Genomic DNA, 256,293 nt, shown 5'->3' with positions numbered 1-256,293 from the left:
CTCGGAGAGATATTAATTGTGTAACAATGCATTGACCAATCATATTACACTAACGTCTTTTAATTTTTTTTGGGTCATGTATATTGTTACATTTAATTTTTTTTTCACGTATATTGTTACATTTACATCAAAGATTATGACACGTGGACGATTATCAATATCCTATCCTCATTTGATATTTATTCAGCCAATACATCATTTCTCTAATGCGTCATCTTCTGTCGGACGATATCTCAACTCTAGTGGCGATCATCTAAATATAAAATAAACTTAGACACATTCTAATGTAGTATTATGGGTTATGAATTTAACTTAATAAAGTTTAAGATTTACCTTAGAGATTTCAATAGGACAAGAAACATCCCTCGTTCTCATCTAATTTTTCATTTATATCGCTCGGCTCCCCACCGCTGACATTTGTTTCAGGGGAACGGATCTGCAACAGCGAAGATGTTGAGCAGCTCCTCTCCCCCTCAGCCGCTTCAAACAGGAGTGAGTAAGATGCGCTCTCTCGCTCTCTCTCATCTGTTCTTCATCGTTTCCCTGTGGTTGCTTGTTCTGGATCTTGGGTTTTAGCGCTGGATCTGATTTCTTGTCCGCCGGATCGGGTCCAGTTCTCATGGTTCGTTGTGATTCCTCTTTTCCTCTTAGGGATGTGATTGCGATTCGTGGGTTAGGACGGCTTCCTAAATTTTAGCGTCGAATGAAACCAATTTGCAGTTTTTTGCTTTCGAACTACTCGCTTCTTGCTTCAATGGATTCGGAAGCAGCAGGGTCGGATGTTTGGTAGATTTATGCTCATTTGATAAGCCCTAAGCAAGAAGAGGAGGTTGCACGTGTATTTCTTTGATTAACACCAAGGGTTCAATGAAAACGATAAGTATATATGGTTCATTTCAGATTCAGTATCCGCAAATGTTGGCCTAATTTTTTTAATCTGTGGCGTTCTAGCTTGAATCCTTGACTTAAATGGGAAAATACAAACGAGAAGAGACATTTTCTTTTCTTGTACATGTGTGTGTGAGCATGGCCTGTAGGTGTTTCAGGAAGAGATGATGGTTAAAGAAAGTGAAGCAGAAGATAGTAACAAGAGAGGGATAATAGGAACAGACATTGACTAATACTGTGAAATGCTCAAATTTTTTGTTCACTAAGAAACGAACAAGAGCATTTATTCGTTTTCATTATTGCACTTCCTAAAGCAATTGTTGATAGTTCTTCATTGGTTGCTCTTGGTTAATATTATCATTGAAATGTTCTCAGTTATTGAAGATTGCCTTTTGCACATCTATTTTACATTTTGAGATGTCATAAATTTATATCTGCTACATTTTCTAAATGCAGGGCAGCAGCTTTTATGCAGGATTCACCCGATTGTGCAAAGGCCTTGCTGTGGTTCTAGTTGGAGGATATGTTTTGCTCCAAATCTTTCCTTCAATTCTCCCTTATGTAGTCCTTATTCCCTCAAGGTATCAAATGGAGTTTTTTGATAGCTTATTATGCAGTAAAATCACCTATATGCTACATTTGATTATATATATATATATTTATTTATATATATATTTATATATATAATACTACAATTCTTATTCAGAATATCTGTTTAATTTTTGACACTTTTTTCTGAGACTGTGAAATCCATCTTTCTTCCCAGGAGAGGGCAAATTTTCTTTTTCTTATCTCAAAAGTCATCCTTGATGCTTTGTCCTAAATTTAGATTAGTGGGTACATTTAATTGATGTTAAAGGAAAACATTTGGTGGGTGTTTGGTGGTCGAAATTATGATAGTTTAGCCATTACCCTTGGGTTATAACATATACTTCTCTAGTGCTGTTGTTAGGGAAGGAGGGAGAAGCACTATCGTTAGTGGTTCCATCCTTTGACATTTGGCATCTTTAATTCTTTATTACTAGAAAAAAAAATAGAAAGGAGAAACGAGAGAAAGAGGATGAGGATATGGATATAAGATAATTGTTTATGCTGAACACATAAAGGTAGTATCTTAGAGGATATCATGGATGCCAAAGTTTAGTTAGGCACTAATTTTCCCACTTGTTACCACATGAAGAATATTATTTTGTAATATAATATTTAAAAGAATTTGTAACAAAAAATATTTATGTGAGAAAGGAAAAATAATAATTTCGAGAGAGTCCTGTGGAATTTGAGACTAATCATGAATAGCATGACATATGTCTACTTAAGAGATTAAGGACTACTGTTTTGCTCTGTCATTTTCTCTCCCAATATTCTTTCCTTTTTGTTTTGCTGGTCGTGGATGACGAATACTGTGACAAAGATGGCAGACGACGATTATGATGATTACTTTGAGTAATAAATAAAATAGTAGTAGGATCTTCTCTGATTCACAAACATAAGTCTCCAAGGGCCAGACACTCTTTCAGCAGCTCACCTGCCGAGGTCAAAGTTGGTTTTTCTTTGCATATTCAGTAACAGGTCTACATTAAAGTCAAAACTGCATTTTTGGTGTACGTCAGCCACACCTTACTTTTCTCCATCTTTTCATACTGACAAATTTATTGAGATTCAAGCTTTTTAAAGAGATCAACAATATAAAATTGAGGTTAACAATGGTAATCTTCATCAAATTGACAAGTCTGTATTGAGGTGAAAATCTTATCTTGCATTATTGGTGTACCAGTTATTTCCATCTTTTTATAACAAAATAATGGGAACAAAACACAACCATTCTGATGGACAACACAACCATTCTGATGGATGAAAGTCCTTTTCAGTATTTGATGAGTGTTATGTGCAGTTCATATGGAAGCCATCTCTTTATTTTCTTTTATATGCTGGAGTTGTAGTTTTTTTACTTTTATTCAACAGAGGCACTTTAACATCATCGTTGTCTGTTAATCCTTGATCCAAAATTTTCATTTTTACGAAACAGAATATTTTCTACTAATTGCTGATCCAACTAGCTTATGTAATAATGCTTATGATAATGCTTTTGTAGGACAATTCCATTTGCATGGAACCTTATCACCGCTGGTTATGTTGAGCAATCAATTTTAGGGGTATTCTTTGTCATCTTTTGTTCTTTTGCAATGTGTATAATTGAAATATATTATCAACATCATAAATTCTGTTTTTGAGCATGTTTATTTTCTCTTGCATCAGTCTTTTGGCAATGTTCTTTTAAGAATAGAAAGAGTAAACAAGAGTATGATGATTGTATTTAATGCTAAATTCATGGCCTATAATTTATATTTGATGCTCATCCTAGTGTTGCTTGCATCTGTCAGAGATCAGGGCCTACTTTCTAGAGCATTTTTTGCAACTGAGTTAAGCCATAAAAATTACAGTTAATGCATCTTGGTAGGCAAGTCACCTCTCTGTCAAAGCAGTAAAATCATATGATGGGACAAAGTCAGCTAATGATTATAATTGTTTAATGTGTATTCGTACTAGGCAGTGGTCGGCAAGGAAGCTAGCTGACTGCAGTCACACCATGCTGACACTTGCATGGAATGACATGCAAATTACTAACAAATTAAATGTGCATTGTAAGAAGAAACTGAGAACTATTTGATTTCTCATGACAGAAGATTTTCTCATCACAGACATGTTCTAGACATGTTCTAAAACAAAAGGATCTCAAATGATCTTGAGAAATCTAGCATCAAGGTTCGAAAGAAAGGTAATAAAATTCTGATGGGCCTTAGAATTCTGGTTAGATCATGAGTAGCTAAAAGAAGTTCAAATTATAAATTAAAAAATGAAAGTGATAGATGCTATGTTAGAAAAATATACATTTTCAGAAGTCTAAAACCTTAAAAATTATGTTTGTGATTTATATAATTGAATGTAATTTAGAAAAACCATTGGATCTGTTGGCTCCAATTTGTTAGAGATTAATCATTGCATGTACTTAAAACTTCCTAAACCTTAAATTTTTTTCCCTCTTCCCCTTTTTTTTTCCCTTTTCCTTCTCTCTTCTCACTGCGTCTATGATTAGCTAATGCGAGTGATAACATCTTAACAAGCAGCACTGTCCATTTAGAAGTTAGTATCTTTTCTTCCTGTTCCTATTCATCCTATGGTCTTTGTTAGGTAGTAATTATAGATTACCCCCTATAATTAACTATGATTAGCATCCCGGTTCCTATACTTTAAAAAGTAGCATTGGGGTCTATACACTTACGAAGGTAAAACATCTAACCCCAATTCTCTTTATATCGTTAATTTCTTCGACGGAAAAAAATTGCATGTGTTATCATGTGAAAAAAAAACTATGAATGGAAAGGATAAAAATGTAATTTCAATCTTTAAAATTATTAATTTTATATAAACTTTATCGATTTCCTCTTCTCCTCCTTTTTCCAAACTGCTCGCCCGCAGCCTGCCACACCTTCCTGCTTGCTCATCGCAACTGTCGCTCATCGCTTACTGCTCGCCAACCGCACTTGCTCACTTGCCTCTCGCCCGTCGCACCTGCTCGCTAATCGCTTACCTACCGCACTTACTCGCTCGCCGCTCTGCCACCTCTCGCCCACCGCACTTGCTCACCTGCCGCTCGCTTGCCCGCGGCGGGCGAGCGACAGGTGAGTAGGTACGACAAGTGAGCAAGTGCGGCGGGCGAGCGATGGGCGAGCGAGTGTGGCGGGCCAGCAACGGGCATGTGGGTGCGGCGGGTGAGCAGGTGCGACAGGCGAGCAACGAGCAAGCAGGAAGGCACGACAGACTGCGAGCGAGTAGGAAGGCAGACGAGCAGTTTGGAAAGATAATGAAATTATGTTTTATCCTTTTCATTCGTATTTTTTTTATACGTGTGATTTTTTTCATCGACGAAGTTAATGACGTAAGAAGAATTGAGGTTAAATGTTTCACCTTCGTAAGTGTAGGGACCCCAATGCTACTTTTTAAAGTGTGTAATTGAGATGCTAATCATAGTTAACTATAGGGGATAACATGTAATTAACCCCCTTTGCTAGTGACAGTCAGATTTGGCTTTTCTTTTCCTCTCTATTGTGTCACTTTTTCCTTTCACAATTGCTGGTCTCAATTGGCCAATTTTAGTCTGTTCTTTTCAATTCATTGCCAATCGATCGATAATATGGAGGAATCAATCTGATTAAGCTTAGCTGAGCCAAGAAAGAAAGAAACTAGGTGAAAATGTCAGCATTAGACAAACATCAGCAAAGCACCCGGATGATAGAAGAATTAGGTGAAAATGCCATATTTCAAATTTCCCCACCATTGGTGAGATTTGTTGGCTAGGTAATTTGACAATGTGAAAGGGGTATGATGATGTTGGATAGGGAATTTGGACATATCAAAGGGACTGGTATGTGAGGAAGTTAAGTAAAAATTATTTGACAAAATCTAGTAGACTGACAATCATTTTCTGAAAATTTGGTTTCTGGTCAAGAACTTATACTAGCTCATGACATTGTCCTCATTTTTGTTAGAAGTGGTGGACTAGATAATGGATATGAAAATGAAAAGTGGAAGACATTGGAGGGTTAGTGATGATAGTTATTTTTAGAACAGTAGTCTTGAGTATCATAGTTTTAAATCTTGATCCAGTTTCTGCAAAGTGGAAGCAATTGAAGGCTTAATGATGCTAGTTGTCTCTAAACAAGAGTCTTGAGTATTATCATTACTTTTTTAAGTCTTGTACCAGAACCAAAATCTATTTTTCCATTAAATAAGTATCATATCAGTGTGTACCAACATGTAGTTCCTGGTTTTATTAAAATAAATAAAAAATGAATACCCAGTGGTACCTAACTTAGCGAATTGTTATTCATTCGCGGTCAAACATGTAAATATCAGGTGTTATGGACTATCCTGGTTGTGTTTTATGATCATGAGTATTATTTCATCTAAAATATGACTATTGGATTCTTATGGTTCTAATTTTCATGTAACTTTATTGTCTCAATGAGTATAATTTATTGATGGATATTAGGAAAGTCTTTTAAGCTTGATTTTTCTTTGTTTGTCTAAAACCTTCTGAAACATGTAGCTTGTAAGTACTAATCACATGTTTATCCTTATTGGGTATTCGGGGAATTCTGGATTGAATATTCAAATATTCGAAATCTTTTTAAAATCTCTCTCTTTGGCTGTTAGTTTATTAAATCTTCTCATGGTTATCTTTGAGAAGGAGCGTTTTACACACTCAAGCTTGTCATGAAACAAAGCATGCCATGCCAAGAATGTATGGGCATGTGGCATTTTTTCTGTCAGAGACGCGACATATGATTAGGCTAATTTTTTGGTCAAATTGGCCTATCGCAGTCACTATAGGGTTGTGCTACATGTATGGGATTGTATAATGAGGTGCCACTACTCTGCTGTGACATGGTATAACAATCCAGCCCTTACACATTTTTTAGCATATTTTTGTTTCTATTTCCATGTGATATATCTTATCATTGAACACATGTTAAGTGTACTTTAGTAATTCTGCTGAGGATTTCTTGTTGATAATCCATCTACATCTTATATTTATTTCTTTTAGATGCGTTGTTGAAATTCCTTAGTACAGAGTTCAAAAGGGAAACAATAGCCTTGTCTGTATGAACTTGTGTAAATTATTACTAGTAATTTGGAAAGGTGTTACAGCTCTTGAGAGGTTGAGTTAAGGCATTTTCTTTTTATTTTAAGGATAGGTAAAGCTTATCCAAATTCATTTTAAGTCCACTCCAGGAAAGTCGATGGGTCAGTACATATTGATATATATATATATATATATATATATATATATTTCATTTCTAGGATACACTCTCAATTACTCATTTCATAATACCAAAGAAATTCAGTAAAAATGTATACTGTGTTCAAAATAATAACCAAAATGAGTTAATATTTATCACACTTTGGTCAACTGCATATGTGGACTAACGTTGGATATTGGTTTTATTCACAAGGTCTCATTATTGCAGCATGTGTTTTCTATATGGAATATACTTTAATATGGCTAATGTTGTATTCACAGGTGGCAATCAGCACAGTTGGTCTTCTTTTATTTGGGAGGTGGCTGGAGCCATTGTGGGGTTCTAAGGAGTTCTTAAAGTTCATCATAGTGGTGAATTTATTAACTTCGATTTGCGTCTTTGTAACTGCTATTGCTCTGTACTATATTACAAGACAGGAAAGCTATCTGTAAGCCTCACCTCTCTAAAGGTCCAGTTTTATCTATTTTGGCAGCATATTGTACATCAACAAATATTTTCTTTCCCTCCAGATTTAGTTATTGGGTGAACTTTCGATAAATTAAAACAATGTGAGTTATGATCGTGTGGTAAGTTTGATTGTTGCAGTTCATGCACTATAAGCTGTCAAATGATAACAGTCATTTTTAGCAAGGTGTTCATGGCAGGATAATATTTGCTATAACCGCACACATAGAGCTATAAATGGACATGTAAATCTAATAGCTCTACCAATATATGGTTGATATCTTAATTCAATCTTGATCAAGTTGGGCTTCCTACATGGACAAAAATCATTCTGCTTCAGCATTCATCAAAGTTCTATGTCAAATTCTGATAGGCATTGATGATTAACATAGTCTTGTGCCTTAGAACATATGCCACTACTTAATTTCATTATAATTATGAACATTGTACCCTTTTCATTTTCCCTATCCACATACTTGTTCCACAGATATACAGCATTTTCTGGCTTCCATGGGATCCTTTCAGGATTTCTTGTAGGCTTGAAGCAAATTCTACCAGATCAGGAGCTCAGTCTTTTTATTTTAAAGATCAAAGCAAAGGTATACATTTGTAATTTTCAGGGTTTGGTATATATGCATTTTCATTGTCCCAGGGATTTACTAACACATTAGTTATTACTTCTTATTCCCATGCTTCTCAGTGGATGCCAACTCTCGTTGCATTGATCTCAGTTGCCACAAGCTTCTTCACAATGGATTCTGTGTCTTACCTTCCAACTGTATTATTTGGCATATATATGAGTTGGATATACTTGCGTTACTTTCAAAGGCGACCAGAAACAAGTCTCAAGGGAGATCCAAGTGATGATTTCTCATTTTCAAGCTTCTTCCCTGAATTCTTGTGGTAACATTTATGCTCCATTGGTATATCTTTGAATTCTATCCATTAGATGTACTCTAAGTATCCTATTTGTACTGAATTTGCAGGCCAGTATTGGACCCCATTGCTTTATTATTTCATTGGGTTTTTTGTGGAAGAATATCTGATAGCTCTGCTGATACAAGAGGTGGCACATTAGATGGATCTCCAATGCCCGGTTCTGATTCAATTGACGCGATCAGAAGAAGGTGTGTTTATTTGTTGGTGTTATCAGAATATCTTCTTCTCTGCTTTATTTTCTGATGCCATCCTCCCGAGTACATAATCAAATCCTGAAGACTTTAGAATATTTGGTTTTATTGTCTCACAGCTGCTATCTAGAGTCATATTGGTGATTTTTTTTTGTTTTCTTTGATTTATCTTCCAGTAAACTGCCTGAGACCTTCTAGTTGTACCACCACTATTGTACCACCACTATTGTAGTTCCATACAACTCACTGCTATTTCCTTGGGCTGATGAAGTGACATTGTATCTAACTGATACAAGTCATGATGCACCATGAGAATCACAATGACTGTCTGTTAGAATAAACTTAAGAGGTAGCCAAAAACAGAACCTTAATGAGATCCAACCAGTAATTTCTCTGTTTCTGGCTTCTGCCCTGATTTCTATATGTTGGAAATGTGGACAATTTATTCCTAATACTGCTGGGTTGTTTCTGAACCTTCAAGTGCCAACTGGTGTAATCTGCATATGCAAGTAGATAGATGCCATGGTCTTAGTCTCCATTTATAACCAAGGTAATCAAACGTGCGATATGAGAGAAAAAAAAAAACCTGCAATATGTATGGCAAACAAATGCAGTCATATTAAAAGTCTCTCATGACATCAACAAGGTGCAACCACCCAAACATTTTCAAATCATGGGGCTGAAAACAGTCAATAATGTTGTGCTTTCTTGTGTGCTCTTATTTTGTTTTATTTTACTCTTCAGATCAAGATTTACTGTGGCTCTTGATTCATCTCGTTTTCCTTTTAATGATAAGAGTTGTTTGATAACATGAACATATCACTTTGGTATGATACTGTTTCTCTTTTTTTGTCTTATTATTCTTTTGTCATCCCTTTATTGCCTTCTTCCTAGTCATGTTAATTATAGATCTTATAGTTTGTGCCATTATCTAATCCTTCCTAACTTTATCCTCCTACACATCATTTAGAAACCATGGATGTGCCAAGAAGACGTTCAGGAAGCGTAATTGCACCAAGAAAAGTTGATAAGCTATTGAGAATCTTGTTGGTCTGAAATCTGTATAGTGAAGAATTCAGGTCCCAAGGAGAGAAGAAAAATTTTAAAAAATAAAGGGGAAAAGGATAATCACCCAGTTAAATTATTGGAAGAATACAAGAATTTTAGGCCAGGCAGAACAGCAAGTTTTCTTCAGACATAGATTGAGAGCAAATTCTGAGGCTAGCACTGATTATTAGATGATCAACATTTATGTTTTTTGTTCCTTATTAATCTTCTATCAGGTTTGATTTTAAGAATTCATAATGATTTTATTTGTCCATAAACTGTCACATAAGTCTTATATTTTACATAGCTCCTATTTGCTAAAACTTTCATCCTGTAGTGCGTGACATATTTATTAAGATAAAATATATTTGATACACACTTCAAAAATAAAATAAAATAACAACAAATTATAAACATCTCACAAATATGTGTATGGATAATGTGTAAACATAAATAGACATAAAAATATTATCGTTGACTTTCAAACTGCAGTGGTTCTTCTAGTATCAACAAATTGATCATTGAAGGAGTTGATGATAGTACAGTTCTGCAAAATTTCTTTTAGTGAGAAATAAATAAGTACTTCTCAGCGACTCTGTTATACAGTCATAGATGACCAACTAAATTTGTAAAGTTCTCTTTAAGAGTATGTACTTCCTGTTAATAGCTGATCAAAGTCAAATATTCAATTCAGTCATTGTGGTATGCAACGAATGTGGGGTTCTAGTCCTTCCAGCTGGAAACTAAATATTGGGGCAAAAAAAAAAAAATCAACAATGAGCTCCATGGAGCATGATGTATACATTATTAAAAAAATTAGAAACAAAATGTTCATTATCCAACACAAAATAAATCATGCAAAAATCGTTTCTACGGTAAAACATGCTCTAGGACACTTCAAGCCAAATCCAACCTTTTTTATATTGATCAAGACAATCTTAGATGCATGTGTGTTGAATTCCATCATATTCTAGGTCAAGATTTGCATGGTAAGATTTCATAGGATGGTGATTTGGCAGGACGGTATTTACTGGTCTAATAGCCTATCAGTATGTGGACCAAGATAAATCAAGCAATACGTGCAGGGCTCGGTACAAGACTTGTATCGCTTGGTAAAGCGGTCACACAGACACACACTTTGCTACATGTTGTAAATGTCAAATCTAGCATGGTTTCTGATATTGGGAAGAAATACCTATGGTGTGTTGATAAATACCTATAATATGTTGACTGGTGCAGCGTCCACTGCTAGCTTGGTTGTCCTTGACTATTTGTTGCAGTTATCAGGTTTAGCATTTTTTTGTGTGTGTCAGATGAACAATGTCTTTCATGCATGATGATGCTACTAACCCAAGTTTTGCTGCATGAAACAGGGTTGTATGGTGTATCAAACGATGCATGTAATTGATGACATAGATACTTAATGGATTTGTTCATGGTACGCATCAGAACATTGTCACCGTAGATACTAATTCAGTGACCTGAGTCTGCTACAGAGAACGGGGAGCAAGGGCACTGGAACAAAGACTAGCAGCTGAGAAACTATCCGCGACGGGGAAATTAGAAGGGACATCACATGAAGGTGCTGCAGAAAATGTTTGAGTTCCCTCTACAGTTCTTTAAAGTACAAATCTGCTGTTACATGTCTCTGAAGTAAGAGGATAAATCCTTTCAACAACTTTTCCGGCAGCTACTGATGCAGTGGAAACCGGGTTAAAACACTTGGGACCTTACCGAATCACGGTTTATTTCATATCATGATGTGTGAATACACGCAAGTGTACCATTTGGGGAGAGTAATCTTGGATGAGTGAGCTACTTGTTCTTCTCATCATTCAAGAGGAAAGGTTGATTGCCATGAGAAAGCTTGGGTTACTACTTTGGTTTTTATACCCTTCTTCATGATGGGCAATTTTATCAGTCTTTATTCATGATAGCCACTAATGTTATCACGTTGCCTCAGATCATTAAAGATGCTTTGCTGAGTCAATCCTGATAAGACATCAGGCTCAAATGCACTCCTTGGTTGAACTCGCTCATGCATGTGGAAATATATTTCACTGTAGTTCAATTATTATAGATGCTCTCTCTTTCCATCTCTATTTATCTATCCGTTCATCTTTCTATACATACATACATAGATGAGGAGGATTATTAAAAGAAAAAGAATTAGAATAAGAGGGCATATCTGAAGATAATAAAATAGAAAAGATATAAATAAAATCACTATACTTTTCGGTTCATAATCGTTGAAGAGATGTTTTTGGTTGATGCTTGTTGCAAAGTCTTATCTATCCTTATGATGAGGAGGGGTAGGTTAGAAAAACATCATCTTATTTGATCATCTACAAGTCTAGTCGATGGCAAACGAATAATTAAAATAATACAATTTATTTTTATTTGTTATTGTCGTTGTTGTTTTACGGCACCTACGAGGAGTCCATCGTGAAAATTAAGCTTCATCAATATAAGATGGAAATAGAGGGACTTCGTTAAGTCCTAAACAAGAAAGAATCTAAAAAGAATTGATGAAATTAATCATGATTTCTTACTTAGATTAGGATATAAATAATCGAAATTATCAATTAGATTTTTTTTAATAAAAAAATTAATAGTTCTTGACTTTCGAATATTAAACATATGATTTTATAATAAAAACTACATTAATTATGGATAGAGATGTGTGGGTGAGTTGACAGCATGAATGCTTAATGGAAATTGCATTTATGATTTAGACATAAAGGCATGTGGTGTGGCATTGCAATGCCTTCTTCCTCTCTTGTTTAGCCAAAAACAAATGTGTGGCTTCTGAAACTTAGCTAGCGCAGATCCAGAATCCAGAAGAAGCCATATATAAACAAGAAGATTAAGATATCATAGTCAACCGATTGCACCAACTAACAGCACAAAACACTTCATGTGCTCATTCATCATCCCTGATCACCGTTGACTTCTTCCTTGTTTAGCCAAATAAAGAGGAAAGAGAAGAGCCTTGAGTAGCCTCCTGGCCACCTTCACTTGTGTTCCTCACCTCATGTCTCGTTGACCAGTTTATATCCACTTCGCTTGCCCGATGTCTTTACTCGTTGGCAAGTGCATGAACCTGAGAGACTGAAGAAGGCATCCATCGATGTCCATCAACTCGAAAGCCACGAGCACCGTGCCCGTCAAGCATAATGCTCTACTGATGACAATAACCATGCCACCTTCTCTCCCACTCGCTCATCATTGGGGTCGTCGAATCAACTGTTGGTGGGACGCCACTGTCTGTTCTCTCCTGCGTATGATTGGGTGGTGGTTGGAGATACGTAGCAGTTTGTAGTAGTTCATGGCATGCATGTGTCCTGATAAGCCACGGGTTCTCTGTCTGCTTGTCTTCTTCAAGCGCTTCTCCTTCATGTAAACCCTTCGCCCCCCGCCATCCATGTGAGACCACCGACTAACCATAACGATGGCCCCAAGCACTTCAATACCAACACTCGCATGCCGCTGTAACCCTAATCCGGACGCTACCCGATCTGAGTAAAAGAATGCAGATGCCGATCCATCTCCGTACCGGATCTGCACATGCTTCCAGGGGTCAAACTGGATCGATCCGGCATGGCTTGTGAAGAAAGATGCTCGCTGAAGGAGCTCTACAACTATTAGTTTCTTAAGCAAGGGATCGCCATACGCCATGTGGGAGCTGTCCGGGTTATCCTTCATGTGCATGCCTCCCCCAAGTGTTCGACGAAACCATGTTCCCTTTGCCTGCTGGTATTAAAGCCTGATGAGTCGACGCACAGTAGAGATGCCGCTGGCAATCATACTTCTCACATGCAACTCATGTAGGGTGTTGTTCATCACGAACTGAGATGAGTTCTTCTGAGAAACTATGTTAGGTTACTCATACAAATAATTGATGCTGTTCTTCTTGGCAGTACCATTGCTGATTCTTAGCTTATGGCTTCAACCTCAATAGTAAACAAGTCTTGATAGACTGACTATATACAAGAGGACAAGAGTCCAGTCATGGCCACAACTGATGAGAGTAGCATGTGGATCTTAATCATTAGACTGACTAGATATTAGAATATGACCTGGACAAAGGTCAGATTGAGATTACATACCAATTGTTTCTACCTGCAGGATTGCACTGTTCTGGATCTCATCATAAAGAATTGAGAGTTCAAATGAATGAGGGGATTGATTGATCTGCCAAATGCGATCTGATAACCTGATTAATTTACCTTCTTTCTGGGGGGATCTTGATGCAGAAGCCAGTTGACCTGATCATGCTCAAGAACAAGAGATGCTTATCATATATATATAGTCACTCTAAATCATCCAAGAATTAGAAACAAGGCATCAGTTTAGGGAAAAGAGCTTTTAGGTGGATCGGAATGCACGCCATTCGTGGATAGATAAATCATAGCCCTACTTTGACTGTGTTTGCTGCTTCCACACTCAATAGATAGATAGTATTTGAAGGATTCTTGATAGGACTGGGAACAGCATTCAAGAGTTTGATTGATCTGGACCTGAAAGAACAGCATATATGTCTCTCCAAGTATTTAAAATCCAGATTAATTACATTTAGATTCAAGTGAAAGAAGGATATAAATTTAGAGTCCTGATTTAACAGTTAACTAAAAGTACTTAATGGAGATTAACTGCACTGATATATATATCCGAAACACAATATGACTTTGCAGGAGGAAAGAAGAATACATATTAATTCTTTGAGTGATCCAATTTGACCAGTATGTCTCAAAATGCTCTTAAAAATAGGTGGTGAGCAGTCTTAATGAATTCATGCTCGAGAAGAAAATTATATATTGACTGTTGTTTCTGTGTTATCCAAATAGCAACCATCAAATCTTGTCATTGTATGAAGAAGGCTCATCTTCTTGTCGAACAGAGTTGATGTGGTAGGCTTGTTTGATCGACTGATGACACAAAACTAAGAATTGGCTCGCTTTGCTCACCCACAGTTCTACTGAAACCTCCACATCTTCCAATGGATTCCCAGCCATATTAGTTACCTCTTCTTATCATGTTTCTGCCCTTGTTGTCCTTTGTGAGCGATCAATCATTGCTCGATCCAAGTCTATCTGAAAGTTTTTCTTCATTTTTTTTGTTCCAGTGGCAATCAATCAGAGATGTCCTTTTCCTTTCTGCTGAAGAATTATTGGCACATTGTCACAAATATCAGTTGCTGCCTGAGACAAGACTGAGGGCAGGTCCCTCATTAATTGCTGCATTAGTTCTTTCCCTGTTTCAATGTCCAAAAAAGAATCTAATCATGTTCACCTTTGTAGAGTGAGAATATTTAATTCTTGCATTCTGAAGATTTTCTTTCTTATTATAATCCATAGTCTAATGTAATGGCAGTGTAAGACTTATGCCATACATAAGTTTGTGTAAGGAAGCCAACACAAAAGCAAATTAGTAAGTCAACTGTGTTAGGTGGATTAGAAGAACTAATGCAACACAAGATTGTTATTATCTTCAGAATTTTTTCCTTAAGATTGGATGCTAAGGAGGAGGCTATTTGTGTTCATATTGTTTAGCTAAATAATGTATTTATTTACATAAGAAAAATAATTCATTGATGATAGTAAAATAGATATATTTTGCTACTATTACTTATTATGTGACTAGAGAGGAGAGGTGAAACTATGTCATTAGCTTTTGAATAATATTTATCGATTCTGTTTAGAGTCCCCGAGAGATTCTGGATTTAACTCTATAAATAGTTATGTAATCATTTTTCTTGGGAGACAATGAAATATTATTATGAAATCTTTTGACAAATCCTAGGAGATCGATCCCCTCGAAGCGATGAAGGATGTCGATCCCTGGAAGCGACGAAGGATGTCGATCCCTTCAAAGTGATCATCTTTTTTTTTTCATTCTTTCTTTGACGATAAGGCTCTAGGGTCTTATCATAGATATGCATGCCATCGTCGATAAGTAGATGATTGATTCATTAGCCTAATTAAGCTTAGATTACCGATTGAAATATTTAAGCTCAACATAATAATAGTAATAAATTCATCCGATGTTACAAAATCAACGGACTCTTTCTTTCGCATCCCCTCGGATTCGTCACCCGCAAGAGGATACATCTGCGACAAAGCACATGGGGCCCGTGGGGGCCATCACGAGCGGCGGTCGGTGCCTGAGGCCCGCCACGCGGTGGGTCCCACGACCGGGTCTGTGAGAGAGACAAACCGGTGAGTTACGTTACTGCGAGTAGCCCCCCATGTGGGCCCGTCTCCTCGTCGTCTCTCACCGCTCGCTTCATTTGAATTCGAACTCTAATTTATTTTAAATATTTATCTTTTTTTATTTTAAATATGTGTTATATTTAATTAAAATGATTTTTTTATTCAAGCTATATATATATATATATTTTATATTTTATATACAGTAAAGAAATAAAAATTACTATTTAATTTATGGTTAAAAAATTAATTTTGTTGTTACAAAGAGAAGCGGTGAATGCAGATTTTGATCAAATAACTCGTCAGACAAAAACTTGACACTAAATCAAGTGATAGAATTTGTAGGTGTCTTTTCAAGATTCAAAGACATTCTACTATTTTCTTATTTTATAGATTCTTTTAGACTCTATGAAGTTACACTTTGGCTAACTCTATTGCAAGGGGCCCTCACGATTTAAATATAATTATAACTAAATTTATTATATTTATAAATTATCAGTTATGTTAGTTAGCACATTTAAAATAATAATAAAAATATAAATTAAGATTTCAAATGCTTAACTTTTGGTAAATGAGTATGGCATTGTTTTAGGTATAAAATATGTTAGATGAGGTCATGAATATTCAATCATGAATGTTGATATACAATTCACTATTTTTAGAGTAGAATCATAAAAATTTGTATTGGTTGATTTCCCATAGCAAAGCTCCCCTCAACTCTTATCTCTAAATATAGGTCTCTTATCTCATGATGTTAATCTTTTAGAGGTTGTATGAGTTGCATGGAAATGTAAGAGAGATCGTTCTCTGAAGGCTTTTTTAGCTTTTAAGGGAGAAGAGGAGGAAGTAAGAAAGCAGCATCCATAGCTTGATCAAAGATGACATGTCTTGTTGTTTCTGGAAAGGATGAAAGAGAGTGAGAGTGTTCTGGGTGCAGTAGGGGATCTCCTATCCAAGTTCTCAGGTTTCATGGTGGAAATGAGAGCATCATTAGCTAAAGCAAGTGCTCTAACATTGGACTCTGGATGGCTGAAAGCATCGGTTGTCATGTTTGCAACCACCACCACCACCACCACCACCAAACATTGGAAGAAACCTACGAAGTGGGCCTGCTGTATTGCAAGCAACCTTGGGTGTGAATCAGCCATATGCCCGTAGGGGCAATCAGTAGGAGCACTACTTGGTGGATATGCCCCCGTCGTTGACCTTGCATGGCGAAAATTTTGACCCAGGCAGCTGTGGCTCACTGTCTTCTCCACCATGGCGGTCATATGGACGTACCTCAGAGTGGGATGACATTTTCTTTCCGTGTTGACACGTAAAGGACGAAGAACCGGATCGAAGTCGCAGAGTAGATAAAGACGAACGGGGGAAAAGATAACGATGACAACAACGGTGAGAGGAGGGATACAGAACAGTGTTGACTTTTGGGATCCATGCACGAAGCCACAGTGGGAGAGGTGATGCGGTAGGACTTAATTACTGCTGCAGTGATGATGATGGCAAGTACTTTGGGAGGAGCGTTGGACTTTACTCTGCCTTCTGCGGTGTAAATCTCCGTAGATATCTGAGCTGCCTCCGTTTGTCTCCGGGCTCTGTCTGTGAGAGGCGGAGATGTGAAGCGGGTGACGAGAGTGTTGCCATCGTTTATGGGTAATATTTTAGTCTGCCGCTGCTGCTGCTGCTGCTGCTGATGGTGATGATGATGATGATAAGGTGCTTCTAATAAATAGGATATAGGGATCCGCAAGAGAGGTCCAAAAGAGAAAGTGAGAGAAGGAGACGAAGCCAATAAGAGACACAAGGAGGAAGCAAAGTGGAGGGGAGAGCGATGCCAAGGGGAGGGTGGCGGAGAGCCTTCTGCACGTCGGTGCGTCGAGATCCAGAAGTCACGGTGGCGACGAGGATGGAGGTTGGGGAGAAGCAACAGCGCACGCCTAGTGTCAGTCCTGGCCCCAGCCCCAGGAGCTGCGCCAAGCGGGGCTTCTTCTCCGGCAGCAACCCTTCGACGCCGAGGCTGGCGCTGGCAGCGGGCCTCCGGTGCCAGACCAAGTCGAAGTCCCCGGACTACCCGAACCTGCAATGTGACACGCCCACGTCTGCTGTTAGCGCAACCGCCGCCGCCGCCGCCACCGCCAACAGCACTCCGAGGAGTCGGAGCCCCGCTCTGTTTCGTCGGAAGGCGTTCTCCACACCTTCGTCTCCGAGATCCCCCTCAAGATTCGCCCTCTTCAAGCACCTCTCCCGGGTATGCATGCCCTGCCCCCCAAAAGCATGCACCTTTGCATCATCTTTCTGCAAACCTTGAATCCCTTCTTCGAATTTTCTGTCTTTCGTCGTCGATTCTTGGTTTCCTTTTACGAGATCCGATGACACAAGAGTTGCGTGGCTCTTGATTTGACCAGTTCTTTCTCCTCTCGGTGGCCGGATCTCATCAGAATCCCAGCTTTTGGCTGCGGGCTTTGATTGAAGAATGATATGGAATGCGTCGAATGCTTTCCCCGTCTTTTCCGGTCATTTCAGTTGCTTTTTAGCTTTTCGACTTTTTACTGATCGAAGCATGCGTTGTCCTTCTTTGACTCGTTGTCGTCCTCGTCCAAGATCACTGTTTGTTCTCATCGTGGTGATGGCGGTGGAATTGCAGAGTCGGTGCCGGTTATGTTCGCAGATCCTGAAGGCGAGCCAGGAGACGCCGGTCTTCACGGCGGAGTGCTCTCACGCCTTCCACTTCCCCTGCATCGCCGCCCACGTCAGGGGCCACGGCAGCCTCGCATGCCCCGTCTGCTCCGCCGCCTGGCGCCAGGCGCCCTTCCTCTCCGCCCTCCACCGCCGCGAGGAAGATGCAGCAGCCATCGAGCAGGGGACGGCGAGAGAGACGGAGAACCGGAACCCCAACAGGAGAACTACCAGCGGCGGCAGCCGGAACGCTAGCAAGGGCGGTGAACGGCAGCTGGGGGAAAACAGAAAGGCGGCTGTTGCTAAGGTGTACGACGACGACGAGCCGCTGCTTCTTGTGCCCAAGCCCAACCAGGGAGGAGGCGTGCGTTTCAATCCTATACCAGAAGCTACAAACGAGGACAAGGATGAGGATGAGTATGGCGAAGGCGAGGATGAGTTCCATGGGCTTCTTGCGACCCCTCGCTCGCGATCTCCTGGCCTCCGTGCTGACGGAGGAGTCCCTTGTCGGCCGACACCGAGGTCCACAGCGAGTGGCGTCCAGGTGAGCGTGATGCCGCAGGCGGCGCTGCTCTCCGAGGGGCGGAGGCACCGGAACTACGTGGTGGCGCTCAAGGTGAAAGCCCCGCCGATTCGATCCTCTGCTCCTCTCCTCGATCCTGCGCCGGGCCGTGCCCCGATCGATCTGGTGACAGTGCTGGACGTGAGCCAAGGCATGACAGGGGAGAAGCTCCAGATGCTGAAGCGCGCGATACGGCTGGTGGTCTCTTCCTTGGGCCCCGCGGACCGGCTCTCCATGGTGGCATTCTCGGCCTCTGCCGGTGCCAAGAGATTACTCCCTCTCCGCCAGATGTCGAAGCAGGGCCAGCGTGCCGCCCGTCAGATCGTGGAAAGGCTCGTCGTAGTGGGCGGCGCCGCCAAGGCAGGTGGCGCCAGCGTCGGCGACGCCCTCAGGAAGGCCACCAAGGTTCTCGAAGACCGCAGGGAGCGCAACCCGGTGGCCACCATCATGCTCCTATCGGACGGCAGGCAGCCGCAGCAAACGTCTGACCCAGTGAAGAAGGACAACGACAACAACAGCGACCACCACGATCACAAACCCCTTCGCTCACCGCGCGGTACCGGCGGTGGTGATATCCGGCGCCACGCGCTGTCAACGACGACCACCGCCGCGGCCACTACACGCTTCGCGCATCTGGAGATCCCCGTCGAAGATGCTGGATTCGTAGGAGCAGCGGAGCGATCGCCCATGAAACAGGAAGACGCCTTTATCAAGTGCGTGGGCGGCCTGGTGTCTGTGGTCATGCAGGACGTCCGGCTCCAACTTGAGTTCCCGTCCGGCGAGATCTCCGCCGTCTACCCATGCGGCGGCGGCAGTGGCTGCGGCGACGTGGCCATCGGGGGAGAAAACTCTGTTCTCTGGCTGGGGGACCTCTACGCAGAGGAGGAGAGAGAGGTTCTGGTGGAGCTGAGGGCGCCGGTGGCGGCGACCGGGCCACAGAGCGGTCATCACCACTTGTCAGTGAAGTGCAACTACAGGGATCCGGCCACCCAAGAGCTGGCGTTCGGAGCGGAGCAGATCCTTATCTTACCCCTCCTGCAGTACGACCGCGAGCCCGGCTCCTCTTGCCGCTCGACGACCGCCCTGCGGCTACGGAACATCTTCGTCGCAACCCGTGCGGTGGCCGAGTCGCGGCGCCTAGGCGACCTCTCGGATTTCGCGACGGCGCACCACCTGCTCTCCTCTGCCCGCGCGTTGCTTCTGCAGTCCGCTTCCGACGCCCACGGACACCACCTCGTCCAGAACCTGGACGCGGAGCTCGCCGACCTCCAGCGGCGGCGACGGTGCCTGACGCAGCACCAGCTCCATCATGATGAGCAGCAGGAGGAGCACCTCTCGCCGTCCGGGAGGACGAGCCGGCGGGAAGGTCCAGCAGAGGTGCGAGGGGAGCCGCTGACGCCCACTTCGGCTTGGCGCGCCGCCGAGCAGCTGGCCAAGGTGGCCATAATGCGGAAGTCCCTGAGCCGTGTTAGCGATCTGCACGGGTTCGAGAACGCCCGGTTCTAAGAAAAAGACCGGACCAAACCGACTCGAATCCTATAAATAAATCTTTCTTGTTTCTTTCATTGTGAACATTATTCTCAAAGAAAAAACAAAAAGAATTCCTCACTATACTTCAATCCAGCAATAAAAATTAGTGGAAATTTTGATTATCCGTAAATAATAAATGTTAAAAGAATATTACTGAAATAAATTAATTAGGAGAATTTAATTATGGGTGGTTGACCAAAGAAGCTAAATTGTATCCTCTGTAGTTTAATTTGAGGTCATCTCTCAAATCAAAATTGGCCAATTTGAACCTCTAGAATTGAAGGTTCTTTTGGCTAATAAGATTTGAAGTGTCAGTGGTCTTAGATTCCTTGAATGAGCCAAAAAAACAAGAGAAACCGTTGATATTTAAAGATTGAAGCAGTGTCATCACTTGGATCTTTCATATGGATTTGCCTGGAAAGCAACCCAGAAGCTGAACCGAAATCACTTACTCTCTTTGGCTTGGTTCCCCATGAACAGCTTTAGAAGTAGTTGTTGAAAGAGTAAATGGAACCTTCATGGAGCTGGCCAAGCTTGTTAACACTATCAATAAACGAAAAATTATTGCCTAAAATGCGTAAGACTAAGGTAATCATAGTACTAGTATCCAAAATGCTTAAGACAAAATTCATTTACTTATATTGAAAACCATACCAAATCATAATCAATGTTAGACTCAAGCTTAGCTAGGGAGTTCCCAATGTAAAATAGTTAATCACACAAGTTGAGCTAGTTTCCAGTGTTCACAGTCAGTCATTAAATTGGTACTGTTCATGTGACATAATCAGCAATATCATAAACTCAAAAGAGTACATGTACAGACACGAAAACAAACCCATAAACATCATATGTTTTATTTATTTTTAATGACACATCTAAAACTCTTACATATATCCTGGAATCGTTAAATAACTAGTTGCCAACTGAATGAAATACGTTCATTCAACCTCATCATCTTGTGCTGCTACAGAGAAACTGTGGTGGCAAACATGGAACAGTATCCCCCAGGGAAAAAAAATCCTATCATGCTGTGTGAATACTTGGGAAATCAAAAAGTCCTCGAGTATTTTTTGATTTCATATAATATTGAGGATATGGAAACCAAGTCCTTGTTTAAGGCAGAACCACCAGGAATTTTCTTCACACTCTCTGAGAGCCTTGTATAGTATAGGAGTAGCTGTGTCAATGCTGCTTTCAGGATCTCCATTCCACACAAAAAGTTGCTGAAGGAAGTAATAACATCTTTGTGCATCAGTTCAATTGCAGCCTTCCACCTGTTGGCAAAATCCTTGACCAATGGATCAACATCAGCAACACTGGGCTTCCCAGCACCGGTACTCGTGTCTTCAGCTAATATAAGCATCATTAAAATAAAGAATTTAGAGATTGTAAGGGAATTCGTTGTATTTGGAATTTAAAATTTTATCTCCCAACTCACAAGCATTAGTCTTGACAAATCTGATAAGGTCACCAAAGTGCTCTAGAAGCAATTCTTCCTGTACACAGTCAACCAAATATCTCAGACTCATAAAAACTTCAGCACCTACATGTACCTAGTTTCACAAGTGTCGACAACAAATGCTCAAATTATGTTTCATTTAATAATCATATTATGCTAATTCGTCTTAGCACAACTGGAAATGTAAATTCCCAAGAAAAAGCTTCTGAACTATTGTCCTGTTTCAGTAAACAACATAAACTTTGTATCAGGACTTTGTATATTTACCACATATACTCCTATGTTGCTCTTTAACAGTTCCTCAAAGTGCTCTTGCAATTTCCCTCCTCCGGTACCTGCTTCCTGCACATCAATTTTACCAAAACCATCAAGAAGGCACATGGACCATAACCAATTATATGATAGCTGATTAATAACATGGATAAGAAACCATAACCAAATATTATGCCTGACCTTCAATATAGCAATTGTCATATCATAGTTGTTTATAAGAAATACTGTCTGTAACTTGGGCTTCACAACTGCTTTAGCCAATTTAACAAGCAAGTCATCAACAGCCATCCGAAGTCGCTCAAGGTTTAGATCAAGCTACAGTAACAAGCAAAAACAGTTGGTAATGGTTCAGATGAATAATGCCAGTGAGCAAAGCAGATTCTAAGCAACATGTTTTAATGCATACAAGAATCTTGTGTTAATATGCTCAGTGACACATTGCATTCAGCATTGAAAGATGAGGCAAGTGGTGTTCATAATTTTCACAACAGAATGGTACCAGTGTGTAGTTCAGCTGACCTGTCCATCACCATATTCAACATTGAGGTGCACAAGGGATGCTGTGAATTCAGCATAGCGTCTCATAACATAGTGAGGATGAACATCATCCTCCCATAAAGCCTTTATATTGGCGTTGCGTAAGCTGTTCAGATGCATGTCAAATACCATCTTGAAACGAGGCCATAGTGAAATGTTCACCTGTTCATATTGCAGGAAAGAATCAATTGTTCTAGAATCACAATTATGCTCCACAATTATTTTAGACGAAACACAACAAAACAGAATATGATCATTGACTAAACCAAAAAAAAAATCTACAAGTATTCTACACAGCAGAGGGAGTCCATGACCACAAGGTCAATTAGATAGGAATCATCTTTCATCCCTTTTGATGGATATGCAACACTTCTCTTCTATTTAACAAAATAAAAAAATCGATTTAAGGCAATTGATAATGGTTCCTAAGAATCAGTGGTCACAGGCTGGTTAGAGCTCTTTTATATTTAAAGGAAATCCACAAAAGACCCATCAACTGAATGAAAACTGACATGATTTAACTAACATTCATCAGGCTCGTCTCCAATCAATTTAAAAAATGAAACTGAGAATCTACCATAATAAATACACTGATTTAACTCAATCTAAAACCAGAATTATAGCGATCATGATCATATCTCAATCAAGGCTAAATTCTGTAAACCTTAGCCAAAAGAGTACAAATTATATGGCAAGAGCTCAGTTTCCTTAAGATGACTTAAGAAGTTAATCTTCTTTATTGTGCCTTAACCTATCTGCTACCAGTCTCCTTCAGGATACTATATATTATATCTCAACATTCTTACCCACTAAACACCATATTCTCATATATTTAAAGAGGCTTATATAATTTTTATCAATAACTTCCCAGATATGTCTGTTTTGCATTAACAATGGATGAAAATAAAATCTCAAGGGGGGGCCTTAGAAGAGCACAAAGTAAAAGTTCAATTAATGAATAAATAAATGAACACAAGATGGTTCAATAAAAATTAAAGGACCTTGTAGTCAGACCTTGTCTAAGTATGAGTCCAGACATGGAATCCGTCGCCTAAACATGATCAACTGCAAGGACAATCTATTGTAAGTAAAATTATGAAAAAAAAATAGATGATGTGAATTATACAGAGAGATAAAAAGCAGAAGCTAGTATAATTATCCATCCGATCCAAAAATCAAATCACCAGTTTTGCAGGAAAGAAGCACCAAGATCTAATTATGACTTAAGATAAAAAATATCATGTGGTTTATCTACGTCAATATAAAATAATTTTCTGCATGGTACAAAAAGTAAAATTAAACCCAAAAAATTCAACATGCCTGAGTGAAATTGGACCCTCTAGAACTTTGATTAACATTTCAGAAATTATATTGTAGAAGAACAGATCTCTAGTGCATACAGCAGACCTTTAAATAGAACACAAAACAATGACGTTCCACCCAAAAATCATTCATCTGATAAAAAAGAATTCATGCATGCCAGTCAATATACACTATTAGTCCCTGTAAAATAGGCCAACGTACAAGTTAATCCCTACACAAAAGTTTTTGGTCAAAATTGTTCCTGTACATTAATTTCCTTTACACCAATGGTCCAGTATTAGTAAGACCAACCCAACTAGCATACAAAATCAAATCAGAATAAGTTACAACATTCAGTGCTAATATGGCTAGACACCTACCCCATTGACTTGCCATATCAGCCCCATCTTTTTCCTCTTTGTTTTCTCATCTCTACTCCATCCTAACCGCTCCTCCATCAATCGACCACTTCTCCCACCTATCCTTCCACCTTGTCTGCCTTCCCACCACCAAGTGGTAGCGATGTTGGTGTAGAGAACGGCAAAATAGAAGGCTAGGAGAAACCAGATAGGAAGGAGGTGGAAGGGAAGGCAGTGGAGAGGGAAAGGAGTAGGAATGGCAGCATGTCGGGTTTTTGCAAGTAACTGTCTACCAAATCTGCTTAAACCAGGTTTGAGTACCCCCCCTATTTGGGTTCGGCATGGGCATCAGCCAGAAAATTTGCCCGTATCTAAATAGTTTGTTTCATGTTCAAATAGGGTGAAAGTCACAAATAGCCTACCAATGCAATTGTCAGGTTTGTGTTCATGCAAAATTCAAGTTACCACTACTCGTAGCATAAGATAACTCATACACACCTAAAGAATCTTCTGCCAATTATTTTGGGAGAAAAAAAAGACTAGTGACAAGTTGGATGCCTTCCTATGCATGACGAAGGCCAAAAATATACTTAGCAAAAAGATATCTCATGTAAAACATATAATAATACCTGGTGTTGGTGTATGATGCGAATCATAAGCATCAAACCAATTGCATCATAATAGTTTGGAAGTATTGTGTTGAAATGTTCATCTATCACTTGAAATGGCCCTGAAGAGAAAAAAGGGAAAAAATGCTTCATTGTTTTATTCTTTTTGGTAAGCAATTATTGGAAACAAGAAAAATATGCACACACACATGCACACATGCATTTAGTCAGACATATATACACGTCAGAATCCTCACAAAATAACTATGTTGTAGCTTATATCATAGATTCAATTTTGAAAAATAAATGGAACATCTTAACAACCTGTTATGTGTAACTCATTCAATTACTTTGATTATGGTAGGTCAAAAATGGCTGACCAAGAAAAGTAATCATATATTTATTCTGAAAATAAATGAAGAATATTTTGTGCTTAAATTGTGCAGCTCAGTAGCTCCTGGCCCTTGACCTTTGCTAGTATTAATTAAGTTAAAAACTCGTCCAAAATCCAATGTGAACTATTCTATGCTTCTAAACAAATGAAAGTATATATATCTTTACTAAAACTACATATCATTATAATAGATAAGCTCCTAGGGATGTGACACATTTGTTAATATTATTATTTTCAACTACAGGAAATACAGTATCTCTACATACGCATTCTTTATTAGCTTTTCATCTTTCTCCTCCATCCCCACTTTGCTTTCTTGCATAATTTTTTTAGTAAATTTAACACACTTCTCCTTCAAGTTCAATTACCCTTCTTTCACTTCCACATCTGGTACTTCTTTTCAGGGTTTCTAAAATCGAACCGTACTACCCGGTACGGGCGGTATGTACCAGTCCACCAGCAGACAGGTATGCGGACCGCCCACTACCGGACGGTATTATTGATATAGCCCCATATCGGACGATACGGGGTTGTACCGGGTAGTAACGGTTGAAATTTCGATAGTTACCGCCCAATGTAGGTCAGTAACAGTCGAAATCGATCATCACCATCTATAACAATGCTCCAACACAGAAACTTGCTTCCTTTTCTTTGTCGTTTTCACAAGCGAGGGAGAGAGAGGAGAACAAGCGACAAATTGAGCATGATGTGGAGAAGGAAGAGTCGAGAATGAAGAGGCTTCCGAAGCTCTGTGCCACTCATGCCATTTCCCATACGTCGCCCCAGGAGGCATGACGCTTATCCGTCGTCTCGACCACCTTCCACACCATCGCGACCTCTAACACCATCTGGGACCGCTTCCTACCCGCCGCTTGAAGAAGCCCTCATGGAAGAAGAAACTGCCTCCCTTCGACCTCGACTCCTCCGCTTCTGGTCTCGTCACAACCCTCGTCATAGCAACACCGTCGGACGATGGAATTCGACCCGACACCACCTTTGTAAATTGCCTCGTTTCGGTGACCGAGGATGGCTATTCATCGTCACTCATTTCTACTGAGACGAATAGTAAGAGGTTAAAGACAATGTTGGGTTTGTAATGATGTCGATTTTGGGTCGTGGGATCAATTTCTAGTTTTTAGATATTTTCGAAGGGTTTTATGCCCTTTTTTAGATATACCGCTTGGTACCTCGTACCATACCATACCAAACAAAGCTCAGTATATCGGTACGATACGAGATTAAAAACCTTGCTTCTTTTCTAGACTCCACCCTATAGCAGTATATCTTTGCTCTTTGCCTTTTGATTTCAATTCTTTCTGTTCCATTCTTACTTGCTTCTTTTTTTTCAAATTCCTTAATCATGTTAATAAGATCAGCGTTTAAAGTAGAAGCACCGGGCCCATTTACTCATTGATGACACACAAATTGGTTCTGATTATTGTAGAATACAAGGTTCTAAATCTTGGTCGGGTGCTGATTTTAGTAATCTACTGGACCAGCATGGTACCAGAGTATCAAGTAGTATATTACCTCGTATCAGCCAAGTAAAATATTAAAATCATGGTTTTAAATACTATTTCGTAAAGTGGATACCAATCAGTACTTATCAGTGCAATCATATAACCTGATACCCATGTATTGAATTATTTAATATTTTCTTCAATTGGTACTAGGCAACATAGGTAGGTATACTGCCCAGGATGCTGGAAAAGGCATGAAATTCAGCATCGACACCATAAAATTCATCAACTCCAAGGCTTTAGAATTTTGTAGATGAAATTAGATACAAACCAGCACATGAATCAGCAATTTTCAGGAACCAGCCCAGTTCAGTCCTTATTTTTGTCGGGTTATCACATTACCTCTCTCTCTCTCACACACACACACACATACACATCTCTCTTTCTCTCACATCTCTTTCATGCCACCTTCCTTTCCCCGCGGTGCCCATCATGCACTGCCATGGACTGGGTACTCTTATTCTCCTCCACTTTTTTTTCTTGTCCAGCTCTTTTCTTTCTCCTCTTTCTCCTCCACCTACTTAGTACCATGGCATCTCTGCATTCTTGATCTATTTCATGTTGCCACCCCTCCCTTGTGGTGCTTATCGCTCACCACCATAGGCTGGGTACTCCACTTTTTCTTCCTCATCTCCTCCTCTTCCTCCTCCAACCCTCCCCCTACTTGGTAACTGGTTGTTATAGATAAAAAGCAACTAGATACCTGAGATTTTAACCTTGTTATACATGGACCCATATATTACAAAACTGGTTGTTATAGATAAAAAGTTACTAGTTATGGAATATGCTACATATTTAATTCACAAATATATTATATATACCAAGATCAAATACTGTACCGATATTTACAAGTCTAAACAAGGACTGATCTCGGACCATATGGTCCAGTAACAGTTGGTATTTAATGTTTTAATCAAGGTTTTAAATGATAAATCTTAACCCATGAGCCAATGTCCCTCAAAGAAATAAATGCAAAGATAATAGGTAAAGAAGGTATAAAATTGAAATTACAAAAGATACATCACCAACTGCATGTGAAGAATCTAATTTGAAAGATCATGTTCTAATCCTACCTAACAGTGAGTAATGAACTATGTGCAATCATAAGAACACCATGAAGTACCTGCAAAGATTTCATGGAATATAGATTCTTCTCCAAAGAAGTTATCACAGAAGAGGTACCTAAAACAACACAGAAATGCATTATGCCGAAAGTGTTGACTTTATCTACATAACATACAGAAGAAAGCATAGCATCGTTACTCTGAAGTGGCAGTGTCCATCAAAAGCTTGTGCAAACTCCTAAAAAGAACTTCATATGGATATTTCACAGAGTTAGCTTCAGCTATATGTGGGATCAATGCAGGCTGATCAATTTCCTGAGCAGTGCAAGGAAGACGTCACAGACCCAAATTCAAGCAAAAAAATAATGTCTTTATGACATACACCACAATAAACAGCATTAGGAATTTAGACAAATTCTGGTATAAAATTGCACTTCTACAAATTTTCTGAAAGAGATTCTCTAGAAACAGATCACAGGATAATGGGAAATAATAGACTGATCATACTGTACTGGACTTCCAGCTTGCCGGGATGTTGTTTTAACTCCTCACAAAATATACATTAAAAGTAAAGTAAACACATTCACTCAGATAGAAAAGAAAAACATTTCCAACAAACAATGAAAAGATACGACGAAGAGTTTTACAAATAGAATGATTTCAAACTAGAAGTGAACAAGGAAAAGAGAAAATAGAATAAATAATATAAAATATACAATAACATAGCAATAATTAACCAATTTTAATAAAAATCAAATATAATTGACACACTACGTGCCAGTATTTATGGACTTGGACCTAACTTTGATGCAGAGTACAGCATTATCAACAAAATTCACAGAAACTTGAGAGAAAATGGGCAAAAGCTTTTATCCAACTTGGTTATCCAGATTGGCAATGTAATAATTTATTGATTTTGTAATCTGCTGAGAAGATAAACTTAATATTCTTAAGATACTTAAAAGAGATTTTTTTAGATCTTTAATTTGTTTCATGCTTGGTCAGTTCCTGACAACAAACTTTCTCTTTGATCACCAACCATACTTGGTATTTCATTACATACAAGTTGGTTATCTCATCAATGAGTTAAGGGATCACTTTGTCAGGTAACGGTTAGGATCTGGAAACATAAATGGTGCTCGATACAATTAGAATGAAACAAGATATATATTGTGCTTAATGAACCTTTACAAATCTAGTGATTACCAAGATCTATCAAAGGAATCAATGGAGCAAGACAGATGTGAAAGTGTGTTTCTCTCTATTTCTGATCATTACATATAGTAACCAAGATTGTAGTCAGCTAGAAAACATAAGATATGGAAACAATAACTGGAGCTCCAATATCACATGAGCAACTTACATGTCTGGAACAACAGTATCTAAAGAGAGACTAAAAGCAGATAGAAATATAAGTGAAAAGCACTAACACCAGTAAGAGAGACTGGGGGACCATTTGCATTCCAAAGTGTCATGGTAGAAGCTAAATGAATAATGATTAGCATATAACAATTCCACATTGTGGTAGTGAATAACAGTAAAGACTTCAATGAATTAGGTAGTTTTAGACTAAAAGAACATACTGTAGAACAATGGGCAATTTATTTATTTAAGATATTTTGTGGAGATACTTCAGAATCAAATATCTCAGCAATTTCTAAACATGAAAAATCTAATATATTATGTGTGATTGTGTTCTACAGTGAAGAACGTCATTGTTGATAACTACCTTCAGTATATTTATTCTTTCACCTAAAGCAAAAACAGCAGAACGGTACTTCAAAGGTTCTCTTCCTCGTAAGAGAAAACCTGTGCTCCTAGTTTCAACGCCAATTAAGTCTGTGGCAGTTGCAATGTCCAGCTGCAGTTTCTCCAGTGCTTGAATATATGCACGAAAATGAACACTTAAGACCTGCGAGAACAAATCAAAGAAAATATAAAAAAATTAATCTTCTATAGTGAATTAGTCATGACTTTAACATGACAGAACTGGCCAGATCCTTAGATGGGCATCTGTTGCACCTAAACAAAACATACTAATGATAAATGCTTATTGTAACAAAATTTTAGAAAAATGTGGTCATTTAACACATTATAATCAATATTAAAGATTTGGCACAACCTGTTATGGAAACATGTTCCAATTCCTAGTGTAATAAAAAAGGGCCGCCTAGTGCCTAAGGCCCATGCCAATGCAGGGCCTAGGAAGGATCAATCAAAGAGGCTATCTGTCAATTTCATATATAATAAATGATTAAAAAGACCAACCTGATGAATCTAAGATATGATCCAAAATAGTTACTAAGAATGATAGATGCTATTAAAAATTGACACAGGCAGAATAGCACATCAAAATTACCTTATTCATTGTATCAACATATGCTGCACGAACTTCAGTGTATATCTCTTTACCATGTTCTTTAAGAAAGAGAATCACATACCTATAATTACAAAACCAAACATGTGTGATTAAATATACAAACTGAAATGTCACAGTTAAAAACTATTAAAAACATTTAGATCAAATGCCCAAAATTGATAACATTAAAATTTTCTATTTAAATAGCCTGTTCTAGGATCTATTAGATTCTAAGAAATAGTTTGAAGATGTGAACACCACAATGCTGATAATCACTGGAATAATGCCAACAATAGATGCAATGTGTCTCAGTCATGGACTCAAATCTCGATTGTAACACTTGGCACAATCAAGTATTTACTAGTCCGATTGTCAATCAATACATGGACTCGACAATCTTGCAAAAATACTAGTAGTAACAGTTACAGGAGTACTTCAAATGCACATACAAAATATTAAGGCATAAATCATAAGTCAAAACTACAAACATATAGCAAAAACTTGAAGCCTTGTATACAATGATAAATTGTTTTACATATATTGAGCACATTCATATAAGTGTAGATCATGAATCTAAAATGTTATGGATGACTTAACATGTGTCAGTAAGTATTCAAATAGTGTAAGCATCTAATAATATGACAGTAAGCATTTTGAATTGAGGCAGAAGTCAAACAAAACATCAAAGTAGACATTTAAAATTAAGTTTGTATAAATAAGAGCTCCATACAAGGAAGTTGAAGACCGAGAGAGGTTGAACTTACACACCGACCATAAGAAAATGAATAATTTATTGGAGAAAAAGGAAAAGGCAATCCTGTGATTTAGTTTCAAAAGGCCAATTTAACATCAAAAAAGTTTTAAAACATCACATATCTGCCAGAAGAAATTAATTGAACTTTGGAAATTATTTCCAAATTACAGGGGCATTTTCTCAATCAATCTGCAAATACGAAGGGATTTTTCTGATCACGCAATTAGCCATACAAAGTGCTATATAAAAATTTCCATAACAATGACAAATATATTTCCATCTGTTGGCACTAAAAAACATATGTTCACAGTTAATCCAAGACCAAGCAAATAAATCAATCAATAACCTCATTAAGGAAGAAAATTAGTAAAACCTTAAGGCACTCGATAATTGAAAATATAGCAAAGATTAACCAAATCAACAATTACATTGCTAAACCATGAATCCACCTGTAATGACTGAAATGGAAAACATTTGTGTATAAGAGATTTGGCAACATAAATGATAAACAAGCTATACACCAAGAGAAAAGGTGTTGACCAAGAGTTCAGATATGCACCAAACCAAATAAGAACTATTTAAGAGTGTCATATAATCTGAAAATATATAGATATTCATCAGTGTGCATAAAAGAGCGAACTAGTACCATCCACAAACACAACTTACTTATATTTAAGAAGAACACTCTGTTGTAGAATCTGAATATTTGTCTTTGGCTTTCTCAAGGCATTGAACTTCTGGGTAATGAATTCAAATACCTTCAAGAATAAGGTTAACACAACTTAAGATCCTACATGGACAATAGTTATAATACAAAATAATTAACCCTGAGATTATGAAATAAATTCCCTATGGAAAATCAAATAAACATATCTATAACTAACTATTCTGGACTGTGCCGAAATGCAAAACCATCTAACTATATACTCATGTTTTCCAAAATGTATACCTTCTCTCAAAGATACATTTCTTACGGCATCAAAATAATAAGACATTGGCCCATTAAGCAAGCATGTGATTTTATGAATCATGTCTTATGCTGCAATCTCTATATGCATTAGTATGCCAGTGTGCTTAATGATGTAGTTGATCGACTTCATTGGCACATATAAGATTTAGCTATAACTGCTTAATTGCAGGATAGGTTAGAAAGGAAATCTGCATGATAGGAAAGCCATTTACAACTCAAGCAAAGAGAAGAATTTATGTAAATTGTGCCACCAGATAACTGGAGAGAAATTTCAATCGAAACAGGTGGATTAACCAGCTTATAAAAGATTACAAACTGACAAGAGAAAGAAGATGCTAATGGGAAGAGGCAAATCTCAAACAAAAGAAAACTCAGCTGTATCATGACAAATTGTTAGAATAAGATTATGTAATTACCTAAACAGATGCCTTGCTGCTTAATTTTCCAGTATTAAAATGATCGGAAGGCTAGATTATTTTCCTTAAATGAAATTATTTTCCTCCCTGGTGCTTCTCTGAAATCAGTCATCTTACTTCTAGCCAAGGTTCATCCTACCACGGCATACCACCTGGTACGAGTGGTATATACCAGTTTGATAGGAGACCAGTATGGAATGTACATACCAGTTTGTCAGTATGTCCAACCGTATCATGTGTTAGTACATCGGTATGATTCGATACATACCATACTGATGGCTAGTTGGTACACCAATATGGACTGTAAGACGAACCATGTTCCTAACAAATCAATCAATGCAAGAATATAGCTGATCCTAACACCGCACCAAACTGTGTTTCCTAGTGCACAATGAATAAAGAGGACCAGGAAGCAATGTTATCATAATTAATAGGTAAATGTATCAAGAAAAGAGAACAGGAAACTTTTTTTCTTGAAGCAACCAAAAGAAAATTAATGTTATAAGCATGGTAATGCAGTCAAACTAGTACACTCCATTGGAACATCCAGTCTACCTTAAGATCATTGTAATTTTCAAGAAGGCTAAGCAAGCATACAATAACAACCTAAGAACCACCATTTAGCATGAACTATGATAATTTCAGTTTCATAAACCAACATGCTTAACATCACAGTTTGTAAGAGGATAGAGATCGGTTATGAACAAACAAGTGGGATAAGAATGGGTCGAACTGGATCAACAAGATTGGATCAGACAAAAGGCTTAAAAATAAATAGATACATCACAAATATAAAAGAAAAAGAAAAATATAGAAAAATGTAAAGTAAATTATGAAACATAAAAATATTACACATTAAAAGATTATTTTACCTTCATATCTCATAATTGAGATATAAAATATTAAAAATATGAAATACATATTCATACCATCTTAAATGATTCTTTTTCATTTTATCCTCTATCGAAGCTAGACCTAATTGCTCACGGATTATCTTTATTAGTATCTCTGCATGTCCACATCAATATTCTCATTTCAATTGAAAAATAATGAAGGAAAATAAATAAAAATAACTATGTTATATTTATTAAATGAAATTAATCTTAAAATGTAATTATATTGTTGTCATAAATAACTATATATGTCATATGAAAGATCCAAAACTTATCCATTTGCAGTTTAAAGATAGAAAATAACATACTATGATCTCAATGCTATTCTAATCTCCATGCAGGTTAACTGTGAGGTAATGCGACCACAAATTGAAGAACTTTTTATGAAATAGAGCACAACTTTGGAATTAATTTGAAATCTTATGACATGCCCTTATATGTGATTCTTCCTCTTTCCATTACATGCTAACAAATAATAAGCACTGCAACAATGATACGAGACAACAAATGGGATAGTTGTAACCTTGTAACAAATAGCAAATGCATTAGTGTTAGATTCATGGTTTGTATTACCGGTCCATACAAGTATACCGACCAACTGTTGATACGGTACTTATCGAGTTGTACCAAGCGTACCGACACATGGTATGCTGAGATGTACCGATATACCACCCATACCGATCCTCTATCGGACCGGTACATACCGCCCATACCAAGCGGTATGCTTCGGTACATCAAACCTTGGTTCGATTAATGCCAAATAAAAATGCTGAAGTATTAGTATGTCCTATTTAACAGTCATGGTCAGGTTTTTTTTTTTTCTTTCCTCCATCTAGACCTCACTCCTCTTCTCCTTACCCTCCTGCTTATCCCCTCATATTTTTCTTTCTTTCAGGCTGCCTTCTATCTGTTTCTAACAAATTTTAACTAAGGCTAAGAAATTAACCAACATCAGACCACCAATATTAATTGACCATATTATATTGAAATTTGAAACGAATTAGTACCAAGGACAACGCTTGTTATTTCACAGCACTTGTTATTCCACTGACCAAAATTGTTTGCTAACCAAATCCAATTGTTAGCGACGTTTAATGATGTTACAAACCAAATGACCGACTAACCAATTAGTTTTAAGGAGCATTAATACCCAGTGTCTACTGTACCGAAGCGTACCGGCCATACCGGGCGGTACGTACCGGTCCGCCAGGTACTCGGTACGTGGACCGCCCTGTACCGCTACAGTGCTACAGTACTACACTCCGGTACGGTACGGTATGGCGGACCTTGTTAATACCTGCCTGGCACAAAATGCTTAAGCCCTGTTTTCGACACACAAGTTCACATATGTGGTCCATAAAATGCTTAAGCCCAGGTACATGTGGTCCTTCATAAACCATTTAAACGAATGTGAGAATATCAAATCCTGGAGAACATAGTCAAGACTTAAAATACAACCTAGACTCCTCTCTCCTCGTCTAGTGGTCCATGTGAACAGAAATGGACAGCCTCAGACTGCTGTATTACCTAATCCTCAATGAGGCTACACTATTCGCATGAGTAAAACCTTATCTTAAGTGTCGCCCTAACACATGAAGCTTAAGCCAAAAAGGAGTACATAGAGTGGTTCTCACAAAATTTCCATGACTCAACTGGCTTACTATTCCACAAAGCAAGCTAGCCTAAGCACATAGCCTGAATCAGAAAACATCACCTCATGCCAACCGCCCATATCAATCAGAGGCCGGTTGCAATCCATGTGTCAGTGCATCAGTACATACTGGTGTTCTAAAAAGGACCAAAAATTATTAAAAAAAATCCTATTTTAGGTTTTCTGTATTAGGCAACTCAAGGCTAATACACATATCAATAATCTTTTCCTTCTAATATAGAAATAATAGAATATCATACAGCACACTTCTGCATGCACTAACATTTAGAATCTCCAGCTTAATCTCAAAAAAGGGTTCGCTTGTTTCTGGCAAAGCATAAAAGTAGAAAGAGGTTTTTATTTAAATTTAATTGAAACAATATTGTTGGTTAATGGTGTTCACCAGAAACACCAAACCAAAGCTGGCGGAAACATTTATAGCAACAAGACTGCAAAATGAGAACTAATGTATTTATTCTTTACACTTCTACAGATATTTTAGAATATTAACTATTGGGCATCATAAGTCCTGCTTAATTTCTCATTCTACAAGGCTCACATGCTAAATCCACTGAAGTCGTTTGCATAAACAAATTAAGAGTGTGAACTTGTCTTTATTTTTTGACAGTTATCCACTTCACCTTCTCATTTAAGATTAAATGGATGTCAACACCAATCATCAATATGATAAAACTTGTTTAACCAATAAAAATAATCTTGAACCCCTGTCTATCTGTTTTATTTCACTAAGAGTGATCGTTTTACAGTTTTAGTTACTCAGACAAACTAAAAAATCAACAATTTAGGTTTCCTATACTGGAAACAGTAACCATAATGGAATATTATCAGCCCGGTATTTAGTAATCACTATATAATGTATATCTTGATAGTTGATAATAATAATAATAATAATAATAATAATAATAATAATAAGATGTAATGTGTTAGTACCAGCCTACCAGTGTACAATCAAACCAGCATGGAATTTAGTATGGTAAATGTATTGCAGTATATTCCATTTCACATAAACTAGTTATCAAACTACAATCAGCGATTTAAAAAGGTGCTCGGGCGCTCGCCTAGGCGCTCGGACGAGGCGAGGCAAGGCCCGAGTGCCTCGCTAAACTTCCAAGCGGCACGCTTCAAAGAGGCGCCGCCTGGGCGCTCGCCTGAGCCCAAGTGCTAGGCGCTTCGGGCGAGCACCTGGGTTAAACCAGGCGATCGAACCAGAATTTTAGGTCTGGTTCGGTCTCCGATGGTTAGTTGGTTCAATCGAACCAACTAAAACCGATATCAGCTGTTGCTGCCAAACCCTAACCCTTATTGCCGCTGCCGCTCCCGATCCCGCTGCTCGCAACCGCTGCCGCTGTCGCCGCTCGCCACTCCTGCCTCCTGCTGCTCGCCGCTCCTGCTCCCGCTCCCGCTGCCTCCTTACACTCCCGTTGTCGCTGCCTCTGCCTCTGCCTCCTTACACTCCCGCTCCCGCTGTCGCTTCCTCTTTTCTTAGTCAACACCCTCTTACACTCTTCCTTCTTCTCCATCTGTATACTGTTAACAGTATACAGTATACTGTTAACCAGGGTCTGTCGTACCGAACCGTACCGCCCGGTACGGGCGGTACATACCGGTCCGATAGGTTGTCGGTACGCGGACCGCCTGTTACCGGTCCGAGTGCACTGTAGCACTATAGCAGTGCACTGTAGCACTGTAGCAGTGCTACAGTACTCTGCACACCTGGGTGTACCGCTCGGTATACCGTACCGTACCGGTACCGAGCCCAAGTCGAAATACCGGTACGGTACAGTATTGCGAACCTTGCTGTTAACAGTATACTAATAATAGTATTTGTATTTATTAGGTTAATAATATATTATTTTGATTTTAATACTGTTAATTTTCTTAATTTAATAGAATATTTTTATTCAAAATTTTAAATAATTATATTTATTAATTATATTATATATTTTTATATTTTAGCGCCTCGCTTCGCTCGGGCGAGCCCCTAGCGGCTCGGCCGTTTTTGGACCTTAGCGTCTTTTGGCGCCTAGCGCTTTTTAAATCACTGACTACAATACAACTGCAACTTCTATAAGTAGTCTCGACTGTGCAAAAATTTGCTGAAAAGGGTAGAAGATGCTAGCTGATCAACTTGAGCGAAAAAAAACCCTAAAGGATGCCTTAAACATCCGGGAGATCTGCCATTTAAAAGAAAAGTTCATGATGACAAAGTACAAAAGCATGTAAATGAATTAACATCAATCTGTACAAACCTTTGCAACAACTTTTTGCCTTAACCTTTCCAGTTCAGGCTGAATATCCTTTAGAGCTTTAGATCCTTTGACCATAGAATCAACTTCAATGAACTTCAGTTTTCTGCTTAGTAATTCAAGGGTCCTTAAATATTCATCATTAACCTGCGCCAGTTATTGAAAACAAAGTTATTCAAATGCATAGGCAGACTTAGGAGATAACCCCTAAAAACACTTAGGCAGATAGCCTACGCACACATGTGGGCACCTAAATTTTCCAACATAAAATATATCATGTGCAATCATTTTGCATTTATTTTATAACAGAAATCACATTGATAAAGCTTCGTAACATCCATTGTTTCACATTGGAAATATCAAATATAATCCTAAGACAAAAAGGTTTTCAATGTGATGTCCCTTCTACAGGTGTTCTAATGGAAGATAAAATACAGTTCACTATGCTCCAGCAAGTGCACAGGTTTTTAATGACATCATACTTATAATATTTTTTTTTATCTTTTATTACTTACATTTAGAAAAAAATTCAACCAACAATCCTTAAGGCCCCGGAAACTTTAAATATTCCATCATCCATGTATCTTCATGGAAACTGGTCCTCTTCTGAAGAAAGAGAAAATTCTGTATTTGCTACTCCACATGATTCTGAACCTTCCCCTATACCTCTCCCTTTATCTTCTTCGGAAACTGGTCCTCTTCTCAAGAAAGAGAAAATTCTGTATTTGCCAGTCCACATGATTCTGAACCTTCCCCTATACCTCTCCCTTTATGTTCTTCCTTTCCTAAATTTTTTGGTTCCTTCCTCTATCTCAATCCACTTGTCCCTTTATCTTCCTCCTTTATTTCACTTCAATTTCATTATGAAACAAAGAAAATGAGCTTTTGCTTATCCTCATACCTCCTGACGTGTCATTTACCAGTTTATACTGTCAATATAAATATCTCCACCTTCACAATTAGTCCTATGTCAGTGCTAAATTATTAGATATTTTGAAACTCAATCATACCAAAGAACAAAATTATTTGTTTATTATTAGTAAGATAGGTTTGTGACCCATTCGCACTTGAGCCCCATCTACTCTTTAACTGGTTTGATTTCAACCTTAAGAAAATAAAATTCACCTTTGTCAAGCTGGATTCAACTCAAATCTAAATCTACAGTTTAGAACTATGCTTCAACAGGAAGTTCTTTGAAATACATTCATGCCCATTACTATTTTGCAAACAGAACTGCCAAAAATAGTCCCTACTATGAATCAGCCAGTAGCACCCTATTACAGAGAATAATGTTGAAGTGCCTTAGTACCCTTTATACAAGCCAAAATTATAAACCTAAAAGAAAATCTAAATCAAGCTTTTGACAACCCAATTTGACTTTATGAAATTCAATTAGTTTTAGATTGTGCTCTACTTGAAATTTTGAATAAAAAATTATTTCAAACTAAACTCAAAATATCAATTTGATTAAAATTATTTTAAATATGAAAAACAATGGCAGCCTCATATGAACACATAAATTGGTGTACCATGTGGTATGCACTACAGTGATAAACTATATCAACTTTTGATGACAATTCTAATCTCTATGCTACATAATACCAAGAAAAAATATCAAAAGCTACATTTAAATCCATATATGTTATACATGCAGGTGATCTATAAAACTATTTTAGTTGTAACTGTCCAAATAAATGACAGTTTTGATTTTTGAAGAATATCAAGGACTTAGGAACATCAAGAATTCAAAATCAGGCTTCCAAAATACATGCCAGGAAGGAAGAGTTTAAACCCAAAACAGCAACAACAGCCCCACTTTATATATTTAGCACTTAATAGTTATCCCACAAAACCCTGATCAAAGACCAGGTTTGACCTAGTCAATACATAAGCTTTGAATGGATTGATAATATACCCCTTGGTATCAACCAAATTTTGAAACCATTATATTATATATATATATATATATATATATATATATATATATATATATATATATATATGTATGTATAAAAGTCAAACAACCATGTTAATTTTGCAGTATAAATAATTGAATTATCTATCATGGACAGAAGTTCATGTTAGAACAAACAGAACTTACAATAAAATAAACATTTTTGCCAGATTCTAAATATCGTACCATACCGGTGTACCGATCAGCTGTCGATACGATACGTACCGAGTTGTACCGAGCATACTGACACACGATACACTAAGGTGTACGGATGTATCACCCGTATCGGTCCTCTATCGGATGGGTACATACCGCCCGTACCGAGCGATATAGTACGGTATTGCAAACCATGCTTTTTTGCAACGTGCAATTTCACAAATTATATGTGATAACAAAAGCCAACCGATTAGGGATGATAACAAAAGCTAAGAAAAACACTTAATAACCTCTCCATCAATCACAATGTCAACCATCCTTGGGGGAACAATAATGTCTTCCACGAATTTTGCCAGTTTAGATTCTGCACCCTGTAAGACAATACCATATGAACATACCTTAGAAGCAACAATTAGCAAATGCATGACAGATACATAGTTCAGTATTAGCAAACTGAATCTGAGTTTAGCATTCATGATAAAAAAGCATCTTGTTGCAAGAATTAGAAGCTTCTGGTAATTTGACAAAAAAAAATTACTACCTAACTAGACATTCGAAAGCTGATGATATATCCAATTTTGACGATGCAACTAGAAATTTGGGACTGTTTAGTATTAGTTTACACTTAAAAATAACACCTGTATGGAGATTAAGTAAATTGTAATTACAAAAGTAGATTAAACAGCTCAAAATAAACTCAACTACTCTTTTAACAAGAAGATATAATTATAAATATGATACCTTCTGAAGAGCATGACATAGATAAATTCTTAACTTATGACCCAATAAATGAAACAGCTCATTCATCAAAGGTTAAAAAAAGCAAGGCAAAAAAGTTATGTAATGGAGAACTTCAAATGAGAAGTTTTCATTCACTGACAATGGGATCTTGCCTAATAGATCAGATTAGTACTGAGCTCTACCTATTAGATCATCCAACAAATGTTTAGGTTACATATTATGGAAATCAGCTAATGCCCAAAGTACAGGAACACATGCCTGTAGTTGTGTGTCAAAGTAAGAATTGTCTTCCAATCAGGTAACACTATTTTCATCAATAAAAACTTAAGTAGTTGAGCCTGATTCAAGAATAAGTAATTCTGGAACTGAAAAGGAACTCCACAACAAATGATATGAACTGAAGAGTAACTGTTGAAGGCTTGCATAAGTGTTCCTTTCACATAGACAAAAACGAACTCTACCACATTCAACATCAACATAGATGCTTCTTAAACAAAGGGAAAAGGCAACTAATTCAGAAAGTAGTATGTTTTTTGTTAAAGTTGCGAGACAATGTTCATATCTTGACTCAGATATGAGAACAAGTTTTCAAATATCAATACATATAACAACAAGGACAAGCTAGTTTTACTTTGGGAACTACTTGACCAATGTGATAAGCTGAATTATTATGATGGCTACAAATCAATAGAAAAGTACCTTGTTTGAAAACTATTTTACCTTTCGGTTTTTCAGCTTCAGACCCATGTCCATCGATTTCTCCTGGAGACTTTTTATTTCTGAACTTATTGAACCAATTTCTGACTACCACAAATAAAGTCAATTTTATGGTCTAAATGATAGGAATAAATTTTAAATTAATATCAAATTAAATACCAAACAAACAAGATTTAGAAAGAATTAGTAGAGGTGTTTCTGCTCCCAAACATGGAGGACAACATGTTGCCCAAGGAATAGAGCAAGCTAGGCGACAACACAACTATACATATTGTAGACAAATAAGATCCACTGAACAACAATTTTGTGATAAAAAAGAATTCCATATGATGAAAAACATCTTCCAAGATGAATGCTTTCTTTAATCGTACGTAACAATGTGTTATTTTAAAGACCAGCTTCAACCAATATGATAATATCCATCAACACACAAGTGACACAAGAGATTGATATGTTGTCAAATCTGTGATCACTAAGAATAAGATTTCTTCATGTCATTTCTTAAAAGTTAAAAATTACAGTGGTATAACTATAACCAAAAAAAGTTGTGTTCACAAGAAATACTCACATCACAAGTTGCTAGATCCAGGCTCTCAGTAAAAAGAATGAGGCCTACACAAAACAAGTGCAACACTATATAGTATATACAGGGATTAAAGTTTTGACAGCACCGGTTTAGACTAGTATTTAAAAATCTGATGACCAGTAGGTGAGGTGGACCCAACAATTTCACTAGGTGCAATTCGAGACAAGGCTTAGATACTGGACAATAAGCATATCAGTGTTGTACCAGTCAGTAAGCATATCCCACCCTTTTTCCCTTCTTGTCACTCAATGACTCTTCTATCCCTTCTTTGACTCACTTTAACCTCTCAATCTCACTTTCAAGTTTCAAATATTCATCTTTCTCAGATTTAATTACAAGCAAATCAAGCTTCTTTGCTACTTTGCTACTACCTCATTTGTATTTAATGACTATTGCTACTTTACTTCATAAATGACAGACAGTATATCAGACTCAGGGTGAATGAAGCACCATGCGCATGGCCTTCATAGTTCAAATCTTAATCTACAACAGTCATATTGAAGAACTAAAGTGACCTCTCATTTTCATACGATGATCCTTTTGGTGGTAGTAGCTATTTATAAAATAGGAAATGTATATTTTAAATTAATAACTTGTTTATGTATTCTTTCAATTATATCATTGTGATACATGAATCATGTGTCCTCTATAGCAATTTTACAAGTTCGTTACACAAGTTTTCTTTACATATAATTTACAATAGAAACTATATTTCAATTAATTATTAAGCAAAAAATAAATAATAAGATTTTTATTAGTTTTAATATTTTTGGAACTGATCTAGCTGGTACAAACCAGTCCGGGCTCATACCAACCCATCCTGACAAGTGATAGGTCAGATGGTGCACTGGAAGAGGGAGGAGGTGCACTGGCGCAGATGGTGGCAGGTGGAGAGATCACGACTACTTGCTTTCGAGTCACATCGCAACATACCTAAGGTTAAAAGAAATTAGCATTATGTAATAGAATCAGACCGGACCACACGGGTTGGGTTGCTCCATGAACTGGTCGACAATTGGATAGGTAAATACCTGCTGAACCATACAAAAATGGTTGGTTTTGTAGTCCTTACCTTAAATACCAATCAGACTGGTACACATCATATTTCCCAGTCTAAACAAGGACCTGATTGAGGCATATAGCTCAAAAGCACATATGGTGATCCCCTTTTTATCATTTTAGTTGGCTATACCATGGTACATGTAGGTATACTGTCCAGTTTATTAGGTTAACATACTAGTATCAAGTAGCTACTAAAACCCTTTTTTCTATTACTTAAAATGACTAAATACTGGAAATGTAAGGACATTAGAAAGAATTAGAGTAAAAGAAAAAAAAAAGAAAATTAGTGTGTTTGCATGCAAGGAGATAATACATTAATGCAAATGACCAAATGCATATGGTATTCAAAGTGTGCCAAATGATGGCATTATACAACACAAAGTTTTTTAGTCCAATAAAATAATGAAAAAGATCCTAAAATGGCCATGACATAAACTAACTTTCATTTGTGTATGCATGGACTATTTTCTGAACAATCACAAATTCCAGAGACTCAACAAACATTTATCGCTTAAATTTTGAAACAGTCAATACCTAAGACAAAAGTCAATGGAGAGAACCAGAAAAAGAAGTGCCAATTTAGTAGTACCACTTGTGTTACTCATTATGCAGGGAATTCATTAGAAAGAGAGATCTACTAACCTACGAACTTTTTTCTTCTTTTGAAGCATAAATTTACCATAGACACATAACAGCAGAGACAAGAAACAAGCACATGTGCAAGAAAAAGGGTGCATTTGATACTTAAATACTGCTACAGGCTCCAACTGTATAGTACCTCAGATATTTAATAAATAAAAAAACAAAAAAGAGAAGAAACTACTGATACCTGAAAGCCACTGAGAATTGTTTCCATTTGAGATAAGATGATGTCACAATCACGAATTTGGTCATGCAATAAAACTAAATTGTCACTCTCAGTAATGTAATCCTGCATGAACAAAAAAATGACTCTTAACTCGTGTAATACAAATCAGCATAACTTTTGATTTTACAATTCCTATAAAATATATGAAACAAGAGGTGGACTCATTGCACACCATCACTGTTCACAATGAAAATTTTATGCTAGCATAGATCACAACCCAAAGAAAATATTAATCATAATATAAGTAAAACACAATACGATTTTACATGTGACCATATTACAAATATAAGTATTATGGTATCGGGTTACATGTGATCACACAAAAATGTAACAAAGGCAAAATACGATCAAATGGCAAGCATACAGCTCAATGCAGTTTTAGGTGGCTTTCAGTTGTGAATGCTTAGTAGGTCATGGTACACCATACATTAAAATGAAAACCACGGATTGCAAGACCGCCCGGACCAATAGGGTATGTGAGGTTAAGATATAAAAAAGGGGCTTAATGGTAACCCTGTACCGCATGTGCATCTGCATGCCCATTCACGCCAAACTGGTAAAATACCAGTTGGTGCATACTGCTATGGGCAAAACTGAAATCTTTATTACTAATATTCTCTGTAGAAAAATTAACACCACACATGGGGACCCCGATTGGCATGCCTTAAACCCCGAACCGGCATTGCTTTTTATGTTGATCATGGGTGCACTTAGGAATAAAGAAACTAAAACAATAGAGCACTCCCTGAGATCATAAGTCGTTGCATCCGTGCCTTGCCAGACACCCCATCTAAGCGAAAAATCCACACTAAATTTTAATTATAACATTAAGAATATTACTGATAATCTTCAACTCTTTTATGAGCTAACTTATCATTCCTCAAGTTGACTAAGGTACTTCAAGTATCCTATTATTTTCTTATTATTTTTGGCTAATGGCAATAATAAGTGTGTGCTCCCCAATATTTGATTCAACTAAATCATTGCCAAAATAGTCAGTTTTCTATAAATTTAAGCTAAATCCATGACACTTATGTATTTCTTTGGTAGTATTATACTATTATATACAAATGAAGACATTTTGAGGTACAGAACATCCTATTATTAATCTTAGTTATATGCTATTGTGCTATTTTACTTTCTGAACAATCTGCAGGTTTAAACATATGATGGCTAACTACTAAAACTGAATCTTTTTACGAGAATTGTACCATAAGATAGTAAAATTACAAATTACAAGAGCAATGTGGCAACAAATATCTTGAAATTGTCTTATAATATTTTTGTTTTTCAATTACCAAACAAAGCTAGGGATAAGGATTAAAATATCAGTTGGACCAGCACCAATGATCCAATCAAGTACTAGGATCGAACATAGAACTCATTACCTCTACATATTATTTTTTTTTGTCTTTTTTCATCATCGTATTCCAGGGTACCAGTAGGTATGGATCAGTAGGCCACCGGGTATTCCAGTACTATATTGGTTCGATAGAACACCAGTATTGGCAAATATCTAAATCCCCGACCGAGGTGTTTTTAGATTTAAAAAAATGACAATGACTAAACTAAACAAAATTAATTGTCAAAAATAGACAATGGAATCTCAAAGGAGAACAGGTCTTCTCAACATTTTACAACCAAGACTCACATATTGACTGGCAAGATAAGTAATGTATCATCCACAAAAAATAATAGTAATGTTGCAAAATCTATTTACAAAAAAAACACTTAGTTTTGTCATTTCAAAATAGGCCAACTCTGCTAATTTTTGTTTGCATTCATAACTTTCCAACCTGCATCCATACTGGAAGTGTTTCATACAAGATATACAATTGTGCCTTAATCATTCACCCTTTTGTGTTTTTCATTCTTGGTCCTTCTTACAAGATTCATCTAATAAGTTAAATCAGGACAAGTAACTTCCTGTTGTAAATCCACGTACCTGAATTGAGTCCAGTTCAACCTGGCGTACATTGTTCTCAACACCTTTTGTGTACTCTCGTAATTTTGTGCCTTTCGAAAGTATATTTGCCACTTCCTGAAAATCAACCAATGAATAATAATCAATAGATTCACCAAGAAGTAAGAAAATTGGTCAAAAAGATAAAAATAAAAAAAAAAACCTTAAACATGCATAAATATGATTCTTTGGTAAATAATACTTCTTTGAAAACAATAAAATATGCAGGACTCCAAAATTTAAATATGTTGTATGCTAAGAAAAGTTGGCCTACAAGTACACACATGCATTACTGTGTACATTCATGTCCACAGTATTTGTTGATACATTTGTTCCTACTTATTTGTGTACACAAGGGCAGGCCAGTCTGCGGAAGCATTTATTAGCCAGTCAACTATTTATAACTAGCACTGAAAGTAGCACATAGTCACATTAGAAATGAAATATGTAAATGTTACCACTTACCTGCATTACCACATGACATGTTCAAACATCCATCCAAAAGATCACTAAAACCTATAATAATTATATATCAAATGAAAAACAAAATTGGCTCCAACTTAGTGATTGGCCACGCATCTACATACATATGGCATCCATGAGCCTTCACTGCTATGCACATAAATATGTATGTATTCATGCGCTTATACACTTACTCCATGTGACAATAATTCAAAAGTGGTAGAAATAAGAACTTAACAGCATTTATTCATGTAGATGTACCAATGTAGCAATGGGAAGTAAAAAATGAGACAAAATCCAAAAAGGAATCCACAATCATGCATTCACCATCTAGTATAATATGTTCCCCATGAAATGAAGTTCCAGCCATTAAGATAAAAGTAACTCGATGAATCAAAAGCTAACTCTGGCCCTTTCTGAAACAATGATTGCCATGCCAAGCGATGCATATTGGTACATGTTGGACTGTCGCATGCTAGAAAAGGACTCAGCATGCACCATACTGTGTCATGCAGGAGCTGCCAACGTAAAGCTAGGTCGAAGTTTGGCCTATGCCGACAGGAATTAAGGCATGATGGCTGAATTTTGATGGCATGCCACAAAATGACAATCCTTGGGGGCTGTGGCATGATGGCTGACACAAATACAAAGCGTCGACATCTGCATCGTCCGCTTCCTTCTCTCCCTTTGCCTCAACTCTTATTGCGACTCTCCCTCCCCATCCACAATAACCACTCGCGGCCCCCAATAATGTCATCATTCGCCACCACCGAAATCATAACTAGGATATTGAAATTATCTTTTTGCTCATCATTTTCATGTTTTCATCGGTAAAACCGACGGCGTTAGGAAAAATGAGGTTAGATGTTTTACTTGCATAATTATAAGGATTCTAATGTAAATTTTTAAAGTCTAGAGATCGGGATGCTAAAGTAGTCTAATTACAGGGGGGGTAATCTATAATTAGCCCCCTCCATGACTAGTCAATTTTTCACTTTTAACTAAACTATATAGCCCAAGAAGTTTCAATAAGCTCTTTCAGTAAAATTCAAACATACAAACATATATACATAGTAACATGCACCGATGGTAATGTAGCACTTGGTTTTAAGTTATGGTGGTTAAACTGGTTGTTAGAGCTATAACATGTCAACTGCTATAGAGTTGTGATGGTTTAGAAATAATAACATACAAATATAATCCAGCCAATGTATGACACAAAATAATAGCACACTAAGTTGGGAAAAAACCTCGAGTACCTAAAAAGCACCACATGTATGACACAAAAACAGTTGCTACTTAAATTATATAACTAAAGAGACAAATTAATCCCCAACTTTGGCATGTGCATATGTGAAAAATTGCAGTGTCAACTTGCTTCCATTGTGATGATCTCATTTGTGTGATCTTTATAATTTGCTGCGGATAAGCCAGCTATGGTTGATTTGTAATCTTGTGACATGAGCCAATGCCTAAGCTTCAAGCAAACTGTTGAATAAAATAACTACAGTACCACAATCATCTGACATACTATTAGTCATTCATGAGCAAAACCAAAACTAGTAAGACCTATTTCTGTCACTATTCAGCAAGATATAACTGTAAAGTACAATTGTACTCTCACACAGCAAATGGCATAAACGTCATACTATATTATAAAATCGTTCTTCTCCTACATGCTTTTTATCCATATTGTTTCCTTGCTAAACTGGAAACTTTTATATATGCCCATAAGGATTCTTGCATCAATATACATTCAACATTAGCTTTTACTGATAAAACCTTTTTTGTGGTGAATGTTAGATTTTACAGCAAAAACTAGTTCACAATGTCAATTTTGTTGCTTGCAAGTCTTTCTTTGCTTCATTGAACAAGAACAAATCTTGGACTTTCTCAAGCTGCAACCTTCTATTGCTTGTTATAAGGAAGTTCACAATCTTTTATTCATCTTTCTGAACTTCTTGATCAACTCTTTAAAAAAATATCCTATTTCTTTCAGTTATAAGCCTTAAAAAAAATATATGTATGTATGCAATTTTGTAGTTAATATATACGAATAATCCTTGCTCTGGAAAAAATAAAAGACAAAACAGCATGTTAGAACAGTAAAGACCAGAAGATTATCCATAAACTCATTTGGCATATGATGAACAAAAGAGAGAAAGCGTCCAAGCCTCATATAAAGATAAAATGAATGAGAAGGAGGGCTCGATAAGATGGTCCAATTATTACAGATCAAATACACAGTTCAAATATTTTTAACCAATTATAAACATCTCAGATAACCAAGTTATGAGAATTAACCATCAGCCAAGTAAGGCAGAATAGGTTGAATGATTCTGACATCGTTGTCCATATTTTAAGAAATGCCTTTTGACCCTTTTACAAAGTCTACACAGGTAGACGCAGAAATACATCTCCAGCACAACTCAAATTCTAAAACTTGTAAGATGTGAGATTATAGCCACTTACTTCTACATTCTTGCATTCTTCAAGTTCTTCTTGCAGTCCCTCCAATGAAATATCATCACTGAACACAAAAAAGTAGATATCATATACAAGCATAGAGTGGAACTCTAGTAAAGAGAAACCCGTAATTCTCACACTAGATAGTATGTCAATTTTGGTTTAAATACTATTATCAGTTGATTAAGACAAACACACTAAAAATGACATGTTAGCAAAACTGAATATCATTGTGTTGCCCAGAGTGAAACTTGGAACCAATTACACTCATAATTGAGATAACACTAAAGAGTGAAAGCATAAAAAGATCAAACACAAAGACAATATATAGTAACAAAAATCAAGTTATAGTATTCAAGTAACTTCTGTCTACATTCAGATGCACCAAATGTAAGAAGTTAAATGTCCTCTAACAAGTAAGAGGGATAATTAGAAACTAGACCTGCTTCCATCCTCGTCTAAAGCCAAATCTCCAACAAACAATCCCAAGTCAAACGTTTGTTTCTCATTGTCTTGCATCCTTACACTCGTTTCAGCCTGCATAAACAGGTAGAATATAAGAAGAAAATCTATTTGAAAGTAATTTGTTAATTAAATGAGAAAGAAAATATATGTATCGCTGCAAGGTTTCAAATACCAGCAGCATAATGCAAAATTGCAAGAAAACAATGAAAAGAAGAAAACAAAATGAGAAAGAACACAACAATAAAGCCATTTGTCAATATCATCACGTAATAGTTTGCTTTGGCTTGTAAAGTATGTCATATGAATTATTTGTGACAGAATTATCAACTAAACAACATTCATTTGCAACTCAAGAAGGCACCCAGATGGACGTTCAAATGTAAATAGAAAATAAGTATATCAGCAACGCGTAGTTCTCTCCTTGTCATCTTGCCATTCCCAGAGCCATCAGCTTACCCATTGGCAAACCTCTAAAACCTGGTGTAAGCTTCAACTAGCCAAACTGAAACAAGTCACGAAGAGAATAATTGGGACGAATTTGATTGGCATACACATAGCCAATCTAACCATAAGCAAAATGTGCAATGAGGCTTGTGGGGCAACATCTGAGTTAAAACATTCAGAAACTATACAGTGCAATTTATAGTCCATAGCTCCCTCTACTCGCTTGGTCTAGATCCCAGCGACAAATAAAGAGAGGGGGATCGTGGCAGCGGAAGGCCTGCAAGGGATGGATTGAGTACAATCCCGTTGGTTTTGGAATAAGGACAGAGGCGAGGTGAGCTCGGTGGATCTTTGAGTGCATAGATCTAGATCTATGCACCCTTTTCTAGAGAAGACGAGAAAAAAGTACAACAAATCTTGATCAGCCGCTAAAAGTCCAAAGGGAAAGAAAAAGAAACCTCGCGTCTCGCAGCGATGATCGACTCCAACACCTTGTCGCCGGAGTCGCCCCTTGGCGCCCTCTGTAGCCGGGAGAAAAGAGGGCTTCGACCGGGATCGAATGTGGGCGGCTCGGCCCGGTTGAAATATGGGCGCTGCTGCCTCGGGAGACTGCGCCAACGACACTGCCAAATGAGGCGAATTACGTAACGACACTATTTACGAGTTAATGACGTGGCAGTTCACCGACCTCGCGTGGAGGACGACGTAAAACGAAAAATGAGCCTAAAATTATAAAATAGAAGAGAAGGAGGCGGCGGCGAAGGAAAGGAGAATGAGCAGGGGAGGGAAGGACGCGGCGGAGGAGGAGAGGGAGGGAGGAAGGCAGCTGCGGAGAATGATGAGAAAGAGAATAAGAGTGCTGATCATCAGGGCCGGCGGAGGCGAACGCGAGTGGAAAAGCGGGCGGTGGGGGACGCGATCGACGATGCAGGCGACGGCGAACTCGGGCGGAGGGGAACGCCCAAGAGACGAGAGATTAGGAGAAAACTGGGTTTTATTTATTTTTTTATTCTTTAAAAATTAGGAGAGATAAGAGACCTTATTTATCGAACGGAGCGAAGTCCGGTTCACAGACCTTCTTTTCCGGTTCATAGGACTTGCCGTTCGATAAGCGCTTTATGACACATGAACGGCTCGAAATTGGATCGATCCACGAATTGATGAGTAATCAGACCGATAAATAGGTACAAGATTTGGAGGTCAATAATGTCTTTACGTCTAACATTTTTTTTCTTAAGTTTATTATTCACGATCTTTTTTACTATTGATATTTTTTTTAATATTATTTTATTATTTATCATCCTTATATTTTTTCATAACTCGTATTTCATCCTCTCTATCGATCCTACTAACGTCACCCATCTACTCTTCGTAAACTTTGCTTATCGCTTATCGTCCCTTTGATGCCTTTCGTTCATCGTCGATATCTATACAATAATTTTTGAATACTCATCATAAATATAGTCATAGACGATATTATTTTATTATCAATATTGTTTGTCACTATTATCATTCGACATTATTTAACCCCGCTTGTCATCCCCTTGATGTTCTCCTCCAACGAAAAAGAGGAATGATATTTATATTTATTTTAATATTAAAAAATATTATAGAAAATAGTAAAAAAAGATAAAAACAGTGAAAATTTTTTGGAGACCTTAGCAAGTTTACACTACGATTATCCTCACGATAATATGATCAAATTTATATTTCATAAATTAATATTTTATTATATATCATGGTGGGATCTCCTCCTTATTTAGAAGCTTGATTATAATGTCAGTATAAATCCCACTTTTAATCTTGTATTTTCATTTGTATCACATGCTCAATTTTAACTTTATAGCCAAAAGTTCAACCTTCCACATTGCTCTATAATTGAAGTTAAACTACAAAATTAAATGCTATTTATATTTATATATATATATATATATATAAGTTAATTTGTGTTAGATTTTGAATCCCTCTTCATCGACTACAGTGTCTTTATATATGTTTACAGTGATTTTGATGAGTGTTATTGTGGAGGTGTCGAGACAATGTAATTTTACCAAAAAAAAAGAACATTATAATTGGCATATAAGGGAAGGTTTTTTTTAACATGTTTTTATTCATAAACCAATAAGAATATATTCAACAAAGGTTGATAAATTAGTTTGTATTATATTTTAATTCTTTCTTCTTTGATTTAAGTTTTCTTATACGGGCTTATAGTGATTATGCGAAAATATCATGAAACATTGTAGCTGGGCATGTAAGTCTACGTTATGACATACTTTTGTTTCTAAGTCAATATATTTCTTCCACAACAAATCTCAATAAACTTAAGATATCTGCTGACAAATTATATATTTCTAAAAAAATAGTAAGTAGATGTTTTAACTAAAAATTAATTATGTTTGTAGTTTTTAGTTACTGTGGTTTCATCCATACCATAAAAACACCATGATCGGTTTTTAGATCACTCTATAGGAAAAGAGAAAAAAGAGAGAGTGGATAGATGGACTGTCTTTTCAATGATATTTTGAGGATTAACTCAAATAAGGAGCACGATAGAAAAATACCAAAAATGAAAGTACCTATTGGAAAAAAAAAAAAACTTTTAAAAATAATATTTTTAAAATTTTTTTATTATTTTTAAATTATCGCCTCGTAAAAAAATGTAAATAACCTTTTTTTTAATGTTCTAAGTTTGAAATTTTTTAATATTATAAAAAAAATATTCTAAGTTTGAAATAAAATATTCTAAGTTTGTAGTGTTAGAACTTTGAAAATATTATAAATTATTTTTAATCTCATAAAACATTCTAAGTTTGAAAATTTTTTCATAGAATATTTTTTTTAGAAATTATCATTTTATCCATTTGGATCACTACCCTTCGTCATGTTTTCGCTCGCACTTAGTTCTACTTTTGTCCTCATCGACCACCCTTTTCCGCTTCATGCCTGGTTGCCTCACTCGTTGGTTCTTATTATGATAGATTACAATCCTTATACGAAGAAGGAGAGATCGCTCATTGGTCCTCATGTAACAATCGCATAAATGATTATCGACAAGGAAAGAGTCTGAAGAAAGAAAAAATAATGATGAATTTAATAAAAAGGAGAAAAAGGCCAACGAGGTTCGTGAAAGTGGCTCTTGTGACTCCTCTTACTTCGTGCATAGTCCACGATCGATCACGCCGAGGGTCGACGAGTTTGGTTGCTATGCGCAGGAGAAGATAGGGTTGGGGTTAAGCTACAAAAATTTTCAAATATTATAAGAATAAAATGATCTTTTAACGAGTATGATCAAAACGTTAGTTATTTTAAAAAATTCGACCATATTATAAAACCTTCGTGTGTATATATATATATATATATATATATAATTAATTAATTAATTAATTAATTAATTAATTTGGATCAAACACGGGTAGGCAAGTAAAAAGAAACTCGCCACTTTCCGCCATCACCTCCGCCTATCTCCTTCCGTAGGGAGCCCTTTCTTGGCCGTTGCTCCGTCTCTCTCACATTCCTCATTTCTGGCAGCCCCCTCTGTTCCCCTGCCCAACCCCCACCCTCGCTCTGATCCGCTCGTCCGTGTCATTCTCCGACAACCGGTGCCATGGCGGCGAAGAGGAGGAGCGGTATTTATGTACTCAACGATCTCCTCTTCGGTCGAGCGCTGCGATTACAACGACCTCCGGTTCATTACCGTGGGCGTTTTCCCGCAGGACCCCGCCCGCCCCCTCTCGTGAAGGCATGATCGAGCACGCGCCTTCTGTTTCGGTTGGGGCATAGGTGGCTGGAGTAAGGGAGACGCCAGCCGTGGCGGCTAAGCTTACGGACCTACGTACGGTTCAAAATGACGTGAGAGCCGTAGCCAGTTCTGGCCACCCTCTCTAAACGCGATCCCTTCATTGGCAACAGAATGGGTTACACTACCTCTCCATGATGGACGAGGAGGAGGAAGAGGAGTAAAGCATAAACTTGGAATGTCGGCAGCTAATTCTCTTATACTTCAAGTCAGAAAGAGACCACCACCACCACCATTGCCGCCATCTTCTCTTCTACACTTGGAAGCCAAGCCAAGCCAAGGTATTGCTCTTCTGAACAGACGAGCTCTCCTTTGTGAATGGCTTTTTCCTGTAAAGTAACCTCCTTTTTGCTTCTTGCTTCCCTTCTTGATTTATATTGGATCCCTGAGCTCCCATCGTCTAACAGGTAGCTTGCAGCACAGATCAAATTTCTAGCCGAGGTGTATGGAGAAGTCATCGGGCTTGTTCATGTTTCTGATGCTGCTCATGTTGATGATAAAGGTCAGTTTTAGTGATGAGGAGAGTTTTACTCCTGACGAAAGTCGGCTCTGGTTTGATGGAGATGGAGAAAGCGAGCTGGAAATAGGAGAACTTTCCTATGAAATGGATTCAGTTCTAATGCGAGGAAGTGAACGGGTGGCACGTATTCCTGTGAATGTCGATAGCTTTGGCGCAGTTGGCGATGGAGTAGCAGATGACACCCAGGTGCAGTTACAGCACCCAGTTCTTGACTATTTTATTTGAAATATCTTTCTTTCATTAATATTTTCTTTTTCAGTTGAAAGTCTAACCTGATGATCTGATAAAAAAAATCTTGGAGATAGCAACAACCAACGCAATTTGAGCCTCATGCCAAGCAAACACTTATCTAGCAATGTTTCTTAGTTTAATCATCTTGAATTTATAGAGGTTTTTTACAGTAAGTTAGGATTTGTTTTAGTATTTAAGTTTTTTCTTTAAGTTGCTTACGCTCTCATCATTTTCACATGAACATGACATAATTGTTTCAACAAGACGCAGACCAACCTTGTCCATTATGTGGTCACAATGTGATGGAGGCTGTAGATATCCAATGAATCTTATAGATCTTAATAAATAAGATACTTGGGAGTTTAATTTATAAACTTCAGGATGCTAATTCTTTTAGATGTACCTAAAACAACAGCTTTAATGCAAGTATCTAATCGAGAGGAATATGTATGGTATGTTGCAGATCAGCCAGTAGCCTGATAGATTTGTCCCACTAAATTAGCATACCTATGTGTCTAAGGTTTTGTTGTACTAGTGGTAAAGGTAAATTTTGTTTGAGGTTCTTCAATGTTTAAGGATCAGTGAATGACAACAGTGATGCCTCTTGGCAAAAAAGTTACCTCCATCCTTCCAAGACTGGCTCTTCATATTGAAGCCTCAAGATTCAAAAAGCCAGTGAGAATACAGTGTTAAAATTAGGAGTAATACTGCTCCAGTATCATGTTTACTTTATGCATATGTTAGTTCTGCTACCGTGTGTTCGGGCTTTGATTGATATCTAAAATTTCTTGCAGGCGTTTCGAGATGCTTGGGAGACAGCTTGCTCTTTGAAGAATGCAGTATTTCTCGTGCCTGAGCGGCGGCATTACAAGGTTAATGCCACTAAGTTCAGAGGGCCCTGTCAAAAAAATCTAATTGTACAGGTACTAGTTGTCTTTTTTTGTTACCTTATGCATTGCAATGTATACGTAAGAATCCTGTGTATGCTGCTGCTTTTCTTACAATTATAGCAGACAAAATGTATATACAACACATTTGCCTTAAAACAATCATGAGTTCTAATGAAAGAGTCCATTTGGGAATTGATCAGGTGAGTGGGACCATAGTGGCACCAGATGAGCCCAAGGATTGGGATCTCGAACACCCGAGAATGTGGCTCTTTTTTTCAAAGCTAAAGGGGGTCAAGTTCCAAGGTGGAGGGATAATTGATGGCTCTGGTAGCAAATGGTGGGCTGCTTCATGCAAGATTACGACAACCAATGTGAGAGATAACTTGTCATCTATCTTGATGTTTCTTTTATTCTGTGCTATTTGCTTCTTTCTCACATGTTCTTTTTTTTATTTTGCTTATTTGCAGCCATGCAAAGGGGCTCCCACGGTATGATTTTCTTGCATGCTTCTTTGGTAGGGTTATTATGGATGGACTTTAGCTGCATACATGGAAAAATATGTTCATTAAATCATTTTTCGTGGTCCAAGGGCCCATTAGTTGAGATATTTCCAATGAAACTCATTGGAAATTGTCTCTAAATCATGGTTTAACATAGCAAATAGTGAACCCTTATGTTTGAGGTCAGATCCTCATGGTGATAGATTATTGTGTTACTCAGGCAACCAGGAGTGAAGAGATTCCAGAAATAAACCTTTCTGGAAATAGTTAGAATAGGTGGAAAAAATTGTTGGCCACGTTAATACTTTGTGCTATCTGATGATCCAAAATTGGCCAAGGACAAGGAGAGGATTACTTTGTTACTCAGGCAACCAAGAGTGAAGAGATTCCAGAAACAAACCTCTATGGGGATGGGGAATTCATGATTTTTCTTTCTTGGAAGAGGTGCAAGAAAATGTTGGCCACATTGGTATTCCATGTGATCATACGATTCAAAATTTGCCAATGACAAGGATAGGAACAAACTTTGGATGGATAGAAGTTAATATGTATGTTTCAGTAGATATGTGGATTCAATGTGGATGTGTGATGAATGATACGAGTTAGCTTTAGGATGGATATAGTTATAGTCTGGCATACATCAAATATGTTACTAGGATGTAGTTATGATAGTAACTCGAGTGTATGAATAATATTAATTTCAAGACTTCCTTTCAAGCAAGAGATTGGAAGAAAAAATTCTGAACTTTTATAACCTTGCTATCATACCAATCAACATCTTAAACTATACGATGCTGTAGGAAATTTGAATCATGAAAATTACTGAATAAGAATTCATCAATAGCACCTACATATCTACCAAAGACAATTATAAAATATTAACAAAAGCACCGATAGTTACAGTGACCAATTGTTGCAGGCACTTACAATCGATTCGAGCTCTGCAATAAGGGTAAAAGGCCTCACCGTACAGTCTGCTCAGCAGATGCACTTCACAATATCTCGGTCAGATGCTGTACGAATATCTGGAGTGCGCATATTGGCCCCAGAAGATAGCCCCAATACAGATGGCATTCATATCACCGAGTCATCTAATGTTGCTATCCAGAATTGCCACATTGGAACAGGTACATTACACACCTGATATATGTTTTTTTCAAATGCTTGTATGTGGCGATTGTGTCATTTTGAAGTTGCATGCATGTCTGTTCTCCAGAAAAGTGTTATGCAGGTCGATGAAAATAGAAATCAGAGTTATCTCTTTTCTGATAATTTTTGCATCTTTCTGGACCAACTTTCTGGTTAACCTGCATGATTGTATCACCTGTAAATACAACCAAATAGGGTTATTTAAGTGAAGAAACATAACTCAGAAATCCATATACAGTAACAAACAATGCACATATTGTATCGTGGGATTACTTATCAGCGTGGCAGCCTCAACGTGAGCAATATCTTCTTAATTATAAACCCCTACCAGATAAAGGTTGTTGAACCTGAATGAAAACTTTTGTTGTTGTTGTTGTTATTGTTTTGCCGATTACATGTGCCTTTCTAGATGTATTTTTTGATATAGTGACTCTGATTATGGTTAGCTATAAGCAAGAAATTGTTGACAAGGAAATGATTTTGTTGATCAAATAGGGGATGATTGTGTTTCAATTGTGAACGCTAGCTCAAATATCAAGATGAAGAACATTGAGTGTGGGCCAGGGCATGGAATCAGGTACCACTAAGTATTAGGCTCAAAATATATAAAAAAGCTTTGGATGAAAATGTAACCTGCAAGTTTAGAATAATGACATGATTCCTTTCTGTTGGAAATGGATGCTAGCATAGGGAGCCTAGGGAAGGACAATTCAACAGCAATAGTTACAGGTGTTGTCTTGGACACGGCTACACTCACTGGCACTGAAAATGGACTAAGAATCAAGACGTGGCAAGTAAGTACTATGCAGGCATTTGCTTGATATCTTATATGCTTTTGGTCTCCAGGGAAAGGAAACTCTCATTATAGGATGTGACCTTACAACTTATTATATGCATGGTTAACTGCCTAAGATCTCAAATTGCTGAACAGGGGGGCTCAGGATATGTTAAGTCAGTGCGCTTTGAGAATGTGAAGATGAATGATGTCAAGAATCCAATTATCATAGACCAGTTCTACTGTGATTCCCCAAAAAGTTGCAAGAACCAGGTGAGAAGTCATTTTAGTTGACTACTTTGTTTCATTAAGATACAGAGAACATAACTGATGTTTATGTATCCAATTGCTTGCAATTACTGCTTCAGCTTTAGGTTGGGCTAATGTATGTTAGAAAAATGGGTAAAAAAATGTGATGGTAGAAAGGCAAACTAAATTTTCCAGTGTTTGTACCTTTCCTAGTAGTCTAGAAAGTATGATAACGAAGATCTAGCTGCAAGAAAAGCTACTAAACAAGGTTATAATTCTAATTTGTGATTACAGGATAAGTATTTAAGTATGCTTACTAAGGTATCGACATCGTGTACTAATCTTGCAGAATGTAATTGTGGTTTTGGCAGCCTAAGCATTTCCATTATTCTATACTTTGCCCTTGTCTGGTTGATGGGTTGGTCTAATTAGCAAAATATTTCAAATAACAACATCCTTATCATGAAACCAATTCGGTTGCTGAGTACCAAATTCTCTAAAACTTCAACAAAGAACATTTAGATGAGATGATTTGGTAACTAGGATGGTTTCTACAAAGTTTATTTATCTTTCAATCCAGTGATCTTCTCTTGTTGAGTAAATTTTTTTAAGATAAGCTATTCAGGTTGCTTTGTTTTTTGTGCTCATTATTTTTCAGACATCAGCAGTGAAGATAAGCCAAGTCATCTACAGGAATATAAGCGGGACGTCCAGGACTCCTAAAGCTATGAAATTTGCTTGCAGCGACAGCGTACCATGCAGCAACATTGTTCTGAACAACATTAACCTTGAGACGGAAAATGGCACAGCAGAAACCTTCTGCAACTGTGCGATGGGATTCGACTATGGGATCGTGCAGCCTAAGGCAGATTGCCTCAAGTCCTCCAGCTGCGGTGGAGTCGAGGAAGACAACCAGGCGCAAACTCATGATCCTATCCACACAGAGCTGTGATTTGGATCCTTAAAAATCCATCACAAAACAGTGAAGATGAAGATTCTGCTTTATCATGGAGTGCTGCTAGATTCTAAGCAGATATTAGCTGGTCAAGTTGTCTATCAAAATTGTTTGAGTAGCTATGATAGAACAGTTGAAAAAACAGAAATAAACATTAATATATTTCTGTGACTTCATAATTATAATTTTCGCTTTCTTTGAAGAAAAAATAGCTCCCTAGAATGTTGGTGGAAGGATGAGCTCCAATCTAATTGCAAACCTTAATTACACTACATATATATCGATCCTTCTCGAGTCACATTGACGGCAAACACAGTGCACTAAATTCATTTAATTTTTTTTATTTATTCTTTTTCAAATAAGATAAAATGAATGGGATGAGATATATATAATTCAACTATGACAACTTTTTTCTTTGGATCGTAACATCTATTTACTTTATAGGACCTTATTGAATCAAACAATTAAGGTAAGCTAGAAAAGATTTCATTCTTACAAACAAGTTAGTGCCACGAACATCAAAGTGGATCAAATCTACTGGTTGATTACATCCAGAAGTTGATGATTGCAATTGGTGTCACATCATCATCAACAGTGTGGCCACATTCCTCACAGCAAATCACAAGAACAACATCCTCAGAGATTCCCACCAAGTCCCGCAACTTACAGATACAACACATCACAGCATCTAAGAGAAGGGACACAGAGAAGGAGGTCATCACAGTTGGCCTTCGGTGCCTTCAAGCACTGGTTAAGAACAAGCAAGATATTGTTCGATGAAGGGCATGAAACTCCGACAAGAAATGCTCGCAGGGATTAAAGAAAGACCACAATGTGATTCGAGACATTTCTCTCCACACACCTGTCCGATTGAGATCAATAAAACACCCTCGTCATCTCATTAATTAGCCGAGTCTAATTCACGAAAGGAGCATCAGAATAAAGACATGATGGCGACACAGAAGAAAGGATGAGCTTTAAGGTGACGATAGGAGTATTCTTTGATGATTTGAATGATAGAGGTTCGAGTTATGTGATCGATCTTTCTTGCTCACACTTTGCAGTGAAAGACACTCATTTGATGATTAAGATTCTTAACACAGTTGAGCTATATCCAGAACTCTCCATGACTACAAGTCATGATTCCCTTGACACTGTGCTTCACTTGCCTGCGTATAAGAAACTTATCTCCATAAACGAAAAGAGAATGGACCCGTCTCTTTCCACCGGGCTTCTCTCTCAAGCACCCTCCACAGTCTACCTTCCTCAACCTCTCCTCGATTCTTACTTATCAGTACACCAAGAGAAAAGGAAGGGAAAAAAAGAAAGAAAAAGGAAGGTATCGATTCTCTAAAAGAATTCTCATTCCCACTAAAGGGAGAAACGGATATCATATCTCTCTATCATCTTTATCGGAATCTTACGTAGCTCGTTTTTCTACGATATAATGATATCTAATTTAAGCTCGGGAGAGTTATTTTTGTCAATTTTCACAATCCTTTTTTTTATTTTAGTACGTGATGGAGATGGAAAATGACATGGAAACTTCACAAGTGTCTAAATTAATGAAACCATATAACATGAGGATATCATTAATCATTTATCATCTAATCTTTCGTGTAATATCTAGGTTAAAATAAAAAAAATTTAAAATCTATCTTTCATAGATACGCCGATATGGATATGAGTCCAAAGTACTTAATTATATGTTATTTTTACTCTTGTTTACATAGATAAAATATTAAACTAATATTATTAGAGATGATTAAATATCGCTAGAATATTTAATGAAATATTTTATCCATTCACTATTATATATAAGAGCTAACTTTTAACGTAGTCAAGGGATCATTTATTTTTCACCACTCATTAATATATTCACATATTTCTGGCTACTAACTTAAGAGTCGAAATAATTATATTAGAAAATCTCTCATGGCCTTGATTTTCATACAAGTAGCATACCAAAAGCTTGATATTTTCACCTTAGAGGCATCTCGGACATTCTTGCACACATGGGTATGTATTATGTTAAACTAACCAAGATGTTAATGATATTTTGTTTATAATATTTTTGGTATTAGATGGATGGTCTGATGTCATAGGAATTTTCGTTCACTAAATCCCTCAATGATTACTCGAGCGAAGAGGCTTTGCCCCCGACTTATAACACTTTCATCCAAGGGGGGTAGCATCCACCCATTCATATATTGGTGCATCCACCTCGGTGCAGATACCGATATGATACTGGCACATATTCAATGACTTGAGATTCTCACCCTTGGGGATAACCCCAAGCCATCTGCTTATCTTTGTTGAGTTCTTAAATCTCACTCAGTAAGTATATATGCTAACAAGCATGATACAAACACCCTTACGGGTAGCCCCCAGCCATCTACTCATCTCTATCAAGTTATTGAACCTCATTTAGTAAGTATAAATGCTAACAAGTATGATACAAGTCATCACTTCACTTTTGCCCAAGTTATTCTAATAGATGGTGCCACCAACTCAACCATAGTCCTTAGCTCCATCGCCACTAGCACCCATTAAGATTCTTCAATCCAATGTGGTGTCGACATCTCAAGAGCGTTCGAAGCCTATTAAACCATTAACCGAGGGGCACTTCACTCCCTGACCATAGATTCAACAAACTATACTGCCCTTAGTCTGCCCCACCTAAATCTAAGGCCTAATCAACAAACTTAATGGAGGATTCTATATGGATCCAATTAAGACAAATGGATCGACGTTTTGATAAGATGTGATGAGAACTCCAACGATCAAAAGAGGACTTCAGGTCAATAGTTGGTCACTAAAAAAATTTAAGAGGAACCGATTTCAATGAACTTTTGTCTCCCATCTTTGGAAATGTTCGATGGTAGTGTTGATTCAATAGAGCACATTATAGCTTTCCACACTCGGGTGTCATTATATGACACCCTAGGCTCTCTAATGTGTCACACCTTTTTTATTGTGTTAAAAGGCCCAACATGAAAATGATACATTTGCTTGTAGCTACTTTCTATTTGTTTTTTTAGTCAACTGATGAGGAATTCAAACTTCACTTCATTGAGACATACATCCTCAATCTTTAGCGATAATACTCCTCGAACTAAAGTAGGGGGAGGAAAAAATACTCATAAACTTCATCATATGATTCGCCAATAAGATCCAATGCATAGTAGATGCTCACCCATATCTTTATGATGGGGCTTAGGCTCCTTTGTCTCTTTTAGTCATTGATAGAAGGCCACCAATGATTATACCAAAGATACCTCAAAAAACCAATCAATACACTGTCATCGAGGCAATGATCTCAAGCAAGCATGAGGAGTCATGCAAGAAGTTGAAGCAGGAGTGACCATAATTAACCTTAACCCCAAGATCATTACAACGGAGGAGAAATGAATGATCGGAGTTACCTCACCCAAGGTCCGAATTGACCCCTTTAAATAAGACTAGAATTAAAGTTATTCTATAAATAAATGAAAATGAGCTCTGAAGGGACCCTCACCTAGTGAAGATTCTATCAACGAAAAGAGATAGGTCTAAATACTATCGGTTCTACCAAGATCATGACCATGACCATGACCACGACACTACAGCTTGTCATGATTTTAAAGAGCAAATTAAAGAGCTCATAGACACCTAGAGTGGCTCATTCGAAAGCACCAAGAACCCTCACTCTAAGAGGCAAATTGAAGTCATCATTGAACCTACCTTAGGGAAAGGGGAGAGACAACTCTTTGGGTCATAATTATGCATGAACTACCACTAAAAAGTTCTTAAGGACGAAGGGTGACCTAAAAATAATCTTCAAGGAGGAAGAGACAAAGTACCTCGACCTGAATTATGACGATGCCTTAGTAGTCTTTATGAGGATGATTAACACTCAAATGAAGAGGATCATGATCGACATAGGTAGTTCTATTGATATCCTATACTTTGATACTTTCAAAAAACTTATATTGTTAATTAACGATCTTTATCTCATTGACTTCTTCGCTAACGAGATTCACTAGTGACTCTACCTTGCCTCTTGAAAATATGAACCTACATATCATATTTGGAGATGAGCCTTGTTCCATAATAATGCTGATTAAGTTTATGATGGTGGATATCCCTATATGGGATCACGATCATAGGCTACCTCACACTATACAAATTGAGGGCGATGGTATTAACTTACCACATAGTGATAAAGTTCCTGATGAGGGTCGAATTAAAGAGTTAAAAAATAACCCAAGGGAGTCACATAGTGCTACCTGATAGCAACCTCTATATAAAAGAAAGCTTGACCTAGGGCACCACCTATGGACCCTTGAGATATAGTAAAGTCCATCCCACATCCATGAGTCGATGGAGTCACTGATTAAAGCACCCCTAGATAAAACTCGACCTTACCGAACTATTGAGGTTGGGGTAAACCTTCTTGAGGAGAGACGGGTATAGCTAATTAACTTTATCTAGGAGAATATTAAGATATTCGCATGATCACCGAGAGATATTCCAGGAAATCAACCCCAACATAGCTCAATATCACATGAACATTTTCCTTGAGACATGACCAATAAAGCAAAAGCCTCATAATTTTACTTCTGACTGTTAGTAAATAATTATTGAGGAGATAGACTAGCTATTATGAGCATGGTTCATTATAAAGAGGCAGTACCCCTGATAGCTTGCTAACGTTGTACTCATTAAAAAATATAATAAAAATTAGATGATGTGTATTAAATATACCAATCTCAATAGAGCATGCCCAAATGACAGCTACCCACTTTCTTGGATTGACCAGTTGGTTGATAATATCTCGGATCATATGTTCCTCACCTTTATGGATACATACTCAGGATATAACTAAATCATAATGACACTGAAGGATTAAGAACATACCTCCTTCATTATAAATTGAGGATATATTGCTACCAAATCATGCGCTTTGGTTAAAAAATATAGAAGTATATACAAAAGGATGATGAACAAAATGTTCAAACATTAGGTTAAAAAAAATGTTGAAACTTATATGGATGACATAATAGTGAAGAGCAAGATGATTGACTCGTATCTAGTAAATTTGACCGAGATATTTTAAGTTATACAAAAGTTTAACATGTGCCTCAATCCAACCAAGTGCATCTTTGGAGTTAACACGAGGAAGTCCCTCGGGTTTATCGTTCATCAAAGAGAAATAGATACAAACCCCGAGAAGGTACAAGTCATATTAGATATGTACTCACATTAGTTGGTAAGAGAGGCTCAATTACACATTAGTTAGTAAGAGAGGCTCAATAATTAATTGGTCAGTTAGGAATGCTTAAATAATCCTTATCTCGATCCAACGATAAGTAGTCACCTTTCTTTTGGGCATTGAAGAAAAGGATTTCCTATAGACCGAAGAGTGATAAGATATATTCAAGAAGTTGAAGGGCCACCTCGGTAAGTTGTTGCAACTCACTTTTTTTACCTTAGGCTAAATTTTAGGTCTCTACCTCACTACTATCGACCTAGCTATTAGCTTGGTGTTAGTGTAGGGCAATACATGGAGGTCGGGCATCCCCAACCCTCGTTAGTGTTTGCCTAATGCGTGGAGGTCTAGTGTCTTCAACCTTCAGAGGTTGGCAATTCAAGGCACAAGTTAGGAATAGATTGATCCTTGACCCTCGTTAGTATTTGCCCGACGCATGGAGGTCGGGCATCCCAAACCCCTATCGATTATTTAGTTGATGTGTTGAGGTTGGGCATCCTCGACCCCCATTGGTGTTCACTTGGTGCGTGGAAGTTGGGCATCCCTAGAACTCGTTGGCATTCGCCCAATGGGTGGAGATCGGGCATCCATGACCCTCAAAGGTTAGCACTTGGAGGTCAACGATTCAAGGCATAAGTCGGGAGTAGGCCAAGCATCCTTAACCCCCATTGGTGTTCGCTCGATGCATGGAGGTCGAGAGTCCTCGACTCCATTGATATTCGTCTAATGTTCGACTCCCAAGCATCATTAACCTCTATTAGTATTCCCTAACCTTCATTGGTGTTCACTCGATGTGTGGAGGTTAAACATCAGTAAACCTTGAAGGTTGGTGCTCGGAGGTTAGCGATTCAAGGCATAGGTTGGGCATCCTTGACCCCTATTTAATTATTCACCTGATGCATAGAGGTCAAGCTTTCTCGATCCCTGTTGATGATTCGCCCGACACGTGGAAGTTAGGCATCCCCGACCCTATCGGCATTCACCCAATGTATGAAACTTAGTGATTCAAGGTACAGGTCGAGCATCCCCGATTATCATCAGTATTTGCTCAATGTGCAAAGTTGAAGAATCAATTGAAGAAGTATAATATTACGTGTTAGGATGAACAAAATGTTGCGAGAGCCCTTGAAAGCACAACAAGGATATCGTCAATCATTCACTATCTGACATGTGTCTTTCACGTGACGTCCAACTTAGAAAAAAGAGAGAAAAATTATCCCTTACTAATCTACCCACGTGGACATGGGTCTAAAGCAAGCATTTATAAGTTGTCTTCACCCTTGTTGTCTACGTAGGTAAGGTTAAACTGAGGTTGTTAGATGCGATTAAATGTTGCTTGCTTGAAAAATATTTTATGAAATATTTTATCCCTTCACTACCAGGTATAAGCGTAAACTTTGAACATAGTCAATGAGATTATTTTTTTTCACTACTCGCGAACATATTCACTTACCTCATGTTACTAATTTGGATATTGAAGAAACTGAATCAAAAAACCTTTTTCAACCTCGATCTTCGTATAAGTTATATGATACTTCAATAGCGTAATATTTTTACCTCAAAAGTTTCTTAGATAATTTTAAATATATGTATCTCGGTCTCATTGAATTAATCAAGATGCCAATGACATCTTTATATAACAATATTGAAATATCGATCATTATTTAATAACAATCAGATTTTAAAGCGATTCCTAAGTCATCAGTTTTAGATGAATCAGCCGTTGAATCTGAAAGAGATCACGGCCTCTGACTCGACGCGCGTCCACCACTTGCCATAATCCAGCGGTTAGTCCCGTCACTGACTTGGCGGTGACTCAGACCTGCCCATAAACAAAGAAGGAGGCAGACATACCACGTAGCTATGGGAGGCACAAAAATAATGGCAGTAGTCATGCATTGTTGTACACCTTCGCCTGCAACCGTGTCATAATTGAGGGCAGCTGTGCCGCTAATGACGTGACGCAGCCTTCCAACTATTACTGCTGCCTTGGGCTGTAACTTTCACGGCACGCCAAGCTGAGATCGGTGCAAGCACACGGCGCCATCGCAGTGAAGGCCGCAGCATCTCAAAGCGTTTACTCGCAGCGAACCAAACTCTTCGATCGGAAACCCCGCAAAGTATCTTGATTCCACGGCAATACGACAAAGCCACGCGTCAAAGGATTTGCGGCGGCGGTTCGAGCTCGGTCGGCGACGGGAGAGCATATAATGCACTCCCTCTGCTGCCTTCTCCTCCACACCTCGTGAGCGTGCGTCGCGGTCGAGTGTGAGGAGGTCGGTTCGCTTCCCTTCCATCTCCTTCACCTCATCTATCTCTTGTTGCTGCCTTCCCTCCTCCTCGAGAGACCTACCTCAAAGAAGAAGAAGAAGATGACAGTGACGCAGGGGATCACGATCATCGACGGAAACCTGGTGGTCCAAGGGAAGACCATTCTCACCGGCGTCCCGGACAACATCGTCCTCACCAACGGAAACGGCGCCGGCCTCATAGCCGGGGCCTTCATCGGCGCCACGGCCTCGGATAGCAAGAGCCTCCATGTCTTCCCCATGGGCACCCTTCGGTAAGTCGCAGCTTCTCAAATCCACCTTCGTGTAAGGAGATTAACGTTGCCGGTGCGGTCGATCGTTCACCAGGGGGGTCAGGTTCATGTGCTGTTTCCGGTTCAAGCTGTGGTGGATGACGCAGCGGATGGGCACCTGCGGCCGGGACGTGCCGCTGGAGACGCAGTTCCTGCTGGTGGAGGCCGACGGCTCGGCCAGCCAGGAGGAGGCGTCATCCACCGTCTACACCGTCTTCCTTCCTCTCCTCGAGGGCCAATTCCGTGCTGCCCTGCAGGGGAACGAGAAGGACGAGATCGAGATATGTCTGGAGAGCGGTAAGCAGACAAATTCAACGGGAAAGACAGTCAAATATCTGCTGCTGGTCTGAGTTTCTGGTTCGCTTGGTTGTTCGTGCAGGAGACAAAACAGTGCAGACGAAGCAGGGGATGCACGCAGTCTACATGCATGCGGGCGCCGACCCGTTCGAGGTCATCAGCCAGGCGGTCAAGTACGCCGTGCTTGTTAATTCGGTGGCTAAAAGAGGTTTCCGTCTTCTTTCTACTAATCAAACTGCTGTGGTTAAAATGCATCGAACAGGGCGGCGGAAAAGCACCTGCAGACTTTCCACCACCGTGAGAAGAAGAAGGTAAAACGGCAATTCCCGTGATGGGAAAACTCCCACTTTTGTCTTTGTCCGGGCGTCTCATGTAGCCTTCTTTTGACTGATGGGAATTAACGCAGCTGCCTTCACTCCTGGACTGGTTCGGGTGGTGCACATGGGACGCCTTCTACACCGACGTCACGGCCGAAGGTGTGGACCAAGGCTTGCAGAGGTGAACTTTCTCTCTCCTCTTCGCCAGACAGCCCATTTGGTGGCCGTGAATCGATCGAAACCTTTCCTCCATTCTGCAGCTTGTCCGAGGGCGGTGCTCCGCCGCGCTTCCTCATCATTGACGACGGGTGGCAGCAGATCGGCACCGAGGTGAGGGATCAAACGGCGGCCGTCGTCCAGGAAGGAGCACAGTAGGAATCGGGAGCCTTTTTCTTCGTCTTATTTTTTTTCGACCCCACATGTGGGTCCCGCTTATCCTGCCTTCTAGCTTCCATGTGATTGAAGGACGAAGTGGCGGCCACCGTCGTCACCAATCACAAGGCAGAGGAGCGAGGCGGGTAAGCCAAGATCTTTTTATTGGACCTGTCGTTAACCGGGGTGGTTCTTTGGCGGTGGCGTGGTAAATGTACATCGCTGTTGACCAGGTTCGCCAGCAGGCTCACGGGGATCAAGGAGAACGCCAAATTCCAACGAAAAGATGGGGAGATCGACCAGTGCAGTGGCCTCAAGCTGGTCGTCGATGAAGCCAAGAAACACCGCAATGTCAAGTGGGTGCTCTTCCAATCCTCCTTTGTTGATGTTGATGACGATTTAGTGACAGAACTGTGTGCTTCAGGTATGTGTATGTGTGGCATGCAATGGCCGGGTACTGGGGCGGGGTGAAGCCGGCGGCGGAGGGGATGGAGCACTACGAGAGCGCGCTGGCCTACCCGCTGCAGTCGCCGGGGGTGATGGGCAACCAGCCGGACATCGCCATGGACAGCCTCTCCGTTCACGGGCTGGGCCTCGTCCACCCCAAGAAGGTCTTCAGCTTCTACAACGAGCTGCACGCCTACTTGTCGTCCTGCGGCGTCGACGGCGTCAAGGTGGACGTCCAGAACATCATCGAGACGTTGGGGGCCGGCCACGGTGGCCGCGTCTCCCTCACCCGCGCCTACCACCAGGCCCTCGAGGCTTCCGTCGCCCGCAACTTCCCCGACAACGGTTGCATCTCCTGCATGTGCCACAACACCGACGGCCTCTACAGGCAACGCCTCTAACTCTCTCTGCTGCTGCCCGTTGATGACACCAATGCTTGTATTTGTATTACCAACTTGGTTTGGTCGGTGCAGCGCGAAGCAGACGGCGGTGGTGAGGGCATCCGACGACTTCTATCCGAGGGACCCGGCGTCGCACACCATCCACATCTCCTCCGTGGCCTACAACACCCTCTTCCTGGGGGAATTCATGCAGCCCGACTGGGATATGTTCCATGTAAGTAGAAGAATCAGTTCTGCCATGAAAACTGTGTACCAATATGAGTTCTGCTGAGACGAGCATCTCTGTTTCCTCTGCACAGAGTCTCCACCCAGCAGCAGAGTACCATGGCGCTGCTCGAGCTGTTGGCGGCTGTCCCATCTATGTCAGGTAAGCAGCTGCGATCGGTCGTTGCTGCAGTTCCCTCTCTTGAAATTAAAGCTTAGCGCCAAGTTGATCCTCTTCGCTCTCAGTGACAAACCGGGACACCATAACTTCGAGCTACTGCACAAGCTAGTCTTGCCCGACGGCTCCATCCTTCGCGCCCAGCTCCCCGGCCGCCCAACACGCGACTGCCTCTTCTGCGACCCAGCCCGTGACGGCACCAGGTCGGTGGTCTCTTCCTTCCTTCCCCATTCCACGCGAAGTGACGAGCTACAGAGACGACGCTTGACACATCTCGCCCGTGCAGCTTGCTCAAGATATGGAACGTCAACAAGTGCTCTGGCGTGGTGGGTGTCTTCAATTGCCAGGGTGCCGGCTGGTGCAAGCTCGCCAAGAAGACATGCGTGCACGATGCTACCCCCGGGACGCTCACCGGCGCCGTCACTGCCACAGATGTCAACACAATCGCCCAACTCGCCGGCCCCGACTGGGACGGCCAAGCTGTCGTCTATGGCTTCAAATCAGGTTTGCGTCGCTCATTCTGTTTTCTGCTCTTCGCTTGATAGCATCGAAAGATATGCTCGATCCATAGTGCTGTTTCTTTCTCTTGCATTTCTCAGGCGAGCTGATTCGGCTGCCAAAAGGCGCAGCTCTGCCGGTGACTCTCAAGGTTCTCGAGTACGAGGTCTTCCATGTCTGTCCTCTCGAGGTACATAACTCGATCCCTCCTTCAATCCTTCACTACACCTCGCAGCGAGGGGTCATCTCCATATTCCTTGTGCGTGCATGCATGCGCAGAACATCGCCCCAAACATATCATTCGCGCCGATCGGTCTGCTGGACATGTTCAACGCCGGTGGAGCGGTGGAGCACTTCGGCGTGCAGGTCACGTCGGCCGACGCTGTGGACGGAGACAACGGCAGTGCCCTCGGCGAGAACCGAGGGAGCACCGCGAGGGTGGTCCTCCGGCTGCGCGGCTGCGGCCGTCTCGGGGCGTACTCGTCCCAGCGGCCTCTCAAATGCACTCTGGATTCCTCGGACGTGGAGTTCGGCTACGAGGAAGAGACTGGGCTGCTGACCATCAACTTGCCGGTGCCGGAGAAGGAGATGTACAAGTGGAGTCTGGAGATCCAAGTTTAGCGGCACTTAATGATCGAGGGGTTGAGTGTGACGGAGATCGAAGGTGGATGTAGTGATGTCTGATGAACAACTAGCATCAAATAAACTCTCTCTCTCTCTCTCTCTCTCTCTCTCTCATATGGACTAATTAAATTGATGGCATGTGATTTCCAAACACATCTCATCCTCTTATCTTCTTCCCAAATCTGCCTAAACTATCGATAGTAATCATGATAAGACTCGGCTGACGTCAGCCGAGGATAGTAATTATGATAAGACTCGGCTGACGTCAGCCGACGCCTCACGCCTCGATCGACGCAATAGCACCCGGTCAAACGAACCGGAACACCGGTCGAGGCGCATTAACGCCTACTCAGGCTCGGTTCTTCACGTCACGCCAACGCCTATGTCAGACGCTACCAGCATGTCCCCTGCAGGCGGGCACATCAAATAACAGTAAGCTTCCCTATGAATACCCTCGCATTCTGAACAAGAGGGGAGAACGAAAGAGACACACCAAACAACTTCTTCATCTGAATCCCCCCTTCACGTCAACTAACTTGATCGTCGGAGGGGTCGGGCCGAGCACCCTGACCCGACCTTTGTGCAGGAGCGAAGTCGAAGGTCCTCGCAGGACGCATAGACGAGGAGTCCTTGCTCGAAGGAGTCAACGACCCTGTTACGGTAAGTAACTTTTTAAGCCGTGGCCTCGGGGCCGTCGCGGCTCGGTTCGAGGGTCCGGATGATGGGGATCTCGGGCGGCGTCCCTCGGGGTCTCCCGGCGGACGAGCTCGGTGGTTCGGGTCAGGAGGTTGGTTCGGCAGTTCGAGTCGGCGGTTCGGGTCGGGAGGCAGCTCCGCCGCAGCTCCGAGAAGAGACGACACCATCTCGCACCTGCACACAGGCCGGGCCGGGAGCTCGACCCGACCCCTCCGACGATCAAGTTAGAGGAAGATGTGGAGTGGGTTGTGGATGAGGCAGAAGAAGAGCCTCTGTGTGTTGAGTGTGTCCTCCCCCCCTTTCTCTTTAGAGTTTGGGGGTATTTATAGATGAAGTTTGATGTTACCTGACGTGGTCGTCTGCAGGGCAGGACTGTACCTTCGGTGGCGTTTGACATTGCCACTGGGGGTTGCGTGGGAGGCCGAGCTGCCGCAGGGTATGGCGAGCCTCGGGCAGTGTGTCGCTCAGGGGGTTGTTGTCATAGCGCGTCACATCGCCATTTTTGCCCCTATCATATGCCCCCCCCGAAAGAAGCTATGCGTCGGTTCTTGCATGCAGGGGGTCCGATGCATGGCTTTTTACTTCAGGTGGGCTGGTCATGCGGATCCGAGGCGTACGACGCAGGCGGGCTAGCCGCGCGGACGCGTCTCGTGCAACATGGGGCCGAGGTGTGCAACTCAGTCAGGAAGCCGAGCAGGGTTGGACTCGGGGCCGATGGAGCCGATGAGTGCCGAGGAGCACAGCGCAGGCGGGGTGACCGCGCAGGTGTGATCTCGGGAGGCGTCGAGCCGAGGGCCGAGGAGCACAACGCAGGCGGGGTGACCGCGCAGGTGTGGTCTCGGGAGGCGTAAAGCCGAGGGCCGAGGAGCACAACGCAGGCGGGGTGACCGCGCAGGTGTGGTCTCGGGAGGCGTAAAGCTGAGGGCCGAGGAGCACAACACTGGCGGGGTGACCGCGCAGGTGTGATCTCGGGAGGCGTAAAGCCGAGGGCCGAGGAGCACAACACTGGCGGGGTGACCGCACTGAAGTGCCTCGGGCATTACGCGACCGAGGAGCAAGGCGGGGGCGGACTGACCGCGCTGAAGTGCCTCGGGCATTACGCGACCGAGGAGCGTGACCCAGCCGGGCAGACCGCGCTGAAGTGCCTCGGGCATTACGCGAGCGAGGAGCGTGACCCAGGCGGGCAAACCGCGCTGAAGTGCCTCGGGCATTACGCGACCGAGGAGCAAGGCAGGGGCGGGCTGACCGCGCTGAAGTGCCTCGGGCGTTACGCGAGCGAGGAGCGTGACCCAGGCGGGCAAACCGCGCTGAAGTGCCTCGGGCATTACGCGACCGAGGAGCAAGGCAGGGGCGGGCTGACCGCGCTGAAGTGCCTCGGGCGTTACGCGACCGAGGAGCAAGGCAGGGGCGGGCTGACCGCACTAAAGTGCCTCGGGCATTACGCGACCGAGGAGCGTGACCTAGGCGGGCAGACCGCGCTGAAGTGCCTAGGGCATTACGCGACCGAGGAGCAAGGCGGGGGCGGACTGACCGCGCTGAAGTGCCTCGGGCATTACGCGACCGAGGAGCAAGGCAGGGGCGGGCTGACCGCGCCGAAGTGCCTCGGGCATTACGCGACCGAGGAGCGTGACCTAGGCGGGCAGACCGCGCTGAAGTGCCTCGGGCATTACGCGACCGAGGAGCGTGACCCAGGCGGGCAAACCGCGCTGAAGTGCCTCGGGCATTATGCGACCAAGGAGCAAGGCAGTGGCGAGCTGACCGCGCTGAACTGCCTCGGGCGTTACGCGACCGAGGAGCAAGGCAGGGGCGGGCTGACCGCACTAAAGTGCCTCGGGCATTACGCGACTAAGGAGCAAGGCAGGGGCGGGCTGACCGCGCTGAAGTGCCTCGGGCGTTACGCGACCGAGGAGCAAGGCAGGGGCGGGCTGACCGCACTAAAGTGCCTCGGGCATTACGCGACCGAGGAGCGTGACCCAGGCGGGCAGACCGCGCTGAAGTGCCTCGGGCATTACACGACCGAGGAGCAAGGCGGGGGCGGACTGACCGCGCTGAAGTGCCTCGGGCATTACGCGACCGAGGAGCAAGGCAGGGGCGGGCTGACCGCGCTGAAGTGCCTCGGGCATTACGCGACCGAGGAGCAAGGCAGGGGCGGACTGACCGCGTTGAAGTGCCTCGGGCATTACGCGACCGAGGAGCGTGACCCAGGCGAGCAGACGTGGTCTCGGGCACCATGCGGCCGAGCAGCACGACACAGGCGGACAGGCTGTACCGAGGTGGATCTCGGTAGTGTGTGTTGCCGAGGTGCTCGGTGTGGGCGGTCTACGACCGAGTGGCGAGACCCTGGTGAGTAAACAGCCCTGAGATAGACTCGGCCGTGAATATGGCCGAGGAGCTCGGCGCGGGCAGGCTGGACGCGCAGGCGTGTCTCGGGGGGTATGGAGCCTAGGGACATGACGCAAACGGGCTGGCGGCGCTGGTCTGTCTCGGGAACATGGAGCCAAGGAGCACGACGCAGGCGGCTGGCGGTGCAGGTGTGGTCTCGGGCATTGCGCGACCGAGGAGCACGACGCAGGCGGGCAGACCGCGCGGACGTGGTCGCGAGGGCCATGCGACCGAGTAGCACGACGCAGGCGGGCAGGACGCGAGGGCGTGGTCTCGGGCACCATGCGACCGAGGAACACGACAGAGGCGGACAGGCCGCGCCGAGGTAGATCTCGGCAGTGAGTGGCCGAGGTGCTCGGCGTAGGCGGGCTGCGACCGAGGGGCGAGGCCCAGGTAGGCCGCCTTGAGGCAGACTCGGCGGTGAATATGGCCGAGGGGTCCGGCACGGACGGGCTGGCCGCGCAGATGTGTCTCGGGGTTTATGGAGCCGAGGGGCACGATGCGGGCGTACTGGCGGCACTGGTCTATCTCGGGAACATGGAGACAAGGAGCACGACGCAGGCGAGGTGACCGCGCAGGCGAGGTGACCGCGCAGGCGTGGTCGCGAGGGCCATGCGACCGAGTAGCACGATCAAGCGGGCAGGATGCGAGGACGCGGCCTCGGGCACCACGCGGCCGAGGAACACGACAGGCGGTCGGGCCGCGCCGAGGTGGATCTTGGCAGCGAGCGGCAGAGGTGCTCGGAGCAGGCATGCTGCGACCGAGGGGCGAGACCCAGGTGGGTAGGCCGCCCTGAGGCAGACTCGGCGGTGAATATGGCCGAGGGGTCCGGCGCGGACGGGCTGGCCGCGCAGTCGTGTCTCGGGGTTTATGGAGCCGAGGGGCACGACGCGGGCGTACTGGCGGCACTGGTCTGTCTCGGGAACATGGAGCCAAGGAGCACGACGCAGGCGGGGTGACCGCTCAGGCGTGGTCGCGAGAGTCATGCGATCGAGTAGCACGATCAGGCGGGCAGGACGCGAGGACGCGGCCTCGGGCACCACGCAACCGAGGAACACGACAAGCGGTCGGGCCGCGCCGAGGTGATCTCGACAGTGTGTGACCGAAGTGCTCGGTGTGGGCGGACAGACCGCGCATGGGGCCGAGGTAGCAGATTACGCCGTAAGCCGAGGAGCTGGCGCGGGCTGGCCGCGCATGGGGCCGAGGCAGCGTGTTGGCTGCGCATGGTGCCGAGGGGCCGAGGCAGTGTGTTGGCTGCAGCGTGTTGCTGCGCACGGGGCCGAGGGGCCGAGGCAGCGTGTTGGCTGCAGCGTGTTGCTGCGCACGGGGCCAAGGGGCCGAGGCAGCGTGTTGGCTGCAGCGTGTTGCTGCGCACGGACATGCTGCGCACGGGGCCGAGGGGCCGAGGCAGTGTGTTGGCTGCAGCGTGTTGCTGCGCACGGGGCCGAGGCAGCGTGTTGCTGCGCATGGGGCCGAGGGGCCGAGGCAGCGGGCGGAGGCGCGCGGGGCCGAGCCGCGCGCGTGGGGCCAACGCAGGCGAGGCGCGTGGGGCCGACGCGGGCGGGTTGGCCGACGCGCGCGGGCTGGTCGCGCGCGTGGGGCCGAGACGCGCGGGCTGGCCGCGCGCGTGGGGGCCGAGGAGCCGAGACGCGCGGCCTGGCCGCGCGCGGGGCCGAGCCGCGCACGTGCGACCGACGCGGGCGGAGGCGCGCGGGGCCGACGCGGGCGGGTTGGCCGACGCGCGCGGGCTGGCCGCGCGCGTGGGGGCCGAGGAGCCGAGACGCGCTGCTGGCCGTGCGCGTGGGGCCGAGGGGCCGACGCGGGCGGAGGCGAGTGGGGCCGACGCGGGCGGGTTGGCCGACGCGCGCGGGCTGGTCGCGCGCGTGGGGCTGGGGGGTCGAGGAGCCGAGACCAGCCCCAGAGGTCGCTGCTGCTAGTGCAGGTCGGCTGCAGTGGAGCAACCAAGGAGAAGACTAACGTACCGTCATTTCGGGCCCTCCTTCTAGCGCCAATCTGTTACGGTAAGTAACTTTTTAAGCCGTGGCCTCGGGGCCGTCGCGGCTCGGTTCGGGGGTCCGGATGATGGGGATCTCGGGCGGCGTCCCTCGGGGTCTCCCGGCGGCCGAGCTCGGTGGTTCGGGTCGGGAGGTCGGTTCGGCAGTTCGGGTCGGCGGTTCGGGTCGGGAGGCAGCTCCGCCGCAGCTCCGGGAAGAGGCGACACCGTCTCGCACCTGCACACAGGCCGGGCCGGGAGCTCGACCCGACCCCTCCGACGATCAAGTTAGAGGAAGATGTGGAGGGGGTTGTGAATGAGGCAGAAGAAGAGCCTCTGTGTGTTGAGTGTGTCCTCCCCCCCTTTCTCTTTAGAGTTTGGGGGTATTTATAGATGAAGTTTGATGTTACCTGACGTGGTCGTCTGCAGGGCAGGACTGTACCTTCGGTGGCGTCTGACATTGCCACTGGGGTTGCGTGGGAGGCCGAGCTGCCGCAGGGTATGGCGAGCCTCGGGCAGTGTGTCGCTCAGGGGGTTGCTGTCATAGCGTGTCACATCGCCATTTTCGCCCCTATCAAACCCCGTCCCGACCATCGCGCTCGACCACCTCGGCGGGCTCGAAGAACGCCCCGGAGAGATCCTTGCCGTCCGGACCCAAACCGAGCCGCGTCGACCCTGAGGCCACGACTCTAGGTTGTTACACTAACAGATTGGCGCTAGAAGGAGGGGCTACTGCGAAAGTGAGGCAACGCTGGAGGCAAGGAACGACTGGAAAGGGGACGGCAAAACCCGAAGAAGAAGACTCAGTAGCGAGAGATGAGAACGAAGCCGGGCGCGCACTACTTAAAGGAAGGATCCCGCCAGAACCAGCGCCCCTTCGCCTCCTGAGAGTGGGTGACAGCCCACTCACGTCTACGCCTATCCGCCACGTCACGTCAGGAAGGCCAAAGGACATCCCGCCATAATGGAGGCATGACACGGCGACTCAGGGGCAAGCTAACCAAACGGCAGACCCCTGGTGCCTTGATTTCGATGCCTAAAAGTGTGCTGCAGACGCAAAGAGCTCCCCTTCAATGACGCAACAAGGCACAGAAGTTCCCAGTCCCCGCCATTGCTAAACTCGCATAGAGGGACTACGATGCAAGTACCTCCTCGGCCCCATGCCCCGAGACACACCTGTATGGCCTGCTCGCCTGCGTCGTGCTACTCGGCCGCATGATGCCCGAAGCCACACCTGCGCGGCCTGCTCGCTTGCGTCGTGCTCCTCGGCTTCATGTCCCCGAGACACACCTGCGCGGCCAGCTCGCCTGCGTCGTGCTCCTCGGCTTCATGCTCCCGAGACACACCAGCGCGGCCAGCCCGCCTACGTCGTGCTCCTCGGCACCATGCCTCCCGAGACACACCTGCGTGGCCCGCCCGCCTGCGTCGTGCTCCTCGTGTTGGGAAATCATGCAAGCAGACCGCTGGCCGGCTGCTGCAGGCACAGCGCTTGCGCATGCGCCGACGCTGTGCTGCCTGGCTGCGGCTGCGGCTGCCGCTGCAGGTGGCTGCAGGCATGCAGATCGAGGGCAGCAACTGTTGCTGCCCTTCCTCGCTTTTGCGTCAACGATTTTGACGTCAAAATTCTTCCTAAACACAATACACGCAGTTCAAAACCAATCATTCGCACGAACAACCTGGCTCTGATACCACTGTTGGGAAATCATGGGGGCGACATCATATGCGCAGCGGAAGAACAAGAAAAACAAAATCCCCGATTCCCAAAAAGATGTTCGTCGTCGTGCGAAGATTGGTGCGCAAAAATCCGCAAAACACAAAACTGCGTATAGAGATTGTGTTACCTAGGGAGATCGTATATCCCTGTTTTCTTGCAGATCCTTAGGAGAGGGTGAAGGAGGTCAAGCGTCCTCCTCTCTAGCGGTGATCCACACAGCAGGGTTGCGACGACGCTCCTCAAAACTCGAGGCCTACTCTGAGGTGGAGAGGGAGAGGAGAATAGGAAAGGCAAACAAAGACTCTAGCCTATGAGGCTGTGAATCCCTCCTATTTATAGAGATCCCGTGTCAAACCCTAATGGGTCCTTCCCTAGTGGGTATTGGATCTGCATCCAATAAGACAAGGGCTCCGTTGGATATCTCATATCCGAACCTCTACTCATCGCAATGCCTACCATATGTGTATGACCCTCTAGGCCCAATATCGAGCTGGCCGTGAGTCATACCTGTCAGAACTCCTTCTAACTCAGTGAATTATTATCTCTGTAATAATTCACTCGACTCATCACAATATAAATATGCATTTATGCAATAGTTATAAAGTGATATACGCCAAAATATAATAAGCAAAAAGATTCTGTATCAAGTCACACGTGCCATCACTCACGTGATTGGCTTGCTGGGCACCTATGACTAGCACCTCGGCCCTATGCTACCCGAGCCACACCTGCGCGGCCTACCCGCCTGCGTCGTGCTACTCGGCCGCATGATGCCCGAAGCCACACCTGCGCGGCCTGCTCGCTTGCATCGTGCTTCTCGGCACCATGCCTCCCGAGACACACCTGCGCGGCCAGCCCACCTGCGTCATGCTCCTTGGCACCATGCCTCCCGAGACACACCTGCGCGGCCTGCCCGCCTACGTCGTGCTACTCGGCCGCATGATGCCCGAAGCCACACCTGCGCGGCCTGCCCGCCTGCGTCGTGCTCCTCGGCACCATGCCTCCCGAGACACGCCTGCGTGGCCAGCCCGCCTGCGTCGTGCTCCTCGGCTCCATACCCCCTAAGACCGCGCTTGCGCTGTGGCGCTACTTGGAAGAGAAAGCAACACCAGTAGCCACCGGGATGCCTTCACCTATGAAAGCGAAGCCACCGAGGAGGTTATGTTGTGCAGAGAACATGTGCATGGAGCCACCCTGGCCGCGACAGCAGCCAGTGGCCTTGCCGAAGAGCTCAGCCATGACTGCACGGGCGGGGACACCCTTGCTGAGTGCATGGACATGATCTCGATACGTGCTAACGACACTATCCCGGGTTTGAAGGAGCTTAATGAAGCCAGTGGAAATGGCCTCCTGGCCATTATAGAGGTGGACGAAGCCGAACATCTTGCCGCGGTAGTACATCTGCGCGCACATGTCCTCAAAGATGCGCCCCAAGACCCATGTCAGACGCTACTAGCCTGCCCCCTGCAGGCGGGCACATCAAACAACAGTAAGCTTTCCTATGAATACCCTCGCATTCTAAACGAGAAGGGGAGAACGAAAGAGACACACCAAACAACTTCTTTATTTGAATCCCCCCTTCACGTTAACTAACTTGATCGTCGGAGGGGTCGGGCCAAGCACCCCGACCCGACCTTTGTGCAGGAGTGAAGCTGAAGGTCCCCGTGGGACGCGCAGACGAGGAGTCCTTGCTCGGAGGAGTCAACGACCCCGTCCCGACCATCGCGCTCGACCACCTCGGCGGGCTCGAGGAATGCCCCGGAGAGATCCCTGCCGTCCGGACCCGAACCGAGCCACGTCGACCCCGAGGCCACGGCTAAGTATGGCCAAAAAATTTCTCTTTAAACTCTCAAAAAGGAACAATAATTCTTAAAGATTAATCCTTGCTTTGTAGCATTTCAACTGTAGACGTATGCCTGGGCATAATATTTAGTTTGCACCGTATAATATTTATATTATTAACTATCGATCTGTATTATTAAAATAGCTTTCTAGTACGAGAAATTTTATGGGAATAATTAACTAAGATGTCCTCCAAATTGTTGACATATTTGCAGGTTGTCCGAAATATTCATCAAAATAATGCTTGTGTGACATGATTGCATATCATACATCTAATCATATATTTAAGATTAATTATAAATTATTTTTTTTATAATTATTTATATCCATACTTTCAAAAGTTACATTATAATTCTTATACGAAAGTTAAAAAAAATATAAATAATTAAAAATTAAGAGAAAAAAATATTTTATTAGGGTTAAATATTTTATTTTTATGAGTCTAAGAATCTTAATTTAATTTCTGAAAGTATAAAAATTAAGATATTAAGAATAATTAATTAAAAAATAATATGTAATTAGTCCATATATTTGTGTATATTATTCTTAGTGAAAGTTAGAGAAATTACTTTATTCACCACTATAAATAAGAGCCCGACCGACCCAACCCCAACTCCGCAAACCACAATCGGGGTTCGTTCCCATGTCCACCCCCGGTCCCGCGCAGGCGGCGCCGGCATCTCCCTACCGGCCGTACCGCCTCTCGCGCACGCTGACCGACCACAGGCGCGCCGTCTCGTGCGTTAAGTTCTCCAACGATGGCCTCTATCTGGCTTCGGCGTCGCTCGACAAGACCGTCATCGTGTGGGCCTCCGACACATTCGGTACCGTCGCGACCTTCTCCGGCCACTCCGAGGGCATCTCCGACCTCGCCTGGTCCTCCGATTCCCACTACGTTTGCTCCGCCTCTGATGACCGCACCCTCCGCGTCTGGGACGTCCACCAACCCTCCAATGGCTGCGTCCGTACCTTCCGCGGCCACATCTCCTTCGTCTTCTGCGCCGACTTCAACCCTCCTTCGGACCGCATCGCGTCCGGTTCCTTCGACCAGACTGTGCGGATCTGGGACGTCAAGAGCGGCAAGTGCATCAAGACGATCGAGGCGCACGACGAGCCCGTGACCTCCGTTCACTTCATCAGGGACGGCTCCATCATCGTGTCGGCCAGCCACGATGGGTCTTGCAAGATCTGGGACGCCGATTCCGGGGCGTGCCTGAAGGTGCTCATCGATGACAAGACCCCCGCTGTGTCCTTCTCCAAGTTCTCCCCTAATGGCAAGTTCATCCTAATTGCCACCCTTGATGACACCCTGGTATGTCATCAATCCCTTTCATTTTGTTTTAGTGTTAGTAATGTGTTTGACATTCAAATTTATGCTTCTTGATGCAAATTATTTTGAAAGAATATATTGGTAAATTTCTATGCCTGAACGATTATGTTTGGCTATACTTGAAATTTAGGGTTTAATGTTTTTAATACCAAATTTATTGCTATTTACAATAAATTGGGATTGGGCACCATTGTATTTGATCAGAGAAATCAATTGTTAATGTTTTTACTCCACAGCATTTGATGCTTCACAAAAACTAGAAGACTGATGATTAGATTCTTGTATTGATGACCGTGGAGTGTGGTTGTTATTATCTTAGGTTTAGGAAGGGAGAGACACTAAAACTGGAAAAAAAAAAGAGAGGAAAAATAAGGGAAAAAGTAGAATCAGGATGTTGGGACGATAATAGATTTCTGTGAAGCTATGTTTTTCTAGTTCTACTACAATGTATTCTCCCTACTTTTAGAAGCGTATTTATTTGTTAAATTATATATCTATGAAGTACTTGCGAAACAATATTTATCTGTCTGAATCACATGAAGCAGAAAATATATTACCTATAGATGATTGTTCTTGATAGAAAAGTTTTTGTTGTTCTTTTCAACCTAAAAGATAACTTTTTATTTTTATAAAATTAACCAGATAATATAATTTGAGGCTTATTTATCACTCCATATGTATCTATCTATTTGAAGATGTCTAAGAAATAGATGAAAGTAGGAGGTTTTTTAGGTGTGTTGAAGAAATGAAATAAATAGGTGAAACAAGAACTGAGTTCTTAGGTTTTCTTAAGAACTTGAAGTGATGAAGTGCTACATCTATGGCTCCCTTGATTGAAGTTGCATTCTTGGACTACTAAAGTGCTTAGTAGTTGGTGTTCCTTTATTTGCAGATCGACTACACCTAGAAGCAAGAAAGTTCCATATTCCGGAATGTGTTCAAATTAAGAATTCAACCAGCTGTGGTTGTGAACTTGATGACTATAATAGTATTTTTTGTGTGAGAAATATAAATTACGACTGGATGCCTTTTAGTTGTTCTCATTGTAACAATTTTGGGTATTCTGAGGATAATTGCAGGATTACTCTCATATACGCAATAGTGAGAAGTTAAGAGGACCATGCAATGGACTAGGTCAGTCTGTAGGATTCAGTGGATTCGATGCTGGTTAACTAGAACTGCAAGTATTAGGTTAGATAAAGGTAATAGGAACATCAAGACATTAGATGAGTAGGGAATAGTTTCTGTAGACTGCTGATGGTACTTTGACGTAACTAGTTTCAATGATAATATGTCCTACTTAGAGCTTAACAGTAGGATAAAGATCCATGTAGCCAATCCCAACTATTTGGGACAATATGACTTGTTATTTATTGTACTGGGCTAAGAATAAATGTACTTGGTTATGTAGAATGGGTAGTAATGGAAACTTCGATAAATATCGTATTGATAAAGAAGATTGTTGGAACCTTCTAACTCAATTAAAAAGAACAAAAATGCTATCAAGTTATCAAATAAACTTGAAATACTATAAAGTATGAAGATGTTCAGGACCAGAGGAAGTGTTTTATCTGATTATGATGCAAGATAGATTTTGTTGCTTGATGATTTGTTAATGTTAGATCATACGACTTTGGTTAAAATCAAGAGGTGTCTAATGGGTGTAGTACCATTAGTTTGGGCTTAAACATTATAGGCCAGCGATTCATGCTCAACAAGATTGGATCGGTTATCCCATCAGACCAGCTTATGACACCAGATAATTAAAGAAGTCCTGGAGTTGAGCAAAAAATGTAGTACCATTACTGTTGAAAAATCAGTTGAAGTGTATATAACATAGTGTTATAGGAAACAACCAAACCTCCCTATGGGACATTTTTTGCTTTGATGTGCTAGTGCATATGATTTATGGTTGTTTTATTCTTCTCTTATTCAAATCTTGTTGACAAATATATTACTGATTTTTTTGCAAGAAAAAATTTCAAAGATTGATGGGACCTTAATCACTATAGTCACATCACATCATGGTTAATTCGATAGACTTTCATTTTCAATCTAATAACCAAACTGAAAACAATGGAGGCAATAAGGTGGTGGCATTCACTAAGAACTTTGATAATAGATGTTCTGATCATGGATGAAGATACTGATCATATTTGTTAGTAAAAATTGGCATTTATCTAGGTTAAACAACATATAGCAATTTTGATTCATAACATTGTTGGCGGTCCCTATTTCAATTAACCTATTGTAGGCTAGGCAAAAGAACCTATATAGAATTTATACTAAAGTGTAATATAGTACACCTTGACTCTAATACCAAATTTGATTTGGAACATCTTGATTCGAATATTAAATCTGATATAGGACGAGTTTTTGACAAGTAGAGGGAGTTCTTTTTTTTAATAGAATAGAAGGGGAAAAGTAAAAGAAAAGGAAGATAGAATACAGAAAGATAATAGAGAAAATGATCAATTGCTTAAGGAGTAGCTCCTAATGATGAAGGTCTGACATCTCCTCATGTCTCATGGATGAACAATGAAATCGTATACCATTGGAAAAGGGTATGTGGCCTCACACGTACATAATGTGAGGAAAAAATATTCATTCATTCATTCATTCATGTTTCAAGTACAAATCCTTTCCCCTTCTTATATGCTTCCCAAATGAACAATCTTAAAAGGAAAATATAGAAATAAGGAAAGAATTCAGTCACACCAAGTCAAAACAATCACTTGTTCTTCCTTCCCCAAAGCAGATAATATTTCAAATTTGATTTGGAGTTGATGATTTTTCCCGATTGATAGGTTCCAATCATTGTAGAATGAGATAGAATATTCAATTAAATCAAAATTTAATTTCTTCAAATTTTCCTTCATTTTCTTCCTTTTTTTTCTCCTTGAGAAATTTAGGAAACTTAAATAGAAATATTAGAGATGTTTGCAAAATACCACATAAATTATAAAAAAAATATTTGAAAGGTAAATACATTAAAATGACCCCTTATTGATGGGGAATAAAAAAATGGTTTTATCATATGGACTACATTGATATGCCAAAGCTTGATGCACATGGGGCTATTGCATAAAATGTTGTAGAAACCATAAGGTAAATTTTCTTGACCTTATCAATAAGTTACACTTGTGGAAAGAGGTCAAGTGACAGGAAGGTTTAGTAGATGAAACAGTGGTTATCAATGTGGCTCTTGTCAATTCTTGCTTAGTTACTGGTGAGCTATGAGATTTGACCTTGTTGCAGTATCTCCACAAGGTTGCTGAAGAAGATAGCAGTTAGGTTTTGAATCCTTGAATATGGGCTGAAAGGTTACACTTTATTTGTACAATTTGTTGGATTCCTGCACATAGCAAGACAGTGACTTTGGTGCTAGTAGCCCAGTGCATGTTCTTGTGATTTAGCATGATACAGAACCTGGTCAGTACTTGATTGATGCTTTCAGCAATAATTTCTTTGGGAAAGTTGAATATAGCTGCCTATGTTCTCTCACTTTTCCATATATGATGCTTGTGAACAAATCATGTTTATGACACTCGCCAATATGTGGTTGCTGGAGAGAGAATGGCATACATTCTACTCATATGTAACCTCTCATTCTGGAAGGTTTATTCATCAACTGTGACAAGCATCATTTTTATTCATTATCTGTTATCACCATCTTTTAACTATCTTGTTTCTTTTATACTTATTTTAAAGAAATTATGATTAGTTCTGCAGATTTTTTTTTGGTTCATTGCAATTTCTTTTCAAGTATATTAATATAAGATAGGGAGCAATTGGGCAAGGTTGTTAGACTAATATCAAAAGTGAATAAATATAAGCACCACAAACTTTATAATGATCTCTATACACCTCAGAATTCTTGTTAGCCAAACTGGAGATCCATCACAAGCCTGGATATATATATATATATATATATATATATATATATATATATATATATATATTATTGCCATTGTCCATGTGCATCTTGAGTGGCTTTACCATGTAGTGTACATATGGTGAAGCGGCTCCTTTTTTCATCTTGCCTAAAATCACAAAATAATTTATCTCGACTTCTTTTGCAAGTTCCTCATCATTTCTCTCTCTGTGTGTTGTGGATTCATTCATAAGATTGATGTTTGTATGCTGTGATAAATATGCTTAAATTCTTAACAAGTAGGTCTTTCTGTATGATAACATGCTTGATCTGATTTTGACATGATTATATCTCTTGTTTGTGTCATCTAAATGAATCTCTTTCCACCATTCTGCAGAAGCTATGTAATTATTCCACAGGGAAGTTCTTGAAGATTTACACTGGTCATGTTAACAGAAGATACTGCATTACATCTGCATTTTCTGTTACAAATGGCAAATATATAGTTAGTGGCTCGGAAGATAAGTGTGCCTATATTTGGGACCTCCAAAGCAAACAGATGATTCAAAAACTGGAAGGCCATACCGACACTGTCATTTCAGTATCCTGTCATCCCACACGCAACATAATTGCATCTGCTGGACTTGATAATGATAAGACAGTGAGGATTTGGATTCAAGAAACTGCATGAAGTTCAAAACAGTTGTATAAATCGGATAAGATTCCATCTAGTTTCATTTTCGAGGACTTTGGTTTGTGTACAATGTTGTAGTTAACTAGTTGCTAGTTGAACTGGCATCATGATTGCTTCCGATCATTTGTATACTGCCTGTACTAGATCTTTGATTACATGCATCAATGGTTATAGCATTTGGTTTTGGAGTCGCAGCTGTCATCAAAGAGTCTTTCACTTAAAGTGTATCATCATAGAATACTTGTTCGTATGGAGCTGGAAAGTATGTTCAGATACACACCTAGTCATAAGCAGGATGTTTGCAGAGTTATCAGGCATTTCTTGTGTGGATGGTAAAATGGTGAATCTTCATTGCAGGATCAAGCAGAATTATTTAGTGGATTAATCTGTAAACTGAAGACTTCTGGACTTAATAGCAGCGTCCTCTGGTTGCATCTTTCAATACATGGACTATATGTTTCGGAGATGTGCATTTAATAGATCATATTGCAGTTCACCTACAGAATATACCAAGTCCTGGTAAGAATCTACTTTGCGCACCTAATATTACCATTAGTTTACCACTTGACATTGTGTTTAGATAGGCCTGCAACAGTTTTGCTGAGACATTATTAAGCATTATATTATAGCACTTATTGTAGCTTATTTGATCACTTCAACTGAGAGGATAGAGTAGTTTTCATGATTGAAGAGTGGACCTATTTATTGGATCCACACATATAGTTTGTTAATTAGCAACTTGCAGGAACAAGAATGTTATGTCTTATTATATTTCCAGCCTCACCTTAGTTTTATGCAGATTTACCATATTTGTGTGTGCTCGAATTTTACATGTATGCTCGAGCATGTTATTTGTATACAAATATGATAGTCATGTTATATAAGTTTAAATGCAAAAGACAGGGCCTAAAAGTTATAGCTGGATCCAGCAAGGGGGACTAGATCTGGATTCCCTTAACATGCTCAAAACAAAGAAGAAAGGGAGCCCACACTTGTCACGGGCGTGTCCTATGGAGAGACACCCCAATCTCAAAGCCAAGGATTTTGCATGATGAAATAGATGGAAAGTGAGACAAGAGGACAGCCCATTTAGACACCTTTCTTCTTCCCTTTCGCTTGAAGGAAAAGAAACCTCTTGATGTCTTCATCGGATGCACCGATTCCTATTGATTGGTTCGTGTCTGAGGAATGGAACGAGAGGCAAATAGGGGCTGTTGCACAGAAGCTGAAAGCTCAGTTGTGCCTTGTCCCCCACCCCCACCCCCACCCCCACCCCCCTCATCACACCCTCAGTTGAAGCTTCAGTTCATGTCTTTTTTGGCAGCGGGCCAACACACCAACAGTTGCTTCTTTGGGTTGGACGTGTCCTGTGAAAGCTACCACACAAGAAAATGTCGCCCTTTCATATCAGAATGCCATCATGGCCATATCTTGACAGTGGCAACACAGGGTTGGTGAGTCTTCAGAATTTGTTCGTGCTCTGTAATCTCATCATCTGTCTGTTTCTTTTGGCTTTGGATTTTAAGTTCATCTCAAGGGCATGTATGTGGCTGGCTCTACAGAGCCCAACCATGGTTTCACTCTTAACAATGGTGCCATTTTGGCTCCCTACCTCTGTCCATAATTGTTATTTGTGATTGCAACTAATACAAAGAAAATGGCAGTCCAATTTTATCCACTTCAACAAGAGTTTAGTCGCATATAATAATAATAATAATAATACTTGCAAGTTTATTATTAGGAATCAAATGCTTGCAAGTTTATTATTAGGAATTAAAGCTAATGACAGTACTTGATTAAAGTATTAAAGCTTAAAGATTAAGAGTTTGTTTCAGACATTTTAAAGTACCGCCGGAGGTGGGAGTCGGCCTCTCCAAAATAAAGGTTTGGGGCTACTGCCATTGTGCCCTTTTGCAGCTGGTCTTCCTTCTCATTATGGGCGCCACTACTCGTGCTGAGGACTGCGGGTAGTGCGGTGGCATTTCAGCGGTCGGAGTAAGGCAAGATTCCTCCTTTGCCTTCTTCTCTTAACGGAGTCCGTCTTCCCCCTCCCCTCCCCCCCTTTCTTGTTCTCCTTTGCTCTTCTAGTTGGGATTTGAATCGTCTGCTAGCTTCTCTGGAGCCTTGAAGTAGAGAAGGGAAGGGTGCGTTTCCTCGGAATCTTGAAGAGTGCTGATTGGATTCTGTGGTGGAGAGGCCGCCCTTGTCCGTGGATTCGCTTCGAAATCCTCTGCTTTGTACCCTAAAAAGGGAGGTTTGTTGAGGGGAACTCGTGACAGCGACACGCCGGGACGGCGTTTGTGATAAGTCCTTCGGAGATCTTGGCCGGATCGTGGGGACGAGGCTCCTCATTGCGCCGTCGGAAGTGGCCTTGGAGGATCAGCATGAGGGATTTCCCTTCTTGTTTCGGCGAGAGCGGAATTCAGGTTTCGGACTCCTCGTCCGGCGGCGCCGTTAAGACCGCGCACAATCTGGTGACTTACTTCTACCGGGCGCGACGCGGCGGCCGTTCTTGCGTCGTCGCCGTTACGTGGAGCAAGACCCTGATGGGCCAAGGGTTGAGTGTCGGGATCGACGATGGCGATGGCCAGTGTCTCTGTAAGGTGGACATCAAGCCGTGGCTTTTTTCCAAGAGGAAAGGGTCTAAGAGCTTGGAGGTGGAGAGTAGCAAGGTGGACATCGTATGGGACTTGTCTGCTGCCAAGTTTGGGCCGGGGCCTGAGCCTTTGCAAGGTTACTATGTTGCGGTTGTCTTTGATCTACAGATGGTCCTCTTGCTCGGTGATCTGGCCAAGGAGGCCTACCGTAAGACTGCCGCAGTCCCTTCCACTTCCAATATGGCCTTCGTAGCCAAGCGGGAACATATATCTGGGAAGAACCTCTACTGTACCAAGGCTCAGTTCTGCGACAATGGGAAATCTCATGATGTTGTAATCGAGTGTGACACAGTTGGGCTTAAAGATCCATGCCTTGAGATACATATCGACAAGAAGCGGGTAATGCAAGTGAAGCGACTTGCTTGGAAGTTTCGTGGAAACCAGACAATCCTGATTGATGGACTCCCTGTAGAGGTGTTTTGGGATGTTCACAGCTGGCTCTTTGGTGTACCTGGTGGAAATGCTGTCTTCATGTTTCAAACTTGCCCCTCAGCTGAGAAGCTGTTGCCGTGGTTTCAGGGTTTCAAGCAGTCACAATTGCAAGGTGTTGGCTTTTCATTGATATTACACGCTTGGAAAAATGAATAGGTTAAGGCAAGAGGATACTTTTTACTTCCTTGCCTTTTCCTTGGTGTGCTAACAAAATTTAGCATATTATTTGTCTTTAACGACGCCAGTGAGCCTCCCATTTACTTCCTTTTCGTTTGCTATTTCTCCTGTTTGAGTAGTTGGGAAGATTCTGACATATATATGTTTCTTCTCTCTTGTGAGTTCGTGCATTATTTGGATCAGGTTTTAATGTTGTACTTTTTGTGTGGATAAGATATGTTCCCTGTTAAACTCATTCAAGAAATGGGGACTCAGAATTCCTTTTCTTGCTGAAACTGAGGTGATGGGCTTGCATGTCACTCGATGAAAGATTTTTATGAATGACCCACCTTATTGACACATCTTATTGAATTATGAACGATCGTTTCTTTAGTAAGTCTTAGTTATTTTTATCATTTTTATGTAAAGTATGTTTTTTTCATGTACATTCAGTAATTTGAGAAACAGAATTCACATTGATACTAATACTGAGTATATGAGTATGGAAATGACTGTTGATTAGACGATTGTTGGGTTCTTGTCTGGATAACAGCTAAAGAAATATTTGTCTTCATTTTTTTGGACTCTGAAAGGATGCTCCCCGGTTCTTTGATAATGCTTCACACAGACACGCCCTTCACTGGGCTTAATATTTATTATGTTTTAAAATTGGTAAAAAATAATGAGATATATGCATCACTTAATATGTACAATACCTATTGAGGTAGTAACGGGGAGATTGTATTGCACCATTGGAATCAAGATGTGAGATCATCCAAACTGCTGGACTTTTTTGGATGCTTTTGTGTTGTCAGCAGGTTGATACGTTGGGCATATCTTCTTCATTCTATGAGCATAAACATTTGGGATGACATCTCTGGAGAATGCTTCTAGGTGATGGCCCTTCCATGAATGATCAAACCAGTTGACGATTTTCAAACAGGTCACACGCACTTTCTTTTGTTTATAGCCAAATTATCAATGTCTTTGACAGATTACTGATAATGTCACTGCAACAACAGCAATTGTTTTAAGTTATTTTATTCCATTTATTATAAATAGTACATAGGAGTCATGTACTGGTGATGATTAACTTGCTTGTTTGTTTTGCAGAAACGAACAGCAGGTTGAAGCTGTCCTGATGTCATAGTTGGACAGGTATTATGCCTGTTTTTCCCAAGAGAGGTAATTGATGTGCTTTAGATAGCTACTACAAATTTCCCTTTTGCAGTCAGATTATATTTTAGTGGGTTCTGGGAATTAGCATGTCGTTTTCATATTATGTCTCATGTTGGAAGCCTACAGATTCTGGGTGTTTATACTTTTATCATTTTATACACCATAACAGCATCTGATTTAGTATCTCTGATCACCCCATTAGAAGCATACAGATTGTTAGTGAATATACTTTTATCAGTTTATGCACTTTAACAAACATTTTTATTTAGTGTCTGAAGCAGTTTCCTGATGTTCAGCAACTTTTGACAAGAGCTGTGCCGGTGATGTAATTCCAGCCTAGGTCAAACAAACACTCAGGCTTTTGTTGCTTGAATTGTCATTTTTCCAGACGATTTAAGATTTTTTCTTCCGTTATACCAAAAATCTGCTAACAAAGTCTTTCTTTTTCTTTTTAATGCATATGCTTCCAGTTTTTTGAAGAGGTAAAAGTTGTTATACAGCACATTCGTGGACATATATTGGGAGATTTTGAGTACAGCACCATTAAAAAGTGTTGTACTTATTCTTATTATGTTACTCTCCCCAAAAATTTACTGCATGATCCTTTTCTAACTGCCAAAGGGACAACGTTGTTTTGTGATTCGCCTGAAGGTATGCTTCAAATGTATGACCTTTTTCTAGCATGAGTGTTTTTTCTAGCAGGTCATACCCTAAAGCAAATGATTTTTCCAAGGAACATGGATCAGAGTGCATTTCCAATTATAATTAAAGCTGAATCTATAGCGTCATCAAGGACTGACACCGTATCAAAAATATCATAATACAGGCAAACCTTAGTTTTTGATATATTCCATGAGCACTTTGTGCTATATTAATTACAAGGGAAGAAGTAGTAATGCTCTTAAAAGGAAAGTGCACTAACATTTGCAGTATCAGGTGGTGAAGGACAAAATTAAAGGAGACAACATGGATCAGTAGCTGTTATTTTTCTGATTCTTCTGTGCTTTTGGAGGTTGAAGCATGGATGTGATGTGATAAATACAAGGCTTCTATTCTAGTTACTGCTGAAGGTGCATCTTGCGGGATTGAACTACCAGCTTAGAGTAGCAATTCCGTCAAGATGGTGATGACCGCAACATATAGTTGTGCAGCTCCAGTCAAGCCACTAGCCACATCAATTGGCAACATTTTGTATATAATCCGAAAAGTAAGTGATTTAAAAACTTCAAGTTATTTTAATTTTAACACTAATTGAAAATTTTTCTTATTGTTCAAATCAAGATTTAAAATTTGTCTGCTGTTCATACCGGCCAATGCGTGGACCAGAATGGTTTCATATGCAACAGTGTACCTGCACTCATAAATCAGTACCATCTGGACCAGAGCGAAAAAGGGAGAGAAGAGGGGAGGAGGAGGAAGAAAAAGAGAAGACAAGAGTAACAGGTTGTACCAGTAAGAGGAAACAGAGGAGGACTTGCGCCACATAGATAGCTTTGGATTTCTATATAAATGTGAGGTAATGTTCAAAGTAGATGAATTTTGTTGTGTCTTGGTTGCTACTGGAGTAGAAATTTCCACAGTGCCTTTTCACTAAGATCCTAATCTGCATTCTTGAAACATGCAATTTAATTCTCTGATGAGATTTAATATATTCTGTGGCAGACAGGTTGGAAAGTGAAGTTGGAAGCGATGCAAGAAGTCAAGAAGATGGACCAGGTACATTATTCTATATCTTCTCACTGATAGTGTCATCCAATATTCCAAGTTTCTTGTGGTATTCTATCTAGAATCTGATTGCTATATGAGGAGTGTCCTGAAAATGTTATTTTGGTGATTAGGATCTGTGTTGCTATACTAAAGAAACTCAATCTTTTGGAACTAGCAGACCTTATGTTGTTGGGTGAATGCCCTTTACATTGTACCGATTGAATGGAGAATAGGTTTAGTGGGGCCATCAAATTTGTGATCACTCTGTTCTCTTTGTTGAATACATGCACTGGATTCCACTTGAAGTGATTGTTGGATTTCCTATTCTAGCTTTTGCATGCACGATGCTACATCGAGTAGCCTAATAAAAGTCAAAACAAGTTCATGCAGCTCATGTGAGCAGGGAAACAAGTATACTTTTTGCAAGGATAAGATTTGTGTGTTGTGCAAGCGTTTTTGACTTGCCGAGTTTTGGTGTTCTTATGCTGTGAAAGTTTCATTGCTTCTGCATCTCGAATCATAGCTTACCAATTTTATTATCCTGCATTTGTGACGATTAAAGAATGAATCCAAGTGGCAGGTTGAGTAGAAAACAATTGGCGTGGCAACTCGAGACATTCTTTATGATATTGGACATCAGGTAAACTCATTCTCTAAAAGAGTTGTTTATTGGTCATTCATATTATAGTGATGTTGGGCGACAGCTTCGTCTCAAGTGACGTCGATTTCCGTGTCTCAGCTCACGTGACGCTTGGAGCTATTCCTGCCGCTGCAGCAGGAGAGAAGGCCAACGCCTCGTGCTCATCCCATCGCCGACGAAACCTATGTGAGCAATGGCATAATAATTGCCAGTTAAATACCAGCTTCTTAATTTATTTCTGACTTGTTTGGTTGACGCTTGGAAGAGAAGGTAGGCCCATGTCATTTGATGATTCGAGTTGAGTTGATATCTTGCAAGATTGCTCGAAGAAAAGGAAGTTTTTGCTGGGGTGGAGCTTCCCATCATTGGTGAGAGAGAGAGGTACAGAGGCAAGAAATGACTTTTGAGAAGAGAGGTTGACAGTGACATGGTACCGAGACAATATGTATGTGCGTGTTGCTGATGGCTCCGACTGCAAAGGGCTTTCCTTTCCTTTCCTTTCCTTTCCTTTCCTCTCCTCTCTCATGAGAAGAAGATAACATCCTGTCTTCGCCGCTGATGCTCATCATGGGGTGGCTTCGGTCCCTCTTCTCCCCGCTCAAGAAGCTGTGGATCCGCTTGCATTCTGCACGCAGGAAGAGTACGTGATCTCTCTCTCTCTCTCTCTCCATTGCAGCTACTGTTTCGGTCGATCTTTCTTTCTCTTGTTTCATGTCGGTGTTCGCGACGGTGTCGACAGGGAGGGGGATATACATTCTGTACGAGGACGTGAAGTCGTGCCCGTACGAAGACGTGCAGATCCTGTGGTCGATCGTGGCGGAGTCACGCCCGCCCGCCTCCGCCGCTGCCGCCTCCACCGCCGCTTTCGGCCTCGGAGAAGTAGGAGGGGCAGAAGGAGGAGAGAGAGGAATTATAAGGTTTTGATGCACATACAGTGTACATTCATCATCATCATCGTGTGTGTGTGTGTGTTGTGAAGCTCTTCTTTGTGATCATAATGCATAAGGAAAGAAGAGAGAAGAATGAGCTGTGTTCTCTCTCTCTCTCTCTCTGCATCTCCGTCTCCACAGTGATGGGTGGTTGGTCTATTCGATGCGGTTGTAAGGTAGCGGAGACGTCGATTTCGTGGAATTAAGTCGCCGATGGAAGGGAAGCGATGAGAGGAGGGCACGCGCACGTGCGAGTTAGGCATGAAATCTTTCTGTGGATCCAAAGTGTTTGCTGATGTCACCTGTAGCCCATTGATGGCTCCACCGAAAGCCTGAAACTATTTTGTTTCTTGCAACAACACAACCTACCAACTCTCCTCTCTAATTATAAATTCGGTTTACTAATTATGTGCATTATTTTTAAGAACATTTCAATCTATAAAATATTATCCATATAGTTTATACTTTTAATGGATACAATTATATTTTATTTAAAATGTTTTATTAAGTTACATATTATTTGTGATTGATAATTATGAGTGCATCTATTTAACTTTTCTTTTCTTTTTTGAATGGATGAATTGGATATTTCTGTGACCACAGTTGTACTAATCTGATGATGGTGGCTATAAATGGCATAGCTGCAGAAAAAAAATTGTAATTTTGCTGAGAAAAATCTGCCACTTGTGCATCAAACTAAATCCATCAAGTGCTTCCTTTCTCTGCTCCTCCTGTGTGCATGTCACTCCCATCTACCATAATGCTATTAGGTTGCTCTTCAGTATCAGCTAATTATTGAACCTCACTTTTCCTGTTTGAGAATTAGCTTTCTAGATTCATTGCGACCTTATAGCTTCTTGTTGATGATGATTATGATGATGATGTCGATATATAATTTGGTACTTGAAAGTGAAATCTTATTAGTTTTTTTTCAGTAGCTATGTAGCCAAATTTGAGTAGAAGAACCTCTTATTTAACTCCATTTTAACATTTGGTGAGAAATAATTTTCTTGTGATAAGGATATTTAGTCTTACATTAATTGAGGAATAAGAAAATCAAAGGTTCATAAGTTCATCGGATCATACTTATCCTCGGAAGTATTTTTTTTAGAGCTTATGAGTTTCGAAAAGATTAAATCGTGCGAATATGCCCACTGCTTAAAACGGATAATTTCTTATGAACTTACGGGGGTCGCATAAATAATGAACCAATACTTATCAGTTAAAGTTTTATTTATTTTAAAAATGAATAAACAGTCCATTGTTTTTCTAAGCAAGACAAACCCCTCTCTCTCTCTCTCTCTCTCTCTCTCTCTCTTATGGACAGTCACGGTAGGGTTTGTGTTTCATGCTCTACGTCCTGTAATCTTGTGTTTGAAGTTTTAGAGGTAGAGCAGCCCTGTGAAGCTATAGACTTAAGAGACAAGAAGTCTCTCACTGTCTGTTTCTCTAGGTTTAGTTCTAAAGGACAGTCACTGTAGGGTTGTCTCCCTTGCTTTGCCTCCTGTAATCTGGTGCTCGAAGTTTTAGAGGTAGTAGGCCTGTCCTTTGAAGCTATAGACTCAAGAGACAAGAGGCTGTGACCAGAAGAGAGAGAGAGAGAGAGAGAGAATGAAAGGTATCATGTTGCTACAATCTACTCGAAACAAAATTGGATCAGTTGCCATGTTATGTGTGGCATTGCTACTACACACAACATGGTTGTCTTTGTTGGTGACGGGGGTGATTACTTCAAATCAAAGCTTGTCTTTGTTGCCACACCGGGAGGCATTCGAGCCATATACAGTAGCACTGAGTTGGGCCAACTCAGGGCAAACCCTAGTCTACCCTAATCTAGAAAAAAAAATCCAACTCTAGTCTACTCAATCCCAATCCAACCCATTTTTGGATATTTCTCTGGACTTTAGTTCAACCCAACATATTGGCATCTTAAACATTAATGTATCAGTGGTATACCAAATCTTCTTATCAAAATGAAAGAGTTTAAAATCTCATTCGATATATTTTTTAATATGTCAATTAGTGTAGCAAATAGAGACTAACAATTTACCGTAAGACGTCTCTCACATTTGTCACTTAATCTTTATTAAAATAATAATAATAATAATAATAATAATAATACATCGAGTATTAAATGGGTTGGGTTACATTATAGATGACTCGGATTTGAGCATATTCAATTACTTTGATTTTTTATTTATAAAAATTATTATATAATTTTTATCTATGTTTAAGGGCTAAGTTAAGCGTATCTGATACGAATAAAATATATATATTTTTTTGTATTCAAACCAAAGTGGGATAAAAAATAGAGTTGTGTCATAGTCTTTAACATGAATAAAATAAAGTATAAATATAAATATAAATATTTTATATACTTAAACTGAAATGAAATATATAATATGAGATACGAATATCCTTTCGTTGATGATGTGATAATTCTTGAAAACATAATAAATCTGATCAATCTTACCATGTAAGGTTGATGATCAAGATTGACTATATCAAAATAATATCATTAATTTATTTAATTCCCAATTAATAGGGTACTAATAGAATATTATTACAATAGGATCAGAGGCAATTAGGCAAGGTGATATTTTCATGCACCATCCCATGCACAAGTGCTTGGACATGCAATTAGCATTGAAATGGTGACTGCTACAAGAAGGATTGCATCTTTGATAATGATATTAATGAATGGAAACATCACTATTAGTTACCTCTATGGGACAACAAATACAATGCCATTTTCTCTGAAAAGAAAAGATTGTTCCATCAACATTAGTTATTTATTTATATGGGAAAAAAAAAAAAGATTAGGCAGCTCTAATGCATGCCATTTTTTCTTTCTAATTAATTATATGGGAAATACACCTCCACACTGTGTTTTTTTGTTAAACTCAAAACTGAGATAAAATATTTTTTGTTTGTTTTATATTACAAAAATAAAAATTATTATGCCATATATATAATATTTTTGTTTGTTCTATATTGTAATAAAGTTTATATTATTATTCAATTGAAATGAAGATGCGAGTATCGAATCCCATAACTCAGATATTTCTTGACATTTTGATTATACTCCCAAAAAGAAAAAAATTATTCAGTAAAAATGGAGATGCAGGGTATCGAACCCCGTACCTCTCGGAGCGCTCTACCGTTTGAGCTACATCCCTTTGCATGTGTGAAGGCAAACAAGTGATTAATAGAGATATTTCTTGACATTTTGATTATACTCCCAAAAAGAAAAAAATTATTCATAAAAATGGAGATGCAGGGTATCGAACCCCGTACCTCTCGCATGCAAAGCGAGCGCTCTACCGTTTGAGCTACATCCCCCGACATATGCGAGAACAAACAATTAGTTAATAGATATATTTCTTGACATTTTGATTATCCTCCTAAAAAGAAAATAATTATTCAGTAGAAATGAAAATACGGGGTATCGAACCCTGTTCCTCTCGCATGCAAAGCAAGCGCTCTACCGTCTGAGCTACATCCCCTTGTATGCATAAGAGCAAACAAGTTATTAATAGACATATTACTTGACATCTTGATATTACAAAATGAAGTTTTTATTAAAACAACATTCATGTCATTGATAGTGATGATGTGACGCACACACAACACTTTCATGGAATTCATAAAAAAAAATTATTATTAAGAAACTCTAAGTTGAACTTAGTCTATGCTATTTTGAATTGATCATAGTATTTTAATCATGAGATGATTGACTCGCTTTTGTTAAGCCAATAAACAAAAATTTACTACAAAAATTAAATCATAATTTTAAAAGGTTTTATTTTTCTCAAATAGTAACTTCTCATCATCACCATTGTCGTCTCCGTCCCATCATAAGATAGTACTGCCCGTTCTTCATTGCATATTGTCTTTCTCGCCAAATCTTCATTGCATATAGTCTACTCGTCACCTTTGTCTCTGTACTTACTATGAAGCCTCTCTACTTTTAAGGGGGAAGGGAAGGAATAGCAGGAGCGAAAGGGATGAGAATAGAGAAAAAAGAAGGGGAAGGTGGAAGGAAGGAGAGAGGCGACGATGGGTGAGGAAAGACAGACAACGGGATCTCAAACAAAAATTAGGGGAAGAAAAGATATTTTCAAGATTATAAAACAAAGTACTATTTAGAAAAAAAAAAAAAAAGGAGTATCATATGAGAAAGAATATAAAAGTAATATTTTTCAAAGAAATCACCAAACAAAAAAAAACATTGTTACGATGGATCGAAAAGCTCTCTCAACTTGATATCATTTACCGAGAGAAAAAGGATTGCTTGACAGCACATTTTAGATGAGTTTCTTCTTCATCCTACAAATTAATGGCAGGTCAGTAGAGTTCATGTTCCTAACTTTTGATCTCTATTGGAACAAGGCGTCCAACTCGTGCTTCATTATCTCTGGGAGCTGACATCTCATATCCAATTCAAAAGATCATATCATTTCATTTAGGTGGTGATATTATTACACACGAAAAAGCATGGAAAACAATGACAGCCTTAGAAAGAACAAATTGCAGAGGGTGAGAGGTCGAGAGACGTGTAGGAAGAGTCTATCTGGTTATACGCATGATGGAATACTTTGGAATCCCTGAGAGAGATGCAGATTCAATGGATACGAAGAAGGGATGCAAATGACAAGGTGAAAAGGACATGGAAGCCCGAGGCCAATGTACGCCACTCACACCACGGTGCCGTCGGTGCATCGCAACTCATGGTCAGTATCTATTGGCTTCGCTTGCCTTCTTCGCCTGCCACCGTTGACTGCGTCGATTCCTTATTTGCTGGCCGAAAGATATTTCTTTTCTTAGATCTTGCTAGACGAAGAAGGAAAACAAAATCTTATGGAGAATTGGAGATAGATCTATACGGTCTCCGTATCGAAGGAGATGAAGAGCATGATACGATAGTACGAAGACGAGACGAGATGAGATTCGATCTTAAGATCTTAGCATCGACGATCAACGTCGGATGAGGATGATGCTAAAAGACAGTAAGCTCAAACAACATCTGTAGCTGTGACTTGGTGGCAGTAGAAATGATCAGCATTCATGGCAGCTTTGTTTTCTCCAACGCATACGGTTTTAGCTGCATCAGCATGAGCGAGACTCGTTCAACGTTCCATGAAATCCTGTTTTATCTTTGTTGCAATTGATCGATAGTATATATTAGCATATATAAAGACAACACAGGTAAGATTTCTGCAATTAATATCCTCTACTATGTGTACATCGCTGATTGCATTTGCACTGTTCCTCCTCCATCATATCTGGCGGTGCTGATTCCTCGAGTCTTTCGTGGAGTGATGGATCAAACGCTAGTGTAGCATCCTCCGAACGTGATGTGCGCCCTCGTCATGGGAGCTGCCCTCGCAGCTGACAGCGCCTGCTTCAGCCTGGTCGTCTGCTGCAGCACCTGCTTCACCCTCTGCAATCACAGAACGGAAGCTTAGATTTGATGAGTGGAGTGATCGGTCCAAACCAAACGCCTTCTTGGTCGATCGATGAACACCACCTTATCATCCGTGTAGATCTTGAACTGGATCTTGTGGTTCCGCTGCTGCTGCCGGCCGCCGAAGATGAAGATGCAGATGGTAGCAGCAGCAGCTGCTCCCATGGAGCAGAAGGCCCCAATACCTGCTACTCTCCAGTTGCATATGGTAAACCCAAAGCCATCGCAACAAGCCTTACCTTTGATCTCAGGCCCTGTGCGATCCTTCTCTTTCTCCATCTCCTCTTCCTCGTTTTCCTTGAGCTGCACATGCTCGGGTTCCGCATGAAACATGATGGCGCCCCTGGTGTTGGACTTGGGAGAGTCCATTTTCATGTCGACGAATTCGTTCTCCTTCAATTTCTTGAAGAAGACCTGAGACACCACATCGGGTTGGTTCGCTTGGATCACCGGTGCGACCACACCGATGTCCTTGACTTCTCTGCCCACAGCATCGTCTGAGCTCTTCCCCACGGAGATAACCGGAAGCAGACCTTCTTTGGAAGTTATGGGGTGTGATGGGCAGATGAAGTAGTTCATATCCACTATGATCTCCTTGAGCAACACATCCTTCTTGCTGCCATGGCCGGAGTCCAGGAAACTCTTGTCGTCAGGGAGGAACTCCCACTCCTCCAAGTCCATCTCTAGGTAAGTTTTCTCCATGAGAGAGTGGGGGGAGGGCGTGTCATAGAATTAGGGACTGATCATGGAAGAAGGTAAAGAGGCTCTTCTTGCTGTTCGGGATATTTCAAGGAGAAAGCAGTGGGCATGTCTTTTCTCTGTGACGGGCGGGAGGTTGATTGAGGGCTTATCCTTCCAACAAGTGACAAATGGGGAACAGGTGCTGCTGGGCCCACCTGTGGAGACTTCCCATGTCGATGAAGTTCTGGTGCATGATTGGAGACCCAAAGAGCAGCAGCCGATGTAGCTCGGAGGGGTTGGCATGCCAGTCTCCATCTCACTCTGAAGATTATCTGCAACTTGCTCATAAGAGAATTGGTGATGAGACTTGCTAAGTCTTAGAATATCCAATACGGAGTTGACACATGTATGAATAGTCTAATCGTGGAGCAAGTTGAATAGGTTGTGTAAGCATCCGAGTCTATTAAGAAGAAGAAGAAGAAGAAGAAGAAGAAAGTGTCCAACCAGGCAACTGCGTATCCTTTGGTTTATTGTCTAAGGTTGTTTGGTTCAAAATTATTTCAGCCTGAATAATTTATTTAGACATGGAAACACGGCGCAGATGCATCTTCCAACCAATCATCATATCCTTTTTGTTGCATATTAGTGGATTGATTTATCATGTTGAAACTTAGGTGGGTGGGATACAAGTATGACATGTCAGATTATTTGGAGCAACCATGTCTAATAAACAGCTCAAAATCAAATTTAGCTATCCTTTGATTTGAGTTTATTTTGAGACTGGGATAAGTAGGGATCACAAGTAGTAATCACTCGACTTGTATTGCTAACATGAAGGTGTAATTTTGTTGACCATCCATCACAGAGACGATTAAGTCAAAATGTCCAGCGTTCTAAGATTACCTGCTGTAAAAGAGGAAGCTTTTCTTGAATCGGTTCCATCAAGCTTCAGATTGATGAGACATTATACGACCAAACTGATGACAGAAAAAGAGCAGCCCCAGATGACGAAATGAAGAGATCCGATCTATTCCTCGTTTCCGAAAGCTACGGAATCTGGGATGCAATCTACCTTGCATCCAAGACACAACAGGACGTGGTACTCAAAATTTTCCCGACTTACATACATGGAGGATAACAGACGACACCAAGTGTTGTTGAGGATACAAAGAGGACTTGGTGGCGGCAGGAGATCATGACTCGGAAGGGGCGGTTCTCGATGAAGACGATTCACCTAGTGACACGGAGGTTAGAGTGGAAGCCCAGGCCCGAGCATTGCTTGCTCCCTTCTTCCTCAGGTTCCACGTCTTGTTGTCCAGCTTGAGCTTGCTCCAGAGTCTCTTGACATCGACTACATGTAGCACTCGTACCAACAGCTGGGACGACTCGCCGAGGACGTGCAAGTTCAGGTGCCAGGCATGTGACACCCAGAGAGCTTTGAGATGGGCGTAAATAACAGGGATGGAGGATAGGACTATCTTCATGAACATGAAAAGTACTCCAAGCACCATAAAGGGTTCCTTGGTTATTAGTTCCCTTGGAGATCCAGTCTGATGCATTAGGGACCTCACCTTTCTTGAATTACTGGGTTGGTGGACGACCAAGTATGCAATTGGATCAAAACCTGCACAGGACAGCAAAAAAACAACTACATATAAGGGGCACTATGAAATAATACCAATTTTCTTAGTTAGATTCTCTAAACCATAATACACTAATCACGAGGACTACCATAAATCTCGAAAAGCAGAAAAGTAAAATATCGTCAAGAATTATGGCATAATAAAGAAAAAAATTATGTATCGAAAGATACATACATACATATATGTAAATATACACGTCAAAAGAAAATGTATGACTGTCTATGTATCTTGGGTCTTGGTCTCTTCTCACATCTAGTTGGCTTTGTCCTTGAATAAGAGACATGAAGGCAAACAGGTGCCCAGTGTCCCGAAAAACATCTAAATTTCTATCCATCTTAAAGTAAACCAGTCCCATCTCAGGCCAGTCAGTCTCAAGACAGAAACATGGACCCTGACAGAATATAACGATGTTAATAACATGGCCTTTGTTCTCATATGCCGAAAGGTTTTAGCAAAGCATGGAGAACATATCAGATGTGGAATTCTTGGGTAATGACAAATGATTGCAAGAAAAGCTAGCAGTCAACCAACCTGTATTTTTCTTGTAAAATTGGACAAGAGCACTGAGATCTTTAGCACCATGGTATCGAACCACTGCTGTCCGGTTGGCCAGCATTATAGCTGGAAAGCTGTGAATTCCATATCTAGAGAGAATACTGTGTTGCAAGTGAGAAGAAAACAAATGAAACATAGTCAAGTACTGAAAAAGGAAACCCAAGTTATTAACACAACAAATCGACATATATGATTACAACTGCATACCTAGGCATGGTGGTAGATTCTTCAACTAAAAAGTGTTTTGTTTGTGGAAACATGGAACTAAGAACATCAAAAATGGGGCGAATACTGCTCGAGAATGGGCACCACGAAGCATAGAACAGAACAGAATAATAACCATTACTCTCACCATGACTCAACTCTATGTCAAGAGACTCTCCATCCACCTTCAGAAGCAAAAAGGGCGACATCAGATCTATTCAAAAAAACAACCAAGGTGCAAAAGATGCTAGCAGATTTAACTCTAAGCATAATTTTTTAGTAAAATAGTATCTTCTCCAGACGGACTCAGAGAACTACCAAAAACCATATATGTATATGTATATACATATGTACATATACATACATATATACATATATATACATATACCAAGCAAGCATATATATGTATGTATATATATATATATATATATATATGAACATTGGTATCTATCACATATCTGATATGGACACTGCATCTGCTTTTAGAAATGTCATCAAATGTGTGGAAAGTCGATACGTCTAGACAGTGTTGTCAAAATTCATGTCTAAGGTGTGGCTAGGCATGAGATACTTTGAGGCTCTGAATATAACCTCGCCACAGGTAAGATTTATATATTCCAATGAGACACCATATGGGTCTTTCCAAAAGATCGAGCATTTCCAAAGAGCAAATACAATGCTTGTAACACTAAGGGTGTCTTTGTCTTAGTTTATGGAACGGCTTTTTGAGGGTCGTATAGCAAAAAAAGTAGCTTCAAATTTTTAGTGGAACACATTTTTGAAGAGCCTTTTTAGAAAAGAACTTACAAGTTATCTACGAGATCCAGACCTCTTGACTTCTCAAAGAAACACTTCTTTATAGAACCCCTCTTAAGACCAACAACTATTGTTGTAGCTGCCACCAGAAGATATCACTGCATGACTGCTGTTCACCATCTTAAGTACTAGTACAAGGATAAACCAGTAAACATTGTTCTCACCGATGCAAGGTTTAGAGATGGCTGATACACTTACCTCTACAAGCAGAGAGGTTATTTTTATGACTTGAAGCCTGGTCTCCTAGATTGAAAAAAAACTAATCTTACTATTACAACTACTCACAAGAATAATGATAACAATGATCACTGTCACCACCAAGTACAACCACCATCTTCGACAACCGTCACAGCTTCTACCACTAAGATTGCCTGCTGCATCGGTCCTTGACACTATTCCTCTTTCTTTACTGAACATTTCTTTGTTTAGGAAAACATTTTCCAAGTTCGTAATCTGTTATAAGACATTCACAAGTATGGGCACAAGAGCTTTTTTCTTTCTTCTAAGCTACTATGAAGAAAAGAAGCAATATTAGACATCAACATCAGGGTTCCATACTGACCAAATGAACATCGAACCATATCCCTAGTTTAGTTTACTACAAACCATAAGAATCTGCACGAATCAGCATATTTCCACACTACCACATGCGCACTCCGAAACAATCATATTCAAATTCAAAAGAGCAGACGCCACAATTTTCATGATCGAATCCCATGTTCGGATAAATATACATCCGAAAATTACGATTTCGCAGGTGATTTTCGGGAAAAACCTTTGTCACGATTACAAATATCATTTAGCAGGTGAATTATCCCTCGATTAGAACAACCGGCGCGGAACCGTCGAAGCCCCACGACAAATAGCAAGAAGGAAGAGTTAATTTAGTGACAAGGCCTCATATTCCGACGGCAATCAATAATATAGAAAGCGAATAGCAAAGCGTTACCTCCAGCGGCGAACGGAAGTCGATCCAGCGAGGGCACTGGGACGTGAGGTCGCTAACGAAGGCGAGGTCCGATCTGGGGCAGAGGGGCGCCGCCGACGCCGAGGATCGCGGAACAAAGAGGGAGAAGGCGGAAGAGAGGAGGAGGAGGAGGAGGAGAGGCAGAGAAGGCGTAGCCATTGGAAGGAGAAAGAGAGGAGGAGGAGGAGTTGGCAATGGGATCGATCGAAAAGGAGGGGATGAATTGGGGCAGTTCCTTCGATGCTCACTTTTGTTGGTATGTTGTCGGCTTTCATTCGATTGGGCGGTGTAATGTTCCTCCGGCGTGAATTAGTTTAACTCATAATAAAAAACACTTTTACCCATTGGGTTGAACTCAAATCGGCTTAATACATGTCAAAATATATTATTATTTTACTTGGAGGGCGAAAATGTGTATATATATATAAAGCAAAAATTATCTATAAATATGACATTATAGTAAAAAATAATAAATATTTTTAAGAGTCCTAATTAAATTAGAATTTAGCTTCTATAAATATCTTTGTGAGAGAGAGATAATATACCTTGGGTGCTCTTAAGAATTATCTCGAAGTTGTAATTGAGTAAAATAACTCAAGGGTAATGTAATTGATCTCATATATTAAAAAATATAATTTTTCTAGACAAAAATTATCGATTAATCTTATGTCAATTTTCTAGTATGCTTTTGATTATTGATCTCTAGGGGTTTTTTTTTACTTTGAAATTCTCCTCTTCATTCACAATAAAGTGATATCAGAGCTCAAAAGATCTAGCGATTAGAGATTCAACAAGGATATCATCGATTATTTCCGTTAGCTTTATTGTAGAGAAATTTGATGGAAAAAATATTTTCATTATATGACAAAAGAGGATGAAGGATATTCTTATTCCGTAAGATCTAACAAGAATATTGAATGGACGAGTAGACAAACGAAAAAAAATGAGTGACAAAAATTAAGAGGAGCTTGAGGCAAAGTACATGACTAATTTATCTTTATATCGTTGATAATATTATCAAATAATATTATTGATGATAACTCTGTCATGATTATTTAGGATGAATTAAAAAAAAAATTATATGACAAAAAGCTTACCTAGCAAGTTGTATCTAAGGCAAAATTTATATAGGTTAAGAATGAAAGAAAGCGAAAACTTAATAGAGTATATGAACATAGTTGAACGAATATCGGATCAATTAAAGATTGTTGAAGAAGATAAGACGTGTTGCTTCTTATATTGTTTACCGACTCTTATGACAACTTTACTAAGAAAATTAATACAAAGCAGCTGATAAACTTAATCAATAAAAGAAACATTATCTGTAACCAGTTTTCAAAGATGCTGGTTTATTTATTTTTTCCTTATAATTTTCTCGTTGTTGGATCATCATGTTCTTCACTTTCAACTAAAGAAATGGTTCCTAGGATTCCTAGCATTCTTGAGATCACCTTTTGACCTGCAAGAGAGCTAAAATATTTGGAGTCATATGACTTCAAGCCAAAATCTAAGAGCTGTAAGTCCAATCACAGTCTGCACCACAAGCCACATTATGCTTCTCTATATCCCTACCAAACTATCCCTACATGATGACTTCTCACAGTCGTTTGCCATCAAAAGAAGCTGCCATGAGTTCTCCTGCAGAGAGCAGCTGAGCTCATCGGACAACCGGATTCGCCACAAGGCTGCAACCGGCACCAGAATGATGAGCTGCCCTCTCATAGAGCTATGCTATGCTATGCTAAAGAGAGGTTTTCACTTTGGACACAAGATCCTTACTTTAAGCTTCGGATCATGTTGTCACACATGTCTAGATTTGCCTTCACTCATCCAATAACCAACGTTATCCATTCATTGCCTAGAGAGAGTCGTCATGTCATGCTCACAAGAACATGAATGTCCAACACTCCCTGGTCGTATATGTAGAACCCAGACAGCACACAGTGTTCTTCCTCAAAAAAGCAAGGGATATCTTAAATTTAATGAGCTATTCTATGTCTTGCATCGTGATCTTGTTTCAGCAGGAAAAGGAAACCAAGTTAAGTTTAGAGAGCCTAATATTGACTGCTCCTATGACCGGAGTTGGATTCATAAGTTGGAAGTGAGGTGTCTTTATGATAGTCCTCAACCATGCAGACTTAGTTGTCAGTGCTGATGATACATAGATCACTTGTAAAGCTTATGATCGAAGGTGGGTGAAGGATGGAAGTGCAGCAGTCGCTGCATCAGCTGGTGACGGGCGATCCTCCTCTCTGATTGAGTTTGGTGGAAGATCCAAATCGGAGCTCCATTTATACATTATCTCTACTGCAGCAACAACAAAAACAAGACGACGACGACGACGACGACGACGACGCTTCAATTGATGACTTCTTATTGCTAATGCCTACTCGTAATCTTCATGATGATATACCAATTTATACTGTACTAGATAATGGTGATGACAAATTAAGATATTAATTTGATGGGAAATTAAGGTTTCAGAACCTCATCATGTCATTATCTTATCGGTTTCGGTAAGGTTGGTTTTCCTGTCCGAATCAAGAAGGGAGTGAGGTGGCGATCGACGATGATGGATCACCAACAAGAATCAATCATTGATGGAAGGTAAAGATGGGCGGTGATGGTTCGGTGAGCCACCGACACCTGCTGACGTAATCTTTTCTCCGTGTCATTTTCGTAATTCTCTGGATATGCTTGACAACCTCTTTTGGCAGCGAACAGCTCAGCAGCCTCTGCACACTCACATGCCTCGCCATTAATATTTGCCCTCATCTACCCATACTGCCCTTGCATTTTGTGGACATATATATATATATATATATATATATATATATATATATATATATATATATATATACGAATATTTGGATTTTTTTGGGGGGGCTTTTTTCAAGATATACTTATTTTTCATATTTCTCTCAATCAGTATTATTTTCATTATATTTTTTAGTTATTTTGACAAGAGAAAATAGTAACTTTTACCCATTTTAGTGAATGGATCGAATTCTTTAGTTATAATATTTGTAATAGACTTAAAGTATTTTAAAAATATTAAAAATATGAAAATCTCTCTATTTAGTTTCTATTAAATTTTTAGTTGATTTATCTTATTTATAGTATTTTTAAATATATTTATAGTCTTTTAAAGATATTAAAATATTATAACTTATTATATAAATCTTATACATTGGGGTAAACATTCTAGTTGTCTTATAAAGAGATTTTTCTTATATTATGATAAATAAAATATATATTAAAAAAAATAAAAATTAGTATTTCTTGAAAAAAACAAGGAAGAGAATTTTTTTAACGTAATTACATCGAGAAAAAAAATTCAATTACCTGAGTTGATGTCTCATAATTCGAATCCAACATCACTGTTGTCATTATTATAATGAAGTCAAAAAAAGAAAAGAAAAAAATTCGCATCACTTTGGGGCAATTGTGTCTTTTTAAGTAATTGTCGGCTCTTCACGGCACGGCGGGGCCCACAAGTGGGGCCCACCGGGCCTCCCCCCGGACTCCAAAGCAATCATTGAATCCGGTTAAGCTGCTCGTCACGTTTCGGTCTCTCTTCCTTCTTTTGCTCCCACCGAATAAAAGCCTGCCGCTTTTCCGGTGTATATCTTTGGGGCTTATTCTCGAGGGAGACGAACGAACGAGAGGAGAGGCGGAGGAGATGAGGGAGATCATAAGCATCCATATCGGCCAGGCCGGGATCCAGGTGGGCAATGCGTGCTGGGAGCTCTACTGCCTCGAGCACGGCATCCAGCCCGATGGCATCATGCCCAGGTCTTTCTTTCTTTTTGCAAGCGATCCATTTCTCATCCGATGTCTCTGATTTCTCTGTATCTCCTTTATCTTGAGTTGCGCTCGAGCGCCACTGTGTTAGATCCGGTGGTGTTTCCCATGTCATTGACTCGTAGGTCTCGGGTATATTGAGATCTAGGGATTTCGCTCATGTGGTTCGACTACGAAAGTGTCTGATGCCCAAGAAGGGGGTCACTGGGGAAAGATCGCCTTTTTCCCATAAAAATCGACCGCAACTTGGCTATATTTTTCAAGAAAATTTTGATTTCAGAACTGATTTGATGCCATTGTTTAAAAAAAAAAAGATAATTTGAAGATTGTTAGTCAAATATTGCGCCTTTCTGCTTACCTTTTCTGTTTTGAAGTTTCACTGTGGATACTTGAGCAAAACCGTAGCTACCTTAGGGTTCCTGGCGGTATTAGTTTTATCTCTAATATATATATATTTTCTCCATCAGTGATTCCTCGGTGGGAATGGCGTGCGATGCGTTCAATACTTTCTTCAGTGAGACCGGTGCCGGCAAGCACGTCCCAAGGGCCATCTTTGTGGATCTGGAGCCGACTGTCATCGACGAAGTCAGAACCGGGACTTATCGCCAACTCTTCCATCCAGAGCAGCTCATCTCCGGAAAGGAGGATGCTGCAAATAACTTTGCTAGGGGCCACTACACAGGTAGCAACGCATTTCCTTGTTCCATATTGGGCCATCTCGTTTCGGATGGATTTCTTTTGTTCTCGATTTAACTTTGGGTCCTTCTTGTGAACCGCAGTGGGGAAGGAAATTGTGGATCTCTGCCTTGACCGTGTGAGGAAGCTAGCAGACAACTGCACTGGCTTGCAAGGTTTTTTGGTCTTCAATGCTGTTGGTGGTGGCACTGGATCTGGTTTGGGCTCCTTGCTGTTAGAACGTCTGTCTGTGGACTATGGGAAGAAGTCAAAGCTTGGATTTACCATATATCCTTCTCCTCAGGTATCAACAAGTTGTGCAGGCTTCTTTACTTTCCGGTTAATGATGAATCTCTGATAGTCTTGTCTGTGAAGTAGGTCTGTGTTGTTGAATTCTGATGCTTTTTGTATCATTCTTATTCTTTTGGCCTTTAAAATGCAGTTGTTTTTCTATAACTGTGTAGCATATAATACAGTTTTATCGAAACTAATGAACCTAGAAAAACCTATTTTTAGGCAATTAGATAACATCAGCATTTCATAGTGGAATCATATATTTTTTTGATAAAACAAGTACTTTTTCATTGATAATCTATGAATTTTGATGTAAATGGCTCTAGTAGCAAAATTTGCATTTTTATATCTGAACATGATAAACAAGTTGAATTAGTTATTTGGAAAATCATAATGGAAAACAAAGGTGCATATCAAAGCCCCAGTTGGTTCCTTAATGGTTGTACTGTGCTGATCAGGGTTAAAGTTTAATTTGCAGTTTCTGTGCTGCATAGATTTTTATCAGAACAATGTAAGACTGTCTAGAATCTACATTAAGGTTCATATCGGGAGACGATATTGATTAATCTTAAAAATAATCTCTATATTACGTCCTTGGATTAATTGTACCTTAGCATTGGGCATATCTATAACACTTTACTTCGTTGATGACAAGTGGCTGTTGTTTGTTTGTTGTTTAGGCCTTGGTTAGCTGGGTACTCATGGCCACATTGGCGAATGCCTGTGAAAATGTTGATCTTATCTACTGTATCTTCCAACAGTGGACTTATCCTGTGATATTTTATTTGTAGGTTTCTACAGCAGTTGTCGAACCATACAACAGTGTCCTTTCCACTCATTCCTTGCTTGAGCACACTGATGTTGCGGTTCTATTAGACAATGAAGCCATCTATGATATCTGCAGAAGGTCTCTAGATATAGAGCGGCCAACATATACCAACTTGAACCGGTTGATATCTCAGATCATATCCTCCTTGACTACCTCTCTAAGGTTTGATGGAGCCATTAACGTGGATGTCACTGAATTCCAGACCAATCTCGTTCCATATCCTAGGATCCATTTCATGCTCTCCTCGTATGCACCTGTTATTTCTGCTGAGAAGGCATACCATGAACAGCTCTCAGTCCCTGAAATCACAAATGCAGTATTTGAGCCATCCAGCATGATGGCCAAATGTGATCCAAGGCATGGAAAGTACATGGCTTGTTGTCTTATGTACCGTGGAGATGTTGTACCCAAGGATGTTAACGCTGCTGTTGCAACCATCAAGACCAAGAGAACTGTCCAATTTGTGGACTGGTGAGCCTGCGCTAAGATCCCTCCTGTTTTAATTGATCTGAAATTGTGAATCGCAACATGTTATCGTGCTTTTGAATTAATAATTCTGTCCTATTTCATGAAGGTGTCCTACTGGTTTTAAGTGTGGAATTAACTATCAGCCGCCGACGGTGGTCCCTGGAGGAGACTTAGCCAAGGTTCAGCGTGCCGTATGCATGATCAGCAACAATACTGCTGTTGCAGAGGTGTTTTCACGGATCGATCACAAGTTCGACCTCATGTATGCAAAGCGTGCATTTGTTCACTGGTATGTTGGTGAAGGAATGGAAGAAGGTGAGTTCTCGGAAGCACGAGAGGACTTGGCTGCCCTCGAGAAGGACTACGAGGAGGTTGGAGCAGAGGGCGCAGATGACGAGGAGGAGGAGCCTGAAGATTACTAAGTTTTATTGTTTCCGCTGTTGGTTTTATTCTGGTTGTTATTTTCTATGGATGCTTAGGAAGTTTGACATTTTGTTTCTCATTTTCCGGTTATCGTTGTGTGAATGTCATCCTTTTATGTTGCCGTACCAAAGTAAATTTGCCTGTGGACTTTAAGCCCGCCTTCAATTTCTCCATTTTGGTCTACTTGTAGTGTTCATGGGGATTGGTATTTGCTTCCTGTGTATTGGTATATGCTTCGGAATTTTTTCATCTGCATCAGTATATCTATTTTCTACTAATCTCAAATATATAGGATTTATCTGTTAAGATACCGATACGAGGTTGATAAATGTGTAGATTGAAATACATTGCATGTTAAAAAAACATGGGCCACTTTAGATCAATCGATTCTGGACGACAAGCCCACCGTGAGCTTCACGCCCAGCAACGAGGTCCTCGAGCGCGGTTTCGTCGCCGCGCTTCTCCCTCGAGTCCGGCAACGTTCGCTTTCTCCAACCTTCCTCCATCTTGTCCCGCCGTCGTGACTCAATTCCACGCTGGTGCACCTCCCTGCATGGAGCGCCTTCCACCATGCTGCGACAGACGAGAACGGCTGAGAAAGGGCGCTGAATGCACGCCACGATGCGCTATGACGGGTGCCGCGCGCGCAATTTCAGTGGCTCGAAAGGCCGACGGCAATGTCACGTTTGTTGCTGGCGAGCGCTGCGCTGTTCATCGACGGCTTCATCTCTACCGAGGGCATCGCTACCCATGGCATCCCTCTCCCATGCATGCCGCCCCACCAAAAGACCATTCCTTCATGATGTTCTAGTAATGGTGATATATCAAACTGGAATCACATTCCACATCTCTCTCTCTCTCTCTCTCTCTCTCTCGGGTCGCACTCCGATGTGAATCCAAAGGACGACAGTGGGAGAGACGTTCATATCTCAAATTCACTTAACCAAGTAAAAATTGACATTCCACCTTCCCTCCTCTCCTAACCTTGAGTTGCACACAAACAAGAAGTCGGTGAGGTATTCTGTTCCTTCCCTTGCCGGAAGAAGCAATAAGAGGACGCTCAGGTGGTCCTTCTGAATCCATCCATCTACGGCCATGGAGACGCACCATGATCCCAGTAAGCACCGTCGTTATGATCCAAGCATGTCCAGAAGAACACGGAGGCCCATCAAGATCTCCCAGGAAGACATGAACGAGGAGTCCGAGTCGCAGCTACAGAAAGACGAAGGCCTCCAACGCATGTCGTTGCAGGAACTAATGGTGGAAGGCGGCGACAGCAGCAGCAGCAAAGGGGAGAAGGCTGATGCAGACACGGACGACCGCAAAGGTGATGTTCGCAAGCTCACGGATGTGTCGGCGGACGAGAAGAACGCACCACCTGCAGCTGCGACCGACTACGGTGAGTCGGAGAAGAAGCTCGCGGTGGTTCTGAAGCAAGCCGACTCCACAGGTGGGGTGACAGTCGCCGGAATGGTCAGCCGGTACGTGAAGGTTCTCAACAAGTTGATCAAGGCGAGACACAACTCCAAGAAGAGGAGTGCCGCGAAGCTAATGAAATAGATACCGCAGAGCAGCACAGGTTGCATTCTTGTGAGCAATGAGCGATTACAACACCAAAGCATACAAGGAAGACGGTGGGTGACTGAAGTGTGAATCCCGTGATGCTTTCACCATGGGGTTTCTGAACAGTATTATAGCGCCATTGTGTTGTATGATGTAAATGGCATATATGCATGATGTAAGAAAACAATATACTCTATTACTCAGTGGAATAATGTTTTTCATCAATAATATATTTTCTAAATAAATATAAAAAATAAACTGAACTCTAAAAAAATATAATTTCTAGCCAATGTGACAATATATTCTTTTATATATTAATTAATATATTGGATTTTCTCTCCAATTGAATGACAACAAACACTTGGTATCTAATAAAAGCAAGATAGATAGTTTGGAATCAGTCCTCCACAGCAACGAAGCCATACACATGTCTCATTCAAGCTTAATTCCCTGCCTTTCCGTAGACCAACTCAACTCATCATCCATCCATCTCAAGAAGAAAAGGCATTGGATGGGTATTTAAGGATGAGCAATCCAAGCTTTGATTTCATTCACTGCCTATCCTCCCTTTGTTCCCGTCAGAAACGTAGTCTTCTTTCGATCATGGCGAGTCACCTTCGCGTGTTCACTGCACTCTGCCTCCTCTCCACCTTCCTTTGCATGGTGGGGTTCGCAATCGCCGCTCCAAATCTTGTCGTAGAAGGCCGCGTCTACTGCGACACTTGCCGCGCCGGCTTCGAGACGAAGGCCACCGAGTACATCGAAGGTTATCGCTGATCGTCTCATCTATGTCCCTAAATGCGCAGCCTTGGAATGCTAACGCAGTGACTTCAGGTGCCAAGGTGAAGCTGGAGTGCAAGAACTACACGACGGGCGCGAGCACCTTGACCGCGGTGGCAGTGACGAACAACAAGGGAACCTACCAAATCCCCGTGTCCGACGACCACCAAGAGGAATCCTGCGCGGTGATGCTGGTGTCGAGCCCTCGTAGCGACTGCTCCGAGATCAGCGACGGGAGGAACCACGCGGCTGTTGTGCTCACCCACAATGTTGGGATCACCTCCAGCGTTCGCTACGCCAATTCTTTGGGCTTCCTCAAGGACGTGCCTCTCGCCTCCTGCGGCCAAATGCTCATGCAATATGCCCTCGGCGTTGATGACTAAACTCATCTAAATCTGCTGCTGCAGCCACACCTACGTTACTATATTTCCGCTTATCGCTACCATACTTTCTTTGCTTTCATGTCTTTGAGCCTGCGAGATGTTCTTGATGATTAGTTCTGCCTCAAGTTCATCACTAGTGTCGGTCAAACTATTATTATATGTATTTTGTGGCTGCAACGTGGTGATCCTTTCCATCTAGTCACAATCTTTTGGATGATCGATCTTGTGTCGCAATCTTCTCGGATGCTAAATTAGGGTGTGGAAGGCCCAAAAAAGCCCTCGATATTTCAACGTCATCATCTTCTACCTTCGATCATCCAACGCACATCAAAGCTTGGTTCTCTGCATCTACACCTGTTATGAAGCATGTCAGGATAAGTAGATAGGATCGATGCATGCAAATGGTCGAACATGACGTGCAAACTTCCATGTCTCCAAAATATCGTCTTGAGTGTTCTCTTACCACACGAATTATAGCTTGGATGGTGGACTTCGCGAGTCGTCCCCTCGGTGATGCCACGAAACGTGTCCAACCAAAACGCAATGGCAGTACGTGTCCAATGTTTACTGGGTTCCATGTTCAAACTCCCAACACACGAGACCGAGATTTCCTCCAACTACTGATTTCCAAACTCATCCCGACTTAGTCGCATTAGCGGATCCGCTATCATCTTCTAAACCCGATTACCATCCAAACTAATCCCAAATCCCACTCGGATGCTTATTTTGTATTCATGCTCTCGATCCGGCTCGAGCGGGTTTCATAGCCCGGCTTAAAAAACCCGACCCGCTGTCATGTCGACGCGTGTGCGTACTGATCCCGGAATTGGAAGGTTCGACTAGAACTAGAAATGGACGGGATCCGCGCTTCCGATCGCCGCCAGAAGAAGAAAAGATGGCGCAAATGCGTCTTGAAGTGGTGAAGAACAGAACGATTGAACGCCGGAAACTGCGAGAGGAGGGGATTAAGCCTACGAATTTCCACGCCATCATGTGGAATATCTCCTGCTTGTTTGATTCGATCCTCTATATAAACTGGAGCGACGAGCGCTGGCTTCATCGTCCCACCCCTTGGCCCGATCTAACAGGTATTGTTGCCTCCTCTTCTCCTCCGCAGAAACAGTTGGTGATTCTTTGTGTGCAAATCTTGGTTGCACGATCTACGATCGACTGCCTTGGTGGTGTTTATCGTGTCTTGTGTCGATTGGTTTGTGAAGTTACCTGGGTTTGATGCTCTGAGTGGATTCCAAGAACTCATTCATTGTCTTGAGTTTTGTTCTTGAGGGTTCAAGGATATAGAAACGTATTTATTGACTTTGAATGGCACTTTCTTGAGTCTCATTCGTTGCCTACTGTCTTGCGCGCTATGCACGATACTGATTTCTATCGACGTGGGCGAATGGTGCTGATTTCACCTGCGGTACCTACTAACATATCCTCTGTGTATAACATGAATAAGATAGTTAATCTGTGGGTTCTTCAGCTTTGACGATGTTGAAGTAAATTGATACTAGTGTTATTATCCATTAATTTGATTTCAATTTTTCAAGAACTGCTGCAAAACTTTAGGCAAGACAGGGGTTCCTTGTTTGCCAAAACTTTCTTTACATGTAAAGGAATGTGATATACAGATTAGTAGATAATGCGATTTTTCATCCTTCTGGAGTTTTCTTGATATGGAATGACTGGAGAAATTACTAAAGTCAACAAGGTAAATGATTTCTCTTGAAAAGTCGAATATCAAGGTAGATGATTTTGCCTGCCTTCATACCCTAAATTTCGTTAAAAGGAAGGTAGATGATAGCCCTCCTTGTCTTGTCTTGCTTTATAATGCCATAAAGATTTACTAAATGTAGTCTATGATGATGAGACTTGCTTATAACTTCAATTCAAGAACCTTCTGTTGACTGATTCTGCTTCCTCTATGCAGGCTATTAAACCAGAGGCATTTTCAAGAAAATTATCGTTTTGTATTTTACAATGGTTCGTCATTTAGTTGGCGACGCGTCATCTGAAGAAGCACAAAATGGGACTCCTTTAGGAAGATTAACTGCACTTTCGTATGGTGCTGGTCACATGCTAAATGATATCACGTCAGCATGTTGGTTTACTTATTTGCTGTTGTTCCTGACAGATATAGGACTAAGTCCAAGGTATAAAGTGTCACTTTTCTGTTTGCTTCATTTTTGGACTTTTTCCTGAAGTGTTTTCCTGGTAAACAAACCTTTTTCTTATTTTTTTTTCACCTATTTTCTCACTTAATTACTTTTTTTTGTATTTCCATGAAGTAAAGATAAGACAGTCTTGCAGTCTCCCATGCAATAGTTGATTGTAGAAGAATTGTTTCTTTTTTTACTTTTGTGTGCTTCTTATCCTGTCTTACACAGGAGTTTAAATAGACGCTCGGGTGAGGCGAGGCGAGGCGAGGCTTGAGCACCTCAAGCCTCGACCAGGCAGTGTGCTTCAGTGAAGTGTCACCTGAGCGCTCGCCTGAACTTAGGCGCCAAGCACCTCGTGCGAGTGCTCGATTGAAATGAAGTGTTAGGTTAACAGTAGCTGAGGTGGTTCGAGTGAACCAACTAAGCTGAATAATGTTACTGAACTAGAGCACGTAAACCCCGCCCCCCTGCGCGACCCCAAACCATAAACTTTACTTCGTGCGCAGCTGCTGCCTTTGCTTCCTCTGCCACTGCCTCCGCTGTCGATGCTGACGCACAGGATCGACGCTTACTCTATCACCGACGGATGGGTCTGAAAGTCTGGCTTTTGTGTGTAGTTCCCTTCGCCACTGTTGCTTTCATGTGCTGCTTCTTCCACCATCGAGGGAGAGGATCATAGCTTTCTCCGCCACCGATGGATACATATGAAGCTTCCTCCGCCTACTTGTGTCCACAGCTTTCGTTGTCGTCGCTGTCACCATCCAATGCTTTCTCCATCCCCACTGTTGCCATCCGCAACTTCCTCCGCCGCCGCTGTTGTTGTTTAAAGCTTCCTCCACCACTACTACTACTGTTCGCAGCTTCCCCCATCGCTGTCATTGTCGTCGTCATCTGAAAGTTCCTCTGTTATTGCCACCCTCTCCTTCCCCACTTTCTACCATCAGTGACTATTTCTCCCCTCCAACTATTATTAACAGTAAATTAAATATTGTTAATAGTATGATAATCCCTATTTAGATTTTAGCATTGCTAATCTTTATTTATTTAATTATATTTTATATTTATTATATTTTAATATTTCATAGAACCTCGCTTCACTCGGGCGGCTGCCTAAGCAAGCGTCTAGCGCCTCGGGCATTTTCGAACGTTGGCGCCTATCACTTTCTAAATCACTGGTCTTACAATCTTTGATTGTTTAAGATACATTCCAAACAAAATTCATTAATAGTGCATTTCTTAGGCTCCTTGATAGCCCTTGGCCATTCACCGTGACAATATTGACTTTATTGCCTCATGTCACTCTAGCATAATAATTTCGTGATTTTTTTGAATAGGCTTCCATTATTTGTATCTAAAAGAACATACATTTTGATATGAAAGGGGCTTGAAAGTCGGGTTGGGGAAGAAGATTTGTCATTATATTGGAAATTGTCATCCAGATTAAGCTAGACTTTCTCTTGTTTTGTTGAGTTGTGTTAACCCCCATCTTTTTCTAGGAGTGGACAGATTACCTTTTGTATTAGCTCTAAAGACTAAACAATAGGTGCTTTGCATACATATGCATTTGTTCAATTTTTCCAAGGCTCCTTATTAAGCAATGATCTGTGATTATATAATTCCAGAAATTATTAGGCTCTTTCTGTTGTGCTGTAGATATTCTTAGTGTCCTCTCGGAAATTCTTTTGGAATATTTTCTGAAAATTGTAAGTATGTAGTTTATAGTTTGATTTCAACAAATTACTTGATTACTTGCAGGGATGCAGCCATTGTCATGCTATCTGGCCAAATTGCTGATGCCTTCGCTACAGTATTTGCTGGAGAACTGGTATAGATGCTTCTTTTGGGAGATCCTTTAATAAATAAATTGAAACATGGTGGATTTGATCCATTAATTAAGACATTAATTTATCTATAGATGCAGCTTTGGTTAGATCCTCCAATCTTTTCTGGCCAAGTTTTTTAATCCTTCTTTTGTTGTATGAACTTATTTATAATTTTGAGCACAATCATTTCCTCGGATACTTATCAGTAAATTATGTCACCTCTAGAATATCTTAAGTTGTTGGCCAATTATATCTTCTATTTGCCTCATAACCTATGATAAATATTCATTGGCCATCTACAAGAGATTTATGCGCATAATGATCATCCCTGTTTCTAAACGTTGTTATTGATGTTGAATAAATTGACACAATATCACGAGCGTTTTGACTCTTCATAGATGAGTTAAAACTTAAAACAAACTCATTGCTTGTAAGCTGCTGAACTAATGAAACAAAATTATGAATGGAAATCATTTATCTGAGCAAGTACCTTTGGTGAAAGGGCATTTCAATGATTTTCTGGATATCACTAGTAGCAAAAAATTTAAGCAACTTTTGTGGATATTGAACTTTGATAAGGAAATATCGCTTTTTCTTCCTCATCTTGATTGGTCTGTTGGTTTGCTATATTTGGAGCAAAATCTATTTAAGGCAAGAGTGAATCTTGCTAGAAATCTTGAAGAAAAGAGGTGAAGCAACAACCTTACAAAAGGCTGCTTCCTCTAATATTCTAACTCAAATATCTATTTTGATAAGTTTTAATAGATTATATCCTGTGATTCATTTTCTGAACATGTTCTACAAATCAGATAGACCGCTTCGGGCACTTCAAATTATGGCATGCTGGAGGATCTTTTCTGGTTGCTGTCTCTTTCTCTTCTGTATTTGGTAGCTGCCTCTTCTGTAAAATCATAGGCAGTAACTCGCCTACACTGCAAACTATTGGTTACAGCATTTTTGCTGCAATTTTCAACGTGGGTTGGGCTGTCACCCAAGTTTCACACATGTAATACTCCATTTATTTATTATTTTTGCAGTTCATATTTGAATATTTATTGATAGGATATTTCTTTTTTTTGTTCAAGGTCCATGGTGAATTGCATCACTCTTGATCCAACAAGCAGAGTTGCACTTGCAAGCTGTCGAAATGCCTTCACGATGGTCATATCCTGTACCTCCCTTGGTTCATACTTAACTTTCTTTTTGCTTCATGCTTTCTCAAGTGTCATAAGTGTTTAAATCATGATAAGTGGTTTGATGAATGCTAAACTTTATTCATTGTCAATCTGATGGTTATTGAAGGTAGCCAATCTCAGTCTCTATGCAGTTGCTTTATGTGTTTTCAGTGTTTATAATTCCAGAGCCTCTGCTGACATCAAGATTCAGGTATATGTTCACTTTCACAGTCCAAAAAGACTCTCTTTTTGTCTCTTTCATCTTATATATCCTTTAATCATTTAGTACCGCTGGATTGCATACTTGTCCATTTTCATTGGATGCTTCTTTGTGGTCTTATTCCTTGTTGGTGTCAAAGAACCACGGTAAGCTATTTATTTGTTGTATGTCATTTTTTTTGTTTTGTTAACATTCAAATCATAGTTCATTTCCATCTGAACTTTTGTACCTTTATTTAATATAGGTTGAAGCAGGAAATCCAATGCAAAAAAATTTCCAGGATCTCATGGGCCCACTGGTTCAAGAAAATACTCTACTATCAAGTTGCACTTGTTTATACACTCACTCGGCTAGTGACAAATGTTTCACAGGTTAACCATTTGAAAATTGTCTTATAAATTATTGTGAATCTTTATGTGCTTATTTCAGATGAATCAGGCAGCTTAGGATCTACTTGGAATTATTTTCCTTTACTTTCTGAGATGCATCTCCTTGCTTGAGAGTTGAGTACTGTGAATAGAAGGAATAGGAGCAGTAATAACTTAATTTTGTTCTTCTACAGTTAAATATAGGAGAAGAAGAAATACTACTTCATATTGACCCTCTTTCTAATCTATGTTTTTGACATGGAAAAATAAGTTAATTAGAAAATAGCAGCATCAATCACATAGGTTAGGGTACTGTCTATCAAAAACCATTTCTGGTCTTAGTTTGTGATTGTTTTAAATTAAATCAAATAATTTTTTGCTTATTTTTAGAATTTTAATGATATTTCAGCCACATATATTGTTTTTTGCTTTATTTTGTTGTCAAACAATAATCTATGTTTTGTTTTAAAGTGTATGTCGCTAGGTTTACCCATATTGTTTGTTCTATAGCTCAAAAGTTTGCTGAATCATAGCACAGATTTACTTCTTGTTTAATTTTGTCCACAAAGCTAGGGCGAAATTTTAGAATGACAGTTTTGAGATATAGATTAACAAAAAGAACTGATTGATTTTCAAGATTTGAAATTCTTTCAATTACTTCCTTTAGCTGATATGGCATAGATTATTTTTGAAGGGTAATTCTAAATAATCTCCCAAAACTGGATCAACAATAAATTTTAATTCTATTTATGAGTTCTGTTCCTATAGAACATAATGAGGAAGTTCTTCTCTATTGGTTGATAAGTGTGTTGCCTGAATTTTCATAAATATGTTTATAGCACAAAATTCATCAGTGATCTGATTATGTTGTTACATTCATGCCAAGATATGTACCGTTGGGTTGTTTCCTGACAAAGGCATCATTTTCATTCCTGAATTTTTTGGTTGGTCGTTGAAAAATTTCAAATCTGCTCATAGAATTATGGTTTGCAACAAATATAGCACAAATATATATATATATATATATATATATATATAGTATGTATGTATATATTGCTTGAATATACTCAAGTAATTTATAGGCTTATGCTTTACAAGGTACATATTAGCTTTTAAAGAATTTCTTATTCAAGAAATGAGAAATTGCTAGCTGGACCAAGATCAAATTCATTATGGTAAACCATATTATTTGTATCTGACTGTATCACCCAACCATATTGCAGATTAATTTTTCTTATTTTGTTAATGCACCTCAAAGCAATGTTTTCAGTTTTATCCACTATTGGTGCTATTCCAAAATTAGTACTTTTTTGTAATTATATATAATCCACAATTTCCAATTACTGCACTGTTGCATGTTTCCAAATACTATTTTCAGCTTATTCTCTCAATCTTATTTTGACCAACCAAGACATATAATGAATTTTGTCTTTGACCAACCAAGACCTTTATTCATTATATGCCTCTCTAAATAGGTGTTTTGTTTAATTGGAATATACACTGTGGATCCTATGTGAAATTTACCAAAAGAACTTGCAAAATATCATATTTAGATCTCAATTTTCTCTGGTTAGTAGTTGTCTCTCACATTAGTAGGTATGAAGTTGTGGCCTCGAAGTTTTCTCATCAAAGATATGTCTTTTTGTTCAATTTGGCATAACCTAAATGTGTGCTCAAATGGCCAATCTATTGTGTTCTGTAAATCAGGAAAACATCTAGACCCTATTAGGAAATGATCTGAATTATTCTTTATATTTTGTATCCATCAGTTTTTCATTGTCCACATATTTTATTTTTGTTCTGTTTTTCACTTGATCTATTTCTAATTTTTATTATTTACTTGCAGGTAACATTTACAACCTCTCAATTATCAAGTATGCATTTGAATTCCGAATAAAGGAATTCATGCTTCTATGCCCGAGAATGGTTGGAGAAAAGTTCAACTAGGGCTTTTATTTGGAATTTTAACAATGTTTCTGGGCTTTGTCAGGCACTGCTTGCTTTTTATGTCACTAATGAATTGGGCATGAGCGATTCATCAAAGGCTTTGGTAAGGATTAGAAATTTTCTGGAAATTACTCATTAACTACAACCAAATCTGTGTAGAAAATATATACATGTACATATTTACTTGTGGTTGAGCTAGAAGCCTACTAAAACTAGGGATATCTAGAAGCCACCTCTGCTAAGCTAATTGTCATTAAATAATTCCAGTCACAAATATTGTGTATATTTTCTAAAAGGTGAATAATTGAGGTTTGGGGTTTGTGAGCTCTACAATTAGTTCTCTCAGACTGCATGGAAGCAAAATTTGAGCTTGGAGTTATTGTTGTTCAAAATTTCCCTTAGAAACTCGTTTGAGAGTATGTTCATAGAACTCTAAGCCGGAAAGCTGACTTATTTCCTTCATGCATTTTTAATTAAAAAAATTTACGTTTTAGGTGGAATTTTTAAGGTGATTGCTTGAGTATAATCTCATTTAACTTTCCTTTCCAGGTGCCTGCTATTATCTATATTTGCAGCCTTCTGGTGTCTGTCATTCTGCAGGTTTTACTTGGTTATTCTATAGTGATACCCTGTGCGAGTGTAGCATTTCTTGTTTCCAAATAGTTACTCCTTGTCTTTAATGCAGGAGATCAGATGGTCTGGGTGGCGGCTTAAGTTCTTCTTTACTGCTGGAGCCATCTTGTGGGTGTTCTCCGGTGCAGGAATATTTGTTCTTCCACCTAGCAAGCACAACTATATATACATACTCTCAATAATTGTTGGTGCTGCTAATGCGTTGATGACGGTATGATAATTAAATCGCATAGCTTTGGAATCCCAGATTTCCCTGTCATGAACTGAATGCAATTTTCGTCATGTTGAACTTATGTCCAGTTAAACTTGATCAATTTATAAAACAAATCTTTCACAATTGTTCTATGACCTACACCTTGTCATGTTCTATTAGAATATCACCCCTATTATGCTATAACCTTTCGTGATGTTCTGTTGCTTTTCTCACATATATTAGAAAGTGACACTCATTCTGTTGCTATCTCCTCCTGCATCCACGGGCACAGTTGCCATTAGCCTTTGTTACATTTACAAAGATGTGAGTAGCAACCTATGCTCAAATACATTTACATTGTATACCCAGGGTGAGCAGCTATACTTTTTAATTACTCAGAATTAGTTCTAATGCATTTACTAAAACATTGCACTCTGCCTGACCACATGAATTTAAGTGGAATAATGTAGATATGTTGGAATTAGCATATTGATGTTTGTTAGACCTCAGAGAGTCCACATGTTGGTCTTATTATTGAGGATGATGAACTCCCGTGGTTCTCTGTACAATTTTTTTGCTGGAGCAGTTTACTCCTTGATGATAAAATATTTGTCAATCAGCTATTAATTCTTATGTATCTCTATATATTCAACATCTTTTTAAGTTTTCATGGTTCTAGAGCAGCTACCTGTATTTTTCTGAACTTCTTGAACATTGTTGAGATTCAAATGAATTATCTAACGACTGCCTAATCTTAACCATGAACACATCAGGTGACTGTCTAATTTAAATGAATTATTTGTTATTTTGTATTTTTTTTCTGAGGCAGGTGACTGGAATTAGCATGGAAAGTACCCTGGTTGGTGAAGATCTAAACGGATGTGCTTTCGTTTATGGATCACTAAGTTTTCTAGATAAATTGTCATGCGGCCTTGCTTTATATGCTCTCGAGTCATATGAAGGTAAAACATCAGTAGGTTACATACACCTTTATGTTAAAATAATGGGTTCATATACCATCATCTATCTTGTCAAAAGATGATGCCCTAAGCAGAGCTAGAAGTTTAAAGTTACATATGTTTGTTATATGCAAGTAATCATCAGACAATTTATTTTACTTGTTTGCTGCTACACATAATTTTGTTATGAACTGTGACCATCGTCATGCTTCATTTGGCTTTTATTCCAAATATAAATGCTATCCTAATCAAACTTAACTAGTTTACCCAAACTAATCTAATTCATGATTACTCTTTGTGCTAGTTTGTAATCTTGGATAATTTTGTTTTATCATTTAACAAGGTTTTCTTAAAATATTTTGCTATACTCTTTATCTTATGTTTTTTATTTCACTTATGATCCTCCCCCGTACCTTAGCAGAATCAACATCGCCCATATAATTATTGCGGAGTGAAAATAGAGAGAAGCATAGATCCAAGAATCAACTTGAATATTGCCCTGCTTCAGGTGGCCTTAGAAAGACTTGCAATTGGGATCAACTCTGATGAATTACTATAGCTCTTTGATATCATAAGCTTATAAATTTCAGATTCATTGTATCGTGCTTAATCTATCAGCAGCTTTTACAACTGCAATCAGCTTGTCAGTAAGATCGCCACCTGACAATAATATTCTCTCTTCAGGTTCATCCGATGTCAGTGTCAATTACTCGATTACAAGATATGGTATCGGAGCAGTTCCGGCTGCTTGTGCTCTTCTCTCTGCTGTCGTCACGTATACGATGAAACTTGCGGACTCCTCTTCCATTCCTTTGGTTGAACCTTTGATTGCATAATGCTGGAGAAACCAGAAGTACGGGTGCTGCCTACATGTTCTCCACAGATGGATACTTCTTCGATTGCTGATAAGGAATAAGAAAAGGAAACCTTATATTTTGTTCAATTATAATAGAGAGTTGAAAGGTTGGAGAAGAGAGATTCTTTTAGGACAAAGCATTCTACTCCGCGTAGAATCTTCCTAATAAACATGATAGATGCATAGGGTGGCCGTTTCTAGCAGGAATAGATGTCTGCAGATGATTGTAACTTAAAAACGTATTTCATTTGTTACTGCACATCGATCATCTATACAGTAAATATTATTTCCAACTTCCGGTAACGATGGGAAGTTGTAGCCCTTCTTTTATCAATGAATTTAACCACAGGGATCGACGGCTTTCTTCTATTCCCTTTTTTCCCCCCAAAAAAAAAAGAAGTTAGTTTTAAGATCCTAATTAAAACTATAATTAAGACATGAAAATAATAAATAAAAAAATAATTTTAAGATCCTAATTATGTTTTTTTTTATAATATCTTAATTAAAACTTCTCAATTGACTATTGTGGTGGTGCGAATTATTATCGGGGCGACGGTCGATTGTTGTGATGATAATCGATAATAACGATGTGATGATTGCCCTTGGCAATATGGATCTGAACATTGATGACCGAGGCAGGGGCAGTGACGATTTGATGGTGGTGGTGGATCTTGAGGATGTCCTTTAAGACGAGTAGTATGAAATCTTAAAGGTGGTGCTTGAGAGACTTATGCGATTTCTTGCGAAGTGAGGAAGTTGTAGTAACCCTCCCTCTACGAGATGTAGTAACCCTGCCTCTACGAGAAGTCGTACAAGTCCCTTAATTCCACCTCTAAGACTCCACCCCACCTATCATAAGGATATCCCCGAGACCTACCACCACCGTTATCAAACCACTACTCCGACATCGATTGCTGATATTTAAATCTATATCGATAAGGTCGATCACCACGAACCACTGATGATGTCATCGTCCACCACGATCATAATAGTCAATTAAGAAGTTTTAATCAGAACATAACAAAAAAATATAATTTAAATATTAAAATTACCTTCTTAGTCATCGTTTTCATGTGATTCCTACACATCGACTGTCAGCTTCATGTTCTCTTCGTCTAGGGGTCCAAAAACTAAATAATTTTTGGTATAGATTAAGAATATTACCCTACCAGAGGACTAATTTTTCTAATGTTCGACATGAAGGAGACCGTAGCATTTTTAGTAAGCTCATGGTACAGAAACTCAACTGGTTCAGAAAGCTAAAATTTTCCATGTATGACGTCCATTAGAAACAGAATGGAATGAACATATCAAGAAATTGTGTTACGTCCTCTCCAAAGCAGCAGGACTGATCGGAATCACACCATCTGCTGAAACAACAGCATCAACTGGAACATCTGTCACAGTCGTCGGAATCAAGTCATCATCCACAATTTGCACTGAGTAGGCAAGCGCAACTGCAAGGAGCCAAATTTAGATAAGAAAAGACAGATTATAGGCTTTAATATTTGAGATCCCATAACATTTAATAACTACAAAGAACATTTTCAGTGGGTTATGTTACAGTTCCATGTAATTACACCTCTGACAGATGGCATTTAAGTGTTAGCATTTTACCAGGCCTTGTGGGATCTTGTTGGGCATTAATCACTATTAGCACAAGAGGATGCCAATACAACACTTTTTTTTGGATATAATGCAATATAAAATCATAGTTGTTGAAAATGATGTACCTCGGAGTGGCTGTTTCCACTTTTGCTGAGTGGCAAGCTCTTCATATTTCTGCAGGAAAACATCATAGTATCTAGCGTGCGCAGCACACAGCACTCAGAAGTCAGAATGTGGTTAACAGTATATAAAAAAGATAATATGCACTTTCTATGATATAATTTGGTTGACTTTGTCGTAAATTGTGCACCATGAAAAGAGATATATGGCAGGATTGAATATTAAGTTCACAGTAGGTAACGAGGGGAGGAAGAATATGATTCAATTAAATATTATATTGCAAGAGGATCATGAACCTGAACTTTAGATCTTACGGCAAAAATATTAAGTTACTAGATATGACCACAAAATATCAGGTTGCCAAGTGTAATATCATTGAAGTAAAATAACAAATAAAATTTTGATGCTAAGGTATGATCCTTCTAGTAAGCTAGAATGATGCATACTCTTTAGCATGTCTAAACATGTCACCACCATTAATGAGAAAATTATCCTATTAACTTTGTTGAGTCTAACCACTGACCCAAAATACTTTGGCTAAAGTTAGTAATACACCTATCAAACTCTTATAAGTAAATCCAAGTATTTGTTGACTTCCAAGGTGGGACTAGATCATGTATTACGATCACCCTCACTTAAGAGTTTGACAACCTTATCAAGGTAATAGCATAACTCAACCCTAGCATAGTACACACGAGACCTAACACACTGGTGGCTCCATATCGTGATGTATCCTATGACCCCATCAATAGATAACTCTTTTATACTTAAGACCCTCATCATACCTTAATTCTAGGTTAGTGATTTAGAAAGCGTCGGGCACCAAAAGGCGTCAAGTTTCCAAAATATCTGAGGCACTAGATGCTCACCCGAGCGAAGCGAGACACTCTAAAATATTAAAATATAAATAATATAATTAAAATAGTATTTAATCTTGAAACCCTAATAATAGTTCTAAATAAATAGAGATTAGGAGTGCTAAAATCTAAATAAGTGCTATTATATGATAACAGTAGTTAACAATATATTGTTAACAATATTTAATCTACTGTTAATAGTAGTTAGAGGGGAGAAAAGAGTCACCAATGACGGGTAAGTGGAGAAAGAGAGGGCAACGATGACGAAGGAACTTACAGACAACGATGGCGACAGTGAAGGAAACTTCGGATGGCAGGAACAACGATGGAGGAAGCTACGGATAGTAGCAACAGCGACGAAGAAAGCTTCGGACAACGACAGTGGTGACGACAACGAAAGCTGCGGATAATGACGTCATGGGCTAAGGAAGCTTAGATGTGTCCATCAGTGGCAAAGGAAGCAACACACAGAAGCAGCAGCGACGGAGGAAGCAACAGAAGCTGCGGATGGCAGTAGTAGCGATGAAGAAAGCTTCGAACGATGGTAGCGGTAGCGATGAAAGCTGTGGACGATGACGTCATGGGTGGAGGAAGCTTAGATATGTCTGTCGATGGCGAAGGAAGCTGCACACGAAAGCGACGACGACGGAGGAAGTTATGAACAGCAACGGAGAAAGCTTCAGACAACGACAACAATGGCGGTGGAAGCTGCGGGCGACAACGTCATGGGCGGAGGAAGCTTCAGATGTGTCCATCGGTGGCGAAAGAAGCTTCGGTCCTCCCATGACAATGGAAGGAGCTGCACACGAAAGCTGTGGCAGCAGAGGAAGCATTGGTCCTATGCGTCGGCGGCAGAGGCAATGACTGTGCTAGGGTTTATGGCTCAGGGTCGTGGGGGAGTGGGGGTTAGTTTAGTAACATATAGCTTAGTTGGTTCAATCGAACCAACTAGGCTATTGTTCAATCGAACCAGACTTGATAGTCTGGTTTAGTTGCTTTGCTTCAACCAGGCGCTCGCCCGAGGCGCTTGGGTTCAAGCGAGCGCCTAGGCGGCGCTTCACTAAAGCATGTCGTCTGGTCAATCTTTGAGGCGCTCAAGCCTCACCTCACCCAAGCACTTAGGCAAGCGCTCGAGCACCTATTTAAACCACTATTCTAGGTATTAGTCAACTACCAACGCCATAATTCTATCTGATGAAATAACTAATACATTAAGAGTTTGAACCACTAGCCAAAAAATGTTTAATCTCAAGTTACGATAGTATACCATACTCTTATAGATTAATCTAAGTATTTGCTTATTTCTGATGTGGGACTAAAACGGGGTGTTATACCATGTCCTAACCAATCTCTCTAACCGCAATATTCTTAACCACAATTCAAAAAGAAGTATTTGATTGCATCTACACTTGATTCAAAAATCCGATATTTCTCGACATGTTGTGCATGCAAAAAAAATATTGTGAATCATCACAAGGTAGAACTTAATGCAAAGCACATGAAGTCAAGTTCTATGTAACAAGTTGATTGAATTGAATTGAAAAAGTACATTGTAATAAAGATATGGAACATTTGAACCCTACCCTCCACCACGACCTAGACGTCTTCCATGTCTGTCAAATGCAAGTCCTGCAAGTCATAATAAAGGATAGGAAAACTCAATTTTTAATTTTTTTTAAAGTTATAGAACATAAATCAAATAGATTTACCAGGTAAAAGGAAGAGGTCAACTGGTTGAGTTGCCAGCATAACTGCAATGGGAAATAATATACATGTCAGATACCGGTTCAAACGAAATAAGGAACCCTGACTATAACCTTGAATTTCTGATGAACTATGTATTACAATCTTCTACGGTGCAGAAGAGTCTACAAAGTACAAACATAATAGATTACAAGCTAAACTTAGAGATAGGTTGATCATACGTCAAATAAGAATACAGGTTACTTAGATTCAATTGATAGAGCATTCAAGATGGCATTAAACATTAGCTAGAAGCAATTTAAAAAATAATGAAACTAATAAAGTTAAAAGTGTTTGAGCACAAATTTCCCTCGTTTATCATCTAATTGAAGTGTAGGAATGTCCTCTTAGAAAGTTTACTCATCAATCCAGTCAAACAGAATAAGGATTTCTGCAATTTTTTGAAGCTATTAAACAAGGACTCCAAAGGAAAGGGGCATAGAGAAAATTGGAAAACAGGTAATTGACTGTCATGACATCCCACCAGATAAGCACATAGAGAGGAACCACCGAGGTAAAACAAAAAGGACCTAAACTTAAGGATATGGAGTGTTACTTGGCATGCTAACGTATATACTGATATGATACACTTCCCATGTTATTCACATTGATACATCAATTCTTTAATAGACTTAAAATAGAACACAAACATCTAGCTTATGATAATATAATGTGCAGAAGTTAAATTACAATTTACAATTCAATAATTCATGATGCACAGATAGCAAGATAACCATGAAATGAGAGGAAGAAAAGCCTTTATTATTTGAAAGTTTACCATCTTCACGTTCATTCTGATCAGCATCAACAGGAGAAGGTTCCAGTATATCCATTGAATTTGCTACTAGATCTTCAACATTTGAGATTCTGAGCATCCTCATATGGTTGTTCTTATCTTCAACCCTTGGAACATATAGCATTTTCTTTACCTGCATGCCATGTTCTTGACTTGAAAACGAACAGTAAGCATACGTGTAGGATGAAACCGTGAGTTAACAGATAGTCATCAAATCATGATGCCTATAAAATTTATAGGAGAGTCACTGAACAGTTTGCGACAGTATTTTGTCATCTTCAACACAATCATGTTTTTGTTTTTATATGACTCTTTCGTCATATGAAATAAAATTTTGTCACAATTTGATCTCCCAAGATATGCATCAATGCTTATAACCAAATTCAATATCACCTTAGTAAAACATGTAAAACTAGCAGTAAAACATTCCATGATACTCTCAGCAGCATGACAAACAGGCCATGGTTCAAGAAAAAGTGTGATTCAACTGTAACAGTCATCTAGCTTCCAATACTCTTTTCACTTGTCAAGACTAATGTAATCATGGTGGAATCATAGTGTTGCATAAAGCAGTAGAAAACTTTGCTCAGAAAAACACCTAAATACATCAGAAGTTCATTCTAGACACTCTACATAATTATCTTCTGGAAATATAACAATCATATCTAAAAAAATCACTTACAAAACAATTTGTTAGAAACCTGCCTTCTAAACCACAGAAATGCACACATAATTTCTATATATGTGTTTGTATATGTGCATGAAAACATCATTTTTGTGTGTAACAACCTTAGTTGCGAGAGTTGAGCCTAGGTACTTACTGGATCATGGTTGACCGAGTGAACATCAGTGCATAAGATTTATAAGTAGTTGCCATCCCTAGTATTACAAATGCATCTTAAGAAAGAGGGAGAAAAAAAAGAGGGGAAGTGGTGACGGGCAAGATGGAAAGGTGTGGAGTCAAAGGAGAATATGAGAAGTCCACATGTACCTGGACTCCACTGTTAGGGATGACGGGAGATACCAAATTATTCAAGACTTAGAATCCCATGTATATCCCTTTCAGTCACTCTTATAGTCTCCTTGCAATAATCACATATCAACCAATCCATCGACTAGAATAACAGAGGAAAAAGGAAAAGAGAAGTGAAGAGAAGAAAAAGAGGAGGAGAAGATATGAAAATAAGATATAAAGAAATAAAACAATATATACTTAAAATGGTTTTTAGAATAGTTATGTTTCCTTATATACTATATAGAAATATAAGTTATTAGTATATGTCAAAAGCACTAAACACTATAAGGAACCAAAATACTTTTTTCCCAAGGTGCTAGGTGCTCGTATGAACAAATGAAATTGCTTACCCTACAAAAATTATAGAAATATATTTAAGGACAAAATTAATGATTAAACAATAACTTCAGTTGAAACATAAGTTCTATATCACTACATATACAAAACGATCACCATTAATTAGATGTCTAGCCATTATTTAATTAGTTGATATATAAATAACAAAACAATAAAAAGTCAAACATCAATCAATCTAAGAGCGCTAATGATCATCAAATTCGACCACATCATCGTCAACATCATTAGTGTTCACATCATCACATGCATCTCTCGGACCCTTTTTTTATTTCGTCATAACAAATCTTCTCCTCTTCGGCATTTAGTATCCTTAAACTTGATGCTTTTGCACTTGTCTTCAGTCTTGCTTACTGCATAATATTGATTCTTCCTTGGTACTTCCTACCTAAATATTATATCCATATCATGCCACTTAGTTACACCTGCATTGGCACTCGTTGGCACTTCTGGTAACATAGGTTTTAGTTTGCAATATAATCACAGAGATAAGGACTGATGTAGAGCATTTAAATATGCACCACATAATTAGTACAAGAGAGAACATAAGATCATGATATGAAGCATCTTAATGTGATCACCATGTTATAAAGAATTCACAGAACTAATGTAATAGACATGATCAGGTGTAGCAAAAATGTCAGGGTTTATTCATCTGGTTCAAAGCCATTCAATTATCATCAAATAAATAATGATCACAAGAAAAGAAACCAAAAAACTAAAATGAGTTATTAAAATTAATACATAGGAAAAAGTGATAGAGAAAAATACCAGCATCAGAGTTCTTTAAAACTTCTGCCACAATTTTTGATGTATCAACTTCACGTAGTGCCTCACAACTTATATAAGCACATAACCCTTTACTAGACTTGAACCAAGGTGAATTTAGTACAAGATTTTGAATTGCCACATCTGAGACAAAGTAAAACTGCTGTGATATCCAAAGAAATAAACAGGAGGTAAATTCTGACAAGGAAAAATGTGAAAGGAGAACTGCGACTCAGAATCTCAAATTGAGCAAGTAATGTCTTATGCAACTTCTAGAGAAGTAGCTGAAAAAAGATTAGGAACCACTAAACAAGTTTCCACAATGGATAGATGGACAGGACACTAGCAGAAACTAATCAATTACCAGAACAATAGATGAAGTCTGTGGAGAAGAGAGAAACCTAGCACATGTTTTTTTGTCAAAATTAAGAAGCTTTTAGGATCCTTAAGTAAGCAAGGAGATGTCTTATATAAGTTGTCTTATTCAGCAGCAATTCAAGAACAGTACGTATAACAGTATCGAAATTCTTCGATTCCTAATTGGTTTTACGGAAACCTGGCACTAGATGCTAGTAACAAGTATTTGGTTTGGTAAAACTTCTTTTGCTATTTGTTCACTGTGAAATAAAAAGCTCACTTACGTAACCTGTAAATCAAAAACTTCGAACGACCGTCTTAGAATCTAAAGGTTTGGTGCTAAGTAGGATTAACCTTAAGTTTACAACACAACAAATGTGTACTTATTCAAGCAGATGCAATTTCAATCCCACCGGCTACGATAACGAACTTAAAACTAATGATTACACGTTTCAGATATAAGAAAACAGTCGAAAATTTGGAAACAAAAAAGCACACACAATAAGACGCTTAGATAAAAATACAAACACATGGCGGTCGTGATGCGAACCATCATAATGACGACAACCAACCAAGAATCACCAGAATGGAACCTCGAGGGACGAAGATCCAAAACAGAATCTAAAGAATATTTCAAGACCCCAAGGCCGGGACGAAGTACTATTGAGGCGTCTCCTCGTGATGGCAAGAAAAGAGATGACCCAATTTCGAACCTAATGAATTGTAAACGAGGAAGAGGAAGAGGAAGAGAAAAAAAGGAACCTTCTTGTTCTCGCTGAGCGGGAGAGAAGATCTTGAGCGCTCTCCGGATCTGGGACCGGAGGGCGCGCTTCTTCTGCAACACGGCGGTGGCCTCGGCCATGGCGACGGCTGCGGGGGGTCCGTAGAGGCCGGCGACGAAACGGAGTGGAACGGCGCAGGAGGGGAGAAAGGCGGGGTGTGGGTGGTGGGTCGTCAAGAAAGAGGCCACCTTCTTTAATAGTACGCCGCCGCGATCTGCTCTCATGAGTCGCAAGCGAGGCGCGTCGATGATGCGTATCATGTGGTCCGGCAAATGCCCGAGAGAACCGACATATAAACCGGACCGCAACGGCCCGAAACGGCCCAATACGGCCCAACTTTAACATCTCTTAATGCTTTTGTTATTATTACGGCCCAATACGACCTAATACGGCTCAATACAACATATAAGCAAGATGATGATTATTATTATCATTATAGTAATAATGATTTTTCCTTTTGTTATTACTCTCTCAGTACACAATCTTCATACTACTAATTTGAATTCATTTTGTTCAGGCTATCTTACAAGACATAAAGATATAATGTTTCTTATGACGAATAGATTGTTTATTCTATCCAGTAGAATTATATGATTGACTTTGACTTTTAGTTGGAAATCAATATATTTAATGCATATCTATTAGAATTGTTGTAAGCTAATTATCCTCTTATAATTAATTATCTTTAGTATTTCGATCTTTATACTTTTAAAAGTTACAATGAGATGTCAGTACTTCGAAAATAAAACTTTTATTTGATAATTTCATAAAATTAAAATTTAAGAGAGAGATGAGAGTTTTATTTGAGTAATAGGATTAAATATCTTACTTTCCTAAGTATATGGATTTCAATATAATATTTGAAAGCATAGGAATTGAAATACTGAAAGTAATTAATTATATGAGATAATATGTAATTAGTCTTCGATTAGGTGATCATATCTTACTTAGCCAATGAGAAGTAGGGATGGTATATGACCAAACTATATCTCACTGTTCTTCCTTTAGTTTGGATGGTATATGACCAAACTATGCTGCAGGGACCTTCTTCTTCATCAACAAGTTGAAGATTTCATGGCAATTCTGATGGCTGCTCCTCCATAGGAGAAGCCTGAATCAACTTGCATTCCCCTCTCAGATCCTTGGTCTGTGGCTTTGTAGCAGTCTGCATCTGTCGAAGCATATGGATATGTAGGAAATTTCTCTGTTGTATCACAGGCATGATTTATTTTATGAGTTGCTACAAACTGCTTCTCGGACACAGATTTCAATTTGAACCTTTCTTTGTTGTTCTATCAATAAATCAAGAAAAAGAAGAAACATAAATTAGTCTATTTGATCTTAGCAGTAACAATCTGCCAATCTGCTCGGTTGCATATAAATCGATGTTACACGTGAACCACGTCGTTGACTTCCTTTCCATGATTCCACAGCTGCATTCTTCTGTCTGGCACATAAAGCCGCCAAAGGATGAGAATGATTGGAGAAGTCTGAGATGGCAGCTGTAAACAAGCGAGCCATCGTTGACCGAGGGACACACACTCCTGGTTTTGATCTGCAGACTACAAACACACTGCCAAAGGTAATCCATGTCGACCTGGTTTCCACGTTGACCTTCCTCAAAAGTGCAGCTTCCACGGCTGCACTGGCCTTCTTCTGACGTATAAAAGCACTAAATCCAAAAAAAGTGGATGCTGAAACATGGAAATGATTCGAAGAAGTCGTAGTCACAGCGGTGAACAAGCAAAGCATCTCTGGCAATGGAAAAGCATGCATGAACCCAACAGTTGGTCAAAGAGAGTGCAGAGGTGGAGAGGAAGATGAGTCACTCGAGGCTATAAGACACACCCAAGGGGTGAAGGAAGGGGCAAGCACGACAAGGAGTTGGGTTTCCATGTCTAGGAGAGATGACACCGGCTTCATGAGATGTGTCCAGGTTGGTGTGGATGAAGCTGGTGCCGGCTCTTCTAGACAGGGGATCTCTAACTTGACATCCCTGATTCAGTTCCACTGGGGAGTTCTTCCTCTTCTCCTTTCAAGGTGTTTGATCTCTGAGTAATGTATCTGATCCTGTAGTTTATGTGTGTGCGAGGGAGAGAGAGAGAGAGAGATCTGCTCAAGAAGTGTGCTAAGATTCAGTATGCATGGTGGTGCCCTATTTGAGGGTGGGACTCCTCTTCCTCTTCATTCAACCTCAACAGGTTATAGGATTCCACCATGGAGCTCAAATTTCTGAATGTCCTATGGTTTTTCTAACATGACATTTCACTATATTTTGATTGCTTTTAATGGTTGATTTAAGTGCTGTGATCATTGACTAATCATTTCAATGTTATCTTAGGATAATGATTAGACATTTCCAAAGTCTTTTTCCAATCACTTACTCTTCCTACTTCTTATTGATTCTGTTAGTTTCTCTTAATCAGATGTGATGGAGAACTCTGTTTCCTGCCTTGGTGAGGAAAAGGAACCCTCACTCCTTTCCTAAGAGTATGTATAATCTTTTGATGCTATATATACATGAGTATGTATTTATGTGTGCAGAGAAAAAGTATCATGTGTTCAGAAGAGCACAATAGATAATTGTTGGAGGTATGCTCTGGTAAGTATAAAGCTGTAGAGAGTAAAAGATCTGATGCATCTTCACTTCAACAACTGAGACATCTCTACTGAAGGCATTCTTCACTGAAAAGCCAAATTGATCATTATGACATGTTAAGGTCAGATGCAATATGTTCTATGTAGTGTGGTCTGACTGGGGTGAGAATTACTGGAACAGATTCTATGAAGTTTCATGCACTGTAAAGCTTTGCAACTTTTTCTTGTAGTGGGTATCAACAATTTTCTCCAAACATAAGGATACCCTAAAAGACAGCATCACTGGAAATAATCTAACATACTAAATGCAAACACAATTTGCTTTTCATCAGGTTGGCCTCATTTGAAAGGAATTGGATCAAGAGACTGAAAACACCATTGCAAGTTCAGAGAAGATTGTTTGTTTGCATTATTTGCCCCTGCAATTTGTTCCAGCAGGAAACATATCAAACAGTATGTTCAGAAAAACAGATTGTGTATTATTACGGGTTCAGAGATATCAAACACACAAGGGAAGAGAGAGTTTTCTTTCTTTAAGAATTGCAAGAAAAGAATAATCTACAAAGCGAACTAATACGATATGGATTATCGATGGGATTAAAAGGGTTCAACTTTTAGTCCTTTTTTTATGGTGAACTATTTGGTTAAAAGATTGTCTTGGAAATCTTTTTCAGGTTTTATGTGATCTCTTAGAATCTGAAAGATGGGTTCTCAAAATTTAAAGGAATCATTTCTTACAATCAGCTTTTAGTTTTTATTGTAGATGAATCATCACAACTTAGATTATGAAAAATGCAGGCTCCAAAGTTCCCATCTTGAAAATAATTGAAATTGATCCTTGAGAATAAGAGATTGAGTGAACCTAACATTTCTTCGCCAAGAAAATCTAGAATTCTCATGAGAAAATTTGAGGAATATAGTAATGCATTTTGCATCATGTTGTCTGTATAACTAAGGCCACAACACAATCAACAATCTTCAATGACCTATCTGATGGTTGGTATTGCATATGGTCTGCAGGCATAATAATTCTCATGGTACAATGACAAACAACATCCATTAAAGACCTAGATTGTTGTGTGAAAATACGTATTATCTTACGAAAATTAGATTTCTCTCCGCATTATGTAAAAACTATTGCTGCCACAAAAATTTCAAGTTATGCACTCTACAACAGAAAAAGTTCATAAGAAGTCTCTCTATGAGTTGAAGTTGTCTCCTTACAGTGGCACAATCAGTTTGATACTTTTATGGTCAAGTATGCATTCTGTACTGTTTGAGTTTGGAGATGGAATTGTTGTACAGACTTTGTATGTTGATAATATGCTCACTGGTTGTATGACATGTGTGAGACTCATCAGCTAAAACCCCTTATTTGATCTCATCAAAGATGTGTTAGAATCTATTCATCTTTTTGGTACAACATCAGCAATAAGAGCTTGCTCTGCAATATCTGACCCAAATTTCTTCTCAACTTAATATATTTACCTTTGCAAGAGGCATTATGATCAGCTATCAAACATAGACATGAGGAATGAATATGAATACATCTGATTCATGGTAGAAATGTTGATGCAAAGAGTGTTATTAAAGCATAGAGAGGCTTGGCGACAAGGAGAGCATCATCTGGCACTGTTCCTGACAGTGCTTGGTCTCTGCTGCTTTCAAGCTGTCCTTCAATTCGTTCAACTCAAAATACTGCAAGAAAAGAAGCACGGAAAAGGGAAAGGGAAAAGGAAGTCATGACAATGGCTCTTTACTTCCTTCTCTTTTTCTATCTTTGGATTACTCTATTGTTCATAAGCTGATTGCTACCAAAGTACATATATTCCCATGCAACCTTGGTGCACACAAAACAGCAATGCCAAAGTGAGTGATAGAGACACAACAAAGAAAAGTAGAGTTGGCATTAGAACAAATCCAAAGGCTCTTTAGTTGTTAGAGCTGCTTACAAGGAGACAAGGAAACAAGAAAACCAGACTGTTAGCTTCAATTGAATGCATTTGTTACAGGTCATGTTGTTTCTTCCATTTCATTCTCTCTTTCTACCTCTCACTCTCAGAATAAAGGAGGTCAGTAAAGCAACCGCGAAAGGTCTTCCCATGTTTGTCAAGAATCTTGAGTGGGTATTTTGTGTTGGCGAAGCTTGCACTCTTTAAACACCCCACCACCTTCAAAATCTCCATAAAGAACAGCACTTTGGCAAAAGCAAGGATATCATGGCTAGTGTTCTGGGAGTGTTTAAAGATGACACATTTGTTAGATGCATTTAAGATGAGATCCATATAAATCCTGTAATCCATCTTCCAAGCGAAGAAAGCTTGCATGCCTCTGATCCTCATGCTCTTCCTGGAGGTCTTCCTGACTTCCCACTTCTCCTGAAAACCACATGCAAAGAATGGTGGTGAGACATGGACAACACTGTGGAGGCAATCATTGGACTCAGGTGCACCCATCAACCATCACCAATTTGATTTTGTAGTAATGATCAGGTGTGATAGTGCTTGGTGTTTCCCTAAGGCGACCCACCCAGTTCATGCTGCATGATGATTGATATCTGCATGCAGGGGGGCTAATCATTATCTACTTGTCTGCTCAATCATAACAATGAGATGAGCACAGGTTATGTACGAAGTGTGCACGAACACTGAAGGCCCTCTACATGTGTGCCATGTCTATGTTTCTTAGTTTCATTTTTGGGCTCAGTGCTCTTTCTAAACTGAGCTTAGTTCTTCATTTCTGTGCAAATTATATGGTTTGGCTTATACTTTCAAAGTAGTGGCAAGATCTAAAGGACATTGATGAGCTAAATCCCCCATCATTTCATCAAAAGAAGAAGGTTGAGTCAAGGAAGGATGGAAGAATGTGGGGGGTTTAAATGCACAAAATCAACAGAAGTCATTTTTTCCCAACCCTCTTACTTGTGATGAACAGGCTAATGGCAACATTAGTTGAGAACTCTGTGAAATGGCCCATGAATTTGATTTCCTCATGCATGTCATAAATATTAATCCTATTAACCAAGCTAGATAAAACTTCATGGACAAAAATATTTGAAGCTCAAGAACCAAAAATTCAACAGTCTATTAAGTCAAGCAGTAGGGAAGGAGATCAACATCAGAGATGACCAAGAACAAGTATAGCACAACACACAAGTACCTGTTGTGTATCGGATCAGGTCCATTAGGCACTCTTCTCTTGCTACTATAGAAAGGATCCAGCTTCATGTGGTGTAATGGCCAAGCCATTGGTGAAGGCACAGTAGGAGCAGCCACTGGTGGTGCAATAATTCTTGTTGCTGCACCAGGTTTTGCCATGGAAACCAGGAGACCGATGCAGAACAAGCATGCCAGGCCACCGAACAAGGCCCTCATCTCCTGCTCTTCCTTGGTGACTCCCCCGGATCAAGGCAATGGAGAGGAGCTTGGTTTCTTCCAATTCTTATACTGGGGGTTCTCCTTTTCCTTTTGAATCTTGTACTTAACCTTTGGAGTTTGGGGGCGATTCTCGCTTTTGTAGGACTGTCAAGGCGGAAGAGGAATAAAAGCAAGCAGGTTGCGAACGTGGAGTGTTGATTCGAACTCCCTGGGTTTGGGACCACAGAGGCCCACCCCCCACTGCTGCACTTTGATGTCTACGTTCCTTCTCGAAATCGGTTCCTGCGTTCATGACAGTCGTGGCCACGAAGCAGTGTCTTTCAAGTACAGGATTCCATCAGCACCTCCAAACAAGCACGAGAGATGCGAATCGAAAGGACCGAAGAGTCGCGATCGATCGGAGTCCGCACATTGGAGCTGTCCTGATCCAACAAAACATGTACCGCAAAACAATTAGTTAAGGATGGCCTGTCAGATGACAAAACCCAAGCTGTCCTTTCTGTTCATGTTGCAGAGAGAAGTGACCTGACAAGGAGACAAGCAATCGAGGATGACACCGAAGCAGAAGCTGTTTGGAGGACAGCAGCATTGGCTGACAAAAAGGACGAGGCATTGTTCCAGCTGCAGCAGCAAGTAAACTAAATCGTGATGGCCAATGGGGGAATCTGGAGATATCACTGCCCATATCTGGTGACCAGCAGCCCCCCTCTCTCTCTCTCTGTGCAGGAACTCGGTATGAAGAGACTCTGCAACGCACACAGACTGCTTTGCATGACAGAGCTTGTGCATAGTCCAACCTTGCTGCGTGCTGGTTTCCCTGTCACCAGACCTGGCAACCACCAGACTGCAAGCTTCAGTGGTAATCCAACGGGAAATTTCCATTCCCTCTTCGGTGTTATAGGAATCTTCGTTTTGGACTAGCGACAGACCCTGCACGGGTTTTAACGCAGCTGTCCTCTCTCTCTCTCTCTCTCTCTCATATATATATATATATATATATATATATATATATATATATATGTGTGTGTGTGTGTGGATTATTAATGATTAAAATGAAATATAGCATCATTTTGGAAGGAAAGCATCAAACATTTTACAAATTCATGTCATTTATTGAAGAAAAAAGAACAATACGAGGTTGGTTTGGTGTAGGAATCTTTAATATAATTCGGAATAACATAACTAATAATTCAAACATTGCCCTTTTTGACATTCTGGCAGGACTTCCATCTTGTTTCAAACCCTAGAAATGTTATCTTTACCACCAAATACCAATTTAGACACAAAGGAACCTAAACAGTGTGTGACAATTAATATTTCCCGTTCAAACATTTTCGAAGCGAAATGACACAACAAAATGATGTTCGGCTATATTCGATATGGAGATCCAAAGTTCATTTGAGCTACACCTATGGCGAAAAATGTTTTAAGGCTATACACACATATAATCAACATACGAAGTTAACATATTCATCAGGCAAACATAACACAACAATAATACCCTTTTGTATAGGGTGAACACCGATCCACAAATCATCAACAAGTTCTGTAAAGATATCTCTGTGCTGAAAAGCAACAGTCATGTATAGAAGGGGTCGCACCCGTGGCAGTATATCCATCCAAATCAGCATTTGAAGCCATGGCAAACTGACAAGATTATGATGAGGATAAGTGCAATGACAATGGCCAAGACAATCAGCTTTATCTTCATGTTCTGAAACCACATCTTCCTCCTCATCTGTGTCCCTTGCTGCCTGAAATCTTGTGCCTGCAATCCAAAAGAGTTATTTACAACTTAGAACCTAGCATCTGTTGAAATGCAAAAAATCAAGTTCATCCTTTGACAAAAATGTCTCCGGTAGGAAATATATAGATGCGAATTCAATCAGATAACATGTTTGGGGCAAGAACCAAATGCGACCTGGTAATGTGTTTGCATACCTGAGAGTGAAGGTTTTCTGTTTTGTCAACAAGCAGCTCAATCTTCTCCCCACGATCAAGAACCTAAAACAACAAGATTCATTGTTATCTCCAACTGCATAGACAACACTAGATTTGGGAATTGAAAACAAAACATTATATAAAAGAGAAAAATATAGAACCTTCTCGATGTTTTCCATCATGACTCCTTTGACCTCTGAAACCTGAGCTTTCACCTTGGCCAGCCTGCTTATCTCCTCGGGGTGGTCTACACAGTACTGCATGTGCTCTTTAAGCTTAGACCTTGATTTAGAACAAATAGTTTGATCAGTCAGTAATTTTGCTCAAGACACAAAAACTGTTAAACTTTTAATGGACACGGAGAAAAAATTCACCCAAACTCTCGGTTGAGGCTGTTGGCCACAGCTGTTGCAGCTTTACCTCCTCCATATCTTTTGTTGAAGTCCTCCTTGATCCTATCGAGGAAGGCAATTGGAATTTGTCTGCCAACTGCCTCAACAGCAACAACACAGTATGCTGCACAATTCATGGCTCACTTCAGCACTTGGGTTAGATTTCAAGGTTCATTTATGTTTGATATGCCACAAGAATAGAACAGAACACAAGAGACAAAACTCGATATAGGCAGCACAAGAGGAAAAAAATAGGATTACATTCCATTTAACCAACTAAAAGGATGCTCATCTTCAAGGTTGCTTTGGGCAGTCAATCAGGATGACTCCAATGATGTTACAACACCCTATTCAGCATGTGACATGGCTTATTTGGGCCCTGGAAGTAATATGGCTAATATAGACATCATAGTGCTGAAATTGGGAAGTCAAGGACTCTTACATTGTCTTACAGAGGAGAATCTCCTATTTCGAGTAGAGGACATTTAGTATGCAACCGTACATCAACTTGGAAAGACCAGAAGGCTCCTAAATTGATTAGGATGAAAGGAGAAAACCCACCATGTGAAACAACCCTTAAACAATCAGAACTTGAGTAGAAACCAAAAAGCACCAGTACAGCATTATAAAAGAAGGATACTGTAGCAGTTATGTTATGGACATAGATAGCAGGTTTTTGTAACTTTATAAAGTTCTCTCTCCTAAGATGGACTGCAGGAGAAAACTAACCACATAAAAACTAGTCCTAAGATGGTTACTATAGCAGGTTAATGTGGCACTATAAAAGTTTTTTCTCTTCATGTTCGCACAGAAACAATAGCACTCCTGCTTTATATTTATTCAAAACATCTAAGTATACCCACAAAAACCAAATAAAAATTTCACTCATATACAAACAGAAAAAATATAAAATCCCTGCCTTGACTTCTTCAAAAAATTAAAGCTGCACCAAAAATTTCATAAAACTTGTTCTCCTCGTGCTTTAAGAAAGAGTATCTAGCTTGCTTTTGAAAAACTGACTAACAGAAAGCACACCAAAAAGTTTCAGTTTAAAGCATTATTGATTTATCCTAAATGAATATTGCACCCATATTAAATGAAGATCATTGGAGAAATTTATTTGACTCACATCATCCATGGATTTCCTTGGTAACATGCCAAAAGAATATATTAATAATAACATTTCAAATATATACAGAGTACAGAAAATTACCAACGGAGTAAATGAAAATTTTATCGACATTTTTCAAAGGACAACTATGAACTGCAGACAAAAGCCATATGATTCATTTATCAAACAGATTTTAATCTACCTCAGCCCGACATGAGGCTGCTTCAAATAATAATTGGCATAAGTGAATAGAATAAAAAAGATAACACCTTAGCTGATCCTAGTTCTTCTAATCTGATTTTCTTTTATTTTTATTTTTCCTTTTTTTATAAATTTCTTGCAAACAAGTTGTATAGATGTGCTAAATTTCTTTTTGGCAAAATTCCATGACTATCTCTTCACAATTTATCTCCACAGACATTGTCTGACCAGTTGCAAAACAGAGCACTGATCTAGTTAAAGAATATGCAAAACTGTAATTTCAGAGAGCATGAATCACACATGTACAAAAAACTAACTGTGAAGTGAAAGAACCTATTACTTGTGTCGCAAAGGGGGAAAAGTACATGTAGAATGAAGTCCCTAGAGCAAATAAGATCTGAATCCAATTCAAGCTGCATATTCTACTAAAGTTATTGTGTTTGTAGAATTAAAATTTCCAAAATTCTGGAGTTTCTAAAAAGCATCAAGCAACTTGAAGTTACAAGGCTACATAATCATCCAGGATATACTATCATTTGATAACCAATTTTTGTCCTCAAACAGAAAGCTCTTTAAAAGACATTAATGGGTTTCAGTATATATACCAACCTGCACGCTTGGTAATTATTAAGTCAAATGAATATACCTAGGTTTTTAACAACAAATAATTCTATAATGTTGAATGTCACCAAAAAAACTCCACCTCGTATATACCAACCAATGACAAATGCATGGGCACATTGCAATGAACAACAATTGCATGGGCAAAGTGTAGTTAGGTTTAGCACAAACATGGGCTAGTACAATAGCTTGAATACTCCTAAACCAAATTACCTCCAACAGAGTAAGCAAACTTACTAAAAAGAAAAACACAAACCCCTCACACATGGCAGAGAAATTAATAAATTTGTGACAGAAATTTGAGGAAGAATTTAGTCATCAAAGGAGAAATTTCCCAAAGGAGTGTTCCGTATCACCTAAGTGTACTAAAGCAGATCAATCGGAATAAAAAAGTAAAGCCTTATGTAAATGCATACAGACATGATCAACTACAACTATCAACGTGTTATTAATCAGAACAAAAAATTGTTTTGAGTCCAAATGTCAAACTAATGTCAAAACTACTTTACATCCTCAATTTTGAGCAACAGGGACTAATATGAAGACTAAAAGTGATTTCACAGGTGGTCAGACGCAAAATAAGGATATCCGAGAGCTTTAAAATGTAAAACAGTAGAAGTAGATCCAGATTCATACCAACATAGCGACTATTAACTATTTAAATTCTCGGGACAAAACATATTGAACATTAACATTTTAGAGATACGGTGTTATCACTGACAGAGAGAAAGAGGAAACCCAAAAATCAAGAACTCAAAAAAAGGAATCTGAACAAGAATACCTTATATGCTACTAAACCGTTTCAATATAAGAAGAACATTATGTACAGTAAATGTGTCACTATTTTACTTTCCTAGTGATCCTCTAATTGCCATCAAATCTCTCTGTAGTAGATCTAGCCCATCAAAATCAATAAGAATGAGAAAAAAAGAGCTGGCTCCGGGGACTCGGCCTTCCAATCAAATAAACTTGCAGATTATATGAAGAAAAGGGAAAAAAAAAAACTTATGCTCATCTAGCTCGTTAGATCTTAAGATGTATTCAGCCCTTTTCGTAGTCTTGACCTTCACGAACTGAATAAATCCATGATATCATGTCGAATGACCACAACTAGCAATCAGATCAACAAGAACTGCATCAGAAAACCATGATCCATCCGAAGTTGACTAGGGAACGGAAATCTACCCACGTAAACCCAAATATTCAAAATAATATTCAAGGAAAAACTGATTTTCTCAACAAACCAATCAGAAGAACCGCCTTTAACCGGATCAAATCGAAAAACCGAATTAGATCGAACAAGACCGAGACAGAAGCAGGAAGCGATCGAGTCGAGAGGCTCACTGTATCCATCCTCGACGAGGTAATTGAAGGTATGCCCGTCGCAGTTATAGGTGAACCGATTATTGCTGGAGGGAAGCTTCTGAAGGCACTGGGCGGCGATGCTAGTGAAGTTCCCCTGGAACTCCGTGTACTCCACCAGGATCACAGTGCCCCGGGCCACGAAGCTGTAGATCAACGACTGCTGCCCCATTTCCGATCTATCTCGATCCCCACAAACTCTAACCCTCGATCGATCGGAGAGCCGCGGTGGCGATCTCGGCGATGGGGAAGAAGGAAGCTGGGTTCTTCTTTTTTCCGTCCCAGCACGAAAGATAGCAACACTTATACCAAATCCTCCTCCTGCTCTTGTTGCAGTATAAAATACTAATTTAGGAACACTTGGGGGTCTTTTCGCATAAGCTGAATGCTTTATTGCCCACGTCCATTATTCATTATCACCCTCTATCGATAATTATTTTCAGAACTGCCATGTCGACCGACAAATACTATGCAGCGGCCGGACATATATATGGTTAAACTCGTGATTTTGACAAAGGATAGTGGCTTTTTAGTTGGGTAGTACATTAATTGTTCGGTGCTTTAGAAACATCACCGTTTACTTCTAATACAAGGTAACATCTATCCGAATATATAAATCATAAAGGGCTTATATGTAAGATTCATCCAGTTTTACTACGACGCGTAGAGGAAATACCAAGAAAATGGACGAAAAGGTCTGTGCTAGCCATCGAGTACCTGCGTCTTAATTGGATGTAGCAGCGGAGCCCACATGGGACCTGATTTTGCAAACAATCACCTCCATGACCACGTTAGGGCAGGGATAGGAAATGTTTACCTTCAGGAATCTCATTTCAAGCTGCCGCCTGCCTGGCGCAAAATGGACGGTTAAGATGATGGCTTTTGAAGTGGCAAACAGCGAACACATATTGGAAACATCTGACACGTGGCAAAGTCAGCCCTACGGTTCGTCGATTGAGACTTTTGACCACTCGCGCCTGCGCAGATTAATCTCTGAAGTTTCCAGAAAGAAGACCGCAATGTCATTCAAGGAAGAAACTGTTGACCGAGAAATATAGTCAAAATTATGGGCTCCGTGTTGGAACGAGTCATTGACCCATTTAATTTGGTTACGACACTCTCTTATCGATTCAAATAAAAAGTCATACCTGAATTAAGAATGGCGAGGATATGATACATATTTCCATTTGCTTACATAAATATTAATTAAACATCAGACAAATTAAGAAGGGCATAAATATATAATCCCAATAATCTAAAAAGCTTAAGTTATTAAAGAGATATGATTTGTATTAAGTATTAACACATTCGAATCAAAATTGCATATGTACCTTCGAGATTAGTGAGCGTTTATTTTTATATATTTGTGCAAATACTTTCAATACAGGAGTTAATTTTTAATCTAATAATCATAGTATAATAATAACAATAGTACTACTTTCAAAAAAATTGAGGGATCAAATCAAGAATGTGGAAAATAACAAAGCATATTTTAGATATTTAAAATTTGAATAAAAATTTAAAAAAATATTGATTTTTAAAAAAGGATAAGTGATATTAAAATTTTTGTCAATTAAATTAGCGGACACATTCAATTAAAATATTAGTTATTGGGATTTGTAGACGGTTCAATTGAACCGGACACAGATACGAACCCAATCCACACCTGAATCGGGTCAAGTTTCATTCAGGCTGGATCAGATCAATTGACTCCATTGTCTTCCAGGGATGAAGACCAAAGCCGACTCGATACGCGTGCCCAAACCCGGATCAAGTCTCATCGCCATCTTGCCACGCCTCGGTTTCCTATCTCGCGTCCGGCCAGGGTACAGGTTTATTCTATGGGTGTATTTGTTACGGTAGCGTTCCCGTGTCATGGGGCCCGTGGTGCACATGTGGTGAAACTCGTGTTGCCTGCTTGAAGCCAGACAGAAGATCGGATCACCTCATTGTACAGTTTTGAAATAGCATATTAGTCCTCACTAATTTCTATTATATCAAGTACATTCCTCGATATCAAAATTGTACTCCTCCCGCCTCTATAATCGATGACGGAAATAATTGGTTTCCGAGGGAGATATATGCAAGTTTGCCCGAGCAGAAGCCCACCAATCTCCGAATTAAAGAATCCGCTTCCCCACTTCCCCAAATGCCACAGAGCGTCCACCGTCACTTCCCTGCTCGATCACCGCAGATCTGATCCCCTTCCCCTCGGAGCGTGGAATCGCCTCGTCGTTGATGCGAGTCTGCATTCCAGGCCTTCCCTTGGGATGGATCCGCCGTCGTTGATGCCGCGGCTGCCGGAGATGTGCCGGTTCCCGATGCTCGGAATGCCTCCCCCCGAATTGGTGCCCAGGGTCGGGCGGATTGGTGGGGACGCCTCGGTGGAGGAGTCCACGGTGACGGAGCAGTGCGGTGGGAGCAAGGGTCGCCGGCGCCGTAGGGACCCTCCCTCCTCGGGTGGCGCGACGGAGGACGAGTCGTCGAAGTTCGTCTCCACCTGTAGCGGCAACGAGTTGGTAGTTTCCTTGACCTTGTTGATGTGGTTATTTTGTCGCGATCGCTGTGGTTTTGAGTATTTTGGAAATTGATCTAGTGTGTAGCTCAATGAGGTTGTGATCCGTGCGTAGTTCGTTCACAGCCTTAACACGATTAACATTGCGGTAGAATGCATAAGATTATGGAGTTCTACAATACAGGGATGTGGTTGTGATTGGTTTGATTGGTAACTTATATTTCTAAGATGCAAGCTCATTTGTTTGTTTATAGTGCTGTTGTGGACGTTGTGTTGTTCTAGGTTTTTCATGGTCGATAGAAATATTTCAGCGATTCAAGAGTGGCTTTCTCATATTTTATGATTTTTATCATATTTGAGTGCCTTTTTCATCTTTTATGATTATTATCATATTTAATATGAGCCAACTGCTACTATTCCAATTGAAAGCAAGGGAACTATTTAGTATGCGGTATTGTCGCTGAGTGCTAATATTGCAGTTACAGTGATTTAATGATGGAATTGTTGAATATATCTATGCACACTTATGATATGGGTGAGCAAACTTATGTGAGCAACATTTTCTGATGTGTTCAACATTTATTATCGGCAACATCTTCATAATGAAAAATGTCCTAGGATCCTCTGCTAAGTGTTAGTTTTACTAGGTTTTGGGACGATCGTTTATCTGTTTAATTGCAGATGTTGGTGTATGGTCATCCTTGTCAATTATTACTCAAGTAGACTCTTGTACTGTTATCTTGATCGTTCTTTTCAGAGGCTGTTTAAGTTATTCATTGATCCAAAGCATGTATTTATAAGTTTGCTATCAAGGTGATTGTTGCTATTTTCTTAATTAAGATTTATTGGTGGAATTTTATTGTAATTGGTCTCTTTAGCTTTGACATTTCCAATTTGAATATGAAGTAAATAACACATGTTCTATAGTGCCATGTTTGCAAATTACCACATACCAAAAATTAAGTTTTTTGGAACTTTTGTGAGCTTGATATCCTTATTTATTGATTGTAAAATTAGAATCCTGTCGGATGACTCTTTTTTTTTTAGATGGTGAAACAAAGCATGTTCCTCTATAGTTGTGGTGGAGCTTTTGTCTAACATGCCTTTTTGTTGCCAGATCTATGAAAATGGCATTATTTGTATGATGATTTGAACCATATCCTTTGATAATGGTGTCAGACTTTTGGCTAGTGTACCCCTTTGATTTCAGATCTATGATAATGGCCCTCCGAAGCATTTGAGTCTTCGAGCTTTGTAATGCAATTGCATTCATGTAGACTGAATAAACAAATTATATAAGGCATTTTTTATGGTTCAGTGCATCTAATTTGATGGAAATTCATATCAAGAAGGTGGGTCAAAAGGAAAAGTCTGTTAGTATTAGATGTGGAACCTCATACATACTGCTAAGAAGTCAAGTTTGTAGTGCGGCTTCCTATGGAGAAGGGATAAGAAGTTCCATGTTGCCAATTAATGTATCATTTCATGTAGACTTTTCCATTTTCAATCAACCAAACTCGCTTCAGTCAATAATAGTGCCTTCAAGAATGAATCTGGTGTAATAAAAGATCAGGTTAACGATTTTAATTCTCTAGTGCCTGCTCCTGATATGCCTTGATTACTGCTTGGTGTATCTGGGATGCTTTATCATTATTATTATAGTTAACTGTCATCTTTTAAACAGACAACTAGACGTGATACAATTGTGTCATGAAACAGATACTATAAAGAAAAAATATTGAAACTTAGGATACGAAACAGGAGAGCAAAGGCAAATACAAATACAATTAATATTTTTATAGTGTTGTAAGTAGCATTTCTTAATTTCATTAGTTTATTGCAGTTGTGGTTCGTGACTAGTAGTATGAGTTTATAATTTGGAATGACGACAATTCATGAAAGAATTTGGCAAGTTGCTTTAAATATTTATTTAATGTATTTGTTCAATGCTTTTGAGAACATCACATAGAGACCCTAGATCATAAGCCTATCGCTACCAGAAAAATAACAGTAGAAAGCTAGCTGCTAAAAAAGTGTGTGCAAAGCATCACTTTGTTAGGTGCCCTATCTGCAAGGAGTAACATACACAATATGTATCTATATGAGTATAGGTTAACATTTGAATTATCTTCTAAGAAGTTTAGTCCAATTGCAGGTTTAACATTTGGACGACAGATGAAGCTACTAAAAACCCCCTTCATCTAATAAACGTGGGATGGGTGAAAAGAGTCAGAAGAACAAGATCTTAAGAATTTAATGAACCAATAATGTGAACTTCTCCATGTTTCTAGAGGAATAAAAGAAATCTTATAGTATTTCCAGCATTGGCTTCTTCTTTTTGGTTCTTTTTATTGTTCTAATTTAAGTCAATAGTTGCTGAAGTATTCTGATCATATTTCTGAGGTGTAAAATTCATTTGTTTGGATTTATATGTTATTTAGATATGTGTTTTGTGTAGGCTGAAGCCGAGGCCAAACGTCTCAAGGCCATCAAATCTACTGATGGAAATGACAACATAAAAAGTGAGGCTGAGGCAAGTTCAGGCATCTGTAACAAGTTAGCTGCTCAAAATCCTCAAACAACTGAGCCACCAAAGCAAGATTACATCCATGTGAGAGCAAGAAGAGGTCAAGCAACAGACAGTCACAGCCTGTCAGAAAGAGTAAGATGATAGTTGGTAGCATAATCACAAAACAACGTATTGGTATCACCATCTATCTATTCATTTTGAGATTTCAAGTTTTAAGTACCAATTTATTTTGCTCATATATCATTCATTATTTTGGATATGGTTAAATGTTCTTGGATGGTAAAGCGCATATGTTTGCACGAAAAAAGCTTACAGGCATGAATATGATGTATTGGTAGGCAAGGAGAGAAAAGATAAGCGAGAGAATGAAGATTCTCCAAGATCTTGTTCCTGGTTGTAACAAGGTGCACAATTAATGCTTCAATTTCACATTATTAATGCTTATCTGTTATGATTACTTAGAAACAATCTTTTATCAAGACTAATTAGATTTTATGATTATGTTAATCAGATCTAGGTGTGGTTAAGCATATTTTAACAGTACACTTCCTGAGCAGGTAATTGGTAAAGCATCAGTTCTTGATGAGATAATAAACTATATTCAGGCCTTACAGCATCAGGTGGAGGTATGCTTTTTCCCTCCTTTGACATTCTTTTTTTTTTCTGTACTATTTCAACTATTTCGAAGTTAATAGCCTCTCTTGCTTTTGTAGTTTCTATCTATGAAGCTAGAGGCTGTTAATTCCCCTATGAACACTACTATTGAAGTGTTTCCTTCCAAAGATGTAAGTATAACATTACAAATCAGCACAAAATATTTACTTTGTTCGTTTACCTAGATATTGCTTAAAGGGGCTGAAATTTTCTATTTAGCACTTTATATGGTAGATCATTTTTTATCTAGCAACAAATATTGTCACTTTTTTTGTATTATAAAGCTATATTTCATTTCTAATGTGTTCTATTTCAATGGTATTTAGCTTGTATGCTTTTGCTTTGCTTGCTGCTGTTTGAGAACATCTCTTTAGCTGCAAATGTTGACAAACATATTTCCACTAGATATTGAGGCTTTTTCTGCCCTTTTTCTCCCTAAAAGACTAGTTATAAGACCACTTTGACCTGTCAACCCTTACAGTTGCAACCATTTGTTCTTACCTGTTTCGATATGCAGGTTGATTTTGGGTCTGATGGCCTACGTTGAGCTTAGGTTCTAACGATCTTGGTCCAAATACTATTCATTTTCTCTATGATATATTTTCAGACTGCATCACTGAAATTGTAGTTTTGCTTCTCTGGATTTGCATTCATCTAGAAGGTTAGCTACTTTATTCACGATGTATGAATAAAAAATTACTGTCTCTGTTATGTCTGCCTCCTTGGCTTGTTTGATATTAGCATTTTCTATGATTTGAATGCTTTTCTTGATTTAATTATACAAAATCAGGCTAAAACTTTGGTTTTGTTTCAGTTTAGTTCACAGAGATACAATACCACCTCTAGTTTGGCCTACAGCTCACAAACAAGGGAATATGAGCAGGGTTCAGGGACAGAATGGCTTCATATGCAGGTTGGTGGTGCCTTTGAAAGAGTGACATGATCGATTGCAAGACTCATCTTTCATGGATTAATAATGGCACCCAGAAGGGTGGACATATTCCATGGGCTTAGGTTATTTATCTCCTTATGCGACCCTACTTGAAGAAGATGTTATGTCATGCCTTGGTAGAAAGTTGTAGTAGTAACACAATGTAGAACCAGATAAACTAATTTCGAGTGTATTAGCAACCAGTTGCTGTGTGTAAAATAGGTATTGGATTAATCCCATCTTAAGCTTCTCCCGGTGTTCCCTGCAGCCACCTTCTATATTTTCAGAGGTACATTTTTCGATTGAGTACTCCCTAATGCTCGAACGGTCATCAAAACACCCAGCCAGACAGGTGTACCTTTCTTCTTTTTCCTTTTCATATTTTGCAATGCTTGAAGCAATAACCTTCAATTAAATTAGATTCATAACTAATATCTGGGTTACAACCAACTTCATTTCTTTTCCAGGAATTAATGACTGCCATTTAGAACTTGGTAATCCCATCAAGTCTTTGACGTGGTCAAACTTGTGTAGTTTTTATTTGTCAGGGCATGTGACCATTAAGAAGTTTATGTTGGATCAGTTGTTAGACAATGAATGTATGGACTTCTTTTCTTAACTTAATGCATTATTATCAGATTCATACCACCATATGATTGAAAAATGAATGCATGATATCCTTGTATATGCTAAATCATAGAGGGGCATAAAAATCATTGAAGTTAGATGATGAGGTTTTCCTGTTATAATACACTATTATGCCTCTATGTGATGTTTTAATATTTTCGACAGTGTTCATCATGCAAGTTGGATGGAAATGCTTACAAAAATTTATGGTATAAGAATTATGATTTTTTTTTTTTTGTGGGTTCATCAGTATTTATGTTCTTATTTTTTTTCCTACAAATTCATTTAATATTATGATTTAGTCAATATAAAATTTTATTTTGAGCAACTATCTGTCATTTTGTATGAATCTGTCTCTCTGTCTCTCTCTCTCTGTCTCTGTGGTTACACCGCCAATGATAAAGAAGAATATAGAGAAAGAGAAGTATAAATAAGAAGACAAAGTGAAAAAAAACAGAACATAGAAGTAGAAATCCCCAGTTAAAAATAAGAGTAATTTCTCCAACAAATGATTCTGAATGTTCTTTGCATCTGCAGGGTGGTAGCAGTCTTGTGCTTCGCTGTGCATTGACTTCATGCAAAGTGTAGCTGAGGCGTGTGGATCATCTTCTACTCGTACATGTTCGAACAATTGTTCTTTTGTTTGAACATGTTCGAACAATTGTTCTTTTGTTTGGGCGATGGCTAATTATATATTATTCATTTTAGTTAGTTATATTTAGTATTTTAGTTTTTATATTTTTAAAAATTATATTGACATTTCTATAGTCCGTTTACCTTAACGACATCAGTTTTACCGATAGAAACACGAAACAAAAGGTAAAAAATGTGATTTTAATGTTCAGTAGTGAACGACATTGATGGTGGCGGATGATGATATCGTTGGCATCGATGTTAGCGTAGTTGCTTGATCGTCTCTGACGACGATAATGTTCACTTTCATCGCGACACCATCTGCCTCCACGAGGAGCACATTGTCGTCCGCATCGCTTTGCATCTGTATCGACGTTGATGCAAATGATGGTGGCTGTCACGACATCTATGGCGAAGATGATGGTCACCTTGTCATTGACTTGTTGGGCAGATCCTAGCCTCGATTTGAAGCTGGGGTTGTCGGAGCTCCTACTGATCCCCCCCGCTACCATAGACGTAGTGCAACGCAGGATGAGCGACAGTGGGGAGAGCGACAGGAGCTCCGACGACCCCAGCTTTAGGTTGAGGCTGGGATTCGCCCAACTGGTTAGCGATAAAATGGCCACCATCTTCGTCCTAAATGCTATAGCGACTACCACCATTTGTGTTGATACTAACGTAGTTGTCGCTCGACAACAATGTCAACATCGATGCATATGCAAAGCGGCGTAAGATAGATGACGATGAGGTCGATGACGCACTCTTTATGGAGGTGGGTGGCATCGTAGTGAGAGTGAATCTTTTCGTCGTTAGAGGTGGTCAGGCAACTATGTCGGTGTCGACACCAACGACATCGTCATCCATCACTAAATGTTAAAAAAAAAATTATCTTTTGTTTTCGTGTTTCCGTCGATAAAACTAATGTTGTTCGGATAAATAAATATTAATATTTTACTCTCCTAATTAAAACGGTGTAATATGTAATTAGTCCTTTGCGCCACTGCTTTAACAGGATTAACAACAACCAACAAAACTATGTGTCCCAACTTTTTGGGATTGATAGTCTGCTGTCGGCGGTTGCCGTACTTTGTGAAGTGGATGAAGTGTGGAGATAGAAAGCGTGACCTCGTCAATCGTATTCATCCTACCTTTTTATAGTTGACCCTTAGCCGCTTGCGATCAGAAAAAAAATAACACATTTGCAAGCTATCGATGGATTTTTTTTTTTTTTTTTTTTTTGACGACATTAAGTTGAGAAGAACAATGTTCTATGAATAAGGAGGATGGACAACTCCACCAAGTCTATAGTAAATTAAATATCTAGGGCATTTAAAGCTAACGGATATTCATTTTTAGGTCTCCCAGTATCTCTCCTATTGCCCACCAATAATACTCTTTTCAACTCCATCAACGACTCGAACAATATGATAGAGAGAGAAGTAAAAGACATTCCACAGTCCAAGTAGGCATCGTTCTCTGTTTTGGAACCAAAGAATGTTGGCGTCGTATTAATGGGTGTTGATACATCAGACAGCATAGAAATTGTATCTTAGACACCCGAGAAGAAGAATTCCACATAGAATTATAATCAAAGCAGGCAATCCATTGGTTTACAATTGAATGGGTGGCACCAGAGTATGGTCCCTTTGTCAATGAGTTGGTCAGCAGAAACACCTTTTGTCTCACTAACTGCTAAGCCTAGCTATCAAGAGCACCGAGGACTTTCATGTCCTCCAGGAAGGCCATATACGAGTCGTCGATACTCTGCGACTTGGGGCCTGATGTAGTTGCCGTCTCTGGTTTCGCAGCAGATGTTACAACGGAAGGCTTGGAAACTGAGGCCATAGCAGGGGGATGCGACTTTGGTTTTGCTTTGGGAGCAGCAGTCTCTCTCCTCACACGCACCGATGCAGGCACCTGCTTCCAAGTCGACAAAAATTACCCATCAAGTAATTCGATGGACTAGCTCTATAAACATCAATGACACCATAGGATCATTGTACAAAAGGCAGAATCGTGTACATTAAGATTCTAAAAATGCCACAGAATAAAATTCTTTTCAATAAAAGAAAAAACAAATGTGTATGAGCATGCTTGCGTGGCAACCACAAAACAAGAATCCTTACTTCAAACAGCTCAACGTTCTTGTATCAGAAGTGCTTACCATAAATCAATGCTCCTTGGACATTTCAGGATTATTTACAAGTTTTATATCTAGAGGTACTTGTATCTAGAATTATTTAGAACATTTCAGGATCTATTTAGAAGTTCTATATTCTCCAAACTTCTTTATTCTGAACAAATTGATAACAATCATAAGATCCTTGTGACTATGTATCATGTTTTCTGCCATGTTTCTCTGTTGCTCAAGATTAATGCAATATTTCGAACAAATTTTTTTGTCAGATCTATGGCAAATATTTTTCTACTTTCTATGTGTCATCCAAACTTGAGAGCCAAGAAGGATATGGTCAGAAATCAAGTCAATGAAACTAAAGGATAGAATACTGTTATTGGATGATGACTTGGGATTTCGTATGGCATGACCATTTCCTTCATGTTCAAAAACCTTCTAGCAACTACCTGCACATGTTCAAAATTTATCAAGCTCACCGATATACCTTGTCATTGTGTGACTCAATACTTGGTGGAAAAGGTAGTGTGTGCGTGCGCGTGTGCATGTGTGTATATAAATATATATATAGGTTATTTAGCTATCAAGGTTTTTCACTAACACTGAAAGACATAGATAAGATCATAAAAGTTGTAAAAGCCTGAAGAAAGTAAAATCATGACAAAATGGGAGCCGTAAGAATACGAGCAATGATTATGTTTATAACAATGATACTAGAGTTAGCCCCGTCAAGTTAAAGAGTTTCACATAATGCAAGATAAATAATTCCAAAAAAATTATAAGTTGAAAGGTCCAGCTGCAATGACAATCAAAAAGGCCGAAACATACCATGGCTGTTAGTTCTGGATTATGCTGTGCTAATGGTCTCTTGACAACAGTTGATGCTGCTGATTTAACATATGATGGCTTCTGGGGTGCAGAGGGCCTCAAGGAATCAAGATCATCCTCTTGAGGGATTGGGTAACCTAACTGAAATGGAGGCCTTAGAAATGGTGGTGGCCCTGGAGGTGCTGCAAACATTGGCCTGGGAATTAATGCTGGAACAATTCCTGGGGGAGGTGGAGGTGGAGGCCTCCCAGAAATACCAGGAGCTACCAGCAGTGGCCTTAAATCAGGGGGAGGGAAGTGTGCAATGGCAGGAGGCATCATGTCAGGTGGCAAAGGATTTATTAAAGAAACTCTATAAGCCATAGGTGGTGGCTCTCTTGGAGGTGGTGGCACCAGCAGAGCCATCTGTGACTTGTAATTTGAAATTGGAGCACTGCTCTGGGCAGATTCAGATGATGCGTTATCGGATTGTGCTGATTTTGTTGGTAATCCTGGGGGTGGTGGAGGTAGAGGAAGTCCAGCTGTCACCTACAAAAGAAAGAAAAATATAATATTTCATTTAAAAAACAAATAATTAAAATAAAAACGACACACAGCTAGCTCATGAACAAGTTGATGTGCATGATGAACAAGAAAGATCACTCAAACTAAATTATGACCATGAAAACTGGTATATTTTTTAGGGAAAGAACACAGCTACAAAAACAACTCGTGCAGTATAAATTAAAATATGCCAAGATTGCAGTACTTTAAAAACAAATATAACAAATTAAGGTTCCAAACAAGCATGATTACATGTTCAAATAGAATCACATATATACCTTATCAGAATCTTTTATAATTGGCCCATCTGAATCTGCAGTTTTATCAGCTTCCTTTCCAGATGCGACAGGTGGAGGTAGTTGCAAAGGCCGCTGAGGTGGAGGTGGAGGTGGTGGTGGAGGTGTAGGCAGCAAAGTAGGAATTGCAACTGATTCTTTAGGTTGGGGTCCTGGAGGTGGCGGAGGGGGCAATGACGAACTCAAATTGGCAATAGGCTTTGGTGGAGCTGGTGGAGGGGGAGGTAAAGGCATAGATGGTTGCAATACAGAATCATCATCAGAAGTCATTCCATCAGCACCTGGCAAAGGTGGTGGAAGTTGTGGTGGTGGCGGTACAGATAAAGCTTCTTCTGTTTCTGATTTTGAAGATGATGCTGCCGCACTTGAAGAAGCAAGCAATGAGACCCTAGGTCCTGCAGTGCGCTAGAAGAATTAGATGGGCAAAGAAAATACTGTAGTAATATTACTTAGACAAATCAGGATAGTCACCTATAGATGATTTATACATTGGAGGTTTTCCAGGAGGTGGTGCCCCTGTTGGGTTCAATGTAGGATGATAGTAAACAGAGTCCTGCAGCCACAAGCTTTTTAGTGTCTCCAGGGCTTACGGTTCAATTAAACAACTTGATCCAGATGATACCTCAGGCTTTGGATGTCTATCCCTTTCCTCTTCCTCTGCAGTTGCTCTTCTTCGAGGGGGGCCCAAGTGACTGATAGGAAGAGAAAAACAATCATGAGAGACTGAAAATAAAAAGCTACCAAAAGAATTGCAGCATGACTTCATGCCATAAAACTAACCTGAACATTACTGGTGTCTCACCCTTATCCCGCATTTTCTCTTCATACTCCTGTTCAGAAGCTAAAATGTGTGAAAAATGTATGTGAACATGATTAGATATACCATCATACAAAATTAACAAATTCATATGGTAATATGCAGTCAGTAACAAGATCAAAATGAGTTGGCCTACTTTTATCACAACAAGCCTGGTAGCAATTTTCTGTGTGCAGCTTCATGAATTATTTGACCGCACTTAAGACTTCTTTCAAGCTCTAATCTTCCCATTTCCATTTTAAATTCCCACCATATATGTTCCCAATTTGACCAGTGACTTCAAAAAAATTCCCTCAGATTTCCCGTCACAAGGTAACTGACAAGTATAGCTACATACTAGATGAGTTACACAGGGGTCTCAGTTGTAAAATGACAACCATCTTAAGTTGCAGAATATGCTCCTTAATGTCATATGATGCGCCAGCACCACTCAAAAGCACATCATACCTGCAGAAGCTCAAACTTAGTATTTTCTTTAATCTGCCTACCAGAGGAACATGCACGCATTATCCATATAATGTTAACATGAGGTAAATATATAGAATGGCTTTCCTCTGACAGAAATTAGGAACGGTAATAGAATTTAATTGCAGACAACATACATTCACCATAATGCTATTATGATGAAGGGTCCCCGGAGTGAACTCTACATCCTTATCCCTATAAAGGTACTCGATTAATAGCAATCATAGCACATATGCTAATTAGTTTTAGTGACCATTTTCTACATTTGTTGTCCTTGTATATTCGTTAGGGGAAAAAATGGATATAAAAATGACTAATCAGCTAGTTAAAAAGTGAAGCTTTGAGTCCTCTTTTTACTATAAACAAATCTGTAATCCTTATGTTAAAGAATGCTTAAGTCTTTCGTCAAGAAAGTTATCTTTTTATAATAACCAAACAGATACCATTCAAGATGATCAGAGAGTTTAATCAGCAGTAAGGACCTTTCTTTTCTTCAACACTAGATTCAAGGTATCCTCAAGCTGTCTCTTCTTATGCTTCCTTGCCTTGTCAAGAGCACCATCTGCTTCTGCACAATGAAAAAAACAGTCAGTAAGACCTTGAGATACTTATTTTAACATCATCAAGAATTAAATAATTAAGACAAGGAGAGAGAGAGAGTGATGAATGTCTGCAATTAAAATGAGATTAACAAATGCAAAAGAATTGACCCACTTCAAAACATTAACTAAACATAGGCAAGACCCATAGAGGGCACACGTCTTGCATACAGCATTATGTCTTGTGTTTTGACAACTCAGGTAGATATCTCAAGGATTAAAGGTGTCTTTACTGTTAATAAAAATGGTACTAAAAACTTTTGACTAAAAGAGGTTCAGTTGAATAAATAAAGTGGCATTATACTCGATTAAAGAGCATGACTCTACTTTGTGGTTGAGTTTGTAAAAATAGTGTTACCATGTGCCAGTTATTCTAAGGTATTTCAATCTACTTTCTTACTTTCCATAGTCAAATCTATGCAGACCATCCATATAGCAGATTCAAATAAATCAAAGAGATCCTCAGCACATTACTTTTTATCCCAAAGATCAACAATTATGGACAAAGTATCAGCTATCATGACTTAATCCTCCAAAAACCTTCTGCCAATCATCATAAGCCAAAATAAGTTCTGGTTGGAGTTGAATTACTTGGGGATAGTGGCACTAATGCTACTCACCATTTAGCTCTATGGAGGTCAATTTCTTCTGATAATTCAAGGATATCGTTATAAAGGACAAGTGCTCTGATATAGGATATGGAATAGGAAGAAAGCATACATATATAATATAAAACATCAAGGACAAGTGTCATGTCTCTCAATCAGTGATTTAAAAAACGCTAGACACTAAAAGGCATCAAGGTCCAAAATCGCCGAAGGCACTAGGCACTTACTCAAGCGAAGCGAGAAACTTTGAAATATTAAAGTATAAAAAATTTATAATAAAATTTATAAATAGATATTAACAGCGTTAAAATCTAAATAAGGACTATTATATGATAACAGTAGTTATCAATCTACTGTTAACAGTATTTAATCTACTGTTAACAGTAGTTAGAGAGGGAAAAAGAGTCACCGACGGTGGAAAGTGGGGAAGAAGAGGATGACAGTGACAGAGGAACTTTCGAATGACAGCGACGACGACAGAGGAAGCTGCGAACGACAACAACAGTGGCGGAGGAAGCTTCAGTCAACAACAACGATGGAAGAAGCTATGGACGACAGCACTAGCGATGGTGAAAGCTTCAGACAGCGACAGTGGAAGCTGCGGACAACGACATTGTGGGCAAAGGAAGCTTTAGATGTGTCCGTCGGTGGCGAAGGAAGATGTGATCCTCTCCCTCGATAGTGGAAGGAGCTACACACGAAAGCAACGACGGTGGAGGGAGCTGCACACGAAAGCTACACCTTCGGACTCGTCCGTCAGCGACAAAGGAAGTGTTGATCCTGTGCATCGATGGTGGAGGCAACGGTAGAGGAAGCATCGGTCTTGTGCGTCGGCGGCGGAGGCAAAGACAAAGGGGCGGTGGAGGCAAAGGCAACACTAGGGTTGCTCGAAATCATTTGGGTGTGGAGGGGGCAGTACAAGTAAAGTAACTTTATGTAGCTTAATTAGTTCAATCGAACCAACTAGCTACTGTTCAACTGAATAAGGAATCATCTGACTCCTTTTGGGCATATTACATGTACAGCAAAAAGAAAAAAGAGGAATATCTATAAGGAAATATATAAGATAACAGCCCTCCCAATCCCCTAGGCATATCTCGGATCTGGTCTTCCCAATTTCTCCCCAATATCAATCAGTGATTGAAAGAATCAATAATATTCCTTATGACTGATATAGAGGACTTCTCAAACTCCTATGTACGAAAAAAGACATGCTTGTCCTTCTGGAATTAAGGATCAATTCTAAACTCAAAATGATAATGCAAATAAGAACACCTTAGAAATCTGAAGATAATTGTATTACTCAAAGATCATGAGTTGCATATCATGATTTCCTTCTCTAGGCTTTCTCTACAATTGAGATAAAGGTCTAGCATCATTGTTAAAGAACTAAATAAAAAAAGAGATCTCACATATCGAAACTAAATGAATAACACCCTCAGCGAACTTGTAACTTTACTATTTAAATTGGTAGTTATCTTCCAACTCATTTAAAGTTCCATGAGAACATGAAAGATGCATATTATTATTCACAGAATCATATAGAAGTAGGGAAAAGAATGAGCAAATTTAACAACGAAACTGGTTAGTACATGTACATAATAGGTTGTAAGCAATTCAAATAACTTAGGATTATCAACCACCTAAAAGTTATATCAAATTACCAAATGCAATATCTCTATAAAAACTTTTAATTAAACATTCAGGTGAAGTAACTTACTCATCCTTTCCAACTTCTCAATTTGCTCCCGAATGGCTTCAGGGTCCTTCTTCAATATACCAACCTCACGGACCTTCTTCCTTTCTTTTTTGTTCTATGACAGCAGTTACATTGAAAAGAGTAAGTAACATAAACAACAAACTTATAGTACACACATATGTATATATGTGTGTGTGTGTGTGTACATAAATATATATATATATATATATATATATATATAAACAACAAACTTTGACCCCAGTTACATTGAAAAGAGTAAGTAACATAAACAACAAACTTATAGTACACACACACACATATGTATATATGTATGTACATGTGTATATATATGTATGTATATATATACATATATATGTATATATATACATATATATGTATATATATACATATATATATATGTCATGGCCCAAATTTGACCATAAAATCTGACATACGAGTCAACTAAAAAAAAGGTAAGATTTTGGAGTGCTCTCAACTAAAATGCCAAAATTGTCAAAGAAATATCAGTCTATAGCTTGTATACACACATCAATTATGAAACAAGATAAGTAACATATTTCATGAAAATTACATAGTAACACATGTTAGATAATCTGTTGGGTTCTTTTGATAAAAATGAAATAACAGTAAGCATTTTAATTAGGTATGTGAAACCAGAATTGAAAACCGTTATTACAAAGTGCAATTCATGTCAATTTCCTCACAGACTGCAAAGCAAGTCTCATCTGTGCAAAACAAAGCAAAACAAGAACTAACCAAAATGAATATTTGTGGTGCCCTCAATGCAGATGCTTAAATTTTCAACATAGCAAGATGAATCATACAATCATATAGGTGCTATAATGGTTAAAGGGAGAGATTCGGAAAACAAAAAAATTCTAGTTAGAGGATTAATGTGGTATGTATGAAAGCCTTAGGAAAAAAAAAAGCTCAATGTTAACAACTGACACAGTAGAACATCCATTTAAACATTTTAGCAAATTATTTTCCTTTTTTATTTCTTCTATTTTTTCTATAATGTCTCTCTCTTTATCATCATTGTTACAATTTCACACACATCTAAATTACATCACCATTTCTTCGTACAATTGATTTTCTCTTATTTAAAATCAATAAGATTTGTTAGCATTTCAATATCTTATCAAATATGTAAAAAATTAAATAATGTATGGAACCATAACAGGATAGTACTAATCTTTCTACATAGAAGCTCCAAAATTAAGGTTACTTCTGAGAGCTGCAACTTGAAATGGTTTAAGGTTCATGGTTAACCCATCCAACCCAACCAAATTATCAGGCCATTTGGCAAATGTGAAGCAGCAAAACTTAAGATGTTTAGCACTAACCTGTTCTCAAACTAAATATATGCGAACACATACGATGGCTGATAATAGGAGGCTCTAGTCACATTGTATTCAATTTGGCTGCCTTTGGACTCCTAAAGATTATAATATTTTATTGATGCTTGATTGGTTTCGTACGCATGTACCTGCATGTCCTAAGGGGGCAATAAACTTCTGGTTCAACCAAATTCATTAAAAACACCTTCATAATCAAAGACTTCTAATTGTTGCAGGCATGTCTCGGGGAAATTTTATTTTAGATCCCGTGACGTAGACCAAGCCTGACAGACAAGGTAAAAGAAATCACCAAAAAGTAGCATAAACATAAAAAAGTCCAATTTCCTTGTCATCTTGAAAGACATAAAAGGAAGAAGTATCATATGTTTTGCATTACAGGAATGACCAATTAGTTAGGTGAGAAAATCAATGGTCTATAAAGGAAACAATGAAGGCAAATCTGCACATACAGAACCGAGAATCAATTTAGGAAGAAAAAGTGCACATCAACTTAGTTGAACCTACAATAGACTGAAAAAAGGTTTAATAAAAAAAACTCCAGCGTGCTGCATCACCAATCCCACTTATAAGTGTAATCTTTTGACAAGCATTTCAGCCAAGTGTTAGTAATTGAGATATTGTTTCATCTTTGAATTTCTAATTTCCCGCAATGCAACATTTTCCAGTGGCATCTCTTCAAGGAAAAAACATAGAAAGTGCACTCTCGTCCTCATTTTTCCCCTATTGTTCCTGAATCCTCACATCACTTAGCATGACAGGTAGAAATATCATGATTGCTTTTACAAAGTAAAAAAAACCTTATAGCATTTTCCACTAATACAGAATCATCACTCAGAAATAGTAAACAATGTTTGCAACTCAAATAAATAGACACGAATGAGAGATGAAATTAAGTACATTAATTTTAGTTCTTCTTGGGTGTTAAGCAGTAAAAAAGAAAGTTTTTATGCTATCAAAAAGAATAAATTATTTCACGATTAATACAAAGGATATCAAGAAGACAGATTACGATTTTATCTTTAAGAACCAGCAGCTTCACATTTGATCCCAAGTATAATAAGAAAGTGGGAAAAAGGACTCGGTTCCCAATCCTTATTAAAAAAAAATCATATATTTTTAATTAGCGCCCAAAGAATCCAACACATTTCATCATAAGATATCTTCCATTAAGCAGAAAAAACGATGCAGACTAAACTATAGAAAGAAAACCCTAAAAATTGAAATAAGGGTAAGAAAGCGGGACGTTCAGAAACAATTACAAAGAGAAACCCCTAGGAGCAATGCCACAAGAAAGAAGAGAAACCTAAGGGCAAGATCGAATCAATAGAACGGGTAAACTAAAGGGTTGATGTTTGGTACCCGTTTGAGCTCCTTCTTGCGGAGCTCTTTCCGGTAGGCGTCGGTGGGGTTCATCACCTTCCCTCCCTTGGTCGTCTTCATTTTGTCCTCCCCTCCGCTGCTCCTGCAGAAGAGAAGGAAACCCACCCTTTACTTCTTCTTCTCCTGCTCTTCTGCTTCTTCTTGCAACGATCGCTTTCCGCTTCTGGTTCAACTTCGATGGCCCGAGTTATTTATCGCTGGCACAAAATTAAGTTGGACCGGATTCGAATTCGGGACCGGTCCAAGTCGGCCTTTAAACTTTCAAAAAAAGCCCATTCACGGTTGCAGTAATGGGGGCCACATTATTGTAAATATCATCAAAAACACCCCTCCAAGTTAGAAAAACATATATACCCATTTCATCTATCAGACTGAAATGTTATCGGTCAAAGAGGAGTTGGAGAAAACATAGTTTTTTTTTATATACATAAAAGCAAAATTCATTTTATTACACATTATATGAGCCTTCTTCTTATCATCATAGTTTTATATATATATATATATATATATATATATATATATATATACATAAGAGCAAAATTTAAACCTAAATTAATATGTCAAAATCTTTACTGATTGACATCTGTTTGTAATCATAATATTTTATTATAATCTCTCTCCTCAAAAGTGCCTTAAATTAATAGGTTAAGAGGCTTCAATAAAGGTCAACAAAGTGACAGTATGACTTTGGCTCTCATGGAAGAAGCTAAGCTGCTGCATTAATTTTCCAGAGACTTGAGCCAAGGAACACATCGGTCACGTCAGTTTATAGAAGAAGATACGATGCCTTTTGATAAATTCAACTGAATTGATTTCCCCATTCCTTTCTGATACGTGGAAAGAAGATTAGACATAAAATAAATATAAGATTGTTAATTATTGTCTCGGATATGAACTAGAAACTGTGAAGAAGAAGAAGAAGAACCCACAACCACCACAAACTGGCATCCAGGATTGGTCTATCATTTGTCAAATGATAATAGTTCAAGCAGAATCCTAGCTTCAGAAATGATGTGAGAATATATTCCATAAGAAAACCTGACATTGACCATAATGCAAAGCTACATTACTTAATTTCTTCAACCTTTGTGTTGCTGAAATCAAAGGTCAGAAATAAGAGTCCGCCATGTTAATTCCACACGAAGCAAAAGGAGCAGGGAAAATACACGAGCAAGGAATACTATCGATGAAGCTGTTCCACGATCACAGTATACAGAGGCTGCAAAGATTTTTTATATGACACAAACCTGGTCCTAAAGAAACTTTTTACATCATAATCTTTGAGAGTTTTTATTTAAATCACACATAAATAAAAAGGGCATAACAATCTTGGAACGAGATTGTGATCAGCTGATAAATATTATTGATGGGTCACAGCAACACTCGTCGATGAGGCAGCAACAACACAGAGCAGCGAGACTGCCGACGATAACAAACCACAGTTAGCACTAACAAGCATAGCGGAGATGATAATAACAAATAAGTGTAATCTTGCCAGAAGAACTGTATGGGCAGATTGTGACGGCATATTGATTTCCATACAATTAGCCATGTTCTTAGTTATTAAAAATTGAATCTTGGCAACAAAAATCCCCGTTTGATCGGAACCAAAGCCTGATTCTGATTTATCACAAATTTTGGGATTTTGTTTCTTTAAGAATTTTTTTGTTTCTAATTAATTTCTTTACCTTTTTAGATTCGGATATAATCATCTAAAAATCTAAAAAATATTATTGGAACAAGATTGTGATCAGCTATAACAACAACACTCATCAGGCAAACAACAACATCAGCAACACGGTAACGATCCAATAAACATAGTGAATATAGTTCATAAAAAATATATATTTTTAGATGGACTACAACGGTAAATGACAAGGGCACAATTATTTTCATAGCCCTTAGACTTTATATGTGATAAGATTTGTTGTTTTAGTTATTAAATGTTAATTCTTGATAACAAAATTCCCCATAGGAATGGAAAAAAAAACTGATTAATCACAATATACTGAGATTGTTTCTTTAGCTATAATTATTAAAAAAACTAGAGTCTTTTGTTATGTTTTTGCCCATTTTTTTTCCTGATATTTGATATGGTTTCTTCCGAATCGGATAGAAACTAACAACCAAAAACCCTAACGACACGAGAGATTAAACAGGAAAGACGGAGAAGGTGAAGGAACATACCATCCTTCAAGAAAACCAGCCTGTCTTCGTGGTGGTGGAGCAGCATACTGTGGTGGTGCCATCACAGGTGGCCCTTGATAATAGCCTACAACAAACACAGCAAAGGAGAAGAGAAAGATGGATATCTGACATGCAAGAAAACTGAAAACACAGCAGAACCCTAGACGGACAAAAAAGAGAGATCTACAGTCTCGGATCCAACAGATGATGATACACAAAACTCCTTGATCAAAGATCACCAAGAAACAACAACGAGCAAGGAATTAAAACACAGCAGAGCATCGTACCTTGAGCAGGATAAGGGTATGCGTACTTTGGATCGCTCATCTTGCAACCGGGGTAAAGGGTTTTGTCGGTACTGCGAGGAAGTAAAGGAAACGGCGACTACAGAGAGAAAGACCACGTCCTTATAGAGAGAGAAAGAGAGGCGCTGGAATGAACGGAAGGGTGGAGAGGAGATGCATCGACGTGGCGGTGTGGGTATAACTTTCTCGCGAAGTTAAAGGCGTCGAGTTGTTGGAACCTTCTCTCTCTCAAGCAACCTTCGAGAAGGTGCGACCCCACACGAACCGCGCCATGTGCATCGAATTTAAATCTGATCCGGTTCGACCGGCTCAATTTTAATCAATTTTGATCTTGATGTGATAGAGGCCCATTTGATCGATCAACCATCGGTATAGTCTATAGGCTCACGAACTTATAATTTATTGATTTTTATACTCCTAAATCAAACCAATGTTGGATCGAATGATTTTATCATTGTAGCTAAGGGCTCGTAGCCGAGGTACACGACTCGACTCGGGAGCAAGTTTACTCGACCGAGGTGCAGGGTTTGGGCCTTCATTCTAGTGCCAATCTGATAAGTGATCATTTGATCAGTTAAACTATTAGTGCAGCCCATAGGTTCTATCCGCTTTGGATAATGGTATACCATACGATTTTATCCATTTGGAGCATGTGAACTCTAAAAGACATATGTGAGGGTAAAAGAGACCCGAAGGACTTACGAGCTCTTGGTTCATACTTCTCAACAAATATAGGATTAAATAATTTTATCGATGCTCTCTCTCGTATCAATTATATTTTTTTCTAAATATATTTTTTCTAGTTGATTTAGATTAAAAAAGAGAGAGAAAAGAGAACTAATATCTATTTTTTTTGTCTTTAAAAGAAAGCTAATTAATTAATGTTGGAAATTTTGACCAATTACATGAACATGGTAAGTTTTAGTGGGTAGGGGGTAAAAGGTGGAAGATGAGTGGAATATGGTCATGCCGTCTTTACGAGCAAAGAAATCGGATTGAATTTTTTTTCTTTCTTGGCTTTTATTCCTTTCGTCTCCAAGACTCCTCCAGCTATTTAGCTTCCTTCCGTTCATGGCGGACAGTGACAGACATGATACGACTTTTGTTTTTGTAAAGCAAATACATCTTTTATTGATTTGCTCGAGATTGGTTATATAAATTTCCATTGTTACTTATTCGTTTCACATTTATTCATTCAGAGTTTGAAAACAGAGTATCTTTGTTGTTGTTCTAAAGGACGATTTGCATGAAAAAAAACTCTTTTTTAGGATTTTTTTTCTTCTCAAAAGGTATATGAGCTTTTAATTTTCTTATTTAGTATTTTTTTATAATATAAATATTTCTCATTGTCGCTATCTCCTCCGTCGATTAGGTCTCGTCGATCGTTGTCGCTATCGCGACGTGATCACATTCGTTTCGTCGTGGTCACCTATTCTCACCTCACACTTCTCATCGCTCTCGACTCTCTTTATTTATACGTTATCCTTTGTGCTCTTGTCATCTAACTCGATCTCAGTCCTCTTTTTCGTTTCCTTATTTTTATTAAAAGGAAGTTTTCTTTGTCACCTCTCTTTCTTATCGACTTTAGTGATGGAAAATGATAGAGGCAACACTAGTTAGGTGACGAAGAATAATGATAATGATAATTTGATATACCAATAATAGGATAGAGTCCATCACGATGAGACGAAGGTGATAATGGGTAATTCTCACCGTAAGGATAAAAGGATAAAAGGACGAGGAAAAAAGATATTTAGAATATTAAAAAAATATGAAATAAGAAAATTAAAAATTAGAGACATCTTCGTAGAAAACTTTTGCTTATAAATGATATAACATATAATATATTTGAAATGAACATAATTAATTAATTTAAATTGGAAATATGAAATACCTCAAATGTCTTTGAAATTGTTATCGATATAATGGTTATGATAGAGTTCTCGCGGGATTAATGAGAGTGTTTAAGGGAAATAAATGCTAAAATTTGATTTTTAGAGGGACAATTATCGCTGCAAGCCCGTCGTCGCCGCCCTCGTCGACGAGTACGAGAACCTCCGGATACCCCTCGCCGCCACCCTCCAGGAGGAGCTTGCCCGCGCCGCCGCCTCCCTTCCTCCACTCGCCCCCCACGAAGCAACCGTTGTTGCCCCCGCCCCGGCCGCCGCCGACGACGACAGCAAGGAGGACCCCTATCGGGCGGTCGAGGACATGTTGACCTTGCTCTACTTCGGCTGCCTGTTCGACGTCGAGCCGCAGAGCGGGTTGCGGCGACGGCGCTGGTCCAAACCGAAGATGCCCTCGTTCGAGCCAGGTATCAGCACAAGGTGAAGTTTCTGCTGTGTATATGGAACTAAACTTTTGATGCTGATGTTAATTCCTGTGCTCTTTTTGTTTGTTTATTTATCAGCTCAGTACTTGGATGTTCGTAATTTTCATGGCATTGGTTTGCCTTTGGATAAATCGGTCTCTTGGGAACTTCAGTAAATGCCAAGTTGGTTTGTTTAGATATATGGTTCTTATGGTGTTTGTATAAATGTGCTCTTAGGAAAGGTAATGGACTCGTGAATCGTGAAATTTGATGTTTGTTGAATCTTTTAACATTTAGAAATTGTCAAAGTAGAACCAATGCTGGCTGCTCGTTTTAGCATGCATCTATTTGGATTGGCAAGTTTTTTGGAATATCCCAGAGCCATGGAATAAAGAATCTTAATATGAGGAGTTCTCTTAGAGGAAGGAAACCCTGGTAATTAGGGTTTGGTTCTTCTATTAATGTCTAATGTATCTTTAGATTTTAATGAGGGAGAGGAATATGTGAGAAATATTTTTGTTGTTCGTGGGTTTCTCTCTAGGGTATCTAGAGAGGGTACTCTCAAGGGTTTCTAGAGAGGGTGGGAGAAAAGGATGTAAATTCTTTGAGATTTATGTGAGAATGCCTATAAAAAAATTTGTGCTTGAGTGTAATAACTCAAGGGCCTTGTAATCAATCTTATAAATTGAGGAATTTGGTTTTCTCCATAGATATAGACGGAATTTGTCGAACCACATTAATGTTGCGTTAGCTATTTGGTACGTTTTTTATCGTTACGCTTTGGTCGATTTTTCTTTTGGTTTTTGATTTTTTTCTTCTCTCCCTCTCCAACAAAGTAGTATTAGAGCCCAAAAAATCCGATGACTAGAGATTCAACAAGAATGAGTGATAAGATTGAAAGGAACGTGAAGCAAAAATATTCTCTCTTTTGAAGGCACAAAAGTGGATAAAATACTCACCGAGGGAGAGGTTGTTGGGATTGACAAGTATTTTGGGATTCCTGGAGCTAGCATCCTAGTGGGATAAAAAATCCTAATACAAGGAGTTCTCGTGAAGGAAGGAAATCCTAGTAATTAGGGTTTGGGTCTTTTCTAACTAACTTATGTATATCTAGGTTTTGGTGGAGGGGGAAGAGCAATATGTGAGAAATATCCTTGGAGCTCTTAGGTTTCTCTTTAGGGTATCTTCAAGGGTACTCTCTAGGGTTTCTAGAGACGGTGAGAGAAAATAGTGTAAATTGTTTTGGGTTTATGTGAGGGGGTTTGCAAGGAAATCTATGCTTGACTAGAGATAACTCGAGGGCCTTGTAATTAATCTTATATATTGAATAATATGTTTTTCTCCATGAATATAGGCGGGATTTGCTGAACCATGTTAATCTTACATTGGATTTCTGGTATGTGTTTTATTGTTACACTATGGTGGATTTCTCTTTTGGTGGTCAGTTTTTTCTTGTCTCCCTCCCCAATAGCATCAATGTGGACCTTTGAGCCTAAAGTAACAGCTAGCAATATTACTTCTCGTTATCAGAATAGGAAGGGCATCATCATACTCATATATGAAAATACTCCTAATCAGAGTGTATGCTCGTATATGAAACTCCTTTATATGAGTATATTTATGTTTTGCGTGCAACAGCATTTGACTGTTTCATTTTGAAGAATTTAATGGTTGAAAATTCTGAGAATCTCAGTCATAAATGCAACAAAAGCACAGGAAACTTTTTGTCATAAGGTAATAGGTGCTTGCATAGGAAGTTATATTCTAATATTTATCTACTTTGAAGCTTCACATGCTATCTTTTCTTTAACACCGTGTACTATTTTTCCAGCTAGCACATGCATTAGAGATTCAAATTTACCAAAATTGATAGAAAAAGAGGACTTTTTTGAGACATGTTCTCTCTCCACCCTGCTGCAGCAGCTGATACCTCAAGGATAAGGTTTGGAAATTCCCATACAAGACATCAACCTTAAGATTGTCTTGGGTACGTATGATAACTTCTTATATCTTGCAAAATCTACTTGGTTATGAAATGCTAGTTTGCCTTAAGTTGGGCAGATCAATGGGATTGAAATTTTCACCCCAGCACATCATGTGAGCTTTTTTAAGCTCTTTCATTGAATTCAGATCAGGAATTTCCTTGAAATATAGAAAGGAGGAAATAGGCCTGGGGGCTTGAAATTTGCTCCGAGATTTCCTAGTTTGTCCCTTCCACTGGCATGCATGTTATGAATTTTTCTACCTTCCTTGAAAAGACAAAAAAAGAGTTTTAAAAAGAAAATGGGAGATGTCTCAAGTAGTTTTTAGCAGCAAACTTAATATATATTTCAGGCATGGTGCTAGTTTGAAGGACAGTTATGAAAGCCATTGTAACCTGCATACTGCAAAAATGGGAGACAGATGCAGTGGGAGTAGTTGCAAGGGGCAATACAGTTCTTGTGGCTTTTTTTTCCTTGTGCCCAGGGCTAGTAGTGAGTTTTTGGTCATAATTATTTTGGACAAGGGATTTTTGTGGTTCATGGTACAGCTACCACCAGCATGGTATATGCCACAGTTTAGTTTGTGGAAAAGCTATCTGATGATATCATACAGTAGACGTTTAGCACTTTTCCAACTTTACAAAGAACAAACATCAGCGATTCCAAAGATGGGCTTCACATAGTTGTTCAAGTTGTGTTGAATTTTGTTAGATGCATATCCATGCAAAACATTAGAGAACGATGTGCAATTCACCATAAAATAATTGGAAAATATTGTTTGACATGTTAGAATTAATTTTGGTTCTTTTATGTAAATTAATGTACCTATTCATCTCTAATAGATTGTTGGATATTTTTCTATATAGTATGGCGTGAGTTATTCGTTTGTTTCATCAACTTTTGATAATTGATAAATCATCTAAAGTTCTTTGTTCATCATAGGTGTAGGGGTATACCTATTTTCTTTCTTCTTTCTTATGGTTATTGTAGTTGACGTCTGTTGTCCCTCTTCTTTTATTTTGGGTTTTAACTTTTTACTGAACGAGACATCTCGCTTTTCTTCTCTTCCTGTTTTTTGTTGCAATCTTCTTTCTAGCTTCATGTTTTATTTTAGCGGACCATTTTCCTAATATAATTAGCTTCGTTCTTATAAGGGTCTGAAAGATTATTGAAGCTGATATTGCAATCGCCAGTTGGAAATGAGTTGTCATCTCTTCTAGAAATATGTCTTCCTGATGATTCCTAATGAGATGTGATTCCAGATACGATCAAGGAATTTAAAGTTCAGCAACCAGTTTGCCTTGTTGATCTGCTAGCTGTTCAAGAGCTGTGTTTTTAGAACTGGCTTCACACCTGGCAAAATTCATGCACATCTTTTTCGTTCTTTGTAGATGTTTTAATTATTGGATCAGAGGCTGATAACACATAATTAATGAGTTTATCTGCATAAAATGCCGTACTTCTGTACTAGCCGATTTATAATCCCATGCCCCTACTATATCCTGTTTTGGTATATCATTTTACCTATTCAAGGAAAGATGTTGGGTAGAATCAGGAGTAGTATCAGGACAGAGGATTGAGAAGATACCTTGAATTTTTTTCCACTCATTGATGGAATCATGGTTTTTTAACTATTGGTAGCATGGAGGGTTTCACAATGTTGTCGCCATACAGCTTGGCATGATATGACTGGCACATCCCCTGTGCCTGCTGAAGAAGGCAAAAATTGGTCTATGTTATCAAAGTAGCCACCATTGGTGTGGCTCGACTTCAAATCCCATGTGCTTGCTGAAATTTCAGCCCTTGGATTGAAGGGCTTGTCTTTCAGTAAGTAGTTCCCAATGTTTCTATTGGAAAAAGATTTCTTCTTGCTGATTCTGCTGCTTTATTTTACATTTTGATGTGAAACAGGACACAAAACATGAATTAGCATTCAAACTAGTGTGTTTGTATGTATCAAATGATAATGGATACCCATGAGTAAATTACTGTGGTGACATTTATTGTATCTTGTAGATGAAATAATGTACTCTGATTATAGTTGGTAGTTCGAGTTTAGTTATCGCCTCTATTCTTCTGATGTTATGCAGAGTCAGGCATACATACTCTTGTCAATACTGTCGGTGGTGTGATTAGTCATTTTCTGGTGTTGGTAGAGCAAGCTTAAGTTTGAGGTTTACGTTGCAGGAGGATGAACAACCTAGAAGTTCAAACAAAGGAACTTCGCCCTGGATCATGAAGTTATCCTTGTTGATGAACCTCCGAAAATGGTAACCAGCAACAAAATAGAATTCCTTGTGCCATCATATTCATATATATATGACTTATTTTCAACTTTCTTTATGCCTTTTTTTTCTTCTTCTTTTGTTGCTCTTGCAGGATGAACCTGACACAGCAAGCTCTCCTGCAGATCCTAACCAACAGGAGCAGCAAAAACCACAAGTAGACTCGGACGAACTCAACTAGAGGGACATGGACAAGAAGAAGAACAATATATCCTCCGTGAACAATATATTACAATAGAAGAGGAGGTGGCTGGGGTGGTTCTTCCTCCTGCACTAACAATGGAGGTCATGTCGAGATGGATTCAAGTGCCAAGGCTTCAAATCCTAGCCTTTTATCAAGTCATTTAAAGCAGTTGTTGTTGTTGCATCATTAAATGTTGCTGACTTCCAACTATTCAATCGCTGTTGTGTCTGGGGATGGTGATCATTATCTATTAGATGCATCTGTTTGAACTATGGATCGTAGATGATGAGAAAACAGACCTGTGCTTAATTTGATGTACTGCTCTGAAATCATGCAACAAAAAGAAGGAAACTGCTCCTCTCCTGGAATCATGCATCACGCTTTTCCCCAGAAACCAGTCAAGACCAAACGTATGGACTGAAACTGTTCAAAGACAAAAAAGAAAGATCGAGAAAAAGAAAGCTCAGTCTCTCCACTTCTACAGGCCTTCTCTTCCCGAAAGAAAGGCGAAGATGCCAAACCTAAAAGCAAGGAGGGGTCCAAAGCCTGAGTCGCCCCATCACATCTGCATCCATGACTTGGGCAGGCAGCAAAAGGTCTTCTCCTTCACAGGATCCAAACAGTGTGCAGCAAGTGCTGCTATGTCCATGTCGACACAAGTAGCGCGACAACTTCTGTGCTCGCTCATCGTTCGTTTCTTGTGGTCCGAAGAGCTGAACGTTGCTGGTTGACACCATTGGAGCTTTCCTCACGCCAAACAGTGTGCGGCAAGTCCTGCCATGTCCATGCTGACGCAAGTAGAGCGACAACCTCTGTGCTCTCTCATCCTTCTTTTCTTGTGGTCCGAAGAGTTGAACGTTACTGGTTGACACCTTTGGAGCTTTTCCTCACGCCACACTTTCGAGTCCCCACCTTCAATAATCTCTCTCTCTCTCTCTCTCTCTCTCTCTCTCTCTCTCTCGGAGGCACCCACATTGCATATAATAGTTAGTTACTATGATGGATCGATCGAATAAAATGTAGAAGATACAATTTATGAGCTAGCAATTTGCAAAATAATTTCCTCATCCTAAATTGTTGCTCATCATCGTAAGAAAAAAAAAATAGTTCTAGTGTTATTCGATAAAATGAGGTGAATGATAAAAATATTCTTTAAAAATTACATGGTTAAAATAGAGAGGAGTATTTGGACTTTTATATTATCATCAGATATCTTTTAAATTAACAAAAAAAAATTATATGACCGTTTTTAGATCAACATTGTTTTATAAATCCGAGTGTCGAGCTAGTTAAGAAATAATATATAAAAAAAATCATGTGGCTAAAGTGAGTATCGAGGCGCAGAGTCATTAGGTATAATTAAAAAAATATATTTTTTTTTATTTTAGAACTATTGGATGCACGAAGGATAATTTAAGATGATATAAATACGTACGAAGGATAGGACATATAAAACAATTAATCTTAGTGGTAGATGAACACCTAAAAATTTACGAAAAACTATCTGTCAATATTCAAACACTCTAAATTTAACTAAGAATATAATCTCTAAGGAAATTCAATCCCAAGTAGTTACCACTCGTTGTATATTAATTATCTATTAGTATAGACACCATTTGTTGTCAATATGCTTCGCAACTCCTTTTTGAAAAGGTGTATAACCTTTTTAAAGAAATCTTAAAATTTTGTAAATAATTTAAATTCCTAAATATTCTTTTTTCTTCTATTTTCAAGCATTTAAAATGCATATTTTCTATTTCTTCCGGTATTGAAAAAAATAAAATTATATCATTTCTTTAATTTTATCCAATCGAAGATAAATTTACAAATAAAATATTATTATAGAGGTATTTAAATTTAAAAAATGGACACATAAGTTATAATATTTTTTTAGCAGATTACACCATCTTTGCTATTCCATTCAAAAATAGTATAACTCATAAATTTTTTTTAAAAAAAATATTCAAGAAACATTATAAATAACTTACAAAGGCCTAAATGGATCCTTTTTAGCCCTTAACAATGTAAAATTATGTTATTTTATCAAATTTACCCAATTCAAAGTGAATTTACCACATTGTGGGATAAAAATTACTTGAATATTATTATTATTATTATTATTATTATATATTTTTGAATGGAGCTACAATATGTTTGGATTCCTATTCAAAAAGAGTATAACTTATTCAAAAATAGTGTAACTCATATTTTACTTTAAAAAATAAATAAATTTCCAAGAAACCTTGCAAATAACTTACAAAGGTCTAAATGATCAATTTTTTTTTCTTCTATTCATAGATGGGATTTTATTAAATTTTGAGTACATAAAAATATTTGGACAGCTGAGTTACATGGTTTTTGAATGAGATTAATTGTTTTTGGATTATATTTAAAATAGTGTGGCTGCATTCATTTTTTTTAGATTTTTTAAAGACCTTTCAAATGACTTACTTACAAGGGTTTAAATAACCTTTTTTCTATTTCAAAAAAAATATATTTTTTATTTATTTCAGAAAAAAAAAAAGTAAAAATTTGGGGAAAAAAAATTAAAACAGGAATGCAATGTGGTAAAAAATAAAATTAAGGTTTTTTTTAAAGGAAATTTGCTAAAATGATCTTCAAAGAAATTTACAAATAAGATCCTATACAAATTAATATTCCATTCCCACTCCCAAAATGATATTTGAAACCCAAAATGATCTCCACTCCCAACACAATAAATAGCTCATCTCTGCACTGCATCCACTGACACACCCAAAAGAGGTGGAAAGGAGATGAGGAGATCAGCTTTGAGACAATTCTTGGATTGCATGGCATGCGATCCGCTGGTTCGGCGAGGTAACGCCGCCAGCGGCGGGGTCAACGACGGCGACGGTGACGTGCTGGAGCCGGAGAAGAAGGGACCTCAGGGATGGAAGTGCATGCCGTGCATCATAGGTATGTATGTGTGCACACACGCTCTTCCGTCGTCTCCTCGACTCAGGCTCGGCACCTTCTTCCCGTCCACAGGGAACGAGACGTTCGAGAAGGTGGCGTCGTTCGGTGTCTCGGCCAACTTCACGGTTTACTTGGTGAAGCGCTTCCACATGAAGCAGGTGGTGGCGGTCAACACGATCAACATCTTCATCGGCACCACCAACTTCTCGCCGCTGCTGGGCGCCTTCGTCTCCGACGCCTACTGCGGCCGCTTCCGCACCATCGCCTACGCCTCCGTCGTCTCCTTCCTGGTGCACCTTCTCTTTCTCTTTCTTCTTCTTCTTCTTCTTCTTCTTCCCACCCTTCAACACTTGTGATATCACGTACGATTATGACTGCCCGAAACCCCCTTCGATGTTCACCGAATCCCCTCTTCGATGTTTTAGGATTAACATCTTCTACATATTTTAGATGATATATGTATATATATATATATATATATATATATATATATATATATATATATATATATATATATATATATATATTGGATAGCCACACTTTATTACACAATGATTAAGAATTATTCTTTATTTTTTTTTAAAAAAAATTATAATTTAAAATCTTATATAATAAATGTGAGTAATAGTTATGCATATACATATGTCACATAACAAAATAAGAATTAATTAAAAATTATTATTGAAAAACCTATCAAATCAAAATAACAATATTTGGTTTGATACTTAAAATTGCTAAATCAAATATCACATTAGACTGCATTGTGGAGACAGCACTTGCATCACATTTATGAGAATGGGTCTCCACAACATAAATTAGATTTTGTCACATTCAGTAAGAGAGTTTGGGCCATATGTCCTGTCCATGGCCAGCAGTTTTATGAGTGTCACATGACCTTTCTCACTAAGTCTTCATGAATTTATGGAATGATAAGGTGGATTGAGTAACCCATCATCATAAACAACAACAGGTGATTCCAACTAGTGTTCCTTCTAAATAATTCATGCATCTATCTTGGAAGATTTGTTCCATAAAATACTTTGCCTGGTGAAGTAGGTCGATTCTATCTCTCTTGCCTTAGAGTTGGAAGAGCTATTGTTTGTATCTTCAGTAAGATGCAAACCAGCATGATTCACATGCCCATCATGTACTGCCTACTCATAGGTACTGTATCTTTCTTACTATAGTCTATGATATATATATACACTGTATCTTTATGACTAATCTCTCTAATATACACTGCCTGCTGCATGTTCTTTTATTCTGTAATTTTCTTAGGCAAATGCTCAAAATTTTTGATTAGGTTCGATGTAACATTCCGATTAGTCTCACCCTCCCAAGTAGATAAAACTAAGATTTACTTACGAAGGGGATCCGATGAATATATTATTATTAATTTTAATTTAATTATTTTGATCAATGATTTAAGTTAGACGAAATCGATAAGTCAATTAGTCTATTAAACTCGTACCACGGTATTTAAAATAAATTAATTAGATTTAAGTTTTAGTAATACACAAGTAGTCAGAGTTCATATTCAAATAGAATAATATTTAAGGGTACCTTATCATTATAATTCATGTTAAATGATATAGGGATTATTAATATTATTTTGGATAGTTGTATTTAAGATTTTGACATATTATTCTAAGATCAAATTTCGTCTTAATCATTTACTTTCTGTAAAAAAGAAAAAAAGAAATCTCGTTTCACATAGAAATAAGAAATCCATGAAACCAAACTATTTTCTTTTTTGAGAGCCATAAATTATAGGCGATATTATCTTAGATTGCATGCTGGAGTTCAATCCATGTCGAAAAAGATAGTGAAGTTGTTTCTGTGAGCATGTTCTCGAGTCATTCGGATCATCGATCGATCGAGCAATATATCGTAGTCGATTTTGTCTTTCGATTGCATGCTGGAATTCAATCCATGTCGAAGAAGATAGAGATGTAGTTGTTTCCGTGAGCATGTTCTCGGGTCGTTTGGATCACCGATCGAGTAATGCCTGTGATGGTGGTTGGTTCAGGGCATGCTGCTCCTCACCCTCACCGCAGCAGTTCCCCAGCTCCGGCCGCCCAGCTGCAGCATGGCCGAACAGCAAGCAGGGCAATGCACGGGCCCGTCCGGACTCCAACTGGCCGTCCTCTGGCTCTCCCTCGTCCTCCTCGTCATCGGCTCCGGCGGCATCCGCCCCTGCAACCTCCCTTTCGGCGTCGACCAGTTCGACCCCACCACCGAGCGCGGGCGGCGCGGCCTGAACAGCTTCTTCAACTGGTACTACGCCACCTCCACTGCAGCCGTTGTGCTGGCGTTGACGGCGGTGGTCTACGTGCAAGACAGCATCAGCTGGCCCATTGGGTTCGGCATCCCCACCGCGCTGATGCTCCTCTCGATCGTCGTCTTCTTCGCGGGAGTCAGGCTCTACGTGTTCGTGCCGCCGGAAGGCAGCGTCTTCTCAGGCATCGTGCAGGTCTTCGTGGCGGCGTTCAGGAAGCGGAGGCTCCGGCTGCCGGCGCCAGACGATGCGGTGGAGCAGGAATCGTCTTTGTACAACACTCTAGCTAGGGAGACCGAGCGGATCACGAAGCTTCCTCTCACACTTCAGTTCAGGTAAAAGAAACCTCAGCTACATGTCACTCGCAATGCATCGCGTAATACTCCGATCAGCTCAGATGGAAGGATTGGATTCCTCAGATAGATAAGAGTTGAGCACTGGATTTGCATCTGGTTACAGGTTCCTGAACAAAGCTGCTATCATATGCGAGGGAGAAACGAAGGAAGACGGGTTCCCCGTGAATCCCTGGAGACTCTGCAGCGTGCAGCAGATCGAGGAGGTGAAGTGCCTGATACGGATCGTGCCCATTTGGGCGTCCGGCATCATCTGCTTCGTCGCACTAATCCAGCAGTGGAGCTTAACGGTGCTCCAGGCCTTGAAGATGGACCGCCACCTCGGCCGCAGCTTCCAGATCCCCCCCGGTTCCCTGGCCACCATCGCCATGGTGGCCCTCACCTTGTTCATCCCCGTCTACGACCGCGTGCTCGTCCCCGTGGCCCGAAGGATCACCGGCAACGAGAGCGGCATCACCATCCTCCAACGTCAAGGCGCGGGGATGGTCATCGCCGTCGCGTCCATGGTGGTGGCCGGGCTGGTGGAACATAAGCGGAGGAACTCAGCCCTGGCCCACGGCGGCGCCAACGGGACCTCGCCCCTCTCCGTGCTGTGGCTCGCGCCGCAGCTCTGCCTGGTGGGCGTCGCCGAGGCCTTCAACGCGGTGGGGCAGATCGAGTTCTACAACCGGCAGTTCCCGGAGCACATGCAGACGTTGGCCGGCTCGCTGTTCTACTGCTCCATCTCCGGCGCGAGCTACCTGAGCGCGCTGCTCGTCGCCCTAGTCCGGAGGAGAACCGGCGGCGAAGGTCGAACGGGTTGGCTGGACGACAACATCAACGTCGGCAGGGTGGACTACTTCTACTACATGGTAGCCTTGTTGGGCGTCGCCAACCTGCTCTATTTCCTGGTCTGTGCTCATTTCTACAGATACAAGGGAACTCCAGAGACGGAAGGAAGAAGAAGCAAAGATGTGGGAGGCACGGAGAAGCTTGAAAATTGAGACCTAATCTAAATTATGCAGTGCCAAACAAGGATTTGATGCTGTAAAGATCCGTGCATCGCCAAGGAGTTGTAATCTAATGCCTTATGGTAGGTAGCCTACAACAACAGTTTGATGTCTGAACCAGCAGTAAAACTTATATGCTTTGTACCAAACCAGTTAAATTGGTGGTGTGTGTCCCAATCACTCTCACATAGTTTGATTCGTCCAAGTGACACATCCAAAAACAATGGTACAATCTTTTTTTTATCATGTACAAGGTTTAGACAATATAATCTTACAACTCATTGACATGAATGTATCATCTCAAGAAAACATCAATGCCTGCTTTACAAGTAACCATGATTTCTGCCACTATAGCAAGTGATCTATGTGAGTGCTATGCACCACTAAGCACACCCCAAATCGATGCAGATTGAAGTAATTGGCTCAACTATATAAGCATGAAAACTAATTTAATAGTTGATTATCCCCATTTTCTTCTTCTTCATCATCTTGGTTGTTTCCTCCTTCCATACTCCTAATGCAGTGTGTGTGGTATCTACCAGCAGCATCCAAGGTAAGTCCAACTCGTAACAACCAGTGAAGTAGACAAAGGAATCTTCAGTGGAAGCAGAGAAGTTCTTGTTTTTTTGACTGCAGCCAAACAAATGTACTTAATTGGAAATTGAATCCAAAAGTAGAAAACCTTCAGAAGCACATAACATGGTTCACCACAACCGGGTCATATTATTATGCACACACATCTGTCATCGTAGACCAAGCAAGTAGTTCAAGCTTTCCCCAATTTGAGTGAACCTTCTTATCGGCTTCTACCCAACAATTGTCACCGAGGGTAAGAAAAGACCTGATCAGCTATCGGAACAAAGAAGTACATGACAAAGTTGAACTAAATAAACATAATTAGCTTTACCCGTTAACCAAAGTAGGTTACGCTATTTGACTCATCAATCATAGAATTCAGTTGGACAGAGCAAATACGAAATGCATGACGAGGAAACTTTCCAATTATTCAAGTTCCAGCGATAATAATAACAATATATCTTTCAGCAATTATAACATTGACTATAGGTTGCACAAATCTAACACAATCATTGAACCAACAGGTACCCTTCGAGCTGTACCTAAGTGATGGTTGGATCGAGTTTGATCAAAGAAGAAATATTATCTGCCACGAGTGAAATCAAAGTGATCCATAAATGAACTAGAAGATCTTTTCACTTCTGCAGATCTGACCTAGACATTTTCCTTCTTTTCTCCTAATTCCTAAATTTGACATTTGATTTACTAGTTTGCTGACGGTTGAACAAAGGCCCATATGAAAAGGGATACAACTCATGGGTCTACCTACTGCCAAAAATGCTCCCGTAATTAATTAGTGACATTCAAGCCACATGAACTAGAGGCAGAAAAATGAAAGAATTACTGAAACAAAAGGCATCTTATAGCTTTCCATCTTTCAAACTTCAACTACAGCTGTTCATATGATTTGGGGTAGCTTCTACTATCTAGTGTTCATGATGTCTCATATTCCCAATTTAGGCTTCTCAACAATTTCTTCCCAGATCCATTTTGCCTTCCGGGAAGTGGAACCATCAACATATCTTATGTCACTTCAATGGCCCTCATTTCCAAAAGAGAATTTAATCTAGCAATTTGTGAACACTTCAAGTCATTATGAGACCATTTTGAACACAAACCTGGTTTGAAATGCAGATATTACAGAACTAACAATTTCTTCTCCTGATCAGAGGGGAAAACACAAATTTAAATTACCCATATTCCATATACAGGGAATGGTGACAGAGAAAAAAAGTAGGGGGTCAACGAAATTAAACAAAGCTAGAAGTAGCTTGTGAATCATAAAACAAATTCTACTGAATAATGAAGACTCTGTAGCTAGAAAAAAGGAACTACATTGTGAAATAAGGTTGAAACTTAATCTATGGAACGAATATGACAAAAAAGTGGATTTGCCATCTGCTACAAGTCAAATTAAAAAAAATGACAGTATCTCATCTTGTAACTTCAGATTCGCATTGCTTATAGAAGAACAATATGAACGAAAAACAAAACAAAATTTCAACAAGAGATATCATGCAATTCTATCTTTCTTTCTTTCCATAAAGCACTTCAAAGATGCTTGAGGTTACCAAAATTTAATAATCTAACAGGTTTGAGAAAAAAAGCAATCCATTGAGTGTTAAAGGCACCATAATTTCAGTGTCCAGGAAAATCAAGAAAAGATACTACAGATGATTGTTTAAGAATAGAGGAGAAAAGGAAACAAAACGATGATATTTTACCTTGTTTAAAAGATATCCAGAAGGAAGACTAAGAAAATGCAGTCATGGAAACTCATATCAACTCAACATAGAGCAGTGGGATGAATGAATGTAAGTGACAATGTGAGGGACCTAACAACACAGAGCCAGAAGATGGTGGAGAAAACCTACTTAAACTCCACAGCTACTCCTCTAGAACACATTAGAAGCGCCTCTCCCTTACAACTTTCTATCAAGATTTCAATCAACTTCAAGTTTTTATTTTGCACTTTTTCCTGAAAATCTAAAGGTATTTGTACCCTTATCCATCTTCCACCATTGATGTCCAACACATAGTTTGCTATGTCAGTCAATCCCAGTAAAAGACTATTTATACATCTATAAGTTTGACAAAAATAATGAGAACTAAATTGCAAGGTGAATTTGGCAGTCAATACCTCAAATATCATAACCGGTTCCAATAGTAGACACACTCAGAAGAGTTCTAGGTTACGCAATTACATTAATATCGTCAAGAACAATAGATCAGATTCTGATGAAAAAGAATACAATATCTCTTGATTCTCTTCACAAGAAGATAGTTGGAAGACAGATCTCAATGTGGATTTATCTCTCCGATTGGATTTAGAGATAAATGCATTCCCTTCCATATGGATCACAGTCTGCAGGCGGATAACTCTTTAAACCTAAAGATTCAAGTTTCAAGCTACCCAGAGGAACCCAAAATTGGAATCTTGTAACTAGGAACAGTCAAAAGCTTTCTATTCTAGGTTACCACACAACAACGTTAAGGTGACAAAGATCGATATCACGCTGGGATGTTATTCAGTAAAAATTAAAATAAGAGACCACAATCCACTGTCACCTAAGACAAAAATTAAGATCTTCGATTGAACTTGGTGCTTACCACCTAAAGCGTTTCCTTCCACACACATCACGATCCACAAGTAAAAAAACACTTTTAGACTAAAGATTCAAGTTACAGACAAATCAGAGGAACCTAAACTTGGGATCTCGGTCAGATGGGCAACTAAACACACGCCGCAAGGGGTTGAAAAAGGCTAATCGACGTACCTAAAAGACTCTCCTTTCTGCTCTCATTACATAGATAAACAAAGAAAACCATCACATAGCCAAACATTTCGAGCCGCAAATTGGAGCGCAAGCAGTCGAATTTACCGTCGATAGAATAAAGAAGAAAAGGAGGAAGAGATTTAAGAGAAGTCAGAGCGTACCGGGGATTGAACAGATGGATGGATGGGATCGGATCATTTGGGGGGAGAGGAAGACGGAGGGAAGTCTGAGGGCTGGTCGAGGAGGAGGTCGTCGTAGGGATCGCGGCAACCGGGGACCTGGCTGATCTGGGAGTTGACGCGGTCTAAGGTCCAGAAGCCGTAGGGCGGACGGGGAGGCTTCAGTTGGCCTTGGCCTTCCCGCACCGCTTCCGCATCGCGTAGATATGCTCCCACTGCGCCTCGTCCCTCCTTCTCGGTTCCTCCATCATCCGCAGGATCAGGTTCTCTGCGAACTCCATCACGGACCTCATCCTCTTCCTTCTTCTCTTCCTTATTTCTTCTCCGTCTCTTCTCTCGCCGATGAATGCAGACGGAACCCTTCCTCTTCTTCTTCAATCAAAGCAACGTGCCGAGCACGTGACATCACAACTCCAACAAATATATGCGAAGGATATTAATATTTGAAATTATATATAATATTAATATTAATATTTTATAAGAATAAAAATGTGAACGTGTAAATGTTATGACCATTCCCGCGACTAAGAGACGGGGCAAAGAGCCCGTCCTTCCTTCACTGTCCGTTCGATCAAAATCGGACGGCTCTTTTTGTTTTCATCACGTCTTAAAATCCGCCCATTTCTCGTAATAGAGCCACATATGTATGGGCAAAGTTGGCAACATACACGTCCATCATCACGCGCCACCTATATATAGCCCCGACGTCTGCCGGACGCCAATATCTAGGGTTTAGTCGTCTCCGGCTCTTCGGCTGCCGTCTCGAATCGTCACCATGCCTCGCCGAAGCTCCGGTGTTATGTCTTCGATCTCCAATGGCTTCCTTCTTCCCCCTTCCATTGTAGATGCCTCGGATGATCTAATATATCTGGACGTCGATCTGTTCTCTGTAGCTTTCGGGATTGTTGTGCGTGTTTAGAACCACTTCGTTACAGTCCAATAACATTGTTATTTGCCAAAGGAATAGATGAAATTTAGATGAGAATTATGTAGTGATGGATGCATTGCCTTCTACCCAAATATTTGTATTTCTTCGAATGCTGATATTGGTTTGATCTGATTGTTGTTATTTGTTTGTTGAACTGGATAAGTGAGTTAAATGGGATGGGACTAATCTTGGTTTTACGGGGTGGGCATAAAAGAAGGTTTTGCCGTTACTTGTAGCAAATACAGGATAGCTTGGATGCGCCAATTTGTTTAGATTGCAACTATGATTGGTCTTATCGGATTTTCATGGGTCCATAAGATACTTTTCTGAGCATATGATTGTACCATGACTAATCTTGGTACCATGTATTAGAAGTCTATGGAACCATGCATTAGAAGTCCTGGGCAATTGGGTTCTTTGAGGAATGAAACTGACTGTATGTTTTATTTTCTGGTGAGGTAAGAATTTTAAGGTTTTATTTTCTTTCTTGAAGGAATTTAGGGAGCCCATGTTTGATAAATAAAAGGTACTATTCCCTAATCTTATTAAAGAAGCCTAAAGAAAGTGTATTATATAATTGTGTGAACTTGGATGTAATTCAGAAAAGCATCTTCTTCTTACTCTTTGTACTATGCAAATCCCTTTCTTTCATTATCCTCTTATTCTTTGCCGGGATCGATGCAAATGCTGCCTCATTCACTTTCTTCAATGAAACAGCATTGATGGCCTATTTTTATTATAGAACATTGCAGGAAAAAAAAACTCTTCATATTCGATTCACAGATAAATTATAGTGGAGTTGAATTGTGGCAATCTTTGAATTGGTATGGATACATTTTCATCCAGCCATCATTCTCTGCTTTGTCTGCTGAGCAGAAGAAAGTGAAGTATGAGGAGTAATTCCTCCAATAAAGTCTGGACACCCTTGAATTTGCAGCCACTATTGAAAATAGATTTAGTTAATGGGATGAGAAGCTAGCAGACAATATGCTACTCAGGATAAAACACTGAAAAGTTGACTTAACAGGTTGGTTGAAAGTTTGGCTTATGTGATGAAAAATTCTATTAATTTTATGGAATGATTTCTTATCTTTTTAACTTGATTACGAAATAACACTGAAAATAAAAAATTGTAATGATTTGGTTGAAGCATCTAACAGCCAAAAAATGCATCAATCATGTGAATCAATAACTTGTTAAACTCCACATCGGGATGCAGCATGCATGAAAACAATCAAATGTTCTCCAGGTGCTTGTACCACAGAATGCTATTCTTTTTTTGGCAAATGGTTAACAATGATTATAGTGAGGTTGGTGATTGTGTACAGCCGACACAATCCTCTAATATTGTTAGCTGAATTGGTTAGCATTTTAAGTTTGTGGCTTGAATGGGTTTCATTTGGTGACATGTTAACTATGGTGCTCCTTTAATGCCAGAAGGCTCGGAACAGGGGGGGTTTATATTGGAAGTGCTATGGAAGGCATGAACTTGTTTTTTGTCACAAGTTTCTTGAACATTTGCTTGTTGATTCATAAATTTGGGGCCATACTTAGGATTAAGGTTTAAAATCCCAGTTTGATTCCAGTTTCAATGCCTAGTATAACTGGTACATTACCAGGATACTCAGATGATAAACTGACCTGTTATCACCCAGTATATTGAAAAAAAGAAAGAACGATTTCCTCCAACTACATTTTACTGGTGTTTGAAACCTTGCTAAGGGTACTCTATATTGGTTGTGCATAATGTTAAATTATAAGATTTCAATTATTATGCTACTTAATTATCAATGAGCTAATTCTCAGATAAACTCTGTAGGTCGTCCTGCTCGTCGTGCTGCTCCAGTGAGGAATCCTCCTCAGCCTGGTAATACTTGGCTCCTTTTTTTCATATGTTTTGAATAGATAATCATCTGATACATTCTGCATTTTTTAATATGTTTGGTATTATCCATGTTTGATCTTATGGTTCAATCTTTCCTCATCAAATTTTATATATCTGAATTAACTCTGTTGTCATTTAGTAGTTATTTGTTTTCATGCAGTTTAATTGCTCAATATCTTATTTTGGGATAAGTTATTGCCTTAACACTATCTTGATGTTGTTGGACTTGCAAGAATTCTCTTTCTTGTCTATTGAGGCTATGTTTTCTCATGGTATTAAAATGAAAGCTTTTCACATAAACCTTCTTATATATTTGTTTGTAGGTCCTTTGAAGTATTTTACTCTATCTAGCCATTGTGTTGTTTTTCCATATTACTTTCTTCTTTTATTATCAATTTAAAATTGCCCATTGATGGTGACAAGAGTCTCTACGCACACAGGTTTCTCAAAATCATTCAGTCCATCCCTTGTAGTGTATAACCAGTTAGAAGACTGGCAAAGAGTTCTTGAAATGATCAATAGCTCATTAGTAATGTAAGTTGAATGGCATACGAAAGACAAGTTTATTTCTATCAACCAGTTCAACCTTTATTTCCTTCTTGATATTTGCAAAAAGTAGGTTGTCAAGATGAATAAATATCTTGTCATTCGTGAACTGTGAAATGAACAATAGTCTAGTGATTGCGATCTATTTACTTATTTGTGCAGATTAGATCATATTGTTATTGGTCCATCATGGTGTATATTTTTTCTCTTTATGATCCATAATACTCAAGGAAACTCATATTTTCAAATGGGATTGTCGATACAGCACATCGGGCTCCACCTCCAGCTCCTGTTCAGGGTGGTGGCTCCATCCTCGGAGGAATTGGATCCACTATCGCACAAGGTTATTTATCATCTCCATGCTTGTCCATTTCAATGTATTTTTAATATATGCATCAACTTTTCAGTTTCAACATCTAGCAAATATGTAATGTGCTTACCCAGGCATGGCGTTTGGCACGGGGAGTGCTATTGCTCACAGGGCAGTTGATGCTGTTCTGGGACCTCGCACCATCCAGCATGAGACCGTTGCATCTCAAGCTCCTGCTGCTGCCACCACCCCAATGAGTAATGGTAGCACAGATGCATGCAGCATCCACTCGAAGGCTTTCCAGGATGTATGTGATCTGATCTCCTTTTCTTTTGTCCTTATCTCTTCTGGTTCTTTGTGTTGAGTTATAATTTCATCATACATGGAGAAACTTGGTAGAGGAAAACTAAAACTAATTTTTCTTATCCTTTCTGATTTGTTGTGGTTGCAGTGCCTCAACAATTATGGTAGTGACATCAGCAAGTGCCAGTTCTATTTGGACATGCTGAATGAGTGCCGCCAAGGATCTGGTGCTCGCTTGGGTGCCTGACTTATTATGATCATGGCCAAGTTGATCAGCATCCTTGTTTCTGGGTTCGAGCAATACATCACCTATCCAGGTTCAACTTTTATCTGCTTGATGTATTCATTCACCTAGACCCCAGAATGTGAACTAGAAACGATCTTGGCTTGCTATAATTTTGGTCTGTAAGAACAGCTTTTTACTTCCAACTTATTATTATGTGTTGATGATGTTTAAATCGGTTTTAGGGGCAGAATAACTACCTGCAAATTTATTATTTTGGTTAAATGGAGCTCACTTTTCCTGGAATGTGTTATATGAGATTAGTTGAGGAGTTGTGTTCATAAAACAACCACGGAAGCATAGTCTCTAGTTTTTCCAAAGAGTATCTTTTGTTGGGCTACTTACGTATTACCCTTGGTAATTAGATCCTTTTAGTATTTTGATTCTTAGACTTAAAACATTTAGTCTTTATTATTATGAAAGTATAATTGTAAAGATGAGACATTTAATCTCATTTATCCTAATATCGTCTATTTTATTGATGGGAGATATAGGATGCCTTCATGTTGTCAAGTAGGTCCATTAGCGATTGTCATGCCTCGTCACCCCCTAACATATGCTCCATCTACTCTCCCTCGCGACACATGTACATCCTACGGTCCCCGTCCACCATGCACGTGCATTGGTACCTCGCCTATGTAAACTTTCTCTCCGTCACGTTGTCGCACCTCCGAATTATCACATTAAAGGCTTACCGTAGTTGACGAGAACTATGCCTATATCAATCGTGGGGAAGCCATTGAGGACGTGGAACGTGTAGCGTGCGAACCCATGACACTCGGTCATGCTCCCATGTTTTGTCAGGTAGGTGGACCCATGTGTTAGTCGTCGTGTCATTGGCTAGTGTGGATCATAACATATTCTTTCTCTCGTCATGCATGTTAGTCATGTATATCATCTGGTGCTCCTTCGACTTAGCACATGCGAGGAATGCCATGGGATAGGCATAAGGGCCCCATAATGCCATGCTCGGGACACCACGTCTATTCATAGATGTGGATATCGTTAGTAAAAGCCTAGGAGTGGCAGTCTAATCGACAGACCACCATTAGCTCCCTCCCCGACGGTGACCAATATGCGAGAGAGCAGGAGGTCATGGGAGCAGTTAGGGATTGATGGCAGTGAGATCCAGGCATTAGTGGCTGACTCGAAAAGCTAGAGATAGAAAACAAGGGAGGATAGAGAGGATTGTTGTTAGGGAGAGATGAGCTTCCACTAGACGAGACGAGGTGGTGGAAGACCGTCAATCTCGCTCGATTGGGATTAGATGAGGGCAACAATGATGCTTGCCACCGGTTCTTCGACCTCCTGCTCTCCTACCGGCTAGTCACCGTTGGGAAGGAGCTAGTGGTGGTCAACGAATTGGACTGTCATTCCTAGGCCTTCATCGACGACGTCTATATGTACGATGTGGGTCCACCTATCCGACATGGCATGGGAGAACGACGAGTGCTATGAGTTCACGTATGACATGTTTTGCATCCTTGGTGGCTTTCCCACGATACCATAAGCACAGTTCTTACGAATCACAGAGGCCCTTGACATGGTTGCCTAGAAGTGGGAAAGCTAGTGAAAGCGAGGTACCAATACACGTGAGTGATCGACAGGGATAGGAAGATGTGCATGTGCCAACAAGGAGAGCAGATGGAGCTATTGTCGGAGGAGGGCGACGAGGCATGACGACGATCGTTGGCAAACCTACCTAATAACACGAAGGCAATCACTGATAATGCTTAAAATAATTATTTTATCATTAATAAAAATAATAATAATTCTGCATGTATTAAGATAAATAAGATTAAATATCTCACTTTCATAATTATTAAAATATAAATAAAATTTTTTAAAGCCTTCCTTTGTATGCAGCTTGGCATTCCTATCTAATCAAATAAGTCGAGTCAGATCTCCGTCTTGACGTAACATGGCATGATCTTAGATCGGATGGTTCGATGCCTCCCATATCCACCACTCGAACTCTTAGGAACCCTAGTAGTAAGTAGTACACGCATGCATGACGCTAAGCCAAAATGACACAGACACTCTTATTATTGTGAGTACAAAAGCCGACGCCTATAACTGCTCCGATCACAATGTTCAACTTTTCCGTCCGGCAGACAACCCGATAGACAAAATTTGTCGAATTCAGATCGGAGTCATTAATGATGGGCAACTCTTGGAACACATCCATTCGATTGATGATGAGGAGATGCATCGATTTTAATGGACAATGCACCTCCCACGTTGAGCTACTACTCATCATGAAAACGCATCAATCATTCTCTTATTATTATGTCTAAAGAATCATGTGTGTTCATCAGAAATGCATCATCCTACAGTACTCTTCTGGTCTTCAGATAAGAGTACACGACAAAAAATGCAGCCACTGCACCGATTATAATCCCCGCTGTGGTCAACCAAAACGCATACTGCACCGAGTTCATACGTCACGTCACGGGAGATAGAGTTTTTTGAAACCGATCAATAAAAACACTTGGAAAACAAAAAATAAAAAGATGGGAGTCGTACCGAGTGCTCCTCGAGGTAGGATCTCAGGTTCATTCCGAATATTCCTGCAAATGCAATTATATACAACTAATACACCATGAGAAAGAATGACATTGTCAACAAGAAAATACATGAAAATCAATTTGGTTGGGTACTTTATGGCATTCTTATAGTTTTTCTGGCAGATCTACTCAATAAGGTGACAATAGAAAAAAGGTGACAGCAGCAATGCCATGCATAGACAATATATGGAATTAAATTCTTCAGATAACAGTCAATACAATTTCAATTTACATTTGAGAGAGAGAGAGAGAGAGAGAGAGAGAGAGAGAGAGAGAGAGAGAGAGAGAGAAAACGCAAAAAGTGTTCTATGATTTGGAGAATGACTCTTCAAGACTTGAAGAAGACCATGAACTTGTTGGTTATTGAATCATGTGTTTTGCAATACAAAAAATGATGAATGCATTGAGATCTCATAAGATACAATTTTGATTATGTACCAAAGAGTAACCAACGTTACAAATGCCAGAAAAGTCATACCTGCTACTAAAGCACCCACTGCAACACAGAATGTCCCGACCTGGAGAAGCAGCTCGACTCTGCTTACTTCGAGTCGGCGAGAGCTATGAATTCACTTTATGATAAGTCAATGAAATTTGACCTCCTTAAAGACATTAAGTATTAAAACAAGAACATTCAGCATAAGATATTATAAAGAAAAGGCTAGGTAAACTAATAAATTTAGGTTGTTATCATCTTTAGGGTCCATTACAATGATTTGTGAGGAAGGTTAAAAAATTATATAAGCGAACCACCCATTGGACTAGCTACTTAACATAAAATCATAAGATCTAAGAGCATCATGAACCAAATATTCTTTCAAGGGGTCATTTATTAGTTTCTGATTTTTTAGGACCCCAGATATATACATAAAATTGTGGATGGACATTAAGGGAGAAAAAAAACAGATGATCTAATTGGAAGGAATCATTTTCTTGAGTATTCCTTGAAATCCTCTAATCATTTTCAGAATTTGAATATATGTTTATATTTTATCATCAAGAAGGTAAAAATTCAAAATATATAATTGAATATTGAATATGAATTTAAGTACTGAACAGAGTGTATGGCCAGCTATCGAACAACTGGGTCATCCATTCCTGCATAGAAACAGCCTATGATGCAACAACTGGGACATCTATTCCTGCAAAAGAAAACTATGATGGGTGGCTAGCAGGCATATAGCATGTTCTAAAAGTCATTCTAAATTGGGAAGAAGGAAACTTAGTTTGCTTCCCCGCTAATTTAATAGGTCATTGTGTGGATAGAGCCTTTGGATCAGGGCAACTGGAAGCAAACTTGGTTCAGTAGTCAACTAAAATTGGACTAGAAAGCTATCTTGATATTGATACACCTATATTTAATATTCATTTCAATTTTTGCGATGAATTTATCCATCAGTGATGTGTAATTGATTTACGTCACCTTTTAAAGCTGAGCATCACCAGAGTTATTGTTTAAGTCTTTTATATCAGTGTGGACTTGCTATATATAGAGCACAACTCAAAGGCAAGTAGATGAAGATTTTTTTTCACAATGTGAAAAAATAGGGAGTAGTTAATGCTACTTGGCAATGCTAAATGGTAAGATAAGAAGAATTATGGAGACCTCAAGTTCACAGCAATAGAGTCTTCCATTTCCTTGGCAGAATCAAGAAGTCTCTCAGCTTGACCATGGCAGGATTCACATCTGAGGAAAGATAAATAAGCTGAACATGTTGTAAGCTATGCATTTATTTTTAACAAATACTTCTCATACACCTACCTGCATTTGCAAGTAACATATGACCAATTACTATGAATATGATTATTTTGGCTTTTGTATTGGGGACCACTTTTGATTACCAATCATTCAGTAGGAAAGATGCAAAATAAGCATACAATTCATTTATTTCAAAATTATAGAAATCTTTAAAAATCTATTGAACTATGTTAATTGTTCAGCTATATCTTCAAAAGATCAAGGAATTACAAATTTAATGCATAAGATTTAAACTACTAGGCCTACTTAAAGGGCCGTATTATAGAAACAGGTACATATTATATAATATAATATATTTGGTCTTATTTGCATCACAAAAGTCGATTGATATGACAAAAAGAAAGTGCTAGATGCGGCTCAACTCCTGTTGCTTGCTCTATATATGTTGCAGTAACTTCTGCAGATTTCAACTTATGGTGAACCCATATATAGACTTCTCTTCCTCTTTAGTCAGTACCAAAAATACTCGAGATTCCAACTGTATTAAAAATAAAAAGATTATGGCAAAGAGAGAGAGAGAGAGAGAGAGAGAGAGAAATAGAAGATACGAATGAAAATGAATAGAATGGTCTAATACTGGAATAGTCATTATAACAAAGGCCTCCAAACTGAAGTTCTTAATTGAGGATTTAAAGCACCAAGTCATCCGCTCCTCCTGCGAGGAAAGAAGAGAGCCATAACTTACAAACTTTTATTTAAAAGAGAAGAGAAGAGGAAGACTGGAGAATGGCTCTGGATTGGATATGATGGATATCATACCTGAAGGCCAAAGTACAATGGTATTATGGTTGACAATGTAAGGGGCTGAGGAGCACTTTAACAACGAAGATGATGCAAATAGGTGAAGAGAGATGGCAAGAAAGGAGTTTGGCGAGCTAGAGGGAAGAGGGGAAAGCTTTGCAAGGACAAGGAGATTATGAAGAAGGCTTGGCCATCAGGGATAAGAGGGCTCCTCTGATGGTGCCTATAACAACTGCACCAGTTAATCATACTATTATACTACCCAACTGATTATGATGCCATGACAGACTAAATTCTGCCAAACATGCTTGATTCAGATGAGCTGGACAAGGGGATTCAGATAGACATTGTAATTTGGATGGTCAGATTGCAGAAATCAGATATGTTAGAAGAAGGGTATCAATAGAAGGAGAAGAGAAGAGACAACTGGGCCATCAGGTTAACAAAAGACTGAAAACTAATCTAAACCTAATTTCACTTAAAATTGGACTAACTAAAAAAAAATTCAATAAAGCAAGCTTGACTTGGCTCAATCAACCCATTATATCATGCTTTAGACCCAAAATCAAATCAAACTAAGGTTAAAGTAAATTCAATCCTAATTAAAAATACTCATAACCCTAACCTAAAAACAAAGGACCTGAGCTCTTGCATTAATAAGCTCAGTGGAAAACTAGCCACAACTAAATGGATCTGTTTACCATAAAGAGAGTTGTTGTTCCTGACCTGTTTCACTGTAGTTGTTATTTGAACAGAAAGATCTAAATCTCTTCAGCAATTAACAAGTCCCTTTCTTGAAAGTGTTGTCTTAAGCTTTGACACAAAGAATTAAAAAGTAGTACCAACTGGAATTAGAAATATATAAAGATTTTAGTGCAAGGGTTTCTTTATTCAGTATATGAACCCTATCCAAAAACAAATGACTTCACCTCTTGCATTAATAAGCTCAGTGCAAAAAATGGTCTCAGCTAAAGCTCTTCATATCAAGTCCCTCTTCTTGGAAGTGGTCTTAAGCTTTGCCAAAAAGAAATAAAAAGTAGTACCAACTAGAATTAGAAATATATAAAAATTTCGGCGCAAGGGTTTCTTTATTTAGGGTATGGATAGAATATCAAAGGACGGTTGCCTCATATTTGGAAGCATGACAATCTTAAATGGCATATTTCAATGTGTGCCCATTGGCACACTTGAGTGCTGCACAATATGCTTCAATCAATGCAATCAGTACCAATCCTCATGCCAGAGATTGACTCTATATTTCTCTTTCTAAAACAATACTCTTAAGCATGCATATGGTATTACAAAAGAAAAATATATATTTCATTCTTATGGTACTTTTGAAAAGCATTTTGATGCTGCGTATTCATTCACCAATTATTGTACCTCTGAAGATAATTCTCCAAAAGCATTTCAATTTCCTCCTCTTCTTCTGCACAAGAATTTTTGTTGCAAAACAACATGAAGGAATATCAGTTGAAAAATATATGTACTGTGAAGCTAATACAAAATTCATATGAAAGATAATTGCACACAGATACAAGAGGATAAAATAGTGACATACAAAGATCTGAAAGTATTGTGATTATCACCTCAAGAAGATAGACATACACTGGAAGACATTAAACTGGATGTGTATCATGAGAAGAAATGCATCACCTAGAACAGTATTTTACACAACAAAGGACTTGACTACTATCACTATTTAGAGTATAAGTCACATGGTAAACTTCGTGCAGATTAAAAGTGGCCTTATGTTAACTATATGTGCCTAGAATTAATCAAATAACATAAAGGCTAGATAAATGTTGAAGCACAGTATAACTCGGTTTTGAGTACATGACATTAACCTTGCAGAGCTGTACTGCTATGGTGTCTGAAAAGAGTTATGACAAGCTACAAACTAGAAATGGAGAAAAAAAAAGATAAAATGATGATACCTTCAGCAATTTGTTTGTCCATGGGAAGGGAGCATTCCATTTCGCTGCTCCCTCGATGAACTCTACAATTTCGCCCCAATATACATATGCGACGAATTTCATGGGGATCCTCTAGCAGATCAAGAAGCATCTGTTTCAGCTCTCCTGCTCGTGAACCTAACTCAACCTTCCATGCATCACAAATGAGGATATATCAAGATACAATTATACATATTTATCAGACATGAAAAAAGTTTAGATGAGTAGTGTAACATGCCAGGGTTTGTTTACTGAGACGAAGCTGCTCCAGCACATCACCTGTCAATCTATTGGGAAGAACTTCGAGTAATTCAACCACCTAAAACCAAAATGGTACTCTCTGCTCAGCTAAGATTACATATTATAAAAGAAGTTATGCACAATAATAGAAGATTTTTCTTTAGGATGATGGGAGGAGGTTTGTTGATGATAGAAACAATTAAGGTTTATATAATCAACTTTAACAATGGGCTAACTTGCTAACGAATAAAGTACTCCAGTTTGCATAGAAATGGCTATCACAATCAAAGATTACTCTATGTGCATGGGTGATATCATCTCCTCAAACTACAGATATCTTGGTAAGCACAAGTTATATAATGCATTAGTAAGTTCTAAAAGTGTTCTAATCTTTGTGGTTAAAATAAGAGGTAAATGGATATCCTATTGTGGGCCAGTGGGATACATGATTTTGGTATTCAGTGTTTTACCAAGCTCTTACCCCTGGAATTCAAAGCAAGCCAAGTGATCCACTGTTTGGTATAAGATCTTGCAATAGCAATGGTTAGGAATGAAATCTACAGTTTCATTGTACTTTCCTCTTGAGTTCCCTCAACTAGTGACTAGGAAACACTAACTGTTAGGTATTTCAGCATGCTTCATTTGCATATTGGATCATGTGATAGCCAACAACTCCAGAGCATTGTAAAAAACCAAACTAGCAGAACCAAGGCTACAAATTCAGTTCAATGATATTTTTTTTTACAAGTTAAAAAAAAGACTAGTATCGAACTAGATGGTCTGCTACTGGTTAGTATTATTATTATGGCTGGTATTGAAGAGTATGGATCACTATACCACCCAATACAATGGTACCATATTGGTCTAATAGATTATAGATATTGATACTTGACTGAGATTTAAAACCAAAACCTTAAGAACTATCTAAACTAACAAACATTAATATAATGTCTCTTCATCCTTAAAACAGTATTTCATGGATATAACATGGGAGGTTGGACTCCAATGCCAATCCAACTATGTGCCTCTTCAAGAGCTAAATCCAAGATATCATGAATACAGAGAAATAAACAGATAGATACCAATCATTTCGTGAATACAGAGAAATAAACAGATAGATAACAATCATTTCGTGAATACAGAGAAATAAACAGATAGATAACAATCATTTCATGAATACAGAGAATAAACAGATAGATAACAATCATAGTAACATCTTAGAGTGAAGCACATCCAGGGAGAATCTTTACTAAACTTATCTAGCAATTACTTAGTTGTTACCAACTTAGTTGTAATTAGATAAAATATCACTATGAAATTCATTTGATGTTATGATTGAATGTAATATTAGTTAGCCAACAACGTAAATACAAGAAGAACAAGCCATATCCTCCCAATTATTTGGGATCAGTTGCATGGATTCTTTATCACCATTGAGTCTTGTACAATGCATTATCTTTAGTTAAATTAAATAAATTTAAATCTTTGCTTTAGACTCTAATAAAGTTTTCTTAGGTCTATCTCTACCTATGAATGAAGTATATAACTGCAAAAAGCTTGCACAGAAAAAAACAAAGTTGAAGGCATATATGATGATGATGAATAATGTAAACCAGAGACCTCACTCAATGGACAAGCAATAAATACTTTCCAAATGTCCTATGCAAACTTGAAAATAAACGACATCAATGAAAAAGGATATATTTTTATATCCAAATATGAATATGGATTTAAATCTCAATCAGATCCCAGCTTTGGTAATTTATTGAACTCAAACAATATCAATATATCGGATGATATACTAATATGTACCACCTGGTTTCATTGAATAAAATAAAAAATAAAATGAAACTTATTGTAGCAATATCATGTTTACATACGGGTACTTGTCTACTTGATCAAACTGATAAATATTAGTTCGTATTGACCCATACAATTGAGATTTGAAACCTTTCTATGACCAACTAATCTTCATAGAACAAAATATTTAGTAGTTTTGTACTCACACGAGGTTCAACATCCATTAGTTTATGCTCCAGCCGGTTTATTCGAGAAAGCAATGCAGCTTCAACAACCTACATAAGCACAAGATATACGTAACATATTAGAAGACATTCCTCTTGTATAGTGAGTACACATCCATAAATAGCAGAATTCATTTAGGATTTAAGCAAATATTTAGTCTCTGATATCTGACTAAATAAATTATGGGTGGTTTTATGAAAAACCCAGCCCATTAAGTCAACACTATAGCAAGGATCACACATACAGGAATTATATATTCTTGGTCATGTGAAAAGATAGACAACAAAGATGCACCCATAAAATCATCGAATGATGTTAAGCCTCTTATGCTGATAGCTGAGTGGATGGAAATGATTATTATCATCTGACTAATGATAGTTGTGTACTAAGGTCTGAAATTACATCAATCTCCAAGAATATAATCTGGAAGAATTATCCAACAGTATGTGCAAAAGAAACACCCAACGCATGGAAACCAACTTATAGGGGATTTGTTAAGACTTAGTTAAGAACATATGCTTAAGATGCTTTCAGAACCAAACTTCTAACAAAACAGGTATGCAATATTTAAACAATGGCTGCAGGGTACCTCAAGCTCAAAAGGCATGGCAGGTCCACCACTGCTATCTTTAGAATTTAAGCGAGGTAACAATGACTTTAGGAAGGCTCTGCCTCCTTTTCTACAAAGTGCAAGAGAATCTATGCCATTAATACAGCGAGTATGACCACATATAAGGAATTCTAGCAAACTTATCACTTAAAAAGCTTCACCTGTTGTAATTGAATACAAGAACATGTTCATGCATAACAATTGCTCGTAAGGAACCAAAATTTAGTAATATAGCTTGATCTCGCACCTACCATAGAACAAACCAAAAAACATTATACACTACGAAACATTATAAATTAAGCAAGTGACAATAATGTTACATCAAAGTTTGGATTAATTGAAACCATAAACAACTCTCATAGCATCATCTGTCAATCATGCACAGGGCACAACGGGTCAGAATAAGTATTATTCCACTGCTTTAGCTAAAATTTCATCAGATATCTTTTAAAAATTTGATAGCAGAAATAAAATAATTTTCATGCATATAGATATTGTAGATTGAAGAATACCATTAGAGGAGAAAAGATCTTCGAAGTAAAAGCTCAGGTGTTAACAATTACATAAAAATAGTACATGAGTGATAAATAAAAAGTGAGTTTAATCATGAGTTTTATTATAAATCAAGATAACACAGGCAACAGTGTTTGTTACCCTAGCTTATTCAGATTCAACTGTTGGAAGCTTTGGAGGACACAAGTTAAGCGTATCTTCCAAGGAATTAACTTGGATGGAGACACTATCCTTAGCAATTAAAATAGGATTTTACTAGATTGGAAAGTCAATATTACCTATAGGGAATTTTAAAATAATTATGAATTATGTTTTCATGTGAAATCTTTGCTTCTTACATGATCTTTTGAGAACTGAATTAGAGGTTTCTTGGAATGAAGTCAACATTTCATAGGACTTAGAGGATTATGTTGAATTCTATATTCATGTGAAACCGCTGATTCTTATGTGACCTCTTTTGATAACTTCTTCATTTCTTTCCATCTGTGCCTCTTTCTTCCATTTTCTCATAGTTTCTAGTATCATCTGACTTGAGACACCCAGTATGTATCAGTATCATCCAAGGTGGACAAATTTTGGCTGATCTCTCAACCTTATAATTAGAGATTTTAGGAATTGGTTTAAATCAATTGAACTAAATAAATGTTGATCAAAATTCTAGCTAATTTAACAGTCACAAAGGAATTATTAAAATTGGCTGATCCTGATCTAGATTGACCAACCTGGACAAGATCAGTATCAGCCCACCCTAAGCTGAGAAATCTCAGTTTCTCAATTATCATTCAAAACCAATGAAAGATCAATCGGATTGGTTGAAAATAGACCAAAATCAGCTGAATGATTATGTTGGATTCTGTCATGGAATCTTCTTATCCGATGGTCCAACAAAAGAAAGAAGAAAGATGGAGAGAAGGAACAAAGAGAAAAAGAGGGAGAAAGATGGGGCGATCTAAGGAGGAAGGAAAACTGAACAACAAAGTCACAATATCTTTAAATAAGAAACTAAAATCTATAATTTAAATCAATTAAGAGGACCACAATTTGCTTCATTTACCAGCAAAGATGGCATTGAGTTCATCAACCACAGTGATGGGTCGACACTCCTGATATCTCGGGGACGAAGACCTAAGAATGAAATATTTCAACAAGGTAAATATGACTACATGAGAAAAAAAGATATATATTAATGAAATAACACAAGTGTTGTCACAAGCTACTTCACAAGCTGGTACAATTACATAACTGTTTTCACAAAGTATGGTAACAGGTTAGAGAAGATTTCATGTGATACATAACTTGCAAACAATCTAGGCACAACAACTTACAAATTACAGCAGAGTGTCTAGTCCTGCAAACAAGGAAAAACCCACATGTCACAGTGGGTTGTCTTTTGGAGAAACTGGTTGCTACTTTAGAAGGTAGAGTAGCTCTCCATTAAATGTCCAATATAGTAAAAGGAATAAAATGATTTTTGTTCTTACTTCTTACCAACAGAGCTAAAGAATACAAGTAAATTAGTAGAAAAATGTTGTGAATCCATAACTAAATCTGGAAATTTAATATTCTTAGAAGTTAGAAGTACTGCCAAGTGGTAAAGCAACCATAGCTTTGCTATATTAATTTCTACCAGCCTTGATACCACAGTAAGTTTGCTACTTTTATGACCTAGGTTGCATAGTTCAAGTCATGAAAATAACCTCTACAATGACCCTCCAAACCCATTGGCAGAACCATCTGCACTAGCTGCTTATTTGGAGAAGTAAAATGAGTCAAAACATACTAGTTTGAAAATTTCCAGAACTTCAGAGTTTCTTAGTACCTACCACTTGATTTCAACAATTGTCGTCTGTTAATCTTTCTTGTAGACATTGTACCATCTGATTTAACTTCGATCACCTGAACATGAAAGCTCTATCAAAAGATAGTTTATAGTTTCATGCATGTTCTTCTAAGTTAGTCTACAGAAGCAATCAGATCAAAAGGCAATAATAGGGTAAAGTCAATTTAAATTGGTAAACATCAGACCAACTCTCTTGTTTAAAAATATGATCCATAAACTGTAAAGTTCAACAGTAAATAACCAATGATCAGGTTATCTCAGTCATTCATGAAGCATACAGAAGCAAATACAAACATATTCTGTTACGCAAAAAATCAGAATTACTATAAGATGACAAGCATATATATAGGTCCTGCCATCCCGGAACATTCAGGTGTGCAGACACATGCTCAGAGAGGTAGTGAGAGACACCAGTGAGCTGAAAAATATAACAATCAACTCAAGCAAACAATTATGCAACAGGTTTTATTCTTGTACTTGTTATGTGAAATCATGGATAACACAGTTGGAAATGTAAATGCTCAGGTGATTTCTGCAATTTCCGGATGTCAGGCACTGATGGATCACACAATGGCAATACTTAATAATGTTATGTGATTGGTTTCTAATGCAGTGCAAGGTTAGACTTGCTTATGACTTTTATCTGTAAAAGTTCCAAATTGCACAATTTTTGTTGCTTGGAAAACAAGTTTCTGAGGCTTTCAAAAGAAGATAATTTGCCAGAAATACATTAGAAGATAAATGGTGGTATTAAAAAGAAAAGACAGAAACTCTAAGCCACTTTTATTATGTTTTTGTGACTTGTTCCTTTGTACTTTATGGCTTAGTAACTTGAGTCAATTAATTTTATTGTTGATAGTTGAGGTCTTTTATATACTAGAAAAATATAAAAGGAAAGGAGAGGGAACTAGCAAAGATCATCTAGCATATATGAATCAATAAATTACTATTGATCTTCAGCTTTTGGTTGTGACCAAAATTTCTTTTTCTTACCTTGATCTCTCTCTCTCTCCAAATCTCCTGTGGTACAAAGGTAGAGTAAAATTCAACCATAGATTGCCTTATTGGAGCTCATCAGTCACACATGCTGTGACTGCTATACTCCACCACAGCCATCCATCTTAGGCCGCACCAATCTGGTTCAGAATCTTTGTTTGGTTAAAGAAAAAAAGAGAATGACAATCTGGTTTGGATTCTTCTTTGGTTAAAGGAAAAAAGAGAACCCTCCTTCCTTCTTTTATACTTTTCATATCTGTGCTCTTTTAATTGTTTAAATTTTACATTACAAAATGTCGAAACCTTCCAACTTCTTTTAAGACTTCATAATTTGTTTGCATTACTCATATTAGTGCAAATCTTAGGTTAACTACTAATTTTGTTTTACATACGTTTATCCTTTGCCATTAAAATTTGGAAAACTCAGAAAATATTTTACTTTGATTGCCATCAACTGATTCATGCAAATGCATAAACATAGCATCAGAGTGGTAATCATCCACTCTTGGTCAATTGTCATCATAAACATTTAATAATTATGCTATCAAAATCTTTTGGATGAATCATGCACCACATATTTCCTAAGATCTTGATAATTTTATAGCATCTTCAGTGCAATAATAGTGACTTTCTTTTTTTACTTCTATATATGCCTTTTTATTATTTAAATTATTCTTCTACCAAATCATTATTATCCAGTTGCCTTCATATTATCTTCATCCCAAGCACCAAACTACCAAAGCAACCCTCTTTTTCTCCGAAGTTTCATGCTCTTTTAAGAATTCCTTGTTATATAAGGAAAGTGGTGAACAAATAACTCCATCCAACAGGAAACAGTGACTATTTAATGACATATGCTTAAAAACGGAAGAGAGCAAAAAAAGAAGGAAGAAAAAATGTTTAAAGTATGGTAATAGTCCAACTATCTCAAAAAATCTGTTGTTTAAATCATTTCATTGTCAAATTAAAATCAAAATTAATATGATGGTGATCCTTCACTTGACTAAAAAACCAATTGGACATGGTACAAAGATGTCTACAAATAGAACTATAAACCTAAATGTAAGTTGACTATACACATATAGAGAAACATGTAATTTTTTTGAGGCACATCATAGATTGTCATCAATAACACAAGGTGGGTTATATTGTTCTGAATTGAATCAGGCTAGTTACGTAGTTGCCAAATCTGAATAATATGACTGGAATAAGCTGAAATGTGATGAAACCTTTGGTTGATTATACAAAGAAAAATAAAAAAACAAAGTGTCCCACCAATCAGAGAATGGTATGCTTAGCTCAATAAGATTACTGCTGGAGACAATCATCAATTTGAGTTACCATAATTCCTCCATAAGAACACACATCCACCAGCTTTGATTCTCTGAGAGTAAAAATTTTGGTCCTTGACATGAATAAAACCTTGAAAGACCCTAACAGATGAATTATGAGAGCAAAGTATTATTATGATAGGAAAAAAGTTTCTTTGTCACATTCTTTAGGGCGTTAGTGTAGCCATTATGTCTCTAAAAGCTACGCCATTCAGATCAATTAGGTTCAGGTCTGCTAAAAATTAATGAACCAGGAAAGCTAGTTGATATGAGCAGTTCTCAACTGAAACTAGAATTTTTATAGTAATATGACCCTTTAGACATCACATCAGATCCCCATTATTTGGGGATGCTTCAGTGAAGCATCCAACAGCAACAGTCTCTTGATTCAACATTCATGTACAAGTGCATCAACTATCTGAGACTTGGTCATAAGATATTACAATTGAATCATCTAACAAGATCAAGAAAGTAGTCCCTTAGTTGCAACAGCAGTTAAACTCCCTGAACGTATTCGATCAAACAGCTTCCATCAGCAACTTGATAGGTTTCACATATTCTGATGTGTATTTGATCAAGTGCAGAACATGTTGTAAATGCATAAACTTGCCCTCAACCTAGCACCGTCCAAGGGTGCTCACTGAAATGCTATTCCAGTCTCGCACTTGAAAGTTTAATTACCTGTCTTTCTTATATTATCAGATAACGAGTAACAAGGAAAATGTATGTAGCCTTGACCGTGGTTCAGTTCAATCCAGAACCAAACCGGACTAGAATCAGAATTAAACCAGCCCAGCGGTTCGCTAATTCCAAACCGAACTGTAATTGGCCCCGCGCGATTCGGTTCCGTTTCCTGGGTTTGGAAAACCCGAACAGTTCAGTTCTGTGGTTTAAAAAATAAAATAAAATAAACTCAATAAATGTCAAGCTTGAGTGAGTGTTGGCCCAATCGTCTAGCGCCTGGTTGGAGGGGCAAACAATCAGTTTGCCCCTCTCAATAGTCATATAATGCTATTTTCAAGAGTATATTGATCATTTCATAATTAAATAATATAAAATTAAAAAATGAAAAATTGATGGTTTGAACCGAAATCGGAACTATCTGTTCCGGTTCCAGAACTAGGCCAATTTGCTTCGGTTATGGTTCTTGGTTTTGGGAAACCAGAATTGCCATTTTCGGAACCAGGGTCAGGCTGCATGTATGATCCCCGAGGAGACATCCAAGTAGTTAAGGTGCAAACGTCAGGAGTTTTGAGTGTTTATAAACCTTATGGTGAGGGTTAATTATAGATTATCCCATGTAGTTAGCTACTTTTAGCATACCGATCCCTAATTTAAAAAAGTTATATTAACATCCCTATAGTTACGAAAGTGAAATATCTATGTTCATTTATTCTAACGATGCCAATTTTACTAACGAAAACATGAAAACAAAAGGCAAAAAGATAATTTTAACATTCCAGCTAGTGGTGGCGGACGACGACACCACTGGCGTCAATGCCAATGCAGTTGCCGAGCGATCCTTTCGCCACTCTACATCTACGTTGGTGCTCTGTCGCTACAGAATCAAAGTCCGCTATCGAAGCCATTGTGGAGATATGTCACCTATCAAAGCAGGACTCGGAGATGCGCACCCCCCTCGTCGACGCCGGCGTCGTGCCCCTCCTTGCTGCTCGCCTCCTCAACCACCACCACTCGTCCGCGGTCGAGGCCCAGGAGAATGTCGTAACTGCCCTCCTCAACCTCTCCATCTCCACCCGCGAGGCGCTGATGTGCACCCCGGGCATCCTCGACGTTCTTGCTGCTGCCCTCTACCTCCTCTCCCCCGTCGCCACCCAACACGCCGCTATAACCCTTTATAGCCTCCTCTCTATCGAGGCATACCGCTCTATCATCGAGTCAAGAAGCCCATTATTGCTGCCCTCGTGGACCTCCTCGGCACCCTCGACGCACCGCCTAGGTCCATCAAGGATGCGCTCAAGGTCCTCTTTGGCTTGGACATCTACCAGCTCAACCACACTGCCCTTGTTGAGCTAGGCGTCGTATCGCCCCTCCTCGCGCTAGTGGTGAAGGACAGACGAAGGGGGGTGGTGGAGGACGTGATGGTGGTGATCGCCGAAGTGGCAGGATGCGACGAGAGAATGGAGACGTTCTGGAGGGTGGATGGCGTCAGCGTCCTGGTGGATTTAGTAGTTGGGGAAGTGGGAGGGCAAGGGAAAACGTTACGGTTGCGCTGCTAAACCTGGTAAATAGTAGTGGAGACAAGGCGATAGGGGATGTTAGGGAGGTGGATGGGGCGGAGGCGATCGTAAGGGCTCTGGCCGACGACGACTACGAGGTGAGCACGAGGGGAAAGAGCAAAGTGGAGGTGTTGTTGAGGGTTTTGGAGAGCGAGTAGGGGAGCCAGCTACAGGGTCTTGATGATTCCGAGATCGGCACTAATGACTCTGTGTCACAAATGCCGCTTCGTGATGGAGCCATAGAGCGCTCTGTCACTACTCTACATCCGCGACCACTAACACCGTCCGTCACCATAAACTGGAATGTTAAAATTATCTTTTTGTCCTTTATTTTTGTGTTTCCGTTGGTAAAACTGATGATGTTAAGATAAATGGATCTAGAAGTTTCACTTTCGTAATTATAGAGATGCCTATATAACTTTTTAAAGTATAGGGATCAGGATACTAAAGGTAGCTAACTACAGGGGTAATATGTAATTAGCTATTATGGATGCTTGGTCCCATGTAAAAATATGTGCTGGTAATATGTAATAACATCTATCTAATAGAATCGCATCTCGCAGTTAGCTGCAGAATTAAGATGTCCATTGCCATAGTAATTGATAACCTAATCATGCATAAATTGAAAATGTAAATGGGATTGAATTATCCAAAGAAATCAAGAAAACAGAAAAGAAAAAAAAAGGAACAAGATCAAGAACTCGCAGGTCTATTCAAACATATCAAACATATCAAATAGATTACCTCATACACTGGTTCCCTGATTCCGAGCGACACCGAATCCCCAGAGGCCGCGTTCCTCTGCTGCTTCTGCCGTCGCAGCAACGATCCGCCATTGCCGGCGCCGTCTGGCGGAAACGCCGACTTGTCCGCCCCGATTAACTCCTCTTCCTTTTTCCCCTCGTCGACGAGAGCACCTCCATCAGTTCCTCCCTCCGCTGGCGACGACCTCGCAGCGGCTCTGGAGATAGAGAGCACGGGGTCGATCGAGAGGAGCTTTCCCGCCGCGCGCCTCAAACTCTTGGAAGAAGCGAGGGGGGAGAGGGCGGAAAAGCGAAGGAAAGCGGCGGGGTGGGATTGGTGGAGGAATTGGGGCAGGTCGAGGAAGACGAGAATAGAAGAAGAGTGAGAAGTCATCAGGATCGGCTTCAACAAACTGCTGTGATAACGGGCATCGTCCCACGAAACAAGTTCATCACTACTCTAGTCATCTACGCGCAGACGTTTTCCTACACGATCGTCGACTACCCGCCAGCCTACCTACCGAATGGAAGCTACGGCAGAGGTTGAAGATGACCGAAACGTGGGACCCACTCATCCAACTAAATAACGGGTAGCTCGTTTAGTGAAATCGAGCACGTAGGAAAGTAATTTTGCAGAAAAATGCTAATTCGCTCTTTTTCGCTTTGTTATGGTGGACGAGAATCGAGAGAAAAATCCTAAAGTTACCATGGACTCGTACCCACCCGCATCTCCGTGAGATAGAGGTCTGTGGGCTCTACATGAATTGGGTGCTTTTATGATATCTAAATCACCGGTGAGTTCGCTGGCGGTTGTAGGGACGTACGCGCACAGATGTGTATTGCCCATATTTTACGTGCATCAAATTATTAATTCACCCTCCAGATTCGAGAGCGTTGTGAGTGGGGCCAGCAGTGGTCTCGATGGGGTCCGCTCCCCTCGACGGCGTTGGTAAGGGAGTTGGAGGATTACAATTACACGTGAAATTGGAGCCGAACCGTCACCCTATCCAGTTATTTGGGACTTAATTGGCGGTAGAAGCTGCAACTTGGCCCAATTGGAATTGGCCGAGAAATAAATGATTCTGGCAACACGCTGGCTCGAATTCTGCCGCTACCCGTAGACCGGCTCGAACCGAATCGGGCTTCAACGGTTTACGGTCCATCGTGAGGCTCAGCTCTCCATGACGCGTGGCACTTCATGATCGCCCTCATTTTCCGCATGCCCACTCTCCCCTTCGAATCTGACGGTCCTCGTGCCATCAACGTCGCTCCATCGAGTGACCTCACCCGTCTCCCTATCGTGCCCCAAATCAGCGGCTGTGATCTCGACATCACAACGAATCCCTCCTCGCCGCGCCACGCCCGGCCATCCTCTAGGGTTTGGGCCAGCGTCTCCCCCCGCCAAACGCCGGCCATCGACTCCGTCCGCGAGGATGTCGTCGGACGCGAACTCTCTGCAGGATCACCAGATGTATCGCGTCGATGGCCCAGCCACCGCCGACGGCGGAGGCGGCCACGACGCGGAGACGATCGACGTGACAAGCGAGCCTCCGCCGCCGGACCAGGACGGCCACGTCGCGGAAGCTGTAGATGCGGCGGCGCCTCTCATGAACATGACATCGAACCAGCTTACGCTTCTGTATCAGGGAGAGGTCTACGTCTTCGACTCGGTCACGCCCGAAAAGGTGGGTAAACTTTTTTATATGGCGCAGCAAACTTCGACGCTGTTATATCGATTTATTATCCTTGAACGGTAAGAAAGTTGTACCATAATTTGCATTACTGTTTCTTTCTACATTGATAAATGTGTTGATATGTTAATCTGGACCGTTCGATGATGATCGTCATGCTGATTGTTGTATACTTGAAGATGTAGAGGTGATTGATCCACTCATTTAGAAGAATGAGCCTAATCTTGTATTTCTTTGTGGCTACATGAAATGTTGTTCAGAACTGGGGAAGAAATGCCATCTGAAACTTATGCCTGAAGTAATTCAAGAGACCTATGTGTCAAATTTTTCACTTGATCAAATTTTGACCCTAAAGATTCCGAATTGATCAATCACCTATGTGGAATCTTCTTACCTACTTTAATAGTACAAACAACAGAGTTTGAAGTAAATATTGAAAATGGCTCCTTTTTAAAATATTTTACTTTTGTGATTAGTCAATTATAGACAACAAGTAATCAGTTAGTGTAATCATTGGTATCACATTCTAAGTTGAGGAGTTTTAGCCAATCTAGCATTATTTTGGAAGTATTAATTGTTGTCAAGATAGTTAATCTCTACAGATTAATCAACTAGAATTGCAATTTCATATGGTGATTTTACTTATGATCTTATTTCAGAACTCATTTTTCTCTATAACTCTTCATTGGAAAAAAGTGCTTAAATTTGGAAATATTTAGGTTTTAAGATAGTAATTTAGGTTGGAGAATACTGTAGATTTGTTAATAAACCTTTTATTTACATGAAGATTCTGCAAGGAATGAGATAAGTCTGACTTAATTCCAAACAGTTTGCAACTGGTGGACTACCTATCACACTACAAGTGTTTGCAATTAAGAAGATCATTGAGCATTTATATGTTAAGTTTATAATGAATTACTTTAAAAAAATTATTTGATTGTTTAGCCTATGCTAAAAAGCAAATTCTCAGATGAATTGCCGAATATGGACAATCAAAAATAAATCAGAATGCTTGTATGAATGGTGGTATATGCATTGTCACCAAGTAATTGTGATGCAGGTACAAGCTGTATTGCTATTATTAGGAGGGTGTGAGGTGCCTTCCAGTATATCCAGCACAACATTACCTGATGCCCAAGATGAAAAGGTACTCCACATGATACCGCCAAATTAGCTTAAAGTATTATCTATTTTTTGTGCATTGACTTTAACTTGCATTTCCTACAGGGTTATGATGATATACTACGACGTGCAAACATTCCTGCAAAAAGGATTGCTTCACTGATAAGGTTCCGTGAAAAGCGTAAAGAAAGAAATTTTGATAAAAAAATTCGATATAATGTCCGCAAAGAGGTTGCTCTCAGGTATGCAGGGGATCTACCTATTGTATAATCAATGATTTTTTTTTTCTGTATAATCAACAATTTTAATGACAGACCTTGTACATTGTACAACCAAAATAAAAAGATCAACACATGTTAATTAAAGTCAAATTTTTCGTATTACCCTGAACTAGAAAAACAATTATTCTAATTTATAATACTACCTCCTCAGTGTGGCTTCCTCTTGTTTACTCAATAGTTCTTTTTTTTCCCCCAAAATATTGCATATTCTTGTCAAAAGTATACTTTTTTTTTCACCAAAAGAAAGCAACTGTACTAATAAGGCATATGCTGTACTCTTAACTGACCAACATTACATGTTGATTATGTTAATGTGGAAGCTAGTTTATTGAACGTCTATAGTAGAAGTTGACAAATGTATATTTTGTGGCTAGAGCACTGATGTATGAAGGGAGAGATCCTTTGGTCACAAGCAGTTGAGAACTTGTTAGGAAAGGGAAGATGTGCAGTGGAAGATCCTTTGGCCTTTGCTGGTGACTGGCCAGTCTGGCCTATATAAGATTGAACTATTCTTGTTGGAGCTAACACAATTCCTTTTTCTGTGTTTTGAAGTATTTCAAGTGTTAGTCCTCTCCTTCCTAAATGTTTGCTCATTAGTTCATAGATCTATAGATTTAGAACACTGAACATTGTGTTACTATACTTTTCATTAGCATTTATTTGCCATCATAGTCAGTGTTTGTTGATATAGATGATAGAATCTTTTATGTTTTTTCAACTCGATTGTGATTCATAATCTAGCTCAATAATTGGCATGACCTCAACATAGTCTTTGATGGTGGTCTGGACAGATTTTTTTCTCTCCCTGTAATAGTGTATGAGTGGAAAGACCTGTGGTCACCTATCAGAACTCTGACTTCTCCTGAAGGTTTCATTAAATGAAGCTGATTTTGTTATAATCTTTGGTATTGATACTTTATGAACAAAGTCAGAGCCTGGTCATTAGCAATTTGTGGATGCTACGTAGGTTTTGTATTCATTGAAATCCTGGGGAGAAAACAGAATTTGCAAGAGTTGAGACTGATATGTTAATTGTAGATTGGAATCTAATTCTGATTGCCGATGCCCTAACTTTAGCTGATATTTTTGCTTTCAAATTAAAGAACAAATGGTTCAAATAGTATTAGTACGAATGAAGTTGATTAATGAGTTTTTTTATGCATACAGAGAAACTTAACTGTAATATAATTGTATATGTTAGTTCGTACTTGAGACTATTAAAATCTAGACAAAGTGTAAATAGTAATAGCCGTTGATATATGATGAACAAACCCTCCTGAATCAAATTGATACGAAAAATGTATCTTTTTAGGAATTAATATGTGAAAAGAAGTTATTGTACAATGAGAACTATTTTCCAAAGTTATCTAGTGTATATTTTCCTATCTTTAATAAAGATAGATCTTTGTTCAGTTATATCTTGGTTATTTTTCCCCTTACTTTTCTGTAGTTTTATAATCATTTTAATCAAGACTGCCTCAAGTACATGCTTTGGAAATGAATTACCAGGATGCAGCGCCGGAAAGGACAGTTTGCTGGAAAGGCTAGTCTCCAGGAAGGAGCAACAGCCTCCTCAAGCTGTGATCCTGTTCAGGATGCAACTCTAGAAGATCCTCCTAGGGAGTCCAAGTAATTTTTGTGAAATTCTTGTGTTTATTTAATTATTTTGGTGCCTGACATCAAGCATTCCAAACTGAAGAAATCCAATGTGTGACTCCAGACACTATGCTTCTTTATGTCATTTTTCTAGATGTCAAAACTGCGGCATTAGTGAAAAGATGACACCAGCAATGCGCCGTGGACCGGCTGGACCAAGGTCACTTTGCAATGCCTGTGGACTCATGTGGGCAAACAAGGTCTATACAAATTGCTTTTGCTTATATAATTTTCTGTAGCAGTTCTTATTTGCTTACTTATACTTTCTCTCTGTGGTTACTGGTAAGTTCATTTGATATTTCATTTGAACTTACCAAAATTTGCTATTTAAGTTAGTTGGTTCATGTACTGTGCTGGTTTATGAAACATGTAATGCCGATATGTTTAATTTAAAATGTTAATAGCATGGACATGCTGCACAAATGCCTAACAAAAGCAACTTACAGGTAAAATGTCAAGGAAACATATCCGTAGTTGGCTCCTCTGTAATCATTCTATTGCATTTTGTTTTGTCATGACAAGGTTGGTGGTGTAAACTAATGGATGTAATTCTTATATGAAGCCTCAAACTAATGAACGCCCCCCCCCCCCCCCCAACAATCACATTTTACCATAAAGTTTTATAGTGAACCTGCATTTTTCACTTCTAGAAATTCTTATAGATAATGGATTAATATCTAAATAGATAGGCTCTCTATGTTCTCTTCTTGATTGATAAATTCATATATCTAGAACTTAAGACCCTGTTTGGAATCTCCATATGAATGGATTTTCAGTGTCACTAAAAGGACTTTGCTTTCAAGATATTGCTGCTTGTTTCAGTCAGACATGTAAAATTGTTGAAGCATTTAATGTCATTATCATATAATTGTAGCTTACTTGCTTGATGTGGCATAAGTTGATTTAAAGTAACTTCACGGCATATCACATATTATGATATATATATATATATATATATATATATATATATATATATTCACCTTTTCTTTGACTTTGACCATCTCCATGAGTATTATATTATGCATCTCATTTAACTTGAACCCATGATCACCCAATTACTGTAACTTGGGAGGTAATTCACAGATTATATTAGCATATGCTATTCATTAGGAAAATCCGTTGGTTTGCATACTTGCACATTATAGGCCTAGAAGTGTTAGCTCTTCCTTCACCTGGTGTGGCTCGTATTGATTGTAAGGAATTTATGCTCGACCATGCTAAGTTGCAAGCTGGGAAGCATGGACACGTCATTTTAGTTGGTGTATCCGTGTTGAATACATGTTGGACACAAATACATCACCGACATAGCTGGACACATATCTTTTTTATTTAAAAAAAAATTTTTTTTTTTTGGGACACAACGTATCCATGTTGGACATCTTCAACGCCCCTCTTTGTCGCTCCAACGCCCTTCCTTGCGTCACGAGGCCTTTATGTGAGGGTGGGGAAGTGTGAAATAGAGGGAATCACAGCCCTCGGGAGTTTGGGGAGGCATGAAATCAAGGGGTTCTTATAGAAGGCGAGGTGTGTGAACGCCAATGAAGTGGAAGTAGATTCAGTAGAACGGCAACAAGGAATGCCAACGACAACATCAAAACGTCAGAATCCATATTGCAGCTGCACTGATGTTGCCACTATGACTCTGCCTTAGCACTTGGAGCCCTCCTGCATCGTCGTCCATCATCATGGGCACCACGACCCATTGGGAGACACCAGCCTTCGGTAACTTGTGACTTCACCCCCATTGCATGACTTACGCCCTCGACGACCCACGCCTATCATCACACGCCCTTGGTGTCCCTCTCACCCTCAAGAACCCGTCGCCTCTCACCGGCAACCTTGCATGTGGGTTTCCTTCGGTGTCCCTCTCATTGATTTGTCGCTTATCATGGGCAAGCTTGTCGGTTTCCCTCGGCGTCCCTCTCGTCGACCCGCCTCTCGTGCACAGAAGAGATGACCCATCGCTCGTGTACAGAAAGAAGCCATAAGCCTTCCTTCTATTTCTTTTTATTTTTAAGTAATTGATCACATTTTATATTTGTATTTTGATATGTGATAATTATATTGATGGAAAATTTTATTACTTATATGAATTATAATTTTATATACTGTAGAAATATAATTATATTTATTATATAATTAATATACTTGGATGTATGAATTGTATTTAATATATATTATTACCAAAATAATTTTATGCAAAGACTTGTATGAATTTTATATACTGCAGAAATATAATTGTACTTAATATATAATTATAATTAAATAATTAATATAATTATATGAATTATAATTTTTTATATATTAAAAAATACATGTGTCATTGCTGTTTCTGTGTCCTAATTTTTTTTAAATATTATGTGTCGCCATGTCCATGTCTTGTCCATGTCCCATGTCCGTGTCCATGCTTCTTAGGTTGCAAGTACCATTCTCACACAATCACATGGGATCAGCATGCAGTGTGTTTAGATAACTGAGTTCCTTGATCAGATGTGTGCAAGAACCTTTTATGACTTCAAACAAATTTATGATATAGTAGATGTGGAAAAGGAGAGGATTTTGTGAAGAGCTCTGATAATTTTTGCTTCTGATGTTTTTTTTCAATATTTTGTGAAACTTCCATCTTTGTTACTGCTACTATTAAGTTTTAAGAGTGAATTAAAAAGCTGAAAGTCCTATTGGCACCTGCATTACTGGAGGGAATGAGAAACCTAGGAGTTCATGCCGCATATAATGAATCACTTGGTTGTTGGGCTAATATGTGCTGTCAACACATTCCAGGAAGCTATTGTCCAACTTAGGCTCTTCAACAAGTGAAGAAAAAAAGGAAAAAAAGAAGAGAGGGAGAGGATCGAGAAAAGAATACAATTTAATTCTACATTCTTGTCATAGTCTTTGGCTCTTGCCATTCCACAGTTGTCTTCATCAAGTAAACAGAGCCCTTGTTTTAGATGATTTGTGCGATTGAGAGCATGGTTTCAAATATTGTGATATTATGGTATACTGACCATACCGTACCAATATATCAGTGCTCCAACCACACTGATGGCTTGCTGGTATTTATTTATTAAATATTTATAGTATTCTTTTATTAGTGTACTTAAGCATGTGAAACCAGTTTGTACATACATATCTGACAAGAATTTGGTATGACTATCAGTACAGGATGTTGAAAATAAAGTTTGACTGACTAAAACCTTTAAGACAGGATGAATATGGTATCCAACATGTTAATTGTATGCAATTTTGTTAGTCCTATTAAATTGTTTTTGGTTAATAGTTATCAAAAACTTTATGTGATTTGCTAGAGTTTATGAAAATCACATGTTGGTTCTTACCCAAAAACACTAGTACAGTATGCTGCCAGCACCTTTTGGTCTAATCAGGATCTCGATTGGTTTGAGCAGTGCATGAGTCTGTTTCTCCCACTTATCAATCTCTGTTCTGAAGGAGCATGCATTTCAAAGATAACTTATTGTGGACATGGAATAGTGGTCAAGGTGAGCGATGCAAACTAGCATAAGCCAAATTTGGAATGCTTTTGGACCAAGGTTGGCTGTGAAACTAGAATTTTGCCTGATCTAGTCAAACGCCTTTTCTTTTCAAAACTTTACCCTGATTTTTGCATCAACCATCCTAAAGGAATCATTTTTGGCTGTGCAGTTGAAACTTTAAGTTTTCAACATTGACTCTGTCATGTTCTATGAGGACTGATCCATGCTTTTGGCTTTGGTCTGGCTCATGCCAATCATAGGTCTAGTGAGTCTTGGCCGAAGCTGATTGGCTCTGAATTTCTAGCATGGGTACAATGAGAATTTCGATAGGGCTAACCACGGATCGCCATTTCAGGTATCGGGACCCGTTTCGAGGATTAGGTAAGAGTAGTACATACCGGTCAATACTGATGTTTCACAGAGGAAGAAAAGGAAGAGGTGGTGGAGGAACAAGAGGAGGAAGAAAGAATAGGAGGCATCACAAGAATAGGAGGAAAAAGGAAGAAGGGAAAACAGCGGAGGAGGAAGAAGAGGACAGAGCAGTGGTGGACGAGAAGGAAGAAGAGGAGGACGTGTACCGGAGAGATAAACGACGATGAATATGTGGGCGACATCCAATGATAGCGGCGACAATGAGAAATGGGGAAAATTGGTCGCGAGCCCTAATTGGGGGCGGCGTCACACTGTTGTAGTTATTTTAGGGTTTATATACTTTTATATATGATTTGGATCGAACCACCCGAAACGGGAGTGGTTCACATACTGTTCCACCGTCGGACCGCTATGTATCGCTCATTTGTACCATCTCTGGTGATACGATAGTCCGTGGGCCTAACCAACTTGCTGGGTGAAACCCCCTTAGGTTCATTATGGTAGATATTTTCACTTGAATCTTTCGTTATAATGTAAGTTCTTCATTGTAGAAGTTCCATATTTGCATAATCAGTGATATTTGTCATTATTGTTTTTAAATGATGACCGGTGCTTGTATATAGTCGACTCCAAATAGTTAGGACTTACAGTTCTGTTGTTGTTGTTGTACTGGTGCTTCCACCATTGAAATGTCATCAATGAGGCTCTTGCTTATATGGGGTTTGGGGAGAGTAAGATAAACGCTGCAATATTAAGGATGCGCTGCAGTTACTTTATATCTGAAGAACATTGGAGCTTCTGTTATTCTATTATGTGAAAAACAAGATTCTATTTCCTTTACTTTCTAATATCGCCAATATTCATAGCTCAGATGGTTGTCTAGAGTGGCTGCCACAACTGCCATTTGAATATGTTTCATGTCTTGAATCCGTGGTTTTGTTTCATGCAGGGAACTTTAAGAAGCCCATTTAAGGCCAAATCTGTGGCCCCTAGCCTTGCTAATTCAAGTGATCATGTATGTGTTTCTTCTAAGAACCACGAATTGGTTAGCTTCGTGGTTTTACACTCTTTATGAGATTTCGTCTTTCTCACCTTTTCCTACAGGGTGAAGTCATTGTCTCAGAACTGGGAAGTGATAACAAATCTATTGAACATGCACCAAACAATCATGAGGCAGTTGCAACTTCTCAAATGTGAGTGCTAATTATTGTTATGCTATTTTGTTCTTATAAATGTTAGAGATTCAAACTGAAGTTTCTTGTGGCTATGCTGCACAGTGCCCAAGAGTGTATGCAAACTGATGTGCAGCTTACAGAGATCGAAAGACAAGCTTAAGACTACATTGTGAAGAATGTAGAGAGGTGTTGTTTCAATGTTAAATTTGATGGAATTCTCCGGCTTAGTTTATAAAATTATTTTATGCCATGATCGGTGATATAGGAGACAGCGGCACCCACAGAGATCGGTGCATGTGCATGTGCAGTGCACGGTATATCACCAGAAAGTCTAACCTCCAGACCTGACACTAAAAGATGATGTGCTTGGTTTTCTTTGTTTCCAATTCGATGTTGTTAATATTAGCTGGAAGATATATTTTTCTAACCTAGAAATAGTTTGTGGAACAGACATAATCAGTTATATACTTTGTTTTCTTCATATATGAAGTTGTGTTTTTGGGGAGATTCCTTTTTCTTGTAAGATCTGCTGATTGATTGAATTTTGTTGGGTCATTGAAATCATGTTGCTAAAATTTTGTTGTGCGGTATCGGCATTGTGAAAAATGTCATTTTGATAATCTTGACATTAAGTTTATTGTCCATTAATATGGTAGTGCCTTAAGTAATTGTAAAAGTAATATTTTTTTATCAAATGGGACTGAAATTTTAGAATCAGTAGTATGTTGATTATATGATTCTTTTGTATGGAGAGATTAAAGAATATGTTACTTATGAAATCAAAATGAGATATTTATAAAGGAGATGTGGTTTTGGATTATCTTCCACTAAGTTTACATCAAAGAAAATTTTATTAGTGTATTTTCCCTGCTATACTTGATGGATTAAAAATTGAGCAGTTAAGATATGTAACACAGTATAAAAATATTATAAGTATAATATTTTATAAAATTTATATAAAATATTATAAGATAATATAAAATATTGAATCAATCTATAAAAAATATTAGGGTAAAAAAAAAAGTGAATTTTGGTTAAAATTTCTGAAAATAAAGTTTTTCTCGGAAAAAAAAAACCTAAAAAGAGCATTTGTTTTCGGGAATTCGTTCAAAAAATTAATATTATATTGGAGGGATATACATGTCATTTTGGCAAAATTTCAAAAACTCAAATCTGAATTCGTAGATCATTTACCCTTGAAGGCGCACCACGAGGTATCCTATGGCACTTCTCACAATAGTCCTATATTAGCTTATCCGAGCTCTAATCGTTTCGCTTTGGGTTTGTATCGTTACTAGAATATTGATTTTTTTTGTTTTGATGTTAAATTGTGGGACTATGGTTAGATTTGGATATCATTGATTCTTTATTTCTCATTGTTCTCTTATTTTGTCTAAATAATTGAGATTTGTAAATTATTTTCATTAATTTGGCCTGTCTTTTCAGTATTAAGCCTTGCTTATAGTTTGGTTCTTTTGTTTTATGCTACACTGGCTCAGAAAGTATTTAGTTTGAGGAAACTTTGCAAAGAGTAGATCTTCCGTTGGGTTTTCTGTGATCTATCAGTGTATTACTTGGGATCTATGAAAAGAATAATTAATTCTTTGATGTATTTCATACCTATAATGTGATTTTACAGGAATAATTTTATGTTTACATGTGAAGTGTTTCTTAATTTATATTGTGATGGATTTGGATGCAAAATGAAATAGATGTGAAGTCTGTTGTTCTCAAGTATCTGAAAGTTTGGATTAACATTGCTTGTCTTATATCATTTGTTGAATCTATTTTTCTCTAATCTTTTGCATTCTTATCTTTGTCTCATTATTGACTTGGCCTTTCCTCCTTCCTCCTTGTGTTTTTCTGGTTGGCAATTTACATTGACAGACATGGTGAGATGTCATTGTCTGCTTAGCTTTTGCATATCAATTTTCAATCTGCTTCCCTTCAAGCATATGACAAGAGATTTGTTGTCTGAGTTATGAAGGTGTAGCAGCATGAGGGAAAAAGTCTTTGTTAGAAGAGCAGTGTACACATAGAGATCTGTTGTTGAGCTATGACAAGAGATCTGTTGTTGGTCTTTGGATCACTGCCTTAGTAATATCGAGCTTGGAATTTTTAGAAAATGATTGTTTAGAAAAGCTAGCAAAAGTCTTGTGCTTGTTTGGTCCCTTTTGACTTGTCTTGAACCCTTTTCTCCTTCCACAGTTGGACTTTTCATCTGGTTATGATTTATTTTGCTCACACAAATGTCATCAAACTGTTTCAGCTTTCTTCCTTTTTCGATAAAACTGCTGTCACAAACCATTTTTTTTCCCACATCAGTTGATGGATTTATCAGTGATTATCTGTTCATGCAGCCAAATATTGACCGGAGACGGACACCAAAGTGCATACATAGTGCTATCGCAATATGATATCGTCCGATTTCCTAATTCTTCTATCTCGATTCATTTAAAATTTCTTTTGTGAAATAGCGACAATCATGGATCTTCTTTCGAATTATCATCCAAAATTTTCACTTTGTTCTTGGTTTTATGTGCAACACTTTTGCACCTTCTCTAACTTCAAAATATTTGGCCACTGGCCAACACTTTTGCTGACAGTACAATTTGGTAATATGTCCTCTAACAACTGTGATATGTTGTATGTCGTCTAACAACTGCTCACAGTCACATCAGTATCAACCAAGAGTATCAAAATCAACATGGCAGACTATATCGACACCACGCCCCTCAAGTAGGACGTTGCCCTGAAGATTGGGGGACGACACCGACCGAGTACGACGTCGTCTTGAGTATGAGGCCACCTCACAAAGATCGGGATGGCATCGACCGAGTACGATGCCGCCCCGCAAAGATCAGGACAAAGCAGACCGAGTACGATGTCGCCCCATCGAATCGGGACGGCGCTGATCGAGTGTGACATCGCTGTTCGACGTCGTGGCACGAAGAACACCCAATGTCCGCATGAGAAGTAAGTTTGCTGCCTAATGGGTCGACGACCATATATGTGTCAGATACAGTTGGTCCCCATGCGTATGGTATAAAAACTCATCGCCGAGCCAACATTGGGGGAGATTTCCTTGTTTTCACTCGGTTCTAACTAAATCTTTGGAGGGGTCGAGTCAGGAAATCCCCTTCCTGACCTCGACCTGTTTACAGGAGTTAGGCGATAAGAAAGGAGACGACTAATCAAAGGGGAACGTCCGCATTCTGAAAGTAAGGTTCGAGCTCGACCCAACTGGACAACGACTTCCGCTGCCCAAATATCCACGTGGGAAATCTTACGCATCCGGGGATAGGACCGAACCGTACGGACTCCTCAACCACGGTTCACCAACACTATCAATCATTGATAATCCAATATATCAATGGTTCAATTATGGATGTCACTATCCCTCACAAGATGAAGTCATGACTTTTAAGTTTAATCCAAGTCAGTATTTTATGTTGAAAGAAGACAAAAGACTGGGGTTTTTGTGTCATACAAGATTTGTTCCTTTTAATGATAACATAGTTTCTCTTCATCATGAGAATGAGAATGAAAACTGGATTAAATCCAGTTCAAACATCCAGAATGACACCAAATGATCCTTATTTTTGTTCTTTTATAGTTAGTATATATTAAAAATCAAATCCTACATGTAATTTGATTCAATTAAGTTTAATATTCTTTGGTAGGATTAGAGTAAGGAATAAAAGGTCACATGATTTGGCTAATAACCACTTGTTTTGTACTCATTTAACAAGAAATGAGTGAATATTTTTTAATCACAAGCAATGGGTCAAAGTGGTATAAAAAGCTTCTTCCCAATCATTATTTGACAGATTATAATAATTGGTTTGACCATACAACTTCTTTGCCATCATATGTATGTGTAGATTCTTCCTTTTCTCTTATTCAAGTCGATAAAAGATCTATTATTATTATTATTATTATTATTATTATTATTATTATTATTATTATTATTATTACAAGTAATTGTTATGTTTTCCTGATTATAAATATTCAAAAAATGATAAATAATAAATCAACAAACTCGAACCCTCCTTCACACGACAGAATCGAACGGTTGACCGCTGCGATGACTTGAGAGTCAACGTATTTGTCGGGATACGTCATCATGATGGCGCGCAATTTGGCCTTTTCCTCCTCGCTTCTTCCCGCGATCCCGACAGATTTCCAACGTCAATCCGCCCCTCGATTTCTTCTTCCAATTCACACGCTTTCTCACGTGGTATTTAATGCCGAACGCCGCACCTCCTCGGCATATTCCCCTGTTCTCTCGCTTCCTCTGTCTCCTATTAAAGACCCGGAATAGATCGATGGACAGATAGATAGATAGATAGATAGAGATAGAGAATGGGGCGGTGGTGGCCATCTCGCCTTCTTCTCGGGCTTCTCTGCGCCGTGGTTTCAGCCGGACTGGTGGGGCGGACCGATGGAGGAGTCACGAGTTCTTTTGTCAGGAAGGCGGAGAAGGGCGTGGACATGCCCATCGACAGCGACGTTTTCAGCGTGCCGCCGGGCTACAACGCTCCACAACAGGTGGTTTCCGTCCACTTCTCTTCACCTTCTGTGCCTTACTTTCAATACTTGTTCTTGTTGCTTGATCGAACTCAGTGCCGCTAATAAGTTGTGGCTGTTTCTGTGTTCTTCTTGTCTTCTCTTCTGTCCTGTTCTGATTTTGGTTGCAAAAGACCAACTTTTTCTTGTGTCGATTGGTGCGCTTGTTTTTTCTTTCTTATTCCTGTTTCTTGTTTTCCATCTCACTGAGTTTTGCAATCAAAATTCAACTCATAGTGAGTCTGTACTCCATTGTTAGAGTTTGCTCTGTTCACTAGTGTTACATTTCTGGTCTTTATTCTCTTTTCTTCTATAACTAATCTTCCTAGCAATGACTGCAATCTAAGTATAACTCGTATGATCCTATTTGAGTTGAAGGGGACACTGCTTTTGTAGAAGATCATTTTTGTTGTAATTTTTGGGACTTGAACTCTGGATTGAATTGGTTCTTCCCTTCGCTTGAAGGTACATATCACCCAAGGAAATCATGATGGGTCTGCCATGATCATTTCATGGGTGACCGAGGATGAACCTGGCTCCAGTAAGGTCCTTTATGGGACTGACGAGGATCAGCTTGACTTCTATGCCGAAGGCAAATACACTCGATACAAATTCTACAACTACACCTCAGGTTACATCCATCACTGCACTCTCAGGCACTTGAAGGTGATTCGGATCAATATATTCTACTGTTCTTTTCTCTTCTTTTCTTTTGCATATGCATGACTGATTTAGAGTTGCCTGTTTCACAACCTTTGACTCATGCTTTCTTGCAGCATGACACTAAATACTACTATGCTGTTGGGATTGGGCACACGATTAGGAAGTTCTGCTTCACTACCCCACCTGAAGTTGGACCAGATGTTCCTTATACCTTTGGCCTCATTGGTAAACATGCTTTTAAGATACAGATTCATGTTAGACTACTCAAATCATGTTTCTGCAAGCCCTATCTGTTGATGCTTCTTACCATCAAGCCTCCAATTTTCATATTCTGCATGACCATTGGGAACAGGGTTTGAGTCATGAAAACAATATCTCTATTACATTAGCCTTGGATCCTGCATTGACGAAAGTCTCATACGCCGATTCCAACCCTTTGTATTGCTATAGTCTGTTTTTGGAATATGATACTGCTGATACTTATGGATGCATTTGTCTTCCTTGTATATTTGTGTGTACTAGTAGTCCTTTTTTATTTCTGATGACTTGTGACTTGTGCAGGTTTAAATCCTAGGGATCAGTCATTTTCGATTTGAATTGTGTTAATCATTATTTATTTGTGGATTGATTTACTGTATCGCCAAAAAGAAAATCGGTGAACTTCTCATATCTAGAAAAGGACAGTTTTTACTTTAAGACAATGTAGGTCTTTTGATCCTTCTTTTTGCATTGTGTCTCATATTTTGGTAAATTCAATCTATAATATCTGATAGGATTTTCAGAAACTAATTCCTGTTTTGCCTTGAGAATTCTTTACCAATATAACATGTTTTCTTTGATCTTTTTGCATGATGTGCAGGTGATCTTGGGCAGTCTCATGACTCAAATGTTACACTAACTCATTATGAATCCAACCCAAAGGCACAGACAGTGCTGTTTGTAGGCGACCTTTCTTATGCTGATACGTATCCGAATCATGACAATGTCAGATGGGATACATGGGGCAGGTTTGTCGAGAGAAGCACCGCATACCAACCTTGGATTTGGACTGCAGGAAACCATGAGATTGACTTTGCTCCGGAGATTGTAAGTAGGACACTTACACGCATATGTAGGTCTCCTAATGTTCATAATTCATAATCATGCCTCCTAATGTTCATAATTCATAATCATGTGTTTGGAAGATGGAAGGCAAGGATTTAAATATCAATCTGGTGCAGGTTTCAATAATTTAGTAAATTGGTACGGTATCGGTATACTTGGTGGTATACCAATCCATATCATCTGGTTCCATCCAAATAATAATAATACTAAATAATACCAGACAATACCAGATCATATTGTCCGATACCAGTTCATAGTTGGACCAGTGAATACTGACCGGACAAATTGATGATACAAGACAATGCACGGGGAAATATCTTGCAGTCATAGTTGTAAGTGAAACGAGTACAAAAAGAGAGTGAGAAAATATAATGCTCCAAATTGAGATGGCTGAGGAATTTTTCTGAAGGCCTCATCGTTTATGAAGCTAGTAGTGTATCAAACAGTACAAATAAGATGGCTGATTACATGATTGTTATAGCCACTTTTGTTTGATTAGATACAGAAAAGTCTAGCTTCTTTTTTTTTTTCTGAGAGAATTTGGAAGAATTAACATGTTTAACATTTTCGCAGGGTGAAACTGTACCATTTAAGCCATTCAGTCACAGATATCACGTTCCCTATAGATCTTCTGGCAGCACAGCTCCTTTCTGGTACTCCATCAAGCGGGCATCAGCTTACATAATTGTATTGGCATCATATTCTGCATATGGTATGAACATATGATGCTTTACATTATGTGGATCTCTTGTAGCTCCACATCAATTTCCAGGCATCTATATCTTGTTCTAGTTTGTCATTTTGTTCACAATGTTGAGTTCATTTTTATATGGTGAACAAACACATTTTATTTAGAAAAGTTCTTCCACTTAAAGCATATGCAATTTTATGTTTCCTTAGAAATCAAGTTTTCGCAATCACTTTGAGATGAAGTGGACTGTGTTAATCAGATTGGCACTAAAGCAATTGAGGACAATATGTTCGATGCTATTTTGCTGAACACTTGATAGCTTCTGATCAATAACTCCATATTTGCATTTATTTGGCTTTGCCTTTACTAATACATTATTTTTGGTGCTTAATGCTCCTTGTTTCATTGTAAAAGGTAAGTACACCCCTCAGTACCAGTGGCTTGAAGCAGAACTACCCAAGGTGAATAGAAGTGAGACACCATGGTTGATTGTTCTAATGCATTCACCCTGGTACAACAGCTACAACTATCACTACATGGAAGGTGAATCCATGAGGGTGATGTTTGAGCCATGGTTTGTAAAGAACAAAGTTGATGTTGTATTTGCCGGCCATGTTCATGCCTATGAACGCAGTGTAAGTGCCTCTCTTATTTCCTCAGAGTTTTTAATCCTCTGATGGCATTTGGTCTGATGATGTAAATGTTCATCATCTTGCAGCATAGGGTATCAAACATCGCGTACAATATAGTGAATGGAAAATGCAAACCGGTACCGGATGAATCAGCTCCTGTGTACATCACCATTGGTGATGGAGGAAATCTTGAAGGGCTTGCTAATAAGTAAGACTCCACATGAGACATATAAATTCTATTCATGCTAAAATTCTAACTCTGCTTGTTGACCAATTTCTTTTGGCATCTATAATGCAGCATGACAGAGCCGCAGCCTAACTACTCAGCTTTTAGAGAAGCCAGCTTCGGCCATGCCATCTTTGAGATCAAGAATCGAACCCATGCCTACTATACTTGGCACAGAAACCAGGATGGAAATGCGGTGGCTGCCGATTCTATGTGGTTTTACAATAGGTATTGGAAGAGTTGATCATTGATTGTGATCTTCAAGAACAACTTCTGGTTTCTGTAACAATGCAGACCTTGTTAGAGACCTGTCTTTGTTCTCTTCTTGTTCTATCTCGACTTTGGATTCTGTAACAAAAAGACTCTTTTTCTGTCAGTTGGTAAAGTCATTGCTCCTTGGCAATTGCAGCATGATATAAATCTCGGTTTGTTAATGCGGAATCAATCATTGGTTGGGCTTTGGTTATTGATTGGGTAAAGCTTTTCTGAAGACTTATCAGAACAATCATTGATCACTCAAGAGGCTAATAGTGCTGGTCAGTTATTGAAATGCAGTGCACAGACTGTGTTGAAATCTATGTTCCTCCAATGATGATGCTAACCAAAACCTCATCATCTACCATTCCATTGTTTGTGTTGTAAATAAAGCAGGCAAAAAGTCCACTATATTTATCAAAATTTTGACAAACAAAACATTCAGTTTCTACTGCAAAAAAGCTGACTAAAGGCAGTGTCTAGAGAGAGTATGGCAGGCCTCAATCCATGGGATTGAAAGCAAGTTTTTTTCTCCTCTGTTTCTGTTCTCTTTATGAATATTCTCCACTATTTTGATAATACTATCTCAACATGGTCCCAAATTTTTGTCCTAAAGCATGCAAAAAAGTGTATAGTGTTGGTCCAATTTGATTGGATCCACCCTTGAAATCCAACCAAGTATTGTTTGGTTCCACTTCCAAAGCTTAGCAGGCATGATTCCACTTACAGCTACCAACCAGTTGTCCTGAAAATGATGACTCATGCATCTATCTGATCAGTGGTAGCAGATATGAAACAACTCATCCTGCATCACATTTGGATTCACTTCTTGCAGCTCTGTTGATTATGAGTTGCAGTAGAGAACCAGAGGTCAGCAGATGCTTGAATCTTCACCCATTGCTTTCAAGCAGTCTTTCTCATGTGCTCAGATCAATTTGTTTTTGCATGAATGGCTTTGTCATTGTGCTCTACAACCAGATTGCTTGGTGTCATCATTAGCTTCCTGTGACCACACCAAGCAATATGGAACTCAAGATTGCACTGCAGTTGGATGGATGACAACCTACAATAAATAATCCATGCTGCCACCTTAAAGCCAGTATATATCCATGCCATCACAGTCTGCCGCATGATCTCCTCCTTCAGAACCAGACCATGCTGCTGCCATATCTTCCTTGGTTCCTCCAAAAGATGAGGGAATCTGAAGCCAAGTCCAACCAATAGGTGTGTGCCCACAGAGCTGTTCTTTGCTGTGAAGCTTTGCGAGTCCAGTCCTACCGCTAGCTGTGGCCATATGAGATATCACACCCCACTGGATGGGCTGTCTCACCTTTTGAGAAGCTGGGAAAAAAATGCAGGTAAAGATGGCATTTGGGGAACAAAGCTACTGGCCATGGATCTCATACTTGAGCTAGCTTGTTGTTCCTTGGTTGGAAGCATATGATCATTCATCTCTGAGCAAATCGGGTCCACATCAACAGCATCAAAGTGACATTGTCTATGTTCATCTCTATCCCTTCTGCTCTTCTTTCTGTTCGCTTGATTCTCTAACCATGCCTTTGAGGATATGATCGAGAGCTCACCATGCTCGATGTGGCTTGCTCTACGACAAGGTTGACCCAGGTGACATTGTCCAAAGGCATTCAATTCCTAAGCCGCATGCGATGCTATCTCTCTGTCTCTCTCTTGCTCGGCAACAGCCGATATGTAGTCATCGGATCATCAATGAAGAACGACTTTTTGTCACCTCCATTAATGTCTCACTCCAATTGATGATGAGGTACGGCGAGTTGACTCTCTTGCAACATCTCAAGATCAGTTGTTGATCTTATATTTCATTATTTACGTAGAAGATGATCAGCAACAATAGAAGAAATTAATGGAAGCGAAATGTGTGCTCGCAAAGTTACCCATCCAACCATCCATATTTTATGCGCTAATAAAGTATTTTTGATCTCTCATATCCAATTAATTTTGTCATCTATAATTAAGGAATGCGACGCAATCTCTCTCTCTCTCTCTCTCTCTCTCTCTCTCTCTCTCTCTCTCTCTTCCATCTTGAGGCTGTCGAACGTTTCCAGATGTACAGGTACAAAGGATAAAGCAAAGGGATGGACAAGAGAGACAGAGAGAGCAGAGCTCGCTTCCATGTCTACGTAACCTTCTGCAAATGTGACTCCGCCGGGTGTTAAAGCGGCGACGGCAGCCTCAACAGGCGAAGAAGCATTTGCGTGGCTGATGAGATCTTTAAAGCGCGATCTCAGCTTACGTTACTGCCGTCCCCAAACACTGCCACAGGATTTTGGCCCCCTCCTCTCTTTTCTTGCTTCCGTATATAAATCCGGCCTTCCCCAGCCCCTTCCTCCTCCTCTCCACCTTGCTTCCCTGTGATCCTCCTCGGTCCTCCCCCGCCTCCCTCTCATACGGCCTTCCCCACGTTAGCATCTAGACGCTTTCTCGGGACGCATGGCGCACACCCTGCTGCTACCGCTCTTCGTCATATGCGGGCTGACGTCCACCGTCGGGACCACGGTGGAGCCCGCCGAGATACTTCTCCAGCCCGCCGGGGAGGGCCAGCTTAGCTTGGACCCCTCGGAGGTCGCCGCGGCGGCTGTCGACTTCGGAGGTGCCGCCAGGGCCGAGCCACTGGCCGTCATGCGCCCGGGTTGCGCGGGCGACGTCGCGCGCCTCGTCCGCGCGGCCTACCGCTCGGCCCGCTGGTTCCCGGTCTCCGCCAGGGGTCACGGCCACTCGACCAACGGGCAGGCGCTCTCGCCGGGCGGCGTCGTGGTCCAGATGAGCCGCGGCCGGATCGCACCCCGCCCGGTGCCGGCGTACTCGCCGTCCACAGGCGAGTACTACGTCGACGTCTGGGGGGGTGATCTCTGGGTCGATGTGTTGAACTGGACGCTGGCCAACGGCGGCCTCGCGCCCAAGTCGTGGACCGACTACCTCTACTTGTCGGTCGGCGGCACGCTCTCCAATGCCGGCATAAGCGGGCAAGCCTTTCACCATGGGCCTCAGATCAGCAATGTCTACGAGCTCGATGTGGTCACAGGTTGGTTCTCGAACAAGCAGAATTCTCTCTCTCTCTCTCTCTCTCTCTCTCTCTCTCTCTTCCATTTCTCCGATCGCTAATAGCCATTCATCTGAACTACTCCAGGCAAGGGCGAGCTGATAACATGCACAGAAGAGCAGAACTCAGAGCTGTTCCATGGAGTTCTCGGTGGTCTGGGACAGTTTGGGATCATCACCAGAGCCCGGATTGCACTGGAGACAGCTCCCCACCGCGTACAACTCCCTCCCCAACTCTGTTCGCTGGATTCAACACCAATTTGACCTTCATTTCCTGCACTCATGGCTTACGAGGGCCACTTTCCATGCCGTGCAAGATCATAGTGGTTCATACAAGGGACACATGCACATGAGATCACGATCTCGTTGGTACTTCGCACTGTTCCATTACTGTGATCATAATCTAGCGGATAGAGGAGTCATGAAAGCCAGCTCGATGGCATCCCCGACACTAATGGAACCAGCCAAAGAATCAAAGCTGGACTCGTCGTTATCTTCCGCATGATCTTTCATCTTCAACTCTTGTTCTTGTTGTTGTGGTCAGGTGAGATGGATCCGAGTGCTGTACTCCGATTTTGCGGCCTTCTCCAGAGACCAGGAGCTCCTCGTCTCGCTCCACGGCGCCCACCGGAGCGAGAGGTTCGACTACGTCGAAGGCTTCGTCATCGTTGACGAAGGCCTCATCAACAACTGGAGGTCGTCCTTCTTCTCCCCCAAGAACCCTGTCAAGATAAGCTCTGTTCGCGCCAACGCCGGCCTTCTCTACTGCTTGGAGATGACCAAGAACTACGACTCCTCCGCCGCCGACTCCATCGACGAGGTTGGTCTCCGCTGATCGCTATGATGTTTTGTTGTCTTCGATACCTAACAAAAGGAGATCCGACGCGCTAGATTGGGCTCCATCATCTTCCACTATTATGTCGCCTAACATAACGAGGTTGCCGAGATCTCTCATTCGGTAACATTAAACGGAGGGAGGACTTTTGTCGAACGACTCGGTGCGTGTCATTGGCTTGCAGGTGGTGGAAGCGCTGCTGGGGCAGCTGGGCTACATTCCGGCGTCGGTCTTCACCACCGACCTCCCCTACGTCAACTTCCTCGACCGCGTCCACAAGGCGGAGATGAGGCTCCGTGCCAAGGGGCTGTGGGCGGTGCCGCACCCGTGGCTCAACCTCTTCGTGCCGGCGTCACGGATCGCCGACTTCGACCGCGGCGTCTTCCGCGGCATCCTCGGCAACAAGAGCAGCGGACCCATCCTCATCTACCCCATGAACAAGCACAAGTAAGAAGACCGTATGCGTGCATGCAACCAACCATCGCACGCAGACCACACGAAACATGCTGAGAGCATAACCAATGAAGATCGATGCCTATATCGGCATCTATTGCATGCGATGCGATACGATGCCACAGTGGGTGGTAGGATGCTACAGAGACAATGTTATGGAGATCTTAGCTCTTCTTCCTTTCCCTTTCCACAGCATTATGGTTGCTCACCTGAGTGATCAATCAATCCATACACACACGATGATCTTGAGCTACTATGATGCTTATACGATTTTTGAATTATGTAGGTGGGATGATCGGAGCTCGGTGGTGACGCCGCACGAGGACACGTTCTACTTGGTCGCCTTCCTACGGTCGGCTCTTCCGGACTCCGGTGATCCGACTCAAAGTTTGGAGTACCTCAGCCGTCAAAACAAGAAGATCTTAGAATTCTGCGACGATGCCGGGATTGAGATCAAGCAATACCTCCCCGACCACCGATCCCGAGCCAAGTGGGCCCGACATTTTGGGCCGAAATGGGGCCGATTCCTGCGCCGAAAGGATCGATTCGACCCAAAGTGCATGTTGGCCACAGGCCAAGGGATCCTTCCACCCTCCTCCTCCGTTTTCCCCTGGTGAGGAACTCATGACTCACCACAGAGCATCAACAGAACAAAAGGTGATGATAGGAAAAGATAGTTCTTAGGAGTGTCCATTAGGAAATCCTAAAGTTACACATCCTTTTGTATCGTCAATATGGGTAAGGACATAACAAGAGCCTAACCATTAAATATTCCTTCTCTGTGATTCTTCTTGTGCCCAATCTTCTCTTTCATCCTTTGTCTATAAAAACACTGTAACATGTTGGAATCAAATTATATATATGTATATATATATATATATATATGAGAGAGAGAGAGAGAGAGAGAGAGAGAGAGAGAGAGAGAACGTAGAACGACTTTGATGGAAAGAACTCCTCGAGTTTGCAAGAAATCATGTTGATAATAAATCACCATAAACATTGGGATGAATAATACCTTCTATCCCCTTGGACAACATGTACAGTAATTGGCACAGAACGAAGCGATGAACGAAATAATGTGGAGAAGACCATGCAAGAGTGATCAGCGGCCGATGGTGCAGTCGCCGCCGGCGTTGCCGGACACGTAGGTGCAGCCCGAAGCCTGCGACGGCGACTCGGATCCCTTCGGAAGCGACTGCAGAACCAAAGCCCGCGCCTCCGCCGACAACGCCGAGGTGACGAGCACCAACACGAGGACGAACGCCACCGCCCTCGCCATCTTCACGCCACGAGATCCCATCTCCAAAGAGGATACATGCCTTACCGCGATGGAAGCAGCATATAAATGAGGCCACCGCCCATGGTATGGAGTTGCAGGCGGCCACCGGTGGCCAAGATTTTGACCCGTAACTGCTGTTTGAAGAGTCGAAGTTGACGGGAGGAAGCAACGATTCGGTGTTGGCTATGGCTGAGTGTTTTGCTCCACATAGTTGGAGAGTCCACCGGTGAATTCCTTCCTCGATGGAAGCCATTGGTGGATAGAGATGACAAGTCCGGTGAGAAAAGAGTTCCGCTCGGCAGTTCGAAGACTATAAGCTTTTCAGTGGCAGCACACCTAATGTCTGTCAGCATCACAGAGCAAGTTTGACCTTCGTGTCCGTCAATGTCTTAAGTGGTCTCAGCTCATACTGCATCTGGGAATCGTGCACTATGATTTGTGAGAAGACAATATGATCCTTTATCTTAATTATGACAATTACTTCGATCGTATCTGATCAGAGGCCAATATGCTAGAATTGTTTTTAGTAAATTTGAGTCAAACTAGTCAGAACTATCACAATATTTATCCCACAAATATGTCTTTATCTTTCATATGACATCTATAATAGTGCAAAATACTGCAGGAGAGAGAAGTATGGACACGTAGTTGTCCGCTAAATAATGTCAAACTTTGTTTCGTGACTGTAAGTCAACGTTCCGCCGAAACCGTTGACTTCTAAGTTGTGCTGAACAGCTAGTTTTCCGGTGCAAAACTTGACTGCATCGTTTACAAGTCCATATTGCGCAGCTATTCCACTCAACTCAAGAGTTGTATTCAACCCACAGATGCAGTGTATAGCTTACCATCTCACAATGACATGTCAAAGCTTCTCATCTTCTTTCTCCTGCTGTTTCCTTCTGTGCAAATCATGCAAGAAGTATTTTGTCTATTTGTCTCTTAACCTGATGATGAATGTTAAACAACTAATTATCACAAGAACTATTATCACAAGAGGAGGATCATAATATCTGCTACTTTTTATTATTGAGACTCTTCAAAAACTAAAAGTCCCCATAATATGCAAAAACATCGGCGGCGTACGCGAATACAGAAGGAACTTTACAGTGTGCAAGTTATTACTATCATACAAAAAAATCACCCTATTACAAATTTACACATATTTTAAAGAGTTTAAAGAATACTCCGGAGGGAATGTAGTTAAGAGACCATGAGGACAAAAAGACAACACAACACCAAGCAAACACAAAGAAGAAAAGAAAAGAAAAACACTCATTGGGTAATACACACATTTCTGAATATAGAAAATAATACATAATTGTAGATGCTAAGACTTCGTGCGTCGATCCAAGCCCTGCACCAGAAAAAGCATAAAAGATTATGTGCAGCTTAAGTCCCATTGTTTGAATGAAGAAAAATTAAGTACAACTTCAGGAGCAAGCAAAAGGAACTATAGAAGCAAAAATGCCTAATCATAGTCATTAAAGCATCAAGTCACATGATATTTATGGAAACAGCTAGCTGGACATTTAATGATCCACCAACATTTGTAGTATCCTTAACATGATAGAAGTATGTAAAAGGATGAAACAGTGTCGGTTTTGATTTAATCGGTAGGACTCTTTTTTTAATTAAAAAAAGAACAAACATAATGATTAGGCATGTGCTATGGAGATATAAAAAGTTTCTCCAATATTTAGTGAAGCAACAGTTATACTCGTTAGCGATCATGATCAATGTACTGAATTGGCAAAAAATCTTACGGGAAAAGGCAATGATCTTTTATAAAGATGAAAACCATGTCAACCATGCAAATAACAGACGTAGACTTGACTATTTCACCATGCCCCAGACATGTTGTATCTACCGCGTGCTCTATGGTAAGAAGCACACAACACTAGTGAGTAATTGATAGCAAGTATTCATATTTGTATCTTCCATTATTACTTTTGCTTCATTGAAGACAACAACTTCAGACACCAAACATGGAAGATCAAGCCACATTAAGGTTCATTAAGAAGATGATTCCCATTGGTAACCTGCAGAAACTGAGCTTATTATCTGGAGCTTTTCTTTTAGGGGGTCAGAACCAGGCAGTAAGCTCGCCCTTGATTCTACATTTACCCAATACAACTAGTGTATTGCCCGCTACATGCACCAACCTAAGTCAAAAAATCAATAGTTTAACGATCCAAAGGAATAAAAATATAGAATATGAATGACAGGATGATAGTAATCTATGTTATACTAATGAATGTACATGGTACTACTACATAAGCATGTGTGATCAAAGGGGCATGACAATGAGTGAAGATCAATGATCAATAAGCTATATGCCGCTACTGGAACGTTGAATAAGGTCAGACATCTATGCACCTGAAATAAGATACCAAAGGAATATACAATGTCAAGAGATAGAAGAATAATCTGGAGCTTAAAATTGCCATAGTTTATGGTGGGTGACCTAGAAGTAAAATAAAAAAAAATACGAGTAATGAGAACTTGAATCAAATTGCAGTATCGAAACAGCAAAAGATCACAAGGTAATCATAGTAAAAATGTTATTCTTTGTAGCAACACAGGAATATGATGATGACAGCCTTTGCTCAAGGGGGTAAGTAGCAAAACCAAGGACAAGCTCAGGGACAGTAAATGAGATAATGCTTGTTTGTCCATGTTGACTCAGTTTCCCATACTTTTTCTTATTGAGGATGTTAAGGGACAGAAGTTCACAAGCCAAAGAGCTTAAAGACTATGTTCAGTCAATAGGGGAGCTTGCTAGAGTAAAAAAGTTCATCAAACAGTAACTCATATCTCTACGACGAAGGAGCTGAACCAAGTACATAAAGCCCCAGGTAAGGCAGAAAGCACAAATTGTGTTCAGAGAATACATGATAAAGGAGCGACATCAAACAGATAATAAAAAGCACAACATAATATGATATTTATATTTTTATGTTACCAGAAGAATCAGAAAGTAGATACATAATATAAAGAATCACGAGTGCTACTGTTTCACTGAGATATTGACAAGGTCTTCTTAAATAGGAGAAAAATGTAAAAGAAAAATCCTGTCAGATTTAGTTTTCCTATTGAGAAATGAGAAATTTTCATGTGTAAATAAAATAAAAAACAAAGAGGTGATGCTTACAAGTTACAACAACAAACTAACTGCAAAATTGAAATTGAAAAGACTTACTTGTCCCTCCCATCAGTTAAATAGAAAGATTAACCTAGCAACATGAAATTAAATGTCTATTTAAAAACAATGATACACATGTCTCTCTGGCTTCCTTTCAATATATAGACTAAATCCCCATGCATCTGTTATCATGAAAAGAGCTTTTCTAGCTAAAACTTTCAAGATATAAAGGAGAGTTTACCTTCTATTACTTCCACCAGCCACTTGGATTACGATAGTTCACCACCAGTAACTATGAAAGCTTAAAATCTGAGATTTAACTAAATAATCCTTGTACAGCATAATGTTGTATTAGTTTCTTTTATCCTACTATGATAAATAAGTTTCCAGTAAGTTACTACTGAACTGCAGTCAGTATCCCAAGTTAAATGGACACAACTCAATAATATGCTAAATATGTTCAGCATAAAAGAGGTTGATTATTAATTAGTTGCATTTATCCCACATTGTTTCCAAGTACTTATCATATGCACCTTATATAATTCTAAAAAATCTAACTCAAAACTTCTCTGCCCCAATGACAAAGTACAAATGCTGAGAGAAAAATCCAAAGACTTACCTTTTGGATAAGATAAAAGTTCAAGTTATAAGACGCTCTCATCGGGTGATTGCAATTCTCCGTAATTCCCGCAGATCACAAGCTATCTCTTGAATAATCTGAACACCATTGTTGCCACTTCTGAGTGAGTTAATGGCATGTTCCAGGAAATTACGATCTGCCTCAAGTGCCTCCAACCTCTGACTCAGACGTGACACTTCATTCTCAAGAGCAACTAACTCATTCTTGTTCCCTACTTTCAATAATTTTTGCTTGTCAATGTCATAACTGTCTCCACGGTTTCCTTTAGAGGAACTTGAACTTTTTCCAGAAATTTTTTCTTCCATCATAATGTTCTCTCCTACCTGAATATTTTCTGGAGGACCATCTTTCTGATAAATTTTCTCTTGACTTGAAACTTGAACTTCGTCAAAGATTTGACCATTTGTGCCCGCACCACCTTCTGACACAACATTCCTTTCTACAAAAAATTCTCTGTCAACATCCCCACTTGTTTTATCAGGAAGTCCATTTTCATCATCAGCATTCAAATTAAAACTTGAACTATCATCATAAACACCATTATTGGAAAAAAGATGAAGCTTTTTCTCCAACTTTGTCAAACAGTTTAATATATATGCCTCCTCATCTTCAAAGCAAGATAAGGGATCCTTCAAATCCCCAAATTCACTCCATCTTGAATTTTGACATGTTACATGAGGTTCCCCGGATTTGTTCCAAGATGCAATCTCCTTATCATGGAAGTTATCACTCTGCTCCACTGAATTGTCAGTGGATAATCCTTCTACAAAGCATATTCTAAGGCTTTCCACCTCAGCTTCCAAGCCTTGTATCATTTTCTCCCTTTGAGTAAGCAATTTGTTACATTTTTGAAGTGCTTCATGGTCATACTCTGCTTGCTCTTCCATCATTCTTTGGTACTGCAGGGCTTCCATATGCATTGCAGCCTTCTCCTCTTGCAACCTAGTAATCATGGCCATTGCTTGATTTGCTGCAATTGCTGAAGCACTTCTTTCTTCTTCTAACTCCTTGAAGAGAAGACTTATGGACTTCCTGTCCAACTCAACCTGCCGCTTCAGCCTCTCAACTGGACTTTCTCCTTCCACCTCACTTACAATGCTTCCATCTAGTGACTCTAATCCTGATTCATTCCTCTCAAGAGAGAGTGTTTTAGTTATGTTCTGCAATATATATTCATCACCTTGTCCATATACTCGGGGACTAGGGCTCATTTCATTCCATGGAGACTCAAGCCCCTGAGCTGCAGATATCTGAGAAATCAGGAGTTTCAGATCTTCCTGAACTCTAGAAGAATCCCTCCCAATGATTACATCAGTAAATCTAGGAGATGACAAGCTTCCCTTATCACCAACAGCAATCTTATAAGCATCATTCAAATCCATACGAGTACTCATAGATTGACCAGGGTCACTTGCATCATGACTTGTCCCCAAATCGATGTTAGTTGTACACCAATCCTTTGCATCATCAACTGAAGTAGTACCAGTACATGCTGCATCACCAAACTCCACTTTAACAACTTAAAAGCAAGTACAATAAGAGAAAGACTAAGGAATCATACAGAGAAAAGAAATCTAGAAAAGACGTGTATAATAGCTTACCTTTCACATTTGAATCTTCTAGAAGAACTTCTTGAGAATCTTGTGGCACAAATTCAGATTGGGGGGGAATAGCTTTGACTTCGATCTGGTTACAATTGCTATCCTCCAAAAAATGTCCAGCAGCTCCAGAAGATGAAAAGGTTGATGCATCTTGGAGCTCATCTACGTTTGTTTGATTCTCAGAAATTGACTCCGAAGGCTCAGTGATAACTGGATCAGAGTGCATCAACTTTTCTAGGGCTTTATCATCAGAAACAATAAAATTTGCATCATGACTTGTCCTCAAAGTGATGTCAGTTGTACAGCAATCCTTTGCATCATCAATAGTAGTAGTTTGACCATAAGCAGCATCACTAAACTTCAAATTATCTACTTGAATATAAGAACAGTAAGTGAGATGCTAACTAAGGAGCCAAAAGAAAAAATAAATCTAGCAGAGATGTGCATGTGAATCTTCTACAAGAAGTTCTTGGGGACCTTGTGGCACATATTCAGATTGTGGGAGAATAGCATTGACATCAATTTGTTCCTGGTTACTATCATCCAAACATTGCGTAGTAGCACCAGATAAAGAAACAGTTGATATATCATGGAGCTCACCTGCATTTCTTTGCTTTTCAGGAATTGACTCAAAAGGGTCACTAATTACTGGAGCAGGGTCGGTCAACTTTTCAAGGGGTTTAGCATCTGAAACACTAATTTGATCCGTACGAATCAACTTTTCTGTGGCTCTTTCACCTGAAACACTTCCAGATAAATCATTTTTTATTAGAGTGACACCCTCTGATTCTTCAACATGAGACACCAAATCATACATGACAGTTTCAGCTCGATGAGATGGAGAATTTCCTTCATCATCATCTGTGAACTGGATCTCTAAGTCAGAATCAGAGTCCGAAGTAATTTTAACTTCACTGTATCCAACATGAGAGAAGTGATCATGTTCTTGATTCTTTGAATAATGATATGCTGGGGAAACCAAGGTTTTCTCTCTCGTCTTTTTCGCTCCATCTTTATTCTGTAGATAACTGTGCCCATTTGAACTTGACAAAGAAATGTCAACTTCAGAAACATCAACTCTTATGGATTTATCTTCAAGCGACTTGATGGCATGTAGTTCATCATCCTTCTTTAAAAAAGGGACATTTGCCAATTCATCCCCATGAAACAGATGGAGGCCATCAATGTCCTGAACATCTTCACCGTCCTCAAGATGCCCTTTTAACTCACCAACCAATGATTTGTAAGTCTCAGAGTTGGATGTCCCTTCGGTATCAAATGAAAGAAAACAGCCCTGGCACACGGTATGAACATCAGCAAGCTTTTCATGACCATTAGAGCAACCCAACAATGAGATCTCTGATCTGTGAGTTTCACAGATCAAATCCAGATAGAAGCCTCGTTTCTCATTTCCAAAAACATGATCTAGCCTTGAGCAAAACATACAAGGTTTTTGTAGCATGCAAAGACGAGAGAACCTTGTCACCAGGTAGGCAAACAAGGCATCAAAGAATAACAGAAGCATCAACATCCATTCAAGAGCAGCTGAAGACAAAGCAGATGAGAGTCGTTGGAATCCACCAACAGGTGCCCTCGAAGCCATGATTAGTGGGGCTCACATCAAATTCTCAGAGAAGTTGATCTTCCGAGCTACTGAAATGGTATCTCCAAGCTAGAAATTGTCACTGCAAACATCAACATGCTGACATCAGGTCCTAGAATACCATGTAGGATATTCAACGATAGACATCATTCTAGTCATATAATTTTACATAAATTGTAGTACCAAAGTAAGTTAACAACAGCACAAGCATCAACTATCAGTACACTTGATAATAGTACATGTAAAAATGGGAAAAGGGAACCGAAAAAGAAAACGAAGTCCAAATCAATTCAACAGGATGAACAGAAATAAACTATATCTCAGAAGTATCAAACTATGGTAAATACCAAACAAAACAGAGCAGATCTCAATCATTCTAATAAATAATTGTAATTTCAATCAATTCAACAAGAAAGTGACCAAACTAAGAAACGGATCTAAGGAGACAAAATCGAACAAAACAGGCAGTAAGTCAATCATATCAGCAAAAGAAAATAAAAGGAAAGATAACCCAGAAAGCAATCAGGAAGACCTTGATCCGAAGAGAAGAGGAGGCGATGGATGGAATTGGGTTTATGAAGGCAAGAGAAAGACAAAAGCAAACCGAAAGGGGAGGGCTTTCCACCTTCCACGAGGCCCTCGTCTCCATTATTGACACTATTCTCAGGAGCTGACGTCGAAGGATGGAAAAAGTCGGATGGAATCGCAAGATAAGGACACGGCACGAACCGAAAGGCGATGAGTGAAAGCGATTCCAGCTGAGTTTCCACATCAACGAGCGACACAACAGCTAAGTTAACGGACGCCTTCTTGGGGAAGACCTTGATCAGGAGAAGAGAAGAGATGCGGCGTTTTACCTCTTCGAGAAGCGGAAGCGGAGGAAGAGGAGATGGGAAAGACGAGCGCACGAAGAGAATATTGCTTCAGAGTATAGGAAGCGAAGTTTCAGACTTCGTACCGTTATATTAATTATAGTATTTGGCTTATCTGATTTTATCTAAAATAATTTTTATATTTAAAAACATAACATATAAAACCCTTTCTTCAAATTTGAGTTAACAAATTTTAAATCTTTGCTTCACGTGTTAACTCATGATAAATCATTAATATATATAATTTAAATTTAAAAAAATATAAATTATGGGAGGAGGTATTATCGTGAAAGCGACCACTAGTAGTAACATAAAGCTGTTGCTGCTTAGTAGGGCCTCATATGTACGTAGTCTGTATGACGAGCTCAAGAACTTTCTATCCGGTCTCAAATGAATATGTGTCGATTAGTTCAATGCTAAGTACGCAGTGGTCTCTTGGTCCCTCTTTCTCATCATAGAGGGTCTTTGTCCCTCTTCCGCCTTTGTCTTTTCTCTGTCTTCATGAAACCATGCTTCACGAGGAAGGTGGCTTACAATGTATGGTGATACTTGTCAAGATCAGAGCGAGTGTTATTTATAGTGGTGGGTAACACCATGATATGCGACGTAGTGGCATGCGCCTTAGAGCTAGCGAGTGACATTTGATAGCTCCAGCTCTGAGCTCTGATCCTGATGAGTATCACTATACCTTATAAGCCACATCCCCCACAAAAGCATAATATCACAAAGATAAAGAGGGGGAGGAAGGAGCACTTGAGCTAGTTAATGTAACCTTGCCACACCCACTCACTCTCCTCGACCAGCTTATCGAGAAAGAGGAAGCGATAAAGGCCATAGCGATGGATGAAGGCAAAGGAAAGAAAGGCCGAAGGCGGATGTGAGAGAGAGTTGGACAATCACGTCGTAGGCATAGCGGGTGGGGGTGCAGAAGAGGATGAAGTGGGAGGCAATGAGAATGAAGAAGCCTAGGAGGAGGAAGAGAGACCAAGAGACTACTGCGTGTCTAACGTCGGACTAGTTAACGCACATCCACCTAAGGCAAAGCCGGAAGCTCTTGAGCTCGTCGTTGGCACTAGAAAGGCTACATGCGTACACCCTACTAGACAATAACAGCTCGGTGCTATTAATGATAGTTATTTTCACGACAACACCTCCTTCGATCATTGATGGAGATTAAGCAAATTTTAACATTTATTAATTCAAACTTGACGAGATATGCTTATATATTATATTTTAAAAAAAATATAAAGATCATTTTAGATATGAATACATCATAACGACTTAAGAGATATATAAACAAAACCATCTAGGTTAAAATATATCTTAACCCTTAATTATATAATTTAAAAAGTAAGAAGAGATAAACTATGTGGACCCATCGTTCTATTTCCTATTACCACAGGTAAAACTTTGGGTTGGTGGAATAAAAACTGTTCTAATGCAGGTGAATTAAAAACGTTTCATCTCGTGGTATCCGGGTAGGAAACAGGGTTGATCAACACGTCCATTTACCGGCACCATCGGTGCCAGCTGGCAGCTGGGTCCCACAATCACGAGGGGGCTTTATGCTGGAGAATGCAAGTGCCAGCTGGCAACTGGCCCCCACAATCACGAAGGGCTTTACGGTGCAGAATGCAAGTGTTCTGCTTCAAGTTTATAATTCAAATCAAAAAGGTTAACGAGACAAGTATTTCCAGCAGTTCTCACCGACTGTCAGGATCGTAACATAGATACAAAATTGACAACAGTGACAACGATTTCTCACATTGGTTACCAATCTACAAAAGCTGACACTTTCATGTAGAGATAAATTATAGGTTGGATTTAAGAAAAATTAAGGATCAAAAGAGCATGGAAATGCAGCATCAGGGCTGCACACTGACACCAGTGTCAGCTTGACCTTGCACAGTGTTGTCAGAGGGAGCCGGAGCTGCTACCTCGTCACCTTGATGCTTAGACTTCTCCCTCGTGGATTTAACCCCTTCTTTGGCTTTAGTTGTGTTACTGTTCTTGGTATTACTCTGTAACTTGTTCGGAGGATCCTCAGAAGTACCAAAATTGTGATGTTGATGCCTACCGTAGTCTCCTAAAGCCAGATTGCTTGCGTCGCTACAGCTCTTCCGTCGACCAAGCTTGGGTGATTTAGCCCGAGTTGGAGGCAGCTGTTTGTTAAAAAAAAAAAGAGAGTTTTAAAGGCAATCCTTGTAATCTGAACATGTCAGCAAGTAAACATGTGGGAGAAAATATCAGAGGATGTCCATGTGATCCAAATAGATGGAAGAAATCACAACATCTTCAATATAAGATGGCATGATATGATACTCCAGATGGTTTTTGTTTGAAATGAAAGTGAAGTTTGCATGAGGCAACTTTCCTCCAAAGATAGAGTAAATCTAAGCCAAGACTTATAAAATTAAATAATTAAATCTAAATAGCAAATAAGAATATTACTGGGAGAGAAAATAGTAGAACAGATGTTGGTAATAGGTTAGATGCTTGGATGAATGGACATAATAGCTTTGCTGTGGGATATGTGATGCTATAGGAAGTATCATGTAAGAAGAAAATTGAACTTTACACGCCCTATGATAAACAGATATTCCACCTTTTTCTGCTCACTAATGCAAAAGTCAAACCAATTTCATAAATGATTGTCAAAAAGATGCATAGTTGTCTACCATTAATAAAATTCATCAGTCAGAATCCCAACATAATATATATATATATATATATATATATATAACTTGATGACAATTTATATTCTAGGAATTTACAAGTAATATCATATTATATTATGAAAGAGTAAACAAACTGAATATGTGCTGCCTAGCATGCTCGGACACAGCACTTCACTGCATTGTACTCACACAAGAAGGTAAGCATTGGCACTGAGGCTCCTTTGTGACATGAAAAACTACAGTTCAAGACACAGAAATAAATTTATCTGTTTGCAGGGATAATGATATGAAACCTCCCCAAATTTCATAATTCATTTTGGCAAGAAATTGGTGCACACTGAGCCTCAAGTTTCATGCTGTTAAAGTAAAATTGCACTGAGAAATATGAGTATAATGAATTGTTCAATGGCTAAGCAAATTTGCAAAAGTCAAACAATACAATTAAATAAATCCTTATTATGTGGACCCACAAAAGAGAATGAGTTTGACTGTTGCCGCCTACTGTCTGTAATCTATATGTTACTTCATGTTCAATGAAGTAAATGATAAGCTGACCTAGCATGCAACTGTATTTGTTGGACTCAAGCCTCTTTCATAATGGGAAAGTTCAATGTGGAAACAGTACAAAATGGCCACTGCAATTGCCTGTTAACAACCCTAGGAAGTAAGTTTTATCTACTCATACTATATTCACAACGGCTCATTATATATTATAACTTGCTTGAATTAACAGTTGCATCAAGTCAAAGACAGCCAATTACCTTCTTTAGTTCAAGCTTTGGCGGAGGCCCCTCATGGTAGAAGCTAGGCATTGGCGTTGCTTTGAAATTCAAACTCTTCCTTAGTTGCTTTAGAGCTGCCTCTTTCTCTTCCTGAAGAAATCAGAAGTTGAGATGTGAAACTCCAATATATGACAATGACAATAATAACTATACAAAGTTACTCAAATGCTACAAGTGCTTTTTATATGATTGACATAAAAAGAAATCAATATAAGGGTCAATGAATTCTCAGCCATCAACTTGATTTGTATCCTTTGCAAATCAAATTATCCTGACAAACTAAAAAACCAACCAAAATGTAGATAACAAGATAGTACCACCAATTCTCAGCCATCAACTCGATCTGTATCCTTTGCACATCAAATAATCCTGAAAAACTAAAAAACCAACCAAAATGTAGATAATATGATAGTACCACTAATTCTTAGCCATCAACCTCTGGTATAATATATAAACCAAAGCCAGACATCTAAAATCAGCCTTCTCAAAGTTCTCCATTATTTACTACAAGTTATTATCTTGTGTGGACATATTATATGGTCGAGAATGTGAGAGTAAATAAACGTTGGAGAAGGGGAGAGGATATCTTATGCAAATCAGTTTTTCCTATTGGAATTAGGAATTGGACTGTCATTCTAACGTAAGATTAGGCTAGAGCTTGGGTCAATCTAGGAAAGGTTTGTGCCTTTGTGGTGGTTTTTAAGTTGCTAAGTTGTCCTATATGTGGTAAATTTTACAAGTATCCTAGAGTTAAGAATGAAGCCTTAGACCTGAATTAACATGTATTTTCTGAGAATTATCAACAGTTTCTTAGTATGAATCATCAAAAAAATTTCTTCTCATGGTGGATTCCATGATATGCTCAGAGTATTCTCGTCACAAACTTATTATCTCTTTTTCTTGGTCTTAATATCTGATATAGTTGATAATACACATAAAACAATTTTTTTAACTTTGAAACAAAGCATTTTGTAAATGTTACTTTTAGATGCAATGTCTAGCATCTGCATTGTTAGACACCACATTGCAGATACAATTAGCTTTCATTCAAGTATAATGACATACTTACAAAATCATAGGCAAAGATATGGTCAAGACAACATCATCAATTTTGAAAAATGGAAATCTGTTTATAGAATATCAACATGTAGCTGCCTATCCACTAAACATGATGTTAGATATTGGTATCCAAATAAATGGATCATAAGCTCTAAACATCATTTTGGTCAATACAAGAATGTGAAGTATCCAAGTAGCATAAATGCACTCTTGAAAATAAAGAGAGGCATAAAGGATTCATATGATATCAGACTCATCATAAGAAACACCCTATTCTACATTTGGCTATAATGGATACCCAAAGGTCCATACACACTCGATATAAAATACTAGAAGGAAAAAGTTTATATCTAAACTACTGGAGAAAAAAAAAATTTAGCTCATTCTACAAGTCAAACTTCAACATAATAAGGTAGGCATCTGCAAGATAAACATCAAAGCTGACCCAATCAATTACCATGGTATATGATAAGATCCTTCTATATATATGCTTTGTGAAGTAATATCTAAGAAGTTATTCTGATCATATACTTCAATATGTTTTTCCTTATAACACTTAAAGCTCCATATATAATTGCAAGTTGTAAGGCAAATTTCTAAAACCTGAAAGTTCTATAAATTTTTTATGGACAAAAGAAAGTTCATGTCTCGTCAAGAAACTCCAAAATGGAAATATGTAAATAAGAAAACTTAATTTCTTGTGTACCATATCTCCCAAGAACTAATAAATGGAAGGAGTCATACCCTGGTCCTAGCTTCACATTCAAGTTTCTCTGCTTCGAGAGCCTGATGTTTCTCTTCTAATTTTGAATAGAACTACACATAGGACAAAAGAAACATATATCAAAATCCCATTCAATGATTCGTGGGTAAATAAAAATTTAAACGATAATTAAATAAAAAATACCTCCTTCCGCCTCTCTGCACGTTCACTACATTTGAATGTAGGGGCAATTGCCACTGTTGTATTAACTTTCAAATTTCTTATAGAAGGTGCAGTACTATGAGTAGCTCAGGAAGAAGTTCTTTGTACAAAAAACATAAAGGAATTTCAAGAAACATAAGTTGGAAAAGGATACGCAGAAGTAATGGAGCAAGAATCCTCTTCATCTGAGTACATGATGTTATCAGGATGCAATGGCCTCCTAGACGTGACTGTTAAGTTACTCTGTGATCCCATTCAGAATTATATTATGAATAAATCCATGATCTAGTCTTCGAACTTGCTAAAGCACTTTTCACAGAGAAATTTAAATGCTTTCAAGCACAGCAATCTCATGTACCAATATATCAAGGTGCAATTTTAAAAATCTTTTGGAATGTTGCGCAAGATAAATCATGAAGATACAGGATGTGTTCTGATGCTTCATATCAAATGCTTAAAATTAAGATCAAGCAAGAGGAGAAGCAACTTGATCATGATGAGAATTCAATGTGCAGTGCCTTAAATTAGCACAAGAAAGCTAAACAGAACAAGTCAACTATAGAATAAAATTGTTTTTGAATAGGAAAACACAATATGTTGTGCAGGGTATGCAAAATCACCTAAATACTGTATATACTGAATATTTGACCCAAGGGCAATAAGAAATATTATTACCTACATTTTGAACTGCACGAAGGATGCATTATATTGCTGCATGGTATGTGAGGAGGTGGGAAAAAGATGAAGCATAAGAAGCAATAAGAAAAAGACCTGAGCCTTCTTCTGGACGTCGGACGATTGCACATCTGCATTAGGATCTTTGTCTCCCTCGTTAGCAGCTTCAGCAACAAAAGCACGATTTGCACTAGAAGCACGCTTTTCAGTTGCAAGAGCAAATGGCTGAGGAACAGTGTGGTTAGATCGTACAGCCTTGGCAGAACTTGATGCTGCTGACATATGACTTATTGATTTCTGATCACCATACTTCTTTTCTGTCATGTCCCTATCCAAACTCAAACTTCTAATATGAGGTAAAACATGCACCACATCAGAATTTGCAATATTCTCATTGTTATCTGTAGCTTCATCTGCCACAGTCACTGTAGAAGTTTTGGGAGGGATAGCATGAGTAGTTTTATTTGGTTCAGGTGTGACACTATCTCCTTCTTCATCCATTGGCATTACTGTACCTTCCTTACCTATTGGACTGAAAAAAGTTAATCATACAAATCGAATTCTGCATATAGCAAATGATTAAAGACGGAAACTAAATATATCTGACTCTAATAGTCAAACACAAACCAGATGTATACCAACCTATAAATGCAATCATAATATTCTCATCCAAAAGATGAATCAATGGTCAAATGCGCTCAAGTAATTAGTACTTCCAAAGAAGAGTTAACTTCAGAACTAAGTTATTGGGGCATTTTCCCTTGGCGACATCTAATAACGAAAGAAATGAAGAATGGCAGGATCATGTGCAACCAGTTGAAAGTATGCTCTTAATGAAAGTGCTCGGTCATCTTTCCATAGAATGTGGCACTCTCTGAATGCAGATAGCATTTTCCAAATTATTTGAGTCCACAAAGGCTTCCGTCTATTTGCAGTTTTCCATTCAATGTGATGACACTATGGAAGGAACGTTGCTCTTGAATATTTTGGGTTTGCATAGCATCCACTCCATTCTAAAATCTCTTTCATCTATTGACTTACGCATCTTATTTTCGCCAGAGTTATTGCAGCAGGGATAAAACAAACATTAAAAATCCAACAAATGATCATTCATTCAGCAAACAATCAAATAAAACCTTTTTTTAGCACCTCAATTTTTTAAGAATTTTCCTAACTGTAAATAAGTACCAAACCCTTCGCGGAAGTGATGCTTTTGAAGGCGACAACGCACAGCGATTCATTTGAAGGTATACCAATGCGACAGAGCAAATGAGACAGCCCTGTTACTTGAAATGTTGTTCATTTCAAGACAGAAAAGCGACGGCCGAACTCCTTGCCCTACCTGAATAGTATTTTATTGAAGGAATCCCCAGTAAAAGAATACAATACAGGCCAATGAGGAAGTGGAAGGAAAGCAGACCATTATTTTACGTCACTAGAGCCATCGGAAAGAATCAGTTTAACAGCAGAAAGCGCATTCCACCGACACCGAAAACGCCTGTTCGCACCGAATCAAAGGGTGGATAGGATTCAAAATGGATAAAAGAATTAGCAGAAAATCCGCACAACAGCACCAGATCTCAAACATCCGTCGGAGATCTGGCTCTCCCGAATGCAATCCGTCACGCATTCCATAGCTTACGGATCGAAACAGACGGAGAACCAACAATGAGAGACCCAAACGGAGGAGATCGACAGACGTTACTTACGAAATCCTTTTCCAAGCACCGATCGGATAGATCTAAAGCTCGTTCTAAGGCGGTCTCCTTACCTTGGCTCCCCTTCCCTTCCCTACGTCCGCCACCCTCGGGAATAGCGATGACCGCTGTTCCGCCCGATACTTATAGCTGCGACCGAAGCTAACGCCGTCAATTAACGACGAAGCACCGTCACGGACGACGGCCAGCTCGGAGCGCTCAACGGTGGACGTCATCTGCGGTGACGGGATCCCTATAGGCAATTCTTAAAGCAACGCCACCTCATCACGGCGGATCTCGATCACCTCCTCCATTAAATTACCAAAACGCCCTTTAGGGATTTTCGTGCAACATTTGCATTCTACCCCTCGAAAGAAGTTATTTCCAGGAGAGGTATGCCCACTGCAATTTCTCGTGTTTATAATAAGTTGGAGGACTTTGAAGGCAAAATGCTGACCTCAAGGCTAATAAAAGGAATCATGTCAGATCATACCCTAATTGGAATCTTTACTAAGATCCATATCATTCATGTTTTGACTTTTAAAATAAATATTAATTAATTTATTGATCGATATTTCCATCGTCACATGATTAATAACACACGATAAAATGGGTAGAATCTTAGTATTTCTCGGATTCGTTATATCACGATCGAAATTAAGTCTTGAAGAAGCACATCATAACCTTTATAGTTCACATGTATCGTGGAGGTAACAATAATTGTAGTCTATTATAAAAGGGCTCGTCAGATACATTTATAATATATTATAACTTCTATTTGAGTCCACAAATAGAATCATCTAAATTAACTATTAGCTTAGATATTAAAGGGGCCTTATCGAGAGCACCTCCGACGTAGTCTTTGAGGTTTCAAAAGCATATGAGAATGAATCGTTCATTAACTTTTCAAGACAAAAAATAATAATAATTCGTTGACTCCGACTCCGAATCGATATCTATTATAAAAGGGTTAGTCAGATACATTTTTAATATATTATAACTTTTACTTAAAATTAATCGAATCTTCTAAATTGACTATTAGATTAGATATTGAAGGGACCTTGTCGAGAGCACCCTCGAAGCAGTCTTTGAGGTTTCAAAAGCATATGAGAATGAATCATTCATCAACTTTTCAAGACAAACAAAAAAAATATAATTCGTTGACTCTGACTCCGAATCGATATCTATCTCAGATAATCAAAATCTAATTTAACAATTTGATATAAAAAGAGGACCTCCTACCATGCCAAGGAAATCATATAGGCTCGTCTTGGATAAATTAAGAGGATCGAAAATGATTGAATCTCTAGCTTTTAAACTTTGCTATTCAAGCTTTCATCAACCCAAGCATTCCCTACTCAACTATTAGGTCTATCATAAGTCTTTATCTTCCAAATATTTCAACAATTAGCTTTCTATCAACTATTTTTTGATTCGATACCAAATGTATCCACACTCGTTCAACAAGATTCACATGCTCCATCAACTCATATTATGACTATTATTATTATTATAATATTATATAATTTAATTCAACAAGTATAAATTTTGATATAGATAACTCAAATTATGATACTATATCTTCTTTAACTTGTCATGGCATAATAGAGATCAATTGAACCATTCACTTTATTATTTTTTACTCGTATCTCTAAACTTGTCCCATCCCAAGCCTAAGCCTTGTGGTATTGGCTTGACTTATTTTAGTCAACGTATCATGAAAGGTTTATTCCACTCATAATAGGTCAATATAAGATCTTCCATAACAACTTGAGATACCGTAAGAGTCAATCATCTAATTTGTTGAGTTCCCTCCATATGTTCGGAACATCTACATGAGACGGATCGGAATTGAAAGACGTCTGATCAAAGATTAGGCAATAAAAATAATAAAAAATCGAGCCTTATCTATGATCTCCTATCATCAAGAATTACAGGCGTCGACTAAGTTTTTACTGCGTCGAGATTCGTGCTGGCAATAACCCATGGCCTGTAAGCTGAGTAAGTTTGTACTGACGTGGGCCCATCTCCTATGAGAGACGAGGTGTCCCAATGGGTTTCACCACCGGTCTCCCGTTCCCGTCTATCGCTCACGTGCGCAGTATTCGGAGACGACGCAAACACTCGTTGCCACTCACGTGCGCCGGATAAAGGAACTATAAATAATAAAGCAGTCTCACCCTTGTCCGCATCGACTCGCTCTCTCTCTCTCTCTCTCTCTCATCGTAATCCCTAATCCGTTGTCCGGGGCAGTCCCGCCTCTCGGTCTTCAGCCTCGAGAGCTTTCGAATTCGTTCGCCTCCCCGTTTGGATCTCCCTCGGCCCCTCCGCTGTCGGCCAGGACTCGCGCCAAAGCCCGTAGGCCGCCTTGATCTTTTGCCCTCTGCTCCTCCTGCGTCTTCGAGCTCTGGTTTATGATTTTTCTGTAGGGTTTTCTTCGAAGGCATTTCGTGGAGTCGTTGAGACCCTTTCTGAGTATCGTATTTTGAGATGTCGGGGTTTTTTGTGATGAATTGTTAGTAGAGACGTGATTTTTACGGTTTCAACGATTCGTAGTCTTTTTTCCTTTTTGAGTCTCGTTTGTTTTCTCGATTGGCCTCTGTATCTCGAGTTTACTAGTGTTTGTCAGTACGATTGAGCGTTGGTTATGAAATCTGTGAATCATAATGCTGCAAAAGTGCTGTTGTTTACAAGGTTACTAGGTTCTTTCATCATGATCATTTGCTTAACAAGGAGCAAGAAGCTGTACACTTGTGCAATCTGAAAATGGAAGTTTTGATTACCTGTAGTTCTATTGGAAGAGAAAAGAAAAATCATATAAAATTAGATACTAGATTAAAATCGTTTTGTGTTTGGTGTATAGGTAAGAAAGAGGTTGTATATGAGTAGATTTTGTTTTTAGTCTGATATATCTTAAAATCTAGTTTTGTTTGCTACGGATCAACTGGTTTTTGTTATTGGAAGTATACTTCTTGGCTTAAACCTCTGCAGATTGGAGATACCTTTTGTGATTAATTATCCAGTCATGCCAACACGATACTGGTTCTTGTCATGAATGGCTACTTTTAGATGCTTGTGTTTTGCTTAATTACCGAAACATGCAGTATGGTAGTAGTTATATTCAGAGTTTGAAAAATGAGAAAGGTAACTAAATGAGGAAAATACGAAATAGAAAAGTGTGGAAATAAGTATAAGGTCATATTTTTGAATTCAAGGACATATTTAGGTGGTATGGTAGTTTTAATTATTTTATATGAAATGCAATAGCAATATCCAGACTCTATTTTTGGTAGCTAGATATTTTTAGTTGGGCAGAAACATTTTTTTTCTTCTGAAAGCTGGAATTTATGGGCCCTTGTTCTAGGTTGTCTCTTCCTGGTATGGAACAATCAATGTACACTGCTGAAAGAAGCCACACTTATTTCTGTACATGTGTTGAAAGTAGACATTTGACGTTGAAACAGATACAGGAATATCCAATTTTCTTTTTAATATGCTTACTTTAAGATGCTTATTCATCCAGATTTGCTTTTATATTGGTTTCAAACATGCAACCTGCCCTATTTTTTGTGTATCACTTATTGGTCTATAACATCTGGTTTGGGATTATCTCATTCTTCTTCTTGTTTTTTGGAACTTGTCTTGCTCTCCATGCATAGTCTTATACAGTGATCCATGTTATTCTGAGAGCACTGGCTATGTTTGATTATATTTGCTTTCTTATGCTTGATTATATTTGCTTTTCTAGTTTTTGGCTTCTTACATCTGCATCTGTGATGTTTGATGATCTTAGTTTAATTCAACATCTTATGGATGACATTGAGGAAAATGTTGTGGAAGAAGAGGTCCCGGTAGAAAGTGGAAACTCACACGAAGTGAAACAAGAAACTGATGGTCAGTTGGAAGCAGAGTCTGGTGAAAAGAAGTGGCCTGGGTGGCCAGGAGAGAGTGTTTTCCGCATTTTGATTCCTGCTCACAAGGTGGGCAGTCTCATTGGCCGCAAAGGAGAGTTCATCAAAAGAATGTGTGAGGAATCAAGAGCTCGGATAAAGATTCTTGAAGGACCTCCTGGAGTGCCAGAAAGGGCAGTAAGTATTTCATTAGTTTGATGGTGCTCTAGTTAAGGTGCCACTACCATATATCTATTGTAGATGCTGTGAAGGGTTTGTGCTATCCAATTTTATGATCTTTTAGCTATCATGCTATTTTTCTTTTTTGTTGCATTCTAGACATTATGCAGGCTGTTCGAATTTATCAAGTTGTTCATCCTAGAATTGTAAAAAATACCTGTCTGATTACTTGCTTCTATCGTAATTGTGCAGCATACTATGTCTATGCTGCTAGGTCATGTTCACCTTGTTTGTTCATTTGGCTTATAGAATTAAATGATTTGCATTTTACCCACGTGTGACATCTGTTTATTTCTTAAAATTGCTTATGATTTGTTCTCTTTTGCAAAATAAGAGGTGCCTGTATTTATATTGCAAACTGGTTAAATCACAAATCATCTCCGAGGCTTTATAATATAATGATTCATTTATGATATGCAAATAACCTGTCTTTTGCTTGCACTTTATCTAAAGTTTGCTTCATTTAGGATGTGTTTATTTTCTGAATGACCATAAAACAAAGTTGATAAAAGCTTGGTTGTGTGATTAAAAAAAATTAGCTGAATGGTTGCATGATTCACACAAGTAATGTTGGCACTTGATATTTCAGACCCAACTTTTTTGTTCGTTCCTATTGAAGGCACAACTAATTAGAGTTAACTTTTTGGAAGTATTTGAAAGTCTAAATATCTCTTCAATAATCAAGAATATTTCCTCAATGAAAATCTTGAGAGTACTTCTTAGATTTTTGTTTGCTAAGGTTCAAATATATTGTCTTTTTCAAATTGTGAAATCATAAATCAGGTTTCAGTCACACTAAGTAGGCAGAACTTGATGATTCGAAGATTGAATCTACCATATGTTATAAGAAAAGGACACGCAGTCAACAATAATGTTCATATGGGGAAAAGATCACCTAAGACAAACACTTAACATTCCCATTGCAGCCTTCAGTCATAATAACCAGATGAATCTTTGCAGGTTCTTTCTGCAGACCTAAGGCAACAAATGAAATTGTCCTTGTGAATCAAAAATAGAAGAACAAAGGTGCAGTTTGCAAATATCAGTCTTTGAACATCTGTGCTGGAATTTATCTAAGGCTAGACATGTTGGATGACCATCAAGCTTCACATTGTTTCTGGTAATTCCATAACTTGCTTGATTGTCGTTTCAACAAGAGATCAATATGTTCTTGATGAGTAGAAAGGTCTGTGGTGCGGAGGCTACTTGATAGGTATGTTGCAGATCCAGGATATATATAGTAACTGATAGCGAGATTAATACAGTCATGTCTAAAATTTGCATTGAATCAATATACTAAGATTGATCTTTTGAGAAATGGAAAAAGGTGCTGATCAGTATTACCCATGAACATGTCTAACCATTTATGGATGCAAATTTATATGTAGATGGAATAATTAAGAAGAACGAATATTTGGTGCATGGTTTGTTATGTTTCCAGAGCTAAAATCAGTATCAAGTCAGAAAATGAAAAACTGTGTTTATAAAAGAATATGGTGGTAAAAAGCTGTAATATGCTAGTTTAGTCAACTGATTAAAAAAGATAAGCTTTAGCTGATGATCCTTTGCTAAAATTCCCATGCAGCATGCTACATGGACTATCATAAAACTTGGATAGGCTATTTTATTAAGGTTTAAGAAAGACGGAGGTCTGATTTTTATATTTTCAGATCTTGAAGATGTACGATAACTACTCAAGCGGCCATTGGAAACTCTTGTTGCATCTTGTTTAATTGTTTTTGTCTTTAGACTTCAGTGACTGATGTTTTTCATTCCGTCTGTTCATCTGATACAGGCAGTAGTCTCATTTGGCGTTATTCATCATCTTCAAGCTGTTGTAAGCATTTCAGTATGTATGATCTGTTCTGGTGCCCCTTTGATGTTGACAGACAGCTGCTGGTAACATGAATAGGTAGAGTAAAAGTAATGTAGAATGGAAAAGTGGGACCTAACAACTAAGACAATATAAAATTAGAAAGATAAGAAATGAACAAGATACGATGTAAAATTTTTGGAATCTCTAAAGACAGTTTGTGGCTATAATAATAAAAAGAAGAGTGGCTCATTGCACAAAGCTGCTGGCAATTTGGGGTTTAGGGAGTTTACGTCCTTGCACTTGATCCAAATGGATTCTAATTACTTAAAGCTCCACCATAGAAAAATCATAGATTTTTCTGCCTAGCATGACTTTAAACATGTGTGGCACTTCAAATTTTGAAGTATTTTGATTACATAATGAGTGAGTTCAAATTTTTAACAATATTCCACAGTATTCCAAGAGTCAATTAAGACTAGTTGACACTAAGCCTGCCTTTTTCAAATTACTGTCATGGATATTTGAATTCTGAATTCTCATGTGTTTATTTAGGAAATCAAACAATTTAAAGTTTTATCTGACTAAGGAGGCGCTTATCTGGTCATCATTTTACTGTTTAATTGAGAGGAATAATCATAGTTCTACATATCCTTTCCAATAAGTACCACTTTGAATTGTTTGGTTTCTTTTCATGATCTACAATCCTTTGTTATGTAATAACAATGTTTTTTTTGCATACAATGTCTTTGAGTGAAATATTTAATCAATAAATCCATTCATGTAGAAGAATTTGGCATAATTGTTGTTTGAAAATTAGGTATACTAATTAATTATTGGTTTTATAGAATTGTTCAAAGCTTTTTTTAATGCATTCTCAGACGATACATTTGCATAAGTATCCATTGTAAGAGCTGGTATGCCATATTCTTGCTTTTGGTAATTTTATTTTTACTACCAACTGTGAGATTTGTGACGTGAGGTACCAAGTAGAATTTATTTCTGAAAGGTCTGTAAATTCTTTTATTTGATAAAGAGAAACAGAACAAACAGGAATTGATGAACATCATACTTTATTGGATTGGTAATTATTTTTTTGTTTATTGATTACTAAATGGTGATTATTTCTCCATTCTACATTTAGTGTCATAAAAAAAGATTTCATAGGTGCTCATGTCTGCTGTGCTTCATTAAAGCGTGCATCTTGCACATAGGCTACATAGGATCTCAGTGTTCAATGTGCTTATAAAAACTTTGGATTTGAGAGGCTGAGTGCAATCAAATTTTATTTCTAACAAAAGCAGTCAAGTTAATAAGGTTAAATGCACATAAGTAATTAATTTATACTTGCTTCGGATCTTGTTGATATTCAGCTTTCTCCACCTTTTATTTCCATAAAAACATCAGGGAAGAGGTTTCATAATCGTTCTTAGGTTCATTATTGCAAATATCGGGTTAATATTATCATCCTTGACATGTATTCCATTAGATATTGGAAAATGTCCTCCTTCCTGGACATGGTGTGTGGTATGTGTATGTGGCTTTATATGCAGATGCATATGTAACATGTTGAAATATTTTTGGTTTTATATGCTTATATAAAAATAGGAAATATGCAATCAACAAATAAATATTATGGTATACATGAAAATATGAAATAGTAATTGACAATTACAGGATGAAGTTAAATTACAAGTTTATGGTACAAGATTGTATATTAATTTGGGTGATTAAGCTTGAATAGAATGGGTGACAATTTAAGCTATTATCCTCTATTCACAGACATCATATGAAGTAATGATATGGTAGTATTGACATTAGTAGTAGTCATGACACATTTTTATGATTATGTGGGCTACATATGGAGTTGCATATGTAGTTATTCAGGATAGGTCAGTCTTGGAACAATGAGGCATGGTGGTACTGTGTTTGTTATGTCTATTTACATGGCTATGTAGACTATTTTGTGGGACACTGATTTCTATGCTACTATGCTCTCTCTACAAGGGTTGTGACTAATTTGTAGCATTATCTGCCACCAAAAAGGACTAGGCCTCAAAATGACATCTGAAAAACTATATATGTCAAATCTTGATCCTCTTTATTTATTTTAGAAGTGGTTAGTGGATGTATATACAACTAGGAGACAGTGTATTGCACTATGTAATGTAGGTGTTATTCCTGTGCAAATGAAATACATTTATAATTTGCCAAACCAAAAACTGTAAATTTAGAACTTAACCTAGTTCTGCTAAAAGAGATTTTAATGTTCTGTAGAATTATCATCCTTTTTCATCGTGATTAACTAAGTAGCATGCAAGTTACCCTTTCAATGGAACTAATTTTATGTGCCACAGTATAATTTCTGGTTTGATCTATGACTTGTCTCTATCATGAATACATCAAGTTGTTTCTTTCCCTTTCTCATGTTTCTGGGTTTGCCACATAGTTATCTAATTTTGTCATTGTTTTCCTATGTAAGAGTAACATTGTCAGTTGGAGAAATTACTAATTTACTGTTTTTGCTCTATGTGATATTTTGTTGTTTCTTGGAACTTGTGAAGGTAATGATTTCAGCAAAAGAGGAACCAGATGCTTCCATTTCTCCTGCTATGGATGGTCTGCTTAGAGTTCATAAACGGATAATTGATGGTTTAGACGGGGAATCTGGTCATGCTCCATCAGGTGCTGGTAACACAGCGGCCACAAGATTGCTTGTGGCAGCTACACAAGCAGGAAGCCTCATTGGTAAACAGGGAGCAACAATAAAATCCATTCAAGAGGCTTCTAACTCCATTGTCCGCATTCTTGGTATGATTGTCTAGACCTTTCTATATTTTCTTTACACCTTTTCTTTTTAAGCTATAATCTGCCTTTTTCCTTGTAAGAAAATAAGAAATGGTCTTTCATGATCACTGTTGTATCTTAGTAACTTATAGATACTTGCAGCTTTAAGATTCCCAGTGTCAGGTTATGATTTGTTTCCTTTACAGTTAACTACTGTCAGCCTCTTAGTCTGTGATGTTGTATGTACTAAAGTAATTAATAATTGCTAGTTTTGGTTTCTTGTGGACCTCTTAATTTAAAAAAAATGAAACTGGAAAGTGATTTGACATATTGTAACTTTATGTGGCAAGTATGTCTTTACTTGTTATTTCATTGTTTTGGTGTGTAGATTATAATATGTAATTTATTTGTTTCTCATGGCAGCTTCTTTTCTGTGTCTGGACTAAAATATCTCACATAGTTAGAGTAGTTTCCACTTTCTAGTACTTGAAGGTTTGGAGAATAACTCATTTGGAGCTTTATGTTGACTTGTCATTTTACTACTTTTTCATTTCACTTCCACCTCTTGGATGATAGAAACTTCTCTGTTTATTAAAAATGCACTCACTAGTATAAGGATTAGGAAATGGTAAAACCTATTTAAAAGCTATGGATTTAGAAAGAGATGCATGACTTGCATTCTCAGTCTTGCAGCAAGCGTTCTGACTCGAGTGCCTGTTGAAAGGCTTACCAGATGAAGCATGGACATGGACTGATTCAGATCTTTCATGGTTTTCTTACAATGATATTGCTTGTTATGAGAAAGGATACAATGGATCAGGGACACAGAAAGCATTGTTTATATTGCTTGTGTGCATATTATTCTTTATAATGGTGCCTGTTTGTGCAATCATGCAATTACGTTTTTAGAACCAGTCCCAAACTCGGATACTTGCATAGCTAGAGCAAGCCTCAATTTCAGATCTTCAGTGTGAAGTATTTTGGCTTATTTATGCCTTAAGAAAGTGGAAGAACCTATAGAGCGTAGCTAACGTATATGCTCTTATGACTATACTGTGGCCTCTTCTATTTCAGCCAGCTATCCTGGTTAGCCTCTATGACCTCCTTTGTCTGGACTTTCCATGAGGGCATTAAGCATGATTGTCAACACCTGTACATAACCAGCTCACTTAGCACAATTTTAATGAAAGAGGAGTGCTACAATATCAGTATCTAAGCAAAATTTGAATCTTAGCATCTCTGTTGTTGATAATGTTTTTACACTGTTAATGGGCTTAATATTTCAATATCTAATTCAAGGTTCCTGATATAGCTTTCTGAGTCATCCTTGAAGTGCTTAGGGACATCTTTTATTGGAAGGACATGCCTTATGACGACGAGTACGTGTCAATCTATTCATGTACCTATTGAGTCATTACTAGTTCATTTTCTTTGCCATATATCTGTTCTTTAACAGATATATAAATGCCTGAATGACCTTTATCTGAAGCTGAGAGCATGTATATGACACATTCCCTGGATGAGTAATGATGTCATGGTAATCTTAGATTTAACTTTTAACAATTCATCTCAGTGGTTCACAAAGGTTAAACATGCATATTGACGGTAATGTAAATTTGCAAGTTGTGAACTTGCAATATATTCGGCTAATCCGTAGATAGGGAATGAACTTGCAATTCATTTCTTATCCGATGAAGTTGTATATTCGACTAATCCTTTGTACAGTGTGTTGAACCAGTTATCGAGACAATTAAACTGATATGTGCAGATTGAAAATTCTAATATTTTAGATTTTTTAAGTGCAAAAATTACTATTTGGCAAGGATCTCTTTAATAAGTTTGAGATTTGCCTGTAAATTGGTGCCTTATTTCTGTTGCCCATACAACAACAACAACAAAGTCACAAGTCTCAATTATTTGGGGTTGACTACATGGACCTTTTGCCGTCATTAAAAAATCATTGTCATTGTTAGTGAAACAAGGTTTGCAATACTGCCTCGATTGTTCAGTCTGAGTGGTGTATTTGTGCGACCTTGTATGGTATATGACTTGTACCGATAAGTTTCTTCTTTTGTTTTTCAGCTTTTTTTCAGGTTTTTCTAAAACTTGGTACATATTGATGTACTGGCATTCAGTACACTGGTCTGGACCGTATGGTACTGTTCTGAGTCCTGACTGGTACACTATCAGTGCATGAAATTGCAAACTTGACAGCAAAATTCCCTTGGGTTTGTTGGAAATTGACCAGCAAATTAATTATTATTGTTTGTTGTTCATGCTGACTATGGTCTCTTCTTAGATGCTTGCTCGTTTGTGTTTACTTTGCTCCAATTTTTGCAGAAAATCTACCTCCTGTTGCTCTGTCAGATGATAGAGTTGTTGAGATACAAGGAGAGCCCACTGGGATGCATAAAGCAGTGGAACTAATTGCAACCCATTTAAGGAAGTTTCTAGTTGATCGTAGTGTTCTTCCTTTGTTTGAAAAGCGTGTAAGTTAACTCATTTGAAGTATGATACTGAACTGTGTATTACACAAATTTGATGAATATTTTAGAGTTTTTCTTGATGTTCTAAAAGTTTCAAATTATGACTCTATTGTGTAGGTGTCGTTGCCAAATATGCATATGGAGCAGAACATGCCTCCACCTCAACCTTGGGGCCACCCTCCAGGCCTTCCCCCAAGTGCTGGTGGTTCAGCTTATGGTGGCAATCCTCAATTCATGCCTCCACGAGCCCATGATAATTTTTATCCTCCACCCGACCTTCCCCCATTAGAGAAGCAACCGCATCAAGGAATTTCCATGTATGGACAAAATGCACCGCCAATGGGTGTCCACTCAGCAAATCAACAGGCATCATCAATGATTTCTCAGGTACTTTTTCAAAAGTATGGGTAAACAAGTGCTTTTAAGAGTAGAGTATGTTGTTTCACTTGTTTTACTCTGACGAGTTCTCGACAGGTTACACAGCATATGCAGATTCCACTTTCTTATGCTGATGCTGTGATTGGAGAAGCTGGTGCAAATATTAGCTATATCCGTCGTGCTAGTGGGGCGACCATAACCATACAAGAAACAAGGGGGGTCCCTGGAGAGATGACTGTTGAGATTACTGGGAGTGCGTCACAAGTTCAAACTGCCCAGCAGTTGATACAGGTGTAGTCCATGACCTTATAACCTGGATAATCTACTTCTTCTATGTGCTATACATCTGTTTCTATTGTTTAAAGAACTGTTTGATTTCTAAAATATTCATGCTGTATTTTCAGTAACTTAAAGTGGATTTTTTTCAGGGTCTAATCAGCTCCCTTTTAATTCTTGTTTCTTCTCATCTATTTTAATCTCAGGAGAAGATATATGATAATTATTCTTTTATCTGTTTCCATTATTAAGTGTGAATGCCTTCTTTAATCCCATATATGCCAATATAGTGTCCTACTTTATAATTTGTGTATATATTATGCTTGTATTTTTGTGTCTTAGGATAAACAACAACAATAACAAAACTGTAAGTCTCAAATTTTTGGGGTTGGCTACAGGGAGCTTTTGCTGTTTTGAGATGTGTAAAAAACAATATGTTTAATTAAGTTAGAGTACTTAAATTTTTATTTATAGTTTATATTTTTTAGATCTTCCTCTATCTCTCAATGTCTCAGTAAAATTACTCATTTCACTTCTTCTGGCTACTATATCAGGAGATCTCTCAAGCATATGTTCATACCATTCAGAGGTCTTCTAAGCCAATTTTGGCTATCATCTATAACTTTTAGCTATTGTAGATTAGATATATGATCTAAGTGTTCTCGAGATGTCAATTTACTTGCCACATGAGACTTGAATAATATTGTGTTAGCATTTCAGAGTCATAGGTTGGTGCAGGGGCAATTTTCTGCCTGAAATTTATATATTTCTGTTATGAATCCAAATTGAAATGGCTCAGCATGTAGGAGACAGTTGTATTTGTTTCTTGGTTGCAATTGATTTAGAGGCAATTGTTTACGTTGTAGTTTGTTTTTCTGTTGTGGATCTGAATTCATTTGGCTCTGCGATATAGGAAACAGAATTTTATTTTTTTCTTGTTCACATTTGATCTTTATCTTTAAAGTTGAAATAGGAATCATTTCAGCAGTTTCATCTGTATTTGATCTTGATACAAAACCAAGGAATCTTCCACTCAGATCGAGGATCTAAGTCATTCTTATAATTGACAAAACAATGCATCAGTGACTCCATTAATGATAAATAAGAAAGAAAAATTTAGACAGGTCTCAGGTCCAAGTACTTGTACAGTCGCATGGATTGGCGTTCGAATACCGGTATGGGCTCACTAGGGTCTAACCTACTGACACATGGTATGTTGGCACGTGCCATAAAATTTATTTAAGAGCTGAGTATACATGGTTATGGGAATTATGGGAGGCATGTGCAACGGTCTGTGCTGCCAACCTATTGCCCATCTGACTGGTACGTATTGCCCCGTATGTACCGGTCTGAGCAAAAAGTAGAACCATGCTAAAGATCATTGTTTGGTTAAAAAAAAAGGGCTAATTATACAAAAGTTTGGTTGCAGCACATGGACTAAGTACTTCACAGTTATATTTACTTATATGTGAGCATACACAGTTGATTGTATTCCATCTAAGTTTATTTTTGCTTTTTTAGTTGATCTATTGCACTTAAAACGTAAGTGATGGCTGTTGGTAGTGCTTATCTTCTGAAAATGAACATAGAGAGATAATTGGAGTTTGCCAAGATATTTCTTTGGACATGTCATAATTCTCAGTTCTTGGCATGAGCAGTCCAACATATCGGATTAATATGGATAATGTGGATGAAAAGCAAACTGATAGTTAGTCTTAAATAAACTTATCCGATAATTCTTGTAACATCTTGGGATTGACAATAATCTATAACTAATTGATGCCATTGCATGAAGATGGAGCTTTTAGAAGTAATTATTACTTCTAAAAGAATCTTCTTTTTTTCCTTCTTGGGATTGACAAGAATCTTCTTTTTGATCTTTTTTTCCCTTCTATTTCAACTCTTAATAACTCTTGTTACTGTGAGATCTGAAGTGCAATTCTTGTGATCAAGGATTCTAGAATTGAAACCAATATATTTGATACTGCATGATAGGTGCATATCCTTGCTTATCTTAGTTTCTTAAAGCTAATTGGAACGGATAGGGATGGAAAGATTTGGAGTTGTGGATGGGTCTTGAGCATCTGAAATAGTTAATGGTTCAGAAATGCTTATAAATGTGGATGGATTCTTAGTGAGGGATGTTTCTTTTCTTGAAGGCATAGGTGTGCATATTCAGCAATACATTTGTTATGTGGGCTCAATTTACAACTATAGAGAATTTATCGTTGTAATTCAACCATGATTGTATGAATTTCTTTTGAATAAAATCATAAGCACTGAATGTATGAAGAGATCATTTACTAAGTTGAATGTGCAAAAACCTTGTCCATGTGTCCAGACAATTGGTGTTAGCTCCAGGAGTTGATGTCAGGAGTTTTACAGTTACATGATATTTCTTTTGTGCAATGCATTGAGCAATGTGTGTGTGACATTTCCTTCTTTTTTCACTTATAGTCCCAAATAAATAATGTTACTCGTTTCCTGAATGTATTGTGATGTTTAACTTTAAACTGCCAAGGTGCTAGAACTTAATCTTGGTCAGTTGAACCATTCGCATGGGGTGCCACTGCACATGGCATGTGTACAGGTTTTTATCATCTGTGAACCAACTATTCATGGTGATCATGTGAATCTCACATGTAATGTGCTTGAATAATATGTTGGTCATGTTGGTCATTTTCCCTTTTCGTTATTTGTTGATCAACTGCAGCCCTATTCAACAACCCAAATTAGTTATATAAGCAAGTACTTAAAATCAGCACATCAGTTGATTATCCTAAATCAAAATGTGATTATCTGACGATGGAAAATATGTCAATAATGGGACTAGGGTGGATATTAAAGATTTTGATGATTAATATTAAAGATATTAAAGAAAAGTTATTTTGGTTCCATGTGAACTTTTTTTTGGGGGTCTGTTGTGCATTCCGCCCTTTGCTTGATGATTTTTCTTGCCGTTAGGCAGGCTAAATTATTTTTTTTCTGTTGCAGAATTTCATGGCTGCAGCTCCATCTCCAGCTCCTTCACAGAGCTCGATGGGTTCCATGGATCCAGGTTATAATTCTTACCAACCGCATGGTCCCATGTATGGATCTCCTCCATCGAACACTGGTCCTGTGGCCCACTCTGGAGGAGGATATGGTTCAACCTACGGTGGCAGTTATGGGTATTAGGATATTTGAGAGGCTTATTGAGCTGATATTATGTTCTCATTGGAGTTACCCCTTAGAAGAGTATATTCTTACATAGATTTATGCTGTGATTTTACTTGGCGACCTTTAGCAACTTCAGACCTTATTTCTGGCTGTACATTTAGCCACCATAAATCATTTTACATCTCTTTGTTTCTTCCAGTACGTCCTACTTTTGAATCTGATATTGAACATATTATTTATTTCTGATGGTTTTTATCCCTGCCTTTTTTTTTATGGATTTTTTATTTGTTTACGATGCCAAGAGATGATTTCTTGGGGGCGTTTAAAATGCTCCATTGTTGAATCAGCTACGCCGTCTCAACCGGTTGACCTTAGTTTCTTAAGACATGGTCTGAAAGGGTGGTGGTGGGTAATACTGTTACCATACTGTGTCAGCATGTGGTTCCTTTAAATTTTCGATTTCCAGATTCGAGGAGCATAAATCCAAATCTTTAAATTTTCTTAGATGTTGAGTAAATTTGATCGACAACGATAGAGTTTTAGGATTCATTACTAATAAGGTGGGCTTTTAGGCGTTGTTAATTATAGATTATCTTTTGTATTTGGGTCAAATTGGTATTGTAGTTTTTATATTTAAAAATTTTATATTGATATTTTTATAATTTTAAAAGTGAGATAAATAATTTTATTTGTCTTAATATTGTTAGTTGTATTCATGAAAAATATAACATATGACATTAACTGTTTGATCGGTGTAAAAGTGATGAGTAAAAAGATAATTTTAATATTTTATTTTATTTTATTTTATTTTTTTAGTGATATACAGTTTTGTGAGTGTCATGTTATGAA

At 39.2% G+C, this 256,293-nt stretch overlaps 26 protein-coding genes, 2 long non-coding RNA genes, 1 other non-coding gene and 2 pseudogenes across 64 annotated transcripts; 20 read left to right on the top strand and 11 right to left on the bottom strand.

Annotated features, from left to right (window-relative positions):
- The first annotated feature begins 240 nt into the window (after nucleotides 1-240).
- Nucleotides 241-11,267, top strand: LOC103990884 (rhomboid-like protein 19). 6 transcript variants are annotated; one of them, XM_065190567.1, is made up of 8 exons: nucleotides 242-492; nucleotides 652-880; nucleotides 1,345-1,469; nucleotides 6,971-7,137; nucleotides 7,642-7,753; nucleotides 7,855-8,057; nucleotides 8,141-8,281; nucleotides 10,828-11,267. In XM_065190567.1, the coding sequence occupies exons 2-8, from the start codon at nucleotides 868-870 to the stop codon at nucleotides 10,931-10,933; spliced, it is 867 nt and encodes a 288-aa protein (XP_065046639.1). In that variant the 5' UTR covers nucleotides 242-492; nucleotides 652-867; the 3' UTR covers nucleotides 10,934-11,267. The 6 variants fall into 6 exon arrangements, with proteins under 6 accessions (XP_065046637.1, XP_065046639.1, XP_065046636.1 ...); XM_065190564.1 differs by lacking the exon at nucleotides 652-880 and adding an exon at nucleotides 2,981-3,041 and having other exon boundaries at nucleotides 246-492; XM_065190566.1 differs by lacking the exon at nucleotides 652-880 and adding an exon at nucleotides 2,981-3,041 and having other exon boundaries at nucleotides 246-492; nucleotides 10,705-11,267.
- A 5,669-nt stretch (nucleotides 11,268-16,936) lies between these two features.
- On the top strand, nucleotides 16,937-20,343 carry LOC103990885 (E3 ubiquitin-protein ligase WAV3). Its single transcript, XM_009410174.3, has 2 exons — nucleotides 16,937-17,788; nucleotides 18,185-20,343. The coding sequence occupies exons 1-2, from the start codon at nucleotides 17,372-17,374 to the stop codon at nucleotides 20,282-20,284; spliced, it is 2,517 nt and encodes an 838-aa protein (XP_009408449.2). The 5' UTR covers nucleotides 16,937-17,371; the 3' UTR covers nucleotides 20,285-20,343.
- Nucleotides 20,344-21,084: 741 nt separating this feature from the next.
- LOC135678131 (vacuolar protein sorting-associated protein 52 A-like) lies at nucleotides 21,085-50,005 on the bottom strand. 2 transcript variants are annotated; one of them, XM_065190562.1, is made up of 20 exons: nucleotides 49,477-50,005; nucleotides 48,552-48,646; nucleotides 48,116-48,173; nucleotides 45,164-45,259; nucleotides 43,180-43,281; nucleotides 40,706-40,789; nucleotides 39,535-39,615; nucleotides 37,138-37,281; nucleotides 31,604-31,695; nucleotides 30,184-30,265; nucleotides 29,554-29,736; nucleotides 28,024-28,139; nucleotides 27,884-27,942; nucleotides 24,868-24,968; nucleotides 23,592-23,642; nucleotides 22,560-22,739; nucleotides 22,221-22,355; nucleotides 22,035-22,109; nucleotides 21,747-21,804; nucleotides 21,085-21,658 (listed from the first exon to the last, which is right to left on the bottom strand). In XM_065190562.1, exons 2-20 carry the CDS (start codon nucleotides 48,626-48,628, stop codon nucleotides 21,357-21,359), a joined length of 2,076 nt encoding a protein of 691 aa, XP_065046634.1. In that variant the 5' UTR covers nucleotides 48,629-48,646; nucleotides 49,477-50,005; the 3' UTR covers nucleotides 21,085-21,356. The 2 variants fall into 2 exon arrangements, with proteins under 2 accessions (XP_065046634.1, XP_065046635.1); XM_065190563.1 differs by lacking the exons at nucleotides 45,164-45,259; nucleotides 48,116-48,173; nucleotides 48,552-48,646; nucleotides 49,477-50,005 and having other exon boundaries at nucleotides 40,706-40,785; nucleotides 43,180-43,228.
- Nucleotides 50,006-52,508: 2,503 nt separating this feature from the next.
- On the top strand, nucleotides 52,509-58,251 carry LOC103990887 (probable polygalacturonase At1g80170). Of its 2 annotated transcripts, XM_009410177.3 has the most exons (10): nucleotides 52,513-53,098; nucleotides 53,225-53,523; nucleotides 54,363-54,491; nucleotides 54,659-54,829; nucleotides 54,926-54,946; nucleotides 55,878-56,085; nucleotides 56,603-56,684; nucleotides 56,793-56,901; nucleotides 57,039-57,155; nucleotides 57,790-58,249. In XM_009410177.3, the coding sequence occupies exons 2-10, from the start codon at nucleotides 53,263-53,265 to the stop codon at nucleotides 58,081-58,083; spliced, it is 1,392 nt and encodes a 463-aa protein (XP_009408452.2). In that variant the 5' UTR covers nucleotides 52,513-53,098; nucleotides 53,225-53,262; the 3' UTR covers nucleotides 58,084-58,249. The 2 variants fall into 2 exon arrangements, with proteins under 2 accessions (XP_065046633.1, XP_009408452.2); XM_065190561.1 differs by lacking the exon at nucleotides 54,926-54,946 and having other exon boundaries at nucleotides 52,509-53,098; nucleotides 57,790-58,251.
- Nucleotides 58,252-65,383: 7,132 nt separating this feature from the next.
- On the top strand, nucleotides 65,384-69,358 carry LOC103990888 (probable galactinol--sucrose galactosyltransferase 2). The gene is made up of 14 exons (XM_009410179.3): nucleotides 65,384-65,900; nucleotides 65,974-66,215; nucleotides 66,298-66,388; nucleotides 66,478-66,526; nucleotides 66,622-66,713; nucleotides 66,793-66,903; nucleotides 67,138-67,260; nucleotides 67,329-67,739; nucleotides 67,825-67,966; nucleotides 68,052-68,119; nucleotides 68,203-68,337; nucleotides 68,421-68,638; nucleotides 68,734-68,822; nucleotides 68,912-69,358. Exons 1-14 carry the CDS (start codon nucleotides 65,710-65,712, stop codon nucleotides 69,251-69,253), a joined length of 2,304 nt encoding a protein of 767 aa, XP_009408454.2. The 5' UTR covers nucleotides 65,384-65,709; the 3' UTR covers nucleotides 69,254-69,358.
- A 4,442-nt stretch (nucleotides 69,359-73,800) lies between these two features.
- LOC135680082 (uncharacterized) lies at nucleotides 73,801-74,271 on the top strand. Its single transcript, XM_065194074.1, has one exon. The coding sequence runs from the start codon at nucleotides 73,801-73,803 to the stop codon at nucleotides 74,269-74,271; it is 471 nt and encodes a 156-aa protein (XP_065050146.1).
- A 4,220-nt stretch (nucleotides 74,272-78,491) lies between these two features.
- Nucleotides 78,492-83,969, top strand: LOC103990889 (COMPASS-like H3K4 histone methylase component WDR5B). The gene is made up of 2 exons (XM_009410180.3): nucleotides 78,492-79,195; nucleotides 83,485-83,969. The coding sequence occupies exons 1-2, from the start codon at nucleotides 78,527-78,529 to the stop codon at nucleotides 83,776-83,778; spliced, it is 963 nt and encodes a 320-aa protein (XP_009408455.1). The 5' UTR covers nucleotides 78,492-78,526; the 3' UTR covers nucleotides 83,779-83,969.
- Nucleotides 83,970-84,705: 736 nt separating this feature from the next.
- LOC135678130 (uncharacterized) lies at nucleotides 84,706-91,607 on the top strand. Of its 8 annotated transcripts, none has more exons than XM_065190560.1 (9): nucleotides 84,706-85,235; nucleotides 85,617-87,969; nucleotides 88,140-89,412; nucleotides 89,532-89,721; nucleotides 89,868-89,921; nucleotides 90,493-90,552; nucleotides 90,652-90,738; nucleotides 90,871-91,192; nucleotides 91,292-91,607. In XM_065190560.1, the coding sequence occupies exon 2, from the start codon at nucleotides 86,166-86,168 to the stop codon at nucleotides 87,024-87,026; it is 861 nt and encodes a 286-aa protein (XP_065046632.1). In that variant the 5' UTR covers nucleotides 84,706-85,235; nucleotides 85,617-86,165; the 3' UTR covers nucleotides 87,027-87,969; nucleotides 88,140-89,412; nucleotides 89,532-89,721; nucleotides 89,868-89,921; nucleotides 90,493-90,552; nucleotides 90,652-90,738; nucleotides 90,871-91,192; nucleotides 91,292-91,607. The 8 variants fall into 8 exon arrangements, with proteins under 8 accessions (XP_065046632.1, XP_065046629.1, XP_065046630.1 ...); XM_065190557.1 differs by having other exon boundaries at nucleotides 90,823-91,192; XM_065190558.1 differs by having other exon boundaries at nucleotides 90,818-91,192.
- A 3,143-nt stretch (nucleotides 91,608-94,750) lies between these two features.
- On the bottom strand, nucleotides 94,751-94,823 carry TRNAA-UGC (transfer RNA alanine (anticodon UGC)). Its single transcript has one exon. It is a non-coding gene; the product is annotated as a tRNA-Ala (tRNA).
- A 1,793-nt stretch (nucleotides 94,824-96,616) lies between these two features.
- LOC103990891 (uncharacterized) lies at nucleotides 96,617-97,763 on the bottom strand. Its single transcript, XM_009410182.3, has 2 exons — nucleotides 97,012-97,763; nucleotides 96,617-96,924 (listed from the first exon to the last, which is right to left on the bottom strand). The coding sequence occupies exons 1-2, from the start codon at nucleotides 97,648-97,650 to the stop codon at nucleotides 96,808-96,810; spliced, it is 756 nt and encodes a 251-aa protein (XP_009408457.2). The 5' UTR covers nucleotides 97,651-97,763; the 3' UTR covers nucleotides 96,617-96,807.
- An 871-nt stretch (nucleotides 97,764-98,634) lies between these two features.
- LOC135678129 (5'-adenylylsulfate reductase-like 5) lies at nucleotides 98,635-102,058 on the bottom strand. The gene is made up of 4 exons (XM_065190552.1): nucleotides 101,797-102,058; nucleotides 100,035-100,216; nucleotides 99,804-99,928; nucleotides 98,635-99,253 (listed from the first exon to the last, which is right to left on the bottom strand). The coding sequence occupies exons 1-4, from the start codon at nucleotides 101,971-101,973 to the stop codon at nucleotides 98,823-98,825; spliced, it is 915 nt and encodes a 304-aa protein (XP_065046624.1). The 5' UTR covers nucleotides 101,974-102,058; the 3' UTR covers nucleotides 98,635-98,822.
- A 3,345-nt stretch (nucleotides 102,059-105,403) lies between these two features.
- On the top strand, nucleotides 105,404-108,490 carry LOC135678128 (tubulin alpha-3 chain-like). The gene is made up of 5 exons (XM_065190551.1): nucleotides 105,404-105,609; nucleotides 106,086-106,300; nucleotides 106,398-106,597; nucleotides 107,379-107,887; nucleotides 107,991-108,490. Exons 1-5 carry the CDS (start codon nucleotides 105,497-105,499, stop codon nucleotides 108,304-108,306), a joined length of 1,353 nt encoding a protein of 450 aa, XP_065046623.1. The 5' UTR covers nucleotides 105,404-105,496; the 3' UTR covers nucleotides 108,307-108,490.
- Nucleotides 108,491-110,405: 1,915 nt separating this feature from the next.
- On the top strand, nucleotides 110,406-111,231 carry LOC103991145 (pollen-specific protein C13). Its single transcript, XM_009410506.3, has 2 exons — nucleotides 110,406-110,636; nucleotides 110,705-111,231. Exons 1-2 carry the CDS (start codon nucleotides 110,474-110,476, stop codon nucleotides 111,031-111,033), a joined length of 492 nt encoding a protein of 163 aa, XP_009408781.1. The 5' UTR covers nucleotides 110,406-110,473; the 3' UTR covers nucleotides 111,034-111,231.
- A 729-nt stretch (nucleotides 111,232-111,960) lies between these two features.
- On the top strand, nucleotides 111,961-121,684 carry LOC135584419 (uncharacterized). 3 transcript variants are annotated; one of them, XM_065190550.1, is made up of 13 exons: nucleotides 111,961-112,121; nucleotides 112,964-113,186; nucleotides 114,948-115,017; nucleotides 115,825-116,021; nucleotides 116,101-116,176; nucleotides 116,318-116,401; nucleotides 116,477-116,556; nucleotides 116,655-116,781; nucleotides 118,769-118,828; nucleotides 119,275-119,325; nucleotides 119,411-119,569; nucleotides 120,381-120,513; nucleotides 120,932-121,182. In XM_065190550.1, exons 2-13 carry the CDS (start codon nucleotides 113,014-113,016, stop codon nucleotides 120,949-120,951), a joined length of 1,230 nt encoding a protein of 409 aa, XP_065046622.1. In that variant the 5' UTR covers nucleotides 111,961-112,121; nucleotides 112,964-113,013; the 3' UTR covers nucleotides 120,952-121,182. The 3 variants fall into 3 exon arrangements, with proteins under 3 accessions (XP_065046622.1, XP_065046620.1, XP_065046621.1); XM_065190548.1 differs by lacking the exon at nucleotides 120,932-121,182 and adding an exon at nucleotides 121,195-121,684 and having other exon boundaries at nucleotides 111,962-112,121; XM_065190549.1 differs by lacking the exons at nucleotides 111,961-112,121; nucleotides 120,932-121,182 and adding exons at nucleotides 112,128-112,453; nucleotides 121,195-121,684.
- An 873-nt stretch (nucleotides 121,685-122,557) lies between these two features.
- On the bottom strand, nucleotides 122,558-130,018 carry LOC135678127 (5-formyltetrahydrofolate cyclo-ligase, mitochondrial-like). Its single transcript, XM_065190547.1, has 7 exons — nucleotides 129,747-130,018; nucleotides 128,631-128,771; nucleotides 126,473-126,637; nucleotides 125,661-125,702; nucleotides 125,535-125,580; nucleotides 123,100-123,170; nucleotides 122,558-122,823 (listed from the first exon to the last, which is right to left on the bottom strand). Exons 1-7 carry the CDS (start codon nucleotides 129,988-129,990, stop codon nucleotides 122,690-122,692), a joined length of 843 nt encoding a protein of 280 aa, XP_065046619.1. The 5' UTR covers nucleotides 129,991-130,018; the 3' UTR covers nucleotides 122,558-122,689.
- Nucleotides 130,019-134,272: 4,254 nt separating this feature from the next.
- LOC135679823 (uncharacterized) lies at nucleotides 134,273-136,637 on the top strand. Its single transcript, XR_010515341.1, has 2 exons — nucleotides 134,273-134,810; nucleotides 134,932-136,637. It is a non-coding gene; the product is annotated as an uncharacterized LOC135679823 (long non-coding RNA).
- Nucleotides 136,638-137,086: 449 nt separating this feature from the next.
- Nucleotides 137,087-141,657, bottom strand: LOC135678126 (vesicle-associated membrane protein 721-like; annotated as a pseudogene).
- A 1,840-nt stretch (nucleotides 141,658-143,497) lies between these two features.
- Nucleotides 143,498-148,650, top strand: LOC103990900 (transcription factor BHLH094). 4 transcript variants are annotated; one of them, XM_065190546.1, is made up of 8 exons: nucleotides 143,499-143,888; nucleotides 146,343-146,546; nucleotides 146,753-146,818; nucleotides 146,972-147,040; nucleotides 147,128-147,199; nucleotides 147,883-147,981; nucleotides 148,268-148,351; nucleotides 148,467-148,650. In XM_065190546.1, exons 1-8 carry the CDS (start codon nucleotides 143,640-143,642, stop codon nucleotides 148,485-148,487), a joined length of 864 nt encoding a protein of 287 aa, XP_065046618.1. In that variant the 5' UTR covers nucleotides 143,499-143,639; the 3' UTR covers nucleotides 148,488-148,650. The 4 variants fall into 4 exon arrangements, with proteins under 4 accessions (XP_065046617.1, XP_065046618.1, XP_009408468.2 ...); XM_065190545.1 differs by having other exon boundaries at nucleotides 143,498-143,888; nucleotides 148,268-148,650; XM_009410193.3 differs by lacking the exons at nucleotides 148,268-148,351; nucleotides 148,467-148,650 and having other exon boundaries at nucleotides 143,500-143,888; nucleotides 147,888-148,266.
- A 2,172-nt stretch (nucleotides 148,651-150,822) lies between these two features.
- Nucleotides 150,823-160,214, bottom strand: LOC103990901 (protein EARLY FLOWERING 5). 2 transcript variants are annotated; one of them, XM_065190543.1, is made up of 9 exons: nucleotides 159,990-160,214; nucleotides 157,270-157,363; nucleotides 154,825-154,910; nucleotides 153,841-153,890; nucleotides 153,683-153,752; nucleotides 153,532-153,613; nucleotides 153,043-153,455; nucleotides 152,222-152,749; nucleotides 150,823-151,176 (listed from the first exon to the last, which is right to left on the bottom strand). In XM_065190543.1, the coding sequence occupies exons 1-9, from the start codon at nucleotides 160,068-160,070 to the stop codon at nucleotides 150,958-150,960; spliced, it is 1,623 nt and encodes a 540-aa protein (XP_065046615.1). In that variant the 5' UTR covers nucleotides 160,071-160,214; the 3' UTR covers nucleotides 150,823-150,957. The 2 variants fall into 2 exon arrangements, with proteins under 2 accessions (XP_065046615.1, XP_018683979.2); XM_018828434.2 differs by lacking the exons at nucleotides 154,825-154,910; nucleotides 157,270-157,363; nucleotides 159,990-160,214 and adding an exon at nucleotides 154,014-154,802 and having other exon boundaries at nucleotides 153,841-153,901.
- A 4,181-nt stretch (nucleotides 160,215-164,395) lies between these two features.
- Nucleotides 164,396-169,731, top strand: LOC135679822 (uncharacterized). Its single transcript, XR_010515340.1, has 4 exons — nucleotides 164,396-164,829; nucleotides 166,645-166,800; nucleotides 168,983-169,065; nucleotides 169,175-169,731. It is a non-coding gene; the product is annotated as an uncharacterized LOC135679822 (long non-coding RNA).
- Nucleotides 169,732-171,995: 2,264 nt separating this feature from the next.
- LOC103990903 (protein NRT1/ PTR FAMILY 2.13-like) lies at nucleotides 171,996-176,067 on the top strand. Its single transcript, XM_009410195.3, has 4 exons — nucleotides 171,996-172,201; nucleotides 172,274-172,491; nucleotides 174,231-174,814; nucleotides 174,939-176,067. The coding sequence occupies exons 1-4, from the start codon at nucleotides 172,039-172,041 to the stop codon at nucleotides 175,813-175,815; spliced, it is 1,842 nt and encodes a 613-aa protein (XP_009408470.2). The 5' UTR covers nucleotides 171,996-172,038; the 3' UTR covers nucleotides 175,816-176,067.
- On the bottom strand, nucleotides 176,028-179,759 carry LOC135678125 (uncharacterized). Its single transcript, XM_065190542.1, is given in 3 exon segments — nucleotides 176,028-176,451; nucleotides 179,336-179,502; nucleotides 179,505-179,759. Coding segments are annotated over 2 exon segments (276 nt in total). The 5' UTR covers nucleotides 179,647-179,759; the 3' UTR covers nucleotides 176,028-176,451; nucleotides 179,336-179,368.
- A 317-nt stretch (nucleotides 179,760-180,076) lies between these two features.
- LOC135678124 (uncharacterized) lies at nucleotides 180,077-183,854 on the top strand. The gene is made up of 5 exons (XM_065190540.1): nucleotides 180,077-180,147; nucleotides 182,101-182,148; nucleotides 182,978-183,055; nucleotides 183,157-183,329; nucleotides 183,474-183,854. Exons 1-5 carry the CDS (start codon nucleotides 180,129-180,131, stop codon nucleotides 183,570-183,572), a joined length of 417 nt encoding a protein of 138 aa, XP_065046612.1. The 5' UTR covers nucleotides 180,077-180,128; the 3' UTR covers nucleotides 183,573-183,854.
- Nucleotides 183,855-185,864: 2,010 nt separating this feature from the next.
- On the bottom strand, nucleotides 185,865-201,602 carry LOC135678123 (magnesium transporter MRS2-A, chloroplastic-like). 3 transcript variants are annotated; one of them, XM_065190538.1, is made up of 13 exons: nucleotides 201,170-201,601; nucleotides 195,842-195,914; nucleotides 195,073-195,143; nucleotides 193,667-193,752; nucleotides 193,485-193,575; nucleotides 192,877-192,945; nucleotides 190,869-190,949; nucleotides 190,613-190,778; nucleotides 190,059-190,104; nucleotides 187,782-187,862; nucleotides 186,654-186,736; nucleotides 186,135-186,178; nucleotides 185,865-186,034 (listed from the first exon to the last, which is right to left on the bottom strand). In XM_065190538.1, exons 1-13 carry the CDS (start codon nucleotides 201,560-201,562, stop codon nucleotides 185,939-185,941), a joined length of 1,380 nt encoding a protein of 459 aa, XP_065046610.1. In that variant the 5' UTR covers nucleotides 201,563-201,601; the 3' UTR covers nucleotides 185,865-185,938. The 3 variants fall into 3 exon arrangements, 2 of the variants coding, with proteins under 2 accessions (XP_065046610.1, XP_065046611.1); XR_010514821.1 differs by having other exon boundaries at nucleotides 186,012-186,034; nucleotides 186,654-186,777; XM_065190539.1 differs by lacking the exon at nucleotides 187,782-187,862 and having other exon boundaries at nucleotides 201,170-201,602.
- Nucleotides 199,342-200,583, top strand: LOC135679794 (U-box domain-containing protein 11-like; annotated as a pseudogene).
- Nucleotides 201,603-202,420: 818 nt separating the features above from the next.
- LOC135678121 (GATA transcription factor 18-like) lies at nucleotides 202,421-211,466 on the top strand. The gene is made up of 8 exons (XM_065190536.1): nucleotides 202,421-202,853; nucleotides 203,920-204,006; nucleotides 204,087-204,223; nucleotides 205,772-205,891; nucleotides 206,013-206,118; nucleotides 210,734-210,799; nucleotides 210,889-210,977; nucleotides 211,062-211,466. The coding sequence occupies exons 1-8, from the start codon at nucleotides 202,602-202,604 to the stop codon at nucleotides 211,117-211,119; spliced, it is 915 nt and encodes a 304-aa protein (XP_065046608.1). The 5' UTR covers nucleotides 202,421-202,601; the 3' UTR covers nucleotides 211,120-211,466.
- A 3,785-nt stretch (nucleotides 211,467-215,251) lies between these two features.
- On the top strand, nucleotides 215,252-219,278 carry LOC103990907 (purple acid phosphatase 2). The gene is made up of 8 exons (XM_009410200.3): nucleotides 215,252-215,510; nucleotides 215,994-216,194; nucleotides 216,305-216,416; nucleotides 217,051-217,277; nucleotides 217,869-218,007; nucleotides 218,401-218,621; nucleotides 218,705-218,826; nucleotides 218,917-219,278. Exons 1-8 carry the CDS (start codon nucleotides 215,325-215,327, stop codon nucleotides 219,086-219,088), a joined length of 1,380 nt encoding a protein of 459 aa, XP_009408475.2. The 5' UTR covers nucleotides 215,252-215,324; the 3' UTR covers nucleotides 219,089-219,278.
- A 1,939-nt stretch (nucleotides 219,279-221,217) lies between these two features.
- LOC135678122 (cytokinin dehydrogenase 5-like) lies at nucleotides 221,218-224,487 on the top strand. The gene is made up of 5 exons (XM_065190537.1): nucleotides 221,218-222,157; nucleotides 222,263-222,390; nucleotides 222,719-222,994; nucleotides 223,194-223,456; nucleotides 223,749-224,487. The coding sequence occupies exons 1-5, from the start codon at nucleotides 221,566-221,568 to the stop codon at nucleotides 224,077-224,079; spliced, it is 1,590 nt and encodes a 529-aa protein (XP_065046609.1). The 5' UTR covers nucleotides 221,218-221,565; the 3' UTR covers nucleotides 224,080-224,487.
- Nucleotides 224,488-225,821: 1,334 nt separating this feature from the next.
- Nucleotides 225,822-232,676, bottom strand: LOC135678120 (myosin-binding protein 1-like). Of its 7 annotated transcripts, none has more exons than XR_010514820.1 (5): nucleotides 230,725-232,232; nucleotides 230,125-230,493; nucleotides 228,503-230,015; nucleotides 226,781-226,903; nucleotides 225,822-226,095 (listed from the first exon to the last, which is right to left on the bottom strand). XR_010514820.1 is itself a non-coding variant. In XM_065190532.1 (5 exons), exons 2-4 carry the CDS (start codon nucleotides 231,725-231,727, stop codon nucleotides 228,541-228,543), a joined length of 2,847 nt encoding a protein of 948 aa, XP_065046604.1. In that variant the 5' UTR covers nucleotides 231,728-231,809; nucleotides 232,585-232,676; the 3' UTR covers nucleotides 225,822-226,095; nucleotides 228,503-228,540. The 7 variants fall into 7 exon arrangements, 6 of the variants coding, with proteins under 6 accessions (XP_065046604.1, XP_065046605.1, XP_065046603.1 ...); XM_065190532.1 differs by lacking the exon at nucleotides 226,781-226,903 and adding an exon at nucleotides 232,585-232,676 and having other exon boundaries at nucleotides 230,725-231,809; XM_065190533.1 differs by lacking the exon at nucleotides 226,781-226,903 and adding an exon at nucleotides 232,457-232,596 and having other exon boundaries at nucleotides 230,725-231,809.
- Nucleotides 232,677-234,240: 1,564 nt separating this feature from the next.
- On the bottom strand, nucleotides 234,241-240,622 carry LOC103990909 (protein WVD2-like 3). Of its 8 annotated transcripts, XM_065190521.1 has the most exons (9): nucleotides 240,428-240,534; nucleotides 240,139-240,216; nucleotides 239,907-240,060; nucleotides 238,815-239,250; nucleotides 238,198-238,286; nucleotides 238,026-238,119; nucleotides 237,863-237,934; nucleotides 236,039-236,149; nucleotides 234,241-234,761 (listed from the first exon to the last, which is right to left on the bottom strand). In XM_065190521.1, the coding sequence occupies exons 3-9, from the start codon at nucleotides 239,957-239,959 to the stop codon at nucleotides 234,465-234,467; spliced, it is 1,152 nt and encodes a 383-aa protein (XP_065046593.1). In that variant the 5' UTR covers nucleotides 239,960-240,060; nucleotides 240,139-240,216; nucleotides 240,428-240,534; the 3' UTR covers nucleotides 234,241-234,464. The 8 variants fall into 8 exon arrangements, with proteins under 8 accessions (XP_065046593.1, XP_065046599.1, XP_065046598.1 ...); XM_065190527.1 differs by lacking the exons at nucleotides 239,907-240,060; nucleotides 240,139-240,216 and having other exon boundaries at nucleotides 238,815-239,242; nucleotides 240,490-240,622; XM_065190526.1 differs by lacking the exons at nucleotides 239,907-240,060; nucleotides 240,139-240,216 and having other exon boundaries at nucleotides 238,815-239,242; nucleotides 240,428-240,543.
- Nucleotides 240,623-242,612: 1,990 nt separating this feature from the next.
- Nucleotides 242,613-255,703, top strand: LOC135678119 (flowering locus K homology domain-like). Its single transcript, XM_065190519.1, has 7 exons — nucleotides 242,613-242,773; nucleotides 244,209-244,503; nucleotides 248,923-249,169; nucleotides 251,486-251,634; nucleotides 251,749-252,018; nucleotides 252,106-252,300; nucleotides 255,280-255,703. Exons 2-7 carry the CDS (start codon nucleotides 244,225-244,227, stop codon nucleotides 255,460-255,462), a joined length of 1,323 nt encoding a protein of 440 aa, XP_065046591.1. The 5' UTR covers nucleotides 242,613-242,773; nucleotides 244,209-244,224; the 3' UTR covers nucleotides 255,463-255,703.
- Nucleotides 255,704-256,293: the final 590 nt, after the last annotated feature.

This window comes from Musa acuminata, chromosome BXJ1-7, assembly GCF_036884655.1.
Source record: "Musa acuminata AAA Group cultivar baxijiao chromosome BXJ1-7, Cavendish_Baxijiao_AAA, whole genome shotgun sequence".
Lineage (NCBI taxonomy): Eukaryota > Viridiplantae > Streptophyta > Magnoliopsida > Zingiberales > Musaceae > Musa > Musa acuminata.
The sequence above is the reverse complement of the archived record's forward strand: the minus strand, read 5'-3'. Positions and strand labels throughout refer to the sequence as shown.

Excerpts from the sequence above, each read along its gene's own strand:
- LOC103990884 (XM_065190564.1), top strand. The coding sequence starts at position 451 with ATGTTGAGCAGCTCCTCTCCCCCTCAGCCGCTTCAAACAGGA. Across the intron at positions 1,470-2,980 it reads GTAGTCCTTATTCCCTCAAG|GACAATTCCATTTGCATGGA; the intron begins GTATCAAATGGA and ends ATGCTTTTGTAG. Across the intron at positions 8,282-10,827 it reads ATTGACGCGATCAGAAGAAG|AGAACGGGGAGCAAGGGCAC; the intron begins GTGTGTTTATTT and ends AGTCTGCTACAG.
- LOC103990885 (XM_009410174.3), top strand. The coding sequence starts at position 17,372 with ATGCCAAGGGGAGGGTGGCGGAGAGCCTTCTGCACGTCGGTGCGTCGA. Across the intron at positions 17,789-18,184 it reads TCTTCAAGCACCTCTCCCGG|AGTCGGTGCCGGTTATGTTC; the intron begins GTATGCATGCCC and ends GTGGAATTGCAG.
- LOC135678131 (XM_065190562.1), bottom strand. The coding sequence starts at position 48,628 with ATGCAAGACAATGAGAAACAAACGTTTGACTTGGGATTGTTTGTTGGA. Across the intron at positions 43,282-45,163 it reads TTGAACTGGACTCAATTCAG|GATTACATTACTGAGAGTGA; the intron begins GTACGTGGATTT and ends TTGTTCATGCAG. Across the intron at positions 22,740-23,591 it reads TGGACTCATACTTAGACAAG|GTGAACATTTCACTATGGCC; the intron begins GTCTGACTACAA and ends CAATATGAACAG.
- LOC103990887 (XM_009410177.3), top strand. The coding sequence starts at position 53,263 with ATGGAGAAGTCATCGGGCTTGTTCATGTTTCTGATGCTGCTCATGTTG. Across the intron at positions 54,830-54,925 it reads GCAAGATTACGACAACCAAT|CCATGCAAAGGGGCTCCCAC; the intron begins GTGAGAGATAAC and ends GCTTATTTGCAG. Across the intron at positions 56,685-56,792 it reads GGGCCAGGGCATGGAATCAG|CATAGGGAGCCTAGGGAAGG; the intron begins GTACCACTAAGT and ends AATGGATGCTAG.
- LOC103990888 (XM_009410179.3), top strand. The coding sequence starts at position 65,710 with ATGACAGTGACGCAGGGGATCACGATCATCGACGGAAACCTGGTGGTC. Across the intron at positions 66,216-66,297 it reads CGAGATATGTCTGGAGAGCG|GAGACAAAACAGTGCAGACG; the intron begins GTAAGCAGACAA and ends TTGTTCGTGCAG. Across the intron at positions 68,823-68,911 it reads TCCATGTCTGTCCTCTCGAG|AACATCGCCCCAAACATATC; the intron begins GTACATAACTCG and ends ATGCATGCGCAG.
- LOC135680082 (XM_065194074.1), top strand. The coding sequence starts at position 73,801 with ATGGGGCCGAGGGGCCGAGGCAGCGGGCGGAGGCGCGCGGGGCCGAGC.
- LOC103990889 (XM_009410180.3), top strand. The coding sequence starts at position 78,527 with ATGTCCACCCCCGGTCCCGCGCAGGCGGCGCCGGCATCTCCCTACCGG. Across the intron at positions 79,196-83,484 it reads CCACCCTTGATGACACCCTG|AAGCTATGTAATTATTCCAC; the intron begins GTATGTCATCAA and ends ACCATTCTGCAG.
- LOC135678130 (XM_065190559.1), top strand. The coding sequence starts at position 86,166 with ATGAGGGATTTCCCTTCTTGTTTCGGCGAGAGCGGAATTCAGGTTTCG.
- LOC103990891 (XM_009410182.3), bottom strand. The coding sequence starts at position 97,650 with ATGGAGAAAACTTACCTAGAGATGGACTTGGAGGAGTGGGAGTTCCTC. Across the intron at positions 96,925-97,011 it reads AGATCTACACGGATGATAAG|AGGGTGAAGCAGGTGCTGCA; the intron begins GTGGTGTTCATC and ends CTGTGATTGCAG.
- LOC135678129 (XM_065190552.1), bottom strand. The coding sequence starts at position 101,973 with ATGGCTACGCCTTCTCTGCCTCTCCTCCTCCTCCTCCTCCTCTCTTCC. Across the intron at positions 99,929-100,034 it reads GAATCTACCACCATGCCTAG|TATTCTCTCTAGATATGGAA; the intron begins GTATGCAGTTGT and ends CTTGCAACACAG. Across the intron at positions 99,254-99,803 it reads ATTTTACAAGAAAAATACAG|GTTTTGATCCAATTGCATAC; the intron begins GTTGGTTGACTG and ends TGTCCTGTGCAG.
- LOC135678128 (XM_065190551.1), top strand. The coding sequence starts at position 105,497 with ATGAGGGAGATCATAAGCATCCATATCGGCCAGGCCGGGATCCAGGTG. Across the intron at positions 106,301-106,397 it reads TGCTAGGGGCCACTACACAG|TGGGGAAGGAAATTGTGGAT; the intron begins GTAGCAACGCAT and ends TGTGAACCGCAG. Across the intron at positions 107,888-107,990 it reads ACTGTCCAATTTGTGGACTG|GTGTCCTACTGGTTTTAAGT; the intron begins GTGAGCCTGCGC and ends TATTTCATGAAG.
- LOC103991145 (XM_009410506.3), top strand. The coding sequence starts at position 110,474 with ATGGCGAGTCACCTTCGCGTGTTCACTGCACTCTGCCTCCTCTCCACC. Across the intron at positions 110,637-110,704 it reads GGCCACCGAGTACATCGAAG|GTGCCAAGGTGAAGCTGGAG; the intron begins GTTATCGCTGAT and ends CAGTGACTTCAG.
- LOC135584419 (XM_065190548.1), top strand. The coding sequence starts at position 113,014 with ATGGTTCGTCATTTAGTTGGCGACGCGTCATCTGAAGAAGCACAAAAT. Across the intron at positions 116,177-116,317 it reads GTCGAAATGCCTTCACGATG|GTAGCCAATCTCAGTCTCTA; the intron begins GTCATATCCTGT and ends TGGTTATTGAAG. Across the intron at positions 120,514-121,194 it reads TGCTCTCGAGTCATATGAAG|GTTCATCCGATGTCAGTGTC; the intron begins GTAAAACATCAG and ends TTCTCTCTTCAG.
- LOC135678127 (XM_065190547.1), bottom strand. The coding sequence starts at position 129,990 with ATGAGAGCAGATCGCGGCGGCGTACTATTAAAGAAGGTGGCCTCTTTC. Across the intron at positions 123,171-125,534 it reads CGTCTAGGTCGTGGTGGAGG|ATACTATGATGTTTTCCTGC; the intron begins GTAGGGTTCAAA and ends TGCGCACGCTAG. Across the intron at positions 122,824-123,099 it reads GTGGAAACAGCCACTCCGAG|TTGCGCTTGCCTACTCAGTG; the intron begins GTACATCATTTT and ends GGCTCCTTGCAG.
- LOC103990900 (XM_065190545.1), top strand. The coding sequence starts at position 143,640 with ATGGATCCGCCGTCGTTGATGCCGCGGCTGCCGGAGATGTGCCGGTTC. Across the intron at positions 143,889-146,342 it reads CCTGTAGCGGCAACGAGTTG|GCTGAAGCCGAGGCCAAACG; the intron begins GTAGTTTCCTTG and ends TGTTTTGTGTAG. Across the intron at positions 147,982-148,267 it reads CAGAATGGCTTCATATGCAG|CCACCTTCTATATTTTCAGA; the intron begins GTTGGTGGTGCC and ends TGTTCCCTGCAG.
- LOC103990901 (XM_065190543.1), bottom strand. The coding sequence starts at position 160,070 with ATGAAGACGACCAAGGGAGGGAAGGTGATGAACCCCACCGACGCCTAC. Across the intron at positions 153,753-153,840 it reads GAGACACCAGTAATGTTCAG|TCACTTGGGCCCCCCTCGAA; the intron begins GTTAGTTTTATG and ends TCTTCCTATCAG. Across the intron at positions 152,750-153,042 it reads TTATAAAAGATTCTGATAAG|GTGACAGCTGGACTTCCTCT; the intron begins GTATATATGTGA and ends TTTCTTTTGTAG.
- LOC103990903 (XM_009410195.3), top strand. The coding sequence starts at position 172,039 with ATGAGGAGATCAGCTTTGAGACAATTCTTGGATTGCATGGCATGCGAT. Across the intron at positions 172,202-172,273 it reads GTGCATGCCGTGCATCATAG|GGAACGAGACGTTCGAGAAG; the intron begins GTATGTATGTGT and ends TCCCGTCCACAG. Across the intron at positions 172,492-174,230 it reads CCTCCGTCGTCTCCTTCCTG|GGCATGCTGCTCCTCACCCT; the intron begins GTGCACCTTCTC and ends TGGTTGGTTCAG.
- LOC135678124 (XM_065190540.1), top strand. Across the intron at positions 183,056-183,156 it reads TGGATCCACTATCGCACAAG|GCATGGCGTTTGGCACGGGG; the intron begins GTTATTTATCAT and ends GTGCTTACCCAG. Across the intron at positions 183,330-183,473 it reads ACTCGAAGGCTTTCCAGGAT|TGCCTCAACAATTATGGTAG; the intron begins GTATGTGATCTG and ends TTGTGGTTGCAG.
- LOC135678123 (XM_065190538.1), bottom strand. The coding sequence starts at position 201,562 with ATGACTTCTCACTCTTCTTCTATTCTCGTCTTCCTCGACCTGCCCCAA. Across the intron at positions 186,179-186,653 it reads AGTGGGTGCTTTAGTAGCAG|GAATATTCGGAATGAACCTG; the intron begins GTATGACTTTTC and ends TTGCATTTGCAG. Across the intron at positions 186,035-186,134 it reads CCTACCTCGAGGAGCACTCG|TATGCGTTTTGGTTGACCAC; the intron begins GTACGACTCCCA and ends AACTCGGTGCAG.
- LOC135678121 (XM_065190536.1), top strand. The coding sequence starts at position 202,602 with ATGTCGTCGGACGCGAACTCTCTGCAGGATCACCAGATGTATCGCGTC. Across the intron at positions 206,119-210,733 it reads GACTCATGTGGGCAAACAAG|GGAACTTTAAGAAGCCCATT; the intron begins GTCTATACAAAT and ends TGTTTCATGCAG. Across the intron at positions 210,800-210,888 it reads TTGCTAATTCAAGTGATCAT|GGTGAAGTCATTGTCTCAGA; the intron begins GTATGTGTTTCT and ends CTTTTCCTACAG.
- LOC103990907 (XM_009410200.3), top strand. The coding sequence starts at position 215,325 with ATGGGGCGGTGGTGGCCATCTCGCCTTCTTCTCGGGCTTCTCTGCGCC. Across the intron at positions 215,511-215,993 it reads GCTACAACGCTCCACAACAG|GTACATATCACCCAAGGAAA; the intron begins GTGGTTTCCGTC and ends CTTCGCTTGAAG. Across the intron at positions 216,195-216,304 it reads GCACTCTCAGGCACTTGAAG|CATGACACTAAATACTACTA; the intron begins GTGATTCGGATC and ends GCTTTCTTGCAG.
- LOC135678122 (XM_065190537.1), top strand. The coding sequence starts at position 221,566 with ATGGCGCACACCCTGCTGCTACCGCTCTTCGTCATATGCGGGCTGACG. Across the intron at positions 222,391-222,718 it reads TGGAGACAGCTCCCCACCGC|GTGAGATGGATCCGAGTGCT; the intron begins GTACAACTCCCT and ends TGTTGTGGTCAG. Across the intron at positions 223,457-223,748 it reads TACCCCATGAACAAGCACAA|GTGGGATGATCGGAGCTCGG; the intron begins GTAAGAAGACCG and ends TGAATTATGTAG.
- LOC135678120 (XM_065190532.1), bottom strand. The coding sequence starts at position 231,727 with ATGGCTTCGAGGGCACCTGTTGGTGGATTCCAACGACTCTCATCTGCT. Across the intron at positions 230,494-230,724 it reads TGAAAAGCAAAGAAATGCAG|ATAATTTGAAGTTTAGTGAT; the intron begins GTGAGCTCCATG and ends ATATTCAAGTAG. Across the intron at positions 230,016-230,124 it reads AGAAGATTCAAATGTGAAAG|CATGTACTGGTACTACTTCA; the intron begins GTAAGCTATTAT and ends TTGGTGATGCAG.
- LOC103990909 (XM_065190521.1), bottom strand. The coding sequence starts at position 239,959 with ATGAATCGCTGTGCGTTGTCGCCTTCAAAAGCATCACTTCCGCGAAGG. Across the intron at positions 239,251-239,906 it reads TCACTTCCGCGAAGGGTTTG|TCCAATAGGTAAGGAAGGTA; the intron begins GTACTTATTTAC and ends AACTTTTTTCAG. Across the intron at positions 234,762-236,038 it reads CAAAGCTTGAACTAAAGAAG|CTGCCTCCAACTCGGGCTAA; the intron begins GTAATTGGCTGT and ends TTTAACAAACAG.
- LOC135678119 (XM_065190519.1), top strand. The coding sequence starts at position 244,225 with ATGGATGACATTGAGGAAAATGTTGTGGAAGAAGAGGTCCCGGTAGAA. Across the intron at positions 251,635-251,748 it reads TTCCTTTGTTTGAAAAGCGT|GTGTCGTTGCCAAATATGCA; the intron begins GTAAGTTAACTC and ends TCTATTGTGTAG. Across the intron at positions 252,019-252,105 it reads CATCATCAATGATTTCTCAG|GTTACACAGCATATGCAGAT; the intron begins GTACTTTTTCAA and ends AGTTCTCGACAG.